Source organism: Amphibalanus amphitrite, unplaced genomic scaffold, assembly GCF_019059575.1.
Source record: "Amphibalanus amphitrite isolate SeventyFive unplaced genomic scaffold, NRLGWU_Aamphi_draft 000497F_arrow, whole genome shotgun sequence".
In the NCBI taxonomy this organism is placed as follows: Eukaryota; Metazoa; Arthropoda; class Thecostraca; order Balanomorpha; family Balanidae; genus Amphibalanus; species Amphibalanus amphitrite.
In genome coordinates this window covers 151,213-438,197 of record NW_024881991.1, presented here as the reverse complement: position 1 = coordinate 438,197, position 286,985 = coordinate 151,213, and the positions used below count along the sequence as shown (strand labels likewise).

The window sequence follows — 286,985 nt, the reverse complement described above, 5'->3', positions numbered from 1 at the left end:
ACTGTGACGTAAAATGACGTAAAACACTCTTTCTTTCCTTGCTTGGTCATTCCTTATGTTTCAGTGCCTCCTTATTTCATAGCTTCTGAGCGCTCCCAAGGCTCCAATCAATGTTTGCTGTTCTCTCTGTCTGTCAAATCTCGCCTTATCCTGACCTTGGCATGAGCAATGGACATATTCGAGCTCTGTTTATTTCACGTCCCTTATCTTCCTAAAATTTGGGTCGTGAACAGAGCTATCTTGTCCACCTCGCCATTAATCTACCTTATAAACTCCACTAAACTGATGCCCAACTGCATGGTATTCCTACTGGCGCGTTATAGGCCTTGTATACAGATCACCATCCATATCGGTCTGAACTGGCCGGGTTTCTGCAGGCCATGCACTGGCCGAGGCGATCGGTTACTGTCCGGGCAGGCCACGCGGTCGGCGGTGTCCGCCGGGTCGTCTGCTGGCAATCTTCGACACGAGCGATTGCTGATCGGAGCACTCGGATACAGTCACTGCAACATCTGGTCTTGGGCCGTCCGTAAATGCCGACTATACTCCGTTCTAAAGCGGCTGTTCAAACTAAAGAGATACGCTGGTTAGGCTGTCATGAGGCATGGCAGAGACCGGGCCGTCAATGAACCTGGAGCTGAGTCTGTCCGTCTCTTATAACGTCTCGGTAGCTGTGGAGTCCGATCATTAAGCAGCCTCGACTTTTTAGTGGCTCATTAAATATGTATTTATATGCTCGGTGCCTCTGATACCTATACAGACCGGACTCACATCACATCCCGCTCGCTCACATCACCGGGGTTGCAGCTCACATCCCTCTCGGATGGCTTCGGGCGGCGCTGTCAGCGAGGCTCCACTCGTATGCCGTTCCCAGTATCACTGAACCCGGCGTCCCCGCAGACTTTGAACATGGTAATGACCTCTGGGTGGCTGCAAATGCTAAAGCATTTGTCGATGGCCGCCGACTCCCCCCCCCCATGCGGCTCAACTCGGCTGAGATATTTTCAGTTGTGTGTCGGACGTGACGCGGCTTTGGCCGGCTCCAACTCGGGAATAATTCCAGAAGTCAGTGCCGGCGGCTCTGCGGGGCTCTGGCCGCGGCACTCAGCCCTGGCCCGCCTGTTTATTTGTCGGCCGCTGAGACATGACACCGACCGCGGTCCAAGTGAAGTGCTGGGCCGTGTTCCGACGCCACTCAACTGGCAAGTTGTGCTCGTCAACTCATGTTCTCGTAAATCGCAGCAAGTGGTTCAATTCGACCAATTGCTGTGGTCCATAAAGGTCACCTCTGTTCCAATCAACGGGAGATAAGCCGTGATCTGAAGCCTAAGAGACGGAAATGGAATATTCTGTGAAAGAAACTGATCGGTGTACACAATGCCAATTGCGCAATGCACATGATTGTTATGTAGATATAGCTTTAATTACTCCTGGGTTCTTGTCGTTGCAGCGAGACAAATCGACTATAGCCGTTTTCACGACGGTCTATCCGGCGAGTGCACCTAATTTGACCAAATCTGCACCTAATCTCTTTTACAGAGAACATCTTCATTTTATGAATTTTTTTCAGTGTTTTAATCGATGATGCTCTCTGATAATACGACAAAGAAAGCATATAAGCAATTAGTGTAACCATAACTGATAGCTACTAAGAGACACACTGAACCTGCTTTGCCCAAATCTGCACCTGATCTGCACCAGATGTGCACCAAGTGTGTACCAGATGGCCGTCATGAAAACGGCTTATATGTATTTGTCTCGCTGTAGGTCAAAGTGCTGCGCTATTGACCGATGAATTACGATGCCTCGGTTCTCGGTAGTTCGGCGCACATTCATTGCAAACGAATGTTGCAATATATTTACATTTAGTGCATGATTTATCAACCTTCAGCGACAGTTACGTGTGCAAAGGATCTTGAGTGGAGTTGAATGATCTGCAACAGCGTGGCACAAAATAAGTGTGCAGACTTGGAATGGCAGAGTTAGCCCTTTAGATTTCAGCGAAGTTCATAATTGTCATGTGATATTGTCAATTGTCATGTCATGTGATATCGCGGTTGAAAGTATTGGCTCTTATTGGCCAAACTGATCATTTATCAATGCTAAGCAGTTGAAAAATAACGATACGCCCGTTAACCGTCCCAAAGCATAAGTATATTTACAACACCACTGTTGATCGATTGCTGTAAATTGATGTTAGGGCATTTTTTTGTAGTTATTTTTTGGTCTACAAACTGAAAGTCTGAAAAGTCATCTATTTTAAAATTATGTTTCCTTATCGTCGGCATTCAGTGACGATTCTTTTGGCATAGCTGCGAACTTCGGGTGATCAAATATAGACGCATTTCTAGATCCTTATTAGGGAATTATTTTTGGGTAAGTTACTGTAGGTGTGGATGATATAAGCGAGAACTAACGTCGATCAGAAGGCTGGCCATGAAGCGGTGTCATCACTCGTCTTACCGGCCGCTCGGTCTGGCCCCTCCCCTGTGCGTCAGGACTACGAGCTGGACATTTACCTGCGGCAGCAGTGGCTGGACGAGCGTCTCAGCGTGCCGGGAGACCCCAACCAGATGCTCATCGTCAGCAGAAAGAACGTCATCGATCAGCTGTGGACACCCGACCTGTACTTCCTCAACCTCAAGGTGTGAACTAAGCACGATCGGCTTCTCCAAATAAACAAGGTGGCATATAGATTTAAAATATAACATTATTGCGATATACCTACCGTATTCCGAATCACTTGCTAAGAGGAACCTCTCAGTATTTACTATTTATTGCACTGGAAGCGTCAATTTGAGCAGCTTACACATTAACAATTACGCTGTGCCACCATTCATCGAACATTTCAGTAGCTTACGAGTAGATAGCTGACCTAAGCGGTGAACGTTTCCGCAGGACGCCAAATATCACGACGTGACGATGCCAAACGTGCTGATGAGAGTTTACCAGGACGGGCAGGTCTTCTACAGCATACGGTGAGTACTTGTTTTTATTAGGATAGGCCCAATAAGGCTAAATTACAGGATAAACATAGATAATATTCCCACAGGTTTCATTGTACGGTGAGCTTTATGCAATATGCAAATATACAAAGTAGCGCAGTTCATTCATCTTCACATTTCTGTTAATTTATGGCTGTTGGACGTTTGCAGGCTGAAGCTGTCACTATCCTGTCAGATGGATCTGCAGCGCTACCCTCTGGACTCTCAGCGCTGTGACATTAAGCTGGCCACGTGTGAGTAACTGTGCGTACCCCGCCGACCGTGTGTAAACCCGGGCGATTGTGGGTCGCAGCGGCTTGGATTGGCACCGTGCCAAGTTACCGACATCGGGGAGCTGAGATTTGAGCTGAACGAACCCACCATGGCGCGATCGCTTCTGTTTGGTATCTAAGCTTGAGGACAGCTAACGATTGGAAAATCGACTGGAGAAACGTTCACGCACTTTTTGGTGCGGATAATACGTTTCCTTGAAACACAGATTCCTTCTGACATTATATGAGCAATTCACGAAAACAGATTACATTAAACGGACTTTGCTTCCCTAGCCGTAGGAAAGTTACACTCAGCATATCATTTGCATCCCCTGCAGCTTGCGAGGAAAGTCACTCTAATTGCCACTTATTTAATCAACAGGGCGAAAGTAAATCTAGCAGGTCAATAGCAATGCTAATTCTTGGCGATGTAATTAAGTTGGCAATATTGGATTCGGTATTCATACCTTGTTTTTACGAGCTTGCACATTGCACGATGAACAACTCACATGTTGATGTTAGGGCCGAGTTACGCAAAGAAAGATATTGTAACTTGCGAGTTGTTATTTTTTCAAGTTCTTAATTGAGTAGAGGCTAAATAGTTGCCAAGGCGGCTTTTTGCTTGGCCACTCAACTCATCGTGGAAAAAAGCTCGATTGACTTAGCGGCTGTCAGCCTTATCTTTCTAATCCCATGATAGCGATGCACTCAGCAAAAAGCGCGCAACAGCTGACAGCAGGGGTCGGTCGTGTGATCCCTCTCGGCTGAGTGGCGCCGGGCCGACAGATGGACGGGGAGGGGCGCATATCACCCCTCTGTCTGGCCTCTGAGAGACGGATGGGGGCTGACCCGGGGCGGCCGCCCCCGCCCGTCAGAGCGCGCTCTCCATCCGTCAGGAGCGGCGCAAGCGGCCCTCTGAGGCTGTGCCAGCCGACACCGGACTGCGTGGCCGACAGCCGACGGCGTGTCGCATTGCAGAGCGGCGCGACAGGCCGTCGGCGGCTCGGCCGGCTCAGTCCAGAGTAGGCCGGTCGCCACGGTCGGCTGGCAGCCGCATGGCCTGTCTCCGGAGAACACGATTGCTCTGATCCCGCTGACTGCCGCGGAGGATGGATGGTTTGAGTGCCGGAGAGCCGCGTCGGTGAGTGTCGGCCGGCGCGGCACCCACCTGCGATGGATGACGTCGGAGCGGATGACGTGGGATTGGATGATGGCGCCGGCAGACGGCAGCAGGACGAATGCCAGACAGCGACACAAAGAAATGCATTAGTGCAGACCCGATTCGTCAACCACGTGATGATCAATTCTGACAGGCCGATGGGTGCTGACAGGACTGAATTGCCAGCTGAATGGGCCAAATGTTTTTGGCAATGAGTTTGGTTTAGATATGATCTTACAATTGATCGTTGGCATAAGACATCGGCGAATGCATATCAGTTTCAGAACAAATATCATGAATTTCGTCTCATAGAGCGAGATCGAACGGAAAGCGGACAAGATGACCGAGACAGCGTTATGTCGTCGGATATTACCGCGAGTTTTTACTGCCAGCCGAGTGATGAGTAGCACAGGACACTGAGTCAGATCCATCGAGCTCCGAGCTCGAAATATTGAAATAATAAGAAGACCGGGCGGCCGCTCATTAAGGTTCCGTCGTATCTTGCAATGATTTTTTTTTTTTCGGTCTCGAGCTAACTACACTACACGCTTGGGCTAGCTTTTGATGACAATGCTAAAGCGCCGAAAAGAATACCAAGATGCTTAATAGACCCTTATACAGACCTCGAGACATGCCATTGCCTAGGGCCTACAGCCTAACCATGAAATAAGTAGGTAAAATTGTCTTGAAGTTTGTGATACCTACTTATTACATTTGCCTTAAACGTTAACCCATATCAAAGTGTCTGGTTGCAAGTGAAGTAGAGTGCACGGTTACGAAGCGTCAGGCATTTAACTTTTATTTCATTTCGCAAATAATCGTCTACACGCGGCTGAAACTGAAACGGAGAAGCAGGACTGCCGTGGGAGTACTCACACCCTGCCGTGGTATACTGTACCGCAGTACACTCGAGCCCGGCGGCACAGCCTATACCACAGGCGGACTGAGCCGCTCAACAGACGGGGCCGCGGTGCGGCGGAGCGCGTGAGCAGCGCGATATGCTTTTACATAACGTCGTTTCCCGTGAATATGTCTTCTGAGAAAATAGACAGCATGTGTGTGTGTGTGTGTATTGAATTATACTGCTGATAGTTACTTTCTCTTTATTTTGTGACTGGCACTGGAATATACATTTAGACGGTAAATAAGCTGGCAACGATAAGCATGAAAGGAATACCGCATTTAGTTACTGTTATTAGGTTACACCACATATCAACGGAGGACGTGCATCACTATGATGTATTGTCAATTGATGCACAGTGTGTAGGTATATAGAACGCTGGTGGGCGGTGCTGTACATCATACGAGAGCAGGATATCATTATCGACATGCATCGATCTCTGTAGCCGAATGGACCACTGGAAAGAAACTGCAGGTTCAAATTTCAATAGCGTGGTGGACCGACGCGATGGAGGCCAGCTTGCTGGAGTGGGATATTTACAGTATTTTCAGGAAGGCGAGGTTAAACTCGGGTGCATGAGTGCAGTAACAAGTAACACTATCGGCTTTATCGCCCGTGCTGACGGAATCGCTAATTAGCCAATCGTGTGTTGTAAACATTTGTGCTTGAAATGTGCCGCAAACTCTGGGAGCCAAACAAGGTCTCACAGGTTTTGGGAATAATATGCATCCGGTGAAGCATAGGGTTCCTGATAACAAAAAAAAAAACGAGTGCAAACAGTTTTGTCGTCGTGGGTCTTGCCAAGTTTACAGGGTAGCTTGAACGCCCAGTTTACATCCTGTTTACGAATTTGAGCCTCAACATTAGGCTTCCTTTTGCTCATCGGCTATAAATATTTAGCGTTCAGTCATACACAGTCCAAGCTAATGTCTCACAGCTCAAAACCACAACGGCAAGAATATAGCCAGTGGGAGTATACCTGAAGCATTGAAACAACAAACTCTTCCTAAATCTCGGGTTTGATTGTTGTATAGGTACATACATGCTATTCGATGGAAGTTAGACAGCGCTGCAGCTGGGCGTCGAAGCTATTACACTTACAGCCCACAGGTCACTGAGGTCATGAAGGCCGGCTAGGTCACCATACAGAGGCTCCAGCCATAACCCGTTGTGGGTCGCTGGTGGCAGTTCCAGCCTACCTGCGCGGCCCCTGACATGACACCGGGAACTAACGACGCTGAATGTCATTCATCAAGCGGCCTATTTGTTGCACGGATCGGATCGCTAGCGGCGGCACAAAGACGCATGTGTGAACACACTTGGCTACCTGAGCACGTCGGCAGCTGACGCGTGAAGACGGAGGCCGTTCGAATGGACGAGGGCGGGGGGGGGGGGGGGGGATAGCTCGTGAGGGGAAGGGAGTGTAGACCAATGGCGGTCTCACTGGTGGGGCTGGGAGGGGATGGGCAGTGACTACGGGGTGTGTAGTGCATTTTGAGTTAGTTCAGCAGGTATTTCCAAGCACATTTATTTCCAAGAAAATGTAAGTTTCCAGCATTTATATACAGACTTCCTAGTTCCTCGAACACACAGTTTCATTACACGAAAAGCATTGGTGAATTGTTGTGTTGTGCCAAATGAAAACGGTGACTAACGGTGACTAACTATGGAAACGGTTAGAAACGATAACGAGCCACGACTCAGCTGTGCTAGAATATTCATTGCGTTGCGTGGTCTGTGCCCCATAGCAGGTGCTAATGTGTATTTGACAATGGAGCAGCTGCTATCTTTTATCCTTAAAAGAAAAGATAAATTGCCTCCTTCTATTCTGTTTTTGTCCTATGCCAACAGTATAAATCCTATTGACCTTAATTTGTCGTGGATAGTAGATAAGTATGTAAAAGGGTTTCATGCTCAATTTCGTCTTTTCAGACCAAGTTTCAAACAGTCGGCTTCCATCCCTATCCACACTTTCGTCGGGTTGTGGCCATAGGTCGATGCTCGCAGCTCGCACAACTGCCTGGCTAGCTCAACCCGTTTGCTGCAGACTGTTTCCAGTCGTTTACCAGCAACATCCCAGCGCTTAGGGCCTTTCCAGTGTGGTTTTCAGTGCTTACATGTCCCGGAAAATGTGCACCCTTGCAGTAAAACAGAAGACCAAACGTGAATAGCCAACATTAACGAAGCGCTTTAAACCCATAAAGTACATATATCGACCTAAGGGAGTGCATGGTATGGTCATGACTGGTTCGGCGTCTCCTTCAACGACGTTCAGCGGTCGCGAATGTTGCCGACCATGAGATTCACGGATATCTATACCACGCTTCGCATCTTTATCTTTTTTATTCTATATAGATATACTAGATCTGACTGTATCTAATTGCATTGCTCCAGACGCACACCCGACGTCGGCGCTCCTGTTCGCCTGGTCACAGGGCAACAACGGCTGTCAGGGCATCTGCTACGACGAGCTGGAGATCCCTCAGTTCACCCTGACGGGCGTCAGAGACATGAAGAACATCACGCTCAAGTACCACACCGGTGAGTGAAGCACTCGGTTTAGCTGTTGCCTCTTCATGTTCTTAAACGTTCATCTTTTCAGGCTGGCTGACTGGAAATCTGGATGGTCGCCTGGCCAAACTGACCTCTGGCTAATGGTCGGCACTTTATGACTCAGTTGCAATCGTAATGCAACCCGTAAATCTTTTAGAGCTTCAGCCATTGTCCTACGATATGACATTAGAAATATGGCATTTATTTATGAATTTAATGGGGTGTGGACTTGAAATTATAATGCCTAGCGCCTGAATATAAACTGTACATAACGTTTTAGTAACGTCATGCTATGTTGCCGACAGGCGACTTTAGCGCCCTGTCGGCGTCCTTTGTGCTGGACCGCCAGAACGGCTACCACATCCTGCAGACGTACATCCCCACCATGCTGATGGTGTGCATGTCGTGGGTCTCCTTCTGGCTGGAGCAGACGGCCACTCCGGCCCGGTGAGTGACCTCCGAGTACCAATCGGACAGGACTCGCTGCTCAGTGCTTCTGTGTGCCAATTCGGGTGGGATACGCTGGTGGTGGCCTTCAAATACCAATCGGACGGACATCTGGTTAGAGGCCTCTTCATTACCAATACAAACAGACATATAACACATGGCAGCTAAAATATACAAACGACGTACAGACCGCCTCATATACCGCGATTGTGTACTTACGCCATGTCCCTTGCATTCCTCGAATATGAATCGGAGGTTTTTCATTATGTATACTTCAAACATTGACAGACAGGTGCAGGCTCTTTGAAGTTTTCTGAGTCGCCATGACTGTCAGAATTACAGCTGACATATAACATAGTTCTGGATGCTGGTTATGACCAAGATGCTGTCTGCCGGGACTTACGGATACGGGATATATAAACCTGCTGTATGTTATCAAAGTAGATCAGTTTTTGTAGCCGTCTGAAATATTTTGGTTATTTAACGAGCTATGTGACTAGCCATAGTGTAGTTGCTGAGCTCACTTAAACGCCTGTGTCTGCTCCCGCAGTGTAACCCTGGGCGTGACCACGCTGCTGACTCTGACCTCACTGGCGGCCGGCGTGCGCAGCGAACTGCCGCCCGTCTCCTACCTCAAGGTGCGTACGTCTTAACGACTGCGACAGAACACCCGGGCGGGAAGGTCAGGGCCTGGGTCTTTGCTCATGTCTTTTAAACTAACCGAAAAATTATTGTCGTTTGCAAATATGCGACCTCCCGTATTTTATATTTTAGTGCACCTGCTTTGGACAGTGACACTGGTAGTCATCTCGCTTTATTATTACTATTTTTGCCTTTATGCGAGCAGTTTAAGGCCAATGTTTTATTTATTGAATTTTCACTTTAAACCTATTGTGTGCCCGTTTTGCCGCAGGCTATTGACATCTGGATCGGCACGTGCATGATATTCGTGTTCGGCGCGCTGCTCGAGTTTGTGCTCGTGCACTACCTGGCCAAGAAGCGCAAGGTCGAGGGCGACCGGCGCAAGAGCGTCAAGGAAATGTTCTTCGCCAAGGAGGAGGCCGAAGCGCTGGGCGGCGGCGCTCCGCACGGTCCCACCGGCCCCGCCAAGAAGGTGACGCACATCCTGCAGGCCAAGGCGGTGGACCGCGTCTGCCGCGTCGTCATCCCGCTCATCTTCTTCACGTTCAACTGCATCTACTGGAGCCTGTACGCCAGGGGCGACTAGAATAGCTGACCGCCACCCGCTCAACTGCCGAGGCCACGGATCGTGTCTGACGCGTATTGGGGTGTTGGATATTACTATTTACTGGTGCCATGGATCAGAAATACAACTCCATCCATGACTCAGCTGTAATGTAGCAAGAGGTACCTACTCGTTTTTACCTCAGAGTTTATTGTAATTTTATGAGTGTATGTGCGGCATGCGCTCGTTCATTGGGGAAAAAAAAAATTATAATAGGAAAAGTGTCCCTGGACTATGATATATGTCATATATTCTTTGACAGTGCTCAAACCTTGTAAAACAAGTGCGGTACTTGTTTTACACCGATAAGCCGCTTACGATATGTGCGCACAATAAACATCATATACATATATACGTAGGTATACGCAAGGCTTAGGAAACGTTGCAAGGTCTCTTCTCGTCATTTACATCTATTAGAAATCGAGCATCGGCAGAAATGTGCCACTGGCTTCTTAAATTGTATCTGTCAATTAGTAGATAATTGTTAGTGTTATTGATCACTTTTTTGGGGGGTTTGTCTAGTGGCGCGGACATGGAACGCAATTTGTCTACGAAGGTTGGAAGAGCGAGAGAGAGAGAGAGAGAGAGAGAGAGAGAGAGAGAGAGAGAGAGAGAGAGAGAGAGAGAGAGAGAGAGGGAGAAAGAGAGAGATACATATTTGGAGTGGATCCGCTTGCTTTCATCACCGTAGGTAATAAAATTCCCAGATGTGTGATGATGACGATGTTGCAGATGGCTGCATTGGACCCATATAGGACCCCTACGAGTAGGGAGCCAGACCGTCTGCTCCGGAAAGCAACTGGTGCCTTCTGCGTGTTGGAACCCGAGGGGGCGGGCGGATCATTGTCGTATGATCGGAAGGAATGCTACAACAATAAAAGGTACATTTCATGACCCACTTTCTTGTCTTGCTCATGAATTTTAGAAATCGCCGCTCACTCAGCCGCAGCTGTCTATAAATGTTGCAGTGACTGATGTCTGACTGTATGACATTATTTTGGCCTTGGGCTCGCAATGACACCTTAAGTCAATAAAACAGCATGTGCATTTTACTTTTTTGTCGCGTTTTGTTTTGTCAGCAGGATAAACGTTGCATAAAGACATGAAACGGAACTGCAGTAATACTTATGCCGACCAGCTTCTATGTCGGGGTCGGAAACTCTGGCCAACTCATAGGGGTATGTATAGGTTTTTTACACTTAACAAAGAAATACATAGGACAGAAAAGTCAATTGAAGACAATTTGTAACACTATTTCTAATTAATTCTTCTTGAGGGATTAAGTAAAACATTACATGGATAAACAAACCAGAAAACTAGCTCCAAGAAACGCTTGTAAAAAACGGGTTGAGATTGCCGCCCGGGGCGACCTCCATGCACTGGTCGGTGTTACCTCCTCCCCACTCACCCCCGACTCCCGAAGGCAAAGACCGCCAGCTGACCGTGGCCGACTGAACGCCTCGGGCGGCGCAGACATTTGCCGGAAGGAGTGTCACCGCTCAGCCGGGCCGCGACTGTGAAGACGGTGGTCATTTTTGCGCTGTGTTGTTGCTCTGGTATAGCGACATGCGTGTTGATCCCTAAATACAAACAGAGCATTTATTGTCATGTAATCCCACTGTTTTTTATGATTCGCAACTTACTTACCCAATGCAAGTCACAGTGTACGTACAGCCCACCGCTAAAGTAATGTAGGATTTTACCAATCTCAACGGTTGGCTTTGACTGGCGATTGTTTAACCCTCGCGGGCCCGGGGGGGCGTTTTTCGCCCCCCCCCCTGGCGAATATTTGCGATAGCTCCCGAACGCTTAGGGATAGGAAAACGAAACTTTCAGTACCTTTTCTCCCATCAATTTGACATCTTCTGAAGTAAAAATTTTTGACCTAGCCCCCTCGATGACGTCACAAGGTCGATTTTTCTAGACCCCTGCAAGGCAAACATCGGCGTCACAGACGCGAACTTCAAATAGCTGCTAAAAATAGAGTTTTAGAGATAAAGACAAATTACGAGCACGGTTGTGTAGCGTTTGACCTAGAGAAAAATAAAAAAATAGTTTTGGTGACCTGAGGTCAGAGGTCAGGTCAACGACCCCGAAATGTGGTTTTAGTTTTTCGCAAATAACTTCGACAAAAATGGTCCTAGAGCTACGGCAGTGGTACCATCGCATTTGCCGTGTCAAGCCGCGTCGAATGATATATATTTTGTTTGGAAAAGGTCAAGTTTTATGTTGACGTCATGTGACCTCGAATGACCTTTGGTTGACCTTGACACATGAAAGGTCGTTTATGATGGATTTGTACCCGCTGATCACGAATCTGGCATCCATTTTCCTCTAAGCCTTCATTTAGAGCTTCCGGATGGCAAAATTGTCTTATTTATTATTACTAACTTGAATTAGTGAAATAGCCTCTAGCAAGGATACCTACTCTTCTGTGACATTGACCTTTGAGCAGCCTTGTATCGTAAGATGAACCACAAATAGGGAACTGATAAGCCTCCAAACATTTCAAAACGTCTTGGAAGATAGCACGCAAGATGTACGAAAAAGTGCAAAGTTTGAGGTCAATTGTGAGCGTGACCTTGACCTTGACCTTTGATTTTGAGCACATATTCGGAATCCTCAGATTCTGTTCTTTCGTTTGATACCCAATTTTGCCGGTTTGATGCATCCTGCCATCCTCTAGAAGGCTTAATTTGAGATCACTAGGCCTACACATGTGCCTACACATGTGCCGGTTTTTGCCTTTGACATTGACCTCTGACCTTGAAAATTGACCTGAGGTCAAAAAATTTAGGTGCTTTAGAATCGTCTCGTAAGGACCTTTCGTTTGGTATCGCTTTTGTTTCCGTAGCTTCCTTATTTACGGAGTTAGACAGGGGGGGCGAAAACGCCCCCCCCGGGCTGCGGTGGTTGGGATTACCCCCCGGGCCCGGCCGGGTTAATGCGGAGTGATCGAAAAGAAGATGTCAATAGCTAAAGTTGCAGCTGCAAGGGTGACGATAAATATAAGCTACATTCAAAGTTTCATTGTAGTCTGGCTAATCGTTCCTAAGCTTCAGAAGCAGAACATACCCATGACTGAAACCCCACATTACTTCTGCTGTGGACTGTACGTATGCTTAGAGACCTTTATTTTGGCCGGGTCGCTACTAGAGTAGGTCCATAGTAGACAGACCTGTGTCCTGTGATGGCTGAGTCGGCTGTCTCTGACCCGGGCAAGGTCATGTCACGTGATCACTGACCAGGCGCCGGCAAGGGGGCTGGCTGGCGAAATGCATACTGTCGGAGCCAGAGCATAGGCTAATTGTGTCTCACCAAACACGTGAAATGCTGAAGATGTGGTGTCGCGAGCTGCTCCCCCCTGCCCCGGGGCCTGGCGACGCCATTTGCTCCCCCCTGCCCGGGGGCCTGGCGACGCCACTGGCGGCGCCGGCGCGCAGACGCGGGGTTCGAGAGAGTCGGCCGCCGGCCCGCGCGGGGTGCGGTTGCGGTAGTAGCGATCGGTGTTTGGCGCTCTGGGAAGTTTAACGCAATGCGGTTTTGGTTGTGAATAAAGAACTCACGTTATAACATCCTGGCGACGAGGATCAGATCAAGGTGAAGCCTTGGAGCTGTGATTGCGAGTGATGGCGAAACGGGCCAGTGATCAGTGCGCGGTGGTCAGCGAGGGCGGACAGGCCACGGACGGTGAGGGCGCAAACGTTGCTTAGTACGAATGCTTAGTGCTTAGTATTGCTTAGTATTTTTATTTTCGCGCTGCTGCTGGTAGTGTGCCTGTCGCGCGGCGGCCGTTGTCCTGGCAGGGTTTCCCATGTGATCGCCGAAATTCGTGGCGGCCATGATGCCTCGGCAGTGTGGTGTGCGTGGCGCATGCGTCGGCGTCCTGCACGCTGATTGGTCGGCCGGGGGTGACGCGCAGCTGTGGTAGCGCGTGTGATTGGCCGATCGGTGCGGCGGAGAGGGCCTCAATGCGGTTTGAGGCGCCTGGTCCCCGAAGCGGGCAATTTCGGCGGGAAGCTGGCGCGCGGCCGGGCGGTGTGGGGCGAGTGCGCATGCGCGCGCGGTGACGTGCGTGTGACGTCACTACCACGTGACGCCCCCGTCGAGAAAAGCGCGGGAAACCGCAGCTGCAGCGCCAAGTACAGGCGCAGGGCGGCGCGGTGAGCGGTGACCGGTCGGCGTGAGCGGTGGCCGACCGGCGTGTGCGGTGACCGACCGGCGAGTGCGGTGACCGGCCGGTGTGAGCGGTGACCGGCCGGTGTGAGCGGTGACGCCCGGCTGCGGGCCGACCGGTGGAGCGGCTGCGGGCCGCCGGTGGAGCGGCTGCGGGCCGACGGTGGAGCGGCCGCGGGCCGACGGTGGAGCGGCTGCGGGCCGACGGTGGAGCGGCGGCGAGCCGACCGGCGGAACGACGTGCTGGTGAGAGCGCGGCGGCACGATGGATCCAACGGGGATGCAGATAGTGTCTGCGGTGCCGTACCGTCCAGGCACGGACTTTGAAAAGTGGCTCCGGGCATTGGAGCGGTATATGATCGCTGTTGACATTCAAGGGCCTGCGAGACGGTGTGCAGTCCTGTTGCACCTGGTGGGCCCGGACCTCGCCGATGTCAGCGATTCACTGCCTGAGGAGGACGCCGAGAGACAGGGAGAAGACGAGTTTGCTCGCCTGAAAAGGAAGCTAACACGGTATCTGGTGCCGAAGAATAATGTGGTGGCGGAAAGAGGAAAGTTTCAAGGGATGAAAATGGAGCAGGAAGAGAGTCTGGAGGAGTTCCTGGGCAGACTACGGACGCAAATCCTGCGCTGCGGCTACGAGCCGGCGCAGGTGGACCGTGAGTTGAGAGACCGATGCGTCCTGGGCAGCCGAGGTGAGCTACAGAGGAAGCTGGTCCGGGAGGCGGCGCTAAAGGGTGACGACCTCTCTCTGGAGGACGTCCGGCGGACGGCACGGGCGCACAGGGACGTGATGGATCTGACGACGCGGCTGTCAGGGGCGCCGGCGCCGGCCGAGACGGACGGGGAGGCAGTTCACCTGGTGCGACGCCCGCAGCGGACGGAGAGGGTCAGGCCGACCGAGCCCCCGGGGCCAGGCACGTGCTTCCGCTGTGGCGGCCGGGGCCACTGGCGGCGCCACTGTCCCAGCGCGCAGTCGCGGCAGGCCGGCGCGCGGCCCCGGCAGGACGGTGCGCAGCCGCGGCAGGACAGCGGGCAGCCACGGCAGGACAGCGGGCAGCCGCGGCAGGCCGGCGCGCGGCCATGGCGGGCCGGCGCGCCGCGCTGCTATCGGTGCGGAGAGCGTGGGCATCTGCAGCGTGACTGCGGCAAACAGCGAACTGGCGTGAAGCTGGTTCAGGACGGCGACCAGGCTGACTGGCAAGTCAGCGCCGTGCAGCCTGCCGCAGCTGAGTGGGCGACGGTCAGGGTGAACGGCCAGGAGTTCACCATGCTGATCGACACTGGCTCACCGGTGACTATAATCAGCGCGGAGACTCACATCCCCGGTCTGACGCTGCGGCCGAGTGAGCTGCACCTCACGTCATTCACCGGCCAGCAAATCCGTCTGCGAGGCGAGGCCGACGTCAACGTGGAGACGGACGGCCGAGCGACACGGCTGCGACTCGTCGTGTCCGACATGGGCTCTCACCGACCTCTCATGGGACGAGAGTGGATCAAGGCGCTGAGGACGGCGTCGGGTCTGGAGACGCTGAACGTGTGCCCGGTGGCGACTCAGCCGACGCTGAAGGAGGTGATGGACAAACACCGTGAGGTGTTCAAAGAAGAACTGGGCAGAATCCCGGTGAAGGTGGCGCTCAGACTGAAGGAAGGCGCCAAACCGGTCTATCGACGCGCCAGACCGGTGCCGTTTGCGCTACAGCAAGATATCGAGCGGGAGCTCGACAAGTGGCTGGATCAAGGGATCGCCGAGAAGGTGCCTCCTGGACACTTCTCCGGATGGGGTACGCCGCTCGTACCCATCCCCAAGAAGGACGGCGTGCGGCTGTGCGCGGACTATCGGATCACGGTGAACCCGCAGCTGCAGCCTCTGAAGTATCCGATGCGCACGCCGGAGGAGCTATTCGCCAGCATACGAGGGAAAAAGTTCTGCAAGCTGGACTGCAGGAACGCCTATCTCCAGTGTGAGCTGGACGAAGAGAGCCGAGAGATGACCACCGTGACCACACACCGTGGTGCGATGCGGATGAACCGTCTCCCGTACGGGATCAGCACCTGTGGAGCGCAGTTCCAGGCGATCATGGACCAGGTGCTGGATGGTCTTCCAGGAGTCGTCTGTTACCTGGACGACGTGCTGATCGGCGCCGACAGTGACCATGAGCTGATGGACAGGCTGGACCGGGTGCTGGAGCGGCTGAAGGACAACGGCGTCCGCCTCAAGAAAGAGAAGTGCCAGTTCGGAGTCCGAGAAGTGGTGTATCTCGGTTGGCGACTGTCTGAGGCGGGTCTGCGCCCGGTGCAAGAGAAGACGGCGGCCGTCACAGCAGCACCTGACCCTCGGAACGTGCAGGAGCTGCGATCTCTGATCGGGTCAGTCAGCTATTATCAGCGGCTGCTGCCCAACCTGTCTACCGTGCTAGCGCCGCTCTACGCGCTACTGAAGACGGGCGTCAAATGGGCATGGACGGCGGAGTGCGCCGCGGCAGTGCGCCGTGTGAAGGACATGCTGTCCACGGCGCCGGTCCTGATGCGGTACGACCCCGTGCTGCCGCTGCGGCTCGTCACGGACGCCAGTGCGACAGGCGTCGGAGCGGCTCTGATGCAAGTGACGCCCGAGGGGCTCGAGAGGCCGGTACAGTACGCCTCCCGAACGCTCACTCCGACGGAGAGGAAGTACGCCCAGGTGGAGAGGGAAGCCGCAGCCGTCTCGTTCGGAGTGCGGCGGTTCCACCAGTTCCTGTTTGGTCGGCCGTTCACCCTGGTGGTCGACAACAGGACGCTCTCCAGGATCCTGAACCCGGACCGTGAGCTGCCCTCTCTGGCGGCGGCTCGCATGCAAAGGTATGCGCTGCAGCTCGCGGCGTACCAGTACAAGATCGAGCTGCGCCGGACGGAGGACATGAGGCTGGCGGACACGATGTCCCGTCTGTCGGTGCCGGACGAGGCGGAGAACCGGCTGTCGGCAGAAGAGGAGGCGGCGTACGGCGGAGGCGGCGTAATGTTCATCGCCGAACAGGGGCCGTGTCTGACCGCGCAGCAGATAGCAGTGGCCACGCGCCGAGACCCGGTGCTCGCCCGCGCTCTGGCGGTGGTGCGATCGGGCTGGCCGGCGGTGGTGGACCCGGACCTGGCTCCCTTCAAGAATCGCCGAGAGGAGCTGACGACCGAGGCCGACTGTCTGCTCTGGGGCGGCCGAGTCGTCATCCCGAGCAACCTGCGCGACACCGTCAAGCGGGAGCTGCATGAGGGTCACTTCGGCTGCACTCGCATGAAGCAGCTGGCGAGGCGCTTTGTCTGGTGGCCGGGACTCGATGCTGAGCTGGAGGCGCTGGCTCGCGGGTGTCAGGCGTGCGTCTCAAAGCGAGCTGAGCCGCCGCAAGCGACACGGCACCCGTGGGAGCCGACGGACGGCCCGTGGCAGCGGGTGCACGCCGACTTTGCTGGGCCGATGCTGGGCCATTCCTTTTTGATAATGGCCGACAGCTACACAAAATGGATCGAAGCTGTGCCGATGAAGACGATCGCGCCAATGGCCTCGGTGACGGCAGCCGCGCCGGCGTCGCCGGTCAGGCCTGTGACCGGGGAGGAGCCGGCCGTGCCGGTGATCTCGGCGGCGGCGGTGATGCGGGTGACCCCGGCGGCGACGGCCGTGCCGGTGACCCCGGCGGCGGCGGTAGTGCCGGTGACCTCAGCGGCGGCGGTGATGCCGTCAGCGGCGGCGGTAGTGCCGGTGACCTCGGCGGCGGCGGTGATACCGGTGACCTCAGCGGCTACAGTCACACCGGCGGTGGCGGTGATGTCGGTGACGGCGGCGGCAGGGGCGGCGGGGACACTGCGGACCCCTCGCAACGCCGTTCCGCTCGGCGCCGGAGGTGCCCGAGGCGACTGATCGCCGAGGTTTAAAATGTGTTTGGCGCCGGAGGTGCCCTAGGCGACTGATCGCCGAGGTTCAAAATGTGTTTGTTTCCACGTTCCGACGCGTAATGTGTTCGTTTCCACGTTCCGGCGCGTAATGTGTTTGTTTCCACGTTCCGGTTTAGAATGTGTTTGTTCCACGTTCCAGTTTAAAGTGAATGTGTTCCGTTTTAAGGGCGGCAGGGTGTGGTGTCGCGAGCTGCTCCCCCCTGCCCCGGGGCCTGGCGACGCCATTTGCTCCCCCCTGCCCGGGGGCCTGGCGACGCCACTGGCGGCGCCGGCGCGCAGACGCGGGGTTCGAGAGAGTCGGCCGCCGGCCCGCGCGGGGTGCGGTTGCGGTAGTAGCGATCGGTGTTTGGCGCTCTGGGAAGTTTAACGCAATGCGGTTTTGGTTGTGAATAAAGAACTCACGTTATAACAGAAGACTCAACCTGATTCGGACGATCCTCGAAAATCGAAACGTTTTCTTTTGAAGGAGGCTCACAAACGAGGCAGCTGTCATTTGTTGACAACAGCAAAGACGTCACATCTGTGCCAGCCCAGCCGTCACGTCATCTCGTCACCTCGGGCCCCTCGCTCTCATCAGCGTCCATCAGTGACGAGGATATTGTCGCGCGCAGCGTGTGGTTATTGGCAGAAAGAGCGAGACGCACACCGGGATTGGCGCCAACAGCGCTGCTCAGCATCGACGGTAGGCTGAAGGCTCGCCGAACGACTGGAACGTAGCGATTAGACGTTTCTGACGGCTGGAGGCAAGGAACGGGACGACTGGAATTTGGGCGGAGAACGACTCAGCACTCGCATTGGTGCAGAGGGTGTTAGGAATCGTAACCTTCTCTATTATGACTTTGTTATCTGACCCTGCAAACAAAAAGTGGTAAATATTCGCGTACATTATCCCTCGCCCGTATAGGGGGGGGAGGGGGGTCGAACGGACCCTCTCGGTTTTTCGCAAATAACTCGCGTAAAAAGTGGCCGATCGCGACGAAACTTTCAGTACCATCGCGCTAATCAATGTTACACCTGCCCTCAAAATTTCATGACCCCAACCTAAATGACCTTTGACCTGTGACTTACTTTTATAGACCATGTTTGGCCAGAATCGCGATTCGGCGTATACTTACATACTTACTATGTCGGCTCGCATTAGCCGCGCTTTTGCAGTCTTTTCGTGGTTTCGAGCGTTCAAACATGTGATATGATGTTGCCCCCATGCATTAGAGTGAATGTCAAGGTCACCTGAAGGTCAGGTCAGGTCAGTGACCTTTGATGACATCGGCTCACTTTTTCGAGTTTTACATGTTTCTAGGCCAGTTTTTGGAGCTGAATTCGAATTCAGCAACCATATGAACATTTACGAAATAGTTTTACCCTAATTTGATAGGTACTTTACTGCTCCACTCGTGCAGCCGGAGTGAAGGTTTGTATATTGCTGATGTGGTTCCGTAAATATATATTACCTAAACCGCGAGTAGGTAGAACTTAAACGTCGAGCCGATGGTGATAGGTGAGACGTTTAAAAGGTTTTTCTACCTACGAGCGGTTTCATGATTTTATCCCGTACCGCCGATATGTTTCGGGCGCTTAAAGGTAAAAAATGCATATACCTTATAGTTTGACAGTTTGTTAATCGTCTCAAATAAGTTAACCCTCGCCGGACCTATTGGTTTTCTACATACGCGCCGGCCGAGGGGGGGGGGGGGCGGGTACGACCCCCCCTCGCCGTTTCGCCCCTGGTGGAGCTAGCGCGTCGCGGAAAAAACGAGCGTGTGCGCCGTTACGAGACGCAGAGATTGGTACCCAATTTTAAGGTCCTAGGTCAACCGGTGACCTCTGAGGTCAGGTCAAGTGCCCAAAGGTACGGTTCAGTTTTTGGTGAATAACTTCGCAAAAAACGGCCGCAGAGCGTCGATTTTGGCAGCATCGTGTTTGTCTCGCTCAGGCGCGTCGAATTATATACTTTTTGTCCGGGTCAGGTCAACTTGGGGTGTTGACCTCAGGTCAAGGTCAGGTCAGCACCCCCAGGTCACGAAGTTGGTCGAAAGAGGTCATGTCGCATATCATTCGATTCGGCAGGTCTTCCTGAGTCCATTGGTGGCTTTCCCGACTCGCTAGCTCAATTTGATCAAGAGTTATTGACGAAAAACTAATATGACCTTGATGACGTCATAAATGACGTCATGCAAGGTCAACATTGCAAAAGTGACGCATCTAACCTTGCAAGGAGTGCATAAAATCACGATTCTGTGTGCTTGAGATAGTTGGAGATCGTTCCCAGCGCCAGAATAGCAGTTTTCATTTTTCCCCATTGACTTATAATGGTGAGGTCACGAAAATGACCTGACCTCATATGACCTTTAGGAAAAATCCGAGATATACAAGCTGTGGGACTCATAATGGATACTAGATCCTGCAAGTTTCATTTCCCTGTGACATCTCCTCTGGTAGTGAGGGCGTTGCGAAGTTGCGACATCTGAAGACCGTGCAGAGGTTCACTTATGACGTCATAGGTCAGTGACCTGACCTGACCCAAAAATGCGGTTGGTGTCAAAAGATGCGGCTTGGATCAAAGGTCAGGTATGCCAAGTTTCAGCGCTCTATCGCCAGCGTGTTTGGAGCTATCGCGAAAAAAACCTATGGGGGGGCGGCACCCGCCCCCCCCCCCTCGGCCGGCGATAACATCTGATAATTTTCTCTCTTTGCGGGATAATCTTCTTTATACACTCCTCATGATTCGAATGTAGTGTTCATTTCACGGCACGGGCGTAGGAACGTCATGAAAAGTGGGTGGGCCACCCTGTCAAGGGGCCTCCTTTTCCAGGGGGCCTCCTATTTTCAGGGGCCTCCAACTTTTGCCTCGTCCTGCTGGCTGCTTTCAAGTATGACCTCCAAATCTAGCTTCTGAGATCGGGCAGATGTACCCAGGGGCGTAACCGCTTAAGCGAACAGTGCGGGAAGTCCGCACCATTTTTAAACTTATTCCCCCTCCGATTTTTTTTTTTAAGAATCTATTTGCCGCAAACGCCGCATGACCCCTGAAAACCCTTACACAAATGTCTTCCTCGTTTCCCAGGTGCCCCCATTAGCTTCATAGGCGCCCTCTTTGGTATATAAGCGCCCTATGTATAGTCATTAGAGACATCCTATATGTCCCACAGTCGCCCCGCTGCATTGTCGCATACAATGTATGTATGTATGTATTGTATTCATAAAAATCTCCACATCGTGGCTCTTCCGATTTCAGAGTCAGTACAGTAGTTCAACACAGTGGGCATGTTCATATAACACGAAAAAATGATGGTTTAAAAATCACTATGAATTGCTAAAATGCGATAAAACTGAGCACATCTACTCCCCATGTCTCGCGATCTACCTCCGTGGGTGACTCAATAAACGACTCCTCCTGAGCTCGGCTGGCAGGCGGTTCCAGGCGGTGGTAGCCCGGCACATAAATGCCCGGCGAGCGAGTTCTGTGCGCACGCGTGGCGTTTGCAGCAGCATACTCTCCGATCCCCGCGTGGTCCTTTCTGATACATCTGAACGGGACACAATCATTGTGCGGAGATGCTCAGGCGACTCAGGTGACCCCAGAATCCGACAGAGTGCCGCCAAGTCACATTTAGTAATCAGCTCATCAATTTTGAGCCATCCCAGTTCTTTTAAAGCGGGAGTAATATGCTGAGACCTCTTTAGTCCGGTGATGATCCTGGCACCAAAATTTAGAACTTTCTGGATCCTATACTTTTGGGTTTTGGTGCAGCCGCCCCAAACGGTCAGACAGTAAGTGATGTGGGGATAAACAAGCCCTTCGATGATAACTTTTTTGGTCTCGTGTGGTAGTCGGTGGCTCAGCTTTGCAAGTCCCACCAACATACCATAACAGCGCCTGATGACGGCAGATATCTGGAGGTCCCAATTGAGATAAGAGTCCAAAGTTATGCCAAGAACCTTCACAGAAGGAGAAGGACTGATGAGCTGTTCCCCAAAATGAATTTTAAATGTTTCGTTGATGTCTAAGTGAATTCGCTTGGATTTCACGACCAAGAGATCTGTTTTTGAGGGATTAATTTTTAAACGATTTTGAGTAAACCAATTCAAAACAATTTTGAGCGTGTTCTCTACTCTAGTACGGAGGTCACCCACGTTGGCCGGAGCATCCGCATCGATAAACTGCGCGTCGTCGGCATACATGATGAGCTGTCCGTGGCGAATAAAAGAAGGTAAATCGTTGGTAAATAGTAAAAACAAGATCGGTCCCAAAGTACTCCCTTGGATTACGCCATGTGTCACCACTACTGGCGTTGTACACCCCGCCACACGCTGCGTTCGGCCTTCGAGCCAACCGCGGAACCAATGGTCATCTACACCATACCATCCGAGCTTTTCCAGGAGCCGGCAATACTGCACGCTGTCAAACGCTTTGGACGTGTCTGTCGTCGTCAACGTGGAGACGAGGCCACGGTCCATGCTGCTGACAAGCCTGTCAACAGCGCACAGCATCGCCGACTCCGTGGAAGCCTCAGAGTCACCGGTGTGGGGCCTTCAGAGCTCCGAGATACTGGTGTGGGACCCTCAGAGGTGTCGGTATGGGTCCTTCAGATGTACCTATAGAGCCTTGAGATGCACAGGTGTGGTGGCCCACAGAGGCGCCGGTGTGGGGCCCCCAGAGCCACCGATATAGGGCCCTAAGAGACACTAGTATGACCCTCAAAGGCGCCGCTGTGTGGCGCTTATAAACACTGGTGTGGAGCCATCACAGGCGGGTGGAGCCGTTAGAGGCCGGAAAGGGCCCTTAGATGCCTACAAGGAGCCTTCAGAAGCCGGCGTGGCACCCTTCTGGGGATAAGCGTGTCTACTTAGGAGCCCTTGAGGTGCTCTCATGAGCTCTGTGGGGCCCTACCGAGCCGAAATATGGCCACGGCCAGTTGCCGCCGCATGGCTCTTCGGACTATCATTCTCATGGGCCTCATCTGCCTAGTTTGAATAGAAGGGTCTCTCAGACCATCAGTCTCATGGGCCTCCTCTGGCTAGTATAAATAGAAGGGCCTGTTAGACCATCAATCCTAGGGGCCTCCTCTGGTTAGTATAAATAGAAGAGTCTCTCAGACCATTAATCTCAGGGGGCTCCTGTGGACAGTATAAATAAAAGGGCCTCTCAGACCATCAGTCTCGGGGGCCTCCCTAGAAAAGTGTAAATGTGGATAGAGGGCCCCTCAGATTCATTAGGAAAGGACCTCTCTGACTATCAGTCTTAGGGGCCTCTTGTGGCCAGTATGAATATAAGAGCCTCTCAGACCAGCGGTCTCAGGGGCCTCTTCTGACTAGTGTGGATAGAGGGCCCTCCCAGATCACCGGTTTCAGGGGCCTCTAGTGGCCAGTTATATGAACAGAAGGGCCTCACAGCCATCAGCCGTGGGGGCCTCTTCTGACTGGTGTGAATATGAGGGCCTCTCATACCATCAGTCTCAGGGGCCTCCTCTGCCTAGTGTGAATATAAGGGCTTCCCAGGCCATCAGTCTCAGGGGACTCTTCTGACTGGTGCCGGATTGAGGGACCTCCCAGACCGAAAGTTTTGGGGGTCTCCTGTGGCCAGTATGAATAGAAGGGCCTCTCAGGCCATCAGTCTCATGGGCCTCTTCTGCCTGGTGTGATTATAAGGGCCTCTCAGGTCATCAGTCTCAGGGGCCTCCTCTGACTACAGTGTAGATGGATAGGTCTCCCAGACCATCAGTCTCAGGGGCCTCTTCTGACTATTGAGGATAGAGGGGCCTCCTCTGCTTAGTGAGGGTAGGGGGCCTCGGCTAGACCGCCAGTGTCAGGGGCCTGTTCTGACTAGTGTGGATGGAGGGGCCTCCCAGACCACCAGTCTCAGACCTCTGACTAGTGTGGATAGAGGGGCCTCCCAGACCGCCAGTGTCAGGGGCCCCCAGGCCCCCAGACCAGTGTGGATATTGGGGCCTCCTCAGATCCACTAGGGCCTCTCAGGCCATCAGTCTCAGGGACTTCGACTGACAAGTATGAACAGAGGGCCTCCTTGGATCCATCACGGCCCCTTGGAGTCCGTGCGTGTGGATTCGTAGAACTTATTTTTACCGAGTTTGTTTATTCTGGAAGTTGACGACGTCCTCTCAAATCGAGACGAGGGGCCTCGAGTAAAAAGTGGGTGGGCCAAAACACATGGTTGGCCCCCCCACCTCGAAAAGTGGGTGGGCACTTGCCCACCTGGCCCCCCCTGTTCCTACGCCTATGTTTCACGGACATTTTAGGAATGGCTTGACCACACACTTATAGTTTCAAAACGGTATACTAGGTGGCGCTCTAAGGCGCCACCGGCGCAGGCTGCTCAGCTGTTTGTCGATGTTTGTGTTTGTTTGTGTGTGTCTTGGTGTGTGTGCAGTGCACCAAACGCATGGTGGTGTCGGTGTGTCTCGGTGGTGTAGATCAGGAATGCTGTGAAGGTTTATCTTGATTGAATAGGCCTTCAAGTGAATCGTTACATAAAAAAAAATCAATTCTGTTTTTGTACCATGCCAGAAATAAAGGTGACGCCTTTGGGTAAGTGAATTATCTTTTTTTTACATTTGACGCATAGTTATTCAATGTGTAAGTGATTTCCTCCTATTGTGGGCTTTGTCCAGGGATATCAAGAAATAAAGAAATACCTAAATATTTATGAAGTGCTTATGTGTGTGCAGTATCCAGTCTGTATCCAGAACAACTGGATTAGAGGGGTGGTTCGTGAAACTTCAACAGATGAAAATATGAGCTGTGGTTGTTTTATGCCAATCGTTGTAAATTCATTGCGTTCCTTTGATATTTGATAGAGGTGTTTCACTGTTCCCAAATTGTTGACACTTGCCTCTGTGTCATGCAGGTGCAGGCCAAGATGTTGGAAGGAGCTGCATCCTCGTCTCCATCGGCGGCAAGAACATCATGCTGGACTGTGGAATGCACATGGGCTACAATGATGAGGTGCCTGTCCAGTGACTAATGCCTGGGTCACATTACTGATGTAGTTAAAATAACTTACTTTGCTGGGAGGTATCAGTAGTGGAACCCAACCAAGAAGTCATGTCCCATGCCTATCTACAAGACAAATTTCACCTGAATAAAATACAGCCTAAACAAGCTTTTCATTATGTTCTGGCTCTCAAACTGATATTATAAATACATCTCATCACTCATCATATTTTGTTTCAATGCATTTAAGCTAAATGTGACCAGAAGTACTTTTGGGACATGCTTCATATCTTGACTATATCAGCTCAAAATGTTTGTGCCACACATCAGACACTTGTAGAACACCCTGCACAGTCATACTAGAACAGTATAAGTAATTAACAATTTTGCCATTTTCTTACGCTAACACTGCTGGTCTGTCTCACACAGAGGCGTTTCCCGGACTTTTCCTACATCGCCGATGGCTCGCTGACGGAGCACCTGGACTGTGTGATCATCTCACACTTCCACCTGGACCACTGCGGGGCGCTGCCCTTCATGACTGAGATGGTGGGCTACTCGGGGCCCATCTACATGACCTACCCGACCAAGGCCATCGCGCCCATACTGCTGGTAAGGCGCGTGCAGCGTGGGAGACGATGGGGAGCATTGGGTCAACTTACAGGACGAGAGTGACGAAAGTGTCGAGTTTCAATTGAGTAAGGGTTAACCTTTTATTGCATAGGATAATTCTAACTGTACCCGGCAGTCGGATCTGACGAATACTCTAAAGCACAGACTGCTCTGCATTGCTAGCTAGTAGCTACCCCTTCCTAGGTTCGCTCTCTGCCCCTTAAAGCCGTCTCTGATCATGGGCCGTATTCACGTCGATCATTTTCGTAAGAATTTTCTTACGCATGACCTACTTCTGAAAATTTTGTCGATTCACCTGAACTCCGTCGGAAAAAAGCTTTAAGAATTGTCGACGTGAATACCAAATTATACGTACGAAAGAAAATCGACTTACGAAGTCGACGTGAATACGGCCCCATGTCTGACACCTGATCTGTGGACGTGCAGGAGGACATGCGGAAGGTGGCGGTGGAGCGGAAGGGGGAGTCGTCCACCAGCTTCTTCACGTCACAGATGGTGAAGGAATGTATGAAGAAGGTGACGGCCGTGAACCTGCATCAGACCGTACAGGTAAGGGTACCGAGAGCGGCTGGCAGAACTTGGCGCTAATTAATCTACGTGAGATCGTGCATCTAATAAATATGTGAGACCGTACTGACTTGCGCGAGGCCAGGCAGAGACGCAGAGGGTGGTGCCATCTGGGTGTCTGGTCCAGCGGCTTGGTGTGGTAGGTGGCGCTTTGCTGCAGGAACTCTGACTTTGTGCGACAGAAATCGCGGATTTCATGCTTATACGCCTGAAATCTGCGACTTATACTAACTATAGTTCGTAGTGTAGCTGGTATAATGCCCGCGTGGGCCGCTGCGGATTATTAGGTGCAGGACGTGTCCGTCGGTTCCCTGGATGGGTAGCTTCATAGAGCTGAATCAATCAGACAATGAGGTCATTGTATGCAGCTTCCATTTGTCAACATAAAGTGCCGTTTGCTGTCACGGCGTCACCCCACTGGTTTTCTGGAGGCACATGACCAGTTACGGTGGCCGGCCCTCCATCACCGACTGTTTACATGCCCTGTCTGTGCCTGACTGTTTCCGCGCCCTGTCTGCGCCCAGGTGGACAGTGAGATCGAGATCAAGGCGTACTACGCCGGCCACGTGCTCGGAGCGGCCATGTTCCATGTCCGTGTCGGCGACCAGAGCGTCGTCTACACGGTGGGTGAGCTGCCGAGTCCGGTCAGACTGTGAAATAAATGCTGACATCTCTTTATAATCGTTGTGTTGTGTTTGATGGCTACTTAATTGCGATTGGGATCATTCTTTTACGAAAATAGCTTATTTTATGGATGACTGAACACAATATCTGGTGTTCGTTTTTATATGCGTTACAGCTCCCGTTACGCACTTATTTGTGGCTTGCTAATAATAATGACATTTGTTTGAGATGCAATCTTTTACAGAGTGAACTGAGTTTCGTTTGAGCACTAATTTCCCTTCATATCCTCATTTTGAGCTCTGATCCCATGAATGGTGAGCAGACTTCGTAATATCGTTTGGTGATCTGCGTCTGCGTTCGTCGCTCGATTAATGTGTGACCTGGCCCCGCAGGGCGACTACAACATGACGCCGGACCGTCACCTGGGCGCTGCCTGGATCGACAAGTGCTGTCCCGACCTGCTTATCACAGAGTCCACCTACGCCACCACTATCCGTGACAGCAAGCGCTGCCGAGAGCGAGACATCCTCAAAAAGGTAAGACGCTGGCCGAAAGTCTGACGACGCTCTGACACAGTGACGGTCGACGGAAGATATGCTGCGCAAGATAGTTGTCTGACGATGCGTGAAGTGTGAGAGTTGGAGGTGATACCATTCATATTGTGGCACTGCCATGATCCATGATCATGCTCTTATGCTGGGCGTTTGGTTTTTAAATCGTTCATATTCAACATGTGTCGTTGGTTCTCCTCATATATTGCCTGCCCTAGTTTCTTTTGGTTTTCTCTTGCTTCTCCTTAGCTTCGTTGACTTACATAGTTGACAGCATTAGCATTCGGACGATAAATATAGCATTAGCATTCGGACATACTTAGTCCTTCGACCCTTATCACTCTGACCCGGTAGGGCCCGCTGATCGACAACCCCAGAAACCAAAGATAACCCCTCTGTGATGTTTTTCCCTGTGACCTACTATCCCTTTCCATCCTTTGACCCCATGTTCTGTCTGCCAGGTCCACGAGTGTGTGGAGCGCGGCGGCAAGGTGCTGATCCCGGTGTTCGCGCTGGGACGGGCCCAGGAGCTGTGCATCCTCCTGGAGTCCTACTGGGAGCGTACCAACCTCAAAGTGCCCGTCTATTTCTCGTTGGGACTGACTGAGAAGGTAGGTGGGCCGTACAGCCTTCGGGGAAGCCGGCTAATGAGACCGTGGCGGTTGGACATTGCTCGGGTTTTAGCACTTCACCGCACTGTGATCCACATAGTGTTTGCGTTGATTCGTGTGACTCATAGAGCGACGTTATAGGCATAATGCGTCTGGATGAGTCTTGTACATCACTTTGCTGTTTTGTACCTGTACTTATTGTAAGACGCATGCTATTTATAGCTTCAAGCGGTGTGAATTCAGTGGGAATCTCGCCTGACTCGTCTCCGCACTTGCAGGCCAACAACTACTACAAGATGTTCATCACATGGACAAACCAGAAGATCAAGAAGACGTTCGTGGAGCGTAACATGTTCGAGTTCAAGCACATCAAGCCGTTCGACAAGTCTTACATGGAGAACCCGGGCCCGATGGTGGTTTTCGCCTCACCCGGCATGCTGCACGCCGGCCTCTCGCTCAACATATTCAAACGATGGGCGCCAGATGAAAAGAACATGGTGAGTGAGCCTTGTGGCAGGTTACTCTTGTCTGTGTGCGGGCCCGTGATCACAATGTGTTTACTTGCTTACCGCTTTTTCAACAGCGGCTGGGGAATATGTAATGTTGCGTAACTGGGTGCCTGGTGACCACTTTGACCCGATCACAAGCTCCATTTGGGAGGAGTGGTGAAGTAACTTTTCGGGTGCACCGAACTCTGATAAGTGTTGTAGACATGGTGACCGAAAAACAAAACATCGCGAAACGAAACAACAGTCGTTGATATGATCAAACTCCCCAAGAGGATGACAACGAACTGTTGCATGCAAATGGGCCAATGTTTCGAAACGTGAACCTTTTTTTGGTCGACGTTGCCTTTAAACTACATGTATATTTCGTCATTTTATTGGTACCTAGTGGTTTTATTCTGTGTTATAAAAATGATGTGTTGTCCTAGCTATGCTATTTAAATATAGCTATATTTTATGTGATGCATTTTTTATTTCTTACCTAATTTCTCTTTATGTTCGATGTGCTCTTCCCTGTACCCAGTATAACCAATTCCCGCTCTCCCTCTGTGTGTTTATACAGCTCATCATGCCGGGCTACTGCGTGGTCGGCACTGTGGGCCACAAGGTGCTGAACGGCGCCAAAAAGGTCGAGTTCGAGAACCCCCGTACGGTGGTGGATGTTCGAATGGCCGTAGAGTACATGTCTTTCTCGGCTCACGCGGACGCCAAGGGCATCATGCAGCTGATCCAGTACTGCCAGCCCAAGAACGTGATGCTCGTACACGGGGACGCGGAGAAAATGGTCTTCCTCAAGTCCAAGATCCAGCAGGTTGGTCTGGGAAGGGGCAGGGCATCAGGTTTACATAGACAGGCTCACGGCATAGTGCTTGATCTGCAGGTGTCAGTGCGAGTGAAGTGGTGGAAAACATAACATCCCAATTGCCCACATTTCCTATAATACTTGTAAAAGGCCGCCGTCCACTGGTTAGACGCGCACATTTACGCGCTGAATTTAACATTGGAGTCTATGGGTTGCGCGCCGAATGCCGTTTCAGCGCCTAAAGCACGATGAAGCGTTGTCAGCTGATTATTCATCGGCTGGTCGGCGCTGAATTACTCGCGTATTCGACGCTCACGAGATGAAATATTCCAACTTTTCAGCGCGTCCTTGACGCGCATACGCCGCGGCGTTTTTATCATCAATCGGGTGTTTTGTTGATATTTAAAACATTTGAAAAGCATTTTTGAGATGAGGTTAGTGTTGCTAATATTTTGAGTGTGGCAGTGTGTGTGTTCTGTGTTTCATCATCTTCCTACATCTCCAGAATAGCATTAAATGAGCTGGTAAGGTAGGTCAGGTGCAATGAAATCCAATCTTCCTCTTTTCCTAAGCATAAATATGCATTAATTACAAATAAAACTTTGCCATATATTAGGTGAGTTTCGTGATAATAGTTTTTCTTCCTTGAAAATATATGTTTATAAGGCATTTCAAGCCTGATATGTTTAATATGTTTGGTTTTGTGGATGCTTGACCTACCTACTTTTTCTAAAGTGAGATCAAGATATTTTGAATGCTGCATATATGTAGCTAGCATTTTCCATCTCCTTTTGAAGTTTGTTTCATATAAGGGTACTGGTGCAGGGGGAAGCGGGAGTCTAGATCCTTAAGTAACTTTGTTTCCGCAACGCAGCAACTCAAACTGCTGCACATGCTACAAAATGACCATTTTTTGCTACACGATTAAATGTAAGCCATGCAAATCTGTGCATTTTTGGTTGAAATGAACCCTCATTCCCAAAACCATAGCAAAGTTTTTTTAGGGACAGGTGTTTTCCATAATTTTGGTTAGGATGTAGCTTGGTTTCAGGGTTGTAGTTTTTTTTTTTGGTAATAGTAAAGCAGATGTTACACTTGTTTTTTGCAACCAAGGAGTGTCGCTCTAGGTTAGGTTGTAGATCGTAGGTAAGGTTAGGTCAGGTTTGGTTAGGTTTGGTTTGGTTTGATAAGGAAGCATCTCTGGGTACGGCGCCTCTCCTTGGTTGCAAAATGAAAAAAAAACAAGTGTGATGCCTGCTTTACGACTGCCGTTTTTTATATTTGTGCCTGGTGTACCTTCATTGTCCTGTTTTGTGCCAGACTGAAAAAAATCCATACACTGTGCCGAATGTCTCGGGCTTTCATGAGCCGATATTGTGTGGCTTTGGATGAACATTTGGATGAACACCCATCATCGACATGGTTTATGATTCAAAAGCGTAGGGAGTGAAGTTAGCCAAGGTTACCTAGGTCTTGTGTCTTGTGCCAAAATTTCTTTGTCCATCCGTATGGCAGAATTTTTGGGCGCACAGAGTTACGCTGGATACTGCACCGAAATTTCAGCTCAATCCGCCCGTTACGCCAGACATGTCGATGATACCATGAATTTTTTTCAGTCTGAGTTCAGTGTCTGCCTTGTGCCTTCTGTGTCCTGCCCTCAGCCCTGTATCCTGCTATGTACCATAATACTCCCGAGCTTTCTGCAATCGGTCTGTTTGATGTTCCCTGATTCAGGCAGTGTATCGCGGATGTACATGGGCCTCTGTTAGCAATGTGACATGATCAATCCCATTTTTCAGCTCTACAAGTGACACCACCTTAGTTGAAGCCGTGAGACGTCATGACGTGCTCTGGCGTCCTCAGGACAGCAACTACTTTAACAGAAATAAGAAGAAGCTAGCATGGGAGGAGGTGGCAAAGACCACTGGGAGATCAGGTAAAACTTACGCATCATATTTTGCTTGTACGTGTTGTAAATGGTGCCAACAGCCACAGGCTCTGCCACGTTTTTAGAATTGGGTTCTAAGCTTTAAAATGCGAACCCTTACACATCCGTGGTGCTTGTATAATTGTGATGTCTCTCAGGTAACAAACACATGTCGCTTGACAAAATAAATTTTCAAGGCTCTCACCAATTTTATTCCCTGCTTTTCAGTTCAGGATGCAAAATCGAAATGGAAAAGTCTGCGTGACTACCACCTACGCAAACGCAGGCAATTGCCAAGTGGCTCTGGCTGCCCGCCACCAGAGAACTCCTCCTGGCAAAAGGAAATGTCATTTTTGGATGATGCCATCAAGCCTAAACCGTAAGTTAACTGCAGTAGGATGTATGTCCTGGATTTTAGTGCACGTCCTGGATCTTTGCATTAGGACATAGAGATGAAAAGTCTTTTTTCAAAAATGTTGTATTCCAGTAGCACAGATCTTGCACATTGCCCAGTAGTGCTCCATTACTGGAGCAATAAGCATAAGCAATAAGCTTCACTGTCGTATTAATTAGTTGCTGTGCTGACTTCTGAGTTTTTTTTTACCCCTCCCAGTCCATATCACTTTTCCATTAGAAAACCTGTTGTATTCCTGTCATGTATCAAATGCTACGTTCCTTCCTTTCCTATGCAGGGTAACGACAAACTTGACGCAGCCTGGAACAGGATCGCAATCCTTATTCTACTACACAAACCAATACTCCAATGAGGTGTGTAAAGTGATTTCTGGGTCACTCTAAATGATGATCCATATCCGATCTTGGGCGTTTCATGACTCCTTTCAATGCAGTGATTTCGTTGGAAATTAATAAAGCAATGCCGTGACATGCAACAGGCCTGTTCTAGCTGTTTACATTGATTGTTTTTTCTTGTTTGTTTGTTCATTTGTTTTTAACGAACAGTGTTGCCAAGTTTCATTTAAAACCTTTTGGTCATCATGCACCTTAACAATCGCCTCCTCAGGCCCATTGTTATTCCCAGACTCCGCCCTGTAGAGGAGCTAGTAAGAGGGTCTCTGCCCTGTTATTTACGAGACTACTGGACCAGTTTTCAAAGCCGGTCGAAATTCGAAATGCCCAAATGTATTCCTGATTGGAATTCAGCTCCCAAATAAAGGTTTTTGTAAGTTTTATAAAAGTAACCGAGATACGTTTTTGATATACTCGCAAAAAACCAGCAGCAGGGCGCAGATTAATCACTAAGATTTGAAAAGGAACTTACGTGACCTGGGGTCAAAATTTTCAAAAACGATGCGAAATTGATGTATCATATGCTATACCATGTTTCGCGGCGCTGCGCGCCGCGGTTTTCTTGAAGCGCGCAAACAAAACTGGCAAGTGTGGCCAAAACACGGGCACTCGGGCGAAGGTTAAGTACAGGGGTCAAAAGAGATCCAATGCTAATTAGTGTTATTGCGGCTGTTTAATCGTGATTTTCGGGGCGTTTTTCAAAAATGTTAAATTCGGAAGAATTCGGTCTAGGGTGTTCGGAAGAATTCGGTCGTAGTCAACATCCAAACGAACCTTGCAATTGGCCGAATTTCATTTTCTAACCATTTTTGGTGACCTATCAAATATCTCGCATCAATCTTCACTCACGTAATCATCATGTGTTTCAGCTTTGTGTGTCTGATGAGGACAGCAGCGAGACTCAACTACCAGACGACAGTGCTGGTGAGTTTGTTCAAATGGTATGCAGCCATCATAGCATAATACGAAACTGCCACTGGTGGTTGACACCTGTAACTACGGATAGCCGACATGGCGCCATCTGGTTAAACTGACCTGACTTGACCTACCCCAAACGCATAAAGACATAATCTTAAATCAAAACTTACATGAAATTCGTCATTAGGACTCCGAAAAGCATAACCTCGTCATTTGACAACAACGTAACAAACGAGGACTCTAGTGTCTATCAGTGCCTGTAAGCCAGTCATACATCGATCTGAGCCTAGGACGGCGTGTATTTTAACTGCTCGTCTGTAAGCCACGATGATCTAACTGTGGTGTCCTGGTTGCCACCAGCAGCGAGCTGTGCCTCAGGAGTCCTCCCAGTTGCGACGCTCCTCGGAGGGCCTCGGATGTCCGCGGTGCCACCAGCAGCGAGCTGTGCAGTCAGTTCAGGAGTCCTCCCAGCTGCGACGCTCCTCGGAACGCCTCGGGTGTCCGCGGTGCCACCAGCAGCGAGCTGTGTCGCCGGCCCGAGCCATCCGCGCTCTTCTGGCACCAACGGCCAAGTCAAGCAGGTCAGGGGGCCGGGTGCTCGTGGCGCCGAGAAGCTTGACGCCGCCATAGCGTCCATAGAACGCGCGGTGAGCGACCTCCGTAACCCGGACCTACTATTTGGTCAGCTGGTGGGGTTGGAGATGGAGCGTGTGAGGGACGACAAGAAAGCGGATGCGAGACTGGAGATTCTTACAGTCTTGAAAAGGGCGCAGTCCGATTAAAAGCAGGTGATAACCTTCGCACGGGTGGGGGAGGGGGGACGTTTTTCACACATTTGATAAAAAATGACCAGAATGATTCAAAACGATCTTATAGCCAGACATGTGCATGGATCCGAGAGGTGGATCTATGATCTGAGCGGATCTCTCGAGCTTATGGGTAAGATCTATGATCTGAGTGGATCTCTCGACACAGTTGAGGGGTTGGATCTATGATCTGAGTGGATCTCTCGACAAAGTTGAGGGGTTGGATCTATGATCCGGGTGGATCCCAGATCTAGATTCATGGGATCGAATTTCAGATCCATTTTCCCGGATCCATGCACATGTCTGCTTATAGCGAGCTATATAATGCCTGTTCGGCGTCTTTCCAGCTTCCTTTGATTCTGAGATAATGTGATGCGGCCAAATGCGTCCCCTCTCCATGCAACCTCCACCATGGCGAACTTTGCTGAGCCTGAGTCATATTCTGCGTAGTGTGTATTTCCGCTGTCTGATCGCTATAGCGACCCTTTTTCAAGTTTTGATTTAGGAGTGAATTCGTTTACCTGGTGTTTAAATGTTTGAGCTCCTTTGCTGTGAAGTTGAAGTTGGACGTTACGTGGTTATCTGACTTTGGTTGTTGGAAAGGGCGACAGTTAATGTTATTTATTTCCACTACTTTCGCGTGCAATAAACGACAAAGGCCGGAAATGCTTGTATTTATATGACAGGTTTTTGAGCGTGACAAATGAAACAGCATTATCACACGGAGCAACACCAGTGGCGTCAAAGACGACTCAATTCCCGCCTCTCGCACCTCTCACTTGCCGACAGAAGCAGCCTGCTGCGGAACGGCTCCCCAGCCACGAAGTGACAGGCTTACACGCCCTCACTGCCCGACAGCAGCATCCTGCCAGGGGACGGCTCCCTCGGCCATGAAGTACCGGGCGAACTGGTCGCGGATGCGCTCGGCCTCCCGAGTGAAGTTGTTGGCGCCCAGCCTGCCCAGCTCGCAGAGTCCGCCCACCTGCTCGCCGCTGGCGTCGGCCTGCTGCGGCTGCTGGCTGTCCGCCTGTCCTTGGTCGCGCACGTAGTTGTGCAGGATGCACGCCGTCCTGACAATAGTGCAGGCGTGCTCAGGATTGACGTTCAGCGGACGCCGGAAGATGCGCCACGTCTGGGAGAGAATCCCGAACGCGTTCTCCACTACCCGTCGGGCGCGCGACAGCCGGTAGTTGAAGATGGTGGCCGGAGCTCCCAGCCGGCTCTCGGTACGTCCGGGATAGGGCCGCATCATGTGCACCGTCAGCGGGAAAGCTTCATCGGCGACGATGACGCTTGGTAGGGTCGTGCCTCTCTGATCGATCGCCTTGGGAGGGGGCAGGTCGAGAGTGCCGTCTTGCAGTTTGGCGGCTAGGTCACTCCTCCTAAAAATGCCCCCGTCCGACTCTCTTCCGGCGCTTCCCACTGACGTGTACACGAACCGATAGGCACCGTCCACGGCTGCCAGGAGGACGATGCTGAAGGACTTTTTGTAGTTATAGTACTCGCTGCCAGAGTTGGAAGGGGCTTGGAGTACCACATGCTTCCCGTCCAACGCGGCCACGCAGTTCGGGAAATTCCACTGGGTGCGGAAGATCTCCTCGCTTCGCTCCCACGTCGCCCTGGTGGGAGCTGGAAGCACCTCCGGTCCCAGTATGGCGATGATGGCCGCGCATGTGTCGTACACGATGGCACGCACGGTTTTCTCGCCGAGGCGATAGCAGGGTGCCAGCGCAGAAAACTCCATGCCGGAGGCCAGGTACCGCAGCGTCACGGCCAGGCGCTGAGCGGGGTCGATAGGTTCGCGGAAGTTGGTGCGCTGGCGCGTGATGCTGGGCCCGATCTTGGCGAGAAGCAGGTCGAAGGTCTCCCGACTCATGCGGAAGTAGGCATGGTGCCGGTCGGGATCCACGGCACGCAGCTCCTGCACCAAGTTAAAAAACTCGCCTCGGGCTTGTCGCCTCTGCAGCACTTCGGCAACCCAGTACCTGCGTCGGGCTCGACGGCGCTCCTGCTCCACCCGGATTCGAGTCGTGCTTAGTGCGATTCGTGCGATGTTTAGCTCCATGTCGTGAATAGTTAATTGAATAATGACGGACTTTTAGCTGATGTGAGAACAATAACAAACGTTGTTTACATTTCCGTCCCTGCTAAGAGATTGTATTGTCTTCAAGAACAATTTAATGAACCTTTTACGGTTCATATAAGAAACTGACACAAATTAAACCACGGTCAAAGGCGCAATTAATTATATAAATAATTATTATTTATCTGTCAGTGATGTGCATTACCACAAATTATATTACATTTTCATGCATTTTTTATCGAATTGTCCTTGAGCTATCATGGCGGATCCCGATGAAATCAAATTCATCGCATAGTCATCGTTAAATTAGGCGCCGAAAATGGTATTCAGCGCCTAAACGATTAGGCGCTGAAAGCGCGCCTAACCAGTGGACGGCGACCATAAGTCTGATGCCATCTCTCCTTTACTGTTTCTGACATATACTGAATAATTACGGAGCGAGCGAAGCGAGCGGAGTCTTTCCTTAGATTAACGGAAATTTCTGAGTATGAGCGGCCGGCCGGCCGGCCGGCCGTGGGGACGCTTTTCAAAAGCTAATATCTTAGGAACGGGACATCCGATTGACAAGCGGTCTTCTTTACTGAATGTCACTTGGACGTAAAAGTTCTGTGGTGTGATGGCCACCATGCGTTCTTGCCAACCACCGCACGTGGCGCGTGGTAAAGTTGGACATTTTTTAAGAACCCCCAAAATTGCAACCTCAATAACGGCACAACGGTTGGGCCGATTGAATTGAAACTCGGTAGACAGGTCTCCATCAGATAATTCATCTGCATGTGTTAAGGTTGGGGTGCTGCTGCACGTGCGCACGTGCAGGGGTCGTTTCCAGATCTCGAGAACGGCTGGACCGATGGCGCTCAAATTTGGTACACGGTTAGGGACCAGTTAGTAGGGTGCCGTGCACAAGTCAGTTGGGACCCATTTTGCACGTGCGCACGTGCAGGGTGCCGCTTCCAGATCTCGAGAACGGCTGGGCCGATTGTGCTCAAATTTGGCACATCGCTAGAGACCGGTTAGTAGGGTGCCGTGCACAAGTCAGTTGGAGGTACCCCCTCGAAATTTCGCACGTGCAAGGCCCACCCTCTCGCTCGCTCCGTTAGTCGCCCCATAAGGCGTTATACTGGTTTTTATGAACTCGTATCCTCCTTTGTTTTGATAAACTTACTTCATCCCTTTCCCTCTGTTACCCAACTCACTCTCTTTATACAGGAGCTGTCGCTGGACTGTTTCAACCCAGCCAACGGCGAGACGTGCACGATTGTGACGAAGCCGACGATAGCGGCGGACGTGTCTCTGTCGCTACTGAAGCGAGACCTGCAGCCGGTGGCTGAGATAGGCGACCTGCGCGTCAAACGCCGCAAACTGATGCACGGCGTGCTCATCGTCAAAGGCAACGTAAGTGGTCGGTGGCCGGGGAAATCAAGGGTCTATGACGGTTTTCGGGCTGAGACACCGGTGGGCGTTTTGGGGATGAGAAAGATGATGGTAAGAATTGAACTCGTATCCTGCGATCACATGATTATGATGTCTCCAGCGTTATCCAAAGTATGTATTGTGAATGACATGTAGATATTGATTATCTACAGGAGTATCCTGGGAGAGTTAATCGGTGTTGACTTTGTCATTGTAAAATGCGTGTACCCGTTAAAAAATCATCACTAGAATTGAAGTGGGATCGAGCCATGATGTTCCATCTACACTGATGTTCGATAGGTAATCATCCAGCCCCTGCACCTATGACATAAAACCTGTAGCGTGGCTAGAAAGCTGACGGATATGCAGTGTCAATAAACGTGTGTGTGACATACGTTTGCACTTTCCGCGTGTTACAGAAGGTGCGTGTGCTGGACAGTGACGCGGCGTGCGCGGAACTGGGCGTGACGCGTCACGAGATCCGCTTCACGTCGACCGTGACGCTGGAGGACCCGGGACCGGTGTCACGCACCATCGATAAGCTGCACACCCACCTACAAAAGTGAGCAAATGGGAGAACAATATGGACCCCTAGTAAGAGGAGGGAGCAATTATACACCTTTCTTCAGAAATGAGCTGCGGGAGACGAGGAGGTTGTACTGAAACGTACATGTAGACGCACCGATTGCGGTTGTTGATAGCTGCTCTGCTGATGTTGACTTAACGCCAGTAACGACGGTGTTGAACTTCTACGATGTTTGATGTGCTGATTTAAAGCTTTTATTCACCGTGCTCCTGGTTGCCAACCATAGGTGCCGGCAACCATAGGTGCCGGATGTGTTGTTAAACAAATAACCCGTCATATATGATTCACCCATCAGTATATTCTAGTATATTCACCTAGTATATTCACCTGTTTTTTTTAGTATACGTCAGTGTGTGACCGGTTCGTGTTCCCTTCTTTGACAGGCGCCTGGGTATAACGCAGCACCTGGGTGACGGTCCAATCAACATCGGTTCGGTGCTACTGCAGGTGTCCGGCTCCGACCAGGAGGACCTCAAGGAGGCCATCGTCTCCTGGACCTACCAGGTGCGTCGTACCACGCTGTCAGTGGAGGGCGGTGAACAGAGTACTACTTTATGTACAGGGTGTCTCAAAAGTTCGTTTACACATTTCCCATGTCAATAAAGCATATAAGAACCGGCCAAAAATCTAAGGTTTTGGTGTCCGTGTGTACACTAGACAAATATGCATCCTTTGACAACTGATTCGGAAGGTTGGAAACCAAACCCTTTGCTGTATCTCTAAAAATATTTGCCCATACCGATTTTCGTCAATCCGTCAGCTGCCGGAGGCTGATAAAAGGTTACCAGCTTTCAAGCTCTTGTAGGGGAATCCCCTGCAGTTTCTGCGTCGGATTTAGGTTTGACGAGCTCCCCGGCAACATCCGCTTCTCCCTGAAAGCCGACAGCTTGCATCGACACCATCCGTGAGTATTTTGTAGGTCTTCTCTGGCGCTAACTCCTTCATGAATGACTGGCGCCGACCTCCCAGGCACCATTTTCCTTTTCAAAACAACTCCATTCCTGAACAAATGGGAAGGGCCAGGGGCAAATTTTTCGCAGCATATCGTAGCAGAATGTGTCGGCCATCTGTTTCTTAGACACATTTTGCAAATTTTGCAAATCCCGAACGCTCGTCATTACCAATGCCAAGACCTTCGCTGGGTTCCGGGGTGTTTTCCTCAGGAGAGGTTCTGCTTTGTAAACGGCCAAAACCTGTCCATCGTGCGGTTTTGTCCGGATTTTATGTGTAAAAGAAAGCTATTTGCTCCAGATCTGCCTCTTGAAACTTCGTTAGATAAAACTTTACATTAATTGACACTTTTGGAGGGTCACTTGTCCTCGGCATTGACGATTTTCGCATTATTTTCCCTCAAAATTTAACGTTATAGATATTATAAACAATTTTAAATGATATTTTGTCTTTATTTTATGATGACCTGCAATTTTTGAAACTGGGTAACCTCTGTCTGTGAGCTTCTAGTCAGTTTTCAATAGTTAGGACTGCATTTTCAGCTGCTTTCCGGAGCACGAGTCTGCTGCGGTACAAGGGTCGTTCAAAGCGCTGTTAGTCTCGCATGGTTTTGTCCTTCAAAAATTTTAGCCACCGTTTTTATTAGATGACCATCATGTTGTACTCATCCTCGACGACACTTTGCCATGTGTTATTTCGGACCTAACTATTCCCATTACTCGTGAAGCAGAGAGTTTCTCAGCCGACCCGAGTATGCGACCTCCATTTTCATGCCTGATCCATTGTCAGAGGTGAACCCTTTTTGTGAGCTCATGAAGCGTCGAATGCGCTTGAAAACAATGAAGCTGCTTGAGGAAGGTTGTTACCAATGCCCATGCAATATTTCGACCGTTAATTTCTTGTTGATTCAGAATTATTGACAAAAAAGCATGGCTGGTACCTGTAAACGAAGTTTTGAGACACCCTGTAGACATACCCACCTCACACCAACTTTAGATTAACTTCGTGTCCAGACTATATAGCATGCTATAGCGATGAATTTATTTGTACGCTCACTCGAGCTCAGGCTACTCCCCGGTTCGACTATGACTAGCATTCTTACCGATTTTTTTGTGGGAATGGTTGTCGTAGTCTTAAACTTAAATTGTTGGTCTTTGGCTTCACCATCCCTAACGCCATCATTTCTGCTAACCAAGTGCAGTTGAAGTGCCGCCATTTGTCACACGCTCACCAATTACAGCTTTGCAGCTGTAGTTGTGTTTGTGGTGCAAGTTCCAGTCACCCGTTGGATTGTATTGACCTTTTCCCTATTCACTTTGTGCGGCGTCCAGCAGTTAACACTGCCCGTATCGACTTTTCTCTGTGAGCGGCCAACACCTCTGCTGGATGGCGTCCATTGATGTCCAAACTACCAAGCACACCGTCGGAATGTCCCCCCTCGCCCACATACACGCACACAAGAACTCATCGATCACCATCATACCGCTCTACGTCGATCATCGACCGGTCGCACGCCAGTCTGAGTTCTGTGCCGCCGGTCCAGCAGGGGTCTATGTGCGACCGTTGGTCCGGCAGTGGCTTGCTGATATCGTCTGTCCGGCGGGGGTCTGTCTGTGCCGGTCAGGGCCTTCGGTGGTCTGTATGGACCGTCGGTCCGGCGGGCTTTGTGTGGGATTGTCGGTCAGGCGGTGGTCTATGTGGGTCCGCCGGAGGGGTCGCTGACCTGTCCGCCGTGGCTCGAACGATTCACGGCAGGGAGTGTCACGCAGGTCGCGGTCGTCAATAGCGCCTAGTTTGTTACACGAGTCGATTGTCTGTTGAGGTCGGATGACAATCAGGCATGAGGGTCTTGCCGGTGTGTTCAGGTCTGAAAGTTGGGTCAATCTCTACCCCCTCGATTTCTACTAACTTCATATGGAGAAATCTAACGCCTTTCGCCATTTCCTTTATCAGGCCTTTCCTCGAGTATTGGTGGCACGCCTTTTCGGAATCAAACATGCATGAAATGAGGCTTGCGTTTCTATTTAATGTTAGTCGTATGAAATCCGTCCGTTTTAAGTGCTCATTCCCTCCGATTGTTTCCCGATCCGGCCACCGTTTGTGTGCGCCCTTGGTAGGGGGAAGGGGAGGGAGGGTATTGTTACCTCGGCTCCTATTTCCCGGCCGGCCGTGTGTGCGTGCGTGGACGAAGGGGATGGGAGAGGAGGGAGTGGGTGCTGTGAATGTGACCTGCCGATCCATACGAGTGGTCCGATACTGACACCGACACCACTGCCGCCGGCGCCGGCGCCGGTCTCGGGCGTCAGAACGCTAGCAGGTCTGATTCATGACTCATGAGTCTACATGAGCTTACATGGGTCTTTAGTTTACATGAGTCAAGGGAGGGAATGGGATTGATTGGTCTATGCTTCACAGTCTACACTCTTCTGAGTGCTCTCTGCATTTAGGTATTGCTGCCCTCTGACAATTAAACGCCGTAAGTTTCTTTTTATCTGAGAGCACCTAATTCGTGTGTGTAAAAAATGCGATCTTTCAGAGCCTTTGCTTGAAAGATGCTAGGAAGAGGAAGTTCCTTCACTTCCCCTCTTTCGTTAACATTTGTGCCAGCTTAATAGCCACACCTCCAGGCAATTCCATTTGCAAGTTTGTGTATCATTTCCGTGTGATGCATGGAGCGCACCTGCCAAATTTCTGTGCTTCTACTCATTTATTTATTCAGCATGCAGGTGCAAGATTACCGTACAAATCGTGCAGGTGTTGACGTCCAAAGCCTTCCGGTCCCTGACCCCTGTCGTTGTTTCCGCCAGGACGATGCTCTGGGCAGCTACATTCTGAACAGTATCAAGAACATTGACCGGTGACGCTTCGGCGGTGAGCTCTATCGTTCGTCTCGCCCATCTCACCAGATGTCACCTAGCGCGTTCTCACCGGCTCTCACCACTGGCGTTCTCACCAGCTCTGACCACGGGGTTATCAACACCTCTCACTGAGCATGCGGCCGATTCGACCGCTTTGTGACCGGAATTGCTCCACCATTAGTGGTCTGTGTGACAGATCATGAACTCATTGATCTGTTGACCATTCGTGATCGATGATAAACTTCAACTCCAAATCACGCAGTCGCGGCCATGAAAGGAGTGGTGTGGCTCATCATCGGCTTTGGAGATGATAATGGGTTTGATTGTTCGAATGTGATGGTTTCGAAAGTCGTCACGGTTACTTGCCGTGACTGACTACCCCGTGATGTGACCTCGTTACTGTCGATGATGCGCGCTGAGTGCTGAATATGTTCAGTAATGCCCCTTTCACAAGCAAGAAAACGACTTCCTGTGGGGGTTACCGTGCGAGCGAGCACCACCACCTTTATGCTAATCTGACTGTGGGTTTGCTCAGATCGATCACAGCCTTCTGGCGACAGAACCCAGCCGAGCCAGTCTGGTGGTTCTCATTTGCTGTGACGGTGTGCTGACGTGAGTCTTGTCTTTGAGTATGTTCGCTGCGCTCGATGACGCGTGCTTGTACGGAAATGGTGATACGGAAATGGGAGAGTGATTTTGGTACGAACTGATTGATGTTTTTGTCAATGAAACCTGTAGCCTCCAGGCGTCTCCAAAACTCGGCAGTCTGGTGGTGCAAAACTCGTGCAACTTGATAGTTGGCCTCTGTATTGTGACTCCAGCTTCACAAGCATCCAAGCAGGCCAAAGTAAGCAAGTAAGCAAGGTTTCTGAAAGGATACATCAAAATTAATAAAGCAGAAACGAAAGACAAACAGGGCAATGGGGGGGGGGGGGGCAAACACAGAACTCAAGACGAATATGGCGCGGCCAAGGTCAAGGTCGTACGAGTGTCGCTCTCCCACTGCAATCAAATCGCCTTAAATGGCCTGAACACTGAGAGAATGTTTCTGGCCTTATAACAGACAAACTTATTCAGTGCTGCACTGCAATCCTGCAGAATATTCGCGATTAAACACATACGCAAAAATGGACACAAATCGGCGCATTTCTCAGATCCAGTTTGTAACAATGCAGCGCAATGAATACTAATATTGATAACAATTAAGCGTCTCTTTATCGCTAGAGACGATAACACTCACCAACATTATCCACCTGCAGACATATTCTTCACGCCTGAACGCTATCGCCTTCTTATACTTCAAACGCTTTCCAAGAACCAAAATGCGGCATGAAATGGGCGGTTACCAAATCTGACGTGTTGGCGTATGAGTACCAGCACTATTTCCAGTACCACACTAAGTACCGTGTCCATTATAATAGGTCTTTCTCTGAATGCAAAAGGCTCCTATGCATCACATGAGATATCACGCGAATCATAAATTTAACGCATTTTAACATGAGTATTTGGCTAACCATTCGACACGACGCAATTCCACATTCACATTCCACATTACACAAGTACCAACTCTTTAGTGCCCTGCAAGTACCAAAGTACCAATCAGCGTCTCAACCCGTGCTCCGTGCTGCCCCCTACCTCTGGCTGCAACCAGACAGCAGAGCCCTCTACTGGCTCTCCGTTTCCTACAGCTCGCTCAACAAGACGGGCCGATGGGCTCACAATGGGACAGGAAAGGACAGGAGAATATAAACCAAAACCAAATGGAGACCATAAACGCTTCCGGCGTTTACACCCTCCTCCTTGAATCATCTCCGATTCAACACTGCACTCTTAAATAAAAATGAACTTCGTCTTCCTCAGCCACGTAGTGCTCAGTCCTCGCCGCTCACGAGCTTCACCAGCTTCGACACTGGTCGACGGAACGTTGAAGTTCCTCTTCTCACCACTACTTGCCTCACGAGACCTTTCTGGTCCTTCGTCACTTCAGCAACTTTTCCAAGTGGCCACTGGCCTCTCGGGAGTGTCTCGTCCATCACCAGGACCACATCTCCTGGTTCCAGGTTTTTTCGGACACTGTTCCACTTCTGCTTCCTTTGGAGGAGCGGCAAGTACTCCCGCCTCCACCTCGTCCAGAAACAGTCCGCGAGATACTGCATTTTGCGCCATCTCTTACCATGCAGGTCAAATTCGGAGAAGACTCCAGGCGTGACATGACCTCCGCGAAAAAGCAGCAAGTGGTTCGGTGTAAGCGGCTCACAATCTCTCGGGTCTGCTGACACCGTCGTCAGTGGTCTACTGTTCAAGATACTCTCGATCTCACACAGTAGAGTGGTGAGGCCGTCGTCGTCAAGGGTGTGGCTGGTCAGGAGGGAATTGAGTATCTTCCTGATGCTCCGAATGTGCCTCTCCCAAACCCCACCGAAATGGGAGGCTCCTGGGGGGTTAAAAATCCAGTCAATCTTGCTTTCAAGCAATTTCTTGTGTACGCGATCTTGTTCTAGGTGCTCAAGTTCCTTGCGAAGCTCCTTTTCGGCTCCGACAAAATTTGTCCCGTTGTCGCACCTGATCATCCGGACTGGCCCTCGTCTCGCTGTGAATCGTCGTAACGCATTAATAAAAGAATCCGTTGACATTGAGTCCGCCAACTCAATATGGATGGCTCGAGTGGCTAGGCAAGTAAAAATTACCCCGTACCGTTTGACCGAGGCTCTGCCCCTCTTCGTCACAAACGGACCGAACAGATCAACACCGACACTGCTGAAAACCGGCTGATCTGGAGTTACCCTCTCTGGGGGCAGATCTGCCATCTTCTGTTCTTCTGGTCGTGCTTGCCGTCTTATGCAATGCTTGCATTGCCTCAGGACCCGGCGCACTTCCGAGTTGCCGTGAATCAGCCAGAAAGTTTCACGTAGCGCCGCCAATGTATGTTCTCTTCCTTGATGGCCCACCTGTTGGTGAACATGCCGTACAATCAACTCTGAGACAGGGTGGCGTGCGGGCAGTATGACTGGATTTCTTGCTTTGGAATCCAGTGGGGCCATGGCTAAACGGCCACCGACTCTCAATAGTCCGTCCTCTAGCATGGGATCCAACTGCCGCAGAGGACTTCTTCTCTTCACCGCCCGGTCCACTGGATCTTGCCTGGTCTCTCCATCAGAACACTGAGGCTTCAGCGCTTGTAGTTCCGATGCGAACGTACTCTCCTGCACTCGCCGGAGAATGGCTTTTTCCGCTTCTTCAAGTTCGGCCACTGACAACCGACAAGCAGACCTTTCCCTATCCCGAGCCTGGGATCGAGTGACCGGTCCTTCCCTTGCTGCTCCTGTCGTCATTCTCTTCGCCATCAGGTACTTCTTGAAGCGCAGCAACCATGCCACTGCCTTTGTGAGTCTGAGCCAGTCTGAATAGTGGTACAGAAGCCGATCTGTCGGATTAGGCTGTGCGTCCTCAGCAAAGCAGACCGAGCCAACCACAGCAGGCCGAATCACATCAGCATCTCTTGTAGCTTCTTGTGTGTCTTCAAGTCCTTCAGGCGGACGAGGCCACTCAGACTCTTCTTTCCCCAGAAAAGCTGGACCATGGAACCACCTGTTGTTCTCTAGAAGATCACCCGCCATAAGCCCTCTCGAGGCGTCGTCCGCTGGGTTATCTTCCGACTTAACGAATCTCCATTGCGCTGGTGCAGATTCGTCCCTGATAACCGCCAACCGGTTCGTGACATACGTCTGGTATCTTGTCCCCTCGTTGTTGATGTACCGTAACACTGTCGAACTATCCGTCCAAAAGGTAGCATCGTCTATAGGGATCTCAAGTTCCTTTGTGATCATCGCATGTAGTCGCACTGCAACTGTTGCGGCAGCCAGCTCCATTCGAGGTACGGTCATCTTCTTGAGCGGCGCGACCCTCGACTTCGCCATGAGGATCATACAGTGTACCTGCCCTTTGTCATCCGTCTGACGCAGGTATGACACTACACCATAACCCACTGTGCTCGCGTCGCTGAAGTGATGTAGCTGTCTTGAGACGATCGATCCTAACCTCGCTGGCTTCAGACACCTTGCCACTTCCAACGCTTCCAGCTTCGGCAGGTCCTTTAGCCACTTGGTCCAGATCAGAGCTTGACTTTCCGGGACGTCTTCATCCCAACCAAGTTTCATGGCGCACAGCTCCTGTAGGATCTTCTTACCAGTAAGAATGAATGGCCCCACAAAGCCCAAAGGGTCAAACACTCCACTGATGACAGAAAGAATCTCTCTTCTGGTCACTTTCATCTCTCTTGCCCTGACACAGAAGCTGAAGGTATCCTGCTCCAGGTTCCATTTGATACCCAGTGCTTTCTTGACGCTTGTCGCTTCTTCCAAGTGAAGTCCTTTCTTAGAAGAACCTTCGTCTCGATCTTCTTTCGGTATCTTGTCGAGAACTCCTTCCCTGTTGGACACATACTTGTGCAGATGAAAACCTCCTTTGGCGCACAGAGCCTGTACCTCTGACGCCAGCGACTTCGCCGTCTCGATTGACGACACCGACTGGAGACAGTCGTCCACGTAGAACGCCTTCTTGACAGTCTCCAGTGCCTTTTCACTGAAGTCATCCTGGTGGTCTTCGACAGTCCGTCTTAGCGCGAAGTTTGAGCAGCTTGGGGATGAGACAGCTCCAAATATGTGGACGGTCATGCGGTACTCCTTTGGTTCTTCGTTGATCTCGCCCCCAGGCCACCATAGAAACCTCAACAGATCTCTTTCAGACTCTGGAACCTTTACTTGGTAGAACATGGACTTCACATCTGCCATGAAGGCTACTGGTTCTTCGCGGAAGCGTAGTAGGACTCCAACTAAGGAGTTTGCCAGATCTGGGCCTTGCAAAAGCTTGTCGTTCAACGACACACCGTCAGACTTAGCCGCACAATCAAACACAACCCTAATCTTGTCAGGCTTGTGAGGGTGGTAGACTCCATGGTGGGGCATGTACCATACCAGCCCATCCGCTCTTCCTCGGCTCTCCTCGGGCACCTCCTCGGCGTAGCCCTCTTCTAGCACGTTGTTCATGAAAGTAGTGTAGTCCTCTCTGAACTTCGGCTGCTTCTCCATCTTCTTCTGGATGGTGGAGAGTCGCCGCAGCGCCATGTTCCTGTTGTTTGGCATCTGAGTGTCCTTGTCTCGCAGAGGAAGACCTATCTCGTAGTGTCCTTCCGTGAACGTGATGGTTTCCTCTACCTTCTTCTGCCACATCTTGTCTTCAATCGAAGGTCCTTTCGAGCTGTCTGAGAGTTTCTCAGTAAACTCTGCGTTGTACATCTGGATCATCATGTCCTCGATGTCTTCAACGTTTTCTACTTTGACTCGGTTTGCCTTCACCAGCCCTCTTCCTTCATGTCGAACAGGACCGTTGATAGCCCATCCCAAGAGTGTCCTGGTGGCAAAAGGCCCTCCTCCCTGGCTATGGATCACCTCCCACGGCTCCATCGCCAGTGGGACATTGTTGCCTATCATCAATTCGACTGGTGCATCCAAGCTCGACAGATTCACACCACTCAGGTACGGCCAACGGCTGACATCTTCTTGTCTTGGTATGTCGTTCACATCGACCGGTACCTTCTCTAGGCTGTAGACTGCTGGCAGCTGGAGGGTATGCTGTCCATCGATGTCACCTACTTCGAGCCCAGTGATGATCTGACTCTCAATCTCGACTTGATCCTTGCAAACTGTTGTCAGGGACAGCTTCTTCTTACTCTTGTTCTCGAGTCCCAGCTTCTGCAGCAGAGATTCCTGGCAGAAGGACGCAGTGCTGCCACTGTCTAGAAGAGCATGTGTAGTTACTGACTTCTTCCATGACTTGACTATCACAGGTACGACTGCCAAGCCTGTGTTCCATTTGGAGTGCTGTACTCGGCACGTCTTCACAGATGGGGCTTCCTGAGGTTTTTCAGGAGTCTGTCGGTGCTGAGGATCTTTCTGGCTTCTTTCCTCGTGCAGCAACGTGACGTGTCTTCCACCACAGACCTTACAGGTACTTCTTTGCTGACATTTCTTCGCGACATGTCCTTTCTTCAGGCATCCGAAGCATAGCCTATTTTCTTTGATGAAGTCTCTTCGGGAATTTAGGTCCTTCTGCTTGAGTGCTTCACAGTCTTCCAAAGAGTGTCCTTCCTTGCAGAAAGCGCAGCCAGCGGGAACTTGTACAGCAGTCGCTAGTCCGTACTTCGGCTTCTGACGCTGAGTATCCTTAGGAGTCATCCTGGTTTCCTTTGGAATCACCTTCGATGTGTTCATCACTTGTCGTCCGAAGAGTGAGTTTGTTGCCACCCTGGTCTCCTTATCAACAAACGCCACCAGGTCTGAGAACGTCACTCGCCGATGCTGGTTTTCCATGACTGAGTCGGCCAGTCTTCTCCAACGGTCGTGCATCGGGAAGGGCAGCTTTTCAACCAGCTTGCGAAGAGTTCGCGGGTGGTCCGTTTCCCGCATGCCGGCGGGCATGTCTGACATCACGCTCTCACATACCATTAGCGCGACAGAGAAGTTCTCAAGGTTTTCCAGGTTGTCTTGTTTTATGTTTGGCCAAGACAAAAGCTTTTCTACGTGGGCTGCACTGATTTTGTCCTCGTTTCCATACTTCTTGTGCAACAGTCTTCTCGCCTCTTGATAGGCCTTGCTGGGCGGCATGTGAAGACAACCACGGACCAACTCCCTCGGCCGACCTTCAGTAAACTGCTGGAGGTAGAACAGTTTTTCCTCCTCAGATATAGCCTTCTTTCCAATTCGGCTGTCAAATGAGCGGATGAAGGAAAAATACTCGCTTGAATCGCCCTGAAACTTAATTATTTCCGCTGGGGGTAGATGAGCCATCTGCCAGTGCGCTTCAGACTCCTTGTACCTTTCCTCCATCACTTGGCCTTTCTGGCTCGCTTCTGCGTGGTTTCCCTGAGGCTGGAAGACGGAGGCCTGTGGATTCAATACCTGAGGTGAGGGTCGGGTTGGCAGACCCTGGGAACTGTGAAGTGACCCAACCTCACTCCTTCCACACTGCTCGTAAACCTGCTGCTGAGCTTCCTCCTCTGCCAACTGCGCCATCAACAAGCCTTGCTGCTTGTTGAACTCCATCTCTTTTATAAGCTCTTGTAGTTTAGCTTCCTGGGTAGCTTGCTCCTTTAGGACTTCCATCTTGGCTAAGATTCCTGCCTTTCTTGCGGCTGACTTCATGTGTTCCTCTTTGGCAGCACTCCGAACTGATCTTACAGTGCTGGACCGGTTTGAACGACGAGATGTCCTGGATCCTTGCTGTGAGGCACTGTCTTCTGGACGGACGTCTGGCAGTGGTAAGGTCACACCATCAGCTTGTCTGGCCAGCTTTTCTGGTGTCTCTGTTGCATGTTCAGGTTTTGTAATCACATTCTGTACTGTGGTTACATCTTCTTGTGCTCTGGTCACATCTTGAAGTTTGACTGCATTTTCTTGTGACTTGGTCTCATCTTGTGGTTCAGCCCCATCCTCTTTGGTCCTCGTCTCTACAGATAGACCCTTCTTCAGTTGCATAACCTGTTCTGGCTGTACACCTTCCTTCTCCATAGCAACATAAAGACGATCAACCAAAGCAGCTTTGTTTCCCCTGCTGTCTAGGTTACGATTCTCAAGCTCAACCTTCAGTTCTGAGATTCGAAGACCTTGAATGGCTGCTAGCAGTGGTAGGGCCATGGTAATGTACAGGAAAATAGGATAGGCAATTCCAAATCTCAGGCAAGGAATATGAAGGAATCTTACAAAACCACAAACCTCAGCCACATAAACCAAAAATCATCAACGCAACCAATCAGCTCAGTGCTGCGCAACCTTCAAACCAAGCATGCACAGTTTGCAGCCTAATCCAAAAACATCAATACGCAATCAAATTCAACCTGCCTATTCCAGGTTAAACTACTGCTTCCCTTGACTACAAAACAAATCACCAACAGCTTTGTCAACCAAATTCACAGACATATTACAAGTTGTTTAGTCTGACCAAACTGCTATTATCCAATCAAAACAGGGCCTCAAACCAGCTGACCCCTGCATAAAGCCATCACACACCACAATAGTCCACTGGCTGACCCCAAGAAACCATATGGCAGCACAGTGACCTGACCTCAGAGTGCGAGACGAACTTGCTGCAGGTCAGCTTGGCTGGGCGTGCTGCTCCGAACTCAACTGAAGATGAAGGTGATGTTGAAACTGTAGCCTCCAGGCGTCTCCAAAACTCGGCAGTCTGGTGGTGCAAAACTCGTGCAACTTGATAGTTGGCCTCTGTATTGTGACTCCAGCTTCACAAGCATCCAAGCAGGCCAAAGTAAGCAAGTAAGCAAGGTTTCTGAAAGGATACATCAAAATTAATAAAGCAGAAACGAAAGACAAACAGGGCAATGGGGGGGGGGGGGGCAAACACAGAACTCAAGACGAATATGGCGCGGCCAAGGTCAAGGTCGTACGAGTGTCGCTCTCCCACTGCAATCAAATCGCCTTAAATGGCCTGAACACTGAGAGAATGTTTCTGGCCTTATAACAGACAAACTTATTCAGTGCTGCACTGCAATCCTGCAGAATATTCGCGATTAAACACATACGCAAAAATGGACACAAATCGGGACACGCCTAAGAGCTGGACTTTTTGATGACGTCTTCGGGTGACGTCATGTCGTGTGTGACGTTTCGTGAGCAGGTAAGGAAAAGTCACCACCGCTGGCGAACATTGGTGCGGTAAATGGCAAACACAAATACTGCGCAGAAAAGACAAATGTGTAACTTCAGACAACATTCGTTCGGACCAGTTCGGACGACAATGTCAAGGCGAACTAGAAGTTCTTCATGCGATTGTTAGTTACCTGTCGTGCTATTTTAGTATGATTGTTATTAGCAGTTGATTTGTGAAATGTATTATCAAAATCAATGTTTATTGAACGCAGATTCAGTTTATTTTCAGATGTACCTAGGTACCCTTACACTTCACTCATCTCAAGCTGTTCAAACACCCTTGACAAAGTCGATTAAGATGAAACGTTGGGTATAATTTATACTGTGTTTTCTCTGCATTAATAACATATTCATCATATATACAATATAAGGGCCACATGCTTTTTACAGGGAGACATGTCAGACAGCCCAGTAGGATGAGGCTTCGTCAAGCGTCATTTTTAGCAAAGCTTTTCTTGCTTAAAATCCAGTCTGCAAAAGATGGCAGGGCTTACACTTTGGCTTACACTTGACTCCCAACTGTTGTGTCTTTGCTATGCGATGTTAAACATATAAAACATCTTACTATTCATGTATGCGCCATGACTCATGTAATCTTTTCACAGCCAAGACGCTCCTAAGGTACTGGGAATGTGGGGAGTGCAGCAGCATCAGTGCAGCACCGATGGTCGGATGCGACGGCCGCGATAAATGGTACCACTTCCGTGGTGCGGGACTGACTAAGGAGCCAGGTAAGAGCAAATGTTTTCTGTCTCAGTATTTTTGTTGCAGCTATAGTGATCAATGAAATATTTTCTGCACTGTTCAGCCAAACATGTATTTCAAACAATCTGCTTCCCAACCAAGGGCGTCGCCACAGGGGCGAGACGGAGGGGATCTCGTCCCCTCCACTTTTTAAAATTTTAACATTACGCCTATGGCGTTGCATGGAAAGAATCGACTTGAAATGGTCCTCGTCCCCTCCAAAATGGTCAATGTCCCCTCCAGTCGTCGCACCGTGGCGTCGCCCCTGTTCCCAACTACACAAATTTAGTCAAACAATGTGCCAATATGGAATTTTCAGGTTCAGTTGAATGAAATAGGAACAATGATAATTGTAGATTACGTATACCTGCAAGAGAGGAAAACAGAATACATTGTATTGCTTGTCCTTCACCGATACGGTTATTTTTCCATTTCTAGAAACACCTACATGGCGATGCAGGTGGTACTGCCTGGTGAGGCCGCGGTCTCCGGAATCGCCTACAGACGAAGTCACCTGGCGTCCATCTGCACATCACTTGCAGTAGTGAGGCCTGCTGACAGCGTCTAGCAGTGTCGGCAACGTGCCAGACAGCTATCTGGAGTCCTGCTCACCGCAGGTCGCCGACAGGAGGGGCGACGCATCGTCTCCGAGGTCGCCTCAGCAGCAGTGAGACCCCACTGGCCGTCTTCTTAGGCTTCAACTAGATTGCGAACAACCTCTGCTGAGACAACGCCCATGACGTGTGATCCGGTACCGCTACCGCACTGCGTGCCTGTGCCCGCCGTGAGCCGCTGGTGCATGGGTTCGACCATGAGAATATGTGTTTATGTTGCTTTTTATACTATTGTTTATACGTTGAAGTGACGAATTGTTTATTTTTCGCAAGCCTCCGCTGTCCGGTTGCCTGCAGCTCCATGCAACGCCAGCTGTACTGTTGTTTTAATGTTGTCTCTCCGCTCAGCTGTACTGTTGCCTCTCCGCTCATAACAACCTATGCTGAGACAACGCCCATGACGTGTGATCCGGTACCGCTACCGCACTGCGTGCCTGTGCCCGCCGTGAGCCGCTAGTGCATGGGTTCGACCATGAGAATATGTGTTTATGTTGCTTGTTATACTATTGTTTATACGTTGAAGTGACGAATTGTTTATTTTTCGCAAGCCTCCGCTGTCCGGTTGCCTGCAGCTCCATGCAACGCCAGCTGTACTGTTGTTTTAATGTTGTCTCTCCGCTCAGCTGTACTGTTGCCTCTCCGCTCATATATGGCACCCTCTATATGAATGACACTACTGATTGTCACACCCACTGTCCGTATTGTCCGTAGTGGTGTCTACGCCCATGTTAATACAGCGTGCAGAATCCAGATTCTAGTGAGGAGAGTTGAGCCAAGTCACCATAGGCTCGGGAAGAGAGCAACGTGAAGGCCCACTGCCCCTTCCCCGGCCCCCACTGGGGGCGCCAGCCACTCCAACTTTTGACTGGATGTCAAGAGCGTCGCCACGAGGGGAACGAGTCGCCGGTCAGCCAAGGTAGCCAACGGCGTGTGAAGGTTGCCTGACCTCGAGGAAACTGAGATGGCACCAACGGAGGTTTTGTTAAGTAGGCGACCAAAATTCGAGCGGCAGCAACCTGGGCACCTTCACAGATAGCAGTGCCGCGTATCAGGGCGCCTTCGACGTTGAGCTGGGCGCCGATCATCAGGACGCCGGGGGAATATGACCCAATATCCCCCGTAAATATGTGCCTCGGAAGGGAGACCCAACCATAAAACTGAAAGCTCGCCGTATTTTATCCACTATTTTTCGAGCAGGTCCATAGATTTCCGTCCTCAAAAGTGCGGGGATATTCCCCAGTTTTTGAGTTGGATGGGACTATAGTGGCGTTTACACCGACAGGAGATTCCCATTGCCGGCTGTGGGAAACTACTGTCGGTGTAAACGCCATTCATATTTCCTGCGTCACCCCTGTGGGGACGCCCTTACTCCATGGTGCCGAGCTTATCAATTTGGATATCAATGAAATCAAAATCTCTTATCGATCGATGAAGAACTAAATTACCCCGACCCGGAGAGCGTCTTTGGAATCAAAGCAGTAGCACATGACGCAAGACTTCAGGCAAATAAATCCTTCTTGTCTGAACTAAAACATTTGTGTATTGATAAGCACGTTTTATAAGCAATGGTAGCAAGATTCTCCATGTATTTGGTTAAAGTGATAATTTAGTAGCAGATACTTACCGTCGCATTTCGTTTTTTTAATTAACCCGCGCCCTGGTGTGGGTCTGAGCCACCTTCGCCCTGGTGGGGGGGGGCCAAAATGACCCCCCCCGTCTAACTCGAAAACGAAGAGGGCTAGGAAGACGCGGAAAAAAGCAAACGAAAGCCCATAACAAGTACGTTCGAAAGTATTTCGGTCATTTTTTCGCTAAGGTCAATATTGAGGTCGCTAGAGGTCATCATAGGTCAAATTTCAGTGTTTTCGGTGTTGCCGGACATATTCCGCTGTAGCTCGGAAACTAGAAGAGCTAGAGAGCCGCGGAAAAAAGCAATCGATAGCTCTTTTCAAGCTCTTTCGCCAAGGTTCGTCAGATTTGACCTCAGCTCAACGGTTTGGCCTACAGAGGTCATGCAAGGTCAACTTGGCAAATTTCGTTGAAAATGTTTTTAACTATAGCATGCATTCACGAGAAAATAGAGAAACGATTCATGCACCATCGTGCTTGGCTCGTCGAGACGCGTCGAATGATATATAGTTTGACCTCGAAAGGTCATTTTGAAAATTTGACCTCAGGTCAAGGTCATGACCTTACCGAAATAGGTCATGCTGCATATCATTCGATCCGCATTGACGAGACAAACACGATAAACGTCGAACGGAGTCTCTATCTCTATTCAATAACAAGTAAGTGCAGAAAAACCGCTGGTGACCTCTGGTGACCAGGGAGATGACCTAGCGTGACCTCAGCGAGGTCACAAGCAAATGGTTTCACATGGGCTGTGATTTGCTGACCCAAGACACTTCAATAACGAAATATAGGAACAATCACGCCCGATTTAGCTGAAAAACAACTACTTTTCGATTCTCCCATTGACTTATAATGGGGAGCAGCGATGACCTGACCTGACCTTAGGTCACATTTATAAAAAATCCGAGATAGCCATTTTGTAGAGCTGAGTGACATCTTCAAGTACTGTAAATTTTACATCGATCGGATAAAAGCTGTGCCTTTGAGAGAGCTTTGAACTTTTTTAGAGGTGGTGTCAGTTTTGGTGACCTTGTGACCTGACCTGACCTGACCCGAACCCTCCAAAAAAGGACATGATGTAAAAATGTTGAATAAACAGCTATACAAAGTTTCAGGGCGCTAACTCAAGTGGTTTCTGAGTTATCGCTGAAAAACCACAGGGGGGGGCCAAAATGGCCCCCCCCACCAGGGCGAAGGTTAATAATTTATATTGTCAGAACTAGCAACATGTCTCTTCACTCAACAATAATTACAAAAGTGAAAAAGAAATGATAAATTACTTATATTTTGGTGAAACTAAAAATTAATTCAGCACATATTTTTTTTACAGCGTTGAAGTCCAGCTCCAAAGGACAGCTGACGATCGTAGCCGAGCAGGCTGTTTGGTACTTCTTCACTACTTCTTAGAAGTACCCGTTAGTACCGATCATGTCTCACATAATAAGCTATTGGAACAAAAATATGCATGTTCTTCTAATTATTCTCCTTTCACACTTCAAATAAATACTTTTGAAATGCATTCACTAATTAATTTCACAAAAACGGCTCGGTATTTTACAACGTCAAAATACTTATTCCAATTTCCACCATGAAACCACCACTATATTACTTGCTTACAGAACCGTGCGCACAGTGCGCGCAGTTTTATCGTGACGTCAGAGGGTGCTTCCTCAGTGGCGCCCCCTGGCGGGGAACGCGTGCAAAAAGTCCAGCTCTTAGGCATGTCCACAAATCGGCGCATTTCTCAGATCCAGTTTGTAACAATGCAGCGCAATGAATACTAATATTGATAACAATTAAGCGTCTCTTTATCGCTAGAGACGATAACACTCACCAACATTATCCACCTGCAGACATATTCTTCACGCCTGAACGCTATCGCCTTCTTATACTTCAAACGCTTTCCAAGAACCAAAATGCGGCATGAAATGGGCGGTTACCAAATCTGACGTGTTGGCGTATGAGTACCAGCACTATTTCCAGTACCACACTAAGTACCGTGTCCATTATAATAGGTCTTTCTCTGAATGCAAAAGGCTCCTATGCATCACATGAGATATCACGCGAATCATAAATTTAACGCATTTTAACATGAGTATTTGGCTAACCATTCGACACGACGCAATTCCACATTCACATTCCACATTACACAAGTACCAACTCTTTAGTGCCCTGCAAGTACCAAAGTACCAATCAGCGTCTCAACCCGTGCTCCGTGCTGCCCCCTACCTCTGGCTGCAACCAGACAGCAGAGCCCTCTACTGGCTCTCCGTTTCCTACAGCTCGCTCAACAAGACGGGCCGATGGGCTCACAATGGGACAGGAAAGGACAGGAGAATATAAACCAAAACCAAATGGAGACCATAAACGCTTCCGGCGTTTACAAAACCAGTGAGAGGGAAGGACAGGGCGACTGTGATTTCATGCCCCCTGGCCCCTTGGCGCTCATTTTTGTCGGCACGTGTTGGTCATGAGGGTGGCTAATAAACCGTGTATAAACCCTTGTCATGTTCCATGTTTCACTGGCTTATATTGTTTCACATTGGACTTACAAGTGTCGGAGGAGCATTTGCACAGCTCGTGTAAGCCACCATTAATTTGTAAATCGAGCGCTCTACTGGTTGTATTGCAATCGATGTGACAATCAACACAAATTATTATTGCATTTGGAATCCGTAGTGTTACACGTTGTGACGTACCTAACTGCCCTATCATGTGACATTGAAATGCTGTCGCCTAATTGTTCCCGACGGATACTTGATTTCAAGCATTCAGTTCATAAATTTTGCAGCCTGGGTGACGCCCGAAAGGCGTGGCATTGCGAAATAATTGTGAACGAATGCAAACTGCGAAACGAATGCAGTGCCATTTGCACGACTGCGTTGTTTTTTAGTTCCGATGTTTGTCTAAAGACAGCTCGTGCGTGCAACAAGGTGCGTTCACGGTCCACACAATCGAGATGGAAAGGTAAGTGCCCCTGGTGCTGCTGTGTCCGCTGTTACGCAATAGCTATTGTATCGCATGTGAACGGCAGTGACCTATCGTCAGGAAGGTGTAATAATGGCTATGAGTATTCGTTTTGCACCAAATATCGCGTGTTCTCTGCACTGTTCGAGAGAAGATGAAGCTAAGTAGACTCGTCTTTGCCTTCGTGTCTGAGCTGCCCCAGCTGATCTTTCCTCGCCTATCATTTAACCTGATTCATTCCTACATTTTCAGATGGAGTTCTGGCTGAGAGCACACACACGCCCCTTCATTACCACAACCCGCCCTCGTACTCTGCCGTGCTGCCCGACACCGGGCGTGGTCTACACTGTCTCTCTATACTCAGCCCGTTCGTGACCGTGAGGTTCCACTCGGCTGACGGGCGGCCCCGTCAGCCAGCCGGCGCTAATAGCCGCGGTACGGGCGGCGGACCGACACGGGCGCTTCCCGCCGCGGCCGGAGCGGAGCCGGCGACTCAGTTCACGAGCAGTCGTCGCCGCTCGCCAGTCAGCTCGGTCAGCGGGCGCCGGGTGGACGGCGGGGGCTCTCAGTGAGCCGCTGAGGCAGCACGGCGCTCTGGGACCGGCTGAGGCACGCTGCGCAGACGGAGGAAGCTGAGACGGTGAGGCCATTCAAGGCACATACGGAGCTGGCAGCCTAGCTGAGAGGAAGAGATCCCAGCTCACCTCAGGCACGATACGCAGCGAGCTTCTTGAGTTTCGAGGCGGAAAATCTGGGCCGAAGGCTGTCTGAGCTGTGACCGCAGTCGTTTGAGCACATCAGAATACGTTGCGGCCTCGTGATCCCCGACTGTTCCGCATCGGCAGTGCTCGCCGTGCATGAGCTACGGCGGTGAGCTATCGGGCAGACGGCGCTACTCGGCGCTCGTGTGGACCGCTCAGGAGCAGCTGCGTCCCTCAGCTCCGCCCGAGCCGGAGCCGCCGGCTCGCTTCCCTGTGGTCTGGGCCGGCCTGTGGAGAGACCGCCCGGGTCAGTTTCCCATCTCCCGTCTCGGACAAGACTCGGAGGGGTACCGGGTGCTGTCACCGTCACCGTCCGGACAACTGAACATGGCAAAGGAGGCAACGAGCCGCGCGGAGATAGGCTTTGTCACCAATGGGTTGCACCAGGAGAGCGGTGGCACTAACGGCACCAGCGCTGGTGCCAGACGGGAGCTGGAGGACGCCGAACCAGTAGTGGTGAGTACCGGACGGGGTAACCCGCAGTTCTTATGCTATTCATTGAAAAGTCACTGGACAAACACTGGATACGTGTTCCAGTGTTTGTGTGTGGATACGTGTGTTCGTTCACGTGTTATGTCCTATTATGTGGCTGATCTTAAATTATTGTCGCCTGTTTTGGTACCCGATATTGATCAAGTGTCCGTCCACACCCGAGCTTGACCGATTACTGTCCTCTTTTTCTTCCCATGCCACCTAATGAAGCCTATTTCCTCTATCTCAAGGTTCACCGGGCTACATAAAATGCCATTTCAACGTTCAGCGAATTAGCGCTCTGGCTATCCGTGGACCGTGACTCGGTATCCCACGCCCTGGGTCAGGTACAAGTGTAGTTTTGAGGTTTTGTATTTCGATGGCCTTGTCCGGCAACTTGACAACGGCAAAGGATTTGGCCATCCTGTCGTTTCCGCCGATTAGTCGGTCCTGACTAAATGCGTTTTTATTCTTCCTTTTCTTGTCTATCGGAAATCAAGAGTTGGCGGAGAAACAGAACGGAAGACATAACTTTGCCCGTATAGAAGGCCGGACACGACCCAGACACGACCCACCTCTGACCTCACTCACCACAATGCTTCGAGCCGAATCATGGAGTTCTTCTTAACTCGGAAGGCTTACAAAATATGTTTAAGCGCTATAGTATAAAGGCTAGCTGAGCTTCAGTCACCTTGCTTGTGAAGTAGTACCTGTTCGTGAGTTTCGAAGAACTGTCGTGGTCGGTATTTGTTGTATAGATCGACTGCTGTCTCCAGGACGGTAACGTCTGTACCGTTTGTGGTGCTCGTACCTAATGACCTTTGCACCTCGTCATCGATCTAATGCCCCTAATGTCAGAGACCTTCAAGTCAGACCCTTCAACCTGCACCGTGTCCCGACGACAAATACACACAGACGGTTATTGCTAGTGGTGTCAATCGGAACTTGAATCTTCGGAATTCCGATTTTGTCCAATGTCCAATTCGGAATTCGGTTGGACAATGACAGCAGGCTTTGGACAACTTTGGACAATCGCTTGCTACACCTCAACATTTTTTATAAAGTAATCGTGTTTAACATTGATTGGCTATTAAAAAGCCAAGCTTTCGATATAATTAACACTTTTGAGCTGGTAACGATACATTAACAGCAAATTAAATAACGGTGTTGAGTGTAAACTATTGCGTAGATGTCGGACATCTTTGGACAAATGGCTGGCTTGGACATTTTTGGACGGACAGTCGACGCCAGCATTGGACAATGGACGGACATTGGACACATGTTTTCTGAAATTGACATCACTAGTTATTGCACATGCATACCTGCGTAATGCGTTGAATGTTCATGTCACGTATGAAAAGGTTCCAAGCTGCAAACGGTCTACCGTCAGCGGGCGGTTATTTTACCTTACTTTTGTGCATTTTTCAGGCATGTAGGTATGCATATCATTACCTGCAAGACGATTCTTGGTCTATGCCCTGCCCTTGTGTATGCAAGCTATGTGTAATACCCATCAACTATGCATACCACATGGATTCGCACATGGCACAGCTCCAAACTGGCATATAAAGCACAGCGTGTCATCTTATAGTACTCGTACTTGCTGACACTTTGCAGCATTTATTTACGCGCATCGCATTCTAAGCCATTATCTGTCAGTGCTGTTGAACTTATATTGCACATTTATGGCACCGTTCATTGACAGACCAAATCAACCAAGGGCTTTTACCATGATGGGACATTTATTTGGCGGACGCAGTGCGGCGGTTCGGGTCACCAGACGAGAAATTCTTACAATCTGTGCTCATTGTTTGGTTTTTACGAGTTCCCATAGGCCGAAATCACTGACGACATACAAATATGCACATCAGTGCGTGCAGTACGTTTCCATGGTGCTGGCGTACCCCGATTCCGTGAGCACCCGGCCATTGCCCGCCGTGCGCTCGGGTCCCACGGCCGGCCCCATAGACCCGCCTCTGTTTGGGGCGCTGCCGCTGTTGTGGGAGCATTCGGCGAACCGTGCCCATGTCAGTCGGCGGGCCCGACCCCCGGCTCGATAGACCGTCCTTGGACTCCATGGCACCGATGGCGCCAGTCACGGCTGGTCGCCAAGAATTAGACGATCTACAGCCGTGTTGTGATGCTTCAAATGAGTTCGATTTATTTACATTTTCTCCAATTTTGAAATGATTGGCAGCGAGTTGTGCTCACCTATGGAGTGGAGAGTTCGTTGGCCCATTGATGAGGTCCGGTCGTTAAACGAGGTAGTGTATCGACCACGCACATTACCATCGCCCCCTCCCCCCCTGCCCACCTGGCGGGCAGGTGTATGACGTCACCATTGATTGATGACGTCACCGGACGCCGGCCACGGAGACCAATGAGCCGTCGCGTGCCTGAGCGGCCGTCGGTGCCGTCGCCGGTCACTCGTCGTTTATTGTCGCTACCAACACTACCACTGTCTGAGACGGCGTGACTCCGCGCGGGTCCCCACCCGGCGTGATATATCCTCTGTGTGCCTCCCGGGGGCCTGCGGTAGATCTGCCCCGCCCGTCGGCGACGGTCGGTGACCATTTGGACGCGGGTGCCTCCCCCGGTGTTTGTGGAGCCCCGCGCGGTCACCACGCCGAGCTCCGGCTCTCCGGACCAGCCGCGGCTGCCGCCGCTGCGTGCCGCCGGCTCCGTGGACGACACGGTTCCGGCTCCGGCTCCGGTCATGGCATCGGCGAGAGTGGGGACCGCCGAGTTCCCCGAGCCGGTGAGTGAGCTCTGAGAGAGGTTTGGCCGCAGAGAGGTCAGGGTGGGGAGCGCAGAGAGGTCAGGGTGGGGAGGGCAGAGAGGTCAGGGTGGGGAGCGCAGAGTTCCCCGAGCCGGTGAGTGGGTGCTGGGGGAGGCTGGGCCGCAGAGAGATCAGGATGGGGACCGCCGGGAGGCCGGGTTGGGGAGCGCAGAGTTCCCCGAGCCGGTGAGTGGATGCTGGGGGAGGCCGGGCACCGAGAGGCCAGGGTTGGGGAAGGCAGAGTAAAGAGTTCCCGAGCCGGTGAGTGAGCTCTGGGGGAGGCTTGGCACCGAGAGGTCAGGGTGGGGACAGCAGAGAGACCAGGGTGGGGACCGCCGGGAGGCCAGGGTGGGGAGCGCAGAGTTCCCCGAGCCGGTGAGTGAGCTCTGGGGCAGGTGGGCACCGAGAGGCCAGGGTGGGGACCGCAGAGAGGCCAGGATAGGGACCGCCGGGGAGGCCGGGTTGGGGAGCGCAGAGTTCCCCGAGCCGGTGAATGCTGGCACTTTGTGAGCAGTGAGGTTAGGGAAGAGACACCCTGTTGCCGTGCGTGTGGTCATACCGTATAACGGCCAAGCGAACTGTGGGTCTGAGATCTGAATGGCCAGGCTGTACAGAGGGGCTGCAACGCACTCATTGTTTCGTGATTTTGGGTATCCGTCGTTTGTCTTCCACTCGCTGTCCGGACTCCGGCACATAACTTTAAGGATGTATTTCTTTGGCTAGAGGATTGTCGCAATTCTTCACCTGGAAAAAGTAACAATGCCTGTGCTCGTATGTGCCACGACTGAAGTTATGCTTAACCAAGCTTTTGGCATCCATATGTATATCCGGACCTGTGAACAGATGGTCCACATTTCAGTGACATAGTTCTCAGAGACTGCCCACGACCGGCAGCTTTCGAGCTCTAATGGCCAGGTGGCCAGTGTTTTGTTCATCATATTACGTGCTGACATCCAGATGTTCAGCGCCACCCGGTGCGGTCCCGGGAGCGACGTCCAAACGCAGTCATTCAGCGAGGAAATGACGTCTTAGAGAACGGCCCATCTAAGAAACAAACGATGCGAAAATTATAATTTGAAGCTTGTTGAGCCAAGTAGTCGACCTGCCGGGACAGTTGTCTGCCTGCGGTCCGGTCTGAGAGCCCGGTCCTTTCCTACTGCTGAGAATCGGTCCTAACCCGGAGAAGAGCTGCAAGCTCGCTGTGTTAGTGAGCCGTGTACTGAGTGGAGCTGAGTCCTAGCATTATGGCTCCTGTTGGTGGATGTTTCTTTATATATGCGTTTTCAGCAAATTTTCTGCAATCAGGACAACAGAGCGATGGCATGTGCAAACAGCAAGCAACATCTGGTGCTTGCCTGTATCTGGCGAGGCCCTGTGACCCAAGCGCAGAATTACTACACTTAGCCATGTGTCCCGTTCTATCCCTAACCCTGGCCACCCAACGTTGTCTATTGATGCGCAGTTATTGGTTAGACTGACTTCTGATATTTCTACCAATATCTGACCGTCCCGTCCTCGTGTATTCCACAGCGGAAGACCCTCGACCCCAACCGGTATGCCACCAAGAAGACGATCGCTCAGGGGATGCTGGACGTGGCGCTACTGACTGCCAACGCGTCCCAGCTGCGCTACGTCCTACAGGTCGGCGAGGAGCACGAGTTCTATACGCTGATGGTCACACTCATCAGTCTCAGCATTATACTGCAGGTGAGAACTCGGGACGTCGGAGGTGAAGAAGCTTGTCTGGAGCATTGTGCACTACTGCGTAGAGGCGTTGCTGGTTTCGGGGAAGGCTTGGACGGCGCATTGGATCCTGTGCACTGATGGGCCTGGCAGCTAGGGAAGCTACATGGTAGCGAGCGTGCATGGATGCGTGTGCCGTGTGGTTCGGGTTCGGATTCGGGTCCTGGAATCGGGTTGTCAACTCTGCATAAATTTTGTAAGATACAGTCGCGCTTGGTCCCTATTTTGGCATGCTAGCCCGCTACACCTGAATGCCTCTAGTCTCGCACGAGCACAATCTCCCCACCACACACCGTATCCGTTCTGGGCGCCTGTCCTCCATTTGCGTGTGCCCTTGGTGGTTTCACCGGTACGGTGTGCGAGCGGGCCACTCGATACGCTCCGCAGCGCCCGTCTACTTCGGCCCACTGCCGACGATAATGCTCGGAAAAGGCCTCCGGGCCAGGCGACAACCGCACATGCCGGGACAAAAAAAAAAAAAAAAAAAAAAAACTGTGCCGCAAGGTGGACCGTGTGAATGAATACTTTTCACTAAATCAGACTTCCTTTTCACTGAATCAGACTTCTGGCTCGCTCTGCGCATTAGTTATTGTGAACGAGAGTCGAATCCAGAGCGCTGAAGTAGCATGGAGAGCGCAGGTTTGTTTTGGTGTGGTCCGTGCCGTGGAATAATCGTGCCGTGAACAATCGACCGGACGTTGTTTTTCTTTCGGCCGCCGCGGTCGTAGCGCCGAGTCGTCAGAATTGATCATTACCGCAGCCTACCTGGCGCAGGTCGCGCAGAGCTCAAGGCCTCCACAGTTATGTGGAGCGAAAGAAGGTCAAACGCATACCGCACTTCAAATTCTCGGACGTTTTTATTTCAAAATTATTCACGGGTAGTACAGCTACCTCCGGTCGATCGGAGGCGCTAGGTTTCACCTTTCAGCTCGGCGCTCGCAGTCACGCAGCGGTTTAGGCTCACGACAGCAGCGCCCTGCGACTGCGCTGCCACCTAACGGCGTGCCGTGTCCGTTGCAGGTGCTGATTGGTGTGCTGTCGTTGAGCCTGAACCTGCTGCGTGACTGTCGAATGGACCGCGAGGACTACGCGCGCTCGGCGAACGGCATCAACTACACCACGCTGGCGTTCGTGTTCGTTATCACCACCACCAATGTGCTGATCTCGGCGTTTGACGTGCGTCCGGTGGGCACCGTTCCCAAAGGGACTGTTCTGAGCGCGGCTCCGCCAGGGGTCGCTGTAAACTGAGAGCTAGGCCAGCCTGTGCTCGAGTGCCCGTGAAGTGATGTGGCGTTTCAACTCTGAATGGGTGCTTCATTTGTATTATGTAAAGTTATTCTGTCGAGAATGGCGTTATACTTACAAGTGAGTTACACCACTGGTGACATACGTGTATAACGAAATAAAGGTGTACAAATGACCTAATTTTGCGGCTAAACAGAACCCCGACTATGATGTCTGGAAGGTCAGACGATTCATAATCGGACGAATCACTAAGGAACAGACCACAGGGTGTCTCATCCAGAATATCTCGTCATCCATATCATCCTAGCACGCTTGCCTTGTCCTTAATGGCATGGCTGCATGGTACTTGGTAGTCGCGCGTCGGTGGATATCCTTGTGCATTGCTCTTAATTATTTACATGTTCACATGCACTGCATTTGGAAATAAAACAAGTCATCCCACTACTTGCTGTCGTGTTAATGGGATGATTGGGTTAGATAGCTCTTAGAACTGTAGCCTGTCTGTGTATCGCCGGGTACCTAATCCCGACTATCAACGGTCAGCCCACATTTATCCTACGAGTATAGTCGATATCAACCAATCGTTTATAAGTGTCAACACGGTATACCATTACCAAAGTGTACGACTCGGTCATCCTCTGAAGCTCCGCACTAACCGCCACCGACCGTACAGTGTCTCCAGGCCATCACCAACGTGGTGCTGAGCCGACTGGACGCTCGCGACACGACGCGCACGCGTCTGCTGGCCCGCGAGTACCTGAACCACCTGACGCTGGCGCTGGCGCTGTTCACCGTCTGTGTGGACGCCATCCGTACCGGGTTCGGGCTGGACGTGCAGCCGACCAGGCGCGTCGTGGCCGACCCGTGAGGGAGGGGCTGGCTGCCCGGGTCCGCCGGTGGTGGAGAGAGGCGCTGCTCGGGTCGTCCGGTGGTGGAGAGAGGCGCCGCCCGCGGCTTGGCGGCTGGCCAGTGCTACTGTGGGGTCCCCGCGGTACTACCAGCCGACAGGTCTCAAAAGTCAGAGGATAAGATACTTCCTGCGAGCGAGGACTGAGACAATTCGAAAGCTGCGGGAGAAGGGCGAAGTAGATGTGGTAGCGAAACTGCTATTGCAGGCAGAACATACCTAAGCGTAGAAAATGCTTCTTCTCTTAGCCATCGATGTGTAGAAAATGGAATAGCTGGATAGTGGATACAGTGATAGGTGTACTTATTGAGCAAAAATGTAGACCCCGCACAGCGTCTTGAGCGCATCTTTAGTGCCACAGGCGACTACGGACTACCTTCCACTCTGACGTAGCGCGATGTCCGCTGTATCTTACAGTAGTTATTTTTCATTGTTCAGAATCAGAAGCCCGATATCGGGTCGTAATGTAGTGTGCCGTGTGTGTATAGCGACTAGCAGTGACGTAGTTATTTACTTGACAATCGCGCGTATAATAGTTCTTCCTAACTCCTGACACTGGGTTGGTCCCCCTTTACTCGATATGCTGTGCGTGTAATTTCCTGTTTCGAGACGTGAAATATTTGGCCTAATTCTGCTTTTATGTAGCATATGAGCATTTGTATTTGGAGCACGAGGCACGGGATGTGAAGATGTGGCACACATATGGGTAGTGATACGAAAATTCGCACCCGTACAGTGTACTTTGAATAGTGATGGTATTGTGATATAAAGTTCAGAATGGCTATTGTGGTAATTGGTTAGGTAGTTTTAACGGTGTAACGCCGTTTCGATTCGAACACGTGCGAACACATTAGTTGCATTGAAATTGGCTAATCCTGTCGGATACGGAGTGGTCGTTTGATGATGTCTGCCAATTTGACACTTTTCAACGGGTTTCTCACGCCTGAATGCACCCTCTACACTCTTGCGTTCCCTCTAACTCTTGAGCACCGACCCGAACTCGCTGGGCCCTCCGACCTGACCTGACCCGAGCCCGTTCCGTGGTCTGTTTCAGATCCTGGTGGGAGTCCTTCTGATGGTGCTGGGCGCACTAGACATCAACGACGAATCCCCCACCCAAATGGCGGCAGACATCATCAACGACGTCACCGTCATCATGGTGTTTATCATCACGCTACTCAATGTCATAATCGCCTCGTTCGGCATAGAGGCGACACAGAGACTCTTTGTGACGGCCTCACCGGCGCCGGAGGCGGTCTGACCTGTGTCAGCTAAGGTCAGAGGTCACCGTGGGTCAGCTGAGGTCACTGCTGACCAGCTGAGGTCACAGAGGGTCAGCTGAGGTCACAGAGGGTCAGCTGAGGTCACTGGTATTGCGAATCGCCAGTGACCCGGGCGATGTCGTATTCTGTCACTGTGTATGCTACTGTATGCCCGAGCAGCCGTTATTGCTCCGTGTCTACTGAGCAGAATACTTCTCGATGTGTAATGGAAAGGTGATCATTGATCAGTTGTGATGATATTGAGATGACCACCGCGGTCTCGGGAGAATTACGAACACAGGATGGCGTCGTACATTTATATTTCACGTTGCACTATTGTACAAATATGCTCCATGTCTGTCAGCTGCTCTCATTCACCCTAGTTATATACACCTGTACGTGCACGTTCGTGCTCCATAACTGTTTCCGATGGGTTTGCGCCCTTACCGCTGCTCCATAGCTGTCCGTCTCACCAGTCACCGCGTGGCATGTGCTTTGTCTACTATAAATAGGGTGTAAATAGGTATGTTATGTAGACACTGACATTTGTCACATTTGTTTTCACCCGTCAATGGAATAAATGTAAGATATGTGTAGCTTGCGTGTGTTTTCCACGGTTGTTTCGGTTGTGCATTGCAAATGGAACTCGGAGGCAACTCCCTCTTGTGCACTACCTGTACAGACTAGTACCTATACCTATAGTGGTGTTAGGTATACGTCACGATGACACCGATCACTGATCAGCATGTAGGCCATTGCTTATGATCAACGAAACACTGCGTAAACGTATAAGATGTTCACTGTCGTGGTTTTTCCATAGGTAATTGGTTTTGATTGAGACCTTTTGTTCCCTCAGTTTGTCGTAAATCTTGCCACGGCATAAAATAAGCAATCTGGTTGTTATTCTGTACCGTAAATAAATAATTGTTTGTTATTTCGGACGGTAAATAAATAATTCTGCCACGCAAACTCTTTTATAAAATGACGTAATATAATATATAATTATTTTGTTCAATGCAATGACGATACAACTACACAATTTTGAAATTGAAGATATGATATTCTCTGTAGTAACCTCATTCCTCAAAACAAATAATCCTAGAATCAGTTCCTTATTTTTCTAACGTCATCAAAATAATCAAATAAATAAGAAAATAATCAGCTGTCTGCAGCCAGCTTTCATTGACCTATATATATCGGGGTTACATGAGCACAGTAAATACGTATTTAGCCGCTAATTCGAATTAGGAACGCATTACCGACTCATGTAGCCACCTGCTAGTACGAATCGGCGATCCGATCCGCGGTTACATGAGCAAAGCAAATACGTATCACGATCGGATTCACCGCTAATGCGAATCAGGAGCGTACTACCGACTCATGTATCCACCTGCTAATACGAATCGGCGGTCCGAACAAAATCCGCTGGGAAAGAGGCTTAGAAGCGAATAGGACCAAGATACGTATTACAGGAACTATTTCTTCGCAAAAAGAAACATTAAAATGCAAAATAATAGGTATTTTTTTCATTTTCTTCTTTTGAAATAATATTAAAAAAATATGTCGGTATTTTGTCAAGTTTTCAACAATATATATAGTGAAAACCAAGTAGTAAATATCCACATAATTTCAGTTGAAACATTTTTCCGACAGCACTACAGACGAATCAAGAGAGGCAATTGCCCAATGAGTCAAAGCAAGACAACTTTATGTTCAACTTTTTTTTGTTAAGTTAATTGAGAATGTTTTGAGCAGATTAAATGCAAAAAAGACATAAGATAATAAATTTTTAATTTAGTCACCTCTATTGCTACGAAGTGCGCCACATTTGTATGCTATTCCGTTTGTAATGCGCATCGGGCCGAGAGCCAAACTAGATCCGTTTGACGTCACTGATACGAATTTGCTCATGTAGTCGGTGCACTGAATGCGTTCTTGGGGAGCTGATGCGAATTAGTGTAGTGCGTATTAGGAACGGATCGCTCATGTAACCGAAACGTCCGAGGCACACGATTCGGGCCGTATTTCACAAGAACTATTCTTTGCTGACTGGAAGCGTCAAAATGCAAAATATTAAGCTTTTTTTTTTATTGGCTGCCTCGTAGAAAATAGCTAAAAAATGTTGGTATTTTGGTTTAGTCTTTGCATGTGAAATAAAATGAATGAAATATTTTGATAGATAATTTTTTCTGACCACCCTGCTGTCGCTGCATGGCGAATCAGTGCCCACTGACTTAAAACAAGAAAACTTTGTTTTCATTTTTTGATTTCATGTTAATTTTAAATGTTTTTGAGCCTATCAAATGATATAAGTATTTAAAATTTAGTTCAGTCGTCCCGGTAAATGCCGCAACTGCGCCATGACTGTACGCTAATCCTATTCCGTTTGTGATACGAATTACCGGCCGTCGAGGAGTCAGCCCGGGTGAGCCAAACAAGATCCGTTTGACGTAGATAAAACGAATTAGTCTCATGTAACCGGTGCCGTAGATACGTTTGTGGGGAGCTGATGCGCATTAGCGTAGTGCGTATTTGGAACGGATCGCTCATGTAACCCCGGTAATAGTAACCTAGACGGGCGACTGCCGCGCCGCAGTTGTTCCCGCATGGGGGCGCAGTGGCGCCACCTGCAAGTGGTCAGAAGTTCCCGGTCCCCGTAGACGGTCATTTACCGGGGTTACATGAGCGATCCGTTCCAAATACGTACTACGCTAATGCGCATCAGCTCCCCACAAACGGATCTACGGCACCGGTTACATGAGACTAATTCGTTTTATCTACGTCAAACGGATCTTGTTTGGCTCACCCGGGCTGACTCCTCGACGGCCGGTAATTCGCATCACAAACGGAATAGGATTAGCGTACAGTCATGGCGCAGTTGCGGCATTTACCGGGGCGACTGAGCTAAATTTTAAATAATTATATCATTTGATAGGCTCAAAAACATTTAAAATTAACATGAAATCAAAAAATGAAAACAAAGTTTTCTTGTTTTAAGTCAGTGGGCACTGATTCGCCATGCAGCGACAGCAGGGTGGTCAGAAAAAAATTATCTATCAAAATATTTCATTCATTTTATTTTACATGCAAAGACTAAACCAAAATACCAACATTTTTTTGTTATTTTCTACGAGGCAGCCAATAAAAAAATGCTTAGTATTTTGCATTTTGACGCTTCCAGTCAGCAAAGAATAGTTCTTGTGAAATACGGCCCGAATCGTGTGCCTCGGACGTTTCGGTTACATGAGCGATCCGTTCCAAATACGCACTATCGCTAATTCGCATCAGCTCCCCAAGAACGCATTCAGTGCACCGACTACATGAGCAAATTCGTATCAGTGACGTCAAACGGATCTAGTTTGGCTCTCGGCCCGATGCGCATTACAAACGGAATAGCATACAAATGTGGCGCACTTCCGTAGCAATAGAGGTGACTAAATTAAAAATTTATGATCTTATGTCTTTTTTGCATTTAATCTGCTCGAAACATTCTCAATTAACTTAACAAAAAAAAGTTGAACATAAAGTTGTCTTGCTTTGACTCATTGGGCAATTGCCTCTCTTGATTCGTCTGTAGTGCTGTCGGAAAAATGTTTCAACTGAAATTATGTGGATATTTACTATTTGGTTTTCACTATATTTATTGTTGAAAACTTGACAAAATACCGACATATTTTTTTAAATATTATTTCAAAAGAAGAAATTGAAAAAAATACCTATTATTTTGCATTTTAATGTTTCTTTTTGCAAACAAATAGTTCCTGTAATACGTATCTTGGTCCTATTCGCTTCTAAGCCTCTTTCTCAGCGGATTTTGTTCGGACCGCCGATTCGTATTAGCAGGTGGATACATGAGTCGGTAGTACGCTCCTGATTCGCATTAGCGGTGAATCCGATCGTGATACGTATTTGCTTTGCTCATGTAACCGCGGATCGGATCGCCGATTCGTACTAGCAGGTGGCTACATGAGTCGGTAATGCGTTCCTAATTCGAATTAGCGGCTAAATACGTATTTACTGTGCTCATGTAACCCCGATAATTGTTACGTGAGTAACTTTTGAAGTCGATTTTTATGCCAGATACGGCATGCAGATGGCTGAAAGGGATTGTTATATAACTGAACATGCTTTCTTAAGGCGTGGATGTCTTCGATTGCCAACAGGATGGCTCGAACCATGTAATCAAGTGCATTATTTCAGATGACCCGGACGCTGGCAGTGCATAGCATATCGAAGCGTAGAGACTAGACAGGCTCCCTGACGTAGGTAAGGTCATGCAGTACCAACTACCAGGAACGTACTTGCTCTTTCTACTCAGGTGGCAAAAATGAAAAGATGATCATTCCAGATCGATGGTGATCTATATAAGCACTAGCAGACTATCAGGGATGGAATTGCAAGTAGACGAGAGGAAGCCGATAAGATGATCATTCCAGATCGATGGTGATCTATATAAGCAAGCACTGGCAGACTTTCAAGGATGGAATTGCAAGTAGACGAGAGGAAACCGATGATACCCAATTTTAAGGTCCTAGGTCATTGGTTGACCTTCCAGGGCAGGTCAATGACCCAAGAGTCGCGAAAATCGGGACCTGTTAGAACGTCGTTAACTGTCGCTGCTATGAGGTTTTCGGGGTGCTGATCACGAATATCATGGTCGTTTTGGTCACAGATGAAGTCTGGATGCATTTAGGCCAGGTCGGGTCAGGTCAGGTCAACCAGTAGGGGTCCTGCCGGGTATTCGTAGTAGGTGTCAACCGCCTCTGACAGCTTCGTAACATGTTACGAAGGCACCAAAACTACTTCGTAAACGTCAAAATGGTTGCTAAATTCGAAAATCAGCTCCAAAACTAGCCTACAAACATGTAAAACTCGAAAAAGTGAACCGAGGTCATCAAAGGTCAATGACCTGACCTGACCTTCAGGTGACCTTGACGCCCACCCTAATGCACGGGAGCAACATTTTGACACATGTTTGAACGCTTGAAACTACGAAAAGCCTGCAAACGCGCGGCTAATGCGAGCCGACAATCGCGATTCCGGCCAAACATATGGTCTCGAAAAGTAGATCACAGGTCAAAGGTCATCTGGGTCCGGGTCATGATTTTTTTTTTTTGGGTAGGTGTAAAACTGATTTACGCGAGGTTACTGAAAGTTTCGTCGCGATCGGTCGCTTTTTACGCGAATTATTTGCGAAAAACTGAGGAGGGGGGGTCCGTTCGACCCCCCCCCCGGTTTTGGTTGCGGTTTCGGTTGCTATAATTGATCATCTTTTGCCACTTGAGTAGGAAGCGGGTACGTTCCTCGTCCCGCATGGCCTTACCTACGGCAGGGAGCCTCTCCACGTTTCGATATGTTTTGCACCATGCCACTTGCCAGCGTCCGGTTCATTTGAAATAATGCACTTTATTCAATGGCTCGAGCCATCCTGTTGGCAATCGAACACATCACATCTTAAGAATGCATGTTCAGTTACATAACAATCCTTTTCAGCCATCCGCAGGCTAAATCTTTCATACAAATCAACTTCAAAAGTTACCCATTTAACATGGACCGTCTACAGGGACCGGGAACTTCTGACCACTTGCAGGTGGCGCCACTGCGCCCCCATGCGGGAACGATTCCGTGCCGGCCGCGGCGCGGCAGTCGCCCGTCTAGGCTACTATAGAGGTCAATGCCAGCTTTTTTGTTACAATCGTGACGCAGCATTATTATTTTGTTTTTGTCAAGGCGGTCAAGGCTGTGTGTGTATGGGGTGAGCCCACAGGGGAGCAATGCCGCTTCAACCCTATTGGCCGTAGTGTCTAACGGTGGCGGCCATATTGCGCAGACCAGAAACCGGCTGCCGCCTGTGTTGAGGAATAGGGAATTCGGGACCTCGATTTACGTTTGCGGCCGCCGTATCCGTTACGTTCAAGTTACGTAGATACGGAACCCGGCATCTTACGCAGAATTGAGTGGGGAACACGATCGTATCTTCAGAATTCCTCAAATTCACTCGCCTGACCTACATTTGCCCCGGCCGAGGGGGTTGATTGAACCCACCTCGCTAATGCACCGCTAATTAAACTAGAATTAAGCGGTAAAGTGGTCGTATGCGGCAAAGTATAATGCAGAGTGACTGGTAGGAACCCGCTGTAAGGGTCTCAGGTCAACCGGTGACCTCTGAGGTCAGGTCAAGTGATCTAAGGCACGGGTTCGGTTTTTGGTAAATAACTTCGCCAAAAATGGCCGTAGAGCCGCAATCTTGGCATCATCGTGTTCAGCTAGCTCAGGCGCATCGAGTGATATACTTTTTGTTCGGGTCAGGTCAACTTAGGGTGTTGACCTCAGGTCAAGGTCAGGTCAGCACCCCCAGGTCACGAAGTTGGTCGAAAGAGGTCATGTCGCATATCATTCGATTCGGCAGGTCTTCCTGAGTCCATTGGTGGCTTTCCCAACTCGCTAGCTCAATTTGATCGGGAGTTATTGAAGAAAAATGGTGACCCTTGTGACGTCACAAATGACGTCACGCAAGGGCAACAATGCAAATATGAAGCATAGAACCTTGCAAAGAGTGCATGAAATCATGATTTTATATGCTTGAGATTGTAGTGCACCGCCGCACGTTCTCCGACGCGGCGCGGCACTACCGCCGCTGGCGACTGGCAAGCGCTCCGACGCGGGGCGGCGCCACCGTCGACCTCAACGTGGCGCTGCTGTCGCAGCTGACGCGAGGCGCAGGTTCAGCGATATCCGCCAGATGGCTCTGCTCCACTTGTTCATTTTCTATGTCCGATTTATTCATGTTTTAGAAATGTATGTTCGTGTGTATGTATCATAATGTTCATCGTCGTGTGGGCATTCACGCACTCTTCTAGAAAGTATCTCTCGCTCTGATATACGTTTTCTCACTGCTTTGTACTGTCCTTAACTTTGCCAAAACGAACTATGGTTTCATCGCTGTGTTCACTACATAGCTTGCTCATGCTGTTTCAAATACATCGCTATCCTTGGCCGATCTAAGTGTTTGGGGGAGACGGCTCCACATCAGGGAACTTCCCAGCCCGTCGTTGTGTGGAATCCCAAGTTGCGAATCCCAAACACTGGAACGGCTTCATCCGGCTTAGAGCACGACTCGCCACGGCACCAGCCACAAATGGTGACCCCGACGTGATTGGTAGCTCAAGAAGTCATCGTCTCCGCCTCGGCAAGAAGAGGTCATCTTTGACCTGGCCTCCCCATCGCCTCGGCAAGAATGGGTGATCTTCACCCGGCTTCCGCTGCCGCGAACAGTGAATAGTGCGCTGGTGACGTGGCCTAGCCTCAGCGCAACGAGCGCCCAACGCAGTGCAGCGCAGCGAGCGCCAACGCAGTGCAGCGCAGCGAGCGCCAACGCAGTGCAGCGCAGCGAGCGCCAACGCAGTGCAGCGCAGCGAGCGCCAACGCAGTGCAGCGCAGCGAGCGCCAACGCAGTGCAGCGCAGCGAGCGCCAGCACAGTGAGCGCGGCGAGCGCCTAGTGATTACCGACAGTCTTTCAGTGTGCCTCTAGTGTTAGTGTTTGCTGTATATAGTGACTATGCCGTCACCCATCGAGCCGGAGGGTGCCGCCCAGGACGCGCCGACGCGGCCATTCGCGTCGTTCCGGCTGCCGGCCTACGCACCTGAAGAAGCCGAGCTCTGGCTGGTGCAGGTCGAGTGTGCCTTCGCCGTCGCCGGCATCACGGATGACCACGACAAGTTCCGGCTGCTGGTGGCCAACCTGCCTGTCCATGTCGCTTCACAAGTTCGAGACGTGATAACAGCCGAGACCGGCTCGTTCTCAGAACTAAAAGGGGCCCTGAGCACGCGCCTGGCCCAGTCGCGCGCCTCACGCCTCGAGGCACTCCTCCGCGACCACCAGCTGGGCGACAGGAAGCCCACGCAGCTGTTGCGCAGCATGCAGCACATGCTGGGCAGCGCGGGCCACGACCTCGGCCTTCTCAGGACGCTGTTCCTGCAGCGCCTGCCGCCGACGACCCGCGCCGCCCTCGCGCTGCTGCCGGAGGACACTGGTATTGACGACCTGGCCAGCGCGGCCGACCGATTCCAGGAGGCCTCTGGCGGTGCCGCCGTGACTGCTGTCTGCACGCCGACGGCCGGCGTCGCTGCCGCCTGTGGCCCGCCGGCCGGCCCTGGGGTCACGCTCGCCCCGCCGGCCAGCGCAGTGACCGCCGCCGGACCGCTCGCCGCCTGCGGGTGCGGTAACTCCGGCATGGCCGCTGCCGTCACCGCCCTCACCGCTGCGGTAGCACGAATCGAAGCCGTGTTCCAGCGGGGCGGTGCCGACGCTCCTCGGCGTGGCCGCTCCCGCTCCCGTCCGCGCCGACCCGCACCTGCCTCGTCTGGCAGCTCTCAACCGGCATCGGTGACACCTGATGAAGGGTACTGCTGGTACCACCAGAAGTACGGCGCGGAGGCCCACCGCTGCAGACCGCCGTGCTCCTGGTCGGGAAACTAGCCCGCCTGTCCGCGCTAGCGCCAGCGGAGACGGGCCGGCCAACACTGGCGCCCCTCTTCTATGTCACCGACCTTGCCCGGAACTGGCGGTTCCTCGTCGACACCGGCGCACAGGTGAGTGTCGTCCCACCGCGAGTCGTGGCCGACGGCACCACTGTGCAGCCGCCCGACGCGCCTCGACTGGAAGCAGCCAACGGCACAGAGATCAAGCTCCATGGCGTTATTTCGACTTCGGTGCGTTTCGGAACTGTGGACTACCCGTGGACATTCATGGTCGCCGACGTATCGATGCCGATCTTGGGAGCGGACTTTCTCGCCCATCATCGTCTGCTGGTGGACATGCGCCGTCAGCTCCTCCAGGCTGAACACGGCACAACGTGCGCCGTGGGCACCCGAGCCGACATCGGCTCCGTCGGAGTGCGTATGTGCGCGGCGCCCACTCTCGCAGACTTGTTTAGAGAGTTCCCTCGAGTGACGGCCACATCTGCGCAACTCCTGCCCGTGCGCCATAACGTCACTCACCACATCGTGACACGTGGACCTCCTCGTGTGGGGCACCCTCGGCGTTTGCCGCCCGACCGCCTCCGCATCGCCCGTCAGGAGTTCGACAAGTTGATCAGCCTCGGGGTCGCCCGCCCATCCAAGAGCAGCTGGGCGTCGCCCCTCCACATGGAGCCCAAGAAGGAGCCCGGACAGTGGCGCCCGTGCGGCGACTACCGCGCCCTGAACGCCGCCACCGTCCCGGACCGGTATCCCATACCGTTCCTGCAGGACTTCTCCGCGAACCTGCACGGCTGTACCATCTTCTCGAAGATCGACCTCGTCCGCGCGTACCATCAGATCCCGGTCGAACCCGCTGACATCCCGAAGACGGCCATCGTCACACCGTTCGGGCTATTCGAGATGCAGCGGATGAGCTTCGGTCTTCGCAACGCCAGTCAGACATTCCAGCGCTTTATAGACGAGGTGATGCGCGGGCTGACGTGCTGCTACGTGTACATCGACGACATCCTCATCGCCAGCACGTCCGTCGAGCAGCACCGCCGTCACCTCCGTCAGGTACTGGAACGTCTCGACAAGTTCGGCGTCACGATCAACCCAAAGAAGTGCGTGCTGGGCGTCAACCGTATCAGCTTCCTCGGTCACGATGTGTCCCCGGACGGCATCGCCCCGCTGCCGGAGAAGGTCGCCGCAGTCCAGGAGTTTCCGCAGCCGACCACGCAACGCCAACTGCGTAGGTTCATCGGCCTGGTGACCTACTATCACCGGTTCCTGCCTGGTGCTGCCGGCCTCCTCCGACCACTTCACCACCTGCTGGACCAGAAACGCAAACGCGCGGCGCCGGTGGAGTGGACGCCAACCGCTGAGGACGCCTTCCAACGCGTGAAGGCTGCCCTGGCTCAGGCCACGCAGCTCGCGCACCCCACTCCCGGCGCAGCGCTGAGTCTGCAGGTCGATGCCTCTGACACCGGCGTCGGCGCTGTCCTGCAGCAACACTCGCACGGGACCTGGACGCCGCTGGCTTTCTTCTCGAAGTCACTCCAACCAGCAGAGACACGCTACAGCACCTTCGGCCGCGAACTGCTCGGGACGTATCTGGCGGTCAAGCACTTCCGGCACACTCTGGAAGGCCGCCAGTTCGCCATCTTCACCGACCACAAGGCCCTCGTGTCGGCAGTCTCGTCCGGGTCAGCCAGCTACTCGCCGAGGGAGATCCGGCACCTGGACTTCATCTCCCAGTTCACCACCGACATCAGGCACGTGCCTGGGAAAGAAAACGCAGCTGCGGACGCTCTGAGTCGAACAGTGGCGATGCTCTCAGCACCGTGCCCGCCAGTCGACGACTTCGACAAGCTCGCAGCCTGCCAGCTAGAGGACGAAGAGCTGGCGCGCTTCCGCTCGACAGAGCACGGGCTCAAACTCAGAGACGCCCGGCTCCCCAGCGGCCGCACGCTGGTCATCGACGAGTCCCAGGGTGTACCGCGGCCGTGGATCCCGGCACCGCTCCGGCGCGCCTACTTCCGGCACGTGCACGATCTGGCCCACCCGGGAGTGCGCGCCACCGTCGACCTGGTCACGCGGCGGTTCGTGTGGCCGTCGGTGAAGAAGGACGCCGCACTCTGGGCGCGCACCTGCGTCCCGTGCCAGCGCACCAAAGTCCACCGGCACACGACAGCGCCGCCCGCATCGTTCCCGCCACCTGCCGACAGGTTTCGACAAGTGCACGCCGACCTGGTCGGCCCGCTGCCGCCGTCTGAGGGCTACTCGTATCTTCTGACGGTGGTGGACCGGTACAGCCGCTGGCCGGAGGCGATCCCGCTGCGTGGCATCACGGCGCGAGAGGTCGCCCGGGCGCTGATCTCCGGCTGGATCTCTCGGTTCGGCGTCCCGGACGAGATCATCACCGACCGGGGCAGCCAATTCGAGTCGGCGCTCTGGGCTGAGCTGTCCACTCTCCTGGGCTGCGCGCGGCGCCGGACCACCGCGTACCACCCCCAGGCCAACGGGATGGTGGAGCGCCTGCACCGGCAGCTTAAGGCCGCGCTGCGCGCCGCCGCGCCCGCCCGCTGGACGGAGGCTCTTCCTTTGGCGCTGCTCGGAATCCGCTCGGCGCTCAAACAAGACCTGGGCTGCAGCACTGCCGAGCTGGTGTACGGAGCACCTCTACGCCTACCTGGTGAACTCATCACCCCGTCCGCCACCGCGCCTCCTACGCCGGAATCATTCGCCGCCGAGCTTCAGCGCACCATGGCGGCACTGCGCCCGACGGCACCACGACCAGCACCAAGCGCGCCGTCGTACGTGCCGCGCGCGCTGGACCACGCCTCGCACGTGTTCGTGCGCCACGACGCAGTGAAGCCGCCGCTTGCCCCGCGTTATGACGGACCATACAAGGTGCTACACAGATCGGCGAAGACGGTCACTGTGGACCGAGGCGGTCGTTCAGACGTTATCTCCATCGACCGAGTCAAACCGGCGCACTTGGAACGGCCCCCGCCTGCTCCAACTCCGACAGCATCGCCGTCTGCGGTCCAAGACACGGCGCGTTCCGCCGACTCGGCAACACCGGCCTCCGGCCCAGAGCTCCTCCTGCCAGTGCCTCGCGCACCGAGGCCGCCGCTTCCGCCACCGCGTGGCGACCTGCCGCTACAGCCGCCGCCTCCGCCCGCGCCCCCACCGCCGTGCCTACGGACGACCCGCTCCGGCCGTGCTGTACGGCCACCAACGCGTTTTCTTAACGTCACGTTCGCAGTGCCGTCTCTAGGGGGAGGGTGATGTAGTGCACCGCCGCACGTTCTCCGACGCGGCGCGGCACTACCGCCGCTGGCGACTGGCAAGCGCTCCGACGCGGGGCGGCGCCACCGTCGACCTCAACGTGGCGCTGCTGTCGCAGCTGACGCGAGGCGCAGGTTCAGCGATATCCGCCAGATGGCTCTGCTCCACTTGTTCATTTTCTATGTCCGATTTATTCATGTTTTAGAAATGTATGTTCGTGTGTATGTATCATAATGTTCATCGTCGTGTGGGCATTCACGCACTCTTCTAGAAAGTATCTCTCGCTCTGATATACGTTTTCTCACTGCTTTGTACTGTCCTTAACTTTGCCAAAACGAACTATGGTTTCATCGCTGTGTTCACTACATAGCTTGCTCATGCTGTTTCAAATACATCGCTATCCTTGGCCGATCTAAGTGTTTGGGGGAGACGGCTCCACATCAGGGAACTTCCCAGCCCGTCGTTGTGTGGAATCCCAAGTTGCGAATCCCAAACACTGGAACGGCTTCATCCGGCTTAGAGCACGACTCGCCACGGCACCAGCCACAAGATAGTTTCAGATCATTCTCGGCGCCAAAATAACAATTTTCATATTTCCCCATTTACTTATAAGGGTTTAACGTATTAGTTCCTTATAGCTGATGATTTTTTAGGATTTCATCTTGTTCTCCACTCAATTCTGCGTAAGATGCCGGGTTCCGTGTCCACATAGCTTGAGCGTAACGGATGCAGCGACCGCAAACGTAAATCGAGGTCCCGAATTCCCTATTCCCCAGCACAGGCGGCGGCCGCTTTCTGGTCTGCGCAACATGGCGGCACCGTTGGACACCATTTGGCGGCCGATGCGCATTCCACATTACTTACCGGGGTTACATGAGCGATCCGTTCCAAATACGCACTACGCTAATGCGCATCAGCTCCCCACAAACGGATCTACGGCACCGGTTACATGAGACTAATTCGTTTTATCTACGTCAAACGGATCTTGTTTGGCTCACCCGGGCTGACTCCTCGACGGCCGGTAATTCGCATCACAAACGGAATAGGATTAGCGTACAGTCATGGCGCAGTTGCGGCATTTACCGGGACGACTGAGCTAAATTTTAAATACTTATATCATTTGATAGGCTCAAAAACATTTAAAATTAACATGAAATCAAAAAATGAAAACAAAGTTTTCTTGTTTTAAGTCAGTGGGCACTGATTCGCCATGCAGCGACAGCAGGGTGGTCAGAAAAAATTATCTATCAAAATATTTCATTCATTTTATTTCACATGCAAAGACTAAACCAAAATACCAACATTTTTTTGCTATTTTCTACGAGGCAGCCAATAAAAAAATTGTTAAGTATTTTGCATTTTGACGCTTCCAGTCAGCAAAGAATAGTTCTTGTGTAATAGGTACGGCCCGAATCGTGTGCCTCGGACGTTTCGGTTACATGAGCGATCCGTTCCAAATACGCACTACGCTAATTCGCATCAGCTCCCCAAGAACGCATTCAGTGCACCGACTACATGAGCAAATTCGTATCAGTGACGTCAAACGGATCTAGTTTGGCTCTCGGCCCGATGCGCATTACAAACGGAATAGCATACAAATGTGGCGCACTTCCGTAGCAATAGAGGTGACTAAATTAAAAATTTATTATCTTATGTCTTTTTTGCATTTAATCTGCTCAAAACATTCTCAATTAACTTAACAAAAAAAAGTTGAACATAAAGTTGTCTTGCTTTGACTCATTGGGCAATTGCCTCTCTTGATTCGTCTGTAGTGCTGTCAGAAAAATGTTTCAACTGAAATTATGTGGATATTTACTATTTGGTTTTCACTATATTTATTGTTGAAAACTTGGCAAAATACCGACATATTTTTTTAAATATTATTTCAAAAGAAGAAAATGAAAAAAATACCTATTATTTTGCATTTTAATGTTTCTTTTTGCGAAGAAATAGTTCCTGTAATACGTATCTTGGTCCTATTCGCTTCTAAGCCTCTTTCTCAGCGGATTTTGTTCGGACCGCCGATTCGTATTAGCAGGTGGATACATGAGTCGGTAGTACGCTCCTGATTCGCATTAGCGGTGAATCCGATCGTGATACGTATTTGCTTTGCTCATGTAACCGCGGATCGGATCGCCGATTCGTACTAGCAGGTGGCTACATGAGTCGGTAATGCGTTCCTAATTCGAATTAGCGGCTAAATACGTATTTGCTGTGCTCATGTAACCCCGATAATAGAGTTCAGTGGGTGAGCCGGAAATTTATTGTTTTGATTAATTTGGGTAAAAATATGCATTGTAGCGGCTCCAGTGCATTTGCATGATTTTCATGTGCTCATTTTTTATCATATGATGCGCAATTTTGCCTTGTTTTTTGGGACATGCCTAAGAGCTGGACTTTTTGCACGCGTTCCCCGCCAGGGGGCGCCACTAAGGAAGCACCCTCTGACGTCACGATAAAACTGCGCGCACTGTGCGCACGGTTCTGTAAGCAAGTAACATAGTGGTGGTTTCACGGTGGAAATTGGAATAAGTATTTTGACGTTGTAAAATTTCAAGCCGTTTTTGTGAAATTAATTAGTAAATGCATTTCAAAAGTATTTATTTAAAGTGTGAAAGGAGAATGATTAGAAGAACATGCATATTTTTGTTCCAATAGCTTATTATGTGAGACATGATCGGTACTAACGGGTACTTCTAAGAAATAGTGAAGAAGTACCAAAGAGCCTGCTCGGCTACGATCGTCAGCTGTCCTTTGGAGCTGGACTTCAACGCTGTAAAAAAAATGTGTGCTGAATTAATTTATAGTTTTACCAAAATATAGGCAATTTATCATTTCCTTTTCACTTTTGTAATTTTTGTTGAGTAAAGAGATATGTTGCTAGTTCTGACAATATAAATTATTAATTAAAAAAACGAAATGCGACGGTAAGTATCTGCTACTAAATTATCACTTTCACCAAATACGTGGAAAATCTTGCTACCATTGCTTATAAAACGTGCTTATCAATACACAAATGTTTTATTTCAGACAAGAACGATTTATTTGCCTGAAGTCTTGCGTCATGTGCTACTGCTTTGATTCCAAAGACGCTCTCCGGGTCGGGGTAATTTAGTTCTTCATCGATCGATAAGAGATTTTGATTCCATTGATATCCAAATTGATAAGCTCGGCACCATGGAGTAAGGGCGTCCCCACAGGGGTGACGCAGGAAATATGAATGGCGTTTACACCGACAGCAGTTTCCCACAGCCGGCAATGGGAATCTCCTGTCGGTGTAAACGCTACTATAGTCCCATCCACCTCAAACACTGGGGAATATCCCCGCACTTTTGAGGACGGAAATCTACTGGACCTGCTCGAAAAATAGTGGATAAAATACGGCGAGCTTTCAGTTTTATGGTTGGGTCTCCCTTCCGAGGCACATATTTACGGGGGATATTGGGTCATATTCCCCCGGCGTCCTGATGATCGGCGCCCAGCTAAACGTCGAAGGCGCCCTGGCCCCTGATACGCGGCACTGCTATCTGTGAAGGTGCCCAGATTGCTGCCGCTCGAATTTTGGTCGCCTACTTAACAAACCTCCGTTGGTGCCATCTCAGTTTCCTCGAGGTCAGGCAACCTTCACACGCCGTTGGCTACCTTGGCTGGCCGGCGACTCGTTCCCCTCGTGGCGACGCTCTTGACATCCAGTCAAAAGTTGAGTGGCTGGGCGCTGGCGCCCCCAGTGGGGGCCGGGGAAGGGGCAGTGGGCCTCCACGTTGCTCTCTTCCCGAGCCTATGGTGACTTGGCTCAACTCTCCTCAATAGAATCTGGATTCTGCACGCTGTATGAACATGGGCGTATTGTATTGTATTGTATTGAACAATCATGAGCGATCCACATTCTGAAAGTGCGTGGCGATTACTGCTCAGACACCACTACGGACAATACGGACAGTGGGTGTGACAATCAGTAGTGCCATTCATATAGAGGGTGTCATATATGAGCGGAGAGGCAACAGTACAGCTGAGCGGAGAGACAACATTAAAGCAACAGTACAGCTGGCGTTGCATGGAGCTGCAGGCAACCGGGCAGCGGAGGCTTGCGAAAAATAAACAATTCGTCACTTCAACGTATAAACAATAGTATCAAAAGCAGCATAAACACATATTCTCATGGTCGAACCCATGCACTAGCGGCTCACGGCGGGCACAGGCACGCAGTGCGGTAGCGGTACCGGATCACACGTCATGGGCGTTGTCTCAGCATAGGTTGTTATGAGCGGAGAGGCAACAGCAGAGCTGAGCGGAGAGACAACATTAAAACAACAGTACAGCTAGCGTTGCATGGAGCTGCAGGCAACCGGACAGCGGAGGCTTGCGAAAAATAAACAATTCGTCACTTCAACGTATAAACAACAGTATCAAAAGCAGCATAAACACATATTCTCATGGTCGAACCCATGCACTAGCGGCTCACGGCGGGCACAGGCACGCAGTGCGGTAGCGGTACCGGATCACACGTCATGGGCGTTGTCTCAGCATAGGTTGTTATGAGCGGAGAGGCAACAGTAGAGCTGAGCGGAGAGACAACATTAAAACAACAGTACAGCTAGCGTTGCATGGAGCTGCAGGCAACCGGACAGCGGAGGCTTGCGAAAAATAAACAATTCGTCACTTCAACGTATAAACAATAGTAAAAGCAACATAAACACATATTCTCATGGTCGTCGGAACCCATGCACTAGCGGCTCACGGCGGGCACAGGCACGCAGTGCGGTAGCGGTACCGGATCACACGTCATGGGCGTTGTCTCAGCATAGGTTGTTCGCAATCTAGTTGAAGCCTAAGAAGACGGCCAGTGGGGTCTCACTGCTGCTGAGGCGACCTCGGAGACGATGCGTCGCCCCTCCTGTCGGCGACCTGCGGTGAGCAGGACTCCAGATAGCTGTCTGGCACGTTGCCGACACTGCCAGACGCTGTCAGCAGGCCTCACTGCTGCAAGTGATGTGCAGATGGACGTCAGGTGACTTCGTCTGCAGGCGATTCCGGAGACCGCGGCCTCACCAGGCAGCACCACCTGCATCGCCATGTCGGTGTTTCTAGAAATGGAAAAATAACAGTATCGGTGAAGGACAAGCAATACAATGTATTCTGTTTTCCTCTCTTGCAGGTATACGTAATCTACAATTATCATTGTTCCTATTTCATTCAACTCAACCTGAAAATTCCATATTGGCACATTGTTTGACTAAATTTGTGTAGTTGGGAACAGGGGCGACGCCACGGTGCGACAACTGGAGGGGACATTGACCATTTTGGAGGGGACAAGGACCATTTCAAGTCGATTCTTTCCATGCAACGCCATGGGCGTAATGTTAAAATTTTAAAAAGTGGAGGGGACGAGATCCCCTCTGTCCCCCCCCCCCCCCCCTGTGGTGACGCCCTTGGTTGGGAAGCAGATTCTGATTGTTTGAAATACATGTTTGGCTGAACAGTGCGGAAAATATTTCATTGATCACTATAGCTGCAACAAAAATACTGAGACAGAAAACATTTGCGCTTACCTGGCTCCTTAGTCAGCCCCGCACAACGGAAGTGGTACCATTTATCGCAGCCGTCGCATCCGACCATCGGTGCTGCACTGATGCTGCTGCACTCCCCACATTCCCAGTACCTTAGTAGCGTCTTGGCTGTGAAAAGATTACATGAGTCATGGCGCATTCATGAATAGTAAGATGTTTTATATGTTTAACATTGCATAGCAAAGACACAACAGCTGGGAGTCAAGTGTAAGGACTTTTGACAAGGGTGTTTGAACTCAGTGGGGTGAGGTTTGGTTGGTCAAGAGTGGTCATTTTTAGCAATGCTGTTTTTGACTACAGCTTTGCTAAGTATGACTACGGTGATGATGTCATGGTAATCAAATTTGACCACCATTATACCAATTTTGCACCCTGGTGGAGAAAACACAAGTTTCAGGTTACGGGAAGTAAGATAGGAAAGTTATTCCGGCAGTTCTTAAAAGAAGACAAAGAATCTTGATTCTGGTTGTTGTAAATGGGGGTCCAAGGTTGAACAGAGCCAGCATTTGGCGCTGAAATTCAAAGTTTGAACACAATGAAAAAGATGCTTGATATCACTATAAAAGTTTATTTCAGGGGGAAATGGATGCATTCACGTAAAAGCGCACAAAAGTACTCTAGCAAAGTGGATTACTAAGGTACTGAAAAAATCTTGCCAAACAGCTGTTCGGAATATCAAATCTGACATACAGAATTTTCAATGGCCATTAAAATAATATCATATCACCATTTTCCCAGTGAGTGTTGTCATTATAACTTTGAGGCAAGAAAAGCTTTGCTAAAAATGACGCTTGGCGAAGCCTCATCCTACTGGGCTGTCTGACATGTCTCCCTGTAAAAAACATGTGGTCCTTATATTGTATATATGATGAATATGTTAATAATGCAGAGAAAACACAGTATAAATTATACCCAACGTTTCATCTTAATCGACTTTGTCAAGGGTGTTTGAACAACTTGAGATGAGTGAAGTGTAAGAGTACCTAGGTACATCTGAAAATAAACTGAATCTGCGTCCAATAAACATTGATTTTCATAATACATTTCACAAATCAACTGCTAATAACAATCATACTAAAATAGCACGACAGATACCTAACTAACAATCGCATGAAGAACTTCTTGATTCGCCTTGACTATTGTCGTCCGAACGAATGTTGTCTAACGTCAGTCCCACGCACAAGGGGGAAAAGCTCAAATTATTGAGCGCTCAAAATATTGAGCGTGTGACGTCAGAGGCTCCCATAGGCGTAATGCTGAGGGCTCAAAAAATTGAGCCGTTTCAGGAACACGTTTTGCAAAAGCAACTCGCAACACCTAGGGAGAAATGGCAACACCCTAGGAGATTCACTAATGATGCAAAACAGATTAGGCTTTCATATTTTTCACTGCTCAAGGTTCAATGATTGGGGGAACACCAATTTCTAGGTCGAAATCTTACAGCATACCAGGATGCCTTAAAAACAGGCCAATATTTATGTCGAAATAAAAGTTATTTTTTGTCCATTCACGTTTTTTACTAGGGTTCTGTTTGAAAGAGCATTTTTCATACTACCCAAAATGATTGCGACTCAATTTCACATCACCCATATCGGAGAATATTTTTCATTTGGCGGCGCCGTTTGTTTATTTCGTCGCGACGTCTCCGGTCGCGTGGTTGTCGTCGTCCTTGTGTTGAAGGTAAGTTTTTATCGTTTTAGTTATATTTAGATGTTAAAAGGTACACTGAAAGGTTTGAATATGCTGTGATTTTAAATTTGGAAACACGTAAACGTCAATCAATTCACGTTTTCCTCGATTTGCGTGCAGATAAGTAACTGTCGACGAAAGTGGCGCCATCCGATATGATGTTTTGAGGGAAAGAGACACAACATATTTACGTGAAAATTTTTGTTTTTTAGTGGTCTAAGTGCTTCAAAGAGGCTGTGAATGTTTTCTTCACACAATTTTTCATTAGGTATGATGCAGTAAAAGGTAGTTTCAGTCTTAACTTTCATATAATTGACATTAAAACATATGATAGTCCACTGCTATCAGTGATTGAGTACCTTGATATTTGGCATTTCTTATTAATTTGAATGTATTCTCTATCCATATGTCCTGATAGTAAGTGACAATACTCTGCCAATATGTTTCCATAGTTTTCACATTCATTTTCCAGTCCTTTACATAACATCACAATTTATAATCAACAAAACTCAACTCCTTCGTTACTTCACAACACTGACAGCATGGCAGACTGACAGTCAACTATTGTGTGTGTGAATGCTGAAACAGGATAGCCACTTTGCTGACTGGCTCATTTGAAATAAGATAAAAATGATCCTTTATATCATTTCCATCTGGAGGATCGGAGTCAACGGAAAAGGAAGGCCACTTTCAAGCCTCAAGGTCTAGGCTGCCAGATGCCAGTTGGCAGTCACCACCAAATTTATAATAGATTAATTCATTATTATACTTTGAGACCCTTAGGTCACTGGATCGGCATCACATTTTCAGTTTCAATATAGTAAAGGTTTTTATTTGTATGATGTGAAATATTTTCCTGAATCAGAATTTAATTATCCCTAGGTACCTGGTAGAGGTTTTGGATTTAATGCTCATTCTTGGTGTGCAGTCAGGATTTTTTGACAGGTCCAGATAGGGAATCCTGAGCAATTTTATAGTACAGTGGTCTCCTTATAATCACCACACATTTTATCAAAAGCATTTGTAGAATTCATTCAAGGAAGAATTTTATCAATGTTGCACCCATTTCTTAGACGACCTAGGCTGCATCTTTTTTTAGTTCCTGTTGTATGACATATTTTCCATTTTGTTCCACTGCATAAAGAAAAAAAATCGTTTGAGATCACCAAACAGCTTTTCTTTTTCTGGCAGGCCTGCACAACCAAGCGGTCGCTGGCGAGGACGTCGGCCGTCCCTGTGGGTAAGGTCATCTGCTCAGCCTTCGTGGAGATCAGCAAGACGTCACCAAGATGAAGACTTCGCTGGAGCAGAAGCCGCTGACCCGTGTCCGATCGGGCAGGTCATGCTCGACGGCACGAGCCACAACTTGAACGACTCGGTGACATCAACAACATGGTGGGGCAGGTGAATGAGTTTGGCGACGTGTTGTGCGACTGCAAGAAGGGTTGTCTGCGTGTTCTGGCCGGCGGAGCGGCGACGCTGCGCAGTCTGTGCTGGTGGTGAGCAGCTGGCCGTGGTGACCGCGCGCGCCCACATGCGCCGACAACCTGTGCGGCTTCGACGGCCCCGGGACAGCCCGATGCCGCCCACTATGCGACGTCGACCGCGCACTGTCCGCACGGCCACATGGAGGTGTGCCCGCGCCTTTTGCCCGCACGCCGCTACCTCGCAGCTGGTCTGCAACCACGCCGTCGCCGCCTGTAGCCCGATAACAAAACGGCTGTCTGATAATGCCGCGTGTTCTTTGTGATGTTGCTACTGTGATGGTTGCTACTCCTGGTCTGAGACTCGATGTTTCCATTCGTCTTTTACATGTTAAGGATTTGATAATGATAAGCTTAGTCCGAGCTTAGGTCGTTAATATCATTTGTTATATGGCATATTTTGGATCAAAGCAGTACGACACTGCCTCCTGCTTTTGTGATGTATGCTGGCAAGACGCAGGTTCCGGTCGCAGGTCACCCGGTTCCAATGTGGTCGGGCTGGCATGCGATAATGTGATGTTGTTTTGCTCGTCTCTGTGTTCCACACTTGATGATGTTTGTGAATCTAACCCACATTGTATAGTATTTTTGTTTGTTTGCAGCCGATGGCCTTGTAAGTTGTAACCGTGGCAATACAGTTTTTCCTGTATAATTCTCCAATATTCAAGCGTGGGTGGAATTGGATATCTTTCTGTAATCACGTATTCCCTTCTCCCAGTAGTCAGAAAATATCAATACAGTATTCATACGGATTATTCAAGCCCTGTATAATTATTTGAGGTGTGCCGAATCCGAAAGGCGACCGATAAAACTACTAGCGGAAAATGTGACATGATGCCATGGGTTTGTGAAAAGTTTAGGTACCACGTAGCATTCAACTTCCTGCATTTCTGTTTCAACTCAGTTTAACGTATTTCAACGAATATAACATCAAAAATGGCAGCCAGTACCGGCTTCACCTGTCACGGAGAAGGCTCAATAAATTGAGTGTAGATGCTGGCCGGCACTCAATTTTTTGAGCGCCAGCTGACTGTCGTCTGTCGTGGCGCTCAATTTATTGAGTATCGCGGTCCCGAACGACAAGTGGCGCTCAAAAAGTTGAGCGTCTTTAGGGCATTTTCTTTCCAAAAACACCGATATAAATTATCACGGCGAGTGTTCGAGAAGAAACCTTGTTGCTCTCTCTTGCCATTGATACCTTAGTTGGATACGATATTGGCCGTAGTGTGACGCTAGAGGCATTGTAAAATACCATCGTTTCGCCTATTCCTTCATAATGGGGCCCGCTCAATTTTTTGAGCGCTCAATAATTTGAGCTTTTCCCCCTTGTGCGTGGGACTGACGTGGTCTAAAGTTACACATTTGTCTTTTCTGCGCAGTATTTGTGTTTGCCATTTACCGCACCAATGTTCGCCAGCGGTGGTGACTTTTCCTTACCTGCTCACGAAACGTCACACACGACATGACGTCACCCGAAGACGTCATCAAAAAGTCCAGCTCTTAGGCGTGTCCGTTTTTTGCGGGTAATGTCATAGCATAGGCTCTACTCTCTAGTTCTACATCAGGAGTTTTGCCATAAATGAAATTGCATTATATTGAAATCTTGAGTACCTATCATCTTACTATTCAGCATTTAATTTAATGAAATATTCAGTAAAGCAGTTTACTTTGAAATCCTCCCTTTGCACCAGCCTATGTTGAAGACGAATGTGCCGACAAAAGAAGGATGTCGACAGTTCCGAGAAAGAACATTGTAAAAATCTCACCTTCAAAAAATTTGACACAAAGGATGTTCTTGCTTGGAACTGTCGATGTGTCCTTTCCTTTCAATTTTCATGTTCTAATGACTTATTTTGCCAACTTATCCAGTTTTTAGGGGTGCTAAGAGAGGAAATAACTCTGTTTCCTATAGAAATATTAGTTTAACTCTGATAATTATTCCAGTTAACTTGCTTAGCAAAAATCTTAAGTGACTTCAGCTAAAAGTAACTGCTGCTGGTGGGTCTAAGATTGGTGAAACTGGCCCATGATTATAAATTTATACCTTTTTTTGCATTTTCTCCTTAACTTGCCTTTCTATTTTTTGTGTTTGATGATGTTATATGTTACTTTCATGTCGGTGTGCTACCATTTCTCTTTGATACCTAGCCACTGTTCAACTCTCTGGCCCAGGACATCTGTCATATAGCCATACACCATGGTGAAGAAGTACCTGTGCGACTACTGCGGCACACGGTTCGCTTACTCGCCCGATACGTGGCGGCGGCACGTGCGGGGCGCGGCGCACATGGCCGCCCGTGCCGAGCACTACCGGCAGCTGGCGTCGGCCGGTGACCAGTGGCGCTCGGAGGTGGCGGGCCGGCGGCCCTGCTGGCGGCTCTCCACTCCGGCCGGCTGCCCGTTCGGCGACGACTGCCGCTTCTCGCACCTCTCGCCGGAGGAGCTGGAGCGGCTGCGCGCGGAGGCCGAGGCCGAGCAGCGGCCGCCGCCCAGTCTGGCCGACTGGCTGCGGCAGCGGCCGCGGCTGGCCGAGCAGGAGGTGACCGAGGGGCCGACGGTGCGGTGGCGGCCCCCGCCGGCCGTCCGTCAGATGGCGGGAGTGACGCCCTCCCTCCGTCCGCTGGAGGCGGCGGTGGCGCCGCACCTGATCGCTGAGTGGGGCTGAGAGCGAACCCGAACAGCTCCGCAACTACAAACTCTGTGAAATACGCCTCAGCTTGGACTGGGGATTGGGGAAGGCTGTGTTCGTGCGTATAAACTCGCTGCGTTATAGTGAAACTTTTTATTCATCATAAATTCGATCGTTAAATGATCGAGCATGAGTAATGATATGCCTCTCGTCGCTTCAAATATGGATAGGTACTGTGTATCAGAAAGACGAACAAACAATCCCGTGCATACGTTTTAAAGTGTAAATATATCATTCAAAACAGTAATTGTACGTGTTCAGGTCCACATTCCAGATTCTGCACATGCGGTATCGTCTCCTATCATCATTGTAATTCATTATGAAGTTACTGGCCTTCAACAGCGGAAGCCGGTGCGAAATGGACTTGCTTGCGAAGAGAATGGACGTCCAATAAACTGACTACCTGATCATGATAGTTTTGGTGTCTGCGGGATCTTTGTAAACTATTGCTTTCTAATAATGTACGTTTACAGCATGTTTTGTGAAACTGAAGCCCAACGTTGCTTTGCTTTGAGCAAAGTTCATAAGTGCTAATTCTTCACGTGTTCGACGACTTTTTTGGTGACATTGCCAGTGTACGAGGAGTGAGTGAGGACAGCAACTGTTCTGTTACGTTAATTTAGTTTGAATGTTTACACTGGACGGATCAGCAAAATTGTAACCTCAACCTATTGCAGTATTCGTGAGTAGCGTAAGACACGGTGGGTAGCAGTCAGTGGCGGTCAGCTTCGACGGCGCGGTGAAGTTGTGGACGCCATGACGTTACGGGGTGACCGGGCGGCTGAGTGAGGGAAGGGGATGGTTTACGGCCGGAGCGGTGACCGAGGAAGGGTTCCCGGGACATTGCTGCACTGCACATTATATGTTTGCAGTGTTTTCCTGTCTTGGCCACTGATTGGCAGTGGTCGGTTATTAGCAATTTGCAGATCATCCGCTGACTAGGTTAAGGTTATCTTTTTCGCTGGTTTGAGATGCTGAGGTGCAACTTTCCGAAGTGAATCACCTTTACCGGCAGATGACTCCACAAGTATGCGAACTAGTTTTAGAACGAATTCTGCCACCAGAATTTCCTCTGGTTGGCATAACATTCCCTTCCGGGGTAAAAAAAAACGCGACAAATGATTTTATAAGCGTACCTTGTACAGGTCTCGCGGGTTTTAGCGGTAGGTTTTGCACCTAGAAAATTTAGTGTACTTCAGGCTATATCTTCGTCGTCTCAAGCTGAAGATGCGATCGACTTGTTGGGTAGGTAACAAGCCGGCCATGATCGTGTAAAATGGCTTCATCGTAGATCGATTAGTTTCTGAGATATAACCGGAAATGTAAAAGTGCAAAACCTACTGCTTAATCTCGCGAGACCTGTACCTTCCTATCGCCAGTGTATTGCTGATCCCTGAAGCGTTGGGCATAAAAACTGCAGTTTGCATCTCTAGGCATAGCCGGAACAAGCTTGACTATTTCCAGCTTTGCCTCCCGGCGCGGGAGTCAGTCGGCGGCGGGCGCGCGCGCGAGAACGTCGCGCTGCGGTGGTCCCGCAACCGGCCCGAGCGCTGGCGGTGACCTTGTGTTGAGCTGAGCTGCACGGCACTGTGCGCTCGGTCGTTAAACGGTCGCCGGCGCGTATTGTGGGAGCGGCGGTTGTGAGAGCACCTGGGGCGACCGGCGCGGACCAGTGGTATGGAGCGCGAGGTGCGTCACCTGCTGCGCCTCAACTTTCAGCCAGCGCCGGCCTCCAGCGCCGACGGTCGGCCGGAGCCCGTCCACCTGCAGGTTCTCAACGAGGTGCACGGGCCGACGCTGCGGCGGCAGCTGAACAGACACCTGGCCGAGGTACCGGCGGCGGCCGGGGGCGAGGACTGCGCCCACTGCCACCCGGCCGGCCGGCTGCAGATCCGTTCTGCCACCATCTCGGGCAGCGTGGCCGACCGGGTGGGCTGGCTCTCCCTGCACGGTCACAGACTGCCTCTGCGCTCCGACAACGACTTTCTGCTGGAGCTGGACGTCAGCCGGTCGCCGCTGGCCACCGAGGCGGCCGCCGCCGAGGGCGAACCGTGTGTGGCGCCGAGCGCCGTGCTCGGTTACTACCGGGTGTTGCGGGGCCGCCGTCTGCGCTGCAGCCACCCGGGCCGGCGCGACCTGACCGCGGGTGCGGTACGCCGCGCTCTGACAGAGGCGGTGCGCCGTCACCGGCGCGGTGCGCCGTCACCGGCGCGGGGAAGGGCCTCCCACCGTCAATGGACCGGCCGTCACGTTTTGTGACGCGGGGGGCGCTGTCGACTGCGTGCCGTGCGTGGCTGTGTGCGCCAGCGCTGCCGTGCCATGGCTAGCGGAGCTGCGAGCGCGGCCGCGGCCTTCCGGCTGGCCCGAGGATCGGCTGCTGGCGCGCCTGGACAGGACACTGCTCCTGGTGCCCACTGGGCCGCACGCGGAGGACGACCGTCTGTGGCGGTTGTCGTTCTCCCGGCAGGAGGCGCAGCTGGTGCGGGGCCTTCCGCCGTCGGCACGCTACTGTCTGATGCTGCTGAAGGCGGTGAAAAAGGAGAGACGGGATCGGCTGGCCAACGTCTCTTCCTACTACCTGAAGACATGTGTGCTGTGGATGTGCCAACAGCGGCAGGAAACCGAGTGGCGAGACTCGCTGGCTGCGATGGATGCCGTGTTGGAGATGCTGCGACAGGCTGTCGATGACAAGGTCTTGCCATCCTTTTTCTGCAGTGAGATAAACGTGCTGCGGGATCCAACTGATGAGCGACTGGCGGACATACGGCGTGGGATTCGCTACTTCCAGGAAGAAATGCTAAATCTGCTGCATGAGATGTTCACCTCGCTGAGGCCAGCTAAGCCAATCACACTTGAGTAGGTTCCGGTTCTTCTGGCATAATCATTTGCCCAGTATCACAATCCTATTTTGCTGGACATGGTTTAGTGCTTTTCACGATATTGCATGATATCTTTAAGTAATAATAAACGGAATAATTTGTTCCTTCAGCTTTGAATATGTGGAGTCAGTGGTGACACTAAATTATTTTCGGAAACGAATTTTAGCTAGGCTTGACCGGAACCATCGTTTTTATATCTATGACCGTCTCCGGGCACGATTTTTTTTTAACACGAGTTATACGAGACATCTGGCTTGATTGTAAATCATGTGCTCGCCTTGTGAGATGGAAGTCTTGTGAGGATCGCTGGCTGCCACGTATCGCCTGAATGGGTTGCATCTCCTAGAGTTATCCGCGGCTGACTCCAGTAGCGGCGGAACACCTTCCATGAGGGGGGGGGGGGGGGGGGGAGCCGACTTTTGGTCCCATTTTTTTCCATGCAACGCCCATAGGGCTAATGTTAAAATGCCAAAATCAAAGGGGGGCCCGGTGCCCCGGTGCCCTCCCCGTTTCGCCGCCTATGGCTGACTCACTACGTTGGCTGATGGCCCAGAATGATGCTTGCGCCCATGGCATTTCTTCATTCGTCAGATTGTTGACCTGTGATCAGTGATGCTTACAACGGATGAAATATAAATGATGATGATGGTGATGATGATGAATGCAGCTTTTTAGCGGCACCGGCGGCACCATAGGGAATTGTCACTCAAAAACAGCGCAGCTGACTCATGAAATGGCGTGTTCATAAATATATTTGTTAATTTTATCTGCGAAATAAGTGAAATCTCATGCGCTGATTGGATCATTTTCATTTTGTCTTGCGATAGCGTTGTGCGCAGGAAGCTTCGAATAGCTGTGTTTCTAACACCATGCTAAATGCGTTTGTATTCTCTACCACATGGCGACATGGCATGACTCAGGCTGGGGGCGCGCATTGAAGTTGACCCCTTCCTACCCGGACAAGCGAGGCACGAAGGAACCCAACCCAACGAGGTAAGAATGCGAGGTAAAAATTGATAACCGTAAGATGAACAGGCCTGAAAATACAACTACAAAAGTTGACTTTTAGTTTTCATCAAAACATCCGCAATGAAAGATAAACATTTCCCGATATCTGTAAAGCTGGTGGTCTGTCCCTGTGAACCCAAACCAGTAAATGTGTTGATGAAGACTGAAAGAATTCGGCACAGGGTGTTCTCCATCTGCGTCCTCAATGATGAACATTCTACCAGTCCAGCGACCAGCGGTCGTCGCGTCCAAGTTCCAACACCATGAACCTATTCAAAAACCGGCTTGACTCTCACTGGGCACACCTTGCACACGACATCCCCCACACGGACAGATAGTCAGACGCATGAGGAGTGTTCTGTTCTAACAAGGTGTATGTCAAAGCGATAGGGCGAGAGTAACAGTGCGCGAAAATGAAATTGTTTTACTGATAAAAAATGTGAAGAAATGTATAACCTTTGAAAAGGAATTTGAAATTGGCTCAAAACTTGGTTCAATGTGGTGCTATGATTGTTTCGGCTCGATGAATGAATGAAATGCTTTCTTGCGTTTCCATTTTTCTTGATTGGAAAGATCCGGCACTTTTGTTAAATGTTGCAGACACAACAAGGAGCTTGACTAGAAAGCAGGGATGTGGACCCGTGGAAATTTTAGACGGCTCCGGAGAAAAAAATCGGCTACGGCTCCGGCTCCGGGTGAAATGCCATGGCTGCTCCGGCTCTGGCTCCAATACTCAGTACATCTCCTATGCAATTAGATACGGGTGGATGAAAAAAGAAGATGGGATTGGAGCACGTTGCTTCTGTATTTGCATAACAAGGCTATTTTCATATCTTGAATACCTACTGCATGTTTTACTTCCTTGAACTGTCAAACCGAACTAGGTCAATAATTTTTTCCTCTTCAAAAACAAGGAGCCGGAGTCGCCCCCTTTTTTGACGGCTCCGGCTCCGGGTACGGGCCATATTCGACAGTTCTCAGCAAAAACATCCTCTAAGTGTCAAATTTTTCGAAATTGAGATTTTTATTATTTATACCATTCGATTCAGCTCATCGAGCCGAGTCGAATGGTATACAAATATCAATGAGACCATCCGCGCGTCTGTATCTTGTTCCTGTACGGAGTTATTGGCAAAAAACCATTCGTGACCTTTGATGATGTCACATGACCTTACAGCTGCCCACCAGCAAAACAGACCTCAAGGTAGTGAAGGTTAATCGTATATGAAGTCATGTATGGTTTATGGTGCCATTCCGACCCGTTTTAGTGGTAAAAACAGGAAGTTGATTGTTCCCCCATTGACTTATAATGGGGAGGTCGAGAAATTGACCTGACCTTAGGTCATCGATATCAAAATTCCGAGATATACCTACAAATTGTAGTTACTAATGACCTTATAACATCCTGCGACTTTCAAAGGCCTCCGACATCTACTGTAGCTCTGGCACGGTGACAAAGTTGCAAAAAAGTGACTTGAGGTTGGGTCATTCAAAGTGACCTTGTGACCTGACCTTAAAAGTTAGGAGGTTCAAACTTGCACACCATGTGTAAAATTGATGAGCGAATAGTCGTACCAAATTTCGCGGCGCTACGCGCCGCGGTTTTCCTGCTATCTGGGTACCCGTCAAAATTCGTGGAGATTTGGGTCGATATTTGTCCCACAACTGATTTCCTAGAAATCATTACCTTTTCATAAACCATGCACCCTAGGCTGTTCACAGTTGAAATAATTCAAAAATGCCATTGCGCATGCGCGTAAAATGGTCCGTGACCCAGAAGAAGAAAAAATATCTTCTGGGTCACGCATTATCAAACCAGATACGTTCACTCACCTCATGCGCGATATAACCCCCTTATCGGCAATGACCTTCTCCACACGTAGGCGGAAAGACTTGCATGTCTTGATGATGTAGGTGGGCAGAATTTCTCTTCTGGGTCACGATTTTTTTCCTGGGTCACGCTATCCGTGACCCAGAAGAAAAAAAAATGCGTGACCCAGGGGAATAGTTTTTACAGTTTTCCGAATATGGCAAGTTTGTTATCGAATACTAATCTCCAAGTACATCTTATCTGGAGTACCTGAGCACGCAGCAACACGACACTGTGATTCTTTTCGACACTTACCAGCCACAAGCCACAAGGGCGTGTGACCCAGAATAAAGAAATCTTATGACACGCAGGAGATGATTTCCCCTGGGTTCGCCCAGCCCAACTGACAGTTTTCAGTTTCCGCCCCCGCTCTCTGCGCCTTCGCGGGATAGGACCATATGCAAGTCTGAGGGCTGTTCACGGGCCCTGTGTGCGGTCGGACCGCACACAGCCTCCAAGCTCCGCCCACTGCGTCCCTACGTCAGCCTTCCGTCACCGCACACAGCGATCGCTGTGGCCGGTCGGGACTGGCCACAGCGGACCGTCCACCGCACGCAGCCGTGACGTCAGAACCGCCTACCCATCCCCTACCCCCACGCCTGCTGGACGCACCGCACACAGCGCACGCAGCAGTGTGCGGTGCCCGTGAACACCCCTCTGCAGACCCTGCTTACCCGAGGGCTGTTCACGGGCCCTGTGTGCGGTCGGACCGCACACAGCCTCCAAGCTCCGCCCACTGCGTCCCTACGTCAGCCTTCCGTCACCGCACACAGCGATCGCTGTGGCCGGTCGGGACTGGCCACAGCGGACCGTCCACCGCACGCAGCCGTGACGTCAGAGCCGCCTACCCATCCCCTACCCCCACGCCTGCTGGACGCACCGCACACACCGCACGCAGCAGTGTGCGGTGCCCGTGAACACCCCTCCGGTCCGTAATGCTTTGAATGAGGAGCTAAGTACCGTGACCCAGAAACAAACGTGACCCAGAAAAAAAGTTTGCCAAAAACCGTGGGACAGACGTTTTTGCGTTGTGCAGTTTTGCTAAATTGTATAACCAAAAAATAAGAACCATGAAGAGAAATTTCAATGTTTTTTCTATTCACAACGCTCCCTCGCGCTCAATTATCTCTAAAAATAACTACACAGCAGCTCTGTAGATTTTTTTCGCAGGTTGTGGGACAAGCTAAAATACATAGGCAGTAGGCACACAAAAGCACGGTTTTGGAAAGATGTCCAATTTTTTTTGCCACTTTGCTGTTGCCTTTTCAATGATTTTTTTCTTCAATCGAATGTCCAATTCTCGCGTACGGACCCGTGTTACGCTGAAATAAGCTCATTTATTGACGTGAGGCATTATTGAAATCGTGGGACAGCATATCTCCACGAATTTTGACGGACACCCATCTACGAAGGACCTCAGGGGGGCGGATATCCGCCCCCCGTCGGTGCGCGGGTTAATATTGTTCACACTGCAGCGTACACTGTACACAGTGAGGTCAGGTGTCAAGTTGTCAACTGCAGATCCCCATACAGTTGTGGCTGAGGACCCTGTACCTAACCTTAAGTACCTACTGATTTTTCTTTTCAGGTGACAATGGCTGACAGCAATGAATGCAAGAAGGATCCGGTCTACAGGCCAGGGGAGGCTGCTATCAAAGCAGAGTAAGTTTATTTTGGTTGCATTCAGATTCTGTCCTGACTCCTGAAATAGACTTACTAATAAAATTAACCTTCAAAATTAACCAAAGTTAGCCTTCTGTGCTGGTTAGTTTTGAAGTTTCATAGCATGTCAAGTGTTACCACCCCATATTTACTTTTTTTGTTTTTAATAGGTGTTTATGAGGACATTTATAAAGAAAGTAAGACCAGTAGGACTCTAAGATGCCTACCTTTGGGGATGTCTGATGGCGACATTTAGTTATAGTTACGGCTGTCATCAATGTTACAGATTTCTGTTACCTATAAATAAAGATGGTGCAGGGGAGCCACAGAATGAAGAAAGCAAGAGCGACCTCTCTGAGGATGTAACAGCCAAAAGAATCAAACTGTCTGATGATGGAGCACCAGAAACCAGCAGTGCAGACAATGCACAACCTGTGGATGATGGGCAAGAAAAGGAAGCAGGGCAACAGAAAGAAAAACAGCGAGGTGAGTGCAATCGTATACATATGCAATATGCATGCTTCACTTGCTACATGCTAGTACCTACACTATGCTTAGTGCTGACTGCTGCACTATCTTTTTCATAATTTTATGAACATTTTATCTAGGCATTTTCAGGCCATCACTAAAATGATGATTGTGACATCCTAACCCCTGTGCTCGCCGCAGGCCGTAACAAGCAGCGTCCGGGCCGAGCTCGTCAGCCGCCCTCTGAGAAGTTGTGTCCGGTGCTGAAGGACGTGCTGGCCTCTGAGCCGGAGCCGCGCTGCACCTTCCCCGGCCAGTGCCACTTCCTGCACGACCCGGCCGCCTACCTGGCCAAGAAGCCGGCTGACCTCGGGCCGCGCTGCTATATGTACGAGGAGCACGGCCGCTGTCCGTCCGGGCTGACCTGCAGGTGAGGACAGGGCGGATGGGAAGGAGTGAGGACGACTGAACAGAGGTCGATGGGGAGGGACGTGAATGTGACGATTTTGACGGGGTAGGGTGGGACCACCGACTGGGATTTGAGATAGGTTTTGGTATGCTGACCAGAGGATGGGAAAGGGTCTACTTGAGACCGCTAACGGGGGGATGGGATGAGACGTGGGACCAAGGCCGTATATGGCGTGGGACCACTGACCAGGCGGATGGGGCGGGACCTAGGGATGCTGACCTAGGTCTAGGTCTAGGCTGCGGACCTAGGCTGCTGAGACTGAGGATGGAGCAGTAACGTAATACCGCGGACTGGGTGGAGCTGGGATGTGGACTTTGACCTAGGAAGCTGGGGGTGGAGCATCTAGGTCGCCGTCTGCTTCTGACGGGTGTCAGCTGTATCTATGGAAAGAGGCCACGGGATATCTTGTGAGTGGCAAACATATCACACATGCTTTTTGTGTCCCCGTCAGATTCGGCGCGTCGCACACCACGCCGGAGCACCGGAGCAGCGAGGGGGATCCGGAGAAGTGGGCTGCCTACCAGGCGCTGCGCCCCACGCGCAACGCACTCACCAAGGATGTACAGCGCCAGCTGTGGAAGCGCCGCTACGACTTCTCGGTGTCTAACGCGGCGGTGCAGCGGTTCGACCGGCGGCCGTCGTCGGCACAGAGGGGCGGGCAGAGACAGAGGCCGGGCCGGCGGCCGGCCGAGGGGACCGGAGAGGCGCCGCCAGCTCAGAACGGCGTGGGACCAGATGCCCCCATGACGACCCCTGAAACTGCTCCTGCCGCCGCAGCCGGCTCTGAGACAACCACTACTGCTGCTACCGACCCAGCTGTCCCCACGGACGCCTCTGTAGCTACCCCTGGAGCCACCGCGGCTCCCGCTCCGGCGCAGGACGCCGTCTCTGCCGAAGGCCCCGCCGTGGCGGATGCGAACACGTCTCCTGCTCCCGGTGCGGTGTCGGCTGCAGTGGGGAACACTACTGGACCGGTCGACGGGCGTGGGGACAGCGCTCAGTCGACGGTCTGCTCGGAGAAGCCGATTGGATCCCACTCGGACACTGACTTCGTGAAGCCCCGACCGGCCGAGAAAAAGAAGGTAAGATGGTGTTGGGCCTGGGTGAGACATAGGGACTTTGCGCTCTTTCTGCTGTATAATTTCAAGCCTTCTGCGGTACAGTCTAATGGCACAATTTGCCATTGGGCCTTATGCTACCGGTCGCTTTGGACAACAGCTATGTGCTGCCATCTAGTCCAAGTATCCAAGGCATCCGTTTTACGACATTGGGACACGAAAAAGAGTTTTGAGTTGTGATATTTTCTGTCAGCTGGTAATTTTTAGAATGGGTAGTTGCGTTCCGGTACAGGAAAGTTGGTGTACGTACGGGCGGAATAGGTACTGATACACTGAAACGGTCAAGACCTACCTAAACAGCACAGGGGGGCCTGGTGCTGCCATCTGTATTTTGAGAGGGGGAGATATAGCCACAGACAGCGCTGTACGATTGCTGTTTTTTATCAGGATGCTGTTGGTTTTGCCGTATATGGAAGTTACATGATGACGTTTTTCGACCTCTCAGTGAATGTAATTAACGTGCTACGCCCCACGTGGATTTCACCGATGAGAAGCCGAGAAACGCGAACAACCTGGTGGTATGCTGGTCAAACGGCGACCTGACAGCGCACTAAAGCCAACTGCAGTTTACGTCTGGTGGCGCCACATGCTGTAGAGGGTACGGGAATCGAGACTGAGGCAGCCCTCGAGGGGTCAGCCCAGATTGCGTGCTGACACCCAATTCTATGCGATACGATTATCGACGCCTAAAATTTATATTTTTTTCGGTTTAACCTTACTTGTGGGGTGCGGATGGAGAAGATGCATGTAGGAACCAGAGTGGACGTCTATGCAGACTTAAAATCTGTTTCACGTTTGCACCCCAAGTCGATGAACTGAGAACATTATAGCAGTGAAGATAATGGTCAGCTCCTCAATCGTTTCCATGATTATTGTTTGCGGTTCTCTCAACATCAATAATAGTCCTATACTTGTAATCTAATTATGTTTTGGGCTAAATGATACAAGTTCAGAATTCCCGTATCTCTAGGTCTCTGGACTCTGATAGCGTGTCCGGTCATGTTTTGATAAAAATGAGACCGTTTCCTTATTGCCACCATCCATCCTAGTATGAAGCATGATCCAATTCAAATATCTCATTAAACGTCCAGAAGAAGGGCACTGCAAGTTTGATACAATGTAAGTACGAATGGAAACAGATGTAGTTTTTATTGATTCTACATCACCGTTGACGAGCCGTAATAGCGTCGTAATTTTATGAAACATTTTGAAGTAACCGTTTTAAAACGATTTTGTTGAAAAGGTTTTAACTGGATTTTTACGTTTTCAATGCTTGTGCTTAATATGCTTAACCTGAATGGAAAGATATGTTAGGAATCTCAGAAACGGTGACTACGATTCTGCATGCACTCATAAATTCCCTCTCTGTAAGAACAACGAACGTCTACCAAAATTATACACAAATGCTAGTTGCTACATGCTCCACACTCCACAGTCCGCGAAATTTCTAGCCGCCTCACCAACAACTTTTTCACAGATTTATGTCGTGTGTCGTCGCTGCGTCTTATCGAGCCAGATCAACTGTCCAACGCTCGCTGAAAGCTGGTCACAGCTCGGGGCCCGAGCACTGAGCTCCGGAAATCGCAGGATTATCTTTTTCTTGAGAATAAGCAGATTTTCACTACTGTTTTAAAAACAGGATTTGGCTAGATGGAGCTTGGGCATCTAGGGCGCTACCAGCGCCTTCTGCACTATGTTTTGTTATCCTAAGTACGGCTTGGTTGGTGTTAAAGCTTTGGGGGTACCAGGGCGTAGTATTGAGGCAACTTTTTCAGTCACCTCTGAGAGAAAGTGTAGAGAAAAGTTGCGGACTGTTTTGTACGGCTCTGTACGGGATGCGATTCGAGCCAATTTTTCATCGCATCACAGGAAGTTTCGTAAGCGCTCGCTCCGCGCCTTTTTGTTGTTACGCGTATGTACGGCTTGCTGTACCTCGTCCTGGACTATTTCATGGTTTGCTTATTACCTTACCCATTATGAGTGGTCGGGCTTTGACCCTTGAGAAGTTGTGTGCTACGACAAGTTTTATTACCAATAACGACATATTGTGGTTCTTCACTCTTGTCCTATGTTTCTGTTGCGAAGTTGGAAAATAGTTTCAACTCTTGAATCCTCAAAATAAAACCTTTATTGCCTTGGCAGTTAGAGCTTCTTCAGTAACTAAGTAGTTACACAGAGCTGTTCGGTAGCTTGGGTTTGGGCCGTTGTTCATTTACCCAGCCATTCCCGTCGCCCGGCGGCTCTGACCCGGAGCTCCGCTGCCAGACGATGATCGTCGTGCCGCGGGCCGGTAGCCGCCGGCCGCCGACCGTGCCCGCCCTCACGGTGTAGCCCAGGAGCGATCAGCGGGTCCAGCAGTCCGGGAGAGGGGAGGGGCGAGGCGAGCGGTCTATGAGAGGCAGGGAGACGGGCTGGTGTCTGACGCTACTCGGTGCGGAACGTGTGCATTTTGTGCTGGATAACTGGCTGAGGCATTATCCGTGCAATACCTTACATGGAATGTTTACTGTATGCTCTGCTGGTGATGCGGTCACATGTATTGGTAAGACCAGCTGTATGTCTTTGGTGCCGCTGCTGCAGCTATATCTCACCGTTCCTTGCCTCCTGGTAGGCAGTACCTCACGCCTGTTGTACACCTTCCGGCAGGTGGACTGGCAGGACCAGTTGTACTTGGCGCCGCTGCAGTGACTGTACCTCACACTTCTGTACCCCCGTGACTGTACTACACCTCCGTACCCCGGCAGGTGGACTGGCAGGACCAGCTGTACCTTGCGCCGCTCACCACGGTCGGTAACCTGCCGTTCCGCCGACTGTGCCGACGACTGGGTGCCGACATCACGTGCGGAGAGATGGCCATGGCTACCAACCTGCTACAGGGCGCCCAGGCCGAGTGGGCGCTCGTGCGACGGCACCATTCCGAGAAGGTGTTCGGCGCCCAGGTGAGGAGAGGACGCTCAGTGGCGCTGGTGGGGTCGTTCGTGGGGAATAAGACACGGACCTTTGGCATTACGCGGATGGTTATCAGATGTTGAGTCATGAAAATGGAAGAAGGTGCAGCATTGTTGTTGGGAATAGCTGAATTATTTGTTTGAAGAGGTATCGCCTCGCGTATTCTGCTAGAAACGCATTACAAGTTACTTTTTTCTTCGAGAAAAAAAAGCAGTACGAGTTGAGTATCGATTTTGTCAACGGGAGATCAGTTGCCGAACCTCCCCCGATTTTCCCTGTGCCTGACGTTGTTCGTTTTCCAGATATGCGGCAACAACCCGGGCGTGTTAACCCGATGTGCCCAGCTGCTGAACGAAACCTGTGAGCTGGACTTCATCGACATCAACCTCGGCTGCCCGATCGACCTGGTCTACCAGCAGGTCAGTCGGGGTCAGCACAGATCATAATACGCCTGGTAAAGACACAGGCTAGTTGGGTAACGGCAGACCACAGCCAGTCAGTCCCTGGTCTAAACCCAGGTTAGTCGGGGTCAGGGCAGGTCACAGTCAGTCGGGTCGGTCCGTGGTGCGCGCACTGTGGCCAGTTGGGTCAGGACAGGCCATTGTTCTTGGCTAGATAAATCACAACGCGTCAGCCGGGTAGTCACCGCCACGTCCGGATGAAACGTCCGGAATGCGTCCATTTATTCAGGCAATTATTGTGTTCACTGTGCAGCGAATTACTTGACAGAGACAAGAGCTCGTTTTCCATTATCCGTTTGTGTTCAGAGTTCGCGGGATCGGACGGTCAGCTACACACTGACATCAGAACCATGGTCCCCACTGCCCACCCACCCACCGTCCGCCCGCCGTGCGGCCACAGTCCGTCATTCAGCTCTCTATGAAGCACTGCCTGACGACGTATCCCGGTCGGAGTCTGCCGTACGCCGCAGTCATTCCGCACCGAGCAGCCCGCGGTAGCTGTTGTCGATACGGTGTTGGTCCTGACGTGCGATCGACTCCGATATCGTGTTTCCAGTCGAGCTGCGGTCTGTCTCGGAGCGGGGCGCGACCCCGGGGCTCATCAGTGAGCGGCGGGCGGGCAGGCGGGCGGTCCGGCGGCGGTGGGACACGCCAGTCGGCTGCTGAGGTCTCCTACAGACGGTCTGGGCATTATTTTCAGCAGAGACGGAAAACTTGCCAGTCAGGAGTTTGTATTTAATTCTGTTTGAATCCAGCTATCACAAACTTGGAGATACTGAATCCTGAACCATTTCTGGAAATTAAGCTATCTTTTTAGAAGCGACTTTCCCGGCCAAAATCTAACTCGATTACTCATACTTTATGCGAGAAGTATGTGATTTACAGTTTAACTGCGTGCTTCAGCTCAAGAGTTGCTAGTATTTCGGTGTATAGGCCTCGCTCTATATCTCATACGGGCAAATGGCCATGCTGCCCGCTGAAGTGTGCACAGTATTGCGGCGATTCTAAAATTGATGGACCCACCACACGCGCAACCCATTCCCTCAAATCGAGTTAGGACTGTAGCGAATGACCAATAAATCAGTTTCGTACTTTGGTACTGCATGCCTGCCTACCAGCCGTTGCGGCGTGTTGTGCTGTTTATTCTCCTCACCATTCTTCGTGTGGCTATTTTTAGTGTCTCCTCCGTTCGTCCGCCCGAATCCCCCGTCCTTGGCCGGTCATCCGTATTCGTCACGGCGCGGGACAATCACGGCTCTGCCGCCCCACCATATGGCGCGTGCATCATTTGTGTGCGTCGCCGCCGGCGTCGTCTGTCGCAGTGGCCGCTCGGGCGGCGCCGGCGCTGAGCCGTCGGACGCCTTTGTAACCGTGTCGTGCCGTTCATCTCGCCGCCCCCCGCCCCCGCCCCGATGCGGCGCGCTCTGCTGGGAGTGGCCGCAGTTGCAGATGCAAACAGACAGGACCGGTTGTGGGCGTAAATCGGAGTCTGCCGGGAGACGGACGGCCGAGACTCCCTTCCACTCGACAGCCCCTGTTCGTCGGCGAATGGAAACGGCCGGGGACGACGGGCGTGGGCGGTGGGTGGTGGGTGGTGGGTGGAATGTAGTGGGTTGTGGGTGTTGTGGATTTGATACTGGTCGACATTTGCTTAGTGGCCAGTGGCTTAGACGGTAGATGGGGAAGGATTCTTGTCATATTAAAACAGATCCCAACTTAGGCACACTCGTTGGTCTGTGACAGCGTCAGCCGACTGAAGTCAGCACTGCCCGCCAAACTACCTTCCAACTCGGCTGGCCATAGATTGTTTCTATCCTTTGGCAGCTGGTCAAACGGAGCTGCGCTCTAACGGGCGAGAAGGGTCCGTCCGCGAACAGAGCAAACTCACGACAGGAGGGTGTGGGGAGCTCGGCGACTCCGAGGTATTAGAGACGCGAGGCGAGGGAGGAAACGGACGCGGGCGAGGGGAGTTGGAAAGGACACGGTCCAGCACCCTTAGCCTTGTCAACTTTGTACTGGACGGCTTGGATACTGGGCAGAAGGATCAATGGACAGACAACGTTTTTGATAAAATGCCGTCATAAGACATTGGGCATTTCCGACAGAATATTACAGCCGAACATTCGACATAGCGGGCCGAATGTTACTGCCGGATAGGGGACATCGCCGAATTTATGTTACCGATGGACATTCGGCATTCTCAAAAGAGCATCATGGTATCGACAGCCACATGTTCCTTGAAGACACTCTTATAACTGGACTGGAACGTCTGATGTGCTACAAGCCTGCTGTTCTGTCTCGGAGAGAATCTGCATCGAATCCATACTGGTCTGCCTGCCACCTGGCCTAGCGGGAGCCATAACTCCCAGTTTGACTGCCCAAATTGAGTCGAGATCAATGGTCACAAACACGTCAATACAGTGCCGGTTGGAGGCCGGCCAGCCCCGCTCTCTGCTCTCTGCTCTCTCCTCTCTCCGCTCCTCCCCCGCCCTCTGCCGGTTCCGTGTACCGCTCGGAGTAGTCGGGCCGCCTCTTCTCTGGCCGCCTCTCGGACCGGAACCATATCCGGGATTCGACGAATTCTGATTCACTCGGCCCATCAGAAGTTGGCCGATCGCCTCAGAAGTCGTCCAATGTCATTTGTGCCGTACGGACGACCGCCTGCTCTGGGCTGCTCCAGTCGGGACAGGGCAGCGTTCGCGGCAGGTTGACTGGATCGCCAGGATTCCGGTGAATTTTACGAGCATTCTTGGAATGAATTATTTACATACCACATCGTCAACAGGCTATTTCAGCTCTGACCGTAGGTCATTTGAGGTAAATGGGTGTCGTATGTAATCAGAAGGCGGCGGTGTGAGGTAGGGAGTCCCAGTAGTGGAGCTAAAATATTTTGATGAAAAATGATAGCTCTCTGGTCGTATGTGTTAAACTGCCGAGCTGGCCACTTATTAAGCAGTTTGATTATATATTTTGATGCCTTCCAACAATTGGCTGGCTTCACGGTAGCCGTATATCAAAGTTAATGAGGTTGCCGGTCGGCACTAGCATCACGGGCCGCTCATGAACTGCTGGACGGAAAGAAAGGGTAGCATTAGGGCTCTAGAACCGATCATTGCTACCGACCGAACGGACGGTCGGCCGAGCCGCCGGGTGGACAGACAGAGGTTCTAGGAGCCAGTGGGCCGCTCATGGGCACTGGGCGGACGACTGAGGCGATTGACCTCTAACTCCGTCATAGATGTCCTGCGAACGAACTATGAGGTACCTACCCGAGCTGTTTTGTCGTGCACAGTTCGGGGTTCACGTTAGTGGCTATTTCTCAAAAAGCAGGCTCGCCAGGCTAGAAAATAAAGCTTGCCCTAGACTTCATAGTGAATAAACTTTTGCCGCCTCTTTTCTGCGCGTCATTACTCTCACGTCACAGTGAACGCTTGCATGTCGAGTAGAATATGCAGCACAATGCCTCACAAGTGCTACAAATAACACATTGTCTGGTTGTATGAAGACGCCAACATTTAACCCTCGCGTCTCTGCTGGAGTCTGCCTACACCATCACTTCTGCGTCCTACATATCTAAGGGTCGCTGCTGAGCCCCCGCAGTCATAAACATATATCAAACTGCCAATTTTAGTCATAATAGGCTCATTCTGCATGAGCTCGTGCTGCTGAAAGCCCACAAGAAAACCGTGAAATCGCCGCCTTGAGCCCCTGAACACCGCCGTCGGATCCGTGTTTCGCTCCAAGTGGCTAAGGAGCTCACCAAGAAGTGTCTACCCCCGCTGTATTACACGGGGTTACCGACCCTGACCATGCAGCACTGGTGAGGGCGGAATGAAGCGCTGGACGCTGGGGCCCAGGCTCTTTTGTGTGCCTCCGGGAACTGTTTGTCATGGTCGGTGCTGCCCTTTCTAAGATAACCCGATTATGCTAATTCGCTGGCCGTCGTCGAGCGGCTTTCGACTCCATCTTGGCCTTTCTTCCAGAAATACTTCACATTTATCCTTGGGCTGGGTCTGAGCGGTCCTGCGTAACATCAGCAATAGAAACGTTCCCCGTATCGCAGTGAACGGCTGAACTTGTAAGTCGCCGACGACGACCACTATTTCTGTCTATTTCATGAACACAGACATAGCAGTCTTTCATTGTGTGGCATTTGTTCGGTGCTCAATGTTCACTCCCCAATTCAACCTATAAGCTATAATCAATAGGTTTCGCCCCGTCCTTTCCCACTCCCTCTCCGCTCTGACCCGGGTCCGCCACCCTCTGCCAAACGTCGGCTCCCGAGTCGCCGCGGCCGTGCCGTTCCGGCCTTTTCCCGCCGCCTCCTAGCCTGCTGTGATGGGCACTAACTTGCATGGCAATAAAGTTGGAATGGCCCGTGTTATACAGTCGGTCAGCTCATAGTGTCGACTAGTGTTCCAGATGTGGCCATTCATTGAGAATACGACGGCGGGCGACTTTGTGTCCGGTTAAAGTGCTGGTCTGATTCGTTTTACGCGAAATGTATGGCGGTGTATTTTCATTTGATCATTGCCTTGCCCTGCTAGTCAGAACGAACAAGTCAACTATCTCTATGCAGTTAGTACATGTTTAAAGCGTTTCGTCCATGTCTTTAATCTTGTCATTAACAAACATCCCTTTCCCTGTATCTGGGCATCAATGCAGACTTTGCTCACTGCATTGTATGAATTTTGTTAGAACGCAGTGAAATGATCTTTGAATTGTTTGTAAAATATATACCGTTTTTATGTTGCTTGTTTCTGGAAAATAACCTATTTTTTCAACACAGGCTTCGGATCTTTTTGAAAGTAGAAGATAAGAAAAAATAAGATATAAAAGGGAGAACATAAAAAGTAAACGCCTCTTCGGTCTAGGTGAACTGAATATTTATTGCTCGGCGCCAGGGTATATTGAATTAGGGCTCGGCGCTGTCTCAGCGCATCCACCGTATCCATCGCTCTGTCGTGTCCGCCTGCATGTTGCACATTAGCCATTAGCTATGATGCTCGCCGTGTCATCCGGTAAGTGCCGACAACAAGTTGTCGCCGCTCGGCTCGGGCGCCGCGGGGCTTCCCAGCTGGTCAACAGACGGCAGTCGCGGGTCGGGCGGCCCGGCCAGCCGACTCGAAAACGACGCGGACACCATTCTGACGCGCCGGCCGACTCGCGGCTCTCATGCAGTGGAGTGAGCGGCTCTCCAGCGGAACTACCGCCCGTCCGCCGGCGCTCTGCGACATTTGATCAATGGTCCATTGGCCGGGGAACGGCCGCTCGGCGGGTGGAACGGGCTCACGCAGCGCCGGCCGCGCCCGAGCCCTGTCCGACGCAGCTCAGTCCTCCTGGGACGGGGAAACGGCGGGCGGAGGCAGCGGAGGCTCTGCGCTGGTTCTGCGCCGACCAGAGCTGAGACGATGTCTGTTTTCTGGAGGATGGAACGCTAGTAGATATTCTGCTGGTAATGATTTAACTCCGCCGTGAATACCAGTCGTGCACCTTTTAGCCCACACTGTCTCCAAAATGTCTTGCATTACCAGCTCATCACACCCATCCCAGTTCCGCTCCCGCCCCTGCCCTTCCCTCGACAGCTGACATCACAGACCCGACCCGCAGCACAATCCGGCGACTTATCGTCTGCCGATTTATCAGTCGATTTGCAGCCGGCCGTCCGGTGCACGGCGGCGGAGAGCGGCCGCGGGCCGGGCGTACCCGTAGATTACCGCCATTAGCCGCTCGCCGGGTCGGGCCGAGAGGCCGCCGCGCCGCCGCCGGATGCAACGCACCATAAACATTGACCGGCGCGTGCCAGCGGCGGCGGCCACCGCACCGGCCGGACGCTGCTCGCCGGCGAGCTGGCAGCCGAGCGGCGCGAACCGAGCCGGCCGGCAGAGTCCGGGCGCGGCCGACAGAGCCGGTCCCACGCGGACGGTCCGCGGGGTCATTTGGAACTATTGAGCCATCTCCCGGCCGAGCCCGGCAGGTCCACCGGCTCCCCTTTTCCTGGAAGCAGTAGGACTCTGTTGTACGGCTCCCCAGCTCTCCGAATGCTAAAGCTGGTCGCATTTCACGGAAATATTGAAGGAATGCAAATCCTGGAGAGCTTAAACGGTTCGGCCCGTCTCAGAATGATTGTCATGATTTGGGCATTCTTGGGACTCTCATGTATCATTGCTCTCACTCCCTTTCTCGTATGCTCTTCCATTGCACCCACTACTTTCCATGCAGCCCCGCCTTCCCTTCCAGGTCTCGCTGGCGACAGACCGCGCGACAGACCGCGCCCTGTCGATAGACGTGTAACTAATGGTCTGGCGGTGTTTTTTGCACGTCGCCAATGGCTTCTCGAGCACCAGCCTTTCCGCAAAACATGGCTTCCGATATCTCTTCCACGAGCTCCTCTGGTTTCCGCCATCATACTGCTCTGCGGTAAAGTGGCTGGGCTGCTTAAAACGCTAAACGCTTCAAGGGACAACATATCCCTGTCTTCAAGTGACTAGAGCCCTGAGTATCCCTGCGGCCGGAACGCCTACCCAGAGCGTCCCCGCGATGTATTGTCATTCCGTCGGTGACCCATCTCTCTGTCTTGTTGATGTCATCTGAAGCTGTTGTCGGCGCCTCTCGCTGTCCTCTCGTGTCGCGGCTCGTCACGAGGTCTCCTCATCTCGGCTGGGTCGTTACTGCCGCGCCGAGGAGCCGACAGACGAGGCTGACACTGATGGCGCGCGCGTGACCTGTAGCGGTGAGCAGGTCGGCCGGTCACGGGGCGTCGGCCGGCCGCCCCCGCCAGTCCCGGCTCCGCGGACTGATGGTGCCGTTAGAGCCGAGTGCGGGGCGGCGCCGGGCCGGCCACAAAGCTGCCGTCGTCACCGCCCGGAGCCCGGCGACCATTCGGCTTTATGTCCGCCGGCGACGGACGTTAAAATGGTGCGTAAGAGCTGCGCCAGCCATCCGAGGCGAGCTGTGGAGCCTCGAGCTGGCAGCCGGGCCGGAGGGGCGCCGCGGCTGGCGCGCCGTCGGCCGTCGCTGCCCGTCCGGCCAGTCTCCGGTGATGCAGTGTCGGACCTGCCTTAACTGAGGCTCTGCGCGGTGCGGAGGCTGCCGACCACCGCCGCCGCCTCAGCTGGGGCGGTCCGGCGCCGGGTGTGGGTCGGTTTCATCCCGCGCGGCCGGCGCCTCCAGACGCCACACTGGGCCAAATATAGGCCGGCATCGATCGTGGTTTCTGTGTGGTCGGCGCGACCGAGAGGGCGGGCGCCGCGGCCAGTGCGTGGCCGGTGGGACCCCGCCGCGCCGTCACAGGTTGATCGAATGCTCTGCTGAAGCATCACAACTGCCATCGCCGGCTCGGAACCATCGACCGCGGGCTTTCCGTCGGCTCAGTTACAGTCATTCAGAACACCCCTTCGGCTGAAGCCCGAATTTCGGAGTTGGCCAACCGTGGCCAGCGGCCAACAGTCTGCAGCGTGGCGGCACAAACTTTGATATGCATTGAAATTGTAATCTCTTGGCACGTGGGAGTCAATTTACCCTCCGTTAGTTAACACTCCGGTAAACAGAAACTCCCGAAACTGCCTCCTGTGTAAATATTTTGGTCTAACTCGTGGTTTATTTTTTGTTTTTATTTTTTGGCAAGTCACTTAACGGAGCTATTTTGTTTTTGCGCAACCTTTTTTTGCATTGAATAGTATGTATTGGAAGTTTCCAAACAAATTATAGCATCCAATAGATAATATTTTGATACTATTTTGTAACGTTGTGGTTCAGTCATTATATTACAGTTTATCACTTGATAACTTTGGAATTGTACTTGCCAGCGATTCCAAAAGAACGTTCTAGTATGATCTGCCATTAGAACGTCATTACATTGATTTGTATGAATTAAATGTATACATCTCTAAAGCTAAGTGTGGTATTATTTAAAGAACCCTTGAGATAAAATCTCAGCACGAGCTGGAGTGCCTCACTGGTAACATTCTTAGTGAACCTCAGAAATAGTGCGATGAAATATTGGCAAACCACGAAGCCTTATTTAACCTTGTGAGAACAAAGAGGACTGAGATTATCACAGACAGTGAATCATTCTGACAAATATAGCCGGCTTGAGCGACGATTGCCGAGTTATTGTTGGAAGCATCGCTAAGAGACAACGCTGGAAGCTCTTTTGATGGTCTATATTTCAATGAACAAGCGCAGTCAAAGTTATGATGTCATATAACTGTGCGGTTGAGACGCTTTGACGCCCCAATCATCATGCCATAATTCACACTTTGGGACTCAATATGCCAGATATGGTTTCCGTTTAAAAGTCGGTTGGCGGAGCTTTCCTAAACCAACCCACCTTTCGCGCACTCCAAATCGAGTGGGCTAGCGCGAAGCCTCGCTTGAATCTGAGAGATGTGAATCTGCCTGAAAAATTTCCGAAATGTTTTGTTTCTATATAAGAATACTGATAAAATCAAAGGTTATAATTTCTGTGGCTGGGCGTATCTTTTCCGGATAAGCGCCCGGCTCATGCACCGCCAGATTCGGAGCCTAGGTATTGTAACAGCCGCTAGATGGCTCTGTGGGTAAGCGCTTAAATAATACTGTGCCGCATGGTCAGCGCGGTTCTCTACTGCCACCAGATAGCTCTGGGTGTGCGCTTGCCTAATGTTGCGCGCACGGCTCAGCCTAGTTCTCGCTACTGACGCTAGATGGCTCTGCGGGGCTAGCGCCTGCCTTCACTGGTGATGCTGCGCCGCACGGCTCAGTCTAGTTCTCGTTACTGCCACTAGATGGCTCTGCGGGTGAGCGCCTGACTGATGCTGCGCCGCACGGCTCAGCTAAGTCCTCGCTACTGGCGCTAGATGGCTCTGCGGGGCTAGCGCCTGGCTGCACTGGTGATGCTGCGCCGCACGGCTCGGTCTATTTCTCGCTACTGCCACTAGATGGCTCTGTGGGTGAGCGCCTGATTGATGCTGCGCCGCACGGCTCAGCATAGTTTTCTTTACTGCCACTAGATGGCTCTGTGGGTGAGCGCCTGGCTGATACTGCGCCGCACCGCACGGCTCAGCCTAGTTATGTCTACTGGCGCTACAGCCTACATCGCTCTGTGGGGCTAGCGCCTGACCAATGTGGAATGCTGCGCCGCACGACTCTGAGCCCAATCTTTCCACTTACCGATCTATTTAATTCGGTATGAATTCGTGGGAACCTGATAGTGAGTAATTGGAATGGCATTGCGATCAGTAATGTTTTCTTCACTCAACAGTTCTTCCGCTGATTGTGAGCGGAACATTGCACGGCACGGAAATGACATGATCTCCCTGCAATGTTTTTGTAAGCGCTTGCTTTAGACTAAATCGAAAAGAATGGGTAGGTCTATAGCTAACCTCTTTTATCGTTTACCGTTGATGTATACCGTATTATGAATAATTGTTGCAACTTTTTCCAACTCTCAGTCAAGTTATTGCCTTTATATAACAGCTCTGGAACGAAGGCGATTTTCCAACAATATAATGAAATAATACATAGATCCATATTCCTTCATAATGCAGAGGCCCTACTTGATATCGCAAGATAACATTAGTAAATATTCAGAATTATTCCAATCAGACACATCTCAGAGCGAAAGTTGAGATCACTGTGAGTTCGTCACTGGTGGGCTAAGTTTGACGTGCTTTCGATAGTTTCATATGTGGTCCTAGGTTCTCTAAATTATAACATGGCATGGTAAAAAAATTCAAATCCACACTCCTAAGTTGGCTTCACCCACTTCACATCTCTTTTGATCACACTCTGCTTCTCATTTTCTGTGTCCCTCTGTTTTGCCCTCTCACTCTTCTCTTTCCCTTTCTTTCTGTAGTGGGCATCGCACTGAACGGCACAGTTCGCCCCAATATCAGTGAGTGTTGCACAGTTCACCTTGTCTCCATAAGCGGCGCCCCTCTGTAGTGTCTGTCTGCGTGTCCGGTCGCTGCTGGCCGGCGCTGGACCGGTCCCCAGAGATCGCCGTGGCCTGCCACCGACCACCGCGGCTGTCTCGACCGACCTCCATATATTGGCGACGACCGGCCCGGCCGGGCCGTTACCCACCAAGATGGCGCTCTGCCTCGGCCGGCCAGAACCGCAGTTGCATTTTATTCGGTGGCTGGTCGGGCTACTGCGGTCTCCGGGAGACCGAGAACCGGGCGGCGGTCGACTGTATCCTGGGCGAGGACCGTGCAGAGAGGCTAGAGTCATGCTCGGTGTTTTAGCAGCTGTTCGAGACGTGCCAGCTCCTACTTAACTTCTTCAAGAAAACACCAATATACCTACTGACACTGTTCCACGGCGGTCATGAATTTACACGAGCTGGAGACATGCCCAGTTGCCCCGTCTGTCTCTCGTCAGCGGTCCAACTCTGGGTTATTCTGCGTCACGTTTAGAAAAGCGTTATAATTGTCAATGGCCATGGTGGACGTTCCGGCGATTGACTTTGTAACGTCCGTCATTGGTTGTCAATAACTGACCCTCTAATGTCTGTGGACTGAGCTGCAGCAGACTGTGGACTTCTAACTGTAAGGGACTAGGAATTTGCACAAAAAGTTGACGGTGCTGACAGCTCATAAGCTGACTGTGCGCTGGCACTGCTGTTTTGTGTGCTTCGGCCATGCAATTGCCGGTCGTTGCTGGTGGCTCATTCCGCCTCTTACGTTAGCCTTTCTCCCTTCTCCTGCGCGCAGACTCCCTCCCAAAGTATCTCTAACTACGTTCTGTCCTCCCATCCAGGGCGGCGGTAGCGCCATGATGCGTAAACGCTCCATGCTGGAAAACACCTGCCGAAGCATCTCGTCCGTCATCGATATCCCGCTGACGCTGAAGATGCGGACGGGTGTGTTCCGCGGCGCCAACATCGCGCACGACCTCATCACCTCTGCCGCCGACTGGGGCGTAGACATGGTGACGGTAAGTACCTGTTCCAGCAGCGGCCTCCTCTCTTTGCGGCTCCGCTATGACCTGCTTCCCTTCCCAGGGTGTGGGTGTGTGCTGGGTGCGGCTCCCAGGGCGTGTTCGTGGATTCTTCTCCCCATAGTGAGGGTATTCCGCGGAACCCAGTCGGGGTGACGCCCCGCCCCGTTCCCTGGGCCATTGTGGGGTATTTCTCCCTGGGGTGATAAGGCGCCTTTTGTGGTGCCCGGTCGGTGTGAGGCCTCTTCCCCTGAGATAGTTGATGGATACTTTTCCCTTGGGATGTGAGCAGTGGGCTCTCCGTGGTGCATGGTGAGACGGAGGCGATGGGTGACATGATCTGATAGGGAAGTCTGCTGACGGGGAGAGGGGAGGAGTTCGTGGAGGAGGTATGGGGACGATGATCGACGCGGCACCGGACCGCTAATGAAAGAGCACACTGCGGTGGACAGAGGTGAGGGAGCTGTGCCGACGGCGCGTGCTGCGGGCGTGGACCGGAAAGGGGAGGGTTGGCTTTTAGCCTCTGAAGATGTGGACTGAATCAGCGTTCATCCACGGCTCAGTGATAAAGTGGAGCTTGGATGGAAGTGGAATAGAATTGAAAGGATTTAATAAGTGTAAAGTAGGTGACGTGGAGTGAATGGAGTGAGTGAGTGAGTGTGGAGAGTGGAGAGTGGAGTGGACCTGGGTGGGCTGGCAGAGTGAAGTGTGGAGTTGAGATATGTAAAGTGGGTTAAATGGAGTGCATGGAATTGAGATGAATGGAATCCAGTGATCGGGAGTGGCGTTGAGTGAGGAGGAGATTGGGAACGGTGGTGCGGAGCGGGTTCTATTTGGATGGATAGCGAGCGGCATGAAATGGTGTGGAGAACTAAACCGAGGCAGAGTATTGTGGACTGTCGAGAGGAGAGGACGGAAGCTGGTTAGTGGATTCAATAGGATGAACTGGACTGGCGTGAACTGTTGTTGATAGGGTGGACTGGAGAGGTAGGGTGAGCTAACTCTGGAGGAGATGTGGACTGAAATGGCTTGGAGTGAGTGGGTGGACTGGCCTGGAGTGACTGTTAGGACTGGCATGGAATGGGTGGATGGACTGGCCTGGAGTGGGTGGAATGGGTAAACCGCCGTTGAATGGGCCTGGGTGAAGTGAACCGGAGCCGCTGCGCCGCTGGGCGGCGGCGCCGCGGCAGTCGGCCGGCCGCCGCTCTCGAGCCGTCGCCGGTCGATGGCGCATATTGACTGGACATGACGGATGGACACTGCCGGAGACGACCGCTCGAGATGGCGCCATCCTTTGGCCAGAGCCGGCGGCCGGCTGTGGTGAGGGCCGCGGCGGCGGGCGCTCCTCAGACGGCCCGTGCCAGGAGGCGGACCGGCGACACGCAGCGGGCGGGCGCACGTCGACACTCACCGCCAGCGATGACTGATTGGGCGCTGTCACAGACGCTGCAGCCGCGAGTAGACACGACCGACTATACAGGGAAGTGATTACGGCGCTGTCTGCTGTCCCCCGCCCCTATCGGCCGCCGATCGGGCGCGGCACGTCGCTGCCCACCCGTGATTGGCCACAGGAATGCTGACGTAGACCGAATGCGTTTGACTAGAAGAGCCGATAGAAATGTCATTCATGTTTATTCTGAATGACCGCATCTCTCAAACAATTCGAAATATTTCATTCGGAAGTAATGGCAGCCTTCTGAATGAATCTCGGCAGGGGTTGTCTCAACCAATCGCGTCAATATGACGAGCGATTCGTTTTAATAGCTCGGACAAACATATAAACCGGTACCACACATTCAGCTCCCAACGGAACGCTCCTCTGCATCCTACTAGAGCGCGCGCGGCGACAAGCCTGTAAACGTCACGAACCTGATCCAACACCTCAGATCACACGGAATGCCAACTGATTGCACTGCTCTCGCTCCATCACGAACACGACTTGAGATCACGGTCGCCCGGTTTAACGATGAACGCCGGGCTTTCCCGGTTGGTTTACCTCACGGACCCGTCGTGGGTCAGCGCTGACCACCATCTCGAAGACTCGGATGTCCGGTCGGCCGGCCGGCTCCGCCGAAGGGCGACTTGGCTGGAGAGTGGCGAGCGCTTGCGCTGCTGGGTCGTGCGCTGTTAGTAGATGGTTTAGGGACGGTCATCAGCTGGTGATTTGCGCTGCTACTCTCACGCCGGCTACCTTTGTCTGATGGCTTACAGAGGCTGGGCGGACGCGGCCCGTTATGACCCGCCTCTGAAACGACGCTGGGCTGAGCTTTAGCGCTCGCCGCGAACATCGCCATCCGGTTACGTACCGCTTCTAGCCGGCTCTGGTCCGATCCTGGTCTCGGGGCGGGGCGGCGGGAGGGACGGTCGGCCGTCGTCGCCGCCGCCGGGGTGTGGGGACGGAGGGCGCTTGGCCCATTGTCCGGCGCGATGCGATGACGCCTGGCCGCTCGGTGGTGCCAAGTCGGCCGCCGGCGGAGGGAGAGAGCGAGATGGCCGCTCCGCCTGATGACCTCCGCCGCCCGCCGCTATCTCCTCTGGCCGGAGACCACTGCCGTCGCGCCCTGGCCGCGGCCACTGGTGGCGAGGTCAGCCGTCCGTCATTGTCCATCCCTGTCTGGCTGTGCAGCCGGTCGCCCAATGCGCGGCAGTGCGAGGCTGTATGGAGAGCTGGCGTCGTCCCCGGTCACTGGCGGTACACCGTCACTCGGCTCTGGGCCTGACTGCGCTCACCGGCCGCGCGCTCGGTCGCTCACTCTCACTGGGGCGCACTAGGGTTGCACTGAGGGCGGGCGGGGCGTCCTGTCGCGCCCGGCCTTCGTCACGTCCTGGTTTCAAACACGTCGTGCGAGGCGTACAGCCAGTAGACCACGCCGGCGGTCACCAGCACGGCCAGAACGGCGCTCACCACGCCGGCCAGGCACTCGGAGCCGTAGCCGACAGCGTCCGGTGCGCTGTCGCCGGCGGCTGCCGTCCACGGCCGTCGCCGCCGCCGCCGCGACCAGGCGCAGCCCCAGCCGGCGCTGGACTCGCTGCCGGTGGGCGAGCACGGGGCGCGTGGCGCCGGCTTCACCTCGGGCGTGGCCGGGATGACGCGGATGCTGACGGGCCGGCTGGGGTCCGGAGGCGGCGGCGGCGGAGGTGGCGGCGGCGCCGCGGACGGTACCGGCGGCAGAGAGGCGACCGGTGACGGCACTGGCAGCTGGAGCGACCTCCGGCGGCTGTCGTAGAGCGCGAACTCGTCCAGCGCGGCGACCACGGAGCCGCGCCGGCCGCGGTCGGTCAGCTCGGGCAGCCCGGCCGGCGCGCTGGCCACCACTGTGGGGCCGGCGCGGCGCGGCCCCAGCGCCCGGCACAGCAGCGCGCTGCCGTAGCCCATGACGGCGGCGGGCGCCGCGCGGTGGCGCGCCGCCCGCGGCCCGTTTGGCGTCGACTGGCGGCCGACGGCGGCGCGCCGGCCGCGGGCCGGGCGGCGCGTCGGTGCCATCGGCGCCGGCCTGCGGCGGCCGCCGGCGCGCCGACTGCCAGGTGGCCGCCGGGTCGGCCGGCCGGCCAGCGCCGCGCGCCGATCCCATTACGGCCGCGCTCGGCCGCGGCGGTAATCCCCGCCGGCGCCGGTCAGCGCGGCCGACGTTCTAATCCGCGCCACCCGGTTGGCCCCGGAGGTAATCCGGCAGTAAGTGGGGTCCGTCACCTGCCGGACCCGTCCCTCGGCTATGCCTCGTCCGTTCGTCCGCGGTGGGGGAGATTCCCCCAGAGAGTCGCCGAGAACGAACGCCGCTCTGTGAGCGAGGTGGCGGTGGTCAACAGAAGCACTGCTGTCTTACTGAGACCAATATCTGTCATGTTGCGCCAAGACATTGCTATCACATCGCAGCCGAATTCTACCAAAGAGCCATCTACTGCTTCAAATTCATACTATTTCCGTTATTTTGATTTTTTTTTTCTGAGCGTTCTGTATTTTTGCAAAATGTTTTACACGCTCACTTTTATCGCTTGTTCTTCTTCACTGGCATTATCATTTTTGAACGAATGTACAATGCATCACGAAGCAAATTTGGTTTTCAATATGTGAGTTTAACTCGAACTGCCAAGCACCACTGTTGTGGTACTGCTTATGCCGCACATGACATACACCGACAAGTTACAGTCGCAGTATATCCGTTCAATGCAAATTTTCCTTGGTGATGTGATGTGACTCCCTCCGCCCCTCATCGGGGCGTAGCCAGGCGGCTCTGGAAGTTGCGGGCGGCGGCCACCAGGGCCGCCACCACTCTGGTCTCCCGGACCTCCTCCAAGTCCGGATGGATACTGCCGGTGAGTTGTAGGCGGGTCCTCATCAGAGCGGGACAGCGAAGGAGGATGTGGGCCGGCCGGTCCGCCTCCTCGCCGCAGATGGGGCAGCGCGCTCCATCGCACCGGTCGTCGTTGCATCCCTCACAGTCTCTGGTAGGGGAGCGACCGATCCGGTGTAGGTAGGCTCTTGAGCCTGCCCAGTGGCCCGCGCGGATCTGATGGACTTCTACCGCGCTCTCCCGTTCCAGGCCGGCCGTGGACGGGGGCCGGCGGTCGCCCATCAGAGACTTGAACCAGCCGGGGGGCCAGGACTGGATTGTCTTGTCCCTAGCCATTCTCGCCACGGTACTGGTGATCGTCCTCGTGTCGATGGGCGTCCTTTCTTGAGGGAGCTGGGCTGCTTCCCGGGCCACTCTGTCCGCCTCTTCATTGCCGTGTATGCCACAGTGAGAAGGGACCCACTGGGCCCTGATTTCTCGACCATCTTTGGCTAGCTGCAGTAGAGCTCTCCAGGCCGCCGTCCCCAGCGGTGACGTCTGGGCGGCGGGGCCATTCCGCAGGGTCGCCAGTGCCGACATGCTGTCGGAGCAGATGATCAGTGGCAGGTCGCTATCTTTGGTGCGTGAAGTTAGGGTCTCCAGGCCCGTAACTAAGGCGAGCATTTCTGCACGGTAACTGGAGCAGAAGTCACCCGCCGGAGCTCTTAGCTCCAGTACCTCCTCATCCGGCCACATGATGACTGCTCCAGCCCCTCCGTTCCTTGTGCCGCCCTCCGCGGACCCGTCCGACCACATCCACACCGCGCACTGTGGTAGGGATGCTAGGTGCTGGGCGGCAGTCCTCTCCTTCTCCTCCGCCGTCGCATCTGTCCTCAGCGGGCCGACGTCCAGTGTGAAGGAGATGCGCGCTCCCTGCTGCTCCCATGGTGGTACTCTCGGTGGGAGAATCGGCTCGATCGGTGCCGAGATCCCTGCATCGGCCCAGGCTTGGCGGCCCAGCGACCTCCATCCTCTGACCGAGGACAGGCGCGCCGGGGCCGCGGCCTCAGCTGTCGCTCGCAGGGGGTCGTTCGGAGGGAGCGCCAGCGCTCTCGTCAGTAGCCGAGCTGCGAGCGTCTGCTTCCTCTCCGTCATCGGGGCGAGCCTCGCCTCCGCCATCAGTGCGTGGCTCGGTGTAGATCTCGGGCACCCCGTCACGATCCGGGCCGCCGCTCGCAGTTCGCGTTCCAGGAGTTCTGCGTGAGAGGGGGCCGCCGCAGGTAGCCAGGCCGCGGCAGCGTGTTCCATGGCTCCTCTCACGTACCCACTGGCTATCGTTCTGAGAATGTCTTCGTCTAGTCCCCAGCTTCGACCCGACAACCGCCTCAGGTGGGCGACGCGGGGGCGGACCTTCTTCCTGACTTTCTTGCAGTGTGCGCCAAATTGAAGACGACGGTCGAGTTCGATCCCGAGGAGGACCAGTGTATCGCTCGCCGACACCGTCTTCCCTGCCACCTTGATGGTGCATCCGACGGAGTCTTTGGCATTCTGCGATAGCACCAGCATTTGTGTCTTTTCCCCGGCGACTAGCATTTTGTTCCGGTGTGCCCAGGCGACCAGAGCATCCGCGGCCGCCTGTGCCCGACTCTTCGCCAGTTCCATCGTCCCCCCAGAGCACAAAACCGCTGTGTCATCCGCATAGATGTAGGGGGAGGCCCCAGGGGCCCTGAGGCACTATGCCAGCCCCGCCGCCCACATCAGAAACAACTGGGGCGACAGGACGCTCCCTTGAGGCAGGCCTGCCCTGAAGATCCTCTCGTTGGACAGAGCTCCCTGGACCTCCACCCTCACTCTCCGGTCGCGCAGCCACCCCCACACCCATTTGACGAGGCACAGGGGCAGGCCGCATTCTAGGAGCCTGAGCCGGAGTAGCTTATGGTCCACCACGTCGTAGGCTCTGCTGAAATCGAAGGCTGTCAGGACGTACTTCTGAGCCGTATCTGCGTCTTGTTTCTTTGATCGCTTGTCTCTCTTCGGTTTCTGCCATCCATCCTGTACATCTTGGACTAGTCGACCGATGCTATCCTCCGCGGACCGTCCCGCTCTGAACCCCACTTGTTCGGGGGGGACTAGTCCTCGTGCATCGGTCAAGAAGGTCAATCTCGCCAGGACAAGCCTCTCCGCCAGTTTGCTCACGCAACTCGTCAGGGCGATGGGCCGGTAGTTGGCTAGTAGCTTCTTGTCCTTATTTGCTTTCGGAATAGGGACGATTGTAGCCGCTCGCCACTCGCGGGGGACTTCACCAGTCTTCCATGATCGGTTAATGGCCTTCAGGAGAGCACCGCGAGCCACCGGACCCAGGTGTTTGATCATTTCTGGCGTGATGTTGTCCGGGCCGGGGGACTTGCGGAGTTGAGTCCGTTGAATGGCAAGAACCAACTCCTCCTCAGAGAAGGGGGAGCAGCAGCCGGTGCGGGCGTTCTGACAGTCGGCACAGTTGTAGTGGTCGAACTGCTGGGTCCGCCGGCGTGTCGCCCTGTCAATCTTGGGGGCCCGCACCTGTCGGGAGACTGTTGCGTATTGATGGGCAAAGGCGTTAGCCTTTTCTTCGGCCGTGACAAGAAGCCGGTTGCCGACCCTCATTGCTTCTCCGTCTCTCTGTTCATCGTCCTCTGCTCCCTCCCACTTCTTCAGCAGGCGGGAGACCCGACCCACACTGGTTGATTGGTTCAGCTCTGTACTGACGAAATCCCGGTATGACTGTTGGGTCACGCGTTCCGTCACCTCGGCTGCTCGTCGCTTGGCTTCCAACCATCGGGCTTTGGATTCAGGGTCGTGGACTTCTCTTCTCGCTGCTCTGCGCTCCTCCACCGCACGTTGTACTTCTGGGTGAAGAGCCCACGGTTTAGGGTCCCGCCGTGCACCCTTCGGGATATGTGCTTTGCTGGCCGTCTGGAGAGCGGTGGAGAAGCGCGTATACAGCTGTTGTGTTGAGAGCTCCTCAGGTGGGGCCTCCCTGAGGGCTTCCTCACAGGAGTCGCTGAACTTCTTCCAGTCGGCGCGGTGGTGAGCCCACCTGGTCTTGCGCCTCCGCTGAGGAGGGTCCGACACTCCACGGATTTCGATCACCATCGGCAGGTGGTCGCTCCCGAGGTCGGGACCCAGCGACCAGCGTGTTCTGACCGCCAGCTCGGGACCGCAGGCCGCCAGGTCCGGCGCAGACTGGCCTCCGGTTCTGTAGCTGATGAGGGTCGGGTCCCCACTGTTGAGTGGGCTCCATCCGACATCCTCCAACCAGCAGTCGAGTCTGTCGCCGACAGCGTCCTCCAGGTCGCAGTTACGGTCCCAGGCTGGGTGGTGGGCATTCACATCGCCAACCAGGAGTGTCTGACGGTTGACTGGTAGGCATCGAGGGTCGATTTTCCTTGGTCGAGTTCCATGCAGCTGGGAGCAAACCCTAGATTTTGATTGATGAGAAGAAAAAAAACTAAGGATTTTTTCTGGAGTCAGTTTCGCTGCCAATCATTTTTCGACATCTTGAAAGGCCGAAGGGTTAACTCCCCCACCCCTGAGGGTTTTCGCGAATATCTAAAAACTCCTCCGTTGTTGGCACATTTTATCATGCATTTTTTGGCAACGTGAAACTCAACCCAAGGTCTCTCGAGGTCAGGTCAAGTGATCCACCTCAAAATAAGTTCCAATGCTTGCCATAGCTACAACGAGTGACGTATCGCTTTGAAACTTTCAGCATTCCAAAAGGGCAGCAGTATGTACGAAGTGTAGGCCATATAATTTTGATATCGGTGACTAAAGGTCAGGTCAATTTTGCGACCTCTCCATTATAAATCAATGCGAGAAAATTGAAAGGTGTCTTTTTTGGAAGAACCTCATTCTTAACCCGCGCCCCGTAGGGCTACCGGCGGACCCTACCACCCGTAGGGGGGGGGGGCCGTTTCGGCCCCCCCCCCCTAAGATCTCGGAAAGTTACCGGCCGATTTTCAAAATTCAAACGGCGTTTGATAGCCCTACCCGGGAACTACCTTGTGACCAAATTTCATTGACCTAGGTCAAACCGATGACGTCACAGGTCAGGTCAAAGGTCAGATTTTCACCGTTCACAGGCAATTCAAGAAATGTGCTGTGAAATCGAGTAAATTGGTAATTTATTGAAAACCATCGATGGTATATTGTTCGTCAAACACATACTTTGCTATCTGAGGTCACTGATACCAGGTCAGGTCACAGCGAGGTCAGGTCACCGGGGGTCACAATATGAATGTGTCGTGTGATACATGTTTTATGGTCCATTTTACATGACAAATGCGATTATGTGGGTTAGGCAGCCTTTGGGGCCAGCCTAGGTTACGTTTTGGTGAAGGTCAGGTCAAGGTCAGGTCAAATTAGGTCAAATTTCAAAGTTGATATTTTTGCATAAAATGGGTATCGATTCGATGCAGCTCGTCACGGGGAGTCTAATGGTGGTCTTTGTTTTGCTCTACGAGTTCTAGAATTGCCAAAAATTGAGTTTGAAAATTTGACGTCATCATTTTTGAACAGTTTTTTCGCTATAACTTGGCCAAAAAACGAGGTATCGATCTGAAATTTGGTATGTAGATAGAAGACGGTAGGTACTATCACATATATTCCGTTTTTTTCGAAACTCAAAAAACTTTTTGGATTTTTTGGCTAATATATAAAAAAAAATGCTTTTTTGATTTTTGGGGATCAAAACTCATAAATTTCAAAAATCCGAGATAGCAGTTTTGTAGCCCTGTCAATTCTACACCTTTTATGTCTTGATCATTTTTCTGTATCTTCAAAGCTGTAGGCTTGACAGGTCTTCTCGCGAAGGTCTTTTTTCGGTCGAAAATGACAGAACATGACGTCTCTCTGACGTCATTTGTGGCCAACCTATCACAGCCTCTGGAAAAATTTTTGGTCACAATGTGTAAAATTGATGCCCGGAGGGGTCCTGAAAGTTTGGTGGCGATATCTCCAGCTGTTTAGGAGATATCGACCGAAAAGGACAGGGGGGGGGGGGCCGTTTCGGCCCCCACCCCTACGGGGCGCGGGTTAACATTCTCAAGCACCGAGTTACAAGTAAACATAAAACACTGAACCGGAAAGTGGCACCCGTGACCCCTTCTCATGTCGCTGAGGTCTTTTCAGGTCACGAAAGATATAATCTTTTTGAAATCTTTTTATGAATGAAATCTCTTTATTTTTATTTATGAAATCTTTTTTTCTAATAACTTTTGATAGAGGCGTGCTAGAGCGATGAAAACACTTAAGATGTGTTGTGCTTGACGATACATATCGATTGCTACGCAACGCGACCTTTTCCGGTCAGGTAATGACCTTGACCTAAGGTCAAATTTTCAAGTTGACCTTTCAATGTCAAATTATAGTTCATTCGATACGTCTTGAGTGCTCTCGACGAGATGAACACGATGCCGGTAAAAGTCAGCGCGTGGAAGTTTGACTCAAAAGTTATTGCAGAAAAACTGTTTCCGCAAAGCACGTCTTTTTGGGCAGTTTTAGTCCCCTGCAGGCTAAACCGTCTGCAGCTCTGTAGCTCTATATGTTCCTGAACTCTGCGCCGGTTTGTCGAAAATTGTCGAAGTTTGACCTGGAAATTGGCGAAATTCTACCTTCGATGACCTCTGGTTACCTTTGACCTAGCCTAAAAAGTGATTGAATTAATTTCTTCATTACCTTTGACGCTCTTTTGAACGCCGCCTAAAGCGTGTTGCTACGTGGCCCAGGAGCTGAGTTAGAAATGGGGAGGGTGTTCAAATACCTCCCCCCCCCACAGTAGGGCGTGAAAATCCAGGGGCCCCAGCGGAGCGCGGGCTAATGCTGATCATACAGATTTTCAGTATTTAAATATAAATAAGTTTTGTGTGAATGTTTTTTTTCTGTAATTGGTTCGAAAATGGAAAAGATCTCATAATTATTTTTAAAGTCCGCATTTTTGCAGGTCACTGGAGCATTTTTGTTGCCCAAAATGAAACACTCGATTTTAGAATAGGTATGATCATACTTCATAGCAACATCAATCAGTCTGATCTGCATAACTTGGACTGTTTTGTTCCTCAGTATCATCGATTTTATTGAAGCTATGCACTTTTTGAAGGTGAAAATAGCAAAGCTCTGATAATTTGATAAATTGTGCTCTTTTAACCCTCGCCGGCCGAGGGGGGGGGGGCGGGTGCCGCCCCCCCCCCCATAGGGTTTTTTTCGCGATAGCTCCGAACACGCTGGTGATAGAGAGCTGAAACTTGGCATACCTGACCTTTGATTCAAGCCGGATCTTTTAACACCAATCGCATTTTTGGGTCAGGTCAGGTCACTGACCTATGACGTCATAAGTGAACCTCTGCACGGTCTTCAGATGTCGCAACTTCGCAACGCCCTCACTGTCATTTTCGTGACCTCACCATTATAAGTCAATGGGAAGAAATGAAAACTGCTATTCTGGCGCCGGGAACGATCTCCAACTATCTCAAGCACACAGAATCATGATTTGATACACTCCTTGCAAGGTTAGATGCGTCACTTTTGCAATGTTGACCTTGCGTGACGTCATTTATGATGTCATCAAGGTCAAGCTAGTTTTTCGTCAATAACTCTTGATCAAATTGAGCTAGCGAGTCGCGGAAACCACCAATGGACTCAGGAAGACCTACCGAATCGAATGATATGCGACATGACCTCTTTCGACCAACTTCGTGACCTGGGGGTGCTGACCTGATCTTGACCTGAGGTCAACACCCCAAATTGACCTGACCCGAACAAAAAGTATATCATTCGACGCGCCTGAGCGAGGCGAACACGATGCTGCCAAAATCGCGGCGTGCGGCCGTTTTTGGCGAAGTTATTCGACAAAAACTGAACCGTACCTTGGGGCACTTGACCTGACCTCAGAGGTCACCGGTTAACCTAGGACCTTAAAATCGGGTACCAATCTCTGCGTCTCGTAACGGCGCACACGCTCGTTTTTTCCGCGACGCGCTAGCTCCATCAGGGGCGAAACGGCGAGGGGGGGTCGTACCCGCCCCCCCCCCCCCTCGGCCGGCGCGTATGTAGAAAACCAATAGGTCCGGCGAGGGTTAACCCACATGTAACTCCACATTATTCATAGTTTGTTTAATCGTTTCCTTTGATTTTTTTTTTTTTTGGTAGCAGGAAACTGGTGCTGGTTTTTAATGGCATTCATATAGTGACGTTACAGAAGCGCTATTTTCTTGAAAATGAAAGCTACTTAAAGGTAGTGTGCCACCTTTGAAAGATTTCCCATTTTATTTTTCCTAGGATAAGAAGCTTCTGTTTTTACATAATATCGCAAAAAAAAAAATCAAAAATGGGCCTGGAATAGTGCCTTTTTCGCCTAAAAGTTTTTCGGTTTTTAGATATGTATAACAACTGTAGTGGGCTCACCTGCAAACAGGCGTCGGGCAACAATCGCGAATGCGGCGCACTTGTGACAATAAGCAAAGGTCATTATAGTGTTACGACCATACGACGTACGGGAATGAGTTATCAGCTGTCTAATCGTAGACAACACAATGTCGAGCCTTAAACTGTAAGCCCGTATTGGTATTGTTTCTTTTATTTGGCTGTCGAACATTATTTATGGTTTGAAATATGATTTTATGTAAAATAATTGATATGAAAAAGCCGTCTTATAAGTTATGACCCCATTTCACCACACGCAAGTGGCAGAAATGACAATGATCAGCTGACGCATTTTTCTTGGCCGAAGTCAGAGCGCGCGGCCCGACGCACCACGCGTATTTGGAAATTCCGACCTCGACGAGCATCAGAAGCCACCTAACAGGCGTGTTCGAAACCGCAGGAGATGATGATGAACGGGTTTATCGAAACTTGATTGGATGAGCATATCGGTAATAGCGATTTCAGCAGGGGCGGATCCAGAAAATCTCCAAGGGAGGGGCCATTAGAAACCAGGAGGCCCCCCCCCCCATAATCCCACCTGTTGGAGGCCCCATCTTCCCACTTGTTGGGCCCCCCCCAAAAAAAACTGCGTCTATTGAGCTTATCTAGCTGTTCAGGCAACATCTCAACATCTGTGCAGGCTTGGAGGCCCTCTGTGCAGGTTAGGAGGCCCTGCAAAAGTGGTCATCTCTGTGAGTATAAGAGACCTCCAAGTTATGAAAAGCTTTACCAATTTTCTAACAAAGAAGTCTTCTCAGTTAGTCTTCTAAGAAATAACTAAGTGGGTAGGTTAAAAAAAAAACTCATCGGATTTCGGCCACTTTATTTTCAGGAGGCCCCCTTTTCAGCTTTTTAACTTTTTAACTTTTTATTTTATTTTTGAAAAAAAAATCGGCCAAGGGGGGGGCCATGGCCCCCATGGCCCCCCCCCTTGTATCCGCGCCTGGATTTCAGTGTGTGCATTTATTGTTCATAGTGGTGTGAAATGTGGTTGGGGTACGACCGACAACCCGTCGGGGCGAATTTCGCACTGGGGTACTCAAAATTTGAAGAATTTAAGACGTTTCCATGAGTTTTGAAGGTATGGATAAGTTCTAAAAATCCGGTTCTCCTTATCTGGGCCATTAACTCCATACGGTCCAAGAAAGCTGGCACACTACCTTTAAACCAAATTAAACTGACGTTGGGTACAGAAGAAAACAAGAAAGCCAAAGAAAGCTTCGAGTTGATGCTTGCAAGTCAACGGCGTTCATGTTTTAGTAGAAATCCTGGAAGCGGCTGAATCTTCCCCATCCCAGCGGATCATGTTTTCAGAACCTCAGGTTATTCATTGCTGCTACATATTTATTTATTCTTTTTAGACATAATATAATGTTGAATACCTTTTTCTTATTTGATTCCACTAAATTGCCTGTTTTCACAATCAGATTTAAACGGAACGAATATGAAATCACTACAGATGTTCAGCTTTCATTCTCTTCTTACTTTTGTATGTTCAGGATGTAACTGACTCATTAATTTGCGCTTCAAATGATCATATGAACATGCTATTAAAGATTTATATGAACTTGTAGTGCACTTGTTGCAACTTTTATGTACGCAAAGCAGATTCGTAGTGATTATGCTCTATGTTCTATCTGTTTTTAATCGCATGCAAACAATATTTTTCATTGTTTAAAAGGGTCAAAACTTAAGATGGTATTGCAATATTAATATTTTATTGTATGCGGTAAATGTAAAAGATGTGTGAATGCATTCAAAGGTAATGCACAACTTTTAGATTTGACTGTAGACCTCTTCATACCGGTCTATATCGGTCTATGAATTATGATTGGACTTATCGTCTATGACATGTTCATAGCTATTTATCCACTAAAGGTTTTTAAGTCATGCATGAATATTTTACGCTTTCTTCGTCCTAATTTTCAGGAGTAGATTAAACGTCGTTAATGTCATCATGATCTTCTGGGATTAGCAGCCTCACCCGCACTGGCTTTGTTCAGGTTCTATGCGTCGGACCGGTGCGCTGCCTCGGTTCAGTAATATTCACCGTGGGCACGGCGGCTGGCCCAGTTAATCCACCTCCCACCCCGGCCAATGCCGCTGGATTTGGGTGCAAGACAACACCAACCTACACAGTAGGGGAGAGTGGGGCAAAGCGGCCATCCGGGGCAAAGCGGCCATCCATCGTTTTAGCCCTCCACAGCTGGCGTCAGTTCCAATTTATGATTTCCAATTATGCTTCTCTTTGCGGTCGTTCGAATGAGCCAGACCGGGGTTTCAGGCCCATCGCCATTGTTCTGTGAAACACGGAAAAGCATTTCTTGCCAGGTTACCAATTATGTTTACAATTTTTAAATGTTATTTTATTCCATAACCGTTTGGAATTTTTATAAGCGTTTTTGTCCATGCATTGCGTGGTTATCGTGCATGCCTTCTACCAATTTTAATGCTTTTTACCCCACTAATAGCTGAGCTGGAATATTTTTGTCTCGGACGGTATGCGCGGGGCAAAGCGGCCGGGGCAAAGTGGCCAGCCCCCAATTGGCCATAAGTTGTTTCCATCTGGATAAAAACATTATTTATATTCAAATGTGTCGTCATGCATTCATCTTGGCCACTTTTCGGTTACATGAGTTACCAAATTATGCAATTAAATGTTTTTCCAAGAAAATTCTTTCTTTGTTTAACAATAGGTGGGAAGATAACAAAGTAAACATCCATCTTCCCTTAAACCTTGTCACCATCAAATACCCTAGTCGTGCATGAGGCAACTATTCTGTTTCTCATATCGGGACTTGCGAAGTCGCCAGTGGCCGCTTTGCCTCAGGGATGGGGCAAAGTGGCCAATATGCTATAGGTTTAAAGTTTTGTCAATATCTCCCATATGTGAACGCCTTTGGAAATGAAACGCAGTTGGAATAAAAGACAATTTAATAGGGATCACATTGGTATAGAAAGAATCTTTCCAAGTTAAAAAATCAAGCGTCGGCATCGTTAGAAACGTTAGGGTGGCCGCTTTGCCCCACTCTCCCCTACACACCCAGTCCATTAGTATCCCGGCGGCGAGCGGGACATCGCTACAAACACCTGGGGCATTCCATGATAGATCGACCAAAAAAAAAATTAAATTGACACCCTCATATTTTATTTTTCGCTCAAAATTGGTGTAGAGGGTAGAAATGGGCGGGAAAGCCAGCTGTGGCAAGGATAATTTTTTTTTTGACCTACAGTTTTCGAGATATAGCCTCGGGCAATTCCTGGAGGTCACGCAGCAACCCTATGTTTGGCGGCTCATAACTCAGAAACTATTGATTTTTGTATAAGGATAACTTTATGTCTTCCAACTCAAAATCAACCAAGGAAACTTTTGGCTATCTCGGATTTTCGATTTTCGAAAATTTTGGTCACGTGACCTCTTGACCTATTTTTTGAAGAGTGACCTTGACACTTTCCCACCTGAAAGTTAAAATTTGGTCTGATGACGATTCAAGCCTTATCAATGGTCGTTCATATGCGACAATAAAAAACATGGCTATCGGCCTGCATTGACCTCAGGTCAGGTCATCTTTGTGACCTGCCCATTATAAGTCAATGGCAAAAGTACCGGCTAGGCCACTAAAACGCATCGGACTGGTACAGTTACTTCATAATCATACCATATTAGGTTATTATTGATCACTCTGGTGCAATTTTGCATCAGTGACCCGCGGAAAGGTCATCCGAGGTCACATTATGACTCACGACATTCATATGCCTTTTATGTCTATATCTTTTGATAGAATAGGTATAGGGCTTTGGGAAACACGATCAATTAGTTCACTTTGGCCAGGCGCATCATGCCATACGCAGCCTTATATGTTAAGGTCATTTCGTGACCTTGACCTAGGGTCAAGGTCACGAAATGTCAGTGTCCACACACCACCGTCACAGTGCACGCATTTCTACGCCGCCTGGTGCCGATGATCAAGAACCGTGTACCGGGGCTAAAAAAGATTCACTATTTTAGCGACGGCTGTGGAGGGCAGTACAAAAATAAGTTCAATTTCGTAAACGTATGCAGCCATGCTGACGACTTTCAGGTTCCCTGTGAATGGAATTTTTTCGCCACCTCCCACGGCAAAGGAGCCTGTGACGGGATCGGTGGAACCGTCAAGCGCGCAACGTACCGCGAGAGTCTACGGCGCACGGTTTCTGATCAAATTCTGACCGCCCAAAACATGTATGACTTTCTAAGCCAGCAATTTGTCAGCGCCATAGAATTCCTCTTCGTGGCTAAGGGGGAGGTAGTGAAGGCGGCTACGGAGCTCAAAGCTCGCTTCGCCAGGGCCAAAACTGTGAAGGGGACGAGACAGTACCACAGATTCTGTCCAGTTGACCTGACCACAGTCCGCGTCCACGAGCTTTCAGAAGATCGGGAGGGCAAGGAAGTCAAAGTGTCTTAGATAAGCACATACAAAGTAGACGAGCTTGGAAAGTTGCACTGTTGGATCGGACCAATGTTGTGTTGTGTTGTTGTGAATATGTTGTCGGTTTGCTGTGTGCCGTGCGTGCCGATTAGGGTGTACATAGGAAAATGTTTTATGTGAGTGATTATTATTCATGCCAAATGTACGAAACTGCTGATCATCACATATCTACCTATGCTATTTTTTTTTAGATTGGTACCTGTAGAAATGACCGCAACACCGAGTCATATGAGCGTGAATTGCTTAGGTACAAGTACTTACGCCAACGTGTCTATGCACCTCGAATGCCTTTACCACGCCAAAATATTGTTATTTAATCTGGCTGAAAATAAACATTTTTCACGGAATAAAAACGTTTTTCGCCAATATCTTATTATGTTTATTAAGTCAGATGTATAAAATAGCGCCATCGTGTTTGCTTTTTCCAGTCGGATCGAATTGTATAAGTTTTTATTTCGAAAGGTCAAATATGAAATTTGACCAAAATTTGACCCTAGGTCAAGGTCACGAAATGACCTTAACATATAAGGCTGCGTATGGCATGATGCGCCTGGCCAAAGTGAACTAATTGATGTGTTTCCCAAATCCCTATACCTATTCTATCAAAAGATATAGACATAAAAGGCATATGAATGTCGTGAGTCATAATGTGACCTCGGATGACCTTTCCGCGGGTCACTGATGCAAAATTGCACCAGAGTGATCAATAATAACCTAATATGGTATGATTATGAAGTAACTGTACCAGTCCGATGCGTTTTAGTGGCCTAGCCGGTACTTTTGCCATTGACTTATAATGGGCAGGTCACAAAGATGACCTGACCTGAGGTCAATGCAGGCCGATAGCCATGTTTTTTATTGTCGCATATGAACGACCATTGATAAGGCTTGAATCGTCATCAGACCAAATTTCAACTTTCGGGTGGGAAAGTGTCAAGGTCACTCTTCAAAAAATAGGTCAAGAGGTCACGTGACCAAAATTTTCGAAAATCGAAAATCCGAGATAGCCAAAAGTTTCCTTGGTTGATTTTGAGTTGGAAGACATAAAGTTATCCTTATACAAAAGTCAATAGTGTTTGAGTTATGAGCCGCCAAACATAGGGTTGAAGCGTGACCTCCAGAAATTGCCCGAGGCTATATCTCGTTAACCGTTCGTCGAAAAAAAAAATCATCGCCACAGCTGGCTTTCCGGCCCAAAACAACCCCCTAGACGAATTTTGAGCGAAAAATAAAATATGAGGGTGCACAGCTTTGGTCGATCTATCGTGGAATGCCCCACCTGGTCGTTACCCACCGCTCTCTGCTCTACAGCCGACACGCGCGCCGCTAATCCCCGCCCGCGACAAATCCGCGCGCCGCTCTCGCTCTGGCTCTCTCCGTGTCTGTCGTTCCGTCCGTGTCGCCCATCGAGCGTCGCCCCAATACCAAGGCAGCTCGGCGACAAATAATGCTCGGCTTTAAATGCAAAGCTGGCGGGCGGACGGGGCGCGGTTGGCACGGCTCCCGGCCGGGCCGGCGCCGCCCGAACGGATGGCGCTCGGACGGGCCGCGCGGCGCGGCGCTCCGTCCAACGGCCGGCCGCCGCGCCTCGTCACTGCAACTGGAGCGTGGCTCGTAACTCGCCAGCGCCGCCGCCTCCTCGCCGGCCGGCAGAGCTCCGCAGAGCCGGCCGTCGCCGTCGACGAGAGCAGCGGCCGCCGCCCCAGCTCTGCCGGCCCGAGACGGCGGCCGCGCGCAGCGCCCAATCAATGCCGTGCGCGCGACCGGGCGCCAGGGGCCGCCAGGGTGACCAGAGGGTGACCAGGGCGGCAGGGAGCTTCTAGGGGCGGCAGGGGATGTCCAGGGGCGACCTGGACGTCACCGGGCGGCAGGAGCCGATGTCTAGGGGTGACCAGAGCGACAAAGACGGTAAAAGTGATGACAGGCAGGAGGCTCGCCATGTCAATAAAACTAAACAGACTAAACTACCTTCATTCTGCCGGCTGACTGAACTTCACGTCACAAGTGACTCATGCAGTTGCTATCCTTGCCTGGGCAGTGGGCGCGGGACCACAGTCGGCTCGCTGGCGACGTCCGACATCCGGTGGCCGGTGGCCGGCGGCCGGCCAATGTGGCCGTCCGGAGTCGGCTGGCCGTTCCGCTGCGGAAGAGATCGGTCAGAGAGACCCGCCCTGGTGACCGGCGGCGCTCGCGGTGCTCCGAGCCGTAGGGTAGGGGTGAGACGGCGACCCGGGATGGGGAGCGAGACAGAGGCGGAGACGGAGCTGGGATGGACTCACCAGTGGTATTAAGGTAACTTTTTTAGGAAGGGGAGTGAAATGCAATGATATGAATTCATCTGTACGCAGGATTCGTCCTAGATAGGGAATAGGGATGAATGTAGGGCAGCGCTTAGATATAGCTGCAGATTGAGGAACCGGGGTAATCATCAGAAACAACGGAACGCAGGCTGTTACGGGTCCGTTGGCGTTTTATCTAAAATCGAACCTAGCAGGATCGATGGCGTTTAGTTTTCTTGATTTCTCGCAGTAGATGACGGTTCGGTTCTCCCCAATCTTGGGTGTCCTCTCACTAGGTGCCCGATGATTACCTACATAGCAAGTATGGGGCACTTTGCCGCTCTCAGTCTTGGACCCTGATTCCGAGCCAGGAGACATTTGCCTTATCCACTACGTCTGTGATCTGTGTGACCCGAAGCGACGGTCTTCTGAAGCGAGGGTTGGTTTGGTTTTCAGTAGCACCTGAATCCGCTAGATCTGTCTTTCAGTGAATACGATGGACTTGCCGAGGACGAAGACGTTTGGACCTGCCGCCTGGCTAACCGTGATCGGTCATTCTTGGTGCCGAAACCAGCCGCCGTGTCTGATCGGTTAACAACCCTCCCAATCGGTCGGTCGGTCTCCGATTTCATCCGATTATCTCGGAGATAGAGCGACGAGCTCTGTCGCCATCAGCCCACCTGATTAAAGCCTGTCGCCGACCGACCCTTTTTGTCTCTCTAATACTTTGATAGGCTTGACCTCGAGCATTTGCAGTTGTTTGTTCGTTTTTGGCTCGGTCGGGTGCTGTTTGCCAGACAGCTCGGCCTTTATTGGGGCCGCACTGTGCCAAGGCCGCCGCTGCTGGTATTCTGCCCAGCAGCAATGGTGCCGCCCACTGTCCCGGCTGTGTTTTCGTGCGAGAGAGACAGTCGGCGTGTTCTGCATATGGTGAGCATTGAGCACGCATCGTTGATAAATCTCTTGACTTTTGTCTACATTTTTTACTTTCGTTTAGTGATGTGCTGGCATCTCGCTCGCCCTCCCGTTCGGTTTCATTCTGCCTCCGTCGTCTCTGAACTGAGATGAAATGGCGGCTGACCCGGCTGTTCGGCCGTCCACCGGCAGATTAGCCGCCCAAGACGCCAACTTTGCTCGACAAAGCGTCTTGTCATCGGAGTTGGGCGGCCGGCCACGTCCGCTCGCAGCAGCCGGGCTTTTTTCTGGGGCGGCTTCTCACTCCGTTTTCATCTGCGGCCCGGCCGACGCCTGGCCGGACCACAAAAACGGACCGGGACGGGGCCACTTGGACGTGATGGTCGGATCGATTGTCGCCGCCGGCGGGGGAGGCTGGCTGCCGGCATACGTGGCCGCTGGCCGACAGCCGATCAGTGCGGCTGCAGACTGGCCAGTGGCCCTCAGCGCCAGGCCGCGAGCGACGCCCACGGCGGATGGCCGACCAGAAAACGGCTCGGACGCTTTTGTGGTCTCCGGGCTGTCTGGCGCGGTGGAAAGGGGAGATTCTGCTAGCACAGTTCAGGGTCAGGAACACGCGGGAGACGTTTTTGATGAATTGCTAACTCATTTATTGAACTCACATGCTACGTGACATTAGCGAATCGCCCAGTATATACCCAATATTGTATTATTGGATAAATGGACACAAAAAGTTAATGCACGCCTCTTTTTACAATTGGTGCTCATAAGTCATACAGATACTTACAGCTGTCATCGATTGTCTTAAAAGCATTAATAAGCTTTTAAGACAACAGAAACGCTTATTATGACCAGGCAATATTTGTCGTTGCCCAGTCATTTAACCTATGTGATCGACTGCACAGTTAACCCGCGCCCTGCTGGGGGGGGGGGGTGTTTGAACACCCCCCTTGTGGTTTTTGGTACACCTTATCATACATCAATTCTACACATGTGAAAATTTCAGACCAAGGTCATTCAAGGTCAGGTCACCAGGTCACTTGAAGTGACCTCACCTCATAAAAAGTTTCAATGTCTGTCATAGCTACACCGAGTGACCGATCGCTTTGAAACTTTCAGCGATTGCTAAGAGCAATAGCATGTACAAAATGTATATCTCAGAATTTTGATATCGATGACCTAAGGTCAGGTCAATTTTGCGACCTCCCCATTATAAGTCAATGGGAGAAAATGGAAATGCGCCTCTTTTGGATGAAAGACATTATAAACACTCCCAAACACCGAATTACAAGTGGTTTAGACACACTGAACATGAAAATGGTGTCCGTGACCCTTGTTTATGCCCTGAGGTCAAATTAGGTCACGAATGGTATCTAACAGTTTTTCGCAAGTAACTTTTGATAGAGGCATGCTAGAGCGATGAAAACGCCTTAGATGTGTTCAGCTCGACGATACGGATCGACTGATATGCAACATGACCCTTTCCGGTCAGGTCATGACCTTGACCTGAGGTCAAATTTTCAAGTTGACCTTTCAAGGTCAAGTTATAGTTCATTCGATGCGTCTGGACGAGAGGAACACGATGCCGGTAAAAGTAAGCTCGTACAAGGCTTGGGTCGAAAGTTATTGCAGAAAACTGTTTCCGAAAAAATCGGCTATTTTTGCAGTTTTTGCCCCCTGCAGGCAAAACCGTTGACGTTAGGTCAAATCTGAGAGAGTTACTCAGAAAGGGCGTTAATAGGGCTATCGAATGCGCTTTTCCGAGGCGCTGTAGCTCTATTGGTTTCCGAGTTATGCGTTGGCTTCTTGGAAATTTTCGACATTCGACCTGGAAATCGGCGAAATTTTGCCTTCAATGACCTCTGGTGACCTGACCTTTGACCTGACCAAAAAATTGACTGAAGTGATTTCGTCATTATTTTTGACGCTCTTTCGAACGCCGCCTTCCGCGTATCGCTACGTGGCCCAGGAGCCGAGTTACAAGGGGGGGGGGGGTGTTCAAACACCCCCCCCCCCCCAGCAGGGCGTGGAAATCCAGGACCTCCAGCCGGGCGCAGGTTAAGGATTTGGGATTGACTCACGAAATTATGGATGGACACTTCTGTCTATTCATGCCGGCGTCCCGGGTCACCCGGTAATGGTGTTAGGTGTTGCGGACATCCTGTGCTCAAGGTCCCCTGAATTTCTTTTTTGCTTTTTGAAACTACCTTGCCTGTTGTTTGTTTCCTTTGTTGATTTTGCTCATATTTCCAGTTTATGGTCTCCTCTGAATCTAATGCATACGCAAAAGGTTATAAACTACGTTAAAAGCCAGCAGACAACAAACAACCAACAAATCAACCAGTTCATAGAATGTCAGAGAACTTCCGCGGAAAACAGTTTTACATTTTATTTCGTTGCGGTTAACTATTTGCTACCGTCAATATCTTGCCTAAATTTGCCTTCGTCTAATTAGGCTGAGTCTCTTATCCAGGCTTTACTTTTTTCAACTAGTCTTGTTCTTATTTTTTTTTATCACCACGCCATTTGTTGTCGATTTTAACATCGGTTTTCTTTTTCAAGGGACGGTAACTCATGTTCGGTAAATGTTGCTGCATGCTGTAATTTGTCTTCTATACAGTCTACCCTTTTTAATTTCACCGCAGCCGCACCGCCGTTTGATGAGTTTCCGCCGGCGTTCCACCCACATTCTACTCCTGTTCCCGAGAATTGGCCGAATCCCACTCCCACTGGCCGTGCTATTCACCAGTCGATCGCCGAATGTCTTTCTGATCCAGATTTATCGTAATAGGTGGCCGCGGCCGGTCTTGGTCCGTTTACCAGCGGCAGTGGAGCTGTTACGGTGACGGATTGTCGTGGTCGTCCGGCTGGCCGGCCGGGCCGGGGAGAGCTGCAACAGGCCAATGAACGGGCCGCCCGCACGTGCCGTCGATACAGCCCGCTGGTTAGACACAGGGCATCGCACTCAGTGGGGTCAGGGCGGCCGGTGAACGCGGATGGGTTCAATGCCGAGAGGCAGTGACGCCGGGCAGAGTCGAGTGTTGCGTGTGGAGTTGTTGGCGTGGTGTGTGTGTCAGACGTTCTCCTCCCTCTCGCGACCCGAACTGGGTCACTGGGGCCGTCACGCCGCCTCTGCCGCTCATGGCGATACGCCGCTGTCCCATTCATTACCGAACAGCATTCCACAAATCGCGGCGGACAGCGGCAATCGGTGCGGCGCGGGAGTGCAGAGCGCCGCCCCGTCTGCCGGTGTCTGCCGACTGTCTGGCCGCTCTCCGGTGATGTATATCGGTCCGGTGGTGCCGCCGGTGGCGAGTGGCCGCCACCGGGCGACGATTGGTCCCGCTCGATAACGAGAGACGCGCCCGTGACGTCACGCTCGAATGGATGTCGGCTATATATCTGAGCGAGTGGGAACTGGCTGAGACGGCAGCGGCCGAACGCCCGCCCGCCCGGCCCGGTGGCAGTGGCTCGGCCAGAGCAGCCGGCCAGTTAAATATTGAACCACAGAACTGCTACTGTCCTCCGCGCATCGCAACTTGAGCAGATTGCCTGTTCATTGCAGATCGGTTGCAGGGTCAAGAAGAGCCTTGTCTTCTTAAAATGCATCATTTGTTCTCCACCAGCCACCAGCCACCGTATGCCGCCCTTGAACAAGACGCGTCTAATGGTCGATCGTGTGTGTCAAACGGAGGTCGGCCGTGCTTAGAGCGAGCAGAGCATGCCACTGCGAGCAGAGTCCTTGGCGCTCATTGGCCGGCGCGAGCCGATCCTCGTTACATAAACGGAGCGGTGGCAATTGTTTGAATGCGGTATGGCATCTTACCGGACACTTTGTATGCAAACTATCTGGCCGGAGCGGCGCCGGATATGCAGCATTGGCAGCCGCCTGTGGGCGTCAGAGTCGGAGACGGAGTTGGAGACAGACAGAGACAGAGACGGAGACAGAGTTGGAGACAGAGTCAGACAGAGACAGAGACGGTGGTCGGTGGGAACCGTCCGACTCGAGCTCAGCCTTTCTCAGTAGTGATTTGTTTGTTGGGTTTCATGTGATGCGATGCATATGGTGTGATGTCTCGCCCGTATGCTAAATTGATGCGAGGTGATATTTGATGTTTGTGACACTGACCCTGGAACGTGAAAATGTGTTTTGCTGTGATCCTTCTAGATAAATCTCGACGTTCTCGGAGATGTTTGGAGACCATAAGCTGGATATGATGGCAGTGTGGGGATTTATTGAATCAAATTTTTGAATCTTTTTTACCTTTGTCAGCATTTCGAGACATGTGCCATGCGTAAAATTGACTTGCGCTCCACGACAGTTCCACAGAGCGCAATCCTCTGTCGCCGATAATTTTGACGTGCCTGTCACCCCTGCCCCGTTACACTGTCGCCTATGTTCCTGACCTGCTTGTCGCCCCTGCCCTCGCTCCGTAACTATCGAATATCGGCTATGTCCCTGACGTATCAGTAACTCTGCCCTCCCTCCACCACACAGCTGCACGGCCGGTCTCGGGAGCAGCGCTACACGAAACTGGCCGACTGGCAGTACGTAGCCGAGTGTTCGCGAGCCGCCCACCCCCTCCCTCTGTACGGCAACGGAGACGTCCTCTCCTGGGAGGAGTACGAGGCCAAGAAGGCCGCCTCGGGCGTGGCTGGCATCATGGTGGCTCGTGGGGCGCTCATCAAGCCGTGGCTCTTCACCGAGATCAAGGAGCGGCGCACCTGGGACATCAGGTGAGGTGGCGGGCTGCGCAATGTTGAAAGTCTCGGACATCAGGTGAGGTGGCGGGCCGCGCCGCCCGGGCGCTGGAACATTGTTCGTATAGGAGGCCGCGTAGTGTAGGCAGTCTTGGGAAGTTTCATTGGCGGGGGCAGTGCGAATGACAGCCAGGGAAAATGGTATGAATAATGGGTATTGAGACGCGGAAACTTGAACGTGCACTGATATTTTTAATTTGCTCTATAGACTACTCTATTTCAGTAATAAGGTAGTCTATGTTTGCTCCTATCAGCTTTTGCCTGTTTGTTTACATCTTTTCTGTTCCTGGGATGCATGTTACTTCTCGTGTGATGACTTTCTATTAGCTAGCGTTGCTTGTTGTCTGACATTGACGCCGTTTGCAGGTCTTCGGAGCGGTTAGATCTGCTCAAGGAATACACCAACTACGGGCTGGAGCACTGGGGCAGCGACACGGAGGTAAGTGAACACTCTGACACTGAACAGTGATACATTTTGCATAGGTAAGCGGACGGGACGGGCAGCGACACAGGTGAGTGGACGGGACGGGCAGCGACACGGATGTTAGTGAAAAGCGACTTAACCCGCGCCCCGTAGGGGGGGCCGAAACGGCCCCCCCCCTGTCCTTTTCGGTCGATATCTCCTAAACGGCTGGAGATATCGCCACCAAACTTTCAGGACCCCTCCGGGCATCACTTTTACACATTGTGACAAAAAAAATTTCCAGAGGCTGTGATAGGTTGGCCACAAATGACGTCAGAGTGACGTCATGTTCTGTCATTTTCGACCGAAAAAAGACCTTCGCGAGAAGACCTGTCAGGCCTACAGCTTTGAAGATACAGAAAAATGATCAAGACATAAAAGGTGTAGAATTGACAGGGCTACAAAACTGCTATCTCGGATTTTTGAAATTTTTGAGTTTTGATCCCCAAAAATCAAAAAAGCATTTTTTTGGATATATTAGCCAAAAAATCCAAAAAGTTTTTTGAGTTTCGAAAAAACCGGAATATATGTGATAGTACCTACCGTCTTCTATCTACATACCAAATTTCAGATCGATACCTCGTTTTTTGGCCAAGTTATAGCGAAAAAACTGTTCAAAAATGATGACGTCAAATTTTCAAACTCAATTTTTGGCAATTCTAGAACTCGTAGAGCAAAACAAAGACCACCATTAGACTCCCCGTGACGAGCTGCATCGAATGGATACCCATTTTATGCAAAAATATCAACTTTGAAATTTGACCTAATTTGACCTGACCTTGACCTGACCTTCACCAAAACGTGACCTAGGCTGGCCCCAAAGGCTGCCTAACCCACATAATCGCATTTGTCATGTAAAATGGACCATAAAACATGTATCACACGACACATTCATATTGTGACCCCCGGTGACCTGACCTCGCTGTGACCTGACCTGGTATCAGTGACCTCAGATAGCAAAGTATGTGTTTGACGAACAATATACCATCGATGGTTTTCAATAAATTACCAATTTACTCGATTTCACAGCACATTTCTTGAATTGCCTGTGAACGGTGAAAATCTGACCTTTGACCTGACCTGTGACGTCATCGGTTTGACCTAGGTCAATGAAATTTGGTCACAAGGTAGTTCCCGGGTAGGGCTATCAAACGCCGTTTGAATTTTGAAAATCGGCCGGTAACTTTCCGAGATCTTAGGGGGGGGCCGAAACGGCCCCCCCCCTACGGGTGGTAGGGTCCGCCGGTAGCCCTACGGGGCGCGGGTTAAGCCTTTTAGAGGAAAAAATATGGAAATTGACATGACTGTTTGTTATTTAACTGTTTTTCATTTCAGCATTTTTCCGAAATAATTTCGAAGCAATTTTAGGTGTCTACGAAATTCCGAGTCCCGCTCATGCTACCCGACCGTTTAACAAAAATTGGGACGCTTAAAATGCCCCTCCCCCCCCCCCCCCAACTGGCGGCGTACGGTTGTCGCCGACCACTGCGCTGGTGAGGCGTAAGTTATTAGGCTAGCACTGGGATCCTGATGATTTTGACATCAAAACAGATATGATAGGTGCTCGGCAGGGCTGCGGAGTCGATGGATTTACGGCGACTCCGACTCCGACTCCGACTCCGGCTTTCAAAAACCAACTCCGACTCCGACTCCAACTCCGACTCCGGGCAGAAATGTCGACTCCGATCGACTCCAACTCCCGACTCCGACTCCACACACCTGGCAGGGCTGCGGAGTCGACAGATTTTCGGTGACTCCGACTCCGACTCCGGCTGGGGTTTCCAATATCGACTCCGACTCCGACTCCGACTCCGGTCACAACTGTCGACTCCGACCGACTCCGACTCCGACTCCGACTCCGACTCCGACTCCGACTCCGCAGCCCTGGTGCTCGGTTAAGGTTTTGAAGCTTTCTTGGGGTACCAATAGTCTGAGGGTAATTCTGCTCAGTCTAGGAGTTTGTCTTTGTGAGCTTCTTTTTGGCCTAAGCATATGACCAATGTGCAGTGGGGGTTCAAGGTCAAGTGCTATCGAGCTGGCCTCCGGGCCAATTGAGTGGTGTTCAACGGTGTCGACTTCCTCGCCCCCGGCCAGGCCATAAATCGCCGCGCCTATATCTCTGTTATAGAATGCCACCGAGCTACAGGAAGACGGCCGACTCGCAATTCCACTGTCGGCCCCGAATTTTCAGATCGTGTGGCAAAGAGCAATAATGTTAAAACAATAGATCGTATGGTAGCGGACAGGACCGCACAACAATTTCCACTTCCCACGTTTTTCGAATCCCCAAATTCAACATTTTGAAACATTCGCACCAAATTTCTTTGAAAAAGTAACTTTTTGTGGATTCACATTGGCATGCTTCTGACGTGGCCAAATATCCCAGGTTCGAGGTCAAAATTCAAAGTTGATGGAGCCCGTCGCCCTTTTTGCCGGTCGTTTATCTTGCCTTGTCTGTACATTAAATCTGCATTTTGATCCGTTTCCAGCGCGGATGTCACGCGTCGTGTCATCCCGGGGAGTCGCAGTGTCCTGATCCCCGGTAACGAGTCCGCTCCCTCCCGAATTCCAAGGGTGTGTCGTATTCAGCGCCGACACAGGCCGAGGATTTATATCCGCTGAACGCGGGGTGGCCGGGGGCCAAGCGAGCCAAGTACCGGCCACGCACGACCTCGGGGTTAAGTGATGCGAGCGCGCGCCGGGCCGGGGCGTGCCGTTTCGCGCCCGCCGCCCGGCCTGGGTCGCACTGTCGCACACTGCCGTCGTTGTGTATGTATAGGATGCTAGTTGGGCCGAGCTCGGCTGATTTGGCTCCGTATGTCAATGACGTGATTTGCGATGTTTTTACGTCTAATGCCAAAGTGGCTGGCTCAAGGCCGGCCGTAAAATTGCTGTAAAATTAACAGCCGAAAATCCGGTGTCGGTCGAGCGCTGGGTGGCCGCCGCTTAGTACGGGTTCCGGAGTCGCCCGAGCCGCGCCCGTTAAACGGACCGACTGTGACGGAGAGACGCCGCTCCGTCAGCCGGCTGATGTCAGATGACGTCACACCAGCGCGGGCTGACGTCGGCTGACGTCATACCAGCTCGGACCGCCGTCTGCTGACGTCATACATGGTCGTCTTTCAACCACCGAGAACATTTCAGGACGTTCTTTTTATTTTTTTATTTTGAGCTTTTGTTGTTCCTCACAAGCCTGAGTTTGAAATAAAATATCTCAATTGCCTATTGCTCTTTTTTGCATTGCTGTGCTATCTAATTCATGATTATCTCAACACTCAATGTCAAATAAGGTGTCAAATTTGAACCATCGCCCAATATTTTCTTTTCTTTTCGTATCCGATATATGCCATGAATGAAAAGGAGGGCTTTTGAATATAACGAAGATTGTTTTGATCAGGGCTGCGTATTCGATAAATTTTAAGGTGACTCCGAGTCAGACTCCGGCTTCAAAAACTGACTCCGACTCTCGACTCCAGCTCCGATTCCGGGCATTTCTCATTACCTAAGTCCATATAATGAAATCAAATTTTATGTCGGAGATTTTTTTATCTTACTTGAAACGAACTTTTGCGCACTCCAAGGCCTTGTATTGCAAATAAGTGTTTTGTTTTTTTTAATAGCATGCAGAAATAAAAACGGGTTTTGACGCAGCAGCCTTCTTCAGCTTTTTTTCCAATAAACACGCTGGTCCAAAACAGGGGTATGTCCTTAGCTTCAACAAAACCTGATTTTGAAAGGTCAACGAGCGAAAAATCGTCGAGCAACCAGGTGTAGGGCGTGACTTTGAGCCATGCATTGTTAACTCCGACTGTTGACTCCGAAGTCGGAGTGGGTAATATTTTAGCGATTCCAACTCCGACTCCCGGCAAAACTGCCGACTCCGACCGACTCCGACTCCGACTGGAGCCAGCTTGGGAAAGTGTCTGGTAGTCAGCTGAATGATAGGACGTCGAGCGGAGAACCTATTTATCGTGGCTGATCTCCTCAGTCTCCTGCGCCTATCACCGTCTGTGAACGTATGAGCAGGCGTATGTGACTCCCTTACTCGTATGCCTTGCCAGTGCCGCCACCTGCTGCAGCTTCTGTAAAATAGTCCCGTCACAGATGTCGCTAGTCAGTGTTCCCTCAGAGTAGTAATCTACATTCTACAATATTTATAGTCACCGTGCTACAATGCACCAAGATAATCGAAGGACACGTATTGATTGAGCTCTCAGGGTGTGTCAAATCTATGTTCTACTCCATCGCTACGCCCTGCTGCGTTTAGACCTCGTTCAGAGCTGTATTCCACACCGAGCTGGCACTCGATAATGTCTGTCAGATGTGCTAACTGCTAACCAGTGGGTCTCACAGGCCTCCCCTAATCTACATCTACCGCCTAACCACCCCCGACCTCCCGCTAGGGCGTGGAGAAGACGCGTCGCTTCCTGCTGGAGTGGCTATCGTTCCTGTACCGGTACATCCCGGCGGGCCTGCTGGAGCGACCCCCGCAGCGCATCAACGAGCGACCGCCGGCCTTCCGCGGCCGGGACGACCTGGAGACGCTGATGGCGAGCGGCAACTGCCGCGACTGGGTCACCATCAGGTGAGCAGGGTGTCATTACAGTGTGCTTACAGTAAGAACAGTGTAGTAACGGATCAGCTGGGGTAGGAGTGTGGAGATTGTTCACCCTCAGGTGAAGACGGTTTGTGGGACTGGCTGCCATCGCCGATACTGTTCGGCTATTTGGGCGGGATGAGGACAAATTGTATCTGGTTGGGAGCTGATTAGATTCTGGACGATATTGCCCGATCTTTGGCAGGGATGAAGACCGATAGCATGAAGGGTAGTTGAGATAGAATACATGTTTGGTATTTTGGAATTGTGTTAAAACGATTGAGGCATCTAGAATTGATAAAAGACAGAGAGCACGTGCTTACTAGGTTGAGAACAGTATGTAACCGGTTTTTGTAGAAGTTCATCGTATATCTTCGATAAGGTAGTTGCAATAGGAATATTGATACATTTTATATGGACCTTCTTACCAGAACTTCTTAAATCGGCGTTTGAGTGTCGTTGGATGTCCCAACGTTCCCCTTGCCATAATGCTTTTTACTTTATATTTTTATATATTAAGTATTGGCATGTTACTTGCCTGTCAGCTCAGTTCTCTCTTGTTTCAGCGAGATGCTGCTGGGTAAGGTACCCGATTCGTTCGAGTTCCTCCCCAAGCACAAGGCCAACTCTTACGGCTAGTAGTCTCTCAGTCAGCTCAGTCTATAGCTACTCGTCGTCACACTCCAAGAGAACAATGTGATCAGGCCGGCGCCGCCAGTTTTGACCCAGCTGACCTCTTGTGTCGTGGAGTGTGATCAAAGCATCACTGAGGTCAATCAGCTTAGCCTCAGGGAGTGCGATTTTTTGAACGTATATCAAAGATGGACTCCTATCCAGCCAACTGGTATGGTGCCGAATCTCGGGAACGAAACTGTGGTTTGAAATTGAAACGAAATGTGATTGCGTGAAATTGTTTGATGAATGTTCGTGTGTTTTGATGCTGCGTGTTGTACTGTTTGAACGCTACACGACTTTGTTTTGTTGACTCGTGGCTCGGCTTTGCGTTGTTGACGGTCAGTTGTTTCCAGTGGTAATTGGGCACATTGATAGCTTGGTTTTATGAGGCGATTTTACGGTCCGCTTCTGTTTGCTCAACGTCTTAAGCACTTTTTCTACTGGTTGCGTAATAAGAATATCACTAAAATATCTTCAAAAGGCACAGCTGGTAACTAACAGCTGAGCCTGCTGTCGGTTGATTCAGGGGTTTGTTTATGTCTTGTCCTTTTCTATGAATCAGGAAAGAAATGTCTCCGTGATTTTTTATTTTGGCTTACGTTGTTCGATACTTATCTCCTTCGTGTGGAACGGACCTCGGTAATTCAACGATGATTTTTCTCTGTTTTTTGTTAAATGAAATACACAAGGTCACGAAACCATCGGCTGTCAAAAAATGTCGCTGTTGTCGAACGAGTGAGCAATGACAGCGACAAGCGCATCACTATGTCGGTAACCCAGCGGCTTTATAACGATTGCGTATTATTTACTTTAATTCGTTATCGTGCGGATGGTCAACGGAAAACTATTTGCTCATTCCTCTATAAGTGCCCATTCCCATCCCTGCACCCCAATGCCATTGTACCCCATCAGGACCGCTGCCGGTCTCGCTCCTCCCTCGCCTGGCGGCTATTTCCAGCGCGGCGGCTCCTCGGTCGCTGCCTGGTCGCTGAGTTACGTCCCGCCAGCTGCGTCCGAATCATTCTATGAACATGCGACGTGCAAAATATCGTCTCCAATCTGGGCGGGACCCAACTTATGGCCCTCTGTCGAACTGGATCACGGCCCGCTGAGGCCGGTCGGTGCGCCGCAGTGCTTGAGCCGGGGCCCGGGGAGGCAGAGTCGCCGGGGATGGACGGGGCATGGATACCTTGCGAAAAGTTTGCAGTGCTGATTCACGACAACACAAATATTTTCAATGAATAAGATAAAGAGATAGATAAAGAGATAGATTCAAACTATTGCTGTGAGCCTGTTTTAAGCATCTGGAGGTCATTTATGCCTGATAACTGAAACTTTAAAATGGCTATAAGAAGTTCTCCACAAGGCTTCGGCTCTTCGTAAATATGAACTTTTTGCGTATATTTACACATCTTCATTTACGGCAGAAAAGAAAAATTTGAATAGAACACATTTTGCTTAGCTGCCTTAGTCGAGGTAAAAGACCGGCAGTGAAGGGGTTAGACCTCATGTTGAGATTGATTGACCCCAATATGGATCCTGCCAGGGGCGACTCGCAATCCGACCGATCAAAATCAACGGTTCCGAGAAACGTGACATGACGTGGTTTATAAAATGCCCACTTGTACCCAGGATAATCAAGCCTCTTGAAAACTCAAGATCTACCGCCAAGATACTCTTATGCGTGAAAGGAATTTTTAACACTATCTAGTGTCTACACAAGCATCTTCGTCAGGGACGTAACCTCTAGCGAAGGCTACAATAGGCTATGTTAGATTCCGTCCCTTGACTGATTTGACATGTGATGGGGACAGAGGGATCTTCATGGTCCTTTCAAATTAATTGTTTGAGGAAAACTCATGCTGGGATGGTCTTCTTGCTCACCAACAAGTGCATTTGTTTTCATTCACATTATCGACTGGGTAAACAAATAATGTTACGAATGTAGGAGACAGAAGTCGCTTCCTTGACATGTGACAGTCTGGCAACTGTCAGCACTTCCATAAACACTACATACCGCAACTTTCGGACATTTGTGCCAGACGGAAAATGTCCTAATGATAACTGAACCTTGCCGTTTATCACGTTATATGCCAGGGAATTCGCCGAGCAGGACGGCCGTGGTGTGTGTCCTGCTATATGCATGTGATAAACATGCTCCAGTCTTCTACCTGAAATAGTATGTCCGTGCGGTAAGATGTTATTGTGACCCGCGCAACGACCACAGTATTTGCAATGATCTCTCATCTACATCGCCATTTAAGTCAAGGGCGTTGACCACGCTCAATCATCTTATCTTATCATCTCGCAACCGATCTGTTTTGCAACACCGCTCGTCAGCCGGCTGTCGGTCGCCGCCCGCGGTGGGGTGTCTGTGTGTACCCGGCGGGGAGGAGGGCCGGTCAGCGGCGGCCGACTGACCACCGTCACCACTATCTATCTGTCCACTATCAGACGGTGTCGTGTGGGGCGCGCCCGTGCTCGGGAGCCGCGCACCTGGTGACGAGACACCGCTCGGTTCGGAGTGCGTGTGAGGGGCTCCACAGGTGAACGGCGCACGCGAGGGACGGGTGGGTAGGGGCGACGGCGTCTGGAACTGAGTGAAACCCAACGTCTGCAACATGATGCAAAGGTGAGCTTGTATGCCAGAGCAGGCATCCTAGCGACCTGCTTCCATTGTGCTTGTTTAGTGTGTCGAGAGTGAGACGTGAATTTTTACGCTTTCCTTCGTAATATTGAAGTACAAATAACGATGCGTTGAAGTCATAAGTGTATCATTGATTAATGTTTTCAATTAAAAATATATCGCTTTTGGCAAGATAGGGTCAAATGCCTACTCTAAAGAAGAGGGTAAACCTAACACAATCCTGTCTGCTGCGTATCCCTTTTAGCTTTTGATTATTCGTTTCCAGCGTCTAGTGTCTACCATGCTTTGATGCTTACCGATGGCTGTGGCGTGGCATATTTTTCGTTTGACAATCCAGATAATCGCGATAAGCATGTTCCTGGCTATGTTGTATGATGATCTATGTTGTCGAGTTGACTGATAGGTATAATTTTGTGTACTCGAGGACCTTTTATAATTTAACCCTCGCCGGCCGAGGGGGGGGGGGCGGGTGCCGCCCCCCCCCCATAGGGTTTTTTCGCGATAGCTCCGAACACGCTGGCGATAGAGAGCTGAAACTTGGCATACCTGACCTTTGATCCAAGCCGCATCTTTTGACACCAACCGCATTTTTGGGTCAGGTCAGGTCACTGACCTATGACGTCATAAGTGAACCTCTGCACGGTCTTCAGATGTCGCAACTTCGCAACGCCCTCACTGCCAGAGGAGATGTCACAGGGAAATGAAACTTGCAGGATCTAGTATCCATTATGAGTCTCACAACTTGTATATCTCGGATTTTTCCTAAAGGTCATATGAGGTCAGGTCATTTTCGTGACCTCACCATTATAAGTCAATGGGGAAAAATTCAAACTGCTATTCTGGCGCCGGGAACGATCTCCAACTATCTCAAGCACACAGAATCGTGATTTGATGCACTCCTTGCAAGGTTAGATGCGTCACTTTTGCAATGTTGACCTTGCGTGACGTCATTTATGACGTCATCAAGGTCATATTAGTTTTTCGTCAATAACTCTTGATCAAATTGAGCTAGCGAGTCGGGAAAGCCACCAATGGACTCAGGAAGACCTGCCGAATCGAATGATATGCGACATGACCCCTTTCGACCAACTTCGTGACCTTAGGGTGCTGACCTGACCTTGACCTGAGGTCAACACACCAAGTTGACCTGACCCGAACAAAAAGTATATCATTCGACGCGCCTGAGCGAGGCGAACACGATGCTGCCAAAATCGCGGCTCTGCGGCCATTTTTTGCGAAGTTATTCACCAAAAACTGAACCGTACCTTGGGGCACTTGACCTGACCTCAGAGGTCACCGGTTGACCTAGGACCTTAAATTCGGGTACCAATCTCTGCGTCTCGTAACGGCGCACACGCTCGTTTTTTCCGCGACGCGCTAGCTCCACCAGGGGCGAAACGGCGAGGGGGGGGTCGTACCCGCCCCCCCCCCCCCTCGGCCGGCGCGTATGTAGAAAACCAATAGGTCCGGCGAGGGTTAACTCCCCGCGTGATTGCTGTCAAATATGACACGATTAAAACAAACCAGCTCCCAATAGTTTAGTCAGCAGCAGGTTGCAAGCAGCAGCAGCAGCAGTGTTATCGATTTTGATCTCATTTTGTCAAATTTCAGAAAGGTATCCACCGCTATGCTGGCAGCCGGGTCTTCCGGCTCATTTCGCAGAAAAGAGTCTCGTGATTTTCTCATCGAGACCCTCAGGTTAGTCACACAATGTGAATATTTGTCCCTGGGTATTGCACGGGACGTTCCATCGGACGAACCTGTGTGCCGAGGGCGACAAACGGATTAACCCGTGGCTTTGAAGCGTGTAATACACCTGGGTGGGCTTAACGGTAATTAACAAGTATACCAGCGGCTTCGGGCACCCTCTGCAGCTTACCGCTATTCGGAGAGGGTGCATGGTGGCCGTTGGGGATGAGGGCGCCGCACCATATCAGCACGAGCCACGACGACTCGTGGACTCATAATTAATCGACGCATAACACTGCCAACTCATTAGTCATTACTGAGGGGTTCATGCTACCGCAATATAGGTAACTATCTAGCTAGCTGGTCGATTTTGCGTGCTATCGTATGATTACTGCCATAGTTATGAAAGGCTAGAAGACTTGATACTTAATGGTGTCTCGATAGTGGCAATTACGACGAAAAAGGATACATTCGTTATTCTTCGCATCGATTTGTTATGTAACCCCATATACCTATTCTATCGAATTGAAAACACCGATCAAGCAACGTTCTTTCACCCCTTCTTTTCTCATTATTTTACAAAACAATGATACAACTTAGGCCATATATTGGGAAGCAACGCTCAGATGTACATTATACAAATATCGCTATTCGCTGCACGTTCCGGTATACCCAAAGGGCCTCAACGCATGGGACTGACGAGAATCGAATCACTGGCCGACGAACCCAGCGTACTTTCTACATAGTTACCGTGCTATTTTGGTCGAACCGGTTCAGTTTTGTGGTTGTCCTTGACGGCTATGCATCGTTTTCGTATTCACCTCGCCTAGCGGCACACATTCACGTTGCACGTTGCACTTTGACTCAGGACTATGCATCGAAGTATGCGGGTTATCGACGACTCAGAGTATGGTGCACCATGCAGGTCAATTGTTGCGATTAAGCGCTGAACTGATTCAAACGGTCTGGACTACAATCAACATTTCGTTGAATGATTCGTTAAGGGCCAATCGTTTAGAAACTGCAGTTTTTAGAAAAAGATACGCAGCAAATAAAGAGCACATAAAAGACAGTCGCCACCGGTGACTGCAGTACAGTCCGTCTTGAAAGTACCGCGCATCGGTGCGGTGGATCCATCAAGGCCGACTGAGGAAGGGCTGCTAAATTTGAGTCACCGAACCAATTAACCTGAGGGATGGATGAGGATGTCAATTGGTTCAGTGACTTTCAAATTTAGCAGCCCTTCCTCGGTCAGGCTTGATGGATCCACCGCAACGATGCGGGTACTTTCCAGACTGAATGCTCAGTGCGTTGGCTCTTGCTTTCAGCCGGTCTCCGTTTTGCACTCGCCAAATTCGCCAGTTTTTAGCCCTCGCCAGTCGCTGGTATACGTAGCTTGAAAGCAGTCTTTTCAAATGTTTTGACGAGTTGTTGCCGGACAGATTGTCCCTGGTTACTGTCAGTGAGCGGTCGGTCAGCGGTCCTCCGGCGTCCTTGTTTGCCCTTCTGTGGCAGTCTAGCATTGAGGAGTCACTCGGTAAAGCCGTGAGTGTATACAGTTTCGGTGGCGCGGCGCGGCGCTCCCGGGGGCGGTGTTCTGGGCGCCCGGTGCGGGTGCTCGCGGCGCCTGGAGCCGCAGGCGGCGCGGCAGACGTCTGCGGCCCGCGGCGCCGGCCGGCACGCCTCTGTGACAGCCCGGTGACGGCTCGGCGCCGCTCGGCTCGCCGCTCGGGTACGCCGACTGCAGGTGAAGGACGTGCACGGCCGCGGCCATGGTCGGCGTGCGCCGCCGCCCGCCGCGACTGTCAGTGCAGCCGTCGCGCGACCAGGAGCGCTTCCGAGTGGCGGCCTCGCTGGCACGCGCCGGCCGCATCGCGCTCACACTCTCCACCGACTGCGACTACAACCAGCGCATCGGCTCCAGGTGAGGTCTGCGAGCTGCCGCAGGCGCATTCAAGGTCCGCTGCTCATCCAGCATGACTGATGACGGGAATTAGTCGTCACCCACTTGGTCTCAGACTGTACTCGTAGTAGCGGAACCGTCCAACCTACGTACTAGTATATAGGGAAGTGTCGTCGGTAGGACGCTCGTCGGTGTGTGTTGAGCCAACATCGCACCGCTGCATGAGTGTAGTTAGAGTCAACACGTCCAGCGTTGGCTCTTGTTCGTTTAGCGAGGGTGAAGTCGGTCTCAGAGGCCGGATATACTGCCGACTTCCTATAGTGGTGGAGCACTGCAAGGACTTCAAGGACAGCTCCTGTTGACTATTGCCTACCCGATGCTCGTCTGCCTGCTGGTTTCACCTAGCATGCGACTTTATGAAAAAGCATCGCGTTTGTCATCGTTTTCGGACTGTGAAAGTGGTGCAGCAACTTGAAGGTTATTCTGACATAGTTATATCCGAAATTGGTGTCGATAAAAGAGAAGCTATGGAGAGAGGACAACTATTGTATTTGTTCATTTATTGTCACGCCATAGGGTGGACAAAGAAGTGGGTTGTGTGTGTTTTTACTCGCATTTCAGTCTTTCAGACGGCCCAGGGCTTTTGCCTGCTTTGGACCAATGTAGATGCAGGCGTTATACAAGAAATCTTGGAACAGACCATGTCTCAATCAGATATTGCTGAATATTCATTCATAAAATCTTTGAAATATTCATTTGCTAGCCGTGGTATAAGAGATAAGTACGATTCAAACATTGAACACAATATTCTTCTTGTAAGTCCGACCCATCCAACTCACCGGCCATACCCTACTTGCATTGATGCATAACGCTGCATACAGTGGGCCAAACTTTGCACTACTGATATAATTACAAGAATGTCCGTGGTATGCTGTTATCTAATGGCGTACGTGACATGTTTATGGGACAAAAATAGCTTGGGTAGGAGACGCGCTGTGTTGTGGAGGAGTTCATGCCTTCTAATTATTTTAACCACATCATGTCAGAACTACTAAAAGTTCAATAAAACAAATGCCGTTTAAATTGCAGCATGGTGTGCTCATTACCAATAATGGAAGACTGTATGATTGTTTATGGTAATTAGTTAGAGTAGCTGTAACTGCTTACAGCATTCGCATGGTAACTGAAAGTGAAATGCCCGTAATTGCAACAAATGATGCATTAATTAAGCCTAAAGTAATAGAGTTTAATTTGAAATTAATCGAACGGCTGACTCATTGACAGTCACCACGTATCGTATCGATGCCAAGCAATCATTTTCATAATTGCATTACACTGTAAACCAAATTGACAAGTCTTGTGTAATATAACAAATCATCTTTTGGTATGTTTACCAACTGATACTTTTTAAACAAGCCGTTGTCTGGTGCATTGCTTGCCAGGTGACAACTACGAGTCAATAGTTACTATGCACACCAACTTCTCAGTATCCAGACCAACTCTACATTTGTTTCAACGTTGGTTTCTTAACCAGTTTTGGAAACTTGTTGCCGCATGGTTATTTAACCGGCGCCTAGCTTGTACTGGTCAGCTGGTCAGCATACACATGGTCAGCTGCGCCTATGACGTCAGACTTGGCGGACCAATCAGCGGTCGCCGCCCGCCGTTAGCGGGCCCCGGCGCGGCGGTTTCAAACCAGCAGTTGTCGCGCGGCCGCCGTGCAGCCTGGAGCAGCGACGAGGGCTGTTCCAGCATTTGTGCAGTAAAAAGTGAAATCTGTGAACTGTGGTGTTCGTGCTGTGAGTGAGGCCCCCTCTGGCCTGCGGGACGCACTAATCGTGCCTATACCCGCGTTCGAGACGCCTCCCTTCCCCTGCGCGCGCAATGTAAGTGGGCCAGACCTGTGCATGCACATGTGAGCAGATGTTTTGCGGTCGGTGTTTTTTATATATAAATACATTTATTTGCCTTTAATTCAACTCTTTGTATTTTTAACTTAACTGATGGACATATATGGGCTGTAAAAGCTAATATGGTTGGCGATCATGATTTATTCGAATTATCTGCGTGATCGTGCAACTGCCATGATTGTTATGGTCAATGTTCAGGAAATATTCGTCATACGGGCATGTTATACTTAATAAATGATGCCAGTCGTGGTTTTGTGCACCACTTCCAGCCAAAAAATAACCTGTCCGTATAGAAAATATTTCCTGAATCAGTATCGTGGCAATTGTAAACGAACGCGAATCGTAAGTTTTTAAGGTTATCAACGCAAACAATGCGATTGTTGACAAGTTCGAACAGAGCGTTAGTACACTTACTTGTTGACAATTTGTAAGCTAGCAATGCCCAGTCAAAGGCTAGTTCATCAACAAACCAGGGGTTTGTGAACCGACAAGGAAACGAATATGCCTATCCAGAAGTTGGTAGGTCCACAAGGCCCAGACTAGTACTCAACAAGGTGACGCCTATGCGAATTGGAACCAAACTTGTAAACAAACTGTTAGTTTGTTGGCCAACAAGCCTGGGGTTGGTGAATCGACAAGGTATCAACAAGGTGACGCCTATGCGAATTGGAACCAAACTTGTAGACAAACTGTTAGTTTGTTGGCCAACAAGCCTGGGGTTGGTGAATCGACAAGGTATCGACAAGGTGACGCCTATGCGAATTGGAACCAAACTTGTAACAAGGAGCCAACTTGTAGATTTGGTTTACAGTGTAGCCGATCGTCACCTCCAGATGTCAAACTGTGTTGGTTTGGTTGCTGGTTACTTGGACTCTGGTGCCTAGGTCTACATATGCATCAAATGATCACTCCTCTCTGTTTATATCTCGGAGAGCTAAAAAAGTCACCGAATGCGCGGAGCGCCGCTGCACAGCCATAAACAGTTTACAGTCTCGTGGCGCCGGTCACTCGACACCGATGTTTTATAGGATGGTAGTCATATCGGTCACTGAAGCTGATCTGCACGTGACGCTTGACTTATGAACTTGATTTAGCGGCATGCATTCCGAGTCGCATGCCGGCCTGCTGATTGGTAGGTAGGTACCCGTTGTTAGTGACAAATGTCATGCTTTCGTGTTTGCAGAAAAAACTAAAATAAGAGAATAAGAGAATGAAACGAAAGGGAAAAACAAACGACGGTAATCATTTTTAGGAAAAAAACTCGTTTAAATATATTGAGTTGGTTCTGTGGCGGGTCCTTCTCCGAAGTCGGTTTCCAGTCCGGTTCACCCGCGGGACCGTGGGCCTCCAGCCCGGTCCAGAAGGTAATACACAGCCGTCGGCAGTGGGCCGACCGTCACGTGCCGTGCCCACTGCACCGCACCGGCTCCTGGTATAGGCATGGCTGAGTGTGCCCTCAGCCGCGGGACCGGACCGATCGCATTCCACCGGCCCCGCTCCTTGGCTGTGTGGTTATACATTTCGCCTTCCGGTGGTCGGTATAGAAGTTAGCACACTCCACTGCGTCCATGAGCTTACACTCCGCAAGTTCGGAGTGCATCGTTAAAAATGGGACTTAATCCGCTCAATTTATGTTAACAGTCTATCCTTTAAAAAGTAAATTATTTGTCAATTAAATCGTATTCTGAAAAAAATGATAGTGAGTGGAGCATGACGATTTTCTATAGAAGTATGTATATTTACGATTTCCTCTGTCCATAATTTGCCAGCTTTCCACTGCACTTCTCCTGGCCTTGTCGCGCACTCGATAGCGTCTTTGTTTTACATCCTAAATATTTCAAGGTTGCAACAACGTCACACCTTTTTGAAGCAGCTGACTTTGCGGTGCTTAGTTGCACTGGTAAGCGTGGAGCCTTCCGCTGTGTTGACAGGGCTTCCGTTGAGTGGCTCCGTGTGTGCCGCTCCTCGGCTCTCACTGTCCCGTCCAGTGGCTTGGCAATAGAGGTGGCAAAAGATGAAAATTTTGGGAACCAGACTCGAACCAGACCCGGCAGGACATTTCTGGAACCAGTCGGACCCGGTCTTAGTTGGAACCGGAACCAGTTGGACCCGTTCCCTAAAGTAAATTGATACAAACTACTTGAAGGAATCATTAGTTGCATCTTGTAAAACAGCCTATTTCCCACTGGGAATACTCATGAGCTACTGTGTGCAAAGAAACATTCACTTCATATTTTGCAATAATGTGTAGTATGCAAGATGTATAGTTTATGGTAGGACCCGGTTGGACCCGTCAGAAAATTTCCAGGCACCGGTCTGGACCCATATGGGTCCAGACTGGTTCTTTGGACCGGGTCCTCGGGTCCACATTTTGCCACCTCTACTTGGCAAACACAGGTCAGGCACGACGGCCGCTCCGTTTGTAGGCCCTCAGCCTCAGTCTGGAGGTCTCAGCCCGAGGCACTCTCTGCAGTGTATATCCACGGCTCCACGCTTCCATGACCAGTAGTTCCTGCGTGCAGTCGGCACCGGTCGTTTCTCTCCTTCATAACCGAACGACAATGTGCGCGTGCCAGTCTGCTCCGCCGCCACGCTCGCACGCCGCCCTGTCGTCGGCGCTGGGTCGTCTGTTTCGGCCGCGACCTGACCCCGAGCCCGACCTGCCGCGATCGCAGCCCGACCTGACGCGACCGGAGCCCGGCGCCGACCGCGTGCGGGCTCTCTGTCGGGTACTGGTAGCGGAGTACCTGCGGTACAGGTCTCAGTCGGCGGACCGTCAGTCGAGCGACCGAGACATTAGAACGAGGTGAGAAGAAGTAACGACATTACATTCATACTCCGGATGTTTGTTTCGCTATTTTAGGTATATGAGTATTGGTGCAAGCACGTCTCGAGATCATATCATCCATGCATTTGCTCCTATATGGTGGTACTTACCTCCGATCCTATTTTTGTTAGTCTATCGGCAGCTTGAAATAAATAACCTAGTAAATAAATACCCTGTCAGACACAACTCATCGGCGTCTGCTACATATTCGTCCTATCAAGATGGAAATCTCTGCAGTTTCGGCGTCGTTTTTTCTCTCTCCCGTCCCTCAAACCAATCTTATCGGTTCGCTCGTCACTAACAGCTTTGGTTGTCCTGGTAGTTACGGCAGTCTGCGCCGAACTTACGGCCGAATAGATAGGGAATATTGGGGCGCCATATATGTGGGCACAGCTCGGCTTCACTCACTCGATGAGCCAGTCTGACTGACAGAGGCCCCGATCGAGCTGTGTGCGAGAAAGGCAATACTGCGCTCCAAGTAAGTGAACTTTTATGCATCCACTAACACGTTGACAACTTTATGTACGTTTCCAGTAGAATCAAGCCAGGTCGACAAATTCACTTATCATTACACGGCGTGGTCCTCACGAATTCAGTTTCTCTTTTTATCGTAAATGCGCTTTCATTAGTTCAGAGGCGAGGGAATAGACGGCTAATTTTACAGACCGCATTGTTGCACGTACTGAGGCATGTTCATCACAAAAAAATACCTAGTAACGTTTATTAAATAGGCCCTCCATTAATGAATTACTGGTATAAAATAATTATTTTTAGTGTTAGATGACTATTTCTTCGTTGAATTTCTTTTTCCTACCGGTGAAAGCAGATATTTTGATTCCTTTGTTTTTCATCTTAGATGCTAAAGCGATGTAACAGTGGACGCACTCGTAGTAATGACTTGTACGTAATAAAATAAATCAATTACAATTTATTCATCATCGGCATCGGGAATTTCAAACCAAGCATGATTAACCCTATTAGTGGCAGGCTCCTGGCTACCCCTATTAGTGGCAGGGGGGGGGGCGCTGTTTACGACCCCCTTGATATCTCGAGATCTAACGGGCCGATTTTCAAAATTCAAACGGCATTCGATTTCGCTCAACGTGATCTACATTTCTAAAAAATAAAAATTAAAAAATGTCAATAGGGGAGGGGGAGTAAAAAGTAGAGGGGAGTAAAAACGGGCAAATTGCAAATACATTTTAGACTGCTTATCACGGCCAGGTTTCTGAACCAATCTTAACCCGCGCGGGGCTGGGGGGGGGGGGTAAATTTTACCCCCCCCCCCCTCGCGAATTTTTGCGATATCTCAAAAACGGCGGCGCGCAGCGCCGCCAAACTTTCAGTACCTTTTCTTACATCAATTTGACACGTTCCCTGAAAATTTGAGCGAAATCCGTCGGAAATTTTTTGAGAAATTTACGTTCTAGTGACGTCATGTTCGCCATTTTCGCCTCAAAAACGGAAAAAGTTCAAACGCCGCTAACATCTTCATTTTTAACCCGCGCACCGACGGGGGTCTGCGCCAACTTAGTACCGACGGGGGGGGGGGGGCGGATGACCGCCCCCCCCCTGAGATCTCGAGAACGAAGCAAGATAGCGACAAGCGGTAAACGGCATCGGATACGCACGGACAAGGTCTACAATTTTTACTAAGGTCATTTTCAGGTCAGGTCAAAGATGACGTCACAGGGGTCGAAAAAGTCAAAATGGCGGCGCTAGATATGGAGAGGGTTTTTCTCGAATAACTTTCGACGTAGTCAAGATAGGAACAAACTAATGGCATCATCGTGATCCTCTCGTCAATCCGCATCGAATGATATATATGTTGACCTCGAAAGGTCAAGGTCAAAGGTTGACCTCAGGTCACGTGACCTCGAGGTCATCATGCATATCATTCGATGCGTCTTGACGAGCTGAACACAATGAGACCATCCGCGCGGCTGTATCTTGTTCCTGTAAGGAGTTATTGGCAAAAAACCTTTGGTGACCTTTGATGACGTCACATGACCTTACAGCTGCCCAACAGCAAAACAGACCTCAAGGTAGTGAAGGTTGATCGTATGTGAAGTCATGTATGGTATATGGGGCCATTCCGACCCGTTTTAGTGGTAAAAACAGGGAGTTGATTTTTCCCCATTGACTTATAATGGGGAGGTCGCGAAATTGACCTGACCTTAGGTCACCGACATCAAAATTCCGAGATATACAAATTGTAGCTACTAATGACCTAACAACATCCTGCGACTTTCAAAGGCCTCCGACATCTACTGTAGCTCTGGCACGGTGACAAAGTTGCAAAAAAGTGACTTGAGGTTGGGTCATTCAAAGTGACCTGGTGACCTGACCTTAGAAGTTAGGAGGTTCAAACTTGTACACCATGTGTAAAATTGATTAGAGAATAGTCATACCAAATTTCGCGGCGCCGCGGTTTTCCCGCTATCCGCGAAAAACCTCAGGGGGGGGGGCGGATATCCGCCCCCCCCCCGTCGGTGCGCGGGTTAAAGGAATCAAGACGTAACAAAAAAAGGTTATACGTAATTTTACTTTGTCTATCAAATAGCTATCTCGGTTTTTTTTTTAAATTTTGGATTTTGGCCTAAATTTTTTCAAAAAACTGACTTTTTTGGGAAAATCATTATAAAATCCAAAATTTTGAGTCTATCGAAAAAACCGGAATATATGTCAGACAAGTGGTCTATGTGCACCTACATACCAAATTTTAGAAGAATCGGTTCAAAAATGTGGGAGTTATTCAAAATTTTATGACGTCACGACACACAATTTTTTTGAAAAATGACTTTTTTGGAAGTTCTAGACCTCGTACGGAAACAAAAATAGCACCATTCGATTCGCCGTGAAAAACAGCATCAGATAGACACCTTTTTAGGCCTTAACAACCAACTTCAAAATTTGACCTCACTTGACCTGACCTTGACCTGACCTCGACCTGAAATTCATCCAGAGGTGGTCCATATCACTTATTGAGTGTACCTATTGAATTCTATGAGTAAAATGACCCATAAAACATGTGTCGCACATGCCTTTTTCTATATTTTGTTTTTGGTGACCTGACCTGACCTGACCTGACCTTGACCTTGACCTCTGAATGATGTTGCATGCAACGGATATTGTCTTGGTAGCCTAAGAACACGTTTTGGGCGATCAGTCTCAGTCCATGACTCCATTCTTCGGCAACTACGGTGCAAGGCCGATACTGTAGAAACTTGCAATTTGTACCCTTGACCTGACCTTGACCTTGACCTCAAACTTTAAATTAAGTAAATGTTTTTAGTAGTTCGTGATGAGAGCTTTCGATTGGCGTTTGAATTTTCCAAATCGGACCATTAGTTCGGGAGATAACAGGGGGGTAAAATTTACCCCCCCCCCAGCCCCGCGCGTTCGGCTGGAGACCCCAGCCCCGCGCGGGTTAACGCAACTTTTGCCGATCGATAGAGAATGAACCAGGAATTCACATGGATCCTAAAAATATGCATTTTCAAAAATCATAGGCGGATACAGATCATTGAGATTGGGGTACATAAAAAGTATAGTAAATAAGGTTTTTGTTGGTACTGTTTCTAAAAAGGGTGGCAATGGTCTTGTTATGTTACAATTTTCTTATGAGAGAACGACTACAATTGTATTGGTCATGCATAGGTGGTGTCAGGGCACCTATGTTGGGAAGTAAAACATAACCCCCCTTTTTGGACGCCTGGATCCGCCTATTATAGCAAAAACGTGTCAAAAGAGGATGCACAACAACTTTGTATATGTTATCACATGATACCTTTCATTCACTGTTCGTAAAACTGGTGCTCAGCATCGTGATCTTCGCCCAAAATGACTCGCTTCACGAATAGGACTCCCCAATTCCCAGTGCTCTGGAGCCGCCCCTGGTAAAGTTATGAACTTGAAATTTTCAGGGAATGTGCCCAATTTAGTTTTAGGAAAAGTCAGAAAATTTCAGCATCGTAGCTTCAGCGGTTTTGGAGATATTCCCGAAAAACCTGAGGGGTGGATGAAAACACCCCCCCTGCCACTAATAGGGTTAATAAGAGGTAAATTAATTCGCACCTTCAATAGCTTTTAACTAACAGTTGCATCACTTAGACGGCTATAAAGCTAATTCATAGGTATACCTACCTTACTAATATTTATGTTATTGTTCGGTCTTCAGGAGATGCAACTGAAATTTAATTAAACGTTCATGTAGGTGGATATTTTCACCTCGCGCTGCAGCGAGACCCAGCAGCTGGCAGGTTTATTAAAGTCAAAACATTTAAAACCGACTCAGGCATTGAATGACGCAATATCTAAGAACTGCGAGCCGTCTGCCCATAAGGCGACCTTAAACCATAAAGTTCATTAAATTTCCCCGAGGATCAAGAGCGAACAGCGATGAAATTGATCTGATTGAAACAGTTTTAGTGCCGGGTCGTAATAAGCACGATATTTGTCCATATTGCGGCCGTAAAAATTACAAGCGAATATCTCCGGCACGTAGTAGCTTACCATACCCTTTCAACTTATATTGCTGGCTGAGCAGCTATATTTTATAAGTAAACATAAAAAGCACGTTAAACGGTCAATCGCTTTCAATATCCAATATGACTGTGGGAAGCAATAACCAAGGACCATGTTCTTAGGACACATGAGCATATTCATCGGATGCTACAATTCTTCGGAATGCTTGAGACGAGGTGTTAGTTGCACCGATGGTAGTTGTCGGACTTTCGTCCCTATCTAACATCTCATGAACTCAAGACGGGTGCGAAAGTCCGACAAGTAGCATCAGTCACATGTGCTCTACATCCATGAACGTCCATTGGGGGGCTCTCTCGGAAAGTGTGTGACCCGACGTTGGGGGTCAGTCAGGGGTGTGCAATTAATCTGCTAGTGCAGGCTTTCCGATGAACCTTACGCGAATACATACCCTGCAAGTTTGTTGCGGGTAGGTACAGTTTTATTATATATAATAAAACTGTACCTACCCATAATAAAATACTAAAACGCGGAAAAGAAGACAGTGCCTACCTAAGCTAGCAGTTTTTTGCATTTGTAAGGATTTTTTTTTTCTGGCAAAAAAAGAGCGAAGAGCGTGGAACATTTATATTCCCTCTTGGGCACGCCTATAACGTATAAACATCTATTTAGAGTTTACACGTACCTATAGTGACTTGAGCCGCCCAAATAGGTAGACGTCGATCGATTTAGACGGTTTGGCCCGTTACCCAGTCAGTTTTGATTGGTGAGCAGGAAAATGTATGACTGGTATTTGTGTGTAGTTGTTACGTGTGTGTTTGCATGAATAATGCAACGAAATGGCTCGCATCGGCAACGGTGTGATGTGACGCATTCCGAGGTCACGCAACTGCAATCGAAACCGGTTTTGCAGGCAAAGTTGTGTCGCTAATCTGTTAGTGTGCGACAGAATGTGTGACAAGGCAGTCTCACACGGGTCGTGCTCGGTTGTGTTTTCAGTCAGCAGCAGTCCTCGCCGTCACAGATCATCACCACCATGACGACGACCCGGCGCCGATCATCGGCGGGCGATGCGATCGGAGTCGCCCCCGGCTTCGCCACATACCCGCGGCGGGCATCGCGAGTTATAGCTAACGTTCTTTCTCACAAGATGGCAGACGTGACGACTCCTCTCCCTGGGTGGCCAAACAACAAGGATGAATACGAACTGGGACAAGTTATTGGTAAGTACTATGCTATTAAGCACTGTATATTGTAATTTTCTATCGATTCGCTGCATTTTCATTTACCGAAATGCTCTAGATATTGAAGTAATGGCCTTTTGCTGTTCGGAGGCATAAATGGCGCATATGTTTCGATTGTATTGCTTTTGGATTTGTTTTTATTTTATAAATGAAATATAATACGGGTAATTAATTGAAAGCAACAATTACATAGGTTGTTTTCTGATCTTTCTGGCTAATCCATATCCAAATTCCATGCAGAAAATGTATTAAATGCTCCTGTTGATAGACACATGAAGGCATGACGACCTCAAACAATGTAAATGCATGATTTTTCACAGTTTGAAGCTGAATTAAATGCTTGAAAATTTTTATGAATGACTTTCACAATTGGTAAATTATTGATCAATTTTCTTCAAATTTCACCAACAAAACCTTGAATCCAGATCTGGGAGTCGTTACCTACTGGTCGACATTTTATCATTGTCTTCTTTTATGCTTTTGCTAAGTATCTGTCTCTGTAATACCTATATCTCCTACAATTAAAACTTATTCAGGAGATAAGGCATACTGAGCATTCTGGTTATGTAGCATTCATCCAATGCTTTGTCTGCGTTCTTCAATAATCCAGGCAAGGAACTAGTACCTAGCTAAATGAATTGGTATGTCACCATTTACCAATGAATCTTAAATGATAGATATTCACTGCCATGCTTTTTGCCTATGCTCCCAGTAAAAGTAGACATTCACTTCACAAAACTTATGGGTTGATGTTTTTTATGTTTTATTTCAAGAAATCAATATTTTGCTCTAGACTAGTTACCTGTTCTGTTTTCAATTGGGTGGAATTACAATTTGTTCAAAAGATTGTAATTTGTCAGTACCTTTGACTGGCATGAGATCAGCTTTGTTTTATTTTCCTGGGATAGCTTATGCAATGCAAGGAGCTCTGAATTCAACCAACATGTTTTTACCAATGTGTCTCAAAGTGTTTTCAATTAGGTAATGCAAAGTTCAAGATGTTTTGGAATGTGGCAAATTCACTTAGATCAGCTAATGGAACATATGGCCTGAGTTACCTTCTTTTTCTAGATTTGATATGTTTGGCCTGACTCACAATTTTTGGCTACAACACTGAATGGACCAGTATAATTGTGTCAAATTCAACTTATGCACAATACACTACATGAGTAGTGTTTAGTTCTAGCCTCAAATATTCTTACTGTAGGACTTCTCTTTTCAGTTTGGGAATGCCAATTATAGTTCTACACATTCAAAAACTGCTGAATGTTATGCCTATTGACTGAATTTTTAGTAGGTACAGAATAGTACCTTATTCCCTCTTGCCTCTTGGGGTTCATTTACTCCCAATAAGGCCTGTCTCTGTCATTATGACATGCCTCAGAATATCTTGGATGCTCCTTGCTTATTACCTATTACTCAAACACCATAGATCGTGATCCATTTCATAAATTAATTGGATAATCTCCTTTTGTGCCATCTTAACCCTATTCCTGGCGGGCTCCGCCGGGACAAGAAACTGGCGGGGGGGGGGGGCCGATTCGGCCCCCCCCCCTGAGATCTCGAGAACGAAGCAAGATAGCGACAAGCGGTAAACGGCATCGGATACGCACGGCCAAGATCTACAATTTTTACTGAGGTCATTTTCAGGTCAGGTCAAAGATGACGTCACAGGGGTCGAAAAAGTTAAAATGGCGGCGCTAGATATGGAGAGAGTTTTTCTCGAATAACTTTCGAATTAGTCAAGATAGGAACAAACTAAGGGCATCATCGTGATCCTCTCGTCAATCCGCATCGAATGATATATATGTTGACCTCGAAAGGTCAAGGTCAAAGGTTGACCTCAGGTCACGTGACCTCGAGGTCATCATGTATATCATTCGATGCGTCTTGACGAGCTGAACACAATGAGACCATCCACGCGTCTGTATCTTGTTCCTGTACGGAGTTATTGGCCAAAACCCTTTGGTGACCTTTGATGACGTCACATGACCTCACAGCTGCCCAACAGCAAAACAGACCTCAAGGTAGTGAAGGTTGATCGTATATGAAGTCATGTATGGTATATGGGGCCATTCCGACCCGTTTTAGTGGTAAAAACAGGGAGTTGATTTTTCCCCCATTGACTTATAATGGGGAGGTCGCGAAATTGACCTGACCTTAGGTCACCGATATCAAAATTCCGAGATATACAAATTGCACATACTGGTACCCTAACTAAACCCTGAAGAGAAGAAATTGATCGGTCAAAAACTCTAGCTCTGGCGTGATTGCAAACTTTTCTGAGGTAGGGTCACCAAACCGCCTCTGGTGACCTGACCTGAGGTCAGATCAACTCAAAATTTTCAGACATGTTGCGTAGAAGCCTTTTAGGAAAAGTCAGAAAATTTGAGCTTCCTAGCTCAACGCGTTTGGGAGAAATAACCAAAAAACCTCAGGGGGGGGGGGGGGCTCCTGAGGCCCCCCCCCCCCCGCCAGGAATAGGGTTAACTCCACTACTATTCTCACTCCCAAACACATGCCTGCTTAGTGCTCTGAGAGCCACTGCCTTATGGTGTTAGCTCATGAACTACAACACAGGTTACCTAGCTCAAGTAATGCTAATTGTTTGCAGTTAGCATTACCATGCCCATATCCTTTTGTTCCAAACCCCAGAATAGGGTGGGGTATAGGTCAGCTTCCCCAATTTATGTTGTAAATACAATATGTAACCCTGAAACAATTGTGATTTTCCCAGGCGTCGGTGCAACTGCGGCGGTGCACGAGGCTTTATGCATACCGAGACAAGAGAAATGTGCAATAAAACGAATCAACCTGGAAAAATGGAACACAAGTATGGACGAACTTTTGGTAAGTTTATTTAATCAATGTATGTGCATGACCTGCAAATTGACTGACGCAGTAAATGCACGTCTTGAAATGTTCATCGTGGTATCTATCCTTGGCCATGTGGCGTCGTGTTATAATAATGGATTCACTAGTAGATCGTCACTTTTGAAGCTGAAATAGCGTGATCAAATGGTCTCTCGCCTTAACACCATGACCCCCTCGATCTTGTGTTACAGAAAGAGATCACTGCCATGTCATCTTGTCACCATGACAATGTCGTCACATACTTCACCAGCTTCGTCGTCAAGGAGGAGCTGTGGTTGGTGCTGAAACTTCTCAATGGTGAGTGCATGAGCGAGCTTAGCTGACCTCTCTTCCTGCAATCCCTTCGTAATCGAATGCATCGACAATAGACTTAGACTTATTTCGTCGACTCCATCTAGTAGATGCAGGATCATTTCTGATCGTCTTCCAATTATGTTAGCTGTCTGGATGATATAAATTTTCAGGACATCATAGTTGGGAGGACTCTTTAACAGTTACTCTTCTTGGTTATATTCTCAGTGAGTTCCTTGCGCACACGAGCTTGGTAGATATAATGGATGATCAAGCTTTGTGGCTTATCGGCGATGATGATAAGTTCTGCTGCTGGTAGCGTTCTGTTCAAGATAGTTTTGTATATTTTTTGAGCAGCTACTCTATCGTCTTTCAGTTTGTCACATTCAAAGAGCATGTGTTCCAGAGTTTCAATGGCATTACGACACAATGGACAGACAACAGTTTCTTTGTGCCTTCTAACCATGCTTGTGGCCACCAAAGAGTGGCCCGTTAGTAGGACAATTTTGGTTAGTGTCGCTTGTCTGGTAATTGCGCTGTACTTGCTTGCCGGCCAAAATGTTTTCGGCGCCTCGTACTTTTCGGTTTGTGGCAGTAGCGAAAGCCAAAACAAACTTGTCATATTCTCTGCTGTGTTCCTGATGATTTTTGTCATACTTTGATCCACTGATGCAGATGCTAACTTGTTCCATGCTGTCCGCGGTTGGTCTATTTTTTGATTAGCCAGAATAGAGAGGCTTGGTAAGTTCAGATGTTGGAGCAATGTGTCCCATTGGCGCACAAGACTCGTGGTTCGATCAGCATTGACTGCTCCATGGGTGATGATATATCTGGTTAGAGTGTGTTCCTTCGCAGCTCTCAGAAAGAAACCTATGAATTGGAGTGCGGTTCTCATTACGAGGCTTGTGCATGTCGGTGCACCCAACATCACATATGTCACCATTTTTTGCGTTTTGGTTGGTAAACCTTGGATGAGACGGTAAATGCGCATGAGCATCCCTTCCAAGTAGGGGAGAGTGGGGTAATTTGGCCGCTTTTTTTTAGAAAACGATATAACTTAAAATTGACGACACATTTCTGCATTTTCTCAACGCTGGCAGGTGTCGCATTCATTTTACTTTACTGGACAGCGAACTTGAAATGATAGAGTAATTACTTATATTGAAATTGTGACGTATTACAAAGGTCTGCAAGGCGGCCAAATTGCCCCACTAGCAGGGTTATTTGGCCGGGGGTGTGGGGCAATTTGGCCGGTGTTAGTTTGCGGTCGGGATTTTCTGTTATATTGCGAGTCAGCTTCAGATTCAGCAATGACGTGTGTCCTATGACGCATTTGCCGCATTTTGGAGGTTGACTCAGGGGTCACAGGGGTCAAAATAGCCAAATTAGCGGCTCTAGATGCGATCACAGTTTTTTGCGAATAACTTTTGAAGTAATCAAGCTAGGCCAAAACTTCGAGTACCATCGTAATTCTCTCGTCAGTCCGCATCGAAAGATATATAAGTTGACCTTGAGAAGTCAAGGTCAAAGGTTGACCTCAGGTCACGTTGCATCAGGTCGCTTGACCTCAAGGTCACGTGATTTCAAGGTCATCATGCATGTCATTCGATGCGCCTTGGCGAGCTGAACAGAATGCGACCATTTGTGCGGCTGTACCATTTTTATGTGAGGATTTATTAGCAAAAAAAAAGTTTGGTAACCTTTGATGACGTCACATGCTCTTACAGTTAACCAATCGGAAGTAAGGCATCAAAGTAGTCAAAGTTGGTCATGAATCATGTCATTTATGGTACAATTGACCATGAAAACTCGGCCGTCCCAGCAAAGTGACCATGAGCGCACCGGCCAAGTTGCCCCGCTAGTCCCGGCCAAATTACCCCATATTGCCATTCTGAAAATTTTTGTCTATAAAGTCATCACGGCTATACGGAATTAGATAAAATTGCTCTTGGAACCGCTGAACACCCCCAAGAATGGCGCTATAATGTCTGAATTCGTTTTTAGCCCAAATACTACATGTTATACAACTTTTTAAACAGAAGTAAAAGTTACCATTTTCTAATGAAATTAACGTTTTATTAATTTTGAATAAAACTACGAGGGGCAAAGTTTTGACATTTGTCCTCCAGTTATTTCTACCCATGACAAATGAATAGAGACTAGAGTTATTTCACTCACTTTTATTAGACATCGTACAGGTGGGGGCGGCCAATTTACACCACCGGCCAAATTACCCCACTCTCCCCTACATGATATCTGTTGGTGAAAGGGATGTAACTGCTAGGCTGTAAATTAGAACCGGTTCAGCATATATTCTCCACGTTGTATAGTGTGACATCGGATTGTCCATTTTGAGGTTGATTCCTTTCTTACACTTAGCAAAAAATGTTCTTCTTGCTTTCTTCATGCATTCTTCTATCCTTCTCTTTGCTGGACTTCTGGTTGTCATAATGATTCCTAGGTGGGTGTATTCATCAGTTTGTTCTATTGATTCAGTGCCAAGCGTCCACTGTACCGGAGCTGTCTTGCCAAAGACCATTATTTTGGTTTTTGATACGTTATATCTATAACGCCACAAGCAACTATGGTTGTAAGCGATATCAAGCATTTCTTGGAGTTCGTTTGGGTCTGTGCTTATGAGTACTTCATCATCGGCGTAAGCGATAACTGGTACTTGTTTACACCCTATCTTGGCTCCCTTATGTGATTCCAGCAGCATGCGTATCTTGTCTTCCATAAATAGGATCAGCATGCTCGATGATAAGACGCCTCCCTGTTTGAGCCCTTGCTCTATGCGACCATCGGTGGATACAGTTCCTCCAACTTTCACTTTGACATAAAACTCTCGATACAAGTTGCGCAAAATGACGATCAACCTTGGTGGTATGTTGGCGCATATGAGTTTGTAGATTACCCCGTTGTGCCAAATAGAGTTAAAACACTTGCGTACGTCGAGAAATGCAACATAGGTCGTTTTCCCAATGTCTCTGTTAGCTGATATGACTTCTTGGAGAACAAAGTTTGCTTGGAGTGTCCCTCTACTTTTTTTATACGCAAACTGTAGTTCTGAGTAGATACCAGCCTCGACCATCTTTGGGTGAAGTCGTTTCACGATCAGTATCTCAAAAACTTTACAGAGGGTGGTAAGGACAGATATGTCCCTATAGTTATCAGTCTTAGAAGGATCGGTTCCATGTCCTTTAAAGACCGGGGTAACTAATCCAAACTTGAAGTTATCTGGGATTTTGCCAGTATTAATGATTTCTTGCATAATACCTGCTATTGTTGCGTTTGCTATTCCTTTTGCTTCTTTCAAATGTTCTGTAGTTATTTCGTCGAATCCTGGAGCTTTTCTATTCTTTAGATGGTATATAGCTTCATCAATCTCGCTTTCGTCAATCGGGTCCAATTGGTCGAGACTATCAAAATCAGCTTCATATCTATTGCATATGTTTTCTACTGCTGCATCTACTGCCTCTCTCCACTTTTCATTGAAGGCACTGGATTTGATCGGTTTACCTGTGTGGACAAAATGAGTCAAAAAATTATGTGCAATCTCCATTGGCGCACTATGTACCTGCGATTCACATAATTTGCATCGTTCCTGTCTGTGTGAGTTAGGTACGCGAATTGTAGCTTTTTATGTGATCTACATGCGTGTTACAGGCGGGTCGCTTCTAGATGTCATCAAGCACCGCATGAAGACGCAGGACTGCAAGCACGGCGTGCTCAACGAGGCCACCATCGCCACGGTGATGAGGGAAGTGCTCAAGGGTCTGGAGTACTTCCACAGCAACGGACAGATCCACAGGCGAGTGCTCTGCATGAAATGTTCATCAGATTGAGGCGTTGTTGACCGTGAGCATATTCATCAGTGCAGTGCTTTGTGTCTTTATCCTTGGTCTGCTGTTGAATAGATATATTCTGTCGGGAGCCATGTCTGTGTTATATAACAACCGGTCCAAAATGTCGACGGCACATCTCAAAGCCCATGAATATGCTGATTCATAAACTTGTCGTCCATACTGTATGGTCTATGGTGTATGTATAGCGCATTGATGGTCTATGGCTGATAGTATCGCTCCTCTCTACAGAGACATCAAGGCGGGTAATATTCTGATCGGCGAGGACGGCAGCATCCAGATCGCCGACTTCGGCGTCAGCTCGTGGTTGGCCACCGGCGGCGACCTCAGTCGCGAGAAGGCGCGTCACACGTTCGTCGGAACGCCCTGCTGGATGGCGCCAGAGGTCATGGAACAGGTAAGAAGGTGACATTCGACGCTCACCAGCCGCGGCCGGCCACGGCACAACACACGGCAGGCAGGGTGGGTGTTCCTAGGGTGTGACGTTTTGTGTAGGGGTACTTTTTCAATTGCACGGTATATAATGTGATGACTTTTCTGTAATTTATGAAAAATTGTTTTGTTTACTTCCTTCTTTCAGTTTGCTTACCAGTTTATGTGGGTACTTTGCTCTTAATCAGGTTTTATTAAGAAGTTAGTGCGGTGGAACTTGAGCGTCATGGCTTGTTTCTCAATCACATATCCACCACATCATCACTTGCTGCTAAGACATGTCTGCTATGCACTGCTTCCCTTATATCTGCCGCCAGGTGACAGGTTATGACTTCAAGGCGGACATCTGGTCGTTTGGCATCACGGTGATTGAGCTGGTAACCGGCACGGCGCCCTACCACAAGTACCCGCCCATGAAGGTGCTCATGCTGACACTGCAGGTAAGGCCAGAGGTGACGGTGCACGCAACGACTGGTCCGCCGGAGCGAGCGCTGCTCTGTATCTCAGAGAGTCAGCTTTGCCTTTAATGGTTAGGATTTGTATCCGTTTAGTGATGATAACTGACATGTACGCGTTGTCGACTTACCGAGGTGGCCTTTGTGACACAATCTGTGCTCTCCCTTTCCCCGTAGAACGACCCTCCTACCATCGACTCGGCCGCCGAGGACAAGGACCAGTACAAGGGATACGGCAAGACGATCCGTAAGCTGGTCAGCGACTGCCTGCAAAAAGACCCGGCGAAACGGTGAGAGCTCGCTCGACAGGACTGGGACGGGTGGGCGAGACGAGGTGGAATTGATGGACGATGGACGAAGTATCAGCTCAATCTTTTTCATTCATTTACAATTGAACACCCCATGGCTTAGCTACTTTGTGTTTTATCATTTATGTGTGCCTCCTTTCTCCTGTTCAGTAGTCTTTGAATGCGTCGAGATGATGATCTGTCGGTGGTTAACGGTAATTGTCCGTTGAAATTTTCAGTCCGACTGCTGCTGAGCTCCTGAAACACCCCTTCTTCAAGAAAGCCAAAGACAAGAAGTTCATTCAGCAGATGTTCAATCAGTCTGGTCCCAAGCCCTCGGCACCATCCGGCAGGGTAAGTACCTTTTGACTCATTCATCGATGTCATTCGATTATCGGTATATCTCCCGTCGTCTGAAAATAGTTAACCTAAAGCCTACTTGTATTTTCTATTTAATGGCTTCTCTGCGTTCGTTTAACACCGTACCAACGATCTGACGTTCAGGCACCCTGACCCGCTGTGTAGAATGTAGATAGGTTAACCCTCCGTCGTGCTATCTCCGTGGTATGACCCAGTGTCTTTGTGCTGGTGGCGACCCCAGCGCTGCTGTCATGTCCCCCGTCGATAATCCCGCTCTCCTGTTTGCCGGACAGGTGCAGCGAGCGCCGGGCTCCTCGGGCCGGTTCCACAAGACCGAGGAGGGCAACTGGGTCTGGTCCTCCGGAGAGTCGAGCGAATCAGACGACGAAGTCCCGGTGAGTTGGAGAGAAGTAGCTGCAGCTCTCAGGGGTCTGATTTAAAACGTTGCAGTCTGCTTTGAATCGTTTTCTATGAAGTATGACGGAGTTAGACAGTCGTGTGATTTGAGTGCTACACGTGCAATGCTAGACGCGGTACCTATCTAGTTGGACATCTGACTTTCCCCTTCTCCTTTCGCGGCAGACTTCCAGGCCGGCTGAGCCGCAGGCGGACGGCGCCAGCTCCACTCAGTCGGCGCCGGCCGCCGCCCCGGCCCCGGCACCGGCGCCGGCTCCCCCAGCCGCTGCGGCCACTGCCCCCGCTGCCCCCGCCGCGGCCGCCCCAGCGACTGGTGCGGCCCCGCAGCCGGCGGCGGGCACCGGGACCCGAAACTGCATCGACCTAGTGCTCAGGATGAGGTAGGTGGCACTGGAGCGGTTCTGGAGACGGTGTGTGGGTGCCAGGGAAGTGACAGTTGCGGTCGGTCGTATCTAGCCGGATATCCGGATTGCGTTTGAACGTGTTAAGCTAGTCAAATGTTTCATGACGCAATGAGAGATACCGAATAAAATGGCTGGGAACTATACTCTGACTGTCACGAAGGCTATATCGTTGGCCCGTCACTTTGTCAATCTTTTGGGCTTAAAATATGTCCTAAAGTGCCCTAAAATCCCAGCAAACAAACTAACTTTCCTCCATGGTCGCAGGAACCAGCAGCGGGAGCTGAACGACATCCGTTTCGAGTACGAGTACGGTCTGGACACGGCCGACAGCGTGGCCCAGGAGCTGGTGGCCGCCGGACTGGTGGACGGCAGGGACCGGATCGTCATCGCCGCCAAGCTGCAGTCGATCGTGGACGACCCGCAGCGCGTCACCACGCTTACCTTCCCGCTGGTGAGTGGCCGCGGGGTGAGAGATTTCCGGCTGGGTGTCCTGTGGCCTTGGAGTGAGAGGCTGCCGGCCGGCTGTCCGGTGGCCGTGGGCTGACCCCTACTGGCCGACTGGGTGTGCTGTGGCTGTGGGGTGAGAGATTGTCGGCTAGGTGTGCTGTGGCTGTGGGGTGAGAGATTGCCGGCTGGGTGTGCTGTGGCCGTGGGGTGAGAGGCTGCCGGCCGGCTGTCCGGTGGCCGTGGGCTGACCCCTACTGGCCGGCTGTGGGTGCTGTGGCTGTGGGGTGACCCGGCCGGCTGTGTGCTGTGGCCGTGGTGTGACCCCTGGGCACCGGCTGTGCAGTGGTACGGCCGGTGGTTTTTAGCTGTGGTTTAGTGGATATGGGGGGGGGGGGGGGAGCGATGCTGGGGCAGCTTTTATCTTACTCAGTATTCACATATTGTTTTGGTAAAACCAGCTGACTGAAAATCATTGTATTGAACTTCTCGATTTCGGATTTGAGTTTGGCTTTGCTGCGCTAAGCACTTTCGGTCTACTAAGACCACTTCAGGATTGCAGGATATTAGGCTTAATTAAGGGGAGCGGGGCGGCCGCTATGGTGTGCCGCTACCATACGTGAACCTCCTGATAAGCTATTGCCGTCGGATGATGGTGACCGTCCATTGAGCAGCCTGGAGCGAGGGTTTAAGGTTTAGAGGAGTAGGTTTATGCTTGGTGCGTCCTAAGATAGATAGGAGGGATCTGAGAGAGTTTCTTCTTCGAAATGGGCTTCAAAAATTAAGCAGGCGCGAAGTAAGTGCGAAAAGCCATGAAGCTGGTAGCTTCTGCTTCTTGGTTACATCGCAGTTGATCAAATGCCGCACGTAAAATTTACCCCGTTTCTAACTGACTGCCCCGTTCGCCGCTCGGCAGACGGCCGGTTTCTGCGAGCCCCACGAGCGCGACGAGTCGGCCCTGATGGGCTACGGCCAGCTGACCATCGACTCGCCACCGTCCACACGCTGATAGCGCCACCTGCCGCGCACGGCTCACCCGCAACTTGCCAGCCCTTGTGATAGGTGGCGCTCGCACGCTGCGCAGGCACTAGACCTAATTGTCATGTAAACCGTACTAGGAGACGTGAGTTTAATGTTGTTTTGTTTGATTTTGAAAATTTGTTTCTTTGTGTGGTGATGCTAGCTCGTCGTCTCGCGCCAGGCGTGCCTCCGGCGGAAATCACTCGCCGGTGGTACTGCAGCGGTCGTGGTTCGAGGGCGGCACGTTGTTAGGGTGGCTGTCCCGAGGAGTAGGTGGTACTTGAATCATCAGGTCCCGTCTGGCGCCGCTAGGTGCCGTGCTGAGTGTCATATTGGGTGCTCCTCCCGCATACGTATCAAACTGAAAGGCCGTCGGGTTGGCGGCGGAGGGACGGACGGATGTGTAGTGGTCGTCGCCAGTCCGCTCAGAGTGGCCGGGAGCCAAGGAGATATTTTAGGAGCTGTGCTCAGAACTCGAATCGGAGGTAGATCATGATGCAACCGTGTGTATGATTCAGCGTTGTTTTCTGTGCCGGGTGTCAAGCGTTACTCCGACATTCTTCCGAATTGCGTGCAGTTAATCGAATTACGTTTCTCCGGCTGGAGTGCCAGTGAAGACTTCCGTATAAGTACTAATGCCAGGCTTGTGTCCAGTGTTTCTGGTGTCTTTTTAACCAGCCGCTCGGTAAGGTAACTGTTCGTTTCTGCACTGACTGCGGACGCTTCTCTATTCCGTCGAGTGCGCTCTGCTGCCAGTTGGGAGGTTCGGTCTCTGGTGTGCGGAGCGGGGCATTCAGCGATCCCATCGGGACCTTTGCGCTGTATAGTGGCTCGCGAGGTCGGCGACGTCATTTTCCCTGGTACAGCGGCGCGTTGATATGATTTGCCAGTTCTTGTCGGCTGTCCCATCGAAATAGATTGACGCATTGAACGCACTTCTGTTTTGTGTGAAGTTTACGAAGTGCCGAGAAGTTTCATTGCCTGAGGTCCTCGCCAGATACTGAATGCAAAGCCAGCTATTCTAGTCTCTTACCGGACAAAGTTTATGCTCCTACTTTTTCCTTTGATGTGTGTTGAACATTATTATCGGTATGAACCCTAACCCTTATTATCGGTATGAAACACGTATTTTGATGTTGGCACTTAACCGGCGCATTTATTTTCTGAAAGCCGTTATGTTATTCATGAAAGCGAATCGATGGCTAAAACATTCTACCTGTACAACCTCGAAAATTGACAAGCATGATGAAACGAATGCCACTTTTAGAATAAGCAGCAGCAAGTGCTCAAAGAACTAAGACAAAAAGCATGCAACTTGGAGGACAATTATTGTGCCTGTGAAGTTCAAAGAACTACGAGGAAACTAACTTCAGTGTTGAAGTTGTTCCGATTTCATCGGTGAAGAAACAACACGATTGACTCTGACGAAGCATAGGAGTTCAAGTTAGAAACAAAGGAAGATGGAGAAAAAATACGCGAAGGAAGGCGCATGATGACCAACTGGCACGCTTGTATCTTACAACCACGTAACGTTAGGTTTGACGTTTCAACAGTACATGAACAATGAACATGCAGACACGATGAATGAGACACGTAAATGATGCTAGAGCGAACTACTCAAGTGTGGCAGAGTGCCGGCGGACCCCGCGCCGGCAACTGACCTCTGTGTATATATGACCGCGCACTACAAAACTGTTCCCTCTACACAACCCTGACCGTCCGGGGTCGACTCACGGCTGCCGACCGCCCCTCCGTCCAATCACAACTGGCCAAAACATCACTGACCTTATCGACATGACGTCATTCAACATCAACGCTGACGTCATTCCACGTCAATATCGACATTATTTCATAAACATCAGCGCCTTGCCACATCGACATTAACGCAATTCCACAATCAACGTCGCCTGCCCACATCAACATTAACGCCATTTCACATCGACGGCATTTATCATACACACCGGCGTTATCCCACGTCAATACCGACACCATTCTGCTTCAGCGTCGACGCCATTCCACGTCAACACCGACGCCATTCCACGTCAACACCGACGCCATTCCACGTCAACACCGACGCCATTCCACGTCAACAACGACGCCATTCCACGTCAACAACGACGCCATTCCATGTCAACACCGACGCCATTCCACGTCAACACCGACGCCATTCCACGTCAACACCGACGCCATTCGCATTCAATACCGACATCACTGAGTCATACCCTTTTGTCATCCACTTGTATGACAATACCACAGCTTTTGGCTTTTCCACCTCCTGCAGCAATTACAATCTCAGCGTCTTTGACCTCAGCACAAGACGAGTTTGGATTGGGGAGGCGTCAGAGCGCCTCTTCGGCGATGGGTCACAAGCAGGTCCCGTTGGGTGACGACGAGCCTGCGGTGGCGGCGCCGGCGGGGACGCCCGCAGCCGACGGCTCACGGCGCCGGCCGAGCGGTGCGATCGTGATCTGTGAGTCGAGCGAGGTGCGCAGACGGGCGGCCACGCTCGACTGGCGGCGGGCAGCATCCAGCAGCGACGGGTTGTCGAAGAGCGAGGTGGAGCGGTTGGAGCGGCGCCGGCAGCCGCGCCGCGCCGCCATCCGCCGCTTCCAGAAGTGGCGCAGCGTGCGCTTCACCTGCCGTAGGGAGAGCGGGGAGAGGGGTCACTACATGGAGGTGGAGGAACAGGTCACCAGGTGGAGGCCTGGAAGCAATGATTCACTGCCTGTTGGTCTTCAATAAAGAAGGAGGTTACAAAAACTGCCCACGGAAGACAGAAAGGCCAGTGGACAAAACACGGTAGTCAGGAAAACATCGACCACTTCAAGAGGAACGGGTGAGCGGGAGAGAGGGACGGCCACCTCACCAAGGTCGAGAGAGAGAGAGAAGAGAGAGAAGAGAGAGAGAGAGAGAGAGAGAGAGAGAGAGAGAGAGAGAGAGAGAGAGAGAGAGAGAGAGAGAGAGAGAGGGAGTGATGAATGCATACATAATTACACATGGGTCGGAGGGTCAAGATGTGGAGCTTGGGGAAAAGGTCAGCCGTGCAGTTTTGGGAAGGGAGGGGTCACTATATGGAGGTCTGAAGATAGAGAGGGTGTCTAGTGGCCTCATGGAGATTGATGAATGGTGAAGGAAGACGCTACCATATGGAGCTCACCAAGAGAATGGGTTACCATTATGAGCTCAGAGAGAGGGACCAACTAGGATCGAGCTACTGAGATGCGGGAGAAATGACGAGAGATTTTCACTTGACGTGTTTTATTTCGGGCGCGTTAGGCGGGGGATAAGTTTTCAATTACTTTCCATGGCCCGAAGGTAAGACCGAGACCATGCTCTTCATATCACGGCGCAACATTGCCAGACTGGCATTTCCGAGGCCTATCAATCACTAAAATTGTGTTTGATTCAGTGCACCCAAAGCTGTGTTCCATTTACAATCGCCCCGAGAACCGAACACGTGGTGAAAGGGCTCGAGCAATCCCGGTAAGATATTGCATATTTTCAGTGCAGCCAACTGTGTACACATACACGGATTCAGGCATGAAACGTATCCATATGTTCTCGTCGCCTTCCGCTATACCATAGGCCCGAAAGCCAACGGATACTGTATACGTATATGCCACTGGCATTTTGGATGAACGTAGAATATTGAAGATGTTGAGATAGGTAAAGATGAATGCGCGCTGCGCAGGTCCGAAGTTCCAGCTACCAGCCGCCACTACCTATTCTTTCTAGAGATGACAAATGGTCCGGATATTGGAGTCCATCAATATAACCTGGGTCTATGACCTGCCTTGCGAAGCGACGTCTGATATGATAGACCTACACCGACCTTTGATTTATCTGATTACGCAACAAGACACATTTCGTATAATGTGTAAAGTGCTGTCGATTATTTCATGCGCCGTCTTCTTACAATTAGGTTTTATATGAAACGCTCTGATTGGAAAATATAAATCGCGGTAATGGAGCAATCGATGACACGTCGCAGGCAGAGACGATGCAAATTGCAAACACATTTACCAATGAACAATCAGAATAACTTCAATGACCATTTTAAACGAGCTTACCGAAGTCCAAAACAGCCTAATTATAAGGCAGGTGTGTGCGAACACACCTATAATTCCTATTTCCCGGGGTGTGAAGACTTCCATGACTCAAGGCAGCGTGTGGCATAACCGAGCCGTTTGCCACCTTAGACCGTGGACGGACAATGGCCATAACTCACACGGGAAAGGCCCGGGCCTCGTGTTTATGCATTTTGTAAAGCACATTGTGGAAGTTGTCTACATCCGGTGCTGTTGACGGCGCCACGTCCCGAGTGGCACTGCACGGACCGAACCAGCTGCGTCTCCCAAAGACTCGCCCGACAAGTTGAACTAAATGTGCTGCCGGTAACTGAATTAACCTCGAAACTTCTCTGTCGGCACTAATCCGCCGAGGTTTCCGCCTTTGACTCACCGGCACTGAGTGAAATATCATGAAACTGAGAAGCGTGTGGGCGGCTAAGGGTCACGGACTCATGAACTCAGCTGCGGCACGTGGGGCAAGATTTCATGGACGATGAAATCGTTTTGAAGAGTATGCGATAGTCGAGGGGAACTGAATTATAGGGTTAAATGACATAAGATGGCCATCCCCCAATGTTATAAACTTCGGATGCACAGCGAATGCGTGCAGCAATAATGATAGTCAACAGTAACACTGGCAAACCATCCGTTCATAGACTTCGACTTAACATCGTTTATGTTTTTACTGTCATGGGCAGTGGGCACACTAAAAACGTTGACGATATAGGTATGTATAACTTTTAGTGTCAGTCTGTCTCAAAACCTTTTTGTTATGTTATTGTTTCTCATTGATTCGACGGTTTTCTTGGATTCAAGAGTTGGTGAAAAATTAAAACGACTTATTACGCAAAGTGCTTTCAGATGAAAGGTACTGAACGGGCATATATGTATCTGCTGTACAATACTTCCAAGCGACCAGACATGCATGGTTCGAAAAATTGAAGAATTCCGCCAAAATTCAATTGCTTATGAAGACCATACCTATATTTTTCCATGGACCTAGAGCTCAATCCGCGTTCGAAACATAACTCCCATAGGTGGGTAAACTCGTGCTTCGCTTGCGGGACGTGGTCACTCATCACTGCCCGCGGGGTTTGCCACCCCACTCCACGAAAGTACCGCGCGACGTCCTCTCATACAATAGAGAACAGACCATAAATCAGTTTTCTAATTTCGCCGATGCCACTTCGAACAGTGGATGGGATGGTGGTCACAAGCTTACAGGGAAGCCGGGAAGTGATAGGCGTTCTTATGGTGAGAAGGTATTTGACGACGATGACCTGAAATTAGATTACCCCCCGCGCCGGGCCAGAGCTGAACGCCAACCGCGCCGGACCGGTGGAGTGTTTGAACACCCAAGTGTAACTCGGCTGCTGGGCCACCAAGCGACACACGGAAAGCGGCATTCGAAAGCGTAAGACCTTGGCTATACCTATTACCTACCTATCTTTTGGCTCTTGATATAGGACGGGATGAAAACTTCAGCTAGTTGCCGAAATTTGTTTAGTCACAAGTCACAACCATAATTCTCCGATAAAGTTGCCGTACGTTCTGTAAGTATAAATTGAGTAGTCAATAATCTGCGCCAGCATCGTGAAAATGAAAATATCGCCTACCTCATCATTGAAGAAGCAGTAGATGCAGCAGACGAAGAGTCCCTGGCAGGAGCGCAGGAAGGTGGTGCTGTAGCTCCAGAGGCCGAACTCGAGCGGCGACCGGTGCACCGGCGACGTCATCATGTTGAAGGAGTTGGTGATGCCCAGCAGGGGCAGCAGTACCAGCGCGGCGCGCACAGACTTTCTGGGTGGTGGTCACAGGGCCGGAGAGACACGTCAGCGAGGGAGGGAGAGACACGTCAGCGGAGGGAGGGAGAGGAGGGTGAGAAAAAGAGAGAGAGAGCGCGCGCGCGCGCGAGAGAGAGAGAGAGAGAGAGAGAGAGAGAGAGAGAGAGAGAGAGAGGGAGGGAGGGAGGGAGGGAGGGAGGGGGAGGTGGGAGAGAGAAGAGAGAGAAGCAAGATTACGGGAGAAAATATATGCCTTTCTTCGTACCTATAGAAAGGAATATATCCCAGAATGTCTGAAAATTGATTAGCGAAACTATTTTCATCTAATCTAAGCTCAGTGCTCACTGATAGGTATCAGTCATTGATCCAGTTTTTGTGTCAGAAAATACCTGATCAGCATATGAATGCTCACTGCTCAGTGTTCACAGAAGATAGGCGATGCAGTGCTATTACACAGTTCGTCACAGCTGTGCCGTTTTTGCCCGAATATCTCAAACGACGCAATTATCGGGGTCTGAAGGCTCATCGTCATTCTAATCATGTTCCGTCATCCCATCCGTCGTCCCTTCTTTACTGCCAATTCTGCGACCAAAGCCTACTCGTCGACCACTGCTGGTAAGGTTCAATGACCAGGAGCCACCCAATTGTCGTATATCAGGAGTAGCCACTGGCCGATCGGTTTTCGACAGACGCTATCGCTGCCCGGGGCGCGGCGCGGACAGTCGAGGGGGGGAGGGGGGGGGGGACAGTCGCCGGCGGGCGTGGCACTTGTCCCGGACAGTCGCCGGCGGGTACGCCCCGGACACTAGCCGGGGAGGGGGGGGGGGCTAGCACAGTCGTGGGGGGAGTCCCGTATACTCGTATACAGTCCCCGGCGGCTGAAGCTCCCCAAATTCGCCGATGTCCATCAGAGGCTGCCGGTACCCTCGGGCGATCGACTGACCACCCAGCGCCGTCCGTAACCGGTCAGAGAGATAAATAACTGCTGCCAGGCCGCTCAGCAGTAATGCAGTAATGATCACCGGCTAACGGTAATCACAGTACCTGCATTGTGGTTCTTTTGTGTTCTTTTGTATCTTTATTGTTGGTCTTTGGGTAAAGGAACGGGGTCTATAGTCTGGAATTAAATGCCGCATTGAGCTTTGTCCTTCTAGGTTCGCGTGGGCCTGATTGTAAAAGAGTTATGATTTTTAGCTGTTGTTATTTATAAATGCCGCCCGAAGCCAATAACTATGACACCATTTGATAATGCGAAGCAAATCAAGGCGGACAAAGCACATTACCCTGAGCTAACCATTGCTATTTATTTTTAAACGTCTCGTGTAACAAAGAAGCCATTGCCGTATTGCAACTGCCATGCACTTAACGGGCACTGAATGGATTTACTGTGTCATACAGATAGTGATAGCTATGGTGTTTACGGTTTCCCCTTTCGGAAGGCCCTTGCTTGTTATGCCAATTGCCATTTCTGTGAGAATGCACCACACAATTATCAGCACGCAGCACGACGGAACTTGTCGGCACTTACTTGACCTTTGCTGTCTCTCGTGGACTTTCCTGGGCTTGAGGGCCTCTTAATTTCTTTATCAGAATGCGCAGAATGTTGAGAAGGAAAAGTATGTTAACCTGCAAAAAGAGAGAAATAAAATGTCAAACAACTAACACTGCATAATTAGTACCTTTGAGAAAATCACGAAGTTTTATCATATGTTAGTTATGTGGTAATGGGCTTTGCAATCTGCATTCCAGCCGTCCCGTTTGCCCCGCTGCCCTGGATCGGACTGGCCCGCCGCGTCTGTCGTGGGGAGATTTGTTGTCGACAGTCTGGCGCGTGTCCCATCCATTCTGTGTCGGCTCAGTCGTCCAGGGGGAGGACATGCCCTCCTCCCCCCCTCCCCGCCGCCCACACACCGGGGATGTCTGACACGACCGATGGCACCGCCGTACGTAATTTATTGTACTCGATCAGCTGAGACATTCTCCGTCTTCGAGATGTGGGAGAGATGAATCGCTGGGCAGCGCAATATTTCGACAGCTGTTGAGAAGTGCGGTTGAAATTATTATTGCCAATGCCGAAATTTGCAGGAGAAATAACTCAAATAACCTACTGATAGTCTAATAACATCGGTCTCCCGTTCGACGTGCAATGTCAATTCATATGCATAAATTAGACGGAAAAAATTGAGAATGGCGTCGCATCATCATGTCGCATCTAGTGTCTCCTTTTCCTCGCGTCGTGGTCAGACTAAATAAACGGTCAAGGGACACCACGCAGGGAAAGTCATTCAAACTTCATACACACTTCGTGAGCTGCAAAAAGCGCAGGGCCTCGTCTAAGAGATTTTCCGGGGGGGGGGGCAGGGACTCAGGGAGCCAAACCTAGGTTACCCCCAAATCCTGTTTTCTCACCGGATCTAGGCCACTGATTTTGCATCACAGCCCGGAAACCTGATGAACTTTTTTAACACTAGATAAATAAAAATAGTAGAACATCCGACCCATGCCTTTGCATTAGTTTATAACCCCCTCACATTGGCCCACCAGACAGAAATAAGCAAAACAAAGAATGAAACCTTAGTTTTTGGACCCGCTACACCTTTTTAAGTAGGTTATTTGTTTACGATTTCAGCCTCTAATGAATGCTTTACTGTTCATCGGAGTTCAAATTTAACGACTTATTTCCATTTATCTAAGAATCTTGCTCCCGTTATGGCCATAAGGGAGCCATCACTTATTTGTATGCGCTTCTGCTCCTCTGTTCGTGCAAGGTAGAATTAAAACGTTGAAACCAAATATTTTCTTAGAATAATCGAGCGAAATGAACAATTAATGCCCTCAAATGACTTGAACATTGACCTTATCTTAGCAATTTATTACGAACGCATATCTTTTTTGCGAACCACATCGGTTTCTAACGGGCCCCAACGGCATATGAGCGTCAGGTGCCGAGCTCTGATGGCCAGTGCCAGCTTCTGGAATCTGGACCCACGTCGGCCTCTGTTAGCCCACACTAGTCTTTCCCGTCCCCAGAGACAGACCACCAACATGAGCTTACGATTACCCAGAATGGGAGCCTGCTTCATTACGATTAGGAGCTTCTCTTGCCGCACACCGGTGACCGTCCAGCCAGAAGTTCGACGTCGCGTAGTGAGGACGACGAAAGGTAGGAACAACAGATTGACGCCTCGAGCACAGAAACAACAGGAGAATACGAGAAAGAGAATATGCGGGACACCCGGATTTGGGTCGCCTGAAAACCCGAAATGTAACGGATTGCTGAGCGAAGAAAAAAAAACAATGGTATCAGGTAAACAAAATAAACACGTGAAAACAGTCAGAGGTAATCGGGTATATCTCTGTGCTCTGCATTGCATCCATGTTTCGTTTATACGCATTTATTTTTATGTGCACTGACGCCTTGCAGTAAAAATTCATTTGCCTTTTCGCTTTTGCCGCCCCCCCCCCCCAGTCGTGACATTTTTACCCTGACTGCAGGGGGGGGCGGCAGGCCGGTGACTGCGGGGGTTTGCCCCCCTCCAATTAACATGTTAGACGAGGCCCTGAAAAAGCGTCAGCTTTATTCTACGTCGTACATCTTTTTTATTTCCAACTGTTTACACCCGTTTTGTTTCAACACGATGTTGCAATCAATGTTGGTAGACAGATTAGCCACGGACCATTGCGTCGGCTGCACTACCTACATGACTGGCATGTTCTGAGGTTTGAGAACCACTGAATGACGTCACATGTTTCCTCCGCCCGCTACGTCACATCGCGCTCCGCTAGTCCGAACTACACCCAGCCACCACGGTGAAGTGGCGCGACGCGTTTCCAAGGCGGCGACGGCTGACGTCATCCAGATTTACCGAGGCGATAGACCGAACCGGTTCCGCCAGCCGTTATCCTATCGCTGGGCGAAACTGGTTAGTCTGACGTCACACGGAATTCGGTGCGTCACAAACTTGGAACCGGTTCATGTACTTACCTCCAGCTTTGTGTGTACTGTGTAACCAGCCAATTATATAATAGTGGGTTGTTTGGGCAGTGCGGTGAGGGCAATGCTATTTGATAATGAATGAAATCATAGACCTTTGCTCATCTCGGCTTACACAGGTCTATGATGAGAGGAATTGCAAGTTGCAACTGACGTTCTCGGATGCTCAGCTAGTGGCTCTTTGACTTTGTACATCATAAACGTGAACTGTCTTCTAAAATTTTACTCGTTCGTCTCGATACGTCTAAAATAACTTCAAAAGCAAGAGAACAAGGGAACTCTTGGCCCCGCGGCCGTCTAACAGCAGTCGAGCCGATGTGGTCCGATCCTACGACATACTAATTGTGTTTTAGACTCGCCACGGTTGGGATCTATACCGATTGATTGTCTACCGAGCGATTGTCATTGTATATAGAGAAGAAAGAGTGTTAAAAAATCGAGCATTGAAGGATCCGTATTGCTTAATCAAGTTAAACGCGGCTCACCTTGACCGTCCGCCTGATGGCCTATCGCGCAATTTCACCTGACGTAGAAAGGTTCTGAAGGAGCTGAGTCTTCTATTGGATTAGAGTGTCAATTCTTTGGCTTTTTTTGACTGGTATAAAGTTATATTAAAATATCTGAGTAAGGCCATTACTCACACAGCTGCGTATTAAAGTAATTAAAAACTCCTGTATACCGAAACCCATCACAGCAGAGCAGCGACTCTCACTACTACGCGCCAGGTATTTGGAGTACGGCTCTGTTACGTCGTAGTACGCCACAGCCCGCCCTATGTCGTCATACCAGTTCCACGAGAGCCTGTCGCTGGCCGCTCGGCCGGTCATGACGTCACGGCTCCGCCCCGGGCCACCGTGTGACGTCACACCACAACAGCCGCCGCGACCGCCACGCGACGGGGGCGTGCCGCGTGTCTGGGCGTCCGGTGACCTTGTGAAAGTTGTGACGTCACACTGTTGAACCCGCTGTTGCCGTCCGAGTGGAAATAACGGCCGTGTCATCGCCGGCGAACGGAGTGCAATTACAAACAAATGGCACTGCTGAGTCGGGGCGAGGGAGGGGCGGATCGGCTCTCATGACAGTCCAACCACAACACCCGCGGGGAAAGAATATCTCCCGCCCATCACGATCCGGATTCCGGAAAAAGTTTAATTACTCGGATAAGTAATCACTCTCATTCAAGCTTTGGCAACAAAAAATGTCCACAATCGGCCTACAAAATATCCAGAATCCCGTTGATTCCCCTATTCTTTTACTTATCCACCTCGGCCTATTTATTTTCATTGTCCAAAGAACCCTTCACAGTGTCGTTTCCTCTCATCCTCCAAGTCCTTCGTAAGTCTCGACACACAAAGAGATCCCTAATTTAGTTGCGCTGCCAATGAAGACCGTTATTGAGCTTTGCAAGATATGATAACTTCATCTAACACATCTGCTGCATGCGTGCTTATAAAACATGTAGTTACCAAATACCTAAGGCATGATGCTTTATTTCAGGAAAATAGTTTTCCTGTGTGAAAATCTAGGAAAATTCGTTGATCTAAGCATCAAAACAAAGGCCGCAACAACGGTCGTATTTACAGCAAAGGGGATGGAGATGGGCTGCTGTGAAATGTATATAATGTCACACATATAGTTAATTGATCAATATGACATAATGTCGAGTGTACATAGAACCTATACGAACCCTGGATCACTGGAACGAATCAATTCACTGTTGTGCTGAACAAGCATGTTTTAAGCGGCAATTAGCCGTTCAAGCAGCTGAACTTGCAAGTGCTAAAACCACATGCAACGGCACTCGTATGGGATACGTTCTCCTGAAATCATAAAAACAAAGACCGGATGAACCTCAAGAGCGAGTGAAAGTTAACATAGAAATCTAATTTCATAAAACTAAAAATACTAAAGCTTGTATGAGATTCTGGTTATTTCATATCACTGTTTTAGATTTTCTTTTGTAACCAGAAGGACGTCCCATGATGAGCAACATACCAGACATGACTGGAAACTGAGAATGCTATCACTCCTGCCAACTGCCACGGGAATAGAAGCATCCGACTCTGGAAAGCCGACAGTTCACCACAACTGCTCGCTCTCTGCCACTTTACCTGTCACTTTAACGTTCAATTGCTCACGATGGAGCGGCGGGAACGACGGCGCATCCATTTGGGGAGCGGCGGTAGCGCCGAGCCGAGCTGCAGAGCAGTTCCGTCAGTGGGGCGCCCCGGCCACCGGTGCCTCCTCTCGACATTCCATTATGTATGACAGGATATGGCCCGCACTCGGAGCGGCCGCGGCCCGCGGCATGGCGCCTGACTGACACAAAGGTCACAGCCGCCGCGGCCGGCGCGGCCCCGGCGAGCGACCGAGCGCGGTTCAGCCGTGTAACTTCTCACACGGGCCAGAGCGAGGAGTAGTTATCCATGTTGAGTAGCAATAGACAAATGTGAGACAAATGTGTTGTGTAACCCGTCTCAAGTAGTTATCCATACCGAAATCATAGGGAGAGAGCTTCATTTGTATGCAGATGAAGACAATGAGACGAAGCTCATCTGCCGTGGACTTAAACGCTCCTCAGTGACAGTGACATTGCTATGGAAGGATACATGTCAGCGTTCGCCGTGCTACAACGAATACTTTCGCCAAATTGTCAGGGAACTCAGATTTGTTTTTCAATAGAAAAGCACAATTCTAACGAATAGCGTTTTAACTATTGACAACAAACCTTCGGTCATGTTTCTTATATTGTACGCAAGTGTGGCATAGATATGGAAATAAAATGCAGCATAAAATGACCCTAGGCCTAGTGGAATGGAAAGTGGAACGAAAAGTCAAACGGCCATAGTATCTCATTTTTCTTCCAAACTTTCTGAAATGGTTGTTGAAGCCACTTATAGCACTCAGCAAGCAGACATGGGTGGAGAATGTTTGAAAAAGTTACCCCGGCCGGCGACCGATACCTAGTCGCGGGAAGACGATATACTCACGTTGTTCTCAACGGTCATCATCAAACCCCTATTCTGACGCATGGAATAGGATGCTGTGTTTGCTCAAGGATGAGCGTTGTATCCGACACCGTATTATTCATAATATTTTTGGAATGATCGAAAATGCAATTTCCTTTTAAATTATTATTTCTTTTTACTTAAACTTCCAATTTCACACCGAACCCAAACCAAACCATATGCCATTTTGAGTACCTAAATGTTGCGTTTTCAGCTTTTTATTGTGTCTCAAAATAGCTACAAAAAGACAACTCACCATAGTAGAAGCTTTACAGAGAAATTGACAGATCGAACCAAGCAAAGCACTAAAATAGGTCACTGACATCCACGGGCGTAGCCTTTTTCAATGTTGGACGGCTCTTATAATACAAACAGGGAGTCGATCCAGGAATATCGACCGGTCCCGGTCTCGTAGCTCAGTTGCTAGAGCGTTGGATTCCGCGTGGCGAGAGCACGCGGCCCGGTTACAACAGTCCGAGTTCGAAGCATGATGGCCGCTCGGTGTTTATGAGCACCCTGACGGGTACGCTCATAAACGGGTGTGGTTGCGGTTGGTGGCAGGTCAGTTGAAGGCAATGAGGTCAAACAGTAGTTTTGAAAAAGTGCGCCGAAGGCGCGCCAAAATTTCGAAACTGAACAGGATGTGAGAGCAATCTTGGCATTGGCGACCACACGCGGGTCTTAGGGTTGGAGATTATGGCAAGTTAAGTAAATGGTAAATACCTACCTGATTTGCAATATTACGCCCATGGAAGTCAACATTCGAAGAGCGTGAGTTTTCTTTTCTCGTATGGAGACAGCTTTTAGGATTTACAAGAGTAGAAAAGTTACCCCGGCCGCGCCGGGGTAGGCTGAAAGTTACCCCGGCCACGGCCGGGGTGGCCGGGGCAGGTGCTCCACCCATGCAAGCAGATGTACCCTGGAATTACCAAACCAAACTTTATTTTGGGTGTCAATTCATAGCCATAGCTGCGCTATTGCCACTGCCCGCAGACCAATCCATGTTGGAACTGATGGATCGATTGTATCGGCACAGCTCGAAACGTTATTTGTCGCGTGATGCGATGGTTTCATGTATACGTTGCATATTGTAGCTTGATGCCGTAACATACAATTGTTTATCTGATAATCAAATGCACAGATGAGATGAGAGATGCCATAAGCAATATAACCAATGCATTAGCAAATCCCACTCTTACGTTTTACCCATTCAGTAAAACGGCCGAACGGCACTATAGGCATTGAGTATTGACGTGACCGGCCATTCCGATGTGTCGCACATCCCCGAACCGTCTATTTCCAGCCTTCCTCACCAGAAGCCAGCGGTTCCGGCGGCCGCACATCCGGTGCTCCGCTCCGGTCCACGAAACGCGGTTCTCCGAAATATTTCGTTCCTCGAGCCGCCGCTGGCCCACTTCACTGTCGAGCGGGTACGGCCGTGACTCATCGGTGACGTCACAAACAACGTCAGCCAATCAGCGCGGCCGCCGCCGGTGACGTCGGCACGGCGGCCGGCCGAGCGCGGCTCTCACTGGTCGATTCGCGAAGGTCGCTTGCGTCACATTGTGACGTTTCACTCGGGAGGCCGGGCCTGTTTATATGCCTGCGCCGGCCCCACAGAGGTGAATCATTCTCTACCCGTGGTGGTGAGCGGACGTGCACAGTGCGCTACGCCTGCGCTGAGTCGCACCCGACACGAGGAATTCGCACCAGATTGCGTAAGCTGGCTGATTGGACGAGCGAGGGTGCGATGCGGCTGTTCAGTGCTCGTGCAGCCAGCGCCGAGTGTGGAGGTGCTTCGGGAGTGCTCTCGCCACTGACCAACACGAGCGAGGGACTGCGGCCGGCCCCGACCTTCACGACTCCGACTCTGTCGCTGACTCCGACCACTTTGCGCTCCATTGAAGACTCGCTGATGGATACCGGAGAAGGTGGTGCCTCTCGGCCGGCCGCTCACCAGTACCAGGCCGGCTTCGTGGTGCCTCCGGTGACGTTCTCTCAGCTGGACCAGCACCGGTGGCAGGGCGGCGTGACCACCGTCACCGCCGGCCGTTCCGCCGGCGGACCTTCCCTGATCGACGCGGCCGCCCGGCCGGCGCCGCAGGGCCACCGGCGCGGCGGCCGCCGGCCCAGAGACGACGCCGTCTCGCCCGAGGAGGAGCACCGACGTCGTCTGCGACGCGAGCGGAACAAGCAGGCGGCGGCGCGGTGTCGGCAGCGACGCGTCACGCTGACCAACACGCTGCAGGCCGAGACGGACGAGTTGGAGATGGAGCGCTCGGCGCTGGAGCGCGAGATCCGCCACCTGCAGGCGCAGAAGGAGGAGCTCCACTTCCTGATAGAGTCGCACCGGCCCTGCTGCCGCATCGGCAAGGAGAACGAGCCGGCGCCGGCGCCCACTCGCCGCTCGTTCGTCGTCAAACAGGAGCCGGCGGAGGAGGCCACCGTGCCGCAGGCGGCGCCCTACCTGGGTCAGCCGGCTGTCTCCGCCGGGCTCGAGCAGACGGTGCCTCAGGCGGGCCCGGCCCGACAGGCGCGGCCCACCTCGCTGGCACTGGTGCCGAGCAGCGGCCCTGGCGTGGCCATCAACACGCCCTCGCACGGCCTGGGACTCAACTTTGACTCGCTGATGGAGGGCGGCACGGGACTGACCCCGGTCACATGTACCGGCCTGCCTCCGCTGCTCCCCGTGAGCGGTGGCGGAGCGCTGGCCACACCCGTGGTCACCTCACAGGCCGAGCTGCGCAGAGGGGACATGCTGAGCCCTGGTGACCGTCACCTGGTGTCCCTGTGAGACCCGCACCCCGGCCGGCGGCTGGACGGAGCAGTACAACGTGTGGCTGTTCCCCTGTTGACATAGTGAGATATTTATTGCATGTCTGTTGTTCGCAGTTTGCATATCGTTCACCCGTTTGTCATATACGCACAGCTTTGCGAATCATCGTGTTATTTATTTACCTGATCAGTTCAATTGCCAACGAGACCATCAATGTAGTACTGTTGGAGTTGACCTATGCACTATATTTGTCATGTATTCGGTATTATTACCGAAGTGAAGTGTAACATGAATACAACTTCATGAATCTACCCCGTCTCTTTCACCAGAACTGACACGTTGGGCACCAGGCGCACTTGCTAGTGACGCTGACGGGATTTCGATGCCTCCCGAACTGACGTTTGGGTCCGCCGAACTGAATGACAGCTGCCCCCCCCCCCCCCCCCCCAGCTTCCCAGTATCGGTTCGCCGAAAAACGCTCCGCGCGTCAGAAATGCAGCGAGGGTGACACCGGAGCCCTAAAGTTCCTTCGCGGCACGTGGAGCGCCAATGAAATGGACATACGACCTTCTGTCGGCTGCGCGTCTCCCGTCTTTCCGTTCAGCCCCAGGCCCTCTGTCTGACGGGGGAAGAAGCGGGGGGGGGGGCAGAGAGGGGGTACCGGGCCGAGACCCGCTCCGGTCTCCGGCCACGTGCCAACTTCCGCGGCCCACATCTACCGGGGCCGACGAAACACGACTCGGGCGCTATATAGACCGTGTTATGACCTGTCACGGACGCCCTACTGGAGTTCCGGTGGTTTCAGGTGTAGGGTGTCAATCTCACATACCTAGAAGAAAGAACGATGGCCGACACATTTCCACGGTCTTGCCAATTCATTATGAATGACCACTCCCGACCAGTACAATGCTACATTTACGGATATACAGACCAGTTGCTTTTGCCTGCATGTAAATGCTCAACCCAGTTGCTTTTGCTCGCATGTAAATGCTCAACCAATTTACGGACCCAGTTCCTTTTGCTCGTAAATACTCAATAAAGGTGGATTTGATTACTTAAACAATTACGCTCAGCTCACAATACAAAAGCGATGCAAACTTGTTTGGATCTGTGACCGTTTTGCTAGCTAACTACTACGGGTACTCCCCAGTCCCCGTGCAGAAACAGCAACGCATTTCACTTCATTTACAAAGCAACTTCATGCAGCTTCATTTCTATCCGTTGCATTGCTGCAGTTATTTCCAATCAGCAGGAGATGACCCTGTTTCACCACTGTCTCCAGTGTTGACCTAGCCTGGGCGGGGGCCGTCGATTGTGGGCAGCGGGGGTTCACCAACGGAGATGACGGCGCGGGCGGCGGCTGGCGGGCCGGCGGCGGAGACGACGCTGGCAGCCGCGCCACACGTGGCCACCTCCTGCCACGAGGTTAGATGACCAGTCCCTGAATCACAGCCGTCTACTCGGCGCCGGCACCTTCCGGTCGTGATTCGTTTTCCGACAGCTGTCCGCGAAAATTCTGAGAAAGTGTGGGCGGACTTGAGAATCGCCTGCATGCCACCATGAGTCTGCGCTGGAGTACGCGACTCACTGGGACAAGCTTCCACGCCGCTCAGAGCCAGCGCGCACGACTCGCTGATATAAACCACTACGCCGCTCAGCGCACGGCGCCGCCGTTCGGGCGGAGCCAGCCGGCGGCCGCTCGTTCCGCAGGTTATCATCGCCCCTGGTCTCGTGCACAGCCGAGGAGGTGCTCGTTGGTGTTCGGCCCGCGCCGGCGGCGGTAGCTGCGGACTGCGGATGGCCACCGGGCAGCGCCGCGGGCTCATCGCTCATCGCCAGCGCTCGTTATTGGCGGCGGCCCGAGACGGCGGCGCGTCAGCATCATTACCTACCGTCAGCCGCTGACATCAGCCCCCCCCCCCCCCGACCCCCCCCCCCAGATCCCGCGCCGGCCCAGACAGGATTACAGCACGCACGTGGAGGCAGAAGATGCCACCATACCGCTTGGTCATACGATCATTAGTTGGGGCTCAGCGGCTCAACAGGAGCGGCGGATTGGTCTGATTGGCGGCGAGCCGCACCATCTATCGCACATGGTCATGAAGATATAGGTCGTCGAGGACTTGCGTGGCCGGATTGGCTCGTGGACTTTGAAAGACATTCACTCTATCGGCCATAAATGGCAGTGTAGCTTTTTGTCACATGAGCGTCGAGCTTTTAAAGGTGAGAGGAGTCAGTAATGTTACAGTTAGTATTATACACTAGGAATAGATACACTGCTTTTTAGTTAAAATATGCTAATATGCAATTGTTCTTCATAGAACAACATTAACCCGGCAGTTGCTGGGGTATTTCGCCACCCGCCGTTTGCTGCAGGGGGGGGGGGCGTTAAACGCCCCCAGCCGATAACTCGAGAACCAATAGGCACAGCGAAACGCACGAGGCGACAAACGAAAGAACGCGACGAGACGCTTCAGATAAGTACTTTAAAGTTAAATTTTGAGGTCACAGATCGGGTCAAGGTCAGGCCCAACACCTGAAATCGGGCTTTCAGTAGCATGGACTTCAGGACTTCGCAATGGGCGCCTCTCGTCATAAACTCTGTCAAAACGGTGCAAAATCCTTCATATAAGGCCTGCAAGAGTGCCAGCTCCATGTAGGGGTCAGTCAAGCATAGGTCAGGACTCAGGGTCAAGGTCAGGTTAACCGGGTAGGCACATATCTCCGAAAATCAAAACTGATATTCGCAGCCTGTGACGCATGTTTTATGGGTAATTTTGGGCGTAGAGCACGATGGTGACATTCATTTTATCATATGTGTACGTGGTTGGTTCATAAAGTTGAATTTAAGAAATGCATGTAGGTATCATGGTCGTGAAGTAGTCACGAGAAATTGCCAAGATTCAGTTCAAGATTTTGGAAAATGCGGAACGATAATCAATAATCGAAGATAGCCATTTGATTGTTCATGGTATTAACAGGCTAATTTACGACATGTCTGTATGTTCATTCTGTGATTTTATATGATTTTTTGAACATATGCCGTTTTTGGTCGAAAACTCAAGAAATCATGACGTCACTAAAACCTCGATATCTCAAAAAAATTTCGACCGATTTTTTTGAAACTTTGTCTCAATAGACTTCAATAAATTCACTACAGGTAGAGGAAGCCGGGGGAAGCCCGGCATAGTAAGCTCTTTTTCATTTTTATGACAGACGTACCTTGTGTGATGTATAAAATGTTAATATCCTGTTAGCTAGATTAGTTAATTGGCCGTGTTGTCCCAAAAACTTGTTTTATGGAAGCAGTGTAAAGTTGCGAAATCTCCGCTCGCTCGAAATCTCAGTATAAATTGCGACTCCGCTCGCTTCGCTCGCTCCGTAATCAGTACAGAAACGTTAAACATATCCGAAAGGCAAAGAGAAAACAAGGGACGATTTTTTTACGTTACGGTGGGAAATTCAGAGCGTGTTTAGGGAAAAAATGTTCTAATACCTATGTAAATTGTATCATGAAAGGGCAATGGCAAGGCGCTTAGAACGGAACTAGCTCCAATGGTTCTATTTTTAGGGGTGCCAGCATTGTGCAATAGCTGGCAGAATGAAGTGACGAAGTTTGACAAAAAATGGCAGACCTACATCCGAAATGCAAATGTGTTATATACGCCTTATGCATCGCTAGACACAGCTTTGGGTTTTACGCGGCAAACTCTTACTCATTCGTCCTTAGATCGGTGCATGCAAGGCGTCGAGCTGTTGTATGTTTACAGGCCAGGCCATGTAGCGACAAACTGATTCAAGTTACTGCAATGAAGGAAGACCGTCTAATGAACAGGAGGCGACCAAGCACAGTAATCGGCTGCAGCTGGCGGACAGTGGCGTTGATGACTTCCGCCTATGTATACCTACTTTGAGCCACTATTCCATGACTCGCAGTGAGATCCATATTGAGCTGTACCGACTGGGGGAGGGGGGCTCCGGTCCATCTCTGCGCGCTGATGGATGTCACATACGCGGCGACAGACTCCGCGAGCCGTGTATGCATTAGCGCGCTGCCGCCATCGCCGTTCAGCCACTGGAAACCAACTGATAGGCGCCGCCGCCGCCGGCGCTCCTTCATGGGAAGGCGGTGCTTCCTGGTCCGACCAGCCTCCCTGGGACGCGGCCGACCCGCAGCTGTCGCCGAGTCTCGCGAGTACCCGTCATAGAGCCGGGCTCTGAGAGCGGTGACATGAGTAGGAAAAGGTCACCCGCGCGAGATCACGCCCTGCGCCACGGCAGTGAGGTCCGTTCCGGTCGGCGTCACATGTCCCGCTCACAGCGACATGACCGAGAGCCGAGAGGATTTGTCAGCTGGAGCGCCAGGCAATTATACTGGCAATGGAATACATTGCGTCATTTGCGAGAAGCATAATCAGCATCTGATTGAAATGGCATACATTCTTGAGAGCCACCAAATACCAGCATCATGGTGGATTTCACGATACGGTAATCGCAATGAATTACCAGCTAGACGATGGGTGTAGGCAGGTGTATGGCCAAAATGCATAGATAGTAGAAGTAATAACTTTCCAACCTAATATCAAAACCACTAAGTTCCAAAGAGACTCCTCTATATTTTCCTATTTTTTCAACCATTATGAGTCAACTTTCAATATTTCCAATACTTTATCGAATCATAAACTTCCCGAACATTTCCCTTGCGGGGGATGCAACACAGATGACTTGTATGCGAGCATTGAATTTGAACGAATGAAGTTCATTGCCGTCCCTTGACCGTCCCCCTGCAAAAAGTGCAGTTCCTGCGGAGTTTTCTTCCCCCGGCCGGGAATCCCTGTTGTGTTTTGGACACCGATGACAACTTCAACGCAGCGGGTTCTTAGCCTCAGGTGACGCAAGCCTTTTATCTCACAAATGAAGTTTGCAACCTCCTAGCAACTGACCGCGACCAAGACCGTGTCACCAAGTCTAACTGTACTGGGATATAACTCAAAACAGTGCTAAAAGAAATCAAGAAATCATTATAAACATAATTACACTAGAAGGTATGCCGTTGCGACAGCATTGCATGTGAAATCGAATATTTTCACTGACTGGGGAACATGTGATTGACATCTATCGTGGCCTGAGCTGTCAGCATGAGCTGAAATACCTGGGGCCGTATTCACGTCGACTTCGTAAGTCGATTTTCTTTCGTAAGTATAATTTGGTATTCACGTCGACACTTCTTAAGTTTTTATCGATGGAGTTCACGTGATTAAAAAAATTTACTTAAGAAGTAGGTCAAACTTAAGAAAATTCTTACGAAAAAGATCGACGTGAATACGGCCCCTGATCATTAAATTGACCTCCAGGCTCCAATGACCTAAACCATCAGCCTGAACTCAATTAGGTTGAAGGTTAGGGTCCATAGCTTCATTGAAACTGGATTTTCATAAGAGAACATAGCGTTGGATTCATTCGTCCTAACTGTTAAGATTAAGAAGAAAAAATAGCCAAATTGAAGCTAGTTTGAACGCCGTACGCCGGAATCTTTAACGAGCTTTCAACTGAGAGTTTGGTCAAGCCTTTGACGATCTTCTTAGGAAAATCAATCCCTTTGCCTTCCTTCCACCATTCCTTTCTATCTCCCTGACCTGTATCTCTCTCCCTCCCTCTCTCTTTCTCTCCCTCCCTCTCTCCTTCTCTCCCTCCCTCCCTCCCTCCCTCCCTCCCTCCATCTCTCTCCCTCTCTCTATCTATCTCTAGTTCCCTCTTCCTCAGCCTTTGTCATCAATATTTTTGCGAGGTAATGGCGAAACGTCTCTCTCAGCTACTTTTTTTCGGTTCGTTGCAACTTTAGGCTTGTTCATATAGTGTTCTGGCTAGCAGTCGTCTATACATCCGCGAATGAAATGCCTGGCTGTCCATTGTGTGGTAAAATGGTCAGGACGTTTCGATTGGAAACCGACGCAATTTAAGCATCCATTGCTTAGAATAACTTGCGGACCCGGATCATATGTGCGTGCCAGACGGACTCTTCAACTGCAGTCATTTCTAAAGTTAGGAACACAGCTGCTGCTAGGGACTTAGCCCTAACAAATAAGTAGTTTAAAAAGAAGTGAATTGGACAAGCAATCAAGAAAACAAACTAATCCGAAGTTCCTTTTGAGGCAATTTCGGAACGTCATCCAATCAACTTATTCGATTTAATACAAATAACATGAAGTAAAAATACCATTTGATGGTGCTATAAACAATACCTACTTCATTGAAAGCCCAATTGTGAATCGTACATTATTGTTGCAGCCGTTTTCGAAGAGTGCCGTTGACACTTGGCTCGATAGGACGCCAGCGGCAGGTGTTGGTCTCGTTTAGATCGTGTCGCCCGTCGCCGGTGTCGGCGACTGTGCCGGTGGCGGTGTCGCCGGTGTCAGTGACTGTACCGGTGGCGGCGATGGCGACTGAATGGGATGGAATGGGGAGGGGTAGGGGGAGTGTTTGGACAGCGCCGAAGGGGAGTAACCAAACGATTCCGCGTCATTGGCCGCGCAGCGGGATCGGGAGTGATGTGATGCCACCAGGAAAACACCGAAGCGGAGCGACCGAGGCACCCTGTAGCCGGAACACTAAGGTAGACGGATGCTACCGGAGCGCGGTGGTATTCAGAGAAATAAAGTGGACGCAAAAAACACCGAAACAATGATACGCCACAAAAATAACGCGAAACGATAATACGATGCAGCAAAGTTGTGGATGAGAGATCAGAGATAATGAACAACACACACACGGACGTGGACAGACGACAACGAGTACACGAAAGACGGCTTACGATTAAAGGCCGAAACAGACTCTTTCCGCAGTAAGGAAGTCGCATGCAAGAGCCTTTTCAAATACATTAAATTGCTTTCGCATCAATTGTACAGGGTGTCCCAAGAGTAAGGTCATGATTCAATACTTAAATATCTCGAGAAGTTAGAGTCCGAATCACTTCCAATTTTAACACGTGCAAGGTACATCCATAAAATTATTTTCTTGCATGCTTAAACCATTTTTGATCATAACTACACCGAGCAGTAGGCATAAAACTGAGAAGGTCGAAATTCAACTCTTAGAGAGGGTCCGTCATTAAAACAAAGGGTAAATACCGCCCAGTTTTTGGCCCTAAGCAGGCCCTATCAGCTCGCCCTATCTCTGAACTCATGCATAGTTTCGCCTCAACCGGTAAAACGTCAGAAAAAAGGTAGAATGTACGCACAGGGCATTATACTTAGCCACCTGTGCTTCGAGGTCCTGAGGACGACAGCGGGAATCGGGTGAAAATAAATCAAGAGAGGTGGCCGAAAGTCCTCCCAGTGGTTCTTCCGCTCGTCGCAACGCAGCTGTGCCGACACCATCAACCAGCAGTGGTTTCAGCAGGATGGAGACTATGCTTGCACCGTCCTGAAGATCATGCATTGTCTCCGAGAGTGGATGTGAGATCGCGTAATTTTCAGTCAGGGCAACGCCAGTGAATGGCCTCCGCGGTCACCTGACGTTACACCTTCATATTTTATTCTCTGGGTACACAACGGAAAGGTTGTCTTTTAGGACAACCCAACGAGCCGGGAAGAACTAAAGGATGATCCCTCCGAGCAAACATAAGCGGCATCTCACCAGAGAATTGCTCCAGAATAGTGGAGGAAGTAAAACGCAGTCTATTCGTGCACGCGGCCCGAAATGGTAGCCATGTAGAAAAGCAGCAAATGTGGGGGCACGAGCCAATGTATTGACTCATATGTATATCAGAATAAAATTTTATAAAATGTTCTTTCATATGATGTCCTATTTATTTCTATCCATCGCGTATTTTTGGCGGTGTGGCCAAAACAAATGATGACCTTACTTTTGGGACACCCTGTATGTACTTACCTACGCAGGGAGGTGCGCGCGACTGATGCGAACGTGGAGACAAATCACTGAGCGCATATGACCATTACGAATCACAACTGCGGGAGCCGACTGACCCGACTGACGAGAAACGGTTGAGTTGACGTTGAATATCGGCAGAATTTGAACACTTTGTAGTGTAGTTTCTTTATTATTTTCTTTCAGCTCTGACTTTTCGTTGATAATGATTTTCCTATGCTCTTGTTCTTGTGTTTACGAAGGGCCAGACGACTCAGTTAGCGCGAAAATTAAGATCATCAGCATCTCGCATTCAGGGTAGCAACAATGGCTGAATAGGCAGTAATCATCGTGCTTCAGTATGCTTTTCAGCAGCAATAAGGCGACGTGATTCGTATATTGAAACTCATTTTACTCTTGTGAGTTACCGAGCCATCCGATCGACCCGTATGAATGAGTAGAACAATCGGAGTGTTCAAGGTAGGAAATCAAACGATTCAGACGCGGCACAGGAATCCCAATGCCTCGAACTGAGGCAGGCGTCGCTGCTCCCATTTATCTGGGCGGAAATCTGTTGACACGTATAACGTACGTGTCAGGAATTGAAAGAATTGGTTCTTGATGGCGGTCATCATTCTTCGAGCTGTAATTCAAAGGGCCGCTCCTCCTGTAGGGGCCAGTTTTGTGTGTTCGTTTATTGCTGTAACGAATATATCCTGTGCCATAGAAAATAATCAGTCAAGTTTTTGACCTTTTTAATCATTCAGTGCACACTGGAAAACTATTGAGAGAAAAAATGTACAGCTACATACATGCTGCGTGAATAATTAATATAGGCAATGACGCGCGTTAAACATTCTGATTCCAATTAGTTAGGATAACAGAGGTCCATGGGCCAGCTGATGAAATAATGTATTGCGTGGCCATGACGTCAAACAAAGGCACCGTTCTAATTTTATCCTGCGCGGCGACCTCTCGACTGTGGGGCGCCGGCACAGTTCTCGGTGCCGAGTGGCCTCTCTACGCTGAGCCGGTAATCCTCAGCGCCCCATGAACCGCAAACACTCCCCCGGCGGCGCCGTATCGGCTGCACGGTGATCGACAAACAGCTCGGCGGCCCTTATCGGACGGCGAGTCTGTAGACGGAGCGACGCGCCGCCCGCGGGGGTACCTCAGCCAGCGGTGCCAGCCGCGGCCGGCCGGGGCGGGGGCAGGGGCGGCCGGCAGATATGACGTCAGCGCCAGTTCGCAGTAAGCCCGGTTGGATTCGCGGAGCTCCGGACCGAGTGGCGGTGACGTCAGCGGTCGTACCGAGTGGCCCAGGTGTGGCAGTGAGGGGGTAGGGGCGGCCACTCCCATGCCACGATCACATCACCTGGTGCAACTACGTGTCCTGACCGGCATTCGTGGGCAGGGGTGCACGGATAACACTCCGCCGGACACTGCGCGGCCCACAACTTCCGCTTCCGCAGCCGGCCAACTTCACTGAGCCGATGGATTACGGAGGAAAACGTCACCGCTCAGCGGAAAGGAAACGGGGTGACGTGAGCCCGGCCGGCCGGCGCTGAGGGCCGGCCCGGGCAGCCGTGAACGCCACCGGCGGCCCGGCGCCTTCAACCTCACCCGCTGATCCCGCACTGGAGCCGTGATTTCCGAGCTGCAGTCGCTCCGACATAGAGCAAAATGAGGAAAAGCTCAGATTCTCTGATGCAATCGTCAATCATCGTTCATGCAATAGGAACGATGAATGCCGAGCCCGCCATTGCGTGCGCTGCAGCGCAGTTGCAACACTGCTCACGCCGTTCACACTGTAATGAGCATGTGAGCGCAACCACAGGGAATCGAAATTCTAGACAAACGGTATGGCTATTGGCTACGTCAATTTATATGCCGCATTGAAATTAGCTCATCGTGTGGAATGGACCGCTTCATTCTTTTGTCGTTTGAATTTCTTCATGTGAAGGATAAGGTAGTTTATGCAAATTATCAAAAATTGGCAAATTATCTGTTCGGCATGTGAGAACTGACGATGTGAAAACTGATGATTTATTCTAGAATGCTTGGCGAATTTGTTCGATCCGATGGCAGGCCACAGACGTCCGGTCTCCAGAGTACATTCGCCCATTGTTTCCTGTCTGCTGGGATTCAGTGAAGTTGAAAGTTCCGCCATCCATCCTGTGCCTGTCGAGGCCATCAGCTGACCTCAATGCCGCCCCTCCCCCGCCCCTCCTCAATGCCGCCCCCCTCCCCCTCCCCTCCTCCTTCAGCTATCGCTCCGCCATGTCAGTGTTCTCACTGGACTGAGATGTGTGTGACCTTTGTGGTCTAAACTGGTTCCCCAGCTCGCACCTAACGCAGTCTGCGGTCTGACAGTCTGGCTAAGTCTGGACAGTCTGGCTCAGTCTGATCAGTCTGTCCACTGTGCAGCAGAACATACATCGACCGCAGAACAATCCCCCGTTCTCGTTATCTCAGCCGTAACTCCCCTGACGTCCGGTCGGTACAGTACCTTCTCGCCCGTTACAGCTCGCCTGCAGCGTGCAGTCCGCCTCTGCACACTGCACACTGCACACGGACAGGTGCTGACCTGCTCCGCCCGCCCGCTGATGACGTCACGAGGTCGACAGAGGCCGCGGCGGCGCGTGTAGTCACGTTCGTTACTCTGCAGCCAGACGGCCTTGCCTGTAGCTGGGCCCCGTATATGACTGATCAGAGGCCGCCGAGCAACCAGCAAGTCACTCCACCGGGCGGAGTGGTGGAGGATGATATATCGAAACAAATTGATTTACTTACAGTGAAATAAATGAAAAAGTAGTGCAAACGAACAAAATAACCCCTAATCCAACGGATAAGGAAAGGACAGTCTATGCCCGTTGGCTCAGATGTTGCTTAATTCGCAATTAATGCAACCCACCTCTTAAGTGTGTGCCATAATTAGTCCAGAGCACTTTGGTCTGATCTCTCTGCGATGCATATGGTTCCTGGAAAGCATTGTATGTCTAATTCCCGGCTCATTCCGTCCTGGATGATCAGAGATCCCACTTTGATGCTCTCTCCCGTCTCCTCCACCTCTCTCCCCGTCTCCTCCGCCTCTCTGCCCTGGGGGCTCAGGGGCGCCGCCGTCACGACCGGATACGAGAGGACGATAGTCGCTTCCTGTGTGGTCACCCCCCCCCGCCCCTCCTCCGCCCCTAGCCGCTGTTCGGGCCTGCTGCGGCGGACAGAGTCCGCAGTGACGTCATGGACTATCAACACCCCCCGTCGGAGGGAGGGGGGGGGGCTGAGGAGGCCTCCGGCGCTGAACAGCCACTTGTATGTAGAGCAGCGCCCTGTGTTGGCCCGCTGAGGACCTCCGGCCGCTCGACCTGCGTCCGTGCCGTGGACAAACGGTCCGCGCTGCTGGCAGCGGCAGCTGCAGTGCCGGCTGATTGAGAGCGCTGGAGCCATGAGTGGGCACTGAGCTGCCTGGAATAATCCGCTCAATCATCCAGCGTTGACGCTTCGGGGATCTTTAGCTGCCGTCGTCTCTGCATGGCGCATACCGCACTGAGGGCCATGACCTTACCGAGAACGCTCAGATGGGGTTAATAAGGCGGCCGCACAGACTCAACTGACGGTATGAGTTGGCTCTTGGATGGCGTCGCTGTGTCAATAAAACAGTAGGTAGGTATAATAGGCTCAAAGGTAAAAGTAAATAGATGAGCCACGTAAGCTGCGAACATGCTATCCATGTTTGAATGCTCTCCTGGTTTCCTCAATGCAAACGGCGGTTCAAAGTTAGATGTTGCATAAAACTTAGCCTAGTAAATTAAGAATAAAACACATTAACATGCATGGTCTACCTACAGCAATTTCTTAGTGCCGAACACTACATGCGAAAAGCAGCCGGGTACTAAATGCAAGTTCAATTTTTAATTATCTATCACTCATTTTCGCTCTTCTGACATACATCTCCAAGCGAATATTTTCATTTAGTTATAGGTATACGCTCGTCTTTCTCGTGTCTGATGCGTCATAGGGCGTTGAGCTGGCGCTTAGTGCCGGCCTCAGTACATTTCTGCTACTAAATCTGCTGCCATTGGCTGTTGCTGACCGGATCCTTACAGGCGCTACTGACGCGATACGTTGCCGGGGCGGCACATGACGTCCTGTGAGCAGCTGCCTATGACAACCACTGCAGGTTCTCCCCGTCGGTCCACGGCCAGTCTTAGGGTGCAGGCAATGGGCGCCATGGGCGATGCCTGGTCCGATGTCCCTCAGCAATAATACCAAACGACGTATATCATCACGGCACTTAGATCACCGTTCACGCATCTGCGCGTTTGATCTTGTAGCTCATGAGCGTCCTGGATGGTATTCCACCCAGGGTATAGAACAACATTCCACCACCTTTATCTGTTTGAAATGTCAGGCACATCCGGTACCGGTTATTTGCATGCATCGCGCTCATCATTCTGCCACTTCAATCTATTTGTGCCCATCTCTGAGCAGCGTATATCTTGGCTATGTTCGGTATCCTGTATCATCCATACTCCATAGGTTACAGTTCGACAAATTTCGAGCGTAATGGCTGTAAAGAACTGTCTTACATCATCTTTGAATCTGACACTAGTCGCTAGTGGTTGCTATTGGCTCGGCATGAGCTCATGAACACGGCGATATGTCCCACCTACAATCTAGACAGGAAAATGGGAAAAATTCCGTCGCTTCTATTTATGGTGCCGTGATACCAGGGAGCGTTTTTGTACTTTATCAGTTTTGTCCGAGATTGTTGTTTTGCAGTGCAGTGTTCGTGGAAAATCTAGAGAGGTAGGCATTCTTTTACATACCTAATGCAAGTGCGAGTACCATGCTTATACTGATATGTCTATCAATACTTGAGATTTAGCAATTTAAACTAAGGACTAAGTTTTCATTGTTGTATTTAACTTGACTAATGTGATGAGGATCAAAGCAACAATGTCTCTTGTAACTTTACCGAGGTATGATGCACCAAGACTGTATATGACTGTATGCTTGCCAATTCTGAAGTGTGTTGACAGGCTATGCAGTACCTATACTTGGGTATGCATTTTAAAGTTAAGTTAAACCAAATTATTCCAATTATAGGTACTTAAGTTTCTAAAAAAAAATCAAACGAAATTTAAGTTAAACAGCACAATTAGTGAAAATAAAAAATTCAATGTGCTAAAATTACCCTACCTACATGCAGCGAATATGTAGGTGACACGCATATTAACCTACAAATTTATGGAACATGGAAGTGCCGACGACTGTTCACTTACAACCGCGGTATCGCTGGGCACTCTTCACGGTTCTTGATGGGAAGTTTTCCCTCGCACGACCAGGCCATTTCTCATAACACGAACGACCAGGGGGGGGGGTTGTTACGACCCCCCCCTGGCGTTTCGAAACGGAAGGTCGTAGAGCTTAGCGGAAAAAACCAACGGATTGCTCTCAACGAGATCTCGCGATTGGTGGTATATTTTTTGGTCCTAGGTCAACATTTGACCTACTTATGACCGGTCAAAGGTCAAATTTTCCGAAAAAATCAAACTTTTTCAACTTTCCGCGGCGATTGCGGCAAAACGGTAGGAGATATCGACTTGAAACCTTCACTATCGTGTTCCTTGATCAATTCTCTATCGTTTGGTATGTATTTCGTTTCCCTAGCTCTAAAAATGGCGCGTTGGGAGCGCCGGAAGTCGGCAAGGTCACAGTCGGCGACAGAAATTCGAAAAATCAAAATTTAAATTTTTGAAATCTGATTGTATTTTTGGATTTGGGAGGTCCATTTGCTCCCTATAGAAGCTAATATTGCTGCATATTCCCATTGAGGTGACAAGAATTAGCAAAATAGTGGTTCGGGCGCTTTTCAAAAATAGTACCGGACGCTGTTCCTCTTGTGACGTCATAGCTCCGTGACCTGACCTGATCCGGTCAATTTTCTTGCACCACACGATAGCCAATGCTTGCCCCAACATGCATGGGAAGTTTCATCATGATCCATCAAACAATGTGGGTATCACCGGCAGAAAACCTAGGGATTCGGCGCACACGTTTGGTAACTGTCGGCCGGAGGCTGTACCTCTTATGACGTCATAACTCCGTGACCTGACATGACCCGATCAATTTTTTTCGGCAAAAGATGCGCAAAGGTTGCCCCAGAGGGTATTGAAAATTTCAGCCCGCTACGACAAGCCGTTTAGCGTGCACTTCGAAAAAACCTCAGGGGGGGGTTGATACAACCCCCCCCCCCCTAGGCGTTCTAGGGTTAAGGCATAAAAGCGCCTGGTGGCACGGGAGAATCTTTCAAATCACAATTGGACCACCGCAGTTTTTTATCGTGACGTCACCCATGACACAATGCATATGCCATTTTTACGGACCTTCGATTTGAAGTTTGAACCATACTTTTATTTGAACGGTACCTAATGATTTTTCATCTTTGCGAGCGTTCGGTATCCGGATATTCAGAGGGAATTATCCGGAATCACTGGGATCATTCGGTGTTTTAGGCTGACACCGTGCACAACAGACATGACAACTAGAGAAGAGCCATTAGTGAAACAATAGCAATCTAAGGATGTGACTATTATAATTGCATCAATGGTCCATTAAATACAAAATAATTACCGGTGATCCCGGATAATTATCCCTCATTTTCCGGATGCCGAACGCAAGGCTTGTAAGGCTGCTGTTTTTATACGGATTTGTTGATTAATCCATTCATTCAAATGTATAGTCTTTTATTTGTTCTCTTTCGTTCTTATCATCGTGGCGTACACAGGGACCCTCCCACCTTCAAAAAAGTTTATGAATTGGCATGAAAGCGATGTCGCTCGGTCCAGAAAGAGCGAAAACGAATATCTACCAAAGTTCACCGAAAAATATTCACCCGTTTTCAAGATATTAGACTTTTACTTTTGTTTACTTTTTTGGATCTCCGCTGTTCCTAGCGAGTTTATTTGGAAGCAATAGTTTGGCGGCTGAAAGTGCGGCACTTGTTGCGTACAAAGCAGCATATACCACCGCGTGCTACAAAACGTTTTAGTCAAACATTTAAAAATCGTTAGATATCTGCGCTGACGTCACACATTCAGAGGGGTATTCCTATGCATTAGCCCCTCTGAATCAAATGCTGCAATTTTGAAATTCAATATTTCCGATTTAAGGCATTTCTCGATGTTGTGAGTGCCGAAACCGGTAATTGTGAGCTAGGGACCCCATTTTGGCTATCTCAACTCAAATCTAATGTTAAGGTGGGAGGGTCCCTTTAAGTGTGAAACCACCCAGTTGATAAGACTTCAAGCCAGAAAAATAGATCAAGGCTTATGAAAATCGTGAGCGGGGTTGGGAAAAGTTGCACGTGACTGGGGGCCCCAACTTTATCTGAAAGAATCTGGGAATAAATGACGTTGAAACTTGTCAGCTATGTAGTTATAAGCGTTGTACTTGGCGCGTGCAGAAATCCTGATAGCATGTACCCTGAGGCTGCTTGCTACAATCGCCCTTCGCCTGAATCACCATCTTCTGCTTATATTGCGAAAAAACTGGATAAGGATGCGATATTGGTAGATGTTGACAATTTAGGGCGGGATATTACCGACAGAATCGCTTGAATGCTTCAAAGCAGTTCCTATTTTTCTACCGAATGAATCTTTCTCCATCAATTATCTTTAGGTCGGTTTGGATGAAGCTGAAAATTTCACATATCAAATATACCTATCTAATCAAAACAGAGATAAATACAAATGTCATGCGATTTTAGAATATTAGTTAATGGTGATTGGTGTGCCTTGATTTAAAATGTTATCATAAGTTCTTTTCCACAATGAAAGATTATTGTGGTCCTTATTCTATCGCTTTCGAAAATCGTGTGAGGTTTTCTTTTTATCCGCGACCAGACACTTCACACGCTCAACGTCGCTAGAATCCGTTCGTGTTTGTGTGTTGGACCTGCACGCACGGCTCGGTAGGGCGACCAATGCACTGGTTTAGTGGTGGCGTCCGGCCGGACCGGCGCCAGCTTACCGCGATGACGGTGAAGCGCGGTCCTTCCAGCACCCAGTAGTAGGGCGTGAAGCTGTAGCCCCACCAGCACTGGGTCTGGTGATAGACGGCGGTTACCCCGCCCATAGGCCGTCATCAACAGCGGCAGACCTGGAGGGGGGGGGGGGGGGTCAGGGCTGGCGTCATCAACAGAAGCAGACCTGGGGGGGGGGCAGAGCTGGCGTCATCAACAGAAGCAGACCTAGGGCGGGGGGGGGGGCAGACCTGGCGTCACAGAGGTATAGACGGACGGACTATATGGACCTGCCGCCATACACCGCGGTAGTCCCGAGGGGTAGCGCACGACGGGTCGGCGGCGACATTTCTGTACAACTCCGGAAACAGAGCGATGTCGCGCCGCTCAGTCACGGACAAAGCACGGACGGTAACAATGCACGGTGGTCAGACATTCCTGCAAACGTGGTCATACAAGGCAAGGTTGTATCATATCACTGACATCAGCGCAGGTGTGTGTTATAAGATGTTATTACTATTATTTTCAGACTAAGTAAACAAAATAACTTGTCGGATATGATGCAGCTAATTTACGGCAAGTTTCCAAATAGATCGTGGTTTTCCGTCAGAAATGGATTTGAGATCATGTACGGTAGTAAGTGATATCAAGTGGATGGTTATAGTACACTGTACGAGGAGCATGTGTGCTGTATAATACCAAGACATTCACGGGACATGTCCGTTAATAAGCTGCTGCTGCCCCTGTTTTGGGAAGACTGGTAAACAGCATCCTCGAGGTAGCCCTAACCCTCTCCTGGCACCAACGGCAGACATCCGGCCTGCCATCCCATCCCGCCCTCTTCTCAGGTCGAACCATAGCCTCGCCTGACCTGACATACTAGCCAGAAATGAGCCCAGAGATAAACATTGCACGCACGTCTCCAGCAACTTCGTCAAATTTCAAAACGAAAGTCCGGGAAGCAACATTAAGAAAAATGCTAATAATAAAAGGCCAGAGTGTCTCGAATGTTACCTCTCCCTCGACATATGTCTGCATACACCATGAGTTCTATGAATATTACGAGAAAATGGCATATATTCCACCAGTGCTGTACGAATGCACAAATTGCTCGAACAAGATAAATGTAATGGCATCACAGGACTTATTCGATAAAAGTTATTATTCAATTCCATGTCAGAGAAAAATATAGCAATGCCAAAAAGTGAAAAGCATCTCGTCCATATAGGTATTACGTGCACTCGTATGTCACTATGAAATCATGCTGAAGAACAGTGACTTACCGGTGATGTTCTATAAAACAAAGAACAGACCAGCCGGAAGCGCTGAATTGTACATTGTTCAAAACGTAATACTGTACTTTTACCGCACGAAAACAGACAAAGCGATTCGTCGGAGTATAGTGCGCTGCGCTACTTATAGTCATTTTTGCATATCCCTGCCATTGACACAGCCCCCCGAAAGGATTGCCTGAGGATTGAGATGGAACAAATTAATAATTAAAAATAAACTGGAAAAAGTAGTTAGGAAAATTTTGCTGCACGTCAATGGACAACAATCAACAAAGTTATATCCGTAGCGATAATGTATATAGTTAAGAGCATACGTTCTCAATTGTCGTGTAGTTATGAATCTTGACAAACTACCGGGCTAGATCGATCGAACTATAGGAAACGCAGTGACTGAAAAACGTGTTTTGCCACGTAGTAGCATACTGAGGGTCGAGGGAGAGAAACATATAGGCGGCGGAACGGGGAGGACACGGGGGCACCGTGCCCGGCCATTTGATTTTGGCATTTTAACATTAGCCTATGGGCGTTGCATGAAAATAATGGGACCAAAAGTCGGCAGTGCCCCCCCCCCGTTAATGAAGGTGTTCCACCGCTACTTGAGAGAAATGAGACTTAGTACAGAAGAGGGAAGAGAGAGAGGAGAGAGAGAGAGGGAGGAGAGAGAGAGAGAGAGAGGAGAGAGAGGAGAGGAGGGAGAGGAGAGGAGAGAGAGGAGAGAGAGGAGAGAGAGAGAGAGGAGAGGAGAGAGAGAGGGAGAGAAGGAGAGAGAGAGAGGGAGAGAGAGGAGAGAGGAGGAGAGAGAGAGAGAGAAGAGAGAGAGAGAGGAGAGAGAGAGGAGAAAGAGAGAGAGAGAGAGAGAGAAGAGGAAAGAGAAGAGGAGAGAGGGAGAGAGAGATAGGAGAGAGAGAGAGAGAGGAGAGAGAGAGGGAGGGAGAGGAGGAGGAGGAGGAGGAGGAGGAGGAGGAGGAGGAGGAAGAGACAAAGTTAAGAAGACTGAATTATGAAAGATGAAGATGAAGATGAAGATGATGATGAAAAAGACTCATTCTCAAGTAAGACCTGGTGCATGCAGCTGTCGATTTATATCCTCACCCCATCCGAGCAGGTAGTATATTTTGTAGCTGACGGGCCCCTGGAAGAACGGCACCGACACCAGGTTGTTCAGGTAGAGGCCTTCGATGAACATCCACATGAACATGCACGTGCGGCCGTACTCGATCATCGTGTAGAACGCCTCACAGAGCACCGGCTGGGGAGAACAGGACGGTCAGCAAGGTCAGCAGGTCAGCACTCAGCACTCAGCAGTGTCAGCAGGTCAGCAGGTCAGAAGGTCAGCAGCTGGCCACCAGCAGATCGATACTTAATTCCGAGCAAAGAGCATCTCTAATGTGCCGCACAAACACCATTTACAAACGGTCTAATCAGCTGCAACCCACGCATTTAGCAGATATGCAATTTCACGACCCCGCGGTAGCCGTCAGATATTTGCTCCACATATGTAATATAGTTCGTTTTTCTTAAGTTTGCCCTCACTGTAAACGTCTTTTTGAACATAGCACGAGAATTGCTAGCTGAATTACTGAGAAAACTGGTTGGCGCACACTGATTTGACAAGATTTCACAGACGATCAATTTCATCAAATTTATTACTTTCACAGACTCGTAAATCGTATTTGCCAATACCTACAGGCCCACAGGGATAGACGATTCCTCAGGAATTATGTCTGAACTAATAAATAAATTGCACGGCGCTTAACATAACGTCAAATCGTCGGTGTTCAAAACTTATTTTTGAAAATATTATTCATATCTACAATACAATGTGCGCTAACCAGTTTTCTCAGTAATTCAGCTAGCAATTCTCGTGCTGTGTTCAAAGAGACGTTTACAGTGAGGGGCAAACTTAAGAAAAACGAACTATAGGTATTTGTACCTTCCTTGTGATGTAGATTGACGTTATAGTCATTGTTTTATTAAAGAGACTGCTATTTTTTCTTTACGTCTTGAAATCCCTGAGGCAGGCCTTTAGCCTAACATAAGTTAACGGGTTTGCTAGCTTTTAGTTTTGTGCTGCTCAGGTCTGAAACATTCCAATTCAGTCGGGATATTTCCCTAGCTGTTGAAATAATGGAACTTATAACGTAAACACGAAGTTGTCATGAAAGCATCGGAAGAATGGCATTGGGATGGTGCCTTGACGATGTTATTTTACGTGTGCTTTAAACGTTATATCGGACAATAATATAACAATAACGCAATGTGATGTTCTCGTCCATATGCCTAATTCATATTTTGGAAACTAGCTCATGGGCCGTGCTTACTGCTTATCCGTCTCGCCTCCCTGGCCATGGTGTTGAGAACAGGCTGATTAATGGTGGTGTATGCGCGTCGACTCGGTTCACCGTTTAAAAGTTCCGGGCATGTTTAACCGATTACGCCGGCCACGGTTACATATTGAGCGTCACCCTGTAACCGGCCTGCGCTTACAGACATTCACAGGATGCCTCCCTGCGGATCGTAAATCCCCACTCTGCAATAAACACTAAACACACTGCAGGACCGGCGCAGCCGCTTTCAGCCATCAGCACACCATAAACAGCCCGCTATAGCACGTCCCCCCCCCACCCACCGGCGCCGAGCTAAGCACGACGCAGAGCGCACCAGCACCAGCGCACCCACTCAGCGTGATCAGACTGACGTGTCCCAGGGGCACTGTTCACCTCAGGCGGGCCGCCGCAGCACACACAGAGACCACCGGCCCGGCGGCACTGCGGCAAATTGTGGCCCCCGAGTGTCAAAACACCGCGCCGGAGATCGACGGACTGTTGACCGGGCTACGCACTAGGCAGCTGCCCACTGGAAGGCGGCACAAACACAGTGCCACTGACCCGGGGTCCAACTGCCGTCGACACCTTTTTCAGAGAGGGTGGGGTGAAATCTGGGTCATTTGCAGTGGGAGAGAATGAGAGATGTGGTCATAGTCATAGATCTGATCTTTTCTGGTGGATTTACAATACTTATCGATTATCTATGCACTTCACTCGTTCAATCGTCCTATTAGATCAAACTGCAAAGGCTCGACATCCATCTTATCGAGTGACAAAATCGAATGTTCACAAGAAAAAACCACGGCACGTGGCAATCATCTGATGATTTCCGCCCCAAATTCAGCCGAGCTGCTGTCCCCGGGGTACAAGCTCAGCTGTATGGCCATGCAGGTTCATCGCCAGCCCGGATGATTCCCAGAGGACTGGGGGGGGGGGGGCAGACAGCAGCAATTGATCTGCCTGTCAGCAGGAACGTTTGCGGCTGCCGATAAGGCGCGTCCCCAGATTAGCTACCCAATGCCGTGCTGGAATGGCCCGCGACAGCCAGGCTTTACAGAGAAGGAGATTTGGAAACGAGACATAGAATCAGCATCATATCAGCTGCCAGCGCATGGACCGCTGGCATTTATGGAACGGCACACCGCTCATTTAGCTTAGTTCGAAATATAATTGAGCCTAAACATGAATTTTAAGAATGGCAAGAGAATATTATCTTTGTGAGACATGGAAAAGAATGAAATAAAAAGGAAGCAGGACGTTTCCTTTGTTATGCGTTTTGCTATCGTTAGGTATGTATCAATAATGCGATCATTCACAGACGCAGACCTTGCTTGGAGAAGTACCTGCGTACTTTCCTATGACAGGCTGCATCGACGTTTATTGCGGCTCAATTTCATTGCTGTAATTTGATAGTGAAGGACATGTTGGAAATTCTGATTGTTGGCTTTCTAATGATATGATGCCATCAAAATTGGGTATTGCCCCTCTGCTAAACTGCACAGCTAAAGGTGATGTTTTTCTTACCTTTGTGTGACTACAACATAAAGATGCCTGTCTAAAAACTGACTGCGAGACAATCTTGATCATAGGTATACCTATAGGTACCTATAGGTATGTACGGCTCTCGCGAGATTAAGCGGTAGGTTTTGCACCTTTACATTTCCGTTATATCTCAGAAACTAATCGATCTACGATGAAGTAATTTTACAGATCATGGCCGGCTTGTGAACCAACAAGTCGATCACACTTATAGATCGATCAATCGATCGATCAACACTTAAAAGCTTAAGACGACGAAGATATGGCCTGAAGTAGACTAAATTTTCTAGGTGCAAAACCTACCGCTAAAACCCGCGAGACCTGTACCTGCCTATTTCTGGGCATGTCTCAAACGGTCCCCCAGGGAGGAGAGGCATGACCTACAACTGTAACTGCCCTCAACCCGTTGATGGTGACGACTGAGGAGACCATCCATCAGCTATATACAAAGTTAGGCGGTAATTAGACAAAGAGGCCGGGATATAATCCATATCATTACTACGGGAATTCGCATGTGTATAGTCGACTACAGAATGATGTTCCACTTTTCACAGGCAATTATTTGCCTGGAGTGGTAGGCTGTGCCGCATCACACGGGCTGAGTTCACAAATTAGGGGAGAGTGGAAAAGATGCCCAGGGTTTTACTATGTCATATTATTCGAAAATGACGATCGGAAAGCAAAAACTTGGAGTTTCAACGGAAGCCGACATCATTTTTCTCCAAAAATATCACACTTTCGTGCCTGAAATATGATAACTTTTTGCTATTAAGCATTTTCCTGAAGAAGTGAAAGGGGGCATCTTACCCCACAGGGTGGGAAAGACGCCCCCTGGCGTTGGGGAAGATGCCCCCCTGCACTATAAGTGACATAAATGGGCACGTGAATCGCCTGAACGAATCACTTTAGTCCCTTCGAGCCTGCAGTAGACACCAAACGTCATCGTAAGGGCCCTCAAAAGTATTCGTAAGGGGCTTCAGAGGTCATCGTTAGGGCCATCATAGTCCAGCGCGGCCAAACAAGCCTCCGTGGGGGCGTTCGGAGACCACTGTGGGGCCCTTATATAGGCTTCATGATGCTTGGGCACTCGAGCGCCCTCGTGGGGACCTCAGATGGCAGCGCGGCCCGTGGAGCCAACGTGGGAGCCCTCAAAGGTTGTCGTGAGGGGCCCTGGAGCCAATAATGGGGCCCACAGAGGCCGTCGTGAGGGCTCTCAGAGTCAGATGCCGCCCAAAAAGTCGCTGTGTGGGCCGAGAGACCGGCATGGGGAGCACCCGACCGTACTGGACTCTCAATAGTCCCAGATCTGCTTTTGTCTCTCATCACAAGTATGTAATAAATGATTTGACGGGCTGCTTGAAGGACAGCCTACGGATTTAGGGGGGCATCTTTCCCCATCAGGACTGGGGGCATCTTACCCCAAGGTACCGAAGTAACATTAACCCTATTCCTGGCGGGGGGGGCCTCAGGAGCCCCCCCCCCTGAGGTTTTTTGGTTATATCTCCCAAACGCGTTGAGCTAGGAAGCTCAAATTTTCTGACTTTTCCTAAAAGGCTTCTACGCAACATGTCTGAAAATTTTGAGTTGATCTGACCTCAGGTCAGGTCACCAGAGGCGGTTTGGTGACGCTACCTCAGAAAAGTTTGCAATCACGCCAGAGCTAGAGTTTTGACCGATCAATTTCTTCTCTTCAGGGTTTAGTTAGGGTACCAGTATGTGCAATTTGTATATCTCGGAATTTTGATATCGGTGACCTAAGGTCAGGTCAATTTCGCGACCTCCCCATTATAAGTCAATGGGGGAAAAATCAACTCCCTGTTTTTACCACTAAAACGGGTCGGAATGGCCCCATATACCATACATGACTTCATATACGATCAACCTTCACTACCTTGAGGTCTGTTTTGCTGTTGGGCAGCTGTGAGGTCATGTGACGTCATCAAAGGTCACCAAAGGTTTTTGGCCAATAACTCCGTACAGGAACAAGATACAGACGCGTGGATGGTCTCATTGTGTTCAGCTCGTCAAGACGCATCGAATGATATACATGATGACCTCGAGGTCACGTGACCTGAGGTCAACCTTTGACCTTGACCTTTCGAGGTCAACATATATATCATTCGATGCGGATTGACGAGAGGATCACGATGATGCCCTTAGTTTGTTCCTATCTTGACTAATTCGAAAGTTATTCGAGAAAAACTCTCTCCATATCTAGTGCCGCCATTTTGACTTTTTCGACCCCTGTGACGTCATCTTTGACCTGACCTGAAAATGACCTTTGTAAAAATTGTAGATCTTGGCCGTGCGTATCCGATGCCGTTTACCGCTTGTCGCTATCTTGCTTCGTTCTCGAGATCTCAGGGGGGGGGCCGAATCGGCCCCCCCGCCAGTTTCTTGTCCCGGCGGAGCCCGCCAGGAATAGGGTTAAATCAGTACAATTTGTTAGCCATAAAACTACACCCTGAAACAAACTGTTTGGGACACAGAACACGCATGTTAATGTATCACGACTATAGCAAGGGACGCAAAAATTATCTACATTCTTTGATATTTACAATATTTTGACACCAAAATATTTTTTGAAAGCAGCAAATAAAAAACATGCAATCACCAGCCAGCCGTTACCCAACTGACCTTCGCAAATTTTTGTACAGTTAACAAGGCAGGCTTCCGCTTTACGCTAAGAACATTAATTTCCAGGTTCGATTCTTTGTTTCGCCGCTAGAGGGGGTGGGGCGTCTTTCCCACCCTGGGCATCTTACCCCACTCTCCCCTATAGCTTTGTCCCAATGCTCACAATCGACACGCAATTGCCGATTGCGTGATAAACGGCACAACTTAGCGCTCCGGTCAACTGATAGCTTCTGAGGAGTGGAACATCATTCTGTAGTCGACTATACATCGAAACAGGTTGCGAATAAAATAAACGCGTAGGTACCGCTGATGAAAATCGATATGGTGACTTGCCGCAATGAAAACCCGAAACAAGACATTACGTAACAGCACATTTCTCGCCTATCTGGACCCATGCCAGCCGCCCGACAAGACCCCTCAAAGTCGAACCGACGCCGTCCTTCGCCCATTCAGTGAGTTTCGGAAAAGAATTCGCCCTCAGTGAGCTGCGGACCCGCCGCCCGCCCGCGCCGGTTGGTCGGCGCTGATTCCCCAATCAGCAGTTACGCCCTTCGCTAGCAGGCGGCAGCACCGGCGGCGGACCGGCCGGCTCCCTGCTCAGACCAATCATCCTCGGCGGCCTGATTTAGTTGACGTCTCGGCCATGCCGGACGCGCCAATTATATTAGTTTCGCCGCGACTGAGCGATGCGTGTCGTGTCTCGCGGTGTCCGCCGGCCGTGGCAGCGTCCCAGGCGGACGGTCAGGGTCGGAGTGAGCCCCTAACGAGCCCAGTGTCGGCGCCGTACGTCGGCCCGCCTCCCACTAATGGCCGAGCCACGGAGAGCCTATACGGCAGGCTGAGGACAGCGGCACGGCCAGAGTAGCAACTGAGAAAGGCAGCCCGGCGAGGGTGGCAGCTGGGAAAGGCAGCCCGGCAAGTGTGGCATGGCAACTGGGACCGCCAGTACGTCACTGACAGTAACTGAAAACGTTTGTAAGTTCGCAGAACCCACCTCCACACGCCCATTGCTCGCCTTCTGCTGACCGATTGTAGCCCAGTCGGTCGGACATATAGTATAAACGTAACACCACCCACAAAGGTAGATGATTCCGACACCTTCCCGTGACATGCTCGTAAAAGTTCTCTTGAAATTTCTCGAGAGCATTGTCGCTGACGTAGCCCGAACAATTTCCGTGAACTGGCCTGGTCTTTCGCCGTGATATGACCTCGGACGAGGAAGGAGCGGTAGCCCCTGCGTGACCCATCGCTCGGCAACAGGCCACCGGCCCATGGCTGGCTTCACCTAATCACACGCCTTTGTGGCGGTCTCAACGGATAAAGCCATCCTCACCGAATGAGCTCATATGTATGCAAAACCATATCGGACATTTGCTCAAAATTATATTTTCACTACGCTGGGCGCTGCTATAACAAGCTACCATTTGCAGCCGCTTAAAGTTTATCAAGCGTCCTTTGTATTGGGTCGCGGCTCACCGGATCGATTGCAGCCATACTGATACGAGGTCACAGTTTTTGGAAGGGAATCCGTTACTGATTGAGGTCGCGAGTCGGTGCGACAGACTACTGATACCAGCACCGACCTCCCCTACCCGCCCAGAGCGAAACCGTGTCCCGCCAGTGAGACCTGATGCCGCCGTTCACGAGGCACGTGAGGCCTCTGACAGCAGGGGAGGGACTCGGACGGTATAAGTCGGGCTCTGACGGAAGGATGTCAATTTTTCTGACCTTAGAAGCTGGTAGACCTGTCGTTTATGTTAACACGAAACAACTTCCGAAATTATTTCATCTTTGAGAAGCATAAGAAGAATGTTAAATGCGTCATGCCAAGCAAGAAAACGCGAATACTAACGCAGTTGTTTTCGATGCATGACTTTTTTGCAACAACACGAATCTTCCACTCAAACCATTATGTTTGTTATGCAGGGGGTGAACAACTTCAATAATCTGTCTAGCTCAGCTGAGTCTGCTATTTACGACCACAAGACACCGACGCATTGCAACAGCTTCATGAAATGTGCATACTGCATTGTCATTCTGATACCATTTTGGCTAAAAAGGCCATAAGACTAAGAGGTCATATGGGTCACCTCAATCGCTCTAAGTGCCTCGCCATTATTCAATCTTGACTGACGCAAAATCATTGACTTTTCTGATCAAAGGGTGCTATTTGTTTAATTTGCTAGAGTCGTTCACATATTCTGTAAAATTGGATTATCGCGAGTTTGATGTGCTATATGCCTCAGTATTATTGATTTAGTTTCGCAGAAACTAAACACTTCATCACCACTGCGAGCACTGGATACAATGGTAGGCCGGAAAGGACCTGTTTGGTCATTGGCAGGACTTAGCTGCCTTGCATCCACATCCATCTCGTCTCCCAGCTAAGTGAAAGTAAATGGAGGTCCATCCGACTCGAGTGTTAGCACATTGCTAATGATGTTTACTACATAGAATGAAAGCCAACAAACACGGGACTGAGATGGTAACGTGATTAGTTTGATATTACGACGGATAAAATTTTCAACCATATTACATAAAAAATTTGAAAGTGGCGTTGTGATTGCAGATTGGAAAACATTTCACTTATCGCCGGTGCGGAAATTGAACTTCTTAAGTGAGCTCGGCGTACTACGACATCATAATGAGCGGGGTCCAAAGGACGGCTCAAGTTGGCTTAGAGTAGCGTCCGTGGATAAAGTTGGCCTAATGAAGCTGCTGAAGTTAAGGTGGGTAATACGCCACTCTGCCTTCCAAGCTCTCCTCCTAAAGGCGATGTAACGGTGTGATCGGGAACGCCACTGCTGTCGTTGGTGAGTAAAGGAACGAGTCATGTTCAGGCGACGCCGGCCGACGCGGTGCGGCGCACGTCTCATGTACGATGAAGCTGCCCCCGCATTGTACCGCGGGGCATGAGTTGTGTTCAAGATGTTGTATCGATGATCCTGGTCCCCTTATTTCAGGTAACCACAGATGCACTCACAATACGACGCGCGGTACGCAGATAGGTGAGGTGACCGCGGTACCATGTAATCATGTATGGTACGGTACCCGTATCGGTTAACCCTATTAGTGGCAGGCTCCTGGCTACCCCATATTAGTGGCAGGGGGGGGGGGGGCTGTTTACGACCCCCCCTTGATATCTCGAGATCTAACCGGCCGATTTTCAAAATTCAAACGGCATTCGATTTGGCTCAACGAGATCTACATTTCTAAAAAAATAAAATTATAAAATGTCAATAGGGGGGTAGAGGGGGGTAAAAAACGGGCGAATTGCAGATACATTTTAGACTGTTTATCACGGCCAGGTTTCTGAACCAATCTTAACGCAACTTTTGCCGATCGATAGAGAATGAACCAGGAATTCACATGGATCCTAAAAATATGCATTTTTAAAAATAATAGGCGGATACAGATCATTGAGATTGGGGGCACACAAAAAGTATAGTAAATAAGGTTTTTGTTGGTACTGTTTCTAAAAAGGGTGGCAATGGTCTTGTTATGTTACAATTTTCTTATGAGAGAACGACTAAAATTGTATTGGTCATGCATAGGCGGTGTCAGGGCACCTATGTTGGGAGGTAAAAAATAACCCCCCTTTTTGGACGCCTGGATCCGCCTATTATAGCAAAAACGTGCCAAAAGAGGATGCACAATAACTTTGTATATGTTATCACATGATACCTTTCATTCACTGTTCGTAAAACTGGTGCAGCATCGTGATCTTCGCCCAAATGACTCGCTTCACGAATAGGACCCCCCCCATTCCCAGTGCTCTGGAGCCGCCCCTGGTAAAGTTATGAACTTGAAATTTTCAGGAAATGTGCCCAATTTAGTTTTAGGAAAAGTCAGAAAATTTCAGCATCGTAGCTTCAGCGGTTTCGGAGATATTCCCGAAAAACCTGAGAGGTGGATAAAAACAACCCCCCCCTGCCACTAATAGGGTTAAGATGCAGCACGTACCGTATTGTCGATGCCTGGCTTGTTGGGGCTGGTGTCGGGCCGCCGCACGATGGCCTGGTCGGCGTACACAGTCAGACGCACCACCACCTGGATCAACATCGCGAAAAACAGATTGCGGTGGATGCGGGTCCGGTGATTCTGCAGCTTCCTGCGGCGAATGGGCGAGAAGGGAACAGAGAAGAGGCGGCGTTAGAACACGACTTCATGAGCTTTGACATGCTAATTGATATCGAGAGAGATAATGCATTGAATAACATGATGTTTCATTTGTATTCTTGTGTAATATATTCGGGAGATATTAATTAATCCATTTCGCTATGTAACGTCATTGTGTCAGTAGCGATGGCGAAGGCCATTCAATTTATTTGATGCGCTTCATGTCACGCCTGGTATTTTCAACGACATGAATGACGATCATAGTTATTCAATGAAATGGGTGCCTGTTTTTAGAACGATGTCCGATGAAAACATGGGGATGAACGGGAGACACTTTCCTTTGAAAACTCTTAGCCTGAGATTTATTTACTTACTTGAAATGGAAGAAGATGAAGAGTGAAAGGAGCAGCGACAACAGGGAGATGGACCAGCCGATCAGCTCCATCGTCCTTGTGCCCTCGGCAATCGTGAACTTGAGCTGAAATCGGAGACGTTCTAGATAGAATGTGCTCATAGCGTATTCATCATGCCTATGCCATTGACAGAGCTTGTATCCGCAGAATATGAGCGTTATCTTTTATTTTTCTGGCTAACACCGAATAGCAACGATAGTTTTGCGTCTCGCTACCCCTCTGATACTATCGCGAATACCCCGAGCTCCCATCAAGCGAGTCCATTTGAATATCTATACTGAGTGTCGGCCCAGTCAGCACCCCTATCTGGGCGATTATGCGCCATGCGGCACTGATCTGGCGCGCATCACATCAAAGACTCGCGTTTCGGCTCCACTGACTCGGCGGCTGGCAGTCTGTCAAACGCTGTTGACAGCCAAAACCCGCGGAAATTCCATGACGGTTCACGGCGACAAGCAGTCCGACTTCGATAGGAGTACTGTTGCGGAACGAATGAAAGACGAAACTCATAAACCTTCAAAATGCAGTTCGCCATATTGCGGCACATTCTGGCAGATAGGTCACCACGCACACAATTGAAAAGAGCTGTAGCAATGCACGTCACCAAATGTATACTTGTGAACTGATGAAGGTAAGCAGGCGCTTACGTTCTTTTTTTTTGCATGGTTAATTTTGCTTTACACGTTTGAACGGGCGAAATCATGATGAAAATAAAATTCGAATTGTAATTGTTTGATGCATTCTGCACAGTCTGTGTGATGCATTAGTCACTAGTGACTTATGCGCATCTGAAATCGTATCAGATGCAGATACGGTCTGTTCACAAAGTGGAATAAATGATAGACTGTGCCTCTTATCGATCTTCATTGACTTACCTTTCTCTCCTCTGGGGTGCCAAGCTTCTCTAGGAGATCCTTCATGACGGGCAGGAAACAGTTGGAATAGTTTGTGAAGCCCTGAGGCCGACTGAAGTCGTATTCAGTTTTTCCCGACCACCTGCCGTCCTCAGAGCACGACTTGAACGCGAATTCTGCAATTTGAAAACTAAATCAGGCGGGCGAAGAAAACAACGTCGAGCGAAAAACAACGATTAAAATGGACCGGCAAGGTGTTTCAAAGCATGTAACAATATGGATGCATCGAAAATTTGGCCTAATTGACCTATCGCTTATGTCTTTTGTTAACTAGAGATACAAAGAACTTACGGTGGCGCAAGCATTAGTGGCAATACCCAAGAAGGTAGTGTCGGACATTCATCACGTTTCAACACAGCTGACGATTGGTCAGGTGATCGTGTCATCTGTGCTGTTGTCAGGTCGCCCCTTACTGGATGGGTCGATGCCCTTGAAGGGCGGACACGGCTGCTTCAGTGTCTCCCCTCCCTCAGCTGGCGGCCAGCACATGATGTTGTCGAATGTCGCCGGACAGAACGTCTCTGTAAAAGAAATGTGTAGTTCAGTTCAATGTATTTCGAATCAATCCATTGCATGGTTTAGTATTTGATTCGATCACACACACACACACACACAAAAAGACAAGGTACACCTAACCCCTCCCCCCCACACACGCACACATGCACAAACACTGCCGCAGTAGACTGATGAGTGCAAAGCATCAAGCGCGTCACAATTTTCACGGATATGACAGAAGGCAAAAGCGCTAGGCAGCAAGGTGGCGAAGAAACTCAGCGTGTGTTCCAGAGCTAGTGGTGGTGGGTGGGAGGTGGTTCCAGGAGGTTGCCGCAATTTTTTTGTAGTTTAATGTGTTACCTTTGCCGCAGCTCACCAAGGCTCAAAAGTTGTCAACAACAGCTGACGAAATCATTATCTGATACATAAGTTAGCTATTAACATGCCGTGAACTTAATTTAGTGTTTATTGCTTTCAAGTAGCTCACTCCTCAAAGTTTTGTAAATAAAATACAGTCACTACTCAGAAATAGTTCGTTTTTTTTTTAAGTTCGACCTTCTTTGTAAACGTCACGTTGAACACAGCACGAGCATTGCTGGCTGAATTACTGAGAAAACTGGTCGGCGCACATTGATTTCGTAGACGATCAACTTTCATCAAAATCATTTCTAGCCGGCTCTTATTTCACAGACTCTCAGCTCGTATTTGCCTGTTTTTACAACTCCACAGGCATATCCCTCGCCGGCCGAGGGGGGGAGGGGTGCCGCCCCCCCCATAGGGTTGTTTCGCGATAGCTCCGAAAACGCTGGCGATAGAGAGCTGAAACTTGGCATACCTGACCTTTGATTCAGGCCGGACCTTTTGACACCAACCACATTTTTTGCCGGTCAGTAATTTGTATGTGATTGCGTGATTTTTTCAGACTTTTTGAATTCATTATTTAGACTTTAGAAAACGTCCTACAAAAGGAAAGAATAAAAATTCCATAAAATAGTTATACAAAGGATGCATGACATGTGTTGTTCTTCGTTAACTTAACCAATCATCCGATATTCACGGTCAATAATTGCACTATGGTTCGTCTTTTTTTTAGCTCGACCCTCATTGTAAACATCTTTCTGAATAAAGCACAGGAATTGCCAGCTGAATTACTGAGAAAACTGGTTAGCGCACATTGTATTGGATATATCAATAATATCTTTTTCAAATAAGTTTTGCCAACACCGATGATGTACAGTTACACAAAACTCCGTGCGATGTATTAATTAGTTCAGCTAAAATTCCTGACAAGTCGTATATCCCTCGCCGGACCTATTGGTTTTCTACATACGCGCCGGTCGAGGGGGGGGGGGGGGCAGGTACGACCCCCCTCGCCGTTTCGCCCCTGGTGGAGGTGGTGGAGCACGAAAAAACGAGCGTGTGCGCCGTTACGAGACGCAGAGATTAATACCCGATTTTAAGGTCCTAGGTCAACTGGTGACCTCTGAGGTCAGGTCAAGTGCCCCAAGGTACGGTTCAGTTTCTGGTGGTGAATAACTTCGCAAAAAACGGCCGCAGAGCCGCGATTTTGGCAGCATCGTGTTCGCCTCGCTCAGGCGCGTCGAATGATGTACTTTTTGTCCGGGTCAGGTCAACTTGGGGTGTTGACCTCAGGTCAAGGTCAGGTCAGCACCCCCAGGTCACGAACTTGGTCGAAAGAGGCCATGTCGCATATCAATCGATTCGGCAGGTCTTCCTGAGTCCAGTGGTGGCCTTCCCGACTCGCTAGCTCAATTTGATCAAGAGTTATTGACGAAAAACTAATATGACCTTGATGACCATAAATGACGTCACGCAAGGTCAACATTGCAAAAGTGACGCATGTAACCTTGCAAGAAGTGCGTCAAATCACGATTCTGTGTGCTTGAGATAGTTGGAGATCGTTCCCGGCGCCAGATTAGCAGTTTTCATTTTTCCCCATTGACTTATAATGGTGAGGTCACGAAAATGACCTAACCTCATATGACCTTTAGGAAAAATCTGAGATGTACAAGTTGTGAGACTCATAATGGATACTAGATCCTGCAAGTTTCATTTCCCTGTGACATCTCCTCTGGCAGTGAGGGCGTTGCGAAGTTGCGACATCTGAAGACCGTGCAGAGGTTCACTTATGACGTCATAGGTCAGTGACCTGACCTGACCAAAAATGACCACAAACTTCAGTGTTTTCAATAATGTTATGAGGAATGTTTCCGGTACACCTATATAAACGGGAATAAAACATTTCTTCGTAGGTCAGCTGAATATTACCAACTACAACATTTCTTCATAGGCATTATCATACGCTCATAAATATAAATATTCATCCATGTACGGCCCTCCAGCAAAAGAGTGGTTGGTTAGCCTATGTGCTTTTGGTGTAATACCTAACTTAAAATGACAGAGACACTCCTGTAAAATGACTCAATAGAAATGAAAAGAGAGTTCGTGCACACATTTCGGTTTTCAACAGCCATTAGACGTATTCATCAATGCAGATCGATTATTGTGATGTTGGCAACCAGCCACTACCTGGAGGGCCGCACTTTGTAAGTGACATAATCTAACTTCATAAGAGTCAGAGAAAATCCTTTTTGCGAAGTGTCAAAGTATATTTATACGTCCGTGGTCTCTGCTAACTTCTCTGAAATCCTTTTATCTGGTTAAAACATTTAGAATATTCCTCCTTAGTGAAGATAATTAATATCACTACTAGTTATAGTATACCACATCACATCGTAAGCATACCTACTCGTATGTGTGAAAGTAATTGGGAAATACCCATCCAGAACTTACACAAAACATAGGGAATTGAATTAGCCTGAACAAATTTGCTTCAGTTTTCAAGCGCAAATCGAAGAACACACTGAAAACAAAATGACACAAAAAACGACTAAAAACGCACAGGCAGAGCGTGTTAACTAGGCTTTCTTGTGTACCCTGCATCATGCATTTTTTGACCCGTCGCAGACGTGTCAATTTACAAATGTGTTAACCCAGTCGTGTTGTGTCCTAAAACACAATATCATTGTGTCTTCAAAACATAAGGCTTGTGTGAATACATTTGCAGAATACAAGGTACATATGTTACTAAATTTAACCCAAATCGCAAGTGAAAGAAGGAAACACGTGGTGATTATGTAGTTTGTTGCCGGGGCGCAGTTGAAGGGACTATGGCTTTGGCTGGACAGGCTGACTGCCAAAGCCGGGCCCCGAGTGGAATCGGGCGCTCGGGTGCGGTCAGGGCTGAGTACCCGGCCGGCGGACCCATACGGTCAAGGCGCGGTCAGGGCTGAGCACGCGGGCGGCCGACCCATACGAGGCCGCCGACCATACGCGAGCTGGAGTTGCGCCCGGTCAGCCACTTCAGAGCCGAAGGGTGAACGCGTCACGTGGACGGCTCAATCAGAGCACCAAATGACGAAGCCCCAAACTGGAGGACTGCTGTTCAATTCAGTTGTCCAGATAGCCGGGATAAACTTACAGCCATTCTTTCTTTTCTTTTGTTGAATAGGTGCTTCGGACCTTGCGGACCATTGCGCACCGTTTGTGTTGATCAACGACATACTTATATACGTAGCATGGTTAATATATTGTGAAGTCTAGTGTGTTGTGGTGTAGTATGTGAATGTTATAAACGATTTATGAGATTTGTTGCGGTAAGATATGAAAATAAGAGATGTAAGAGGTCTTCAGAATCATTTCCTAATAAAACCGGTACCGTAAGTTGCAGTGCATTCTGCCTACAATATTGATGCAGAACGTTTCTTTCATTATCATATTTGTGGCAGTGCAAGAGGATATGCTCAATACTAAGTGGCACTCTGCAACGGGGACAGGTGGGCCGAGGCCGACGATCAAAAATGAATGAGTGAGTATGGTAAGTATGGCCGATGCGAAGTCTAGCTAGCGCCTTTTCTTCTTTTCTGGAATGTCTAGTAGAAGATGACCAGCATCCGATCTTTGGTTTGATTCGATAAAGATGTGAGCCTGGTCCGTTGGTATTCCAATTGAGTTGCCAAAGATGATTGCAGCGAGATTTGATGGAAGTGCGAATAGAATCAATATCGAAGTGTGCTTGAGAAATGTGTGGAAGTTCCAAGGCTTTCTTGGCATAGTGATCAGCCATGGTGTTTCCCATTATGCCAGCATGACCAGGTATCCATAAAAACTGTTCTTTGGTACCTATCTCCGAAAGGTGCTGGTGAATTTGGGCTATACTTATGTGTGTATGTTGTGAGGTGTTCAAATTCTGAAGGCTTTGAATAGCGGACTTCGAGTCGGAACAAATGCAAGCTCTCTGGACACGATATTGTTTGATCAGCTGGAGTGCGACTAAGATTGCATATAATTCAGCAGAATATATTGACGTGTTATTGATGAGCCTCTTCCGCATTCTAACGAAATCTGGAGAGAAAATGCCTATACCGGTGAGGTCGTTAGCTTTCGACCCATCTGTGTATATGAAACGATATGTTGCATTTTCCGTCTGATATTTCAAAAACGTTTGTTGGACCTCTTCAGGCGAGAGAGACTTTTTGGATGTTGTGAAAAGCAAAGAAATATCGAGATGATGGAATAACCATGGTGCGAACCCAAGACGAGCTAGTGGAAGAACAGCAGGCATGTTGTAACCCAATTCTTCTTCATATTTTCGAACTCTAGATGCTATCGTAAGGCCTGTTCGTTTTTCGCATCGTCCGAGATAATTAAAATGTAGTCGAGGGAGCACATCTAAAGCTGCGAATGCTGCATGCTCCGGAAACTGTTTAATCTTCGCATAATATCGTAAGGTAAGGTCGATGCGTCTAATGTGTAAGGGAAGTATGTTTGCTTCTACTTGAAGAGAATGTATTGGAGAGGTTTTAAGGGCGCCTAATGCCAGCCTAAGAAAATTATTTTGCACAACCTCTAGTTTTTGCAGAGCTGCATGGCTACCGCCAGCGTACATCGCACAACCATATTCTATCACTGGAAGAACAAGTGCTTTGTAAAGACGCAATAAAGTAAGTCGATCTGCGCCAGCTGGTGTACTAAGCAGACACCGGAATAAATTAAGTCTTCTTTGGCACTTTGTTCGTATGTGTTTTATGTGTTTGTGCATATTCAACCGTGGGTCAAGGACGACTCCTAAGAACTTAAAGTGAGGTACCAGTGGAATATCTTTGTTTTTCAAAGTTGGAAGGCGTGAAGGTCGAAGAGAAACATGCTTCGAGAAGATCATCAATGCAGATTTCTCTGGAGAAAATTCTAATCCGTATCTATCAGACCATCTTTCAAGATTTTCGAGTGCAGCTTGTAATCTTTGAATGCCTACGTCATAATCGGGTGTAGTGCACCATATGGCACTATCATCCGCAAATAAAGAAAACTTAACTCCAGAAGGAATATCATGGAATAAGTCATCAATCATAATGTTAAAAAGCAGAGGAGAAAGACAGCTGCCCTGCGGAAGACCGTTTTCAGTTTCAAAGAAGTCGGAAAAAATCGAACGTCGCCTAACTCGAAAACGTCTGGAACCAGTGAGGAAATTGAGTAAGTAATAGCCCAGATTTCCTTTAATTCCAAGTTTCTTGAGTTTCCAAATCAAGGCTGGCTTGTAGACCATGTCGTATGCACTTTTAATGTCTAGGAATATTGCTGTAGTGTGTTGTTTCTTTTTGTAACCTAGTCGAATATCGCTTTCAAGTCGAATTAATTGATCTACTGTACTATGATTGTTTCGGAAGCCACATTGAAATCTTGAAAGCATGTCCTGCTGCTCGAGAATGAACGAGAGACGCTTAGAAACAATGCGCTCCAAAAGTTTTCCTAAGCAGCTTGTCATGGCTATAGGTCGGTAACTGGTAGGATTGTGTGTCGCTTTCCCTGGTTTTAATAACGCTGCTACTGTACTTGTCTTCCATTCTTCAGGAAATAAATGATTGGCAAAAAGTGAATTGAACGTTTTGAGAACCAAAAGTCTCGAACGCTCTGAAAGATTGCGAAAGAAGGCGTAATGTAATTTGTCCGGGCCGACTGAGGTGTTCCCGGAGGCACTTATGGCATTGTTGAGTTCTTGGAGAGTGAAAGGAACATTATAACTTTCGTCATTGTTAGAATGAAAAGATGCATGATCAACCTGAAAACGTTGACGTGCTGCAGCCACAAAATCTGGAGAGTATCTTGCGTCGGAGCTAGTGTGTGAAATTTGTGATGCTAATGAATTGACAACTTCCTTTGGTTCACTAACTACACGACCCATTGGAAGACGGAGAACTGGGAAAGTTGCACTTGTCTGCTTCCCAGTCATTCTACGGATCAAGTCCCATATCTTACTGAGTGGTGTACTACAAGTGAATGAAGAAAGAAAATGTTGCCATGACTCACGCTTAGCGATCTTGATAATACGCTTGGCGTTTGCGCGCTCCTGATTTCGTGAGATTAAGGCCTGGTCCGTTCGGAGTCTTAAATATGTACGAAAGGCTCGCTTTCGCTTAGCGATGGCCTGCTGCACAACCGGTGACCACCATGGTACTGCTTTGCCTTTTTTACAAGGTTTTGTCATTGGAATGCTCTGTTTGGCTGCTGAAATAATTGTTTCTGTAATGTGAGATATTCCGTCTTCTGGATTTGCAGAACGATCCTGCATTTGAGCCTCACAAAGTTGGGTGAACTTCACCCAGTCGGCTTTGTTAAGGTTCCAACGGGGAACAAATGATGGTATTCCGGTAACTGAAAAACTAAATTTAAGAGAAATCGGGTAATGATCACTGTCATGGATGTCACTATCAACGCTCCAAAGAAACCAAGGGGCGAGACACGGAGAACAGAGTGATAAGTCAATGGCTGACTCTGTGTTGTGAGATAAATTAAAATGTGTCGGCTGGTTAAGATTAAGGGTAACTAGCCTATGGACGTCAAAAAAGTCTTCGATTATTTTGTCTCTCCCGTCTAACAACTGTTCATCCCACCAAGCTGGGCTGTGGGCATTAAAATCACCCATAAGAAGAAATGGATGTCGGAATTGCTGAACGAGATGGTTGAGCTGTCGAAGAAGTTCGGAATTATCGAAATCCGGAGGAATATAAATACTACATACATCTATGTCTCTACCGTTGATGTACATGGTACATGCAACGGCTTGTAGATCTGTGTGTATATCGAGTTCGCTATGTGTATAATCATTCTGTACGTATAGCGCCACACCACCGTGGCGGCGCTGTCCGTAAAGCTCATCGTGCCTATATAAAGTGTAGTTTGATAAATTGAAATTGTACTGATCAGTTGGTAAAAACCAAGTTTCCTGGAGAGCAATGAGTACCGGTGTTAAGACAGAGAAAAAGTTTTTTAGTTCGGCCCACTTAGAAAGCAGGCCGCGACAGTTCCATTGTAGCATGTTGTGCGTATTCATGGTTGTCGACGAGAGGAGTTTCCACGGCTGGGCGAGGCCCAGCTCGACGCGCGGTTCCTACCCATCGAGACGCGAATCGGCGGACGTGGTTGGCGATCCCCTGTGCGAGGAGAGGAGGCCTGGGGATGGGCACCGCTGCGCCCCTGTACTCTGGTCCAGTCAGTAGTACGGCTTGTTCCTGGGGTCGGTTTCGTTTTCTGGGCGATCTCGGGAGAGACAGCTGGCTGAGAGTCAGGCGAGGGCACTGGCTCATCGATCTCAATAGCCTCAGTGGTTTGGGTCGTGCTTGTGGATGCGGCCGGTTTGGGAGCGAGAGGCTTGAGAAGCTCCAGGGGAGGGAGCGCGGCGATCGGCTCGGTCTGAGTACTGCATGAGACAGTTTGAGTGCTGGCGGCTTTTGCATAGGATTTGCCCGGAGTCGGAGTGGCGTTCTCTGCTTCTACCCGGCGTCGTGCGTCGGGATAGGAACAGGCGGTTTTGGCTTTCACTTCACAGATGCGTTTTTCCTTCTGCCAGACAGGGCACTGTGAGGACGAAACAGAGTGATCTGTGCTGTCACAGCTAAGGCATTTGACTGGAGTGGAGCATGCTGAGCCCTCGTGTGGGGCTTCTCCACACTTCTGGCATCTGGCGGACTGGCGGCAGGTAGAACTACCATGACCGAAACGCTGACACTTAAAGCAGCGGAGGGGGTTGGGAATGAACACTCGGACGTCCTTCCTAACCCAGCCGATCGTGATCTTTTCAGGCAGAGTCGTCGTGTCAAAGGTGAGAACTAGCAGACTAGTGTCTCGCCGTTGCCCATCGCGGAAGGTGGTCAGGCGGCGGATGTGTGTTACACCATCACCCCTCAGCTCAGACAGAATCTCATCCTCAGACATATGACGGAGTTCCGGAGCAAAAATCGTGCCCTTGGAAGAGTTTCGGCTTTGGTGGAGCGAGACTGTCACCTTCTTGCCGCAGAAAGTCGTGGTCTTCAGAAGCGGTTTGGTTTCTTTTCGGGAGTTTGTTTTTACGATCAGAGTGCCGTTTGCCGGAGCCTCGATAGCTAGATCCATGGAACCAGTGATAGCAGCGATCTGCTTCCTAGGCCAAAAAACGTTCATCTTCCGGAAAGAAACGTCGTCGTCGCAGGGCTTGATAACCAGAAAAGAACCGTGGAGAGGCAAGTAAGGCTCGAGCAGAGCGCGATCAACCGAATCACAGGCAGGTGCGTTGTCTAAGTTCGTGCGCGGGTCAGAGCTCCGGGAGTGGTCGGTGGACGGGCGAGGGTCATGGCTCCGGGCGAGGTCGGTAGACGAGCGAGGGTCAGAGTGCCGGGCGGGGTCAGAGGTCGAGCGAAGGTCAGAGGCGTGGTCAGTGGACGAGCGAGGGTCGGTACCGGGTAGATCAGTCGAGGGGCGGGCAGAGGAGGGAGGGGTGACGATTGGGCGGGAGTCGGTATCCATGGAGGCGGGAGTGAGGTCAGGAGCAGGAGTAGAGGTTGGAGGGGAATCAGAGTCGGAGTCGGTATAGGAGTCAGAAAGCGGGCGCTGACGGCGCCGCTTCCCCATGATGGGGCAAACGGAATGCGGGTGTAAGCAGTGAGGGTTCAAGGAGTGGGACAGTAGGGAAAAACTGGATCAAAGTGGGTGGGTAGGTGGGTGTAGGAAGAGCTCTCAAACAAACCCGTCTAATGCTAACTGCCGGAGCAAGTCAACGATCACCTTAGCCTGTGTGTGTACTTACAGCCACGTATTTTTCAAATATATCCTATATAGACGGAGGAGTTTCTTCCTCCAAGCAGACGTTAATTAGCTATGCTTCAGCTTGCACTTGATGTAATCAGCGCATATTGCTCTAGACAATTTATCATGTATCGACTCCCTCGGCTGTATTGTGCATTTTGACCTTTCTCAAAACACTTTGGCAAATTTTTACAAAAACCCAGCATAAAAGTCGGTGCTCGAAAAACGCCCTCTCTTATCCCCATTTGAAGTTAAGGTTCAGAGGTCACTCACTGGTGGATGGCACGGTGTATTTGTGCAAGGGTACACGTCTACCATATCCGACAACACATGATTTCGATACACTGATGCATTACATTCGTCCAGCGTGCTTGGCACGATAAAATTGTGTCATTATTCTGTTTTATGTGTTATCAAACGTGTCGAAGGTCCCGCCAAGCGTGAAAATACTCAGCCTTCTTGTGTTTTGGGTGCGATTAACACATGACTGATGTGTTACCAGTACAGAACATGCCCTCACTGTGTCGATTTGTTTTCAGTGCAGGACGAGGCAAAGTTACACATCCCATTTGTTGAAGTCCGTCCTAACACGCACCAGAAGCCAGACTAACAGTAGTCCGTATATGCAAATGGCTGCGCGTTCTCTCTCTCTCTCTCTCTCTCTCTCTCTCTCTCTCTCTCTCTCTCTCTCTCTCTCTCTCTCTCTCGCTCTTTTCTTTTTCTCTTTAGCAGCCGTTTATAACGTTTGCCGCGTTTCTCAAGCAACTATAAACTTCAATACTGCGTTGTAACACGAAATAAGCAATGTCACCCTGAATAAATGCATTGCGAGTGCCCGCCGTGCAGGTCACATGAATAAACAGACGATTCTCGGTAACACTGGCGACTAGCCTGGCAGAGGCTGAGGCCCAGAGATATTACCTGAGTTGACCCGCGAGTTACGGTGGTATCGGAGACAGCTGTTTGTCGACTTAATGGTCCACGGGGGCACGTCCCGGACGTCCAGCGGGTCCTCCGACTCAGACGAGTTCATCCTGCAACAAATCAGAGAGGCGGTCAAAGGACTGATCGGCAGTTTCGCTCTTTCCAGTACAGTATCAAACAGCCCATGTCTGCCGATGTTTTCCGTTGCGCCGCGGGCCATAGCCTTATTGGCCACTGACCATCGCTGTCGATGTCTGACCGCAGCCAGAGTGTAATTGCCCAGCGGGATTGGCCGCGGGTACGCCGTGTATGGCGGCGTCCCCGCCGTGTGATGTGATTTGGTCCCTGCCTTTGATCGTCCGCGGCATGTCCGCGGGCCACCGCAGCACCGCTGGCCGTGGGGGTGGTGGGGGAGGGGAGGGAGGGGTCATATGAAAGGAACTCCATGAGTGACGGCTGCTGCAGTCAGCAGCCGTCACAGACAGCAACATAAAGCGCTGATGTACTGCAAGCAGGGGCAAACATATACTACAAGCAGCAGGGCGATTCTGTCGAAATCGGGGAGTAGGTGACCGGCAAGGACGGAGGATTGGTGCAGTGTGCCTCGTGTTTATTGCAATACTTTCAATGCAGGAGACGAATGGTTACCGTGCAAACTTAGCCCCTTCAGCAGAAATTGTGTTCTCAATTAGTTTGGAAGTGGTGAATGGATCAGCAGCGAAGCGTTTCGATCTTGAGCGCAGTGACTTGAGCGCACTCATTTGAAATTCACTCGTGAATAGATACGAGCGAGTTTAATATGTCGTACGAGTATATCCGCATCTATTCAGTAGGCTACCTATTGTGTGAATCGGGGAATTTTCGCATTGGCTCATAGCGATGACTTGCATCTTGCTTACATTACCGTTTAACAACTTTTTATCAATTTATATACATACGTTTATGTTTATAATGAAAATGAGACGTTTATAGCAACGCGTTGTATAAGAAGCTCGCAATTATTTTGATAACGTAAGGAATAAACGGATCAAGTTGGTTGTACTGTGATCAAAGGCTGTTAACCATTACCTACATGCCATGCCGAATTCGTTGTTACGTATGTAATAATCATCTATTATGTCATTAGCAAGAGCAAATAAACATTAATTTAGCGATAGTGCACATGTCTGCCGTGCTGGTAATATCAGCTGTCAGTGGCCATCCCAATCGAAGAGGAGCAGTCTTAGCATCCAATCGAAAAAGGAAGAATAATGCCAATCCAGCCCTCTAATGAGCGGGCTGGAATTGGATCCCAACAGCTCCCAAAAACAATTTTACTGTCCTGATTTTTGGACAAGTGGACGCCATTAAATATGTTTGCAATTCGTATCCTTGATTTGGGAAAATTTATAACAAACGAGTAGGTAGTTCCTCGCGGCAATGTAATCTTAACCCGCGCCCTGGTGGGGTCTGTTTATAACGCCACCTGGTGGGGGGGGGGGCTATTTTTTGCCCCCCCCCTCGTATCTCCGAAACTACTGGACGGATCCGCAAAATTCAAACGGCGTTCGAAAGGCCTGTCAAATTTGTCGAGAGAAACCAAATTTCATTGACCTCGAGGTCACCGATGACGTCACAGGTCAGGTCAAAGATGAAATGTTTCACCGTTCACGGGTCTTCTAGGGAATGCGCTATAACACCGAGGAAAACGCATTTTGTCGAGAATCAGCGGTAGGGCGTCAGTTGCCTAGTAAATATGTTGCTATTAGAGGTCACTGGCAATACGAGGTCAGGTCTCAGGTCAGGTCACCAAGGGTCACAGGTCAGGTCACATGAGCCCAACTTTACTAAGGTTGTGTGATACATGTTTTATGGCCAATTTTTCATTTCCAACTCAATGGTGTTGGTTATAAGACTATCAGGTACGGCTTAGGTCACTTTCTGGTAAAGTTCAGGTCAAGGTCAGGTCAAGGTCAGACCAAAAAAGGTCAAATTTTAAAGTTGATAGTTTTGCATAAAATGGGTATTGATTCGATGCAGCTCGTCACGGGGAGTCTAATGGTGGTCTTTGTTTTGCGCTACGGGGTCTAGAATTGCTAAAAATTGAGTTTGAAAATTTGACGTCATCAATTTTGAACAGTTTTTTCGCTATAACTTCGCCAAAAAAGAGGTATCAATCTCAAATTTTGTATGTGGATTGATGGCGGTAAGGACTATCACATATATTCCGGTTTTTGCGAAATTCAAAAAAACTTTTTGGATTTTTCGATTATTATATTCAAAAAATCTATTTTTTTATTTTTGGGGTCAAAATCCAAACATTTCAAAAATCCGAGATAGCAGTTTTGTAGCCCTGTCCAATCTACAGCTTTTATGTCTTTATCATTTTTATGTATTCGCAAAGCTATAGGCCTGACAGCTCTTCCCGCGAAACCCTTTTTTGGGTCGAAAACGGTAGAACATGACGTCACTCTGACGTCATTTCCGGCCAACCTATCATAGCCTTTGGAAAAATTTTTGGTCACAATGTGTAAAATTGATGTCCGGGAGGGTACTGAAAGTTTGGTGACGATCGGCGCAGCGGTTCTGGAGATATATCGAAAAGTCTGGAGGGGGGGGGCAAAAAATAGCCCCCCCCCCACCAGGTCGCGGGTTAACCCGCGACCGCCTGGGGGGGGGGGTCGGATCCGACCCCCCCCTCCGTTTTTCTTGAATAACTCATGAACCGCTTGCGTTAGCAACTTGAAACTTGGCATACCTTCTTCCCCATCAATTTGACGTCTCCTGTGCAATTTTTAAGAAAAAATTTTCAAATTTTTTTGAGATATATCGATTTTAGTGATGTAACTACATGGCGTTTTCGGTCAAAAAGTGGTAAATGTTTAAAAAATCGCCAAAAATGGAGGTTTTAAGCAAATTGCAAATTAAGGAATGAAAAGACGCAGCTCAACGAGTTCTTTAAAATGGCTATCTCGGATTTTCCATAAAATGGAAAATCCGTAGTTTTTAGGGGTGGGCAAAAAAGTAGTTGTTTTGGTACCGGGTGCAGCCGAACTTAAAATACACGTGAGTCTTAATGAAGTCTTAAAAAAGAACTTAATGTACTTCCGATAAAATCGGGTAATGGGGAAGTGGCAGGTCAGCTAGAATGGCTGACAGTTCAAAGTTCAAGGGATGACTTTAATTTCAATTGATATTTAGTGGACACTGGTGCCTTACAAAATTAATTTTGTGAACACTATCTACAAATATAAATAGAGCAAATCGTAACCTTCTAACATCGGTTGATTGCAAATTGTAAGACCCTTTTACACCCCCTCGAGTGGAATCGTTTTTCGTCATAGATCCGTTGCCATTTTAGGCACATGCCAATTGCCAAAATACTACATGAAAATAACTCCCGAAATAGCTTTACCGCCGTGGGGGCCTTGAATTGGTAATTTATCTGACTGGTGAGAAACGCATCTTTGCCGTCTGACGACAGCGCGGTACGCACTCGGCTCGGTCTCACAACAGTTGTGCTGTGCACGTGCCAGTTATCGGTGCCAGTGGAGGGCGGTGGTCGTTATTGGTGTGCCAAATCAACGAGCACGGGCCTGCCAAACGGACCGGAGACGACGGCCGATCCATCGTCTCACCAGCTCCGAGGGAAGGCCTGGTGTGTACGATGGCTTACGGGCCTATCCCGATATCAACATTAACCCGCGCACCGACTGGGGGGGGGGGGGCGGCGGATATCCGCCGCCCCCCTGAGGTTTTTCGTAGATAGCGGGGAAACCGCGGCGCATAGCGCCGCGAAATTTAGTACGACTATTCTCTCATCAATTTTACATATGGTGTGTAAGTTTGAATTTCCTAACTTTTAAGGTCAGGTCACCAGATCCCTTTGAATGACCCAACCTCAAGTCACTTTTTTGCAACTTTGTCACCGTGCCAGAGCTACAGTAGATGTCGGAGGCCTTTAAAAGTCGCAGGATGTTATAAGGTCATTAGTAGTTGCAATATGTTTATCTCGGAATTTTGATAGCGATGACCTAAGGTCATGTCAATTTCTCGACCTCACCACTATAAGTCAATGGGGGAAAAATTAACTCCTTTTTTTACCACCAAAATGGGTCGGAATGGCCCCGTAAACCATACATGACTTCATATACGATCAACCTTCACTACCTTGAGGTCTGTTTTGCTGTTGGGCAGCTGTAAGGTCATGTGACGTCATCAAAGGTCACAAAAGGTTTTTTGCCAATAACTCCGTACAGGAACAAGATAAGCCGCGCTTGTCAGCTCGTTAAGGCGCATCGAATGATATACATGATGACCTCGAGGTCACGTGACCTGAGGTCAACCTTTGACCTTGACCTTTCGAGGTCAACATATATACCATTCGATGCGGATTGACGAGAGGATCACGATGATGCCATTAGTTTGATCCTATCGTGACTAGTTCGAAAGTTATTCGAGAAAAACTCTCCATATCTTGAGCCGCCATTTTGACTTTTTTGACCCCTGTGACGTCACCTTTGACCTGACCTGAAAATGACCTGTGCAAAAATTGTAGACCTTGTCCGTGCGTACCCCATGCCGTTTACCGCTTGTCGCTATCCTGCTTCGTTCTCGAGATCTCAGGGGTGCGGTTATCCGCCCCCCCCCCCCCCCACCGTCGGTTCTAAGTTGGCGCAGACCCCCGTCGGTGCGCGGGTTAACAACATCACATTAAAGTGCATGAAATTGTATATGCGATATACAAAGGCTTTGCGATTTCAGTTAGGGTGAATGTTTTGACTTCCGACGGCACAATACTTGCTGCTCTTTAAAAGCTGTCCCCAACTGTACACAGACATGCGATGGAAGTCCCTGAGAGGCAGTATACCATGAACACACTATGGCACTGTGGAAGGATAGGTGGGTACAGATCGCCTTGGTCCTTGCTCCGGATCAGGCGGGCGTCGTCCATCTCCGGTCCCACGTGTCCGTATTGATTGCGCATCAACCTCGGCCGGGCCGTGGCCAGGAGGGACGCCGGGTGCTCTTGGGCGCTGGCACGGGCCGCCGCGCCTCCCGTCGACGAAGACAAACGCGCGCTGGCCCGGACAGCGGCCCTCTTTGTCGGCCGATCCGCTGACTGGCCAGAACCTCTTGGCGCGCGCCTCCTTTTCTCTGCATGAGTGGCCGGCGCGGGGCGGCGGCGTGACGTCCGGCGGCGTCACGGTCCCGTCTGCCGGTCCGGGTCCCGTCCGCCTTCCTGCTGCGCCACTTCTGCACTTATTCTGACTTATTCTGACCACTGCCATAGCGGCACTGGTCCGGGGCAGCCGACGGCTATTGACAGCCATGGGCTGACCGAGCGTGCAGAACGGCATCAATGCTAGCACCAGACCAGCAACAAACCGTCACTGAAACAGCACAATACCAGCACCAGATCAGCAACAAACCATCACCAAACCATCACCAGACCAGCACATCCGGAAGGAACTTCGGTACTCGGGTTCGTCGCCTCTGATTTGTGCGTGCATAGTCCGTCAAAAATAGAATGGCGCCCAAATCAAGGCAGTGTTGTCTATTGCTTTGTCGCAGCTGTTGTCGGGCAGGAGCACAAAACTTCTATAAAATACGAGGTATGATCACACGGGTGGAAACAACGCATTGAGAAAATCGCGAAAGTTCCGTGAGTCTGGCTGTCCTAAGCAACAGCAAGGTGGTGCTTATGCCTTTGATTTTGCTTTTACGTAGCCACTTCTAAATGGGACTGGGAGCATGGCGTAGCTTACTTAAGCTGCGGAATAATCTGTCTTTTATTTTGAGACAAAGTTACCTTGTGCGGATTCTAAGAATATCGGCAACATGTTTTGGCAGTATTCTGAAAAATAAGCCTTTAATATTTTGGTGGATTACCATAAATTTTTCTAACAATTTCTTTGCAGATCTCTATTGCCAATACATTAATGGAAGCTTCCTCGATGTGCGACAAAAACATGTGCATTGTGCGACGCTTTTGTGTCGTTCTTGGAAACTACATGATACGCATCCGTGGCCATCGGAACTGTTAGTGCCGGCGGCGGGCCCCGCTGCCCTATAGGTGCTGTCCGGTCAGCAGAGGCATTGGCAACCACATCAGCATCGTCAATGAGGCGTGCCATCCACTTGGCAGCGCGAGAGGCGGCGCGTCATCGGTCGGTGATACGCCCGAGAGCCGACTGCAGACCGTCAAATGGCCGCCCAAGGCCGTCAGATAACCTGACAGCCGCTCAATGGCGCAGCCCGCAGCCCTCAGAACCAGATAGCACGTCATCCGGGGAGCCCTAATGACTAGATTTTCCCACTAGACAATTATTTCTGATGGAAATGTATCGTTTTGGTAATCCTTCTGCGATGGTTCGCTAAAAAGCATAAAACCATTATGTGAGATGATGTTTTTCGTACTCCAGCGTAGATGGGCAGCCATTCGGCTGCCACGGTTGACAGTGATGACAATGATGACATCTCACGCTCTCAGTCCCAGCGGATAAAAACAACACCTAAGCATAAAACCATTAGTTAAACCATACGAGTATAACTATATAGCAGTAGCGGCGGAACACTATCAATTAAGGGGGGAGGGGCACTGACGACTTTTGGTCCCATTCTTTCCATGCAACACCCATAGGGCTAATATTAAGATCCCAAAATCAAAGGGGGGCACAGTGCCCCGGTGCCCTCCCCGTTCCGCCGCCTATGCTATATAGTGGGCTGCATTTCCTCTCTCCATCGTAAATCTTAATTTTGTGGAAATTTTAACAGACAACGGCCTTGACGTTGCATCCGAAACCGCCGCTTTTGGGGTTTAACAGTCACAAGGTGCGGAACGAGGTGGTGTTGAGAATTGGTCAAAAAGTTTCCTGTTTCCTTTCTCATCATCCATTTGACATTTTTCGTCTGGGGAAAATGATTAACTGTAAAAAAACATCCTTGCTGGAAGATAAAGTAGGTGTAAAGGATTTAGTTAGTTTATTAGGCTCGAAATCTTAGTCGTGAGCGAACCTATTCAGCAACTCGGTAAAACATTATTTGTTTCCCTATATTTGCCCTCAACGCTCGGCACTTGGCATCACTCGCATGATGTATCTGTGTACATCTACATCCCATTCTGCAGTATTAATGGAAGACTTCTTGTGTACAATAGCGCGTTAGCCCTGTTCATGAATCATCCATATGCATAATGCAAACCTCTTATGGATCGAATGGTTTCCATGTTACTCCTACCTGCGCCTGATCGCTATCAGTAGACGTGACCTTGCGGGTGATACACGTTTAACATTAGGGCAAATTCATTCACAGTGAAACTGCTCACACGTTATATTTACTGCAATTTGCAGCCTTCTCCCCACGATTCGCTGACCAGATATGGCTAAATTTTAATTTACTTCCACGAAACAACAGCGAATTATAAGGATAAGCTTGGGTCCACCCATCCCAGTCCTAATCCACATTTAATGTTTCCTTTGCCATCAAAGTAAATCAATATTCATATTTTTCCCATCAATGACCTGGCGCTGGTCCACTGTGCGCTATTTCTACACAAGCCCGCGTCCTTCCCATTCGTAGACGCTGACTCGTCGACCGTCCTAATCAGACCCCCCCCCCAGGGCAAGGCGACCCTCGGGGGGGGGGGACACCTCTACCGTCGCGTACGCCTCCGCTGACGGACAAGGCGGTGGGCGCAGAAATAGCGCCGTCATCGGACAGCGCCGATGATGTCTGGTGACGCGTCCGTCAGCGGTCACGTGACCGAGGTGGCTGACAGACAGGGGTGGGGGAGGAGGGGCAGTACTCGACTGGGGATGCTAACTACACTTCTACACAGTAAGTACATAACCATGGTGGGCAGGCTGATTGGCGACGAAACTTGATCATTGTCAAAGACCAAATGTATGCGCATATTTCGTGCCAAATAGCCATTCCAAACGTACATATTTTTGTCTATTAATTACATCAGCATTGGATCTATTGGAGCCGGAGTGCTGGCGGCATTCGCACAGCTAACGTCTAGCTAATCAGAGCGATCCCAATATCCGATAAGGCGCGGCTCGCACACCCATTCTGCCAGCGATGAGTGACCAGCCGCCAGTGAAGGATCATAGAGAACTTCATCAGTACGCATCGCGCCACACACGGGGCGTGAGCCCGGGAATGACGTCTTCTGATCGTATATGTTACGGGTCATATGCTAACTCGGGCAGTATGCAAACTACCCGGGCAGTATGCAAACTACCCAACAGCCCGGGCAGTATGCATACCGCCCGGGTAGTATGCATACTACCCGATCCCTTGGGCAGTATGCATACCGCCCGGGCAGTTTGCATACTGCCCAGGTAGTATGCATACTACCCACCTTTCTTCTCACGGGCAGGATGTTGACTCGGGAAGTATGCTGACCGTGGCTCGTGAGGCTAGTTAATGCAATAGCTCGCATACTATGTCAATGGCAGACACTTTAACCCGCGCGGAGCCGCGCTCGGCGCCAGCCGTGCCGGTTTTTTGGGGGGAGGGGATGAGCACCCCTGACTCGACTCCCGTGCCACTTGGCGGCACAGGAGTAAGCTACATGTAAGATGCGGTAAGCAGCATTCAAAATAACATCAAAAATCATGGAAAAACTCCAGTCATGTTTAAGTCAGGCCAAAGATCAGGTCACCAGAGGTCATCAAAGGTCAATTTTCACCTTTTTAACTTTTTTACAAATCGGCCCACAAGCTCGGAAACTAATAGAGCTAAAGCGCCGCAGAGATACGCATTCAGTAGCTCTTTTAACGCTTTCTGGAATAAACCCTCAAAGTTGACCTAAGCTCAACGGTGTAGCCTCCAGAGGGCAACAACGCTTAAAATAGCTGTTTTGACGATTTATTTTACGGCAAAATTAGTTTACCTTAGATAGGCACGACATTGCGTTTGCCAGCATCGTGTTCCTCTCGTCGAGACGCGTCGAGTTAACTATAATTTGGCTTTTAAGACCACATTAAAATTTGACCTAAGGCTAAGGTCATGACCTGACATGAAAAGGTCATGTTGGTTATCAGGCGATCCTTATCGTCGACTTAAACACATCTGTAACTTCTAAGGTTGTTTCCATCGCTCGCATACGTCTCCATAACATAAAAAGTAATCGTAAAAAACTACTGCAGATCTGTTATGACCTGACATGACCTCATGGTCATAAAGAGGGGTCACCACAAGTGCAATTTGCCGATTCAGTGTGTTGTGTTTACATGGAACCCGATGTTTGAGAGCGTTTAGAAGGACTTTTATCAAAGAAGGCGTCTTTCAACTTTCTCCTGTCAACTTCTAAGAGACTGTGCAAAATTGGCCTGACCTTAGGTCATCGGTTGGACATCAAAGTGCCAATGCATGTATTTTATGCATACTTTTACTGTTATTGATCGCTGAAAGTTTCAAAGCGATCGTTCAGTCGGGGTAGCTATGGCAAACAAGTTCTAACTTTTTCTGAGGTAAGGTCACTTGATTTGCCCTGCAGTTACCTGACCATAAGAACTTGTTACGCCTTACATGCAAATGGTTTCATGCAGTGAGCATTAGCTATTGAAACTGTACCTACTTACGTCCTCTGCAGGTCCAGATGCCAAACCAAAGCCAGCGAGTGATGAATCTACAGATAGGGCAGTATGTATAGAACTGCCTTCATTTCAGATGAAAAAGACTTGTTGGCCGCTGGCTAATATTCTGAGAAAAAATTAAGTCTTAGTATTCCAATTCTTATTGCATCCTTCAATCGATAAATCGCGTTTGATGGCAAAACATACTTTGTAGTTAAGCTACGTTACTCACTGCCATTTTTATTTTTAAAATGGACATGGAATACACAACTTCAAGACGAGAAGCGGGCAGTATGCAAACTGCCCAAGCATTTGGGCGGTATGCATACTGCCCAAGGGGTCGGGTAGTATGCATACTACCCGGGCGGTATGCATACTGCCCGGGCTGTTGGGTAGTTTGCATACTGCCCGGGCAGTCTGCATACTGCCCAAGTTAGCATATGACCCGTAACATATACATATGGAGCCAGTGACGTTTGATGTTCAGTGTTCATTATGTTTCAAGTAACATTTAACATTCTTACAAATTCAGCATCTAAGAAATAATAGATATTAGATACAGATACATTAAGCGAATATTTATTAAATAAAGAAGAACTGTAACGGTGTGACAAAAACCATACGGCATGTTTATACAGTTGATTAAAAAATCAATGCTTACGTTGACCTGAGGTCGCTCTATGCGGTGTCTTTGTAAAGGAATGAAACTCGACTCGACCCATGTTTAAGGCGGCCTTGTTTAAGGCGTTCAATTAATTGTTTTTCTGCACGCAATAAAAAAGTAATTCCGCATAGGGTGTCCCAGGAGTCTTCGAACCATTTCGGTCACGTATTACTCGCATACGTGTGTATGAAAATAAACAACACTTGGTCATCTATAAACATCATGAATAAAAGTTTTTGATGCATGTGATTTGCGCCAGGTTGGAATTTGTTTTAGCCCCATAATACTGTGTCGAGTCAAAGGAAGGAAAAAAACTGTTTCGAAGTAGTTTTGCTTCATTTTCAAAATGGATGTGTGATCCAAAAGGCCTTTCGACAGGTAAACCATTCTGCTCGTAGAGCAATCTCAGGGAATGTAATGCGTCGTTTCGTGGTCCGCTTCAGGGAACAAGACTCTATAGCCAACAAGAAACGGGCATGTCGCACGGCGACACCGGGATGTCGCAAAGCTGGAGAACTTGATGGCGCGGAGAGCGTGCTCTCTCGCGCTCGTTATTGAGCGACTCATAACGAGGTCCACCTGACTGATGTGGTGTTCTACCTATGAAGATACAAAACTTCCGTTCATTCTCCTAGTTTGAGGTATCGCTTGTCTTAATCGGTGGCATATCACGGCCACACGACGAAAACAAAAATATCAAGGCTTCCGGGACATCCTGTATTAACATAAGTATTTATGTATAGTGTTTCGAAGTTCGGTTCGAAAGACAAAAAGTGAAAATTGCACCAAAATACATCGCATTTTCCGCTATGTGGAAAACATCGGACAGCCGCCATCAACCCGAGACGTGCTATGAAAAGGCTGACATGAATATCATGCTCACATCGGAAACTTAGTGTGCTACGTTGATAAAACGAAGAAAATGTCCGGGTCCAACAATGATCTGTGAAAGTTGGCTCGGCTAACATTCTATTTACATGCTATCTAAAGAAGCGATGTCGAAAATATATACCGGTAAATTCCTATCCTGAAAAGGCGCCACTGGTCTCACAGAATATCTGAAAAGGGTGTTGGTTCCGAGTAGAAGACGCCAAAGCTCCGTCTATTGATCAGTTTATCGCTGTCACTTGTCTCACGGCGGATACCTGTTCTGGCTCCTCACAAAGAAGTACGAATGCTCAGTCCGCAGTGTTCCACACACAAACAAAACAGTGGAGACGTGGAGGCTGTTTGTTCAATAACGAAGAAAAGGGAACTAGGAAGCATACCGCCTGTAAATTCTGAAGCTTCCTAAAATATACCAAGGAGTTAAGTATTGTTAGTTTTATGTGCATAGCCATTTGGCAGTTGATAATGATGCGAGCCTGAAGTTCAGGGTCAGGATCAGGAGCTGCATTTCATGATTTCATAATTGCTAGCAAAAACGATCCCGTTTTTCACACTACGCCTAGCTGGCAATTACTTCCTTTTAATGTTGATCGTTCATTTCATTTCAGATTATTTCATTCATTTCATTCATTTCATTCATTTCATTCATTTCATTCATTTTATTCATTTCATTCATTTCATTCATTTCATTCATTACACAACTGACTTACTAAATATGCAGCTTCCATTTTAAATTCAAGAGCTAAGTCGAGCCCATGTAAAACCCCTTTAACTCTGCTCTCGATAACTGTCACAAAATTGTCTGTCACACGCATTCATTCCTGAGCTCAGCGCAATAGTCAGTTTTCGTATGTCTCATGGCAGAAAGACCTGAGAAAGCCACAGAAACGAGAGGAGAGGCGAGAGAGAGAGAGAGAGAGAGAGAGAGAGAGAGAGAGAGAGAGAGAGAGAGAGAGAGAGAGAGAGAGAGAGAGAGCCGGAGAGCAGGGGGATGATCGGGTCGGTGTGATCGCCGGTGCGGGAGCGGCGAATACACAGCAGCCGAGCCGTTATTGGCTGCACGTCCACCGCGATCGACTGGTCCTTCAGCCCTTCCCTCCCCGCCCGCCTCCCCGCCTACCCCTCCCTCCCCGGCCACTCGGGGAGAAGTCACACGCCAATAGGCCGCAGATGCTAGCAGTAGAACAGCGGGCAGCAGTAGTCAGAGAAGAATCAGTAATGGCTGCTCAACATGGCTGTGGAAATAGGGAAAAATAAGAATTTGTTCAACTACAGGATTTCTTCTTGTGGTAAGATTATATGAAGAAAACTGAACTGATATTTGTTCATGTTGTCACTAGCCGTAATGCATGCTTTCGACAAAATGCAATGTATCACATGGTGAATAGAACTTAACCCGGCACCGCCTGGGCTATTTCCGTACCCACGACAGCCTGGGAGGGGGTCGGATCCGACCCCCCCCCCCCCTGTTATCTCGAGAACCAATGGTCGTATCGAGCCCCGCGAGGCGGCGTTCGAAAGATCTCTACGAGACCTTTCCAAAGCACTCTTAAGATTTTAAGATTGAGGTCAACTTTCGGGTCAAGGTCAGGTCAAAGGGTTTTGCATGATTAGGCTTACGGACAGCGGAATCGATAGCTGCTGCTCGAAACTCACCACAAATGACCTCAAAGACCTAGTGAAGGTACCATGTGCGTATAGGGGTCATACTAAGTACGGGTCAAGGTCAGGTCAGGTCACGAAAGGTCACGGTTTTCACTTTCTGCTACATGGGCGTGCGACACATGTTTTATGGCTTATTTTTCACGCCAAATCCGATGGTAATGGTTATATGTGACCCCAAGTCACTGTGCTGGTGATAAGTGTGCATTGAAAGCATAAAAAATCGTTTATACCATACATAACTAAACGAGGGCTAAGAAAAAAAGTCAATTTTTCAACTTTTTATTTTTGACATAAAAATGCACTTTTCTAGACGAGCTTTGTCCCAGGAATCTAGTGGTGCCATTTGTTTTTACATGCGATGTTCAGAAGTGCCTCTAATTCGCGAAAATGCTTATGACGTCACCATGCCCTATGCATGTTGAAGCTATTTTTTACAATTTGGGGGTCAAAGATCGAGATAGAAAGTTGAAATTTGGGACATCTAATGTTCTAATAGAGCTCTATAACATATATTCCGTTTTTTTTGGAAATTCTTAAAATTTTGGATTTTATTAGCTGTTTTCCAAAAAATATAGTTTTTTGAATTTTTAGGGGTAAATTACGGATTTTCCACCCCTAAAAATTCAAAAAACTATATTTTTTGGAAAACAGCTAATAAAATCCAAAATTTTAAGAATTTCCAAAAAAAACGGAATATATGTTATAGAGCTCTATTAGAACATTAGATGTCCCAAATTTCAACTTTCTATCTCGATCTTTGACCCCCAAATTGTAAAAAATAGCTTCAACATGCATAGGGCATGGTGACGTCATAAGCATTTTCGCGAATTAGAGGCACTTCTGAACATCGCATGTAAAAACAAATGGCACCACTAGATTCCTGGGACAAAGCTCGTCTAGAAAAGTGCATTTTTATGTCAAAAATAAAAAGTTGAAAAATTGACTTTTTTTCTTAGCCCTCGTTTAGTTATGTATGGTATAAACGATTTTTTATGCTTTCAATGCACACTTATCACCAGCACAGTGACTTGGGGTCACATATAACCATTACCATCGGATTTGGCGTGAAAAATAAGCCATAAAACATGTGTCGCACGCCCATGTAGCAGAAAGTGAAAACCGTGACCTTTCGTGACCTGACCTGACCTTGACCCGTACTTAGTATGACCCCTATACGCACATGGTACCTTCACTAGGTCTTTGAGGTCATTTGTGGTGAGTTTCGAGCAGCAGCTATCGATTCCGCTGTCCGTAAGCCTAATCATGCAAAACCCTTTGACCTGACCTTGACCCGAAAGTTGACCTCAATCTTAAAATCTTAAGAGTGCTTTGGAAAGGTCTCGTAGAGATCTTTCGAACGCCGCCTCGCGGGGCTCGATACGACCATTGGTTCTCGAGATAACAGGGGGGGGGGGGGTCGGATCCGACCCCCTCCCAGGCTGTCGTGGGTACGGAAATAGCCCAGGCGGTGCCGGGTTAAGTTCTATTCACCATGTGATACATTGCATTTTGTCGAAAGCATGCATTACGGCTAGTGACAACATGAACAAATATCAGTTCAGTTTTCTTCATATAATCTTACCACAAGAAGAAATCCTGTAGTTGAACAAATTCTTATTTTTCCCTATTTCCACAGCCATGTTGAGCAGCCATTACTGATTCTTCTCTGACTACTGCTGCCCGCTGTTCTACTGCTAGCATCTGCGGCCTATTGGCGTGTGACTTCTCCCCGAGTGGCCGGGGAGGGAGGGGTAGGCGGGGAGGCGGGCGGGGAGGGAAGGGCTGAAGGACCAGTCGATCGCGGTGGACGTGCAGCCAATAACGGCTCGGCTGCTGTGTATTCGCCGCTCCCGCACCGGCGATCACACCGACCCGATCATCCCCCTGCTCTCCGGCTCTCTCTCTCTCTCTCTCTCTCTCTCTCTCTCTCTCTCTCTCTCTCTCTCTCTCTCTCTCTCTCTCTCTCTCGCCTCTCCTCTCGTTTCTGTGGCTTTCTCAGGTCTTTCTGCCATGAGACATACGAAAACTGACTATTGCGCTGAGCTCAGGAATGAATGCGTGTGACAGACAATTTTGTGACAGTTATCGAGAGCAGAGTTAAAGGGGTTTTACATGGGCTCGACTTAGCTCTTGAATTTAAAATGGAAGCTGCATATTTAGTAAGTCAGTTGTGTAATGAATGAAATGAATGAAATGAATGAAATGAATAAAATGAATGAAATGAATGAAATGAATGAAATGAATGAAATGAATGAAATAATCTGAAATGAAATGAACGATCAACATTAAAAGGAAGTAATTGCCAGCTAGGCGTAGTGTGAAAAACGGGATCGTTTTTGCTAGCAATTATGAAATCATGAAATGCAGCTCCTGATCCTGACCCTGAACTTCAGGCTCGCATCATTATCAACTGCCAAATGGCTATGCACATAAAACTAACAATACTTAACTCCTTGGTATATTTTAGGAAGCTTCAGAATTTACAGGCGGTATGCTTCCTAGTTCCCTTTTCTTCGTTATTGAACAAACAGCCTCCACGTCTCCACTGTTTTGTTTGTGTGTGGAACACTGCGGACTGAGCATTCGTACTTCTTTGTGAGGAGCCAGAACAGGTATCCGCCGTGAGACAAGTGACAGCGATAAACTGATCAATAGACGGAGCTTTGGCGTCTTCTACTCGGAACCAACACCCTTTTCAGATATTCTGTGAGACCAGTGGCGCCTTTTCAGGATAGGAATTTACCGGTATATATTTTCGACATCGCTTCTTTAGATAGCATGTAAATAGAATGTTAGCCGAGCCAACTTTCACAGATCATTGTTGGACCCGGACATTTTCTTCGTTTTATCAACGTAGCACACTAAGTTTCCGATGTGAGCATGATATTCATGTCAGCCTTTTCATAGCACGTCTCGGGTTGATGGCGGCTGTCCGATGTTTTCCACATAGCGGAAAATGCGATGTATTTTGGTGCAATTTTCACTTTTTGTCTTTCGAACCGAACTTCGAAACACTATACATAAATACTTATGTTAATACAGGATGTCCCGGAAGCCTTGATATTTTTGTTTTCGTCGTGTGGCCGTGATATGCCACCGATTAAGACAAGCGATACCTCAAACTAGGAGAATGAACGGAAGTTTTGTATCTTCATAGGTAGAACACCACATCAGTCAGGTGGACCTCGTTATGAGTCGCTCAATAACGAGCGCGAGAGAGCACGCTCTCCGCGCCATCAAGTTCTCCAGCTTTGCGACATCCCGGTGTCGCCGTGCGACATGCCCGTTTCTTGTTGGCTATAGAGTCTTGTTCCCTGAAGCGGACCACGAAACGACGCATTACATTCCCTGAGATTGCTCTACGAGCAGAATGGTTTACCTGTCGAAAGGCCTTTTGGATCACACATCCATTTTGAAAATGAAGCAAAACTACTTCGAAACAGTTTTTTTCCTTCCTTTGACTCGACACAGTATTATGGGGCTAAAACAAATTCCAACCTGGCGCAAATCACATGCATCAAAAACTTTTATTCATGATGTTTATAGATGACCAAGTGTTGTTTATTTTCATACACACGTATGCGAGTAATACGTGACCGAAATGGTTCGAAGACTCCTGGGACACCCTATGCGGAATTACTTTTTTATTGCGTGCAGAAAAACAATTAATTGAACGCCTTAAACAAGGCCGCCTTAAACATGGGTCGAGTCGAGTTTCATTCCTTTACAAAGACACCGCATAGAGCGACCTCAGGTCAACGTAAGCATTGATTTTTTAATCAACTGTATAAACATGCCGTATGGTTTTTGTCACACCGTTACAGTTCTTCTTTATTTAATAAATATTCGCTTAATGTATCTGTATCTAATATCTATTATTTCTTAGATGCTGAATTTGTAAGAATGTTAAATGTTACTTGAAACATAATGAACACTGAACATCAAACGTCACTGGCTCCATATGTATATGTTACGGGTCATATGCTAACTTGGGCAGTATGCAGACTGCCCGGGCAGTATGCAAACTACCCAACAGCCCGGGCAGTATGCATACCGCCCGGGTAGTATGCATACTACCCGACCCCTTGGGCAGTATGCATACCGCCCAAATGCTTGGGCAGTTTGCATACTGCCCGCTTCTCGTCTTGAAGTTGTGTATTCCATGTCCATTTTAAAAATAAAAATGGCAGTGAGTAACGTAGCTTAACTACAAAGTATGTTTTGCCATCAAACGCGATTTATCGATTGAAGGATGCAATAAGAATTGGAATACTAAGACTTAATTTTTTCTCAGAATATTAGCCAGCGGCCAACAAGTCTTTTTCATCTGAAATGAAGGCAGTTCTATACATACTGCCCTATCTGTAGATTCATCACTCGCTGGCTTTGGTTTGGCATCTGGACCTGCAGAGGACGTAAGTAGGTACAGTTTCAATAGCTAATGCTCACTGCATGAAACCATTTGCATGTAAGGCGTAACAAGTTCTTATGGTCAGGTAACTGCAGGGCAAATCAAGTGACCTTACCTCAGAAAAAGTTAGAACTTGTTTGCCATAGCTACCCCGACTGAACGATCGCTTTGAAACTTTCAGCGATCAATAACAGTAAAAGTATGCATAAAATACATGCATTGGCACTTTGATGTCCAACCGATGACCTAAGGTCAGGCCAATTTTGCACAGTCTCTTAGAAGTTGACAGGAGAAAGTTGAAAGACGCCTTCTTTGATAAAAGTCCTTCTAAACGCTCTCAAACATCGGGTTCCATGTAAACACAACACACTGAATCGGCAAATTGCACTTGTGGTGACCCCTCTTTATGACCATGAGGTCATGTCAGGTCATAACAGATCTGCAGTAGTTTTTTACGATTACTTTTTATGTTATGGAGACGTATGCGAGCGATGGAAACAACCTTAGAAGTTACAGATGTGTTTAAGTCGACGATAAGGATCGCCTGATAACCAACATGACCTTTTCATGTCAGGTCATGACCTTAGCCTTAGGTCAAATTTTAATGTGGTCTTAAAAGCCAAATTATAGTTAACTCGACGCGTCTCGACGAGAGGAACACGATGCTGGCAAACGCAATGTCGTGCCTATCTAAGGTAAACTAATTTTGCCGTAAAATAAATCGTCAAAACAGCTATTTTAAGCGTTGTTGCCCTCTGGAGGCTACACCGTTGAGCTTAGGTCAACTTTGAGGGTTTATTCCAGAAAGCGTTAAAAGAGCTACTGAATGCGTATCTCTGCGGCGCTTTAGCTCTATTAGTTTCCGAGCTTGTGGGCCGATTTGTAAAAAAGTTAAAAAGGTGAAAATTGACCTTTGATGACCTCTGGTGACCTGATCTTTGGCCTGACTTAAACATGACTGGAGTTTTTCCATGATTTTTGATGTTATTTTGAATGCTGCTTACCGCATCTTACATGTAGCTTACTCCTGTGCCGCCAAGTGGCACGGGAGTCGAGTCAGGGGTGCTCATCCCCTCCCCCCAAAAAACCGGCACGGCTGGCGCCGAGCGCGGCTCCGCGCGGGTTAAAGTGTCTGCCATTGACATAGTATGCGAGCTATTGCATTAACTAGCCTCACGAGCCACGGTCAGCATACTTCCCGAGTCAACATCCTGCCCGTGAGAAGAAAGGTGGGTAGTATGCATACTACCTGGGCAGTATGCAAACTGCCCGGGCGGTATGCATACTGCCCAAGGGATCGGGTAGTATGCATACTACCCGGGCGGTATGCATACTGCCCGGGCTGTTGGGTAGTTTGCATACTGCCCGGGTAGTTTGCATACTGCCCGAGTTAGCATATGACCCGTAACATATACGATCAGAAGACGTCATTCCCGGGCTCACGCCCCGTGTGTGGCGCGATGCGTACTGATGAAGTTCTCTATGATCCTTCACTGGCGGCTGGTCACTCATCGCTGGCAGAATGGGTGTGCGAGCCGCGCCTTATCGGATATTGGGATCGCTCTGATTAGCTAGACGTTAGCTGTGCGAATGCCGCCAGCACTCCGGCTCCAATAGATCCAATGCTGATGTAATTAATAGACAAAAATATGTACGTTTGGAATGGCTATTTGGCACGAAATATGCGCATACATTTGGTCTTTGACAATGATCAAGTTTCGTCGCCAATCAGCCTGCCCACCATGGTTATGTACTTACTGTGTAGAAGTGTAGTTAGCATCCCCAGTCGAGTACTGCCCCTCCTCCCCCACCCCTGTCTGTCAGCCACCTCGGTCACGTGACCGCTGACGGACGCGTCACCAGACATCATCGGCGCTGTCCGATGACGGCGCTATTTCTGCGCCCACCGCCTTGTCCGTCAGCGGAGGCGTACGCGACGGTAGAGGTGTCCCCCCCCCCCCGAGGGTCGCCTTGCCCTGGGGGGGGGGTCTGATTAGGACGGTCGACGAGTCAGCGTCTACGAATGGGAAGGACGCGGGCTTGTGTAGAAATAGCGCACAGTGGACCAGCGCCAGGTCATTGATGGGAAAAATATGAATATTGATTTACTTTGATGGCAAAGGAAACATTAAATGTGGATTAGGACTGGGATGGGTGGACCCAAGCTTATCCTTATAATTCGCTGTTGTTTCGTGGAAGTAAATTAAAATTTAGCCATATCTGGTCAGCGAATCGTGGGGAGAAGGCTGCAAATTGCAGTAAATATAACGTGTGAGCAGTTTCACTGTGAATGAATTTGCCCTAATGTTAAACGTGTATCACCCGCAAGGTCACGTCTACTGATAGCGATCAGGCGCAGGTAGGAGTAACATGGAAACCATTCGATCCATAAGAGGTTTGCATTATGCATATGGATGATTCATGAACAGGGCTAACGCGCTATTGTACACAAGAAGTCTTCCATTAATACTGCAGAATGGGATGTAGATGTACACAGATACATCATGCGAGTGATGCCAAGTGCCGAGCGTTGAGGGCAAATATAGGGAAACAAATAATGTTTTACCGAGTTGCTGAATAGGTTCGCTCACGACTAAGATTTCGAGCCTAATAAACTAACTAAATCCTTTACACCTACTTTATCTTCCAGCAAGGATGTTTTTTTACAGTTAATCATTTTCCCCAGACGAAAAATGTCAAATGGATGATGAGAAAGGAAACAGGAAACTTTTTGACCAATTCTCAACACCACCTCGTTCCGCACCTTGTGACTGTTAAACCCCAAAAGCGGCGGTTTCGGATGCAACGTCAAGGCCGTTGTCTGTTAAAATTTCCACAAAATTAAGATTTACGATGGAGAGAGGAAATGCAGCCCACTATATAGCATAGGCGGCGGAACGGGGAGGGCACCGGGGCACTGTGCCCCCCTTTGATTTTGGGATCTTAATATTAGCCCTATGGGTGTTGCATGGAAAGAATGGGACCAAAAGTCGTCAGTGCCCCTCCCCCCTTAATTGATAGTGTTCCGCCGCTACTGCTATATAGTTATACTCGTATGGTTTAACTAATGGTTTTATGCTTAGGTGTTGTTTTTATCCGCTGGGACTGAGAGCGTGAGATGTCATCATTGTCATCACTGTCAACCGTGGCAGCCGAATGGCTGCCCATCTACGCTGGAGTACGAAAAACATCATCTCACATAATGGTTTTATGCTTTTTAGCGAACCATCGCAGAAGGATTACCAAAACGATACATTTCCATCAGAAATAATTGTCTAGTGGGAAAATCTAGTCATTAGGGCTCCCCGGATGACGTGCTATCTGGTTCTGAGGGCTGCGGGCTGCGCCATTGAGCGGCTGTCAGGTTATCTGACGGCCTTGGGCGGCCATTTGACGGTCTGCAGTCGGCTCTCGGGCGTATCACCGACCGATGACGCGCCGCCTCTCGCGCTGCCAAGTGGATGGCACGCCTCATTGACGATGCTGATGTGGTTGCCAATGCCTCTGCTGACCGGACAGCACCTATAGGGCAGCGGGGCCCGCCGCCGGCACTAACAGTTCCGATGGCCACGGATGCGTATCATGTAGTTTCCAAGAACGACACAAAAGCGTCGCACAATGCACATGTTTTTGTCGCACATCGAGGAAGCTTCCATTAATGTATTGGCAATAGAGATCTGCAAAGAAATTGTTAGAAAAATTTATGGTAATCCACCAAAATATTAAAGGCTTATTTTTCAGAATACTGCCAAAACATGTTGCCGATATTCTTAGAATCCGCACAAGGTAACTTTGTCTCAAAATAAAAGACAGATTATTCCGCAGCTTAAGTAAGCTACGCCATGCTCCCAGTCCCATTTAGAAGTGGCTACGTAAAAGCAAAATCAAAGGCATAAGCACCACCTTGCTGTTGCTTAGGACAGCCAGACTCACGGAACTTTCGCGATTTTCTCAATGCGTTGTTTCCACCCGTGTGATCATACCTCGTATTTTATAGAAGTTTTGTGCTCCTGCCCGACAACAGCTGCGACAAAGCAATAGACAACACTGCCTTGATTTGGGCGCCATTCTATTTTTGACGGACTATGCACGCACAAATCAGAGGCGACGAACCCGAGTACCGAAGTTCCTTCCGGATGTGCTGGTCTGGTGATGGTTTGGTGATGGTTTGTTGCTGATCTGGTGCTGGTATTGTGCTGTTTCAGTGACGGTTTGTTGCTGGTCTGGTGCTAGCATTGATGCCGTTCTGCACGCTCGGTCAGCCCATGGCTGTCAATAGCCGTCGGCTGCCCCGGACCAGTGCCGCTATGGCAGTGGTCAGAATAAGTCAGAATAAGTGCAGAAGTGGCGCAGCAGGAAGGCGGACGGGACCCGGACCGGCAGACGGGACCGTGACGCCGCCGGACGTCACGCCGCCGCCCCGCGCCGGCCACTCATGCAGAGAAAAGGAGGCGCGCGCCAAGAGGTTCTGGCCAGTCAGCGGATCGGCCGACAAAGAGGGCCGCTGTCCGGGCCAGCGCGCGTTTGTCTTCGTCGACGGGAGGCGCGGCGGCCCGTGCCAGCGCCCAAGAGCACCCGGCGTCCCTCCTGGCCACGGCCCGGCCGAGGTTGATGCGCAATCAATACGGACACGTGGGACCGGAGATGGACGACGCCCGCCTGATCCGGAGCAAGGACCAAGGCGATCTGTACCCACCTATCCTTCCACAGTGCCATAGTGTGTTCATGGTATACTGCCTCTCAGGGACTTCCATCGCATGTCTGTGTACAGTTGGGGACAGCTTTTAAAGAGCAGCAAGTATTGTGCCGTCGGAAGTCAAAACATTCACCCTAACTGAAATCGCAAAGCCTTTGTATATCGCATATACAATTTCATGCACTTTAATGTGATGTTGTTAACCCGCGCACCGACGGGGGTCTGCGCCAACTTAGAACCGACGGTGGGGGGGGGGGGGCGGATAACCGCACCCCTGAGATCTCGAGAACGAAGCAGGATAGCGACAAGCGGTAAACGGCATGGGGTACGCACGGACAAGGTCTACAATTTTTGCACAGGTCATTTTCAGGTCAGGTCAAAGGTGACGTCACAGGGGTCAAAAAAGTCAAAATGGCGGCTCAAGATATGGAGAGTTTTTCTCGAATAACTTTCGAACTAGTCACGATAGGATCAAACTAATGGCATCATCGTGATCCTCTCGTCAATCCGCATCGAATGGTATATATGTTGACCTCGAAAGGTCAAGGTCAAAGGTTGACCTCAGGTCACGTGACCTCGAGGTCATCATGTATATCATTCGATGCGCCTTAACGAGCTGACAAGCGCGGCTTATCTTGTTCCTGTACGGAGTTATTGGCAAAAAACCTTTTGTGACCTTTGATGACGTCACATGACCTTACAGCTGCCCAACAGCAAAACAGACCTCAAGGTAGTGAAGGTTGATCGTATATGAAGTCATGTATGGTTTACGGGGCCATTCCGACCCATTTTGGTGGTAAAAAAAGGAGTTAATTTTTCCCCCATTGACTTATAGTGGTGAGGTCGAGAAATTGACATGACCTTAGGTCATCGCTATCAAAATTCCGAGATAAACATATTGCAACTACTAATGACCTTATAACATCCTGCGACTTTTAAAGGCCTCCGACATCTACTGTAGCTCTGGCACGGTGACAAAGTTGCAAAAAAGTGACTTGAGGTTGGGTCATTCAAAGGGATCTGGTGACCTGACCTTAAAAGTTAGGAAATTCAAACTTACACACCATATGTAAAATTGATGAGAGAATAGTCGTACTAAATTTCGCGGCGCTATGCGCCGCGGTTTCCCCGCTATCTACGAAAAACCTCAGGGGGGCGGCGGATATCCGCCGCCCCCCCCCCCAGTCGGTGCGCGGGTTAATGTTGATATCGGGATAGGCCCGTAAGCCATCGTACACACCAGGCCTTCCCTCGGAGCTGGTGAGACGATGGATCGGCCGTCGTCTCCGGTCCGTTTGGCAGGCCCGTGCTCGTTGATTTGGCACACCAATAACGACCACCGCCCTCCACTGGCACCGATAACTGGCACGTGCACAGCACAACTGTTGTGAGACCGAGCCGAGTGCGTACCGCGCTGTCGTCAGACGGCAAAGATGCGTTTCTCACCAGTCAGATAAATTACCAATTCAAGGCCCCCACGGCGGTAAAGCTATTTCGGGAGTTATTTTCATGTAGTATTTTGGCAATTGGCATGTGCCTAAAATGGCAACGGATCTATGACGAAAAACGATTCCACTCGAGGGGGTGTAAAAGGGTCTTACAATTTGCAATCAACCGATGTTAGAAGGTTACGATTTGCTCTATTTATATTTGTAGATAGTGTTCACAAAATTAATTTTGTAAGGCACCAGTGTCCACTAAATATCAATTGAAATTAAAGTCATCCCTTGAACTTTGAACTGTCAGCCATTCTAGCTGACCTGCCACTTCCCCATTACCCGATTTTATCGGAAGTACATTAAGTTCTTTTTTAAGACTTCATTAAGACTCACGTGTATTTTAAGTTCGGCTGCACCCGGTACCAAAACAACTACTTTTTTGCCCTTCAATGAAAACACAATGACATACAAGCTTCCACGGTAGGCACATTACATGAATTTAACTTATAAACAGCACATCGTTAAAATGCTAATTTTTGGACATTAGACATCACACGAACGTGAGTCATGGTTGTGACACAATTCGTTTGTCTACAGAAGTCCCCCCTCCCCCTTTTCCGAGCGGCAAAGCTCGGCCACGACCTTCGCTCCGTGCACCTTCTCGCATGGAATCAGCTTCCGTGGATTCGTTGGTGACCCAGGTGACCAGGGACGTCTTCCTGCGGGGTGCTTGCTGTAGCATAAACCACTTCTCATCACTCCAGATCACCCGTTCGAACCATTTTTCCGCTTGAGGGGGTGCACGCTTCCGGCCTCGAACCATGTTGTCAGCGGAGATGACGTTCGTTTGGATCGGACGGTATGGTTTCCAGTTCAGTTTCTTACATTTTTTTTTTTTTAAAGAATTAAAGATATATATTTCACCGGGAACAGAACCAAGCACACAGCATTGGCACAGGATTTTATCGCAAACGGACAACAGTAGCGGTATTTTTAAACATCGCAGCAACTATAAAAATAGGCATGTCTCGGGGCGTTCAAGCCCTGGACCCACTTGTGAAAGTGGGACATGCGCATGCTCCGGGGCAGCACAGAGAGGAGGACCGAGAGCGTGTCACGCGTCGCTCCTCACGAAAGCCGTCCGCAGGGGTCGGTGGTGGTGGGTGTGTCGGCGGATCAGCCTCTGAATCGAGTGGCGGCCCCGCAACTGGCTCTTCTTCCGGTGCCTGGAGTGACTGAGGGATCCTGGTCGGGGTCAGTCCGGACGATGGCGGCGGCGACGGTCCCGGTCTGGTGCCCACTGCTGGCCTGGCTGTGGCCAGCACAGAGGCAGCGTTACCTCTGGCCACGGCGATGGAGACTCTTTGTGAGAGCCAGACTGTTTCGCGCTTGTCGCCGGTGCGGGCTGTCAGTCGACGGCCAAGCTCCTTCAGGAGACCGGCTGCAGCCGGACCCAGCACACCAGACGTTTCGACCGCAAAAGGGACGAAGACGTATCGCTCACAGAGAGCTGCATATCGGGTGCGCTTGCGCTCTTCCGCACAGCGGGCGGCGCTCCCAGGATTCAAGGCGGAGCTGATGATGGCCGTTGATGAGTAAGTGTCGCAGCAGGTAGCGTCCCATACGAGGCTCATTCCCCGGCTGAAAGGGAAGAGTGTAATCCCATCGGGACGTCGGCCATCTCCTCTGTCAAGGCCGGTGGGCTCCAGCACACTCTCAAGTCCTGCGCTGCTGAGTGCTCGCCGTAGCACGTCATTAAGGTTAGCGTGACGTGCGTGGCGGCCAGCACTCTTGGCACAGGAGAGACCGTGGTGTCCCAGTTGGTCAACAGGGCGATGGCAGAGCTGACAGTTATGTGGCTCGCATACTGATCCCCCAAGACGCAGCGCCACCGCAACCCGGACAGTTTCGTTATCCAGGTGGAGCCCTAGACTGGTGACGGGGAGGGCCTGCGCCCAGGCAGCGGTGTGGGGCTCTGCGGCAGCAAGGAGACGTGCCCGGACCACCTGGTTTGCCCCGTCCAGCAGACGCTTCTTACAGATAATTGTCCATTCATTCCAAAGGGTTAATTCTGCTGAGGCCTTGCAAGCGTGGATATTAGGTTTATTTTTTAAATTTTGTTACTCTCTCCACCTCTTACGGACCCAGCAAGTACCCAGCACCCCTGCCACCCATACGGTCCGGATTTTCCTGTCTGGACTTCAGTTTCTGGCCCCAGGTAGGTCAAGAAGCTGCGGAGCGAACTCAAGACCGTTGATGAACGGAATGCTGTCCTGAGTCCTCGAAGACTTTGCCTGTAGGATGGTCGACATGGTGCGGCACACCTGGCGCCGGGCCGAGCTATTTTGCGCGGAGAGGGGAGGGCACTTCGAGCACCTTATAGACAACCGAAGCGTCACAACCGACCTTCTGCTTGTGTGAGTCTGTGACGTCAAATGTCAAAGAAATGTCATTTTAACGGTGCATGCTGTTTATATATTAAAATGCATGTCATGTGTTTTCTGCGGAGGCTAACTTCATGCCATTCTTTATTGTTCACCTTGATATGTGCACTGAAAACAATTCAACCCGCGTACAGCGAGTAAAACCCGCTGCTGGCGGGTACACCTACCCACCACCTAATTTGACACTCTACCAGCGGGTGCGTTTACCCGCATATCGCAGGCTGTGAACCCGAGTATATTGTGTACCTAACCCGCATAGGATGGGGACTCAACCCACACACAGAAGGCAACCTACCCGTTCGCAGCGGGTACACAATCCGCACATGGCGTATTACCTGCGCTGCGTGGGTTGGGAACTCGCTTTCTGCGAGTACAAATATCCGCTGGTAGGGTGTCCAAATCAGCTGGAGGGTAAAGTACCCTCCAGTGGCGGCGTTCAAGGAGGAAAACGCCGCCATCGCCGGGATTCGAACCCGATATCTTTGACATTACAAACCGATGCGCTACCAACTGCGCCACAGGCGACCTGACGCAAAGCGACTGAAATGTCGGTGTATATCAGATTAAAATGAAGAACTGACGGCGGACTCAATACAGAAAGTAAAAAGGCTTATCTTAGACAATTGACATGAATCCGCCTATAGTGTTTTAAATATTAAGGAATAGTTTGGACAAATGTTTCATTTGCATCGGGAAAGATTTATTTATCCAGGCTTATTTTTACCAATAAAATGTGCTAAGAACGGTCTGCAAACTTCACCACAATGCGCCAGATTCGCGGACTGCAGAATATTCTGCTGAGCGTTCCAGCGAAATATTCTGCCGGCCAAGACGTGACGTCATCCAAACAATGATTCAAATGTCCCAAGCCCGTTAAGTACTCTCCTAACTCACAGAACGCAGCCCCACAGCTGTTACAGTTACGATTACAATTGCCTTGCACATCTCTACCCCTGCACAAGGCCTGCACAAGCACGCAGCCGAGCCGAAAAGCGACTATTGTGGCGCGTCACATTTCAACACTCGTTTGAGCGTCGAAGTCAAAAGTATTAATTTCAAAACCAATGCCGTGCATCAGTGGGATATCTGCCATGACACATGCGTGATCAAGGCAACCTGCGTATAGCATGTCACCTACCTTGGCGCAGCGAGTTACACGATGCAAAACCTGCGTGATGCGCTTACTCCGTGGGCGCGAGTAACGCCTGCGGCCACAACCCGCTGCGGACGAGTGATTGACCCCGCCAGAGGAGGTTTCATGTATCCGCGCATGACGGGTTGCTGTTTTACCCGAGTATAGCGGGCGTTGACACTCGTGAAGCGGGTGAAAGCTACGATGATAACGGGATGCTCTGCGAAACGCGGGAAGCTAAACGGGTAGTCAGCCTACCCGGCAGCAAAAACTCGCGCAGAGCGGGTAATTTCTTCAAAATACCCGCGATACCCGGGCCAACTCGCAATCCGCGGGTTGAATTGTTTTCAGTGTGCAATGTGCATGAGTCCAAGAAACAGCCGTAGATATTGTATAATGATTGTTAATATGATAATAAAATAGTTTAATTATACTCAGCGTATAATTATAATATTTTCATATTTTCATGTAATACAGCGTATAATTGTGCGAGCCCAGTGAAGAGCTCGCACAAAAACGGCATATGAGCTATGCAAATTCAGACCCTGGCATTCAAATGTTTCTCAACCGTCTAGTCAAGACCAAAGCGTTACAGATCCAGAATGTTTGAATATGCAATTTGCTCAGTACGTAGCGTACAGTTGGAATTCAGAGTTCCAAAGTTCTGAAGTTGCTTTCGATCAGGGCGCTGAACGAGAAAATGTCAGACAAACTTGTGTCGTCGGGCATCAGGAGCTCTAAGGCACCATTTCCGCTCATGCTCGGTGGGTCTCATGGGGAAGGCGGTACTGTGGGCTTATTTTTTGTATGTTTGAGGGTGTGAAAGTGCTAATTTACTACATAAAAGCCACGTATGTGTGTGTATGTTAGATGCCTGGAGTGTTGAAGACAATTACTATGCTTATTAAATGTGTGCGACATCGGGATCAATGTGATGGTAGGTCATCTGTATGTTCGGCGCTACCATAATGATCGTATAAATCTTTATTCTGTAAACCTGAAAGTGGAGAGTGAAAGTGGAGTGGACAGATAGAGAGTTGTCTAAGTACTGTGGGGGGGGGGAAGGGGGCTAAAATCAGCGTATGAAAGATAGTACAATTGGTACAATTGTACATTGTACGATTGGTCGAATAATGGTAACATTACTCAGTAGTGCATGTCTGAAAAGTAAACAGGGCTAGGTACGCTTTACAAAAGTGCCCCTGCCCTTGCTACGAAACTGGAGCTCAGAAGTTGCAACTGTTAATGTCTGGTGTTGCAATGCTTTTACTACGCAAGTGACATTAATGAGATGAATGTTTACCGCAAGAAAATGTTAAAGCAAGTTAATTTTGTGAGCCTGTCATAAGCATGCTATAATCGTTTGATATTTTGAACGAAATGCTACAAATATTAGAGTGTATTTTGAAATAAGAAGGCAAATATGTCCAAAGCAAACATCCCTAAATATACGTAATCAATAGTGTTCTATTTATGCGTAACTACATCACGAACAAAAACGTTCACGAACGCAACGATATAAAAATCAGCACTATCACAATAAAGTAGAACAAATTAGAGCGCACGCGTGTTCCTGATGACTTTGTTATATTAGTCATTGAGATGTTTGAGGCCAGCACGACTAGATCTGGGCGATCGTGGCCGTTACAGAGATTCTCTCGACAGCAGTAGGTGCAGCTCTGCACTGGCAGGGGCGGAGGAGCGGTAGTGCAGTTAGGGGTGCACGCCGCGGCGCACGATCTCTTCATGCTCCAAATCTTCGGAATTGTTTCATTGCCCTTCTTAGGCATACTATGAGAGTCGACTTGGCAAAACTTTTCCAAAGGATTGCACGAGGAGACATATTGCTTATCTGCTATTATGGCTGTTCGATTTTTACAGTCTTCTCCCGTCGTTTCTGAATTGCAGGTGTAGCACTGAAGTGGTTCTTCAACGACAGAGGGATGAGGCTGGTCCATCAAAAGCAATACCCAAAATATCAATAGCATACCAAACAGAAAGAAAGTATATTTTGCTGAAGAAGATTGCTTGCTTTTCAGACATCTGCAACTCCCCTTATTATGGCTCCTGGAGCCCACACAATTTTGTTCTAATTCAGTCAGGTCCAATGATTTAATCTTCATTTGCGTACAGCTGCGTCAATAAAAAGTAGTTATCACATCGCAATTTTGGTTGATGGATTTAAGTTGTAGCACCTTTTTCTCAAACTTCATCTACATCCTGTAAAGCTCTTCAGAAGCATTTGCTAAAGCTCACTTTGAAGCATACGAGAATGATCTTTGCTTGCTAGCAACATTATTACTGCACTGAAAATGTGATGACATATTTCGTAATTAGCACCTGTCCATTCAGCGTTCTAGACCCAAATCCGTAATTCTTGAAACCTCGAAAATCTGTGGATATCTCGTGAACAAAGGGAATCCTCCAATATCAGGATCTATGCACACATGCAAGCTTTTGCCAGCACATGGCTGAAGGTGCTGAAGGATAATTCCTCCGAGAATAATGTGCTCAGTCATCAATCATCATAAAAAAGACCATCTTATGCTCATGCAGTGGTTACTTTGGAACAAATACCTACCTAAGCGTAGGCACTTCATCATGAACTGGTAAAACGGATTTGAAAAGAAAAAATATTCAAAAAACAAATGAGTCCATTAAATCATTTTCATCTCACAACAAAAAGGTGCACGCTTTCCGCACGCATATTTGCCAGTGTGATTGGTGGTTGGCAGCAGTTCCGTGACGTCACGCGTCTCGGCGGGCCCCTCGTCTGTCCCCATCGACGTGCTGCCCGGACGCGGACCGCAGCGACTGTCAGCGTTTATCCACGGCGACGTCAGTTGGACGTCGAAGGTCTCCGTCACCGCCGCCGCCACCGGCTGCGCCCCTCCCCGTACCCACCCCTCCCCAGTATCAGCCTCCTCCGAGTATACCCGTCCCTACCCACCCTATCCCGGTGGGGTGGGGCTGGGCGAATTACTTTTATGATGAGATGAATGAGTCTATGAGTAATTAGCTTCAAGTCAGTTAATTTCATTACCTTTGGTAAACGGCATTTTATAGTGGTTTTAGCGATGGCGTTTTGTAAATCTCTGATGACGAAAAGGCGGCCAATCATTTTTTTTTTTTTAGCCGCCCGCCAGTCAGGAGCACTGTGCACTTGTTATGGGCTCTGTTCACCAGTGAGGGGCACTGCCCGCCAGTCGGTGAGTCAAGGGCACTGTCCGCTAGTCAGGGGCACTGTCTATTCAGTCACTGGTGGTGTCAGTGACGCCGTCATTCGCTCAGTGACACTGTCACAACTCATTAGATTAATTATTATACAGGTTCCATCCGCCACTCGTAAGCTAAGTGCAAATCATATAAGATAGCAGACCATTGGCGCTTTAATATGTTTCTCTCTCTCTCTCTCTCTCTCTCTCTCTCTCTCTCTCTCTCTCTCTCTCTCTCTCTCTCTCTCTCTCTCTCTCTCTCTCTCTCTCTCTCTCTCTCTCTCTCTCTCTCTCTCTCTCTCTCTCTCTCTCTCTTTATGTTGCCATTTTGTTTGTAAGAAACACAAATAAATTCAAGGCTGAATTCAAGAAATTCAAGAAACACAAATAAATGAGCATATCGTTTCATCTTGAATGCTGGGTTCACGACAGATAGGGAAGAAAGCAAACGGAGACATAACTCGAAGCTATGCACGGCGAATGCATAAACATGGCACTGTATTGTGACAGCCAGCATTCAAATCATGAGCCCCAGCCACAGTGTCGCTCGACGTTCAGAAATGATTGTAAACTCCGCTGTCGCCGGTGAAATACCGCTGATCAGACTGCACTGAGCGGAATGACATCAGCGGCAGCGGCCGGTGCAACAATGCCGACACGATGCAACGATGCAACACTGATGGCACCACGGTTGTCATGGCAACGCATGTCGTTTGCACTTGCATATCATGTGCTGCGTAGCAACCCAGCTCAGGTGCCCCGGGATATTGCTTAGGATTCAGCGGCTTCATGCATGCATGCACTTGTGAAGGTCTAGTGCATATGCTCTATTAGCATAGACGCAATCTTGCTCGCGCTACATACGTTATGGGAAGGGCAGAAACTGAAGGACAAAGCACGTGATTGCACTTTGGGTGTGCAATGTGCATTCTGACATTTGCAGAGAAAACCTAGAACTGAAGGCTTAGGTATGTACGTATGTACATTACGCTTAGATATTCGCCTTAAACAGAAGCGAGTCATATTTGCTGCCAATGCTGCATACATACACTTAGTAAATGAGCATTTGGACTAATGAGGGCGATGCTCCTTGTCAAGTACATACATTGATGATAAAATATTGAGTCAATATGTTTTATTTGACTTGGATCGGTTGACTTGACCTGGGCAATATCCAGGTCAAGTCAAATGACCCAAAAGTCGGGAAAATCGGGACCTGCTAGAACTTCGTAAAGTGAAGCTATTATGGGATTTTCGGGATGCATGCCCACGTATTTAATGTCAGTTTTGATCAGTTCATGCATTTAGTACAGGTCGGGTCAGGTCAGGTCAGGTCAACAAGTAGGGGTCCTGCCGGCTATCCATAAGAGGTGTCAACTACCAATGACGGCGTCGTAACATGTTACGAAGGCACTAAAACTGCTTCTTAGATGTTCAAATCGATGCTAAATTCGAAATCAGCGCGAAAAAATACCCTAAAAACATGTAAAACTCGAACAAGTGGACCAAGGTAATGAAAGGTCAATGACCTGACCTGACCTTAACCTTCGCCCCAGTGGGGGGGGAGCATATGTTACCACCCTATCGCGTTTTTTGCGTGTGTACAAAAAACCGCGGCGCGTAGCGCCGCGCCGCTTGGAGAAGCCTTTGGTTCATCAATTTTGGACAATGTGTGAAATTATTGACCCCAGGTCATGTCAGGTCAGGTCACCAGGTCAAGTTAGCTGACCAAGCTTAAAAAAGTTTGCAATCATGTCTAGCCTGCAGTGTTTGTCAGAGAGGTTTTAAACTTGGTGGATTGCATGATGTTATGGGCGCCTACAATTTGTATATCTCGGATTTTTTATTTCCGTGACCTAAGGTCAGGTCAGTGGCGTGACCTTTCCATTATAAGTCAATGGAGAAAAAACGAAAAGGCCTCTAGATCCGTGTGTACGCATAGGAACAGTCCAAATATCTCAGAATCACAATGATTTGGACCATCCGTGACCACCAAGGTGTCTTTTTTGATGATAGCCTCTAGAAAGGTCATCCGAGGTCATTTGAGGCTACAAACAGATTTTTGCCAATAACTCTTGATTGGAAAAAGATAGAACGCTGGGGATGGCCTCATTGTGTTTATCTTGTCGAGACGCATCGACTGATATGTAACATGACCTTTTCCGGTCAGATCATGACCTTGACCTCAGGTCAAATTTTCAAGCTGACCTTTTAAGGTCAAATTATAGTTCATTCGACGCGTCTCGGCGAGAGGAACACGTTTCTGGCAAAAGAAATGTCGTAACTTTTTTTAGTCAAAAGTTATTGTCGAAAAAAACTTCGTAAAAACAGCTATTTTTGGAGCTTTTGTCCTCTGGAGGCTAAACCGTTGACCTGAGGTCATTTTTGATGATAATCTTATCAAAAGAAGAGTTCAAAAGCTGTCGATTGTTTTTCGAGCGTTTTCCTAGCTATCATAGTTCCTGAGATAATGGCATGTTTTCCGAAAAATATAATGACAATTCGCAAATTTTGACCTTTGACGACCTCTGGTGACCCAAATATTGCTCTAAGATGAAAAATGACCCATATACTTTTAAACGTTTGCATCGAGAGCTATCGACTGCTTTTTACTGCGTCTTTCTAGCCCTCTTAGTTTTTGAGTTAGAGGTGGGTGGTAACATATGCCCCCCCCCCCCCCCACACACACACTAGGGCGAAGTTGGCTGAGACCGCCACTGGGGCGCGGGTTAAGACACCCTCCGTAATGCATGGGACGAACATCATTTCACATGTTTGGACGCTTGCAATCACAAAAAGACTGGGAACGCGCGGATAATGTGATACGCTGAATCGCGTTTCCGGGCAAACATGGCCCCGAGAAATAGATCACAGGTCAAAGTGCATTTTAGTGAGGGTCATGGGATTTATAGTCAGTGTAAAATTGATCAACTCGAGGGCATTGAAACTTTGGTCGCGATCGTCAGCTTTTTGCTCGAGTTATTCGCAAAAACTGAAGGAGGTTCCATCCGACCCCCCCTACACATGCGAGGGTTAAAAACAATACCCATCGTGAAAATGGCTGATGCGGCGTGAAAAGAGAAAATGTGGTGTTTAATATGAAGTGCATTTAATATGCTCTGTCTGAATGAATTATCATTAAGGATGCCGCCGTTGTGTCTTGCAGGCGGAGAACAGCATGGAAATCAGCAATTAGATTGGCAGATATTTAGGAGCTTAATCTTCCAGCCAAATTGAACAGATGCTTCCACGCTTCCTACCAAATGAGATTGGCATATACGATAGCTGGTGACAACAACACAGAAGGCAATGACCGAGGAAATAACACCATATGCAGAGTCCCAGACGTGTGCCTCGACCAAAAATCAAGATCCAAGATCCGCAAGATCCCACACAATTTCAGAATTTCAGAATCCAAGATCTCCAAGATCCCACACAAAATCATTTTGCAAGCTCCAAGATCCCCAGGATCCCAAGCAAATTCAAAATTTCAGGATCTAAGATCCACAAGATCCCGCAAGATCAGACTTTCAGGATCCAAGATCCCCAAGATCCCATGCAATATCAAAATTGTAGGATCTAAGATCCCTAAGATCCAACGAACAATCATAGTTTTAGGATGATTCATCTGTGATTTGCAACAGCAGACTGCATCTTACTCAGTTCTAGCACTGGAGAAGCACTAAATGGACATATACATTGTACATACTAGTGATGTAAATCTCAGAAATGTTTTATGTACCTACATAATTGTGATGTAAATTTAAGAAATTTTCGAAATCAATGCCAAACTGATGCCTACCAATTTTTATATCTATTATTGATATAACAAGCTCTGCTAGCGCTACCATACGACGTCAGCTGGCAAATAATCCAGTTAATAGTATGGCCCACAAAGTCTAGCTTGTGTTTATGCTGATATATACTTTGAAGCCTTGAGCACCTTAGTTATTAGAGTATGTCCTCCTTCCAGTATAAAGTGAGTTTAACAGTTGTACATGCTAATGTTTTGCACATTGGCTTTCCTGGCTAGATATTCATCCTCAGGAGATTTGAATTTGCCAGCAATAGATAGGTTTGGTAGGCATTTAATCATGGTAGACTCATGTGCAAAATATTCCTGTTAAAAAAAAACAGGATGCAAGATCCCCAGGATCCCTCGACAAATCCAAAACCAGGATCCAAGATCCCCAAGATCCCTCGACAAAATTAAAAGCCAGGATCCCTCCACAAAATGATGACCAGAGTTCTGGATCCCCAAGATCCCTCGGCAAAACCTGAAGTGCTGGATCCAAGATACCTCAAGGTCCCGGATCTTGGATCTTGCAGATCCTGGATCTTGGATCTTTTTGGAATCTTGGCACAAGTCTGATGCAGACTGATAAAGGTATGCAAATTTTCCTGGCGCTATACGCCGGTGTTTTTGCGTTTTCTTTAACATGAATAACATGCCCACTGTATTCGAGGGGGGGGGGGGGTACAACTCTGCATAAAAAAAAATTCGCAGGCTGAGTGAATCTTGAGGAAATTTGCTTAGTTGGTTGCAGCTAGTTGCATGTGATAATGTAATGAACGCATCTTAACCCGCGCCCTGGTGGGGTCTGTTTATAACGCGACCTGGTGGGGGGGGGGCTATTTTTTGCCCCCCCCCCCCTCGTATCTCCGAAACTACTGGACGGATCCGCAAAATTCAAACGGCGTTCGAAAGGCCTGTCAAATTTATCGAAGGAGACCAAATTTCATTGACCTCGGGGTCACCGATGACGTCACAGGTCAGGTCAAAGATGAAATGTTTCACCGTTCACGGGTCTTCAAGGGAATGCGCTATAACACCGAGGAAAACGCATTTTGTCGAGCATCAGCGGTAGGGCATCAGTTGCCTAGTAGATATGTTGCTATTAGAGGTCACTGGTAATACCAGGTCAGGTCACAGGTCAGGTCACCAAGGGTCACAGGTCAGGTCACATGAGCCCAACTTTACTAAGGTTGTGTGATGCATGTTTTATGGCCAATTTTTCATTTCCAACTCAATGGTGTTGGTTACAAGACTATCAGGTACGGATTAGGTCACTCTCTGGTGAAGCTCAGGTCAAGGTCAGGTCAAGGTCAGGCCAAAAAAGGTCAAATTTTAAAGTTGATATTTTTGCATAAAATGGGTATTCATGATTCGATGCAGCTCGTCACGGGGAGTCTAATGGTGGTCTTTGTTTTGCGCTACGGGGTCTAGAATTGCTAAAAATTGAGTTTGAAAATTTGGCGTCATCAATTTTGAACAGTTTTTTTCGCTATAACTTCGCCAAAAAAAGAGGTATCAATCTCAAATTTGATATGTGGATGGAAGGCGGTAAGTACTATCACATATATTCCGGTTTTTGCGAAATTCGAAAAACTTTTTAGATTTTTCGATCATTATATCCAAAAAATCTATTTTTTGATTTTTTGGGTGTCAAAATCCAAAAATTTCAAAAATCCGAGATGGTAGTTTGGTAGCCCTGTCTAATCTACAGCTTTTATGTCTTTATCATTTTTCTGTATTTGCAAAGCTATAGGCCTGACAGCTCTTCCCGCGAAACCCTTTTTTGGGTCGAAAACGGCAGAACATGACGTCACTCTGACGTCATTTCCGGCCAACCTATCATAGCCTTTGGAAAATTTTTTGGTCAAAATGTGTAATATTGATGTCCGGGAAGGTACTGAAAGTTTGGTGACGATCGGCGCAGCGGTTCTGGAGATATATCGAAAAGTCTGGAGGGGGGGGGGGGGGGAAAATAGCCCCCCCCACCAGGTCGCGGGTTAAGTCATGTGTCTTGTGGTGGCATGTGTTGTTGGATGGCCAAATCGAATTCCCAATCTCGTGAATAATATTTTTCGCCATAGTCATTACAATTTGTAAGTTGAGCACCCGAAGATACTGTTTTTGTAGATAGAATAGTTTGTACTACTTCGATGGGGCAATTAGAGTCCGTGAGGTTATCTAATTTCCGAGAACAGCGATTATGATGACAGCTATGATTATGGGGTAATATGTGTACTTGTTTTCAACGTAACGTCGCAGACAAATAAATTCACCGTGCTAGAAATAAGATTTCTGCAACACCAGATAGGTACTCTCAGACAAATCATACATCCACGGTGCTCTTTGTTAAATCCACGAGCCGCCTGGGGAGATAAAGTTGCCCCTACGATTTGTGCGATAAATCCAAAACCTGATAAGATATGAACTTCAAACTAAGTAGAGCTTCAAGTGAATGGCTAGAATTTTATTATTTTGTTTGAAAAAAGTTTGGTGGTTGCAGCTCTCAAGATAACGTCACAGTGATGTCATAAAATTTTGTCGTTTTCCGATATGGAGTTTTTGCTGATGTCACTCAGCATGAAACTCGACGGTGAATGAGCTAAACAGCTCCTGCTGTCATCATGACCCATCTAACTACTTTCAACTATTTCCAAACCAGTGATCGATTTTATATATTCATTCCTGTATATCGGATATATCGTGGGGAAGCAAGAAACTCCAATCCATAATTCGTCTTCTGCCGTCACTGTGACGTAATTTTAAATAAAATCGACGCCAAAGTTGGACGCAACCTTAGCTAGCATTCTGAAATATGTGTGCAAAGTTTCGCTTAGCTATCCTTCGCATTGCGAAGATATCTTCGGAAAAGTAAATGGGGGGGGGGGGGCAGCTTTGCCCCCCAGCAGCCGTCAGGTGGCGCGGAGGCCCAGCGACTGCTGGGCTGATCTTCTCGTTCGTAACTTTGTGCTTATGCTTTAACCCGATTCCGGGCGGGCTCTGAAAGGTTTGATTCTGGGCGAGGGTCTTTTCGCTCCCCTCTTCAGATCTGAAAACCACACACCGGAGCGACAAACGTCAAACGGCTTTTGATAGGTCGTTTAAAGGTCTACAACTTTTACGTAAAATATTTTCGGGTCAGGTCAATCTTGAGGTCACCAGAGGTCATCAACGATAACATGTTTTGGAATTAGTTACTAAAATAGTTTTTGAGCTACCGTAAGGTGGGGCTATTTGAGACAGTGGGGCTATTTGAGATAGTATTTAAAATTGTTATGAAATAAAAACCGTTTGAAATTTATGCTTAATTTTTGCTCAGGCGATTTACTGCTCGATTCCACACCTTCCTGAGCAAAAATATCACATAAAAATCAAACGCTCCTCATTTTATAGCGATTTTAAATACTGTCTCAAATAGCCCCACTGTCTCAAATAGCCCCACTTTACGGTAACAAAAATAGAGACAGAAAATCATACATTTTGTTGCTCTCGTCAAGGCGATGCGAAATAAGTATGCGATGACCTTCACATGTCAATTTGAAATTTGACCCGAGGTCGAGGTCAGGTCATTCACCAATGAGGTTGTGGGGTATGGTCATGCTGCATATCAAACGACGCGCCTTGACCAGGCGAGCAGTTTGGTACCACTTACAAGTCTTTTGCACCATGATGTCGTGATTTATTGACAAAAAAAAAACTATTTATGACGTCACATGACCTCAGATGACCTTTCCCGGTGCCCCTGTCAATAAGCGGCACCAAGATCATCACCAATGAGATACTCTTCTACAATACTGAAAGTATTGGGCGGTTTTGACTCGTTTACACGAAGCAGGAGGCATTTCAATACTTTCTCATGGCTTGCAATGTAAAGGTCACGAGTCTGGCCTGACCTCAGGTCACAGATATAAAAAATTCTCAGATAAGCAAATTGCACATACTGTTACCCTTACTAAAACCAGCAGAGAAGAAATTGATAAGTCAAAAACTTTAGCTCTGGCGTGATTGCAAACTTTTCTGAGGTGGGGTCAACAAAGCGCCTCTGGTGACCTGACCTGACCTGACCCGGCAATTTTTTCTTGTCAAAATGTGCGCAATGAATGTAAAGGAAGCGTCACCGAGTATGAGCTTTCAGTCTTGCGGCGTTTGGAAATGGCACAAGAAAAACCTGATGGAAAGGGCGGAATCGCCCTCCCCCCTCGCCCGGAATAGGGCTAATCTGCACGAGCTTACGCAATATCACTATCGGTCGAAAGAATACGCTCAGTCGTGGTACAGTCCTTCATGTCTCCATTCCCGGACAAAATGAATAAGCCCAGTCATAGGCTGTCGACAGCAGGTGTTAGCGCCACCGACAACCTGCAGCCTTGGTGGATAATAAACCAGCGCTGCAATGAAGTCGCCATTTGTTGTGACTGTCAATGTGACTCTCTGACCGGGGGCCACTCGTGGAGGTGACCAGACTTCGGTGGAACGCCCCGCGACCACAGCGGGACGTCGCTGAAGCATTGCTGATGAAGGGGTGGAATGCACGACGACATTGTTTTCTTGCTATCAGGACCGCCTTCCCGGCCAAAGAAGAGAACGCGAGATCTCAGAAGGGAATAATGACTGTATTGAATTGAAATGCAGTCTATGCCACTATTTATTATGCATGCATCATATTTATTCATTACCACGACTTGGAAGCCAGCGAATCAAGTGCATTTAAAGGAACTCTTTCATTTTTCCTTACATTTGATTTGCTGATGTAATGGTGCACACAATGAAAAGATTGCCTCGTGAAATAACAAAATGTAATCGCCTTGTGGCCTAAAGATCCGGGACGGAAGAACAAGGATTTGCTGTACGATCAAACTTCACAGGGAAGTGGGTTATCAAGGGGCTTCCAGTCGCTGATGGATCTATGCAGTGGGCAATTATTAACCCGCGCCCTGCTGGGGGGGGGTGTTTGAACACCCCCCTTGTGGTTTTTTGCGAATATCTCAAAAACGGCGGCGCGGAGCGCCGCCGTTTTTGGTACACCTTATCATACATCAATTCTACACATGTTGTGAAAATTTCAGACCAAGGTCATTCAAGGTCAGGTCACCAGGTCACTTGAAGTGACCTCACCTCATAAAAATTTCAATGTCTGTCATAGCTACACCGAGTGACCGATCGCTTTGAAACTTTCAGCGATTGCTAAGAGCAATAGCATGTACAAAATGTATATCTCAGAATTTTGATATCGATGACCTAAGGTCAGGTCAATTTTGCGACCTCCCCATTATAAGTCAATGGGAGAAAAATGAAATGCGCCTCTTTTGGATGAAAGACATTATAAACACTCCCAAACACCGAATTACAAGTGGTTTAGACACACTGAACTTGAAAATGGTGTCCGTGACCCTTGTTTATGCCCTGAGGTCATCTTAGGTCACGAATGGTATCTAACAGTTTTTCGCAAATAACTTTTGATAGAGGCATGCTAGAGCGATGAAAACGCCTTAGATGTGTTCAGCTCGACGATACGGATCGACTGATATGCAACATGACCCTTTCCGGTCAGGTCATGACCTTGACCTGAGGTCAAATTTTCAAGTTGACCTTTCAAGGTCAAGTTATAGTTCATTCGATGCGTCTTGACAAGAGGAACACGATGCCGGTAAAAGTAAGCTCGTACAAGGCTTGGGTCAAAAGTTATAGCAGAAAAACTGTTTTCGAAAAAATCGGCTATTTTTGCAGTTTTTGCCCCCTGCAGGCAAAACCGTTGACGTTAGGTCAAATCTGAGAGAATTACTCAGAAAGGGCGTTAATAGGGCTATCGAATGCGCTTTTCCGCGGCGCTCTAGCTCTATTGGTTCCCGAGTTATGCGTTGGCTTCTTGGAAATTTTTGACATTCGACCTGGAAATCGGCGAAATTTTGCCTTCAATGACCTCTGGTGACCTGACCTTTGACCTGACCAAAAAATTGACCGAAGTGATTTCGTCATTATTTTTTACGCTCTTTCGAACGCCGCCTTCCGCGTATCGCTACGTGGCCCAGGAGCCGAGTTACAAGGGGGGGGGGTGTTCAAACACCCCCCCCCCCCCAGCAGGGCGTGGAAATCCAGGACCCCCAGCAGGGCGCGGGTTAATATAATAGCTGTTCCCGCAATTAATTGCTGTCGTTCCGGTCCAATCAACGTCCACCAAGCCAGGCAGGCACCATATGAAACATGCACCATATGAAACATGCACCGCGTCTTATCGGCGAAAAGTCCTCAGAAAACCTAAAAGTGACAACTTGCTGCCTTAACCACAACTTAATCTAGTTAACAGGCCTGTAGTTGAGGAATATCCACGTACAATTAGTCATATTCAGTTCAACATTTAAATTACATACCTATCATTCACCGAATCCTCAAACATGTGTCAAATTATTACGGAGCGAGCGAAGCGAGCGGAGTCTCATACTGAAAAGGGAAAATCCTGAGTATGAGCGGCCGGCCGGCCGTGGGGACGCTCTTCAAAAGCTAATATCTTAGGAACGGGACATCCGATTGACAAGCGGTCTTCTTTACTGAATGTCACTTGGACGTAAAAGTTCTGTGGTGTGATGGCCACCATGCGTTCTTGCCAACCACCGCACGTGGCGCGTGGACTGGTAAAGTTGGACATTTTTTAAGAACCCCCAAAATTGCAACCTCAATAACGGCACAACGGTTGGGCCGATTGAATTGAAACTCGGTACACAGTTAGGTCTCCATCAGATAATTCATCTGCATGAGTTAAGGTTGGGGTGCTACAGCACGTGCGCACGTGCAGGGGGCGCTCCCAGATCTCGAGAACGGCCCGGCTGGGCCGATTGCGCTCAAATTGGGTCACGGTTGGGGACCAGTTAGTATAGGGTGCCGTGCAAAAGTCAGTTTGGACCCCGCCTGCACGTGCGCACGTGCAGTGTGCCGCTTCCAGATCTCGAGAACGGCTAGGCCGATTGCGCTGAAATTTGGCACATCGCTAAAGACCGGTTAGTAGGGTGCAGTGAACAAGTTAGTTGGAGGTACCCCCTCGCAATTTCGCACGTGCAAGGCCCGTCCTCTCGCTCGCTCCGTTGCACTGTGGGGTTTCTATCGATCCTAGCACGAATTTATTTATATCGCATCCTCCGCTACCTTAACTAATTTTATTTCACCTTTAAATGGTTAGCAGGGGCGCCGCCACGGATTTTTGACTGGGGGGGACGGACTGACCGACTGAAAACCCAAAAGTAGACATTCTTACCGTGGCTTTTTCGGTCGGATGCATTCAACGTTTAAAGCAAATATGCCACTTTTAACATAGGGTTTTGAACTGAAGTAGCAGTTTTGTAGCTTGAGCTGAGACGAGAACAAATCAGGAGCTTTTATGGCCCAACGATCGCCCTAGCCAAATATATCGGTATCGATTTTAGGTTTGAAGACTGACGTCATTCCCATAGATTACACTTTGTCATTCTCTTACCGAGGAATCCATTCCCTTACGGAAAAATGCTAGCCAATCAGCATTCAGCTGGTTTGAGTTACGTACTATGCTTGGTCAACGCGTAATCAGCTTCCGCTGCAATATAGGTAAGTAGCCTCTACGAAAGATGGAAAATAGTGATGTAAAAATAAATACAAAATCCATTTGCAAATATTCATTATTTCCTGACCATTTTAAGTTTAAAAACTCATAAAACTGTGGCAAAACAACTGGTTTGAGGAAAGTAGTTTAGGTACATAGGTGTCGATTTCTACCGAGTTTGGGGTGCCCGGGCGCAGCAAATCCGCCGCCGCCCTAGCGGTGACCTTGACCCGCGCGGTCTGTTGAGGCTCCAAAGCCAAGCCGGCCGAGCCGGCGGGGAATTTGGAGAGCTCGGGCACCCCCGACTTGGCGGAAATGGACACCCATGTTTAGGTATTTCCTTAAAGTAATGGCTATAGACCGCATTCCCACCGAGTACCTACCTATATACACATCTGATGTCCGATTCAGTTTGACACGGCAAAGCCTCGTGTTCTATCACGGTATAATTGCTGATGTATGCCACTAATATGATCGATAATGCATATTGCATAGGTAATGCATATTGCATACCCGCGTGGGGGAGGGGGCGTTGTATAGTCACAAATCTCTCTTTTTGGGTTGTGCACGAATCGGCGCGAAGCGCCGCGAAAATTTTAAATTGGCAAAAAAACATTAGGCAAAACTGCTCCAAAATACGAATTTTGCAGCCCGTGTAACAAGCTTGATACCAGAAAACCTTAGGTCAGGAAAACCAAATCAAGTAGTCAAGTCGCCTCAAAGTTTTGTGGTCCTGTCAACCGTATAGCTTATTTCTTAGAAGCTGGAAATTTAGTGTAGCGTGACTGCAGAAGTGTGGGGTCGGAGCCGGAATCAGTCGGAGTTGACTGTTTTGGCCAGTTTTGGCCAGAGTCGGAGTTGAAGTCTTCGAAAATGTTCGGATTTTGACTTCGAGGTCGGATTGTTGTAAAGTCATGCTCTTGGCTGGTTAGACGAAATATATTAGGCCCGTGTTCGGCCAGTCGTGTTATACGACACACGTTGATCACGATATCAAAAATCGGCAGTTCCGCGATGACAGGTCGGAAAAGAGCTGGAGATTTTGTTGGCCGAGGTGGCAGGGGTCAGACCAATGCATCCAGCTTCCCTTTCTGCTCTACATAAGACGTGAATGAGTGAAAAGCCACGTTTATTGTGGACCTTATTTGAATACCTCTGAATCTGAATCTGCATGTAGGCCCACACCCCATATACTGAGTATCTAAACCTCCTGGACCCTCTCAGATTCGGCACCGGCCGTTCCATCTCTTCCATCCTCAGGACAGTCAAATCCTTCTCCTCCACGCCGCAACCCCCTGCTCCGGGCTGGACGGGCAACTCTATCCCATGCGGGAAGGGCTCCACTGGAGCTATAGTCCTTTGCTGGGTGCAGTGAGTGCCAGTGGGCTGGGCTGCCTGTTCAATTGGTCGGGTTCATCCCAAGTGGCTCACTGGGGTGGCTGCCCCGACCAATGTCTCCCACTAATTCTTTCATACTTGCGGCTCTGAAATGGTCTCATTGGACCGAAGTTCCTAATCAAATTTCGAGTAGGATAACAACCAATAAAACGCCTTTTGGGGCGACCAACGGAGCGAGCGAGAGGGTGGGGTGGGCCTTGCACGTGCGAAATTGCGAGGGGATGCCTCCAACTAACTTGTGCACTGCACTCTGCTAACCGGTCCCTAACGATGTGCCAAATTTGAGCGCAATCGGCCTAGCCGTTCTCGAGATCTGGAAGCGGCACCCTGCATGTGCGCACGTGCAGCAGCACCCCAACTGTGGCACATGGATATGCATTGCCTAGTGGGTATACCTACCTACATGCCAACTTTCAGCGCAATGGCGGCCCAGTAGTTGCCGAGATATTGAAATTGTTACAACACTGACACCTCTTCGTTTTTCACGTGGCACGTGCATATGGGGTCACTCACATGCATCGGGAATAGTCCGATGCTCGTTAGCTACCCTACAAACATTACTGCATGTAAGTCGGTCAAGTGGTTGCTGAGATATAAGCCTAGCAAAAGCGTGACCACGGCATACTCAGAAATTTCCGTTAACCTACGAAAGACTACGCTTGCTTCGCTCGCTCCGTAATGAGTTTGGGGGGGACGTCCCCCTTCCATTCTGTGAGTGGGGGGGACGCGTCCCCCCCGTCCCCCCCGGTGGCGGCGCCCATGATGGTTAGGCTTAGGGTGTATGATCCCTGACAACATGGTTGACTCTCCTGCTTGACCCCATCCCTCCCCCGCCCCCTCCCCACGGACTTAGCACTGAAGCGTTTTCGGCTAGCAATGCATCGTGGGCGTGGAAGCGTTAAAAAAGTAGAACGAAACTACAATCGTTTTAGAAGTAGATATTTGTTCATGTCTAGCCCAATCACCAAAAAGGCATTTCGGGCTTAACCTTTGCACTTTGTTAGTCCTTGCACTTAAAGGGGGAGGGGGTCGCACAGACTTCTGTCCTCGACTTTTCGCATACTAACTCAAGCAAAACGTGGAGGATCACGACGAAACTTTCTATACCTTCGAATCGATCAATGTTACTCACACACTTAAAATATCATGACCTTGACCTTAATAAAAATTTGACCTGTGACCTGTTTCACCAGACCATGTCAGGCTGTTATCGATTTGGCGCTTATCAGCGCACATTATCGGCGCGTTTTCAGTCTTGTTGTGGTTGTTAACCCTCGCCCGTAAACGGCGATCTGCCAGCTTCGCCCATGCAGGGGGGGGGGTTGGTGCGACCCCCCCTTGGCGTTTGAAAACGGAGCGTCGTAGAGCTTAGCGGAAAAGACCAACGGATTGCTCTCGCCGAGATCTCGCGATTGGTGGTATATTTTTTGGTCCTAGGTCAACATTTGACCTACTTTTGACCGGTCAAAGGTCAAATTTTCGGAAAAATAGACTTTTTTCAACTTTCCGTGGCGAATGCGGCAAAACGGTGGGAGATATCAACTTGAAACCTTCACTATCGTGTTCCTTGATCAATTCTCTATCGTTTGGTATGTATTTCGTTTCCCTAGCTCTAAAAATGGCGCGTTGGGAGCGCCGGAAGTCGGCAAGGTCACAGTCGGCGGCAGAAATTCGAAAAATCAAAATTAAAATTTTTGAAATCTGATTGTATTTTTGGATTTGGGAGGTCCATTTGCTCCCTATAGAAGCTAATATTGCTGCATATTCCCATTGAGGTGACAAGAATTAGCAAAATAGTGGTTCGGGCGCTTTTCAAAAATAGTACCGGACGCTGTTCCTCTTGTGACGTCATAGCTCCGTGACCTGACCTGACCCGGTCAAGTTTCTTATACCATATGATAGCCAATACTTGCCCCAACATGCATGGGAAGTTTCATCACGATCCATCAACCGATGTCCGTACCACCGGCAGGAAACCTCGGGCGTTGGCACTCAGTTTGTGAAAATCCGGCCGGAGGCTGTTCCCTTTGTGACGTCATAACTCCGTGACCTGACATGACCCGGTCAAATTTTTTTTTATCAAAAGATGCGCAAGGTTTGCCCCATAAGGTACCCAAAATTTGGCGGCGCTGCGCGCCGCCGTTTTTGCACTATTTCCGAAAAACCTCAGGGGGGGGTTGCACCAACCCCCCCCCCTACATGGGCGAGGGTTAACTCTCCAAGGTATGAAATGCTGTTTGTTCTTTGCATTTTAAGGTCACGTTAAGGTCAAATCAAGGTCATTTACCTTAGATGACCTTAGTTGACTTTTTCAAGTTATACGATTTTTCTAGATAAGTGCTTGGAGCTTATTTCGAACTTAACACCCATTTGAAGATTTAAGTAGTTTTGGTGCCTAACGGAACATGCTACGAAGCCGTCAAAGGTAATCGACGCCTACCTTCTATGGATAGCCGGCAAGACACCTACTGGTCGGGCCTGACCTGACCCGGCCTAGCATGAAAACATCATCCTTGATCAAAACTAGCTTGAAATTCGTGATTAGCACCCCAAAAACCTCCAACCTCACTTTACAAAGTTACAGCAGTTTTCGATTTACCTATATCAAAGCTCTGTACTGAAGTTCAATAAGGTGAACATTGGCGGCGATAGCCAATAAAATGGACGCAGCGTTGCAAGGGTGTTGTTGTTTTGTTCAAAAATAACATTTAGCGATAGAAAAATAATGTCAACATGGTATCACCCCCTTCCTCCCTCCTCCCAACTCCTATACTGACCGGAAACCCCCAGGCGGTGTGCTGCGGTCGGGTAACCCGCCGCGGCGCGGCCAGGCGCACACTGGTCGGAAACGCCTTCACGAGAGGCCACGGGCGATTCCGGAGTTTCGGATTATTTTTTATACAGATCGATTTGAAATTGATCAAATGATTATACTTAGGCCAAAAAACCTAATCCGGGTGACCAAAAATAGCTGTAATCAGCCCCCGAAGATGGGGTATCCCAGAACTCGGAAACTGACGCGGAGCAAGAGGTTTCTTGAGCCGGATATTCAGAGTCTTATTGCTGATAGACACCAAATTGAAATCCCACATATCATGCATCAAAATGTTCGTTATGAAGTTGCCGACTGGTCAGTGCAAAATTTTTGGTATACTTTTTCCCTATCTAAGATGTACTATAGCTTTTTTATGAAGGCTCTCCTACAGTGATTCTGGAATATAACTGCAAAGTTTAGGTAAGGAAACAACAGGTAGTCCCATCTAGTTCCACTCTGATTTTTTGTGAGATGAAGTAGGATTTAAATTTACACCAGGGCAACATAAAAGCTAACTGCGCATATTTGCGCAAAATTTGCAGGAGCCGCTCTTCCTACCCAACTACCGCCCGCCCCGCCCCAGTTTCGGCTCGGCCGCCGCGCCCGGCTTACGCTGACCTGTGTTGTGTGGCCTGCACGCATCCATGCGTAGTTGACTGGTCATTAAAAACAGATGCGCTTGAGTTTATGAATTTTGTGAAAAGCGCGTTTTATGTATGCAATTATGTATGTATTGACATCAAAAGCCTTCCACATATTGCGTGGCGATTACGGCCTGCATTTAGAGAGCCTTGCTATTGACAACCATCACTCGGCTGAAGAAAGTGGAAATTGAAACCTTCGTGAATATAAGACGCTGCAAATATAGGACACCTGTCACTGACGTCGGGTTACCTTGGGTTGTCTTTTTACATTAGATCACAATTCCGGTATTTAACCCTGACCGGACCGATTAGTTTTCTACATTGACCGGGGAGGGTTGGTACAACTCCCTCGCCGTTTCGCCTCTAATTGAGCTAGAGCCTCGCAGAAAAAAACAAGCTTGTGTGCCGTTATAAGACGCAAAAATTAGGTACTACCCGATTTTAAGGTCTTAGGTCAGCCAGTGACCTCTTAGGTCAGGTAAGTGCCACAAGGCACGGGCTCGGTTTTAGGTTAATTACTTTGCCTGAAAAATGGTCGCACTGCCGCGATTTTGGCATAATCGTGTTTGTCTAGCTCAGGCGCGTTGAATGCTATACTTGGTGTTCGGGTGAAGTCAACTTAACTCTCGCCAGCACAGGCCATTTTGCGTCCTTCGACGGCACAAGGGGGGGGGGGGTACGACCCCCCTCGCGTTTGGCCCCTGATCGAGCTAGAGCCTCGCGGAAAAAACGAGCGTGTTGCCCGTCACGAGAGGAAGCCGATGATACCCAATTTTAAGGTCCTAGGTCATCGGGTGACCTTCCAGGTCAGGTCAATGACCCGAAAACCGGGAAAATCGGGACCTGTTAGAAAGTCGTAAATTGTGGCTGCTATGTGGTTTTCCGGGGTGCTGATCACGAATATCGTATTAGTTTTGATCAGAAGCATTTAGACCAGGTCGGGTCAGGTCAGGTCCGGTCAACCGGTAGGGGTTGTGACGGGTATTCGTAATACGTGTCAACCGCCTCTGACAGCTTCGTAACATGTTACGAAGGCGCCAAAACTACTTCGTAAATGTTCAAATGGTTGCTAAATTCGAATTCAGCTCCAAAAACTAGCCTAGAAACATGTAAAACTCGAAAAAGTGAACCGAGGTCATCCGAGGTCACCAAAGGTTAATGACCTGACCTGACCTTCAGGTGACCTTGACACCCATCCTAATGTATGGGAGCAACATCAAATCACATGTTTGAACGTTTGAAACCACGAAAAGCTTGCAAACGCGCGGCTAATGCGAGCCGACATACGCCGAATCGCGATTTCGGCCAAACATGGTCACGGAAAAGAGGTCACAGGTCAAAAGTCATTGCGGTCAGGGTCATGAAATTTTCAGGGTAGGTGTAAAATTGATCAATGCGAGGGTACTGAAAGTTTCGTCGCGATCGGCTGCTTTTTACGCGAGTTATTCGCGAAAAACCTTAGGGGGGGTTGCATCAACCCCCCTTGTGCCGGCGAGGTTTAAGGTGTTAACCTCGGGTCAAGGTCAGGTCGGAGCCCCTCAGGTCACGAAAATGGTTGAAGGAGGTCATTATCGCATATCATTCGATTCGGCAGGTCTTCCTGAGTCCAATGGTGGCTTTCCCGACTCTAGCTCCATCTGATCAGGAGTTATTGACGAAAAACTTACATGGCCTTAGTGACGTCATAAATGACGTCACGCAAAGTCAACAATGCTAAAGTCAAGCACTGGACCTTGCAAGGAGTGCATGAAACCATTCCCGGTGCCCGAATAGCAGCTCCCAATTTCCCTTGTTGACTTAAAGTGGTGCTAGATCCTGTATTATACTCAATTATGACGTCATAACTTAACGGATTCACGTCATATATTTAGTGCTTGACATCCAAATGATAGCTTACATATGACAGAGAAGGTATGCACAGTTTCATGAAGTTTGCTTCACTAGTTGTGGAATAACAAGCAAAAAACTTTTGCGGAAAGGCCGCTGGCCTCTCGCTGGAGCGTTTCCGACCAGTGTGCGGCGCGGCGTAAGAAACCACGCGGCACCGTCTGCTTTGACGTCTCATAGTGACTGGTTTAGGCAAATTTCGGCAAAAAAATGAGAGCTGCCCCCGATGCAGAAATTATTGGAGAACATTTTGATATACATTTCCACGCGTAACACCGCGTAACAAACTTTGTAAGGCAATAGTTTGCTTGTCAACTCTCTGAATCGAGAAGCATTTTAACATTTTTAGCATTTCGGTCAAAAATTATACATTTGGATGAATTTTGGAAATTTTCGTGCATACCATCATCTTCCTTATAAGTCAAAGATAATGAAAACATGTCGCAACTATAACCTGCTGTTCAGGGAAACGAGTGAGAGGGCGTTTTATTGTAGTGTGCTTTTTCGCTGTATGCAGGTAGCACGACGCTGGTCAGGACGAAGCTACACTTTGAGAGGTTTTTTTAGGCATAAACAATCATTTTACAGACGATTTAAGGTGTGATTCGGATGCGCTGGACAATTCTACGTGGAATGAATAACAAAAAAGTGGAAATCGAAATACTTTAACTTGCCACTTAATGCGTGCTAGGATGGCATAAGTCCCCACGGTGCGTTGGTCGCCCAAAAGGCGTTTTACTGGTTGAAATGAGTGAGAACGTTTTCAAGTGCACCTCATCAAATATCGCAGTAAGAACTCAGAAAGAACTTTGAGTGAGAGTTACAGGTAAGTGTAAACAGTTAAGTAGCAGCGAGTTTGTCTTACAACTAATCCCGAAATAAAGCGATTAGTTTTCCTTTGGTCTATGCCTGAGTGGCAGCTGCTGGTTTATTTTTAATTCCGGCAATTTGTGCCCCGACAGCAGCAGCCGTGGTAAATGAGTGCGGAAGCACGGCTGAATATGCTAAGTGGATTCGTGTGAGGTCCCTGCAGTGGTAAAATACCTATAGCGTAGTGGTGTAGGTATCCAACTAAACAAAACCACCTCTCTTTTTGTCTGAGAGGCAGACACCAATCCATAACTTAGGTTCAGTGTAGAACTACCAAAGCAGCTGCTAAGAGTTGAAGAAAATCGTGTACTATCTGGAATGATTTCCATTCAAGAGATCGGTATGCGAAGACCTGATACTCTTTGGTTTATCAGACTCCATCTCAATAGGTTATTCGGCCCAAATATATATGCATCTCTACTTCATATATGTCTAAAACATAAAGGTCATGAACAAAATAAACTTTTTAGCCTTCAATCTTTTACCTGCATTCATCCGCGAATTTGCGATTTGCTTTGGGGTACGCTGACTGCTGAGCAATATTTGGCACAGCAACTGTCCTTGACACCTCTGAAATGAGCCTGTGTTTTTCCCTCAAATGCATGTCCAGACTATAATGATTAGCAATTCCTAAAAACTCCATCAATATAGATCCCGACCCCAAAAAATTCCGTTAGACTCCTTAGCTTAAGTGGCTGTAACCACAAACACATTCAGATAATATTCTTTTTTATGCTAATTTGTAATTTTGAGTCAGCCATCCCATGAATACATCGCCGTGCTGTGAACAGGCCATAACAATGTGCAGCATTTTGACAACAGGTAACTGCATCACCGCCGCAAATCTTTGGAAAATGCACGTACCCATGTAGGCTCTCAGAACTAGCATAAAAATTAGATGTATGTATAGGTATGTGATGCGTAAGCAATAGGCACGCTGTTGGTTCGATTGGTTAGCAGATGCATCATCAGAGTACGACCTTTTATTATATTGGTGTTAAACTGTTGCACTGTAATACTTACATCACAGGAGGATGAGTATTGATTATAATCACATTGATTATAATTACAGGAGGATGATTATTGATTATAATGTCTAAAATATTATGAATATTGAGCACATTGTTGATGAAAACGGCATTTCCTTATTTTAAACAAAACTTTATAATTTCCTAAGACGTTATTAGCAGTCATGAGGTAACACCAGCGATAGGCGTTATCACGAGTGTATTCGCGGCCATTGGGGCGACGTAAAAAAAGACGAAAACAACTGGCCCCAAGAACTTTAAATTATCAGTTAGCATGTACCTTTTCCTTAATCTGTAGAGAATTTACCATTAATTGCTAGAGAAAATTGCATTTAAAATCTTCCATTTATGCTTTTTCATCGTTTGCACAATATGTTCTTTTACTAAGCTAGAAACACTTATTAGAAATAGTTCCCGCATCATCGTCAAGAACAATAGGAAAGGCTTGAAGTGAATACAATAATCTAAACGGTTTTGTAATCTATGTGAAGACACTTCTAAAATTGCCTATAGAAATATTGAAGGCAAAAGTTCAACTTTTTCACAAGACGGATGTCTATAAACCTTTTCAACGTGTGACAACTCAGCAGGTATTTCGTCGCCTACAGCCCAGCTTTCCCTAGTGACCGATAGAGGCGCTGCTATCGATGTCCGCCCGTGCCGCCCAACGAGAGCTCTGCAATGCCCTGGTGTAAAACTAATGTGAAAGACAATAAAGTTTATTAGCCGCTCCTAGCCCACATGAACTAACTAAATACGCTAGGCAGTTCCTCTGGCCTGTTCGAACTCATACCATAGGAACCCTTTCAAAATGAACATTGAACAATCATCGATATTATTTGAAACTTTGTTAGTCCTTAGTGATTTTTCACTCTCGACATTATCTTTTCCCTTCTTCTGTGCAAGACGGTGTGAAATTCCCATCATGCCGATGTGTTTCGCGACACATTTCGTGCGATGTTTTTTGTATTGTACGGTTGACGTTTTGCAAAAGGCACTGCATGGATCATCGTTTTGTGGAATATTGTGTGTGAGCCACCCGCCGGTATGTGGACAACCGTGAGTGACCGCCTCATGTATAATCTGTCTGTGGGTGGTCATTTGCAATAGTTTGCATGAGGAGTATTGACCACCATTAATTCTGTCATGTAGGAACCGCCGTATGTGGACCTGTGTGGACACCCGTGTGTGGACAATATGCGGACCATGTTGTAGACCTGTGGACCGCCGGCTTCCAATTGTAGACGGCCTTCTGGGCACCCACCTGGCGTCGATCCTGGTGCTGGCTGTCGGCGGCCACACCTGTTCCCGAGACGGCTGCGACGTCCGCCCCTGATCGGCTCCCACTCGACCGGTCACTACCCACACCGCAGGCTGTCGGTCTTTCCGAAAAGTCGGCGTCTGCGCGGCTGGGGGTGCAGGGGGGACGGTGGAAGGCCGCCAAGGAAGGCGGACCACCACAGCCGCCTATAATTACCAGCGTCCCCGACCGTGCGCGGCGCGACACTCCTGTCCGTCTAGTGAGCGGTCGGCGGCGGCGGCGGCGGCGGCGGCGGGGGACGCGCGCGCCGGCAGCGCGGCGCCGGGGGCAGTGTCGGGCTGATCGGGTCCGCCGGCTGCCGGCAGTCGCGCTGCAGAGCGGCCAGCCGTGCCGGGCTGACGGCACCGCCGTGCACGGCCGTATGTATCAGTTCCATCGCCGGTCATCGGACAGCCGCGACCGGCGCGGTGACCGGCGGAAAGGAAAGCGAGGACGGGCGGGAGGGGGCGAGCCGCGCCGACATAGTTCTCGGATCTGTTCAGGGACAGGGAGCCAAAGTATGCTAAGCAGCCGAAACAGTTACAAGCGGACGAAATGAGTTGGCGATCGATTCGGAAGACAGCCGTATCAGTGTAACAGCAGGACCGATCCACGCCGAAAGAGCGAGCTTTGATAAGTTTATCGTGAATGAAGCATCTAACGGCGTAACTTGAAAAGATGATTATAATTTAGGTGCACCGGTGGGCTGGATATTTTCTTGATTAGAACAGCTGTTTCGACAATAATCACAAACAGCCACAAATGCTGAAATTGAATATATGTTATGCAAACTTGCCTAAAAGAGCAGACAAATGTGGTACGACGTAAGCTAACCGATAAATGGCCTTGAGTTTTACGCTTTTAGCCATGGCGAAAGTGCACCTTTTCAATCATATTGGAAGAGAAAGCCTACAAATAAGGCGTAAAAGCCCTCCAATGTTCTCAATTGTATATGCCATATATGACTTGAGTAAGTATGCTGTTTAACCGCGATATCACCATCGGCGTTCTTATTATGGCCATCGCCTTGTTTTACCGCAAAATTTTGGCGCTACCTCTTTTGATGTATCTTTAAACTAACCATAAACCGTCTTAGCGACGCGCTGGGAGCACGATCCGGACAAATAAGAGGGACGAGGGTGGTCGTCTAATTTCCCAAACTAATGAATTTCATATTGAGGAAGCCACAGCCCATGCCATGACATAAAGATTAGAGAACAAAATGCAGTCACTGAACCAATAGCATTATCGATCTAGGCCTTATAAATGGATACCAGCGTGTCGAATAAATAAAAATTGGCCTAGGACAAGTTGTTTTAAGTAAGCGACACCACAAATAAATCCAGATGTCAAGTCGGATCCAGGTCGGATCAACAAACCGGCCCATAAATTGCACCTTCCCTTTATCGGAGGTCAGTAACACATTGCCAGAACAAATGTTCCGCCCGTTGCGTCAGTGACCTGTGGCCGGAGACAGCTTAGCAGCTATTTCGGACGGTTCCGTGTACACAGTTGGGCGGAGTTAGTGGACGATTCGACAACGCTGGCGACAACGGGACTGACAAATGACAGGCGACAGCGGCACAGACAAACGACACTTTCTGTCGGGAAGTCAGTGTGATTTCGGATAGTGTCAAACCGCCTGCTGCTGCCCCCCCCCCCCCCCCTCAAGCCCAGAGATCGATGATGCCGTGGGGCTCGTACTAGGGTACTAGGACTGGCGTCTGTCGGGTGCAAACAGACGCCAGTGCAAACAGTGAAAACAGACCTCTTTATCACAGTTTACATTTGGTGAGAGAAACTGATACCCGGGATCTGCTGGAGCAGGGCCTTCGTGGGCGAAATAAACGGCTGCTGCTGGATTAGAATACCTACTGCCTGACCGATTACAACTGTTACTATTGTACTGCTGACTAGCCAAAACGACTACAACTGTTCTGCCAATCAGCACGCGGGTACAATGTACATGTTCTGCTTGCCGGTCAGAGCGGCTACAGAGCTGCAGGACTGCTCCGGTGGTCTGCCGAGTCGGCTATGCGTTGCGGTCAGATTAATACCGATTATTGGCATCGAACTGATGAGTTGCCGATGTAGTTACTATACCTAAACTTCTGCAGCTATGGTTGCTAGACTGTTCAAAAAGGTCACAGGGTCTCTGATGCCAGCAGGACCCGATATGAGCGACCCCTTCCTGGAAGCGATGTCAATGCACCCGTGATTCTGTAACGTTGATTGGATTTACGTGGCTAGTCGTCGTTGCAAAACAGACCAATCACCCACATTACGATTAGTCTAAGTAATTGGTTGCTGATCAAGGAACTAGGAAGAGAGGATGTCCGTTAACAATTGACATTCAAAGTTGTATTTTGTGGGCACTGACGAACATGCAACGCTCTAGCTGAGATATATCATATCTGGTTTACACTTTTGTTGCTGGCTCTTGCATTATCTTCGAGTCGGAGCTAGGTATGGTGTGCAATATTTTAGTAATTGACCATTATCGGCAGCTACCTACCACGAACCGTTATGGATTTGGCAGATCCGAGATTCTCAGAACACGGGAATTAAGCAGGGTCCGTTTAACCAGCTCACGGCTTCGGGCGCCTCTGCCATTGGGCGCCAATTACACACTGGTGTCCAATGTGTGCTGAAGGATCATAATGACACCATTAATCACAATTAGCGTGTAATCCGGCCCGGGGTATGGACAACTCTATGTCGTGATGGGGCCGTTGGTGTGCCAATTAGGCGATGATTGGATCGTGTTCAGCGTGCAGAGGAGGCACGATGCCACCCCCACGGCCGGGGACAGACTGATCCGGTCTATACGGGCGCCCATGGTCGGAGGACAGCCCGCCTGGCAACCGCCTGAGCCGTGAGGAGCTCAGACACGCCGAGAGGAAGGCCCGTGTTCGATTCCAGGTCCCACGCAGGTCGTACTCCCAAGCAGAGATAAGCTGCCGTCACAATATTTAGGACACTAGCTCTTCTCTCTCTCTCTCTCTCTCTCTCTCTCTCTCTCTCTCTCTCTCTCTCTCTCTCTCTCTCTCTCTCTCTCTCCTCTCTCTCCTCTCGCCTCAAAACCTGTACTCAACCCTTAAGCCGTCGCGCCAGAAGCAGCGACAAATACAAACCCTTTCTCTTCGCTACGCGCTTTTCGCCACGAAATTCGCTACAAGCCTGGGCCAGCCGAAGCCGTCACGGGCTAGGGTGTGTTAGTCCAAAGAAGCATTTCTCACACGGCAATTCGCCTCTGAACTTGGTACAATTTTGACTTTGATCCTTTCAATCCTTGTGGTAGGCATCAGCGCTAGAAGTAATTCGGGAGGCGCATTGGGAAATTGGTTGCTCTATTTCCCTCTCTTGAAGTAACTTGTAACACTTTCGGAGAACGGAAACCCCAAATAGTCTACACCGAACGTCCGCAATTCGAGTGTAAACGCTGTTTTTTTTTTTTGGCTTTTTCATGCCTTTGCATTTCAAGCCACGTATCATTTATTTATCTTTCGAATATTTTATACTTGGGTTCGTTTTCAGTTAGCTTCCATTTGTTTTACTTTAGCAAATGACATATGATAGTGCCCCAATGGCTGACGGCTGGGTACGAATTTGTAGGATTACGAAATTTATTAATTTACTAAGCCTGGGAAATTGGAAAATAAATTATTGATTGGTTGTCTAGACTACACAGATCATAGACCTGCGCAGTGCCGCACTGTGCAGACCGGATAAATGAGATGTTAGAGGAATACAGATCTAACTGCACGGGTTTTTACCGCGGGATATATCAAACCCCGCCGGGCCGGGGTGTGTGTTTGAACACTATTCCTCTCCAGTTTAACTCGGTTCGTGAGTGTCGTAGCGATCGCAGTAAGCGACATTCGAAAAAAGGAAAAATCATAACGAAAACACTTGTAAAATGAGTTTGTTGTCAGGTCAATCATGCAGTGGCTGATTCAAAGGGGGAGGGCTCACATGGGTCATGACCCCCCCCCCTGGGGCCCGGGGCACCAAAGGCCTGCGAGGCATCACAGGCTCGCCAGGGGCACCACAGACCAAACAGGGACGCCACAGGCCTAGCAGGGACACCACGGGCCTGTCAGAAGCACCACAGGCTTGTCAGGGGCACCATGCAAATTCAAGCCTGTCAGGAGCACCATTAGCCTAGCAAGAGCAACACAGGTCTGCCAGGGCCGTACCTACCACCGGCCTAGCAGCTCATAGCATATTCAGTACCTATATACTTGCTTACAATTGGCAAATTTGGTTGTGGCCGAAAGACACTGACCAAAAATAAAAGATATATAAAAAATCTCTGAAAATAGGGCACCACCAAAATTCATGACCCTCACCTTGGATTTTCCTGGATCTGCCCCTGACTAAATGTCCGGTCACCAAAGGTTATATAAGGACAAGCTACGCCTATTTTAACACTTTTTGACAAAGCGGTGAATAACTCGGGAGTCGGGAAGGCCGCCGTGAAAACGGCTTTTATGCACCTGTCCAATTCACAGTTTTGGACTGATTTCCTTCAAACTTTCAGATGTGCGAAGTTCACCGAGATGTATAACATATAGTTCGTTTTTTTGGTGTCGCTGACCTGAGGTCCGTTAGAGGTCATTACGTCGTAATGTTAGCCCGCGCCGGGCCGGAGGGGGATGTTTGAACACCCCCCACCCTGCGGTTTTTCGCAGATATCTCAAAAACGGCGGCGCTCCGCGCCACCGTTTTTGGCACACCTGTTTATGCATCTTTTCCACACATTGACATGTTGTAAAAATTTCAGACCCAGGGATCTCAAGGTCAGGTCACCAGGTCAGATCAAGTGACCTCACCTCAGAATAAGTTTCAATCCTCGTCATAGCTACACTGACTGAACGATCGCCTTGAAACTTTCAGCGATTGATAAAAGTAACAGTATGTATAAAATGTATACCTCGGAATTTTGATATCGGTGACCTAAGGTCAGGTCAATTTAGCGACCTCTCCATTATAAGTCAATGGGAGAAAATTGAAATGCGCCTCCAGAGAGCAAAAACTGTAAAAATAGCTGTTTTCACCAAACACAGTTTTTTTGGTAATAACTTTTGATTCAAGCAAGCCACGACATTAATTTTGCCAGCATCGTGTTCCTCTCGTCGAGACGCGTCGTATGAACTATTCGCTGACCTTAACCCTCGCCCTGGCAGGGGGGGGGGGTCGATGCGACCCCCCCCTAAGGTTTTTCGAAAATAGCGTAAAAACGGCGGCGCGCAGCGCCGCCAAATTTGGCACAGCCTATGGGGCAACCTTTTTACATATGACCTGAAAATTTCAGGTCCGGGTGACCTTGGGTCAGGTCACCAGGTCAGAAAAACCGGTACAAGGTCATGGTCAAATTTGAATTTTCTTTTTGCACCTGTCCAACTCACAGTTTTGCACTGATTTCCTTCAAACTTTCAGGATGTGCTAAGTTCACCGAGTTGTATAACATATAGTTCGGGTTTTTTGAGGTCACTGACCTGAGGTCAGTTAGAGGTCATTACGTCGTAATGTTAAGCCTATGGGAAAATACTAAATTCGGAAAATACTGGAGATATCTGCTTCGTTCTATCACTTTTGTGCTTTGAAACCACAGTACTTAACAGCAGGTCACTTGGTGCTTCTTTGTTTGGTGTACTTATCCATGGGTCAGGTCAAATGAGGTCAACTGAGGTCAAATGACGTTTTTGCCAATAACTTGGCACATAATGACGCTAGAGCTTAAAAAATGGTGTCATTGTGTTCCTGGTGATCAGCCGAATCGAATGATATGCGATATGAGGCAATTTGGTTAAGTTAAACTTAATTGATTAATTAAAGTTTACTTAAAAATTAAGAAAAACTTTAAGTACACTTAAGCAAGCTAAAAAGTATATCATTCGACGCGCCTTGACGTGCTGAGTTCACTGGTGCTTTTCTTTTTGCTCTATCTTAATTAGATCAAAAGTTATAAGCGAAAAACGTTTGACCTGTTTTTAGCGAAATTTTTACATCTATACCCCCCAAAACCCCCCTAAATATTGACCTAGAGCAACCAAATTTGCACAGGGGCGAGAACTCCGGGGAGCCCACCTACCTACCAAATTTGGTGTTTCTAGGTGCCATAGGAGCCAATCGCGAGGGGGGGGGGGGGGTCGCATCGACCCCCCCCCCCTGCCAGGCCGTGTTATGAAAAATGCCCTGCCAGGGCGAGGGTTAAAATGTCATTTTGAAAATTGACCTCAGGTCAAGGTCATGACCTGAACGGAAAGGGCCATGTTGCATATTGGCCGATCCGTATCGTCGAGCTGAATACATCTGAGGTGTTTTCATCGCTCTAGCACGTCTCTATCAAAAGTTATAAAAAAACTGCTGGTGACCGTTCATGACCTGAGATAACCTCACGGGCACACAGAGGGGTCACAGGTGCATTTTTTCCGATTCGGTTTGTCATGTTTATCCATGAACCGCTGTTTGAGAGTGTTTAGAACGACACTAGTCCAAAAACGACGCATTTTAATTTTCTCCCGTTCACCTATAATGGAGAGGTCGCAAAATTGACCGTATCTTAGGTCACAGATATCGAAATTCCGAGATCGTCATTTTATGCGTACTGATACTCTTATCAATCTCTGAAAGTTTCAAAGCGATCGTTAAGTCGGTGTAGCTAAAGCGAGCCTTTAAACTTTCTCTGAGGTAACTTTGAACTTTCACCAGGTCACTTGACGTGACCTGGTGACCTGATCTTGAACGACCCGGGCCTGAAATTTTCACATCATGTGCGGAAAAGATGTATGAACAGGTGTACCGTAATTTTGAGATATTCGCGAAAAACCTGAGGGGGATGGGCGTGAGACCGCCCCCAGTACGGCGCGGGTTAACACCTCTTTAGGTCAGCTCACTTGACTTGACCAGTTGATCTGACCTTGAGGGACCCAGGCCTGATTTTTTTTTTCAGCATGTGCAGGTAAGATGGAGCTCAAAAGGTGTGTAAAATACAGTGTCGTTCTGCGGCACCGTTTTTTTAGACATCTGCAAAAAAAACGCACTCCTTGGTATAGGGCGCAGGTTCCGTACTGATTAGCCTTAGCTTTTACGTTTGATCCGCGAATTTTAACTTCGCGAAAAAGCCTGTTGATAATATTCTGCTGAAATCCTAGCGCAGGTTTAAAAAACAGTATAGTTGCATCAGACGCTACTGTTTTCATTTTTGATTTATTGTCTCGATTCGCTCACAAATGTATCCCAAGTCCCAATACATGTATGGAATATCAATACCAATGACACTGGTGACTCGCAGCCTCTCCCCATCGGCGATAGCGATACCTACCCCCTCCCTGCATCCACAACACACAACCCAGTTGTTGTTGTGGGATCTTTGTGCTCCACTGATGAGCGGGTGTTTCGTATGCTTAACATTAAACTAATGAGTGATGCAACGATCTACATTTCAAGTGTTGGGCATTGGGCAATTCTCGCCTGATAGATCATTCCCCATCGTAGTGATAACATTCAGTTGAATTCACTGGTCTGTGAGTCACTGTGATCAATGTTGAACACAACCAACGCCTAAGTGATAAAACCATTGATAGTAACTAGGTAGGGGAGAGTGGGGAAATATGCCCAGGGTTTTACTATGTCATATATTGTTCGAAAATGACGATCGGAAATCAAAAACTTGGAGTTTCAACGGAAGCCGACATCATTTTTCTCCAAAAATATCACACTTTCGTGCCTGAAATATGATGACTTTTTTGCTATTAAGCATTTTCCTGAAGAAGTGAAAGGGGGCATCTTACCCCACAGGGTGGGAAAGACGCCCCCTGGCGTTGGGGAAGATGCCCCCTGCACTATAAGTGACATAAATGGGCACGTGAATCGCCTGAACGAATCAGTAGTCCCTTCGAGCCTGCAGTAGACACCAAACGTCATCGTAAGGGCCCTCAAAAGTAGCCGTAAGGGGCTTCAGAGGTCATCGTTAGGGCCATCATAGTCCAGCGCGGCCAAACAAGCCTCCGTGGTGGCGTTTGGAGACCACTGTGGGGCCCTTATAGGTCTTCATGATGCTTGAGGGCCCTCGAGCCCATCGTGGGGACCTGAGATGCCAGCGCGGCCCGTGGAGCCTGCGTGGGAGCCCTCAAAGGATGTTGTGAGGGGCCCTGGAGCCAATAATGGGGCCCACAGAGGCCGTCGTGAGGGCTCTCAGTCAGGTGCCGCCCAAAAAGTCGCTGTTTGGGCCGAGAGACCGGCATGGGGAGCACCCGACCGTACCGGACTCTCAATAGTCTCAGATTTGCTTTTGTCTCTCATCACAAGTATGTAATAAATGATTTGACGGGCTGCTTGAAGGACAGCCTACGGATTTAGGGGGGCGTCTTTCCCCATCAGCACAGGGGGCATCTTACCCCAAGGTACCGAAGTAACATTAAATCAGTACAATTTGTTAGCCATAAAACTACACCCTGAAACAAACTGTTTGGGACGCAATGCACGCATGTTAACCCGGCACCGCCTGGGCTATTTCCGTACCCACGACAGCCTGGGGGGGGGGGGTCGGATCCGACCCCCCCTGTTATCTCGAGAACCAATGGTCGTATCGAGCCCCGCGAGGCGGCTTCGAAAGGTCTCTACGAGAACTTCCCAAAGCACTCTTAAGATTTTAAGATTGAGGTCAACTTTCGGGTCAAGGCCAGGTCAAAGGTCAAATTCAGGGGTTTTGCATGATTAGGCTTACGGACAGCGGAATCGATAGCTGCTGCTCGAAACTCACCACAAATGACCTCAAAGGCCTAGTGAAGGTACCATGTGCGTATAGGGGTCATACTAAGTACGGGTCAAGGTCAGGTCAGGTCACCAAAGGTCACGGTTTTCAATTTCTGCTACATGGGCGTGCGACACATGTTTTATGGCTTATTTTTCACGCCGAAACCGATCGTAATGGTTATATGTGACCCCAAGTCACTGTGCTGGTGATAAGTGTGCATTGAAAGCATAAAAAATCGTTTATACCATACGAGGGCTGAGAAAAAAGGTCAATTTTTCAACTTTTTATTTTTGACATAAAAATGCACTTTTCTAGACGAGCTTTGTCCCAGGAATCTAGTGGTGCCATTTGTTTTCACATGCGATGTTCAGAAGTGCCTCTAATTCACGAAAATGCTTATGACGTCACCATGCCCTATGCATGTTGGAGCTATTTTTTACAATTTGGGGGTCAAAAATCAAGATAGAAAGTTGAAATTTGGGGCATCTAATGTTCTAATAGAGCTCTACAACATATACTCCGGTTTTTTGGAAATTCCCAAAATTTTGGATTTTATTAGCTGTTTTCCAAAAAATATAGTTTTTTGAATTTTTAGGGGTGAAAATCGCATTTTATGGAAAATCCGAGATAGCCATTTTAAAGAACTCGTTGAGCTGCGTCTTTTCATGTCCTTAATTTGCAATTTGCTTTAAACCCTGATTTTTGGCGATTTTTTAAACATTTACCACTTTTTGACTAAAAACGCCATGTAGTTACATCACTAAAATCGATATATCTCAAAATTTTTTGGAAATTTTTTCTTAAAAATTGCACAGGAGACGTCAAATTGATAGGGGAGAAGGTATGCCAAGTTTCAAGTAGATAGCGAAAGTGGTTCATGAGTTATTCAAGAAAAACGGAGGGGGGGGGGGGGTCGGATCCGACCCCCCCCCCCCCCAGGCGGTCGCGGGTTAATGTATCACGACTATAGCAAGGGACGCAAAAATTATCTACCTTCTTTGATATTTACAATGTTTTGACACCAAAATATTTTTTGAAAGCAGCAAATAAAAAACATGCAATCACCAGCCAGCCGTTGCCCAACTGAGCTTCGCAAATTTATGTGCAGTTAACAAGGCAGGCTTCCGCTTTACGCTAAGAACATTAATTTCCAGGTTCTATTCTTTGTTTCGCCGCTAGAGGGGGTGGGGCGTCTTTCCCACCCTGGGCATCTTACCCCACTCTCCCCTACTCGAATTCGTTATAGGTACCTACAATGATATGAGCGCCGTTATATTTCATTCCTTACCAACTAAACTCTTGTGTTTACAAGCCAACAAGAAAGTAAACTTTGGATCAACCAGCAACCCACGTTAACCCTCGCCCGCACATGCCATTTTCCCATCCTAGAACGCACATGGGGGGGGGGGGGGTGGTTGCCACCCCCCCCCCGCGCCATTTCGTTCCTGTTGGAGATAGAGCTTAGCAGTAAAGACCAAAAAGATTCTTTGGGAAGAGACGAATCCAATGATACCCAGTTTTACCTTCTCAGGTCAGTCATTGACCTTCCAGGTCAGGTCAAACTAAAAAATGTTGCTGTTTTGGGTCACCGTTGGATATCAAGTGCGCTGCTTATCAAATACCGATGACGATGCTGTTTTCTGGTGCCAAGCCAGCTAGAACCTCTTTGTCACACTACCCGACCAGAATTTTGCTGCTGAGGTCATTTCAGGTCAAGTTAGGTCAAGGTCAATTATATGTGTTTGTATGTCTGTGTGTGTCTGTGTGTATACTGGTGTGTGCACCGATTGTTTTTGGGTCCATATTACATGAAATCATGATCTGAGAAGCTTTTACCAACAATGCAGTCAAAAAACTTCACAAAAAGTAAATTCAGTTTGCCTAAAACGCAATTATCTTAGATGACCTAGGTTGACCTTGACCTTGACCTTGACATCTGTACATC

At 49.3% G+C, this 286,985-nt stretch overlaps 12 protein-coding genes, 1 long non-coding RNA gene and 1 pseudogene across 28 annotated transcripts in view; 11 read left to right on the top strand and 3 right to left on the bottom strand.

The window, feature by feature from the left end:
* The window catches only part of LOC122392688 (glycine receptor subunit alphaZ1-like), a 23,840-nt gene extending 13,220 nt beyond the window's left edge, over nt 1-10,620 (top strand). Inside the window, exons 4-10 of the mRNA XM_043387836.1 lie at nt 2,499-2,645; nt 2,899-2,978; nt 3,156-3,238; nt 7,711-7,857; nt 8,175-8,316; nt 8,867-8,954; nt 9,230-10,620. Of these exons, the coding sequence (XP_043243771.1) occupies nt 2,499-2,645; nt 2,899-2,978; nt 3,156-3,238; nt 7,711-7,857; nt 8,175-8,316; nt 8,867-8,954; nt 9,230-9,544 (1,002 nt within the window). The 3' untranslated portion in view covers nt 9,545-10,620. The remainder of the gene's footprint in view (nt 1-2,498; nt 2,646-2,898; nt 2,979-3,155; nt 3,239-7,710; nt 7,858-8,174; nt 8,317-8,866; nt 8,955-9,229) is intronic.
* Nucleotides 10,621-14,309: 3,689 nt separating this feature from the next.
* On the top strand, nt 14,310-18,348 carry LOC122392686 (uncharacterized protein K02A2.6-like). Its single transcript, XM_043387834.1, has 3 exons — nt 14,310-14,627; nt 14,877-17,303; nt 18,274-18,348. The coding sequence occupies exons 1-3, from the start codon at nt 14,310-14,312 to the stop codon at nt 18,346-18,348; spliced, it is 2,820 nt and encodes a 939-aa protein (XP_043243769.1).
* Nucleotides 18,349-23,909: 5,561 nt separating this feature from the next.
* Nucleotides 23,910-42,013, top strand: LOC122392678 (integrator complex subunit 11-like). Its single transcript, XM_043387817.1, has 13 exons — nt 23,910-24,208; nt 24,528-24,625; nt 25,043-25,225; nt 25,673-25,795; nt 26,338-26,436; nt 26,830-26,973; nt 27,450-27,599; nt 27,878-28,096; nt 28,668-28,916; nt 36,658-36,843; nt 37,281-37,423; nt 37,831-37,951; nt 41,206-42,013. Exons 1-13 carry the CDS (start codon nt 24,181-24,183, stop codon nt 41,257-41,259), a joined length of 1,797 nt encoding a protein of 598 aa, XP_043243752.1. The 5' UTR covers nt 23,910-24,180; the 3' UTR covers nt 41,260-42,013.
* On the top strand, nt 29,241-34,031 carry LOC122392679 (transcription factor Adf-1-like). 6 transcript variants are annotated; one of them, XM_043387820.1, is made up of 6 exons: nt 29,246-29,341; nt 30,707-30,843; nt 31,063-31,213; nt 31,527-31,602; nt 32,511-32,565; nt 32,920-34,031. In XM_043387820.1, exons 1-6 carry the CDS (start codon nt 29,337-29,339, stop codon nt 33,339-33,341), a joined length of 846 nt encoding a protein of 281 aa, XP_043243755.1. In that variant the 5' UTR covers nt 29,246-29,336; the 3' UTR covers nt 33,342-34,031. The 6 variants fall into 6 exon arrangements, with proteins under 6 accessions (XP_043243757.1, XP_043243755.1, XP_043243753.1 ...); XM_043387818.1 differs by having other exon boundaries at nt 29,246-29,431; XM_043387822.1 differs by lacking the exon at nt 31,527-31,602 and having other exon boundaries at nt 29,241-29,341.
* A 33-nt stretch (nt 42,014-42,046) lies between the features above and the next one.
* Nucleotides 42,047-48,974, bottom strand: LOC122392677. Its single transcript, XM_043387816.1, has 2 exons — nt 42,497-48,974; nt 42,047-42,124 (listed from the first exon to the last, which is right to left on the bottom strand). The coding sequence occupies exon 1, from the start codon at nt 48,945-48,947 to the stop codon at nt 43,128-43,130; it is 5,820 nt and encodes a 1,939-aa protein (XP_043243751.1). The 5' UTR covers nt 48,948-48,974; the 3' UTR covers nt 42,047-42,124; nt 42,497-43,127.
* A 6,600-nt stretch (nt 48,975-55,574) lies between these two features.
* Nucleotides 55,575-59,456, bottom strand: LOC122392682. The gene is made up of 2 exons (XR_006258570.1): nt 59,377-59,456; nt 55,575-56,922 (listed from the first exon to the last, which is right to left on the bottom strand). It is a non-coding gene; the product is annotated as an uncharacterized LOC122392682 (long non-coding RNA).
* On the top strand, nt 56,791-66,048 carry LOC122392680 (ninjurin-2-like). Of its 5 annotated transcripts, none has more exons than XM_043387827.1 (3): nt 56,791-57,150; nt 61,475-61,651; nt 63,606-66,048. In XM_043387827.1, exons 1-3 carry the CDS (start codon nt 56,791-56,793, stop codon nt 63,798-63,800), a joined length of 732 nt encoding a protein of 243 aa, XP_043243762.1. In that variant the 3' UTR covers nt 63,801-66,048. The 5 variants fall into 5 exon arrangements, with proteins under 5 accessions (XP_043243762.1, XP_043243761.1, XP_043243760.1 ...); XM_043387826.1 differs by having other exon boundaries at nt 64,894-66,028; XM_043387825.1 differs by lacking the exon at nt 63,606-66,048 and adding an exon at nt 62,708-63,440.
* Nucleotides 66,049-72,660: 6,612 nt separating this feature from the next.
* LOC122392685 lies at nt 72,661-73,581 on the top strand. The gene has a single exon (XM_043387833.1). It carries the CDS (start codon nt 72,661-72,663, stop codon nt 73,579-73,581), a length of 921 nt encoding a protein of 306 aa, XP_043243768.1.
* A 5,509-nt stretch (nt 73,582-79,090) lies between these two features.
* On the top strand, nt 79,091-88,692 carry LOC122392693 (zinc finger matrin-type protein 5-like). 6 transcript variants are annotated; one of them, XM_043387859.1, is made up of 2 exons: nt 79,091-79,104; nt 87,769-88,692. In XM_043387859.1, the coding sequence occupies exon 2, from the start codon at nt 87,794-87,796 to the stop codon at nt 88,259-88,261; it is 468 nt and encodes a 155-aa protein (XP_043243794.1). In that variant the 5' UTR covers nt 79,091-79,104; nt 87,769-87,793; the 3' UTR covers nt 88,262-88,692. The 6 variants fall into 6 exon arrangements, with proteins under 6 accessions (XP_043243794.1, XP_043243791.1, XP_043243788.1 ...); XM_043387856.1 differs by having other exon boundaries at nt 79,091-79,138; XM_043387853.1 differs by lacking the exon at nt 79,091-79,104 and adding an exon at nt 79,152-79,186 and having other exon boundaries at nt 87,745-88,692.
* A 1,270-nt stretch (nt 88,693-89,962) lies between these two features.
* Nucleotides 89,963-91,545, top strand: LOC122392684. Its single transcript, XM_043387831.1, has 2 exons — nt 89,963-90,373; nt 90,456-91,545. The coding sequence occupies exons 1-2, from the start codon at nt 89,963-89,965 to the stop codon at nt 91,143-91,145; spliced, it is 1,101 nt and encodes a 366-aa protein (XP_043243766.1). The 3' UTR covers nt 91,146-91,545.
* A 292-nt stretch (nt 91,546-91,837) lies between these two features.
* On the top strand, nt 91,838-142,678 carry LOC122392692 (tRNA-dihydrouridine(47) synthase [NAD(P)(+)]-like). Its single transcript, XM_043387851.1, has 12 exons — nt 91,838-92,157; nt 95,631-95,704; nt 95,991-96,190; nt 96,374-96,602; nt 97,093-97,723; nt 100,504-100,698; nt 101,011-101,127; nt 111,913-112,089; nt 135,983-136,221; nt 136,612-136,684; nt 141,112-141,293; nt 141,872-142,678. Exons 2-12 carry the CDS (start codon nt 95,637-95,639, stop codon nt 141,942-141,944), a joined length of 2,184 nt encoding a protein of 727 aa, XP_043243786.1. The 5' UTR covers nt 91,838-92,157; nt 95,631-95,636; the 3' UTR covers nt 141,945-142,678.
* A 1,796-nt stretch (nt 142,679-144,474) lies between these two features.
* On the top strand, nt 144,475-170,464 carry LOC122392703 (serine/threonine-protein kinase OSR1-like). Of its 2 annotated transcripts, XM_043387881.1 has the most exons (14): nt 144,475-144,612; nt 146,239-146,325; nt 158,441-158,664; nt 161,423-161,535; nt 161,751-161,856; nt 165,517-165,661; nt 165,945-166,110; nt 166,463-166,585; nt 166,778-166,890; nt 167,127-167,241; nt 167,541-167,642; nt 167,830-168,044; nt 168,333-168,519; nt 169,429-170,464. In XM_043387881.1, exons 1-14 carry the CDS (start codon nt 144,602-144,604, stop codon nt 169,519-169,521), a joined length of 1,800 nt encoding a protein of 599 aa, XP_043243816.1. In that variant the 5' UTR covers nt 144,475-144,601; the 3' UTR covers nt 169,522-170,464. The 2 variants fall into 2 exon arrangements, with proteins under 2 accessions (XP_043243816.1, XP_043243815.1); XM_043387880.1 differs by lacking the exons at nt 144,475-144,612; nt 146,239-146,325 and adding an exon at nt 147,871-148,240.
* A 196-nt stretch (nt 170,465-170,660) lies between these two features.
* LOC122392701 lies at nt 170,661-276,504 on the bottom strand (annotated as a pseudogene).
* On the top strand, nt 184,013-185,475 carry LOC122392702 (protein fosB-like). Its single transcript, XM_043387879.1, has one exon. The coding sequence runs from the start codon at nt 184,139-184,141 to the stop codon at nt 185,180-185,182; it is 1,044 nt and encodes a 347-aa protein (XP_043243814.1). The 5' UTR covers nt 184,013-184,138; the 3' UTR covers nt 185,183-185,475.
* Nucleotides 276,505-286,985: the final 10,481 nt, after the last annotated feature.

Bases quoted from the DNA above. Each gene is read 5' to 3' on its own strand.
- LOC122392686 (XM_043387834.1), top strand. From the start codon at position 14,310: ATGGAGCAGGAAGAGAGTCTGGAGGAGTTCCTGGGCAGACTACGGACG. The intron at 14,628-14,876 runs GTCAGGCCGACC...GGGCATCTGCAG, and splicing joins GCCCGCAGCGGACGGAGAGG to CGTGACTGCGGCAAACAGCG. The intron at 17,304-18,273 runs GTCAGGCCTGTG...TGTCGCGCGCAG, and splicing joins CAGCCGCGCCGGCGTCGCCG to CGTGTGGTTATTGGCAGAAA.
- LOC122392680 (XM_043387825.1), top strand. From the start codon at position 56,791: ATGAGCTACGGCGGTGAGCTATCGGGCAGACGGCGCTACTCGGCGCTC. The intron at 57,151-61,474 runs GTGAGTACCGGA...TGTATTCCACAG, and splicing joins AGGACGCCGAACCAGTAGTG to CGGAAGACCCTCGACCCCAA. The intron at 61,652-62,707 runs GTGAGAACTCGG...TGTCCGTTGCAG, and splicing joins GTCTCAGCATTATACTGCAG to GTGCTGATTGGTGTGCTGTC.
- LOC122392703 (XM_043387880.1), top strand. From the start codon at position 148,089: ATGGTCGGCGTGCGCCGCCGCCCGCCGCGACTGTCAGTGCAGCCGTCG. The intron at 161,857-165,516 runs GTGAGTGCATGA...TGCGTGTTACAG, and splicing joins GGTGCTGAAACTTCTCAATG to GCGGGTCGCTTCTAGATGTC. The intron at 168,045-168,332 runs GTAGGTGGCACT...CCATGGTCGCAG, and splicing joins GACCTAGTGCTCAGGATGAG to GAACCAGCAGCGGGAGCTGA.
- LOC122392678 (XM_043387817.1), top strand. From the start codon at position 24,181: ATGCCAGAAATAAAGGTGACGCCTTTGG. The intron at 24,209-24,527 runs GTAAGTGAATTA...TGTGTCATGCAG, and splicing joins AATAAAGGTGACGCCTTTGG to GTGCAGGCCAAGATGTTGGA. The intron at 26,437-26,829 runs GTGGGTGAGCTG...CTGGCCCCGCAG, and splicing joins ACCAGAGCGTCGTCTACACG to GGCGACTACAACATGACGCC.
- LOC122392685 (XM_043387833.1), top strand. From the start codon at position 72,661: ATGCCGTCACCCATCGAGCCGGAGGGTGCCGCCCAGGACGCGCCGACG.
- LOC122392684 (XM_043387831.1), top strand. From the start codon at position 89,963: ATGGAGCGCGAGGTGCGTCACCTGCTGCGCCTCAACTTTCAGCCAGCG. The intron at 90,374-90,455 runs GTGTTGCGGGGC...GCGCTCTGACAG, and splicing joins CCGTGCTCGGTTACTACCGG to AGGCGGTGCGCCGTCACCGG.
- LOC122392702 (XM_043387879.1), top strand. From the start codon at position 184,139: ATGCGGCTGTTCAGTGCTCGTGCAGCCAGCGCCGAGTGTGGAGGTGCT.
- LOC122392677 (XM_043387816.1), bottom strand. From the start codon at position 48,947: ATGGCCCTACCACTGCTAGCAGCCATTCAAGGTCTTCGAATCTCAGAA.
- LOC122392693 (XM_043387859.1), top strand. From the start codon at position 87,794: ATGGTGAAGAAGTACCTGTGCGACTACTGCGGCACACGGTTCGCTTAC.
- LOC122392692 (XM_043387851.1), top strand. From the start codon at position 95,637: ATGGCTGACAGCAATGAATGCAAGAAGGATCCGGTCTACAGGCCAGGG. The intron at 97,724-100,503 runs GTAAGATGGTGT...GTACCCCGGCAG, and splicing joins GACCGGCCGAGAAAAAGAAG to GTGGACTGGCAGGACCAGCT. The intron at 136,685-141,111 runs GTAAGTGAACAC...ACCTCCCGCTAG, and splicing joins ACTGGGGCAGCGACACGGAG to GGCGTGGAGAAGACGCGTCG.
- LOC122392679 (XM_043387818.1), top strand. The intron at 31,214-31,526 runs GTAAGTTAACTG...TTTCCTATGCAG, and splicing joins GATGCCATCAAGCCTAAACC to GGTAACGACAAACTTGACGC. The intron at 31,603-32,510 runs GTGTGTAAAGTG...CATGTGTTTCAG, and splicing joins CAAACCAATACTCCAATGAG to CTTTGTGTGTCTGATGAGGA.